The 231,175-nt window shown below is 37.5% G+C and overlaps 2 protein-coding genes and 1 pseudogene across 3 annotated transcripts; 1 reads left to right on the top strand and 2 right to left on the bottom strand.

The window, feature by feature from the left end:
• The first annotated feature begins 11,398 nt into the window (after window positions 1-11,398).
• On the top strand, window positions 11,399-162,319 carry SOS1 (SOS Ras/Rac guanine nucleotide exchange factor 1). 2 transcript variants are annotated; one of them, XM_029231478.1, is made up of 23 exons: window positions 11,399-11,712; window positions 76,996-77,121; window positions 86,894-87,025; window positions 89,053-89,217; window positions 92,053-92,262; window positions 94,756-94,899; window positions 102,934-103,044; window positions 103,119-103,217; window positions 119,659-119,786; window positions 120,571-121,226; window positions 129,733-129,814; window positions 130,587-130,709; window positions 131,223-131,326; window positions 132,468-132,690; window positions 133,785-133,904; window positions 138,032-138,194; window positions 138,694-138,811; window positions 147,398-147,570; window positions 147,779-147,895; window positions 148,941-149,205; window positions 154,552-154,596; window positions 156,318-156,436; window positions 157,366-162,319. In XM_029231478.1, the coding sequence occupies exons 1-23, from the start codon at window positions 11,626-11,628 to the stop codon at window positions 157,855-157,857; spliced, it is 4,002 nt and encodes a 1,333-aa protein (XP_029087311.1). In that variant the 5' UTR covers window positions 11,399-11,625; the 3' UTR covers window positions 157,858-162,319. The 2 variants fall into 2 exon arrangements, with proteins under 2 accessions (XP_029087311.1, XP_029087312.1); XM_029231479.1 differs by lacking the exon at window positions 154,552-154,596.
• On the bottom strand, window positions 31,636-32,496 carry LOC114900392 (annotated as a pseudogene).
• Window positions 162,320-169,848: 7,529 nt separating the features above from the next.
• On the bottom strand, window positions 169,849-216,043 carry ARHGEF33 (Rho guanine nucleotide exchange factor 33). The gene is made up of 16 exons (XM_029231480.1): window positions 216,019-216,043; window positions 214,343-214,392; window positions 206,159-206,323; window positions 205,730-205,851; window positions 204,700-204,842; window positions 202,165-202,224; window positions 201,112-201,336; window positions 195,988-196,117; window positions 190,303-190,435; window positions 188,711-188,794; window positions 187,522-187,605; window positions 185,799-185,947; window positions 184,614-184,778; window positions 181,310-182,108; window positions 177,483-177,622; window positions 169,849-170,017 (listed from the first exon to the last, which is right to left on the bottom strand). Exons 1-16 carry the CDS (start codon window positions 216,041-216,043, stop codon window positions 169,888-169,890), a joined length of 2,604 nt encoding a protein of 867 aa, XP_029087313.1. The 3' UTR covers window positions 169,849-169,887.
• Window positions 216,044-231,175: the final 15,132 nt, after the last annotated feature.

Below are 231,175 nucleotides of genomic sequence, written 5' to 3' on the forward strand. Positions count from 1 at the left end.
ATTAGGTAACTAACTAAAATTTTCTCCTTTGTCTTATTATTACTATACCACTCCTAATGAGCACCCCTAAAGACATTAAGAACATTAAATAATTAGCCCTCTAGTTTGTCAATATTTATCAAAATTGCAAAATACTTTCCCATTGGCCCAGCAGTTCTTCTTCAGGGAATTTATCCTCAGATATACTTGAAAACAAGCAAAATAATTTTACTTATTCCATCACTGTTTATAATCGAAGGTTAGGGAAAAAAACCCAGATGTCCCTCAGAAGAAAATTAATAAAATAAATTATTGTATATCCATTTAATAGAATTATATACTATAAAAACATGAGAGTGTTCTCATGTATGGATTTGGAGAAATTTTTAAGATAAATCATTAAGTGTAGAAAAAAGATGCAAAAAAGTGTTTGCTACAATTTGTTAATAAAATGGGAATATAAGAGTGTATATTTTTAGACATAATAAATGAGTTTAGCAATGTTGCAAGATATAAGATAAATTTTTAAAAATCAGTTGTATTTCTATATACTACCAATAAACAATCTGACAATAATATAAGAAAACAACCATTTACAATAGGATCACAGAGAATAAAATATTTAGGAATACATTTAACAAAAGAAGTACAAAACTTGTACTGCGAAAACTGCGAAACATTACTAAAAGAAATTTAAAATTGTACAAATGGAAAGACAGCCCATGTTCGTGAATCAGGAGAGTCAATATATTTTTTAAATTAATTATATATTTATTTAGGCTGTGCCCGGGTCTTAGTTGCAACACACAGGATCTTCGTTGCAGCATCAGGTCTTAGTTGAGGCATGCATGTGGAATCTAGTTCCCCGACCAGGGATCGAATCCGGGCCCCCTGCATTGGGAGCATGGAGTCTTACCCACTGGACCACCAGGGAAGTCCCTCAATAGTAAGATGGCAATACTTGCCAAATTGATCTATAGATTCAATGCAATCTCTATCAATATCCAAGCTCTCTTTTTTGCAGAAATTGACAAGCTGATCATAAAATTCATATAGAATTACAAGGGACCCAGAATAGCCAAAACAATCTTGAAAAAGAACAAAGTTGAAGGACTCACACTTCCTTATTTCAAAACTTACTACAAAGTACAGTAATCAAGACACGGTAGCACTGGCATAAGCTTAGATAAATAGATTGATGGAGTAGAATTCAGAGTCCAAAAATGAACCCTGACATTTATGTCAATTAATTTTCAGTAATGCCATCAAGACAGTTCAATGGGAAAAGAATAGTCTTTTCAGCGAATGGTGGTGGGGAAACCAGATATCCATCTGCAAAAGGATGAAACTGGACCCCTTCTTCACACCATACACAAAAATTTACTCAAAATGGATCATAAACCTAAATCTAAGAGCTGAAGCTATAAGACTCAGGAGAAATTATAGGGATAAATCTTCACGACCTTGGGTTAGGCAAAGCCCTTTTAGCTATTTCACCAAAAATCACAAGCAGCAACAACAAAAATAGATAAATTAGTCTTAATCAAATTAAAAGCTTTTGTTCTTCAAAGGACACATCAATAAAGTAAAAAGACAAACCATGGAACGGGAGAAAATATTTGCAAATCATGTATCTGATAAGAGACTTGTATCCAGAATATATAGAGAACACAACTCAAAAAAAAAAAAAGACAAATAATCCAATTAAAGAATAAGCAGCGGCTCTGAATAGACATCTCTCCAAAGAAGGTATACAAAAGGTGAATAAGTACATGAAAAGATACTCAACATCATTAGCCATCAGGGAAATGGAAATCAAAAGAAAAATGACATACCACTTCATATCTACTAGGATGCTTAGAGTAAAAAAGATATACAATAATAAGGTGCTGGTGAGGATATGGAGAAATTGTAATCTTCATACATTACTGGTTGAAATGTAAAATGATGTAACCACTTTGAAAAACAGTCTGGCAGTTCTTCAAAAGATTAAACATAGGGGTACCATATGCCCCAGCAATTCTATTCCTAGATACAAACCCAGGAGAAATGAAAACATATGTTTGTACAAAAACTTGTACACGAATGTTTGTAATAACATTACAACCAAAAAGTATAGTATAACTAAAAAGTATAGCCAAAAGGGGAAATAACCCAAATGTACATCAACTGATGAATGGATAAATAAAATGTGGTATAGCCATACCATGGAATGTTATTCAATACTAAAAAGAAATGAAATACTGATATATGCTGTAACATGAAGGAACCTTGATATTATGCTAAGTAAAAGAAGCCAATCGCAAAAGACCACACTTTGTATGATTACATTTATTTGAACTCTATGGAATGGGCAAGTCTATGGAGGCTGAAAGTAGATTATTGGTTGCCTGGAGCTGTGGGAGTTTGGAGAGAAATGGGGAATGACTGCTAGTGGATATGAAGTTTCTCTTGAGGTGATAAAAATATTCCAGAATTGATTGTGGTAATGGCTGAATAAATTTGTGTATATATAAAAAAAGCATCGATTTGAATGCTTTCAATTGTGAATTGTATAGTATGTGAATTATATCTCAATAAAGCTGTTTTTAAAAATAACATGTTTGTACAAGTTAGTACTATTACGAAGAGTGAAAATAACTTTATATTGGAGAAACTTGGTTGACTCCACCTTAACCAAGTAATCAAAATTAGCATCACTACTGACGGGATAAACTGTCATCATGTCCCCCGTGATGTGATGCACTCAGGATACCATACATTTGCTATTCGTATCCAACATACCAAAACCTGAATCTTATCATTGGAGAATTTCAGACAAACCCAAATTGAGGGACATTATAAGAAAAAATGGCCTGTCATCTTAAGAAATGGCAATACCATGAAAGACGAAGAAAGTCTGAGGAACTGTTCCAGATTAGAGGAAACTAAAGAGACACAAAAACTAAATGCAGTATATGATCCTGCACTGGATCCTAGACCAGAAAAAACAATCTCCGTAAAGAACATTGTAGGGACAATTAGTGAGATTTCAATAAGGTCTGTAGATCGGACGATAGTATTGTATCCATGTTAGCTTTCTGAATTTAATAATTGTATTCCAGTTAGGTAAATATAAGCCCTTGTTTTTAGGAAATGCACACTGACTCACTGAAATGCTTGGGGTAGAGGGGGATGATGTGTGCAAATTGGTCTCAAATGATTCTGAAGAAATATTAGACACACACATTTATGTATGTGTGTATATATGTATGTGCGTGTGTATATATGTATGTGCGTATGTATGTATGCATGCATGAAGAGACAAGGACAGAGATAGAGACAGAGACAGAGAGGAAATGATATAGCAAATGGGGTAAAATATTAAAAATTGGTAAGTCTGCATGAAAGTTATATGGGAAACTTTGTCCTTTTTTTTTTTTAAATAAATTTATTTATTTATTTTTGGCTGTGTTGGGTCTTCGTTGCTGCGCGTGGGCTTTCTCTAGTTGCGGCAAGTGGGGGCTACTGTTCAGTGTGGTGCACGGGCTTTTCCTTGCGGTGGCTTCTCTTATTGTGGAGCACGGGCTCTAGGCGTGTGGGCTTCAGTAGTTGTGGAGCGCGGGCTCAGTAGTTGTGGTGCACGGGTTTAGTTGCTCCGTGTCATGTGGGATATTCCCGGACCAGGGCTCGAACCCATGTCCCCTGCATTGGCAGGGGGATTTCTAACCACTGTGCCACCAGGGAAGTCCCTCTGTCCTGTTTTTGAAACTTTTCTGTTAAAATATTATATTTGTGTTTGCAGCAACAAACTCTGGAGGAATATATAAGAAACTAACAAAAAATGGTTACCTGCTAGGGAATTGGAGGGAAGCACTATAGCTGATGGGCAGGGTGAAAAAGACACTTCATGAATCACGTGGATGTATTACTTATTTGAATTTTTAAATGCCAAGTTATTTTTTAAAATTAACCTTTGAATATCTTTGAATTACATACCATGGTTACTCATATTCAGATATTGAACTCCTTATACAGTGGGTGCTTACCTGATGAGGTTACTTCCTCTGGACTCACATTATACAAGTTGTTTTAATAGATATTAAGTAACTTGCTTAAGGCAACAAAGAGCAATAAAGGACTTGAGTTGGTTGACCTGAGTTGAAACCAAAATGTAGCCCTTATTCTCACTCTTCAGTTGCCTTTCCAACCCTTAGTATCTGAGACTGAGAATCTTTGGAGATGTTAGCCTTTTGCTGCTGCGGAGAGGAGGAGAAAAGAGAAACTGGCAGTCAGTACAGATGCTTCATGTGATTTGTCTTTAAACTACTGCCTACTTGTGTCTACTTCTAGCCTCTTCCAACTCTGATCTATAATTAAGAGCAGGTAGATTTTATTTCTTAAGTGCATTACTGAGATTGTCACAGTCAGTTCAGAATTGGCTATGAAGCCACTGTGCTCTCTCTCTATTGGCCCATTGTAGCCATCACCCCCCTCCTCTGTGTGTAGTGTGTGTTTGTAACATATTATGCATACAACAAAGAGTGTATGTGTTTAAATTTTAAAATACTAAGATGAACAGTTGTGTACCTACTACTCAGGTTAGTAATAGACCATTACCAGTATCTCATTAGAACCTTGTATAAAACCTCCCCAGTTGCGAACACTTTCTACACTATTTTTTTCCTACAATTTACAATATATCTTAAAGATCTCTCCATATGCATACAACCTTCACAACCACCATTATGAATTCAGTATTATTTTAATGTTTTGTTATAATTTGACTGCTTATGTATGTATCCGTAAAAATATTAGTTTTCTAATGTTGCATAACCCATTACCCCAAAACTTAGGGGCTTAAAACAACACACATTTATTATCTCATAGTTTCTGAGAGTTAAAGATTTTGAAATGGATCATCTGAGTACTTCTGGCTCAGAATCCCTAAAAAAGTTGCAGTCAAAATATTAACCAGATTTCAATTATCTGAAGCCTTTACTGGAGCTGAGGGATCTATTTCCAAGACTGTCAGTGAGGGCTTCCCCTAGAGGGTTGCTTGGGTGTCCTCAGAAAATGGCAGTGATTTCTCCCAGAACGAGAGATGAGAGAGAGAGACAGTAAAGTGACCATGTCTTTTAAGACTTAGGCTCAGAAGCCACATACATAACTTCTGCAAAATCCTATTTTTGCAGGTGAGTATTGCCTAGGATTGTCTATTCAACATGGGAGTGTTATCTATACTGGGGAAGGAATACCAGGAAGTAAGGCTCATAGGGCCATCTTAGAGGTTGGGTATCACAATAAATAACATACAACTCAGTTCTAATTTTTTTTTTTTTTTGCACCTTATATAGTGAATCATATAGTGTGTAGTTTCCTGTGTGTCTTGCTTAGTGGTTTTTTTGTTTGTTTTCTCTTTCTTCCTTTGGAGGTTCACAGGCACATTTATATATTATCAGTGTTATTTTTAAAGGGTTTACCTATGTTGATGTGTATCTTAGGTCTTTTGGGCTGTTATAACAAAATACCATAGACTGAGTACCTTATAAACTATAGAAATTTATTTTTCACAGTTTTTGAGGCTGGGAAGTCCAAGATCAAGACACCTTCAGATTCAGTGTCTGGTGAAAACCTACTTCCTGGTTCATAGATAACAGTCTTCTCTCTTGTCCTTACATGGTGGAAGGGGAGAGGCTCTCTCTGCAGTCTCTTTAATATTGGTACTAACCTCATTCATGAGGGCTCCACCTGCATGTCCTTACCACTTCCCCAAAACCCAATCTCCACATACCTTCACACTGGAGATTGGGATTCAACATATGAATTTTGGGGGGAACGTAAACATAAACTGTGATTCATTCATTTTTGCTGCTCTATAGTATTCCATAATTTATTTACCCATTCTACTATTTATGCTATAACAAACAATGCAGTGAGGAATCTTCTTTGGGATATATATGCTATGGGAATACATCTATGCCAGTTTGTATAGGACATGCCCATATTCATATTTCAAGAAAAGAAATAGTTATCTAAAGTGGTTTTAATCATTTATATTCCCATGGCAGTGGATGAGAATTTTAATAGCTTTACATCCTTGCCAAAGCTTAGCATTGTTCAACTTCTAAGTTTTTGCTAATTCAATGGGCAATAAATAATATCTCATTGTGTTTTTAACTTGCTTTTCCCTGATTACTAGTGAGGTGAACATCTAACCGTCATTATCTCCTTTAAAGTAAACCACCTGGGAACTTCCTTGGTGGCACAGTGGTTAAGAATCCACCTGCCAATGCAGGGGACATGGGTTCGTAGCCCTGGTCCAGGAAGATCCCATCCCACATGCCGTGGAGCAACTAAGCCCGAGCGCCACAACTATTGAGCCTGTCCTCTAGAGCTTGTGAGACACAACTACTGAGCCTGCATGCCACAACTACTGAAGCCCGTGTGCCTAGAGCCTGTGCTCCGCAACAAGAGAAGCCACCGCAATTAGAAGCCCCTGCACAGGAACAAAGAGTAGCCCCCGCTCGCCGCAACTAGAGAAAGCCTGTGTGCAGCAACGAAGACCCAATGCAGCCAAAAATAAATAAATAATTAATTAATTAAAAAAAAAAAAAGTAAACCACTTGTCCTGGATACTAATTCTTTTTTGGTTGAGCTGCAACTACTTTCTCCTACTTAATGGCTTGTGCTTTCACTTTTTGTATGCCTTATTTTGATTTACAGAGGTTCTTAGTTTTAATAAAATCAAATTTATCAATCTTTCCCTTTATGGTTTGTGTTTTTTTGTGTATTATTTGAGAAATCTTTTCCTACTTTGAGCTCATAAAGATATTCTCTTTTTTTCTTCCTTTTTTCTTTTTTTTCTTTTGCGGTACGCGGGCCTCTCACTGCTGTGGCCTCTCCCATTGCGGAGCACAGGCTCCGGACGCGCAGGCTCAGCGGCCATGGCTCACGGGCCCAGCCACTCCGCGGCATGTGGGATCTTCCCGGACCGGGGCACGAACCCGTGTCCCCTGCATTGGCAGGCAGACTCTCAACCACTGTGCCACCAGGGAAGCTTCATAAAGATATTCTTTATTTTCCTTTCACAATTTTATAATTTTGTTTTTTACACTTAAGTCTTTTATCCACATGCGGTTGTTTTGTGTCAGGTGTGAGTTAGGGATGTAATTTCACTTTTCTGTATGTATTTATCAACTGTGCATATTTCATTTATTGAGCACTATACCCTTTCCTCACTCATCTGCAATGCTTGCTGTGTCATGAATTGTTTCTGTGTATTTGGTCCTCCACAACAAGAGAAGCCACCGCAATGAGATGGGTCCACTGGTATGTTTGTCTGTTCCTTTTCTGATACCACGTTGTTTTAATTACTCTAGCTGTGTAATGTCTTCATATCTGGTAAGTCAAGTTCCCCTACCTTGCTCTTTAACAGAAGAACTTTTTTTTTTTAATTCCATATACATTTTAGAACCAGTTTATCAAGTTCCATGACAAACTTGGGAATTCAATGAAAGTTGAATTGGATTGGGGTGCAATCAGTTTGAGGAGCCATTACCACTTGAATCAACTGGAAAAAGACTTTTGCCAAAAACTGGACTCTGACGGGATCCTGAAAAAAAAAAATTCCAGGAATAGTCCTAAATATCTTGGAGAGCTTTTGATCATGTCTTCTAATTGTACCTACCTTGCTCCCCACCATCTTTGCCCGAGAGAGAGAGAGAGAGAGAGAGAGAGAGAAGGGAGGATCAAAGTATTAACTAAAGGTGATAAAGGATGGCTATCCAGTGGTTTTATCAGCCACTGCTTTCTCTGGTGTATTTTTCTGGGGACATAATTGGAGAAATGGAATTGAAAGTGGGGATTGGGAAGAAAGACAGGGTGAGGGGAAGCATTGAGAGGATATGCTGCTGGCAGAGAAGACCTTAACTTTATTGATGGCTGAAACCGCTGTTTCTTATGCCTATTGGACTCTAAAGTTTAAGGGGAGGAATCCTAAATGCGGGCTGAAAAAGACTTCAGAAAGAAGGCGGCATATGTGCTGGCGGCGACAGCGTGGATAAGAGTTTCACGGTGAGCGTGTATATGGGAGGTGGGGTGAAGCTGTGGTGGGATTGGAGGAAGATGATGAAGGGCATTCTAGGCAGATGGAACAGAATAGGCAAGAAACAAGAGACAGAAATAATGGGTTTATAGGAGGCAATAGTAGTTCATTTTGAGTGAGTGATATAGCTGGAAAGATAAGTAGTGGCCCCATTGTGCAAGGCCATGAATACAAAGCTAAGGACTTTGGACTTTATTCTGGTATGACAGTGGAGACTCGAACGGGAGAGTAACTGCATCTGAAGTTTGCTTCAGGAAGATCGTTGCGGCTGCACCCAGGCAGGGAACCCTGTTACTGCGTCCGGTTGCGACGCGAGGCAAAGCGCTTAGTGCTGCACTCCCACCTGCAGGGGGCGCGCCGCCAGCCCAAAAGTCCTCCCGCCTCCTTTCCCGCTGCCCGTGTTCTGACTCGACGCGCTCAGAACTCGGCTAGCCTGCCTGGACGCGCCCCCGTGCGTCACGTCCGCTCAGGCTCCTGGCTCTTTAGAGTCGAAGGTGGGGCGCGAAAAGAACCTCTGCGCCTGCGCCGCGGCGCCACAATCAGCGGTTGCAGCTGACGGGCTCATGGGGCTTTCATGTCTCCACTAGCAAGTTTCTGAGTCGCCACGGTCGTCTTCTCTCGCAGCACGCCCATAGATTTTGATTTGGCTCAAGAGATACAAGCGAACGATGTAGAGGGACTCGATTGCTCCCTGACCTTAGCGACGCCGAACCCAACACCACTCCCCTTAGGTCTCTCAGCTGCGAAGAGCCGAGTCTCTTCTCTGCGGTTTCCCTCCAGCTGCTTGCTGTCAGTCTGCAGCTAAAACGTCCATACTAGTGAAAACCTACCCCGGCCGCTAAGCATGCCCAGCCGGGCTTTAATACATGTTTCTAGGGCTTGTTTACCTCTGCAGTCAAATCAGAGACTCGGAGTTGAAGGGGACCTTGGAGGTCATCAAGTCCCACCTCTTAACCCTCCCCGTCGTCCCGAGAGAGCGAATGTACGGTTTTTACTTGCACACTCCAGAAGATCACCCGTTTCTTAGGACAACTCTGATTACGTAGTCTTCCTGAAAGTTTCCGCCATTCAACTTTTATACCTTCAACAGTATTTATTGAGAACCTACTATGTGCCAAGTGCTGTAGTTCCTGGGGATAAAATGATGAGCTAGAGTGAACACATAAGATTGTTGATCTTGGAGTTTACATTCCAGATGGTGGGAGCGGCGGGGGGTGGGGGAGACCAACAACGAAAAATAATTAAAGGCCGTGATTTATGCTTGCGAAGAAAGAAGCCAAAGCTTATGGGAGAAAAGTATAGGTGGAAACTACTTAGCGTGATCACCGAAGGCCTCTTGGAGGCGGTGACGTTTATAACCATTCAAGTGAACAGGAGCAGAATGAGTTACAGGCTGAGAGAAGAGCAAAGCCCTTGAGGCAGGAAAGAGGATGGTGTTTTCTAGGAATAGACAGAAGGCCAGTGTGACTGGAATGTGGTGAGCCAACGTTGAGAATGGTGAGAAAAAGTTGAGAATGTAAACAGTAGCCAGATGCATGTTTTGTGGGTCATGGTAGGAAGTTTGAAAAGTATTCTAAGAGCGGTAGGAAGCCCAGGAATAATTTGGGGCAGAGGCTTGATCTTAATTCAATCGTTTAGAATCACACAAAACCCTATCACATATATATTTTTTTCATATCATTACTTTAGAGATTTGAAAATGGCTGTCATATTTTCCTCTGAGACCCCTTCTCCTGCCCCCAACCCCTCTCAAGCTATGGTTACTTTACCTCTTTTTACCCAGAGGATTTATGGATGATTTTCAAAATGTCATTCTGAACACTTTGAAAGTGTGGAGAACTTTTAAATGTAAATCACATGTGTACATCTTTAAAGGAAAGGAACCAAGACTTTTATGAGATTCTTAAAGAGGTTCCCGTAGAGATTAAGAACCGCTGCTTAAACATTTCTCATCTATGTGTTCTGGTTATTGTTCTCTGAAATAGCAGGGTACAGTATCAATTTCAACTCAGGCTGGTTCTTTAAACTGTGATGTAAAAACAATAGGATTGCTCCGAGGATTAAATGAGATTATGCTCAAAAAGTGGTAATGGTAAACCATGAGGCGCCAGCCACCCAGTGCTACTGTTAAAAGCAAACACCTGCATCCCTGGGATGCAGGAACAATTTACAGATAATGCTCCTTTAGCATTCCACAAACATTCACTAAGTGCCTATTCTGTGTAGAGCCCCTAACCCTGGTGGAAAAGATCTACCTTCCAGGAGTTTGTTATCTAGTTGAAAGAGCCTTGTAGAGATACAAAACATGTTAAGGTAAATGCCCGGAGAGGGGACTGAGTAAAGTGTTCCTGGGATCTGCAGGAGAGGTGTCAATTTCCACTGGAGGTAAGTGGTTATTGGAGTTCATATTTGAAACGGGTTTCAAAGATGAACATATTGCATTTAAAAACACACACAAAATCAACATTACACGTACACATTTTATTCTTGGTGATGTGGAAAGACCGTTTGGAGACATTGCGATCACTTCTATTATGCCGTAGGTTTCGTGAGAAAGGCACCTATCTTTTGTCCAGCCTGTTTACTATACATTGCATGCTCTGGGCAGTCCTTATCTTCACGCTCGGGAACAAAGTACACAGACACACACCCCTTTCCGAAACGAAAGGCCCAGGGACTCCGAGAGAGGGGTGGTATCCTTCTCGGCCCAACCACACAATGGGGGCCGCTTCACCGTAGCTCGCACCCCACCCCGCAGGCCCCACTCGGCCAGGGGTTCGACCGCTCGGGGCCCTGTCGCTCCTCCCCCTGCAGCCCTCGGGGGCGCAGCCACAGCCCGGCGGGGAGCCCTCCCTCGCTCTCTCGCGCTTCCCTCCTCCTTGGCTGGGGAGCCGGAAAACCCGGAGCGAACCGGCCCTGCCCGGCGACGCATGCTCAGTAGCAGGCAGGTTCAGTTCGCTAGTAGGAAGCTCTAGCGCTACACCGGCGTCGGCGGCGGCCGCGGCGGCACCTCAGGCAGCCGGATTCCCCAACAACGACCTCGGGCCTTTCCCCTCCCCCGCTACACCCCGCGCCCAGCTCCGCCCCGCCCCGGGTCGCTCGCGTTTCGGGGTCCCTGCCGCGCGGGCACCGCGGCCGGAGTGTCGGTCCACACGCCCTCCCCCAGCCGCCGGCTCCGCCGCGGGGCCAGGCCGGGCCCGGGAGCGCAGTCCCGGCGGGCGGGCGGGCGGCGACCGCGGCGGAGGGCAACCCGGGGCGGCGCCAGCGGGCCGGGGAGGAGTGGGGGCCCGGCCCCGGGGCGGTGGTGCGGGATGCCACCGCCGCCGCCTCCGGGCTGCGTTCGCTCTTCGCGGCTGGTGTCCGTGTCGGGTGGGTGGCCGGGCGCAGGCTTCGCCACCCAGCTCCCTCTCCGGGGCTAGCCCGGCCGCTCGGCGCCCCGAGGGGGCCGGGCCGTCCGGTGGGGCCGCGGCCCTGTTCCGCGCTAAGAGCTCGCCGTCTCGCGGCTCCCCGGCCCGGCCGCCGCCGCCCCTCTCCCAACCCGGAGGCGCCCCGGGGGCACCATGCAGGCGCAGCAGCTGCCGTACGAGTTTTTCAGCGAGGAGAACGCGCCCAAGTGGCGGGGGCTGCTGGTGCCTGCGCTGAAAAAGGTGAGGAGCGCGCTTCCCGGCTGCAGCCCCTGCGAGGGCGCCGGGCCGGGGCTGGGGAAGGGCTGGGAGGCGGGGCGCGCGCGGAGCCGTCTTTCTTCCCGGTCTCACCGCCTCCCAGAAAGGACGGCGCACACCGAGAGGTTCCCTCACACCCGCTGGCTCTCCGTGTTGACATTAACCTGGTGTGGTGTGTGGGAAGGCCGCAGGGAGCCTGGGAGAGTTTGTCCGAAGAATCCAACCGCTGAGAGCTTACTGCCCCTGCCCCTGGTTCAGAGACGAGAGTTGGAGGAGCCTCCGTTTTCAGTGGAGGTTAAAGTAGGCCACTTTTCCGCCTTCTCGGTCCTCTCCCCGAGCTGCTGTCAGCCTCCGGTTTTAGGTGTCCAGTCTGCTCGTCCAAGTGGGCTCCAGAATGCTCTGGCCATAATGCTTGCTCTAAGTAATTGCAGAGCTCGCCTGCCAGGAGGAACAGGGCCTGCTTTGCTCGCCCTCTGTAATCACTGTTCATTCCCCTGAATTCCCCGACTCCTCCGATTCACAGGGGCGGGTGCACATGCCACTGGCCTTCCTTCCTTGCTTTCCTTCCTTCCCTTCCCTTTCTTTCTCTCTCTTTTTCTCTCCCTCCCCGCCCCCCCCTTGTCTCTCTTTCTCTCTCAAAATCTTGGTACTGTCATTCGGTTTGTTGATTAGAAATTTTAACATTTCTGTGTTTCTTCGAGTTTGCCACATTGTTATCTAAAGTTATATACCCCGTGATCTGTACTTTCACACGTTTTAGTATGATTAGGAAGTGTTGTTACATTTTCAGAGCTTCTGAAGCAACGTTGTGACTTAATAATACACTAAAACATCAGCAACTGATCTCTGAATGAATATTAAAAACTATCAGATTATATTGTTTTCCTTTTACCTCTTATAAATACAGGGATAGCTTTACTCTTTTAATAGTGTTTCTAAATCCCCATTTCTTGTTGCTCGAAGAATGTTTCATGTTATCTGATTTTAAAATATTTTTATTCCTCACTGAGAGTTGAGATTATAGTGTACCTTTTCTTTTAAACATTTATACTTTAAAAAACTGTGTTTTAAGAGGTATCTGATATTTCTCAAAGGACAGCAACTTTTACTTTCCCTTTTGCGATGTTCTCCCTCTCCCCCTCTTGGTAGCTCACAATGGAATCTATTTGGCTTGTTAGTAGAAATTGCTCATATATTTCAAATATAAGTTACTGACTTTTTTGCTCAGGTATCTGACTAGTCACAGATATCTCTGTGATAATTGTTTTCTAAGAAAACCAAATCTTTGCCATATGCCTTACCTGCTTTATTCATTAGAAATCCTGTCAGGCTCTCTGTTTACTTTTGCTTTACCTGCAAGCTTGCCATCTTAGGTTGTAATAGAAGGGGAGTAGGAAGTCTCAGTGATGCTAGAGGCAGGTATCCTGACCAGGGTGGGGAAGAGACAAAAATTATTGACAATATATAAAAGAACTAATAAAGCACTATCAGTTTGGGGCTGTTTTGCTTGGAAGCAAGCAGCTCCTATCCCATGGGAGTCACCATGAAACCCTGTCAGTTGAGGCTCCTATGAGGTAGTGAAAAGAGCACTGGAGGATTTAGCAGACCAGGTCTAACTCTGCCACACTGGTGGCCCATGCTGAAATCTGTCCACAAAAGCATTTGTTTTGGCTGGCATAGTGTTGTTTTATTTTTAATGTAATCACATGGCAGTATTTTCAAGTGGGAGATATTACATAAAATCTGAATTTTGAGCTTTTCTTGGAGAATAGGAAGATCTCTCCACATTGGGCCAGCATTCAAGCAAGGCAGTAAGCTGCTGGAGCTGAGTAAATGGCTGCCCTCTTTAGACAAGGCATCTGTCTAAGATTTTCCACAGTCCCCACTCCTCTTTGCTTATTTATATAAACCCGGTTTGACTTTAAGCAGAGATACCCTTGCTTGACAGTAGAAGTGATGGGAGAAGGTGGAAGTGTACACAGTCTCGCTGATGTGTGAGATTCTCCCAATTCTTATATAAAATATGCACTAAAGATGATTTTAAGCCACCAAAGACAGGTTGAAAATATATTTGGTAGCTCAAAACCTGCATTTTCATCTGCTTGTTAGACATTTCCTGTGGATATCTCCATATCTTCTTTTCGACTTATTGTACTGTTTGCAGATGCATCAGCTTGTGTTATCTAACCTGAGGCTCTTTGAACATCCAGGTTTTCTTCACCTGGACGGCCTTTTGCCTGGCCTAACACCACTCATCCTCTGGACTCTCTAGACCTCAGATCTTTTCTCAGATCCTCAGGCCTGAGTTGGATAGTCTTTCTTTCAATCTAAATATTCTTTTAGCACCCTAGCCTAGCACTTAACAATTAATTTTAAGTTCCTATTTTTTTCCTGTTTAAGTTCCCCACCCCAACTAGATTGGATGGTCTTTGGGAACAGGGATGATATTTTACCCTCGTTTTATCCTCCATGTATACAGTGCCTGACGCCTGGTTGGCACTTAAATTTGAATGAAAGGGTAGGGAAAACCCAAACAAAACGATCAGCTCCCTCCCTTTCACCTATTAAAAAAGAATTCTTCTTGATTTATTAGCTGTATTATTTTATTTGGCTGGTTCAAAACTTTGGAGTCATCTCTGATGACTTATTACTGCCCACACCCAGTCAGAGCCTGTAGCTTCATTCCCCTTGACATGTTCTTTTAATCTATTCCCTCTACTCCCACTGCTCTTGAGTCCCCTTTCCCAGACTACTGCTGTAGCCTCTTTACTGAGTTCACTGCCCCTCATCTCTCCTTTATCTATTTTTCAAATTTCAGAAGTTATGGGACACTTCTGAATGTGTCACACTCTTGTTCAGAACCGTTGATGTCTTTTGAGGGCATAGAATGAAGTGTATATTCTTTGGAATAAACTTGATGGTGATCTGTGGTCTGGCTTCATCCTGCTTTTCTGAATGGATTGCTTACCATAGTCTTTCATATACTTTATGCTTCAGCCAGACTGGACTACTACTTTTCCTGAAAATCCCCAGAAGGTCTCAATATATCTGTTAGTCTAAGTCCTACCTTATCTATTGCATAAGCATATTGTGCCTACTGCAGACCAAGTATTGCTCTCAGCACTAAGGATTAAAAGGTAATTGACATCATCCAGAAATGACTAAGTTCGAACATGATGGGAAGTGGCAGAAGATGAGTTTGGAGAGGAAACTGATTTATAGAGAATTTTTTGTATGTTAAGCTAAGGAGTATGAATTTTATCTTGAGGGGATAGATGGCATTGAGGAATTTTAAATAGGGCAGTAACATAAAATTTCAATTTTAGAAAATCCACTTTGGCCATAGAATAGAAAATGGATTGGAGAATAATGAGACCCAAGGTAAGGAGAAAAGTTAGAAGAAGGCTAGGGTTAATAGTCCAGCCAAGAGATGATATGCATTTGAATTAAGATGGAAGTGTGGAGATGGATTTTACTTGAGAGATGTTTAAAATGCAGAATTGACAGGATCTAGTAACTCACTGATTGATTGGGGGAAATGGTAAGAGTAGGAGGATTCTTAAGTTTCTGGTTTGAGTGCCTTTAGTCAGGATAGAGAATGTAGGAGGAGAACCTGCTGGGGTGGAAAGAGTGGCATTATAAGATGAGTTTTGAACTTGTTGATTTAAAAGTCATTTTGGGTTATCCAGGTGGACTTGTCAAACTGACAACTGGTTGGTATCTGGTGAAACAGATTTGGGACTTGCAGGTGTGTGAGTAGAGCCATGAGAATAGACAAAGCTTATATCCTATGAAAGACTTACACATGAATGTTCATGGCAGTTCTGTTCAGCAGATAATTGGAAACAACCCAAATGTCCATCAGCAGGTGAATTAATAAACAAATTGTGATATAGTCACACATTGGAATACTTCTCGGCAGTAAAAAGGAATGAACTATTGATATACAAGACAACATTGCTGAATCTCAAAATAATCTGAATGAAAGAAGCCGAAGAAACTGCCCCCTGCCCCCTCAAAAAACACCACAGTTTATACTATGAATTTCTAGAAAATGCATCCACAGTGATGAAAAGCAAGTCAGTAGTTATTTTGGGGGGAGGCTTTTATGTTCATTTGTCTTGATTGTACCAGTAGTTTCAGGAGAGTATACATATATTAAAATTTAACGGATTTTACAGCTCAGATATCTGCAATTCATTGTATGTTAATTGTACCTCAAAGAAGGTGTTAAAGTAGGTGAGGCCACCCACTGAAAATGATTAGAGATAAGAATGAAATAAGGCTGGCATCAGAACTGGGGAAATAGAATGGACAATAGGGTGTAGGGGAAGAGCAGAGGGAAAGGCATGAGTAAAGGAGATAAAGAAGGAAAGAGTCAGGTAGAAAGAATGGGACCCTAGTGTCTGAGAAGCTGAGAATGGAAGGCGTTTCAAGAAAAGTGTCATTAACTGTATCAGGCTATAGAAAAGTCAAATAAGGGGCCTGAAAAATGTTAGTTAGATTTGACAGCTTAGGGGTCACTTACGTCCAAGCAGTTTCGGTGTGAGAATAGAAGATGGAAGAGCATGGAAAAAGAATAGCAAGAACAGATGAATTTCTTCAGATTTTTTTTTCCCCCTAGAAGCTTGGAAATGAAGGGAAAAGAGATACTTCTGTGACAAGAAGGGGGTTCAATTTGGGGAAGACACTTGTTTTTTATTTGAAGGTGATGGAAACTTGTTTATGTTAGGAGGCTTTGGGGAAGGAGCTGATAGAGAATGCTAGTGAAGATACTGAACAAGATGAGCTCAGGAACACAGCAGTGGGATTTGCCTTGAATTATTTGCCAGGTACTATTTTAAGTGCCTTGCATGTGTTCTCTTATTCTCACAGTATACTGTTATTGTCTCTATTTTATAAGAGAGAAAACTGAGGTTTGGAAAGTATAACTTGGTTGCAGAGTCTGCATTTTTAAGCAGTATTGATGATGATCCGCTACCTCTGGCAGGAGTGATGACATCCTTTCTTCTGAGGTGGGAGGAGGTGAGATAAAATGGGTTTGTAGGTTGGGGAGCAGGTAGTTCATGCTCGGTAGCCACTATGTTCATGATGGAATGAAAGGCAAGATCCTTTACATAGAGTGAGGAAAGAGAAATGAGTAAGGAGTTTAAGAAGCATAATCCAGTTTTGGAATTGCTGCTGTGGAGTCTGGAGAAGGAGCCAACCAGTGAATTAGAAAGGAATTGCTCAGCAGTGCTGAGTGTGGAAGTTATAAATTTGGAGTAGCATTCATTGGTCTAGTGGTTGTGAGATTTTCCTCGGGCAGCACTCATCAGTTTAGGTAAATGGGTAGAGAATGGTAGTTGGTTGCAGGTGGCTGCAGTAGAGACGAAGAGAATAGAGATATTTCAGATGATTGGAAGTGAAGCTATAAGAGACATAATGGAGGTGTAAATGAGAGCTCCATGGATTAGAAATCTCAATGAGTTAGAAAAGGGTAATGGGAGCAGGTAAGGAATTATTTTACAGTTTACACCTGGATTTTATAATTTACATTTTACTGTTCGCTTTATCACATGCCTATCCATCTTTCTATTCATCCACCAATACAACTTACGTTTTGACGGATTTCAAAGTAAGTTGTGGACATCGGTACACTTTACCCCTAAATACTTCAGCATGTATGTCATTAACTTAGAGTTCAGTATTTGTTTGCAGTGCTTTTTGTTTTTTAGGTAAAATTTACGTATAATGGAATACACAAATGTTAATTGTACCATTTAATGAATTTTGGCAAATCAGTACAACCTAAGCCTCTACCAAGATATCGAAGATCCCTCATGTGCCTTCTCAGTCAGTTCCTGCCCCCAACCTCCAGAAGCAACTGCTCTTCTGATCTTCTATCATCCTACCATAGGTTAATATTATCTGTTCTAGGATATCATATAAATAGAATTGTACAGTATATATTTTTGGAAAGGCTTTTGAGATTGTGTTTATGAAGAATTCATTCCTTTTTTCTATCATATGAACATGTCAAAAGTTTATCAAGTGGATGTATACCAGGGACGTTTCCAGTTTGGGGCCATTATGAATAAAGCTGCCATGAATGTTCTTATACAGGTTGTGTTGTAGAAATGTTTTCATTTCTCTAGGGTAAATATCAGGAGAAATGGCTCATAGAGTAAGTGTCCGCTAGTTTTATAAGAAACTCCAGACCTTTTCTCAAAGTGGTTGTACCATTTTATGTTCCCACCAACAATGTATGAGAGTTCCAGTTGCTCTACATCCTTGCCAGTACTCAGTGTTATTAGTCTTTAATTGTAGTCGTTGTGGTGGTTGTGTAGTGGTATCTCATTGTGTTGTTTTTTTTTTTTTTGCGGTACGCGGGCCTCTCACTGTTGTGGCCTCTCCCGTTGCGGACGGAGCACAGGCTCCAGACGCGCAGGCTCAGTAGTTGTGGCTCACGGGCCTAGCCGCTCCGCGGCATGTGGGATCTTCCCGGACCGGGAGACGAACCCGTGTCCCCTGCATCAGCAGGCAGATTCTCAACCACTGCGCCACCAGGGAAGCCCTCATTGTGGTTTTAATTTGCTATATCCTGATGACTAATGATATTGAGCACTCTTTCTTGTTCTTGTAGGTTATTTGTATATCTTCTTTTGGGCAGTGTCTGTGTAAATCTGCTGCCCATTTAAAAAATTGAGCTGTTTTTCTTTACAGTATTGAGTTGTGGGAGTTCTTTGTATATCCTGGTTAACTGTCCTTTATCAGATATATGTTTCATGAATATTTTCTTCTAGCCCGTGGCTTGTCTATTCATTTTCCTAATGGTGTTTTTTGATGAACCCGAGTTTTTAATATTGATGGAGTCAAATTTATCAGGTTTTTTTTCTTTTAAGGTTATTGTGCCCTGTCCCAGAACCCCTTGCCTGCCACCAAGTCATGAAGACATGGTCCTAATGCTATTTTCTAAAAGCTTTATAGTTTTAGCTTTTACATAATCTGTGGTCCATTTCAAATTAATTGTGTATGATATGAGGTAAGAATTGAGATTCATTTTTTTATGCTTGTATCTAGTTATTTTAGAACTATTTGTCAAAGAGACTTTCCTTTCCCTGTTGTTGTTTTTGTGAAAATTAATGAATATATATTATATATTAATGTAAATGTATATTTAAATATGTAATATATATATAAAATATATATATATTTTTAGACTCTCCATTCTATTCCATTGATGTTTTGTTTATCTTTACCCGAATACCACACTGTTGATTACTGTAGATTTATAGTAAGTCTTAAAGTTAGGTAGTGTAAGTCCTCCTTCTTTTAAAATATTATTTTATTGTTTCTAGGTTTTGCATTTCAATATAAATTTTGAACCATTCTGTCAATTTCTACCAAAAAATCTTGGTGAGATTTTAATTGTAATTGCATTGAATCTGTAGATAACTAGGGAGGATTGACATCTTAACAATAGCAAATCTTTGGATTCGTGAATGTAGTATAGGTCTCCATTTATTTAGACTTTTAATTTGCCAGGTACTATTTAAATTTCTCTCAGAAACACTTTAAGTGTAGAAGTCTTACATGTCTTTGGTTATGTTTAATCTGAAATATTTTGCTTTTTGATGCTATTATAAATTGTTTTAAAATTTTATTTTCCAGTTGTTTGCTACAAGTATATAAACAATAGGTGAAAATTTGGAGAGCAATAAAGAGAAGTTGCAGGGTAACACATGTTCCCAGGCCTAGAGAGAATTTAGTCCAAATGGGAGATGAAGGAGAGAGACTTCTAAGGGGAAAGAGAGAGGGAATTTCAGAAATTTTATATTGTTATCATTTGGAAGTCCTTAAATATGCGTCGAGTCCTTCAGTGTGCCGAAAATGCATGAAAAAGAAAGGCATTATGAAACTCAAAAAAGTTGTTTAATAAAGATGATATATCTGAATAAAAAACAAAAGCATGTAGCTAACTTTTGTATATTGATTTGTATCCTTTGACCTTGCTCGTAGTTGTTTTGTAGATTTTATAGAATTTTCTACATAATTATGTCATATGCAAATAAAGTCTTATATTTATTTTTTTTTCTTATTTTACTGACTAGGACTTCCATTACAGTGTTGAATCAAAGTAGGGAGAGTGCTCATCCTGCCTTGTTCTCATTCTTAAGGGAAAAGCATGTCTTAATTCACCATTAAGGATGATGTTAGTTTTCATTGATGCTCTTTATCAGATTCAGGATTTCCCCTTCCACTTGTAGTTTTCTGAGAGTTTTGGGGTTTTCTAAAATCACAAATGGATATTGAAGTTTGTCAAATGATTTTTCTGTGTCTCTTAAAATAATCATAAGGTTTTTCTCCTTTATTCTGTCAGTATTATGGTAAATCATATTAATTGATTTTGAATGTTAACCTACATTTCCTGGATAAGCCATAGCAGGTAGTATTTTATTGATTTCCTGTTTTGTGTCAGTATTCTAGGCACTGTGCTTGGTACTTCACATACTTATCTCTGTTCTACCCATTGACTTCTCAAGGTGGTGATTTTTACAGCTGAGTTTTACAGATGAGGAAATGGATCCTCAGGCAAATTGCTCAAGATCTTGTGACTAATGAGTAGAATCAAGGTTTGAACTTATGTCTGTTTAGCTTCAGAGACAACTCTTTCCACTGTACTGTGTTTCTTCCTTTGAGTAGGCAGTATAATACAGACAATGGTGTTCTAATTGTCCTGCACCTTAGGTTTTAGGGAAGCAGTGTCTTAGGAGGGAAGGAGGCTGAATGAAGAGGGTTTTGAAACTCCTTGAGTTAGGCTGAGAAGCTTAACTCTTCTACATATTGGGGCTCTGTGTAGAATTGCATTTGACAAAAGGATTCTGCTGTATAAAAAAGTAATAATTTTAAAGGTGGTAGTTAATGAAAAGACAGCATAGACCATAAAGGAAGGGGCTGAGAAGTAATGGTCTTGGGATGGCAATAGGAAGCTAGGAGACTATCCTTGTATGTTTATATTTGGGAGTGAAGGAAGTGACATTTTAGTGGAAGTCGGAGTTAGCCAGGTGAGGATGAGGAGGAAGTGTGTTCCAAGGGTTTGTGGTCCAAAGAGTCTTTGGAGTCCAAGAGGAGCTCAGCATCTTAGGAATTCTGAGTAGCTGGAGTCTGGAGCGTGGGGCCAGGTCTTGTGAACCAAATTGTTTCATTTTATCTTGTGAGCAGTGAGGAACCACTGAAAGGTTTTAAGCAGGATATTGATAATTAGATATGAATTTTGAAGGATCACTGGCTGCTCTGTGGAGCCTGGATTAAATGGCAGCAGAACTGTAGGCAGGAAGGTAGGTTAGGGGACTTTTGCAGCAATTCATGGAAGGGATGATGGTGGTCTTGACTAGGGCAGTAGCTGTGGGGATAAAGAAAAGTGGACATCTTTTATTTTTATTTATTTATTTTTGGCTGCATTGGGTCTTCGTTGCTGCGCGTGGGCTTTCTTTAGTTGTGGCGAGCGGGGGCTATTCTTCGTTGCAGTGCACGGGCTTCTCATTGCGGTGGCTTCTCTTGTTGCGGAGCGCGGACTCTAGGCTCACGGGCTTCAGTAGTTGTGGTTTGCGGGCTCTAGAGCGCAGGCTCAGTAGTTGTGGCTCACGGGCTTAGTTGCTCTGCGGACTGTGGGATCTTCCCCGACCAGGGCTCGAACCTGTGTCCCCTGCACTGGCAGGTGGATTCTTAACCACTGCACCACCAGGGAAGTAGTGGACAGAGTTTAGATTTAGAGGTAGATTGGTAGTTGAATGACAGGGTAGTGAGAGGAGTCAAAGCTGATTCCCAGGATTCTGGCATAGGAGTCTAAGTGGTAATGGTGATGAAAGGGGGGATACTGGGAGAGGAACACCTTTGGAGGGGAACTAGGAAACCATCAGTGCTCTGGGAATGAGAAGTTGTGAGAGAATTGTGATAGGAGGAATTTACACATTGTGGGTAGTCAAGCGTGCAAGCATGGAAGGGATCTTTGTTGGATTGTCCTTATTAATTACAGGCAGGTACAACCTGAAGGCCCTGATGATGTCTTTCAGTGTACATTTCAAATACCATCTCTACAAAGGCTTTCTACTACAAATTCCATCCCCTAAATAGAATGAATCTCTTAATTTCTTTAGTACTTTATACTTCAATTTTAGTACTTAATGATAATCTGCCCTTTAAAGTTTGTTTGTATCTGTGGCTTCTCTCCTCCACTATATTGGGAGCTATTTGAGAGCACGATAGGATCCTGCTCACCTTTGTATTCCCTGTAATGCTTAGCATATTTCTCATGTATAGCAGGTGCTCAGTACATATGTTGAATTGTATGAAGTTCTGATCTTGTCCCCTCAAGAATATACTTACTAAGGAGTTAGTTGAGATCTTTACCAGTCAAAAGGCATTGGAATTGTCATGTTTGGTGTATCCTATTTTAGCAAATAGGGAAACAAATAATTCATTTGAAATGGCAAAATAGAAAAAAACAGTCTAATGCTGCAAGGGAGAAGCAGATGCCAAGATGGGATTAAGCATGCAAGAAATTTATTAGGAGAAGTGCTTGTGAGAGAAAATGAGGACAGAGGCAAGGAGAGTTGTCAGACTGATGTAAGTCTGACTCCAAGTGAAGGAGAGAGGTAAGGAAGGAAGTCTGGGTGAAAGTGTCGTAGTTCTAAGGAAGTTCACCAAGACCTCAGAAGTCCTTGAGCCAAAGTTGCCTATCACAAAAATTCCTCATCTCCCAGGACTAGGGCTGCCTTAGTATGCCTATGGTGCTGTTTGCCTGGCAGCAGCCAGTTGAGAAGTGTGGCCTCCATGCACAGTGATGGATTTCAGAGTGCAGCAGCTGGGGCCCACAGTCAAGTATTTCCCCTGGAGTCAGAGATCTGAGAGGCTCATTCTCATAGCCAGCCAGGGTCATGTCTGTGGCTATAAATTGCCTGATTTGGGAGAATTTAATTACAGTATTCCCTCAGTTAAAGTGGTAATTTGTTCCCCCCAAACCCCTTATGCTTTAAGAAAAAAATACCTTAGGATGAGTTCTAAAAGTCAAAACTTAATTGTCATTGATATTAATAGTACACAGTTTGCTTTAGTAGTTATCAAATAAAGTTTGCGTTTCATATTCAAGTTTATTTCATAATTAAACCTTTAATGTACCAAACCACAAACAAAGCAGTAAAGATGAAAGGAAACAATGCAAACGATACCTGTATTATTACTGTATGAACTAGTGAGCCAGGAGCACTTCAGGCACTTCAGCAGTACCTTGAGTAGTCCAGCCGTCCAGTTATGAAGATGAGTGCTTGTTGACTTTCCTTTCTAGACTGAGCTGCCTCAGGCAGACAAACACAAATCAGTAAAAGAAATTACTCATAAAGTCAGATTCTGGAAATCTCCCATTGGAGTTGGGGAAGGGAGCATACACTGGAGAAAAGAAGTAATTTAAAGTTTTGGTTTTATGGACCCTGAACTACTCATATTATTTTTAAAGTAGGTATTTTAAAATTGTAATGGGAAGATGATTTTGAAAAGAGTTTTCAAAATTTTCCTGCTGATTTTGACTGGTTTGGTTTTATTCACCAAATTTGTTGAGTATTTATTGTATGGCAAACATTATGGACAATTAAAAAATGAAACATAATTGTTGCTTTTATGAAACTTGTATATGGTGGTAAAAGGAAAATCTGTAATCTTCCCATATATGTTAAAACACTCCAATCCTAGTGTACAGAAAGTTTGGTTCAGGGTTAAAAATAAAAATTAAAAAAATAGATAATAAATAAGCCTTGGAATTAAAAAAAAGTTGAGTTTTAAATTAGAGACTTTTTGTAATAAGCTAACTTAAATTCCAGTTATTCTTTTATAATTCCTGAAACAAACTTTTCCCTTTCTATATAGACAAGTCCCATTTTCTATTTTACTTACAATCCATTTGCAGGTAAATTGATTTCTGTGTATGGCTCAGTAGTTTGTAATGGAATGCACTTACTGATAATTGCATTCACAGCTGTTTTGTTTAAGGACTTTGATAGGATTCTGATTTCTGTCCATATGTTTAATAACTTTTTCTCTTATTTATTGTAAAAAAACATATATATATATAACAAAATTAATCATTTTAACCATTTCTAAGTGTAAATTCAGTGCCAAAAACTGCATGCATAAGGTTGTGCAACCATCACCACTATCTATTTCCAAAACTTTTCATCACCTCAAACAGAAACTCTGTACATATTAAGCAATAACTCCTAACTTCCCCCTCCCCCAGCCCCTGGTAACCTCTAATCTACTTTCTGATTTTATGAATTTGCCTATTCCAGATATTTCATGTAAGTGGAATCATACAATATTTGTCCTTTTGTGTATGATTTATTTTAGTTAGCATAATGTCTCATCCATATTGTATCAGAATTTAATTCCTTTTTAAGGCTGAATAATATTTCATTGCGTGTGTATACCACATTTTGTTTATTCATTCCTCTGTTCATGGACACTTGGGTTGTTTCTACCTTTTGGCTATTGTGAGTAATGCTACAGTGAACATTGGTGTACAAGTATTTGTTTGAGTTCCCGTTTTCAATTCTTTTGGGTATATACCTGGAAGTGGAATTGCTGGGTCACTTGGTAATGCTATGTTTAACTTTTTGAGGCACTGTCATACTGCTTTCCACAGCAGTCACATGATTTTACATTCCTACCAGCAATGTACAAAGGTTCCAGTTTCTCCACGTCTTCACTTATATGTTATTTTCTGTTTTTTTTTTTGTTTTTAATTGCCATCCTAGTCGATGTGAAATGATACCTCATTGTGTTTGGGTTTGTATTTCCCTAATGACTAATAATGTTGAGCATCTTTTCATGTTCTTAACGGCTGTTTGTATATCTTCCATGGAGAAATGTCTGTTCAAGTCCATTGCCCAGTTTAAAAATTAGGTTGTTTGTGTTTTTGTTGTTAAATGTTGGGACATCATTGTATATTCTTGATATTAGACCCTTATCGGCTATATGATTTGTAAATATTTTCTCCCATTAAAACACAACCAAAAAGCTGTCTTTTCAGTTTCTTGATAATGTCCTTTGCACAAAAGTTTTAAATTTTGATGAAATTCAGTTTATCTATTTTTTCTTTCATTGTTTGTGCTTTTGGTGTCATATCTGAGAATCCATTGCAAAATCCAAGATCATGAAGATTTACCCCTAAGTTTTCTTCTAAGAAATTTACGTTTTAGCTCTTATATTTAGGTCATTGATCCTTTTGGGGTTAAATTTTGTATTTGGTGTGAGTTAGGTGGAACTCACACCGAATACATGTGGAAATCTGTGGAAAATTCATTTCCACAGATGTGGAAATGAATTCATCCTTTTGCATATAGAAATCTGGTTGTTCCAACACCATTTGTGGAAGAGATTGATCTTTCCCCACTGAATAGACTTGGCATCATTGTCAAAAATCAATTGACCGTAGATGTATAGATTTATTTCTGGACTCTCTATTCTATTGCATTGGTCTATGAGTCTATCTTTATGGCAGTACCACACTGTTTTGTTTACTGTAGCATAGCATAGTAAGTTTTGAAATTAAGAAGTGGAGTCCTACAACTTCGTTTTTCCTTTTTATGATTGTTTTGGCTATTCAGCAATTCCATATGAATTTGAGAATTGGCATTTCCATTTCTGCAAAAAAGGCTATTGGAGTTTGATAGAAGTTGCATTGAATCTGTCGATTATTTTGGTTAGTATTGGCATCTTAATATAAAGTCTTCCTACCCATGAACACAGGATGTCTCTCCATTTATTTAGGTCTTCTTTAATTTTCTTCAGCAATATATTGTAGTTTTCAGGGTAAGATACTTCCACCTCTTTGGGTAAATCATTCCTAGATATTTTATTCTTTTAGATGCTATTCTTTTAGTTGCTAAATGGAATTGCACTCCTAATTTCCTTTTCAGATTTTACCTTGTAGGTGTAAAACACAACAGCTTTTTGTGTGTTGATTTTTGTTCTGCAACTTTGCTAAATTAATTTACTAGCTCTGGTAACTTTCTTATGGATTCTTCGGGACTTTTCTACATATAGGATGATGTCATCTGCAAATAAAAATAGTTTTACTTCTTCCTTTCCATTTGGATGCCTTTTATTTCTTTTTCTTGTTTGATTGCTCTGGCTAGAACATCTAGTACAGTTTTGAATAGCAGTGGAAAAGTGGGCATCCTAGTCTTATTCCTGATCTTGGGGTGAAAGCTTTCAGTTTAGCTGTGGGTTTTTCATAGATGCCCTTTGTCATGTTGAGGAAGTTCCCATCTATTTCTAGTTTTAGGAGTGTTTTTATCATGAAAGGATGTTGGGTTTTGTCAAATGCCTTTTCTGACTTAATTGAGTGATCATGTGTGTTTTCCTTTATCCTATTAATGTCTATTATATTGATTTTTTTTTAAATGTTGAATTGCTTCTGCATTCTTGGGATAAATCCCAGTTGGTCAAGGTGCTGTTTTAATATGCTGTTGGATTCAATTTGCTAGTATTCTGTTAAGAATTTTTGCATCTATACTCATAAAGCATATCGGTCTGTAATTTTCTCATGATGTCTTTATCTGCCTTTAGTATTAAGGTAATGCTGGCTTCACAGAATGAGTTAAGAACTGTTCCTTCTTCTTCTGTTTTTTTGGAATTCTTCACATGTTGGGTAAAATTCACCAGTGCTGCTGTCTGGTCCTGCATCTTTCCTTGTTGGAAGGTTTTGATTACTGAGTCAGGTTTTGATTACTGATTTCTTGTTATATGTTGAGATTTTAAATTTCTTCTTGAGTCAGTTTAGGTTAATTTGTGTATTTCTAGGAATTTGTCCATTTATTCTATATTATCTAGTTTTTCAGTGTGTAATTGTTCATAGTATTTTCTTACAATCTGTTTTATTTCTGTGAGGGCAGTGGTAATAATTTCCCCACTTTCATTTCTGATTTTAGTTATTTTTGTCTTTTCTTTTTCTTAGATGGTCTATAAAAGGTTTGTCAATTTTGCTGGTTTTTTTCAAAGAAGCAGCTTTTGGTTTCATTGATTCTGTCTGTTGTTTTTCTGTTCTCTGTTTCATTTATCTCTAATTTTTATTATTTCCTAGCTTTGAGTTTAATTTCTTTTCTAGTACCCCGATATGTAAAGTTAGGTTGTTGATATCTTTTTTCTTTCTTAACGTAGACATTTATAGTCATAAATCCATCCAAGTGCTGCTTTTGCTGTATCCTTTAAGTTTTGGTATGTTGTGTTTTCCCTAAGTATTTTCTAATTTCCCTTAGGATTTCTTCTTTGAACCTTTGGATGTTTAAGAATGTGTTGTTTAACTTCTACATATTTGTGAGTTTTCCAGTTTTCCCGCAGTTGTTGATTTCTATCTTTATTCTTAGTCAGAAAAGGTTCTGTCTGATTTCAGTCTTTTTAAATTTATTGAGTCTTTGTTTTGTGGCCTAACATATGGCTTATCCTGGAGAATGTTTCATACGTACCTGAGAAGAATGTGTATTCTACTGTTGCTGGGTAAAGTGTTCTCTATATGTCTGTTAGGATTATAGTGTTCAAGTCCTCTACTTCCTTATTGACCTTCTATCTAGATGTTCTGTTATTGAAATTGGTGTATTGAACTAATATTTCTCTCTTCAATTTGGTCAATGTTTACTTCATATCTTTTGGGGGTCTGTTGTTTGTGCGTATATGTTTATTTGTTTTTAAAAGATTTTATTGAAGTATAGTTGATTTATAATGTCGTGTTAGTTTCAGGTGTACAGCACAGTGGTTCAGTTGTGTGTGTGTGTGTGTGTGTGTATGTATTCTTTTTCAGATTCTTTTCCCTTATAGGTTGTTACAAGATATTGACTGTAGTTCTGGGTGCTATACAGTAGGTACTTGTTGGTTATCTATTTTATATATAGTGGTGTGTATATGTTAACATATATGTTTACGATTGTTTTATCTTCTTGATGAATTGACCCTTTTTTCAAAATAAAATGTCCTTCTTTGTCTCTTGTAACAGTTTTTGATCTAATGCCTATTTCGTCTGATATTAGAATAACCACACTAATACTCTTTTGTTTTCTGTTTTCATGGAATGTCTTTTTCCATCCTCTCACTTTGAAACTATTTATACTTTTGTGTATAAAGTGAGTCTCTATAGGCAGCATATAGTTGGATCATGTTTTTTAATCCATCCTGCCAATCTCTGGCTTTGATTGGAAAGTTTAACCCAATTAAATTTAAAGTTAATGGCTGATAAGGAAGGACCTCTGCCATCATTTTGCTTTTTTGTTGTGCAATTTTATACCTTTTTTGTGGCTCGCTTCTTCCATTACATACTGCCTTCTTTTTTTTTTTCTAATTAGTTTATTGTAGTGAACCATTCTTATTTCCTTTTGTGTGTATTTTTAAAAAATATTTATTTATTTGGCCGCTCTGAGTCGTAGTTACGGCATGCGGGATCTTTAGTTGTGGCATGTTGGTTCTTAGTTATGGCATGGGGGATCTAGTTCCCTGACCAGAGATAGAACCTGGCAGAGTCTTAACTACTGGACCACCAGGGACATTGCTTGTGTGTATTTTTTAGATATTTTCTTTGTGGTGAATTACGTTTAATGTCCTAAATTTATAACAGTTTAGTTTGCATTGATGTGAACTTAACTTCAGTAACATACAGCTCAGTCTTACCCCCTTATGTTGCTGTCGCCACAAATTACATCTTTATACATTGTGTATCCAGTATCATGGACTCATAGTTATTTTTTATGCATTTGTCTTTGAAATCCTATAGGAAATACAGCAAAGTTAGAAACCAAATATACAGTAATACTCGTTTTTATATTTGCCAGTGTATTTACCTTTACTAGAGACCTTTATTTCATCATATGACTTTGAGTTGCTGTTTAGTGTCCTTTCATTTCAGCTTGAAGGACTATCTTTAGCACTTCTTGTAGGGCAGGTCTGATGGTAGTGAACACCCTCAGCTTTTGCTCATCTGGCAACATCTTAATTTGTACCTCATTTTTTTTTTTTTTTTGCGGTACGTGGGCCTCTCACCGCCATGGCCTCTCCCGTTGCGGAGCACAGGCTTCGGACGCGCAGGCTCAGTGGCCATGGCTCACGGGCCCAGCCCACCCTGCGGCATGTGGGATCTTCCCGGACCGGGGCACAAATCCGTGTCTCCCGCATCGGCAGGCAGACTCTCAACCACTGCGCCACCAGGGAAGCCCTGTACCTCATTTTGAAGGACAGTTTTGCCAGATATAGAATTCTTGGTTGACATTTTTTTTCTTTCCACACTTAAATATGCCATCCTACTGTATTTGGGCCTCCACGGTTTCTGATAAGAAATAAGCTGCTGATCTTATTGAGGACCCCTCGTACATGAAGAGTTGCTTCTCCTGCTGCTTTTAGGGTTTTGTTTTTGACAGTTGGATTATAATGTGCCTTGGTGTGTGTTTCTTGGAACTTATCCTACTTAGATTTTATTGAACTTTTTGAATTTGTAGATTAATGTATTTCATCAGATTTGGGGTGTTTTCAGCCATTCAGCCTCAAATGTTATTTCTGTCCCTTTCTCTCTTCTCCTTCTGGGACTCCCATAATGCATGTTCTGGTCTACTTGTTATCCCACAGGTCCCTTAGGTTTTGTTTACTATTTTTTAAAAAAGCATTTTGAGCATATTTAAGTCAGTTGTTTGAAAGTTTTTGCCTAGTTAGTCTGATGTCTGGGCCTCCTAAGCCATTCCTCTCAGTTAATTTTGTTCCTTTGAACATGCCATACTTTCCTGTTTTTTTGTATGCTATGTGATTTTTTTCTTTTTTTAAAACTGGGCATTTGAATACTATAATATGGTAACTATTGAAATCAGATTCTTCCCTTTCGCCAGGGCTTGCTGTTTTATTGTTTGTTTTTATTTGGTTTTGTTTTTGATTGTTGAAGGTTATCAATATGTTTGTTTAATGACTTTCATAAGTGATTTTTTTTTTCAAACACAGTATTCCTTGGTGTGTATAATCACTGAAGTCTCTGTTACTTAGCCTGTGTTTCCATAGTATTTTGACAGAGATTTCTTTGAGCTCCAGGAGCTAAAAAAATCAACCAACCAAACAACAACAGAAACCTCTCCCAGTCTGTACAGATTGGCTCTGTGCTGGTGCACTCTTGTAACACCTTGTGAATTGCCAGTGGGACATAGCACTAATAATTAGAGTAAAATTCAGATCTATACCCTGAGATTTGTCCATTGTGCTATGTAAGATAAAGTTTTCTGGTTTTCACAAGAAAATAATTTGTATTTGGTTTAAATTAGTTGTGTCCTAGTGTTTGGTTTTTAAAACTCTTAGTTCTTGACTTAACAAGCAGAAGGTACTTTCAGAACCCTTGTTACTCTGTTCCACTGGAGAACCCAATTAAATTCAAGAAATATTTGAGGAGCTTCTGTATGCAAAATCTTGTGATTGGCTTCATAGGGTAGTAAAAGGATAAACAAGATTTTGCATCGAAGTATTTATAATATAGTGAATGATAAGATAGTTCCAAATATAGATATCATTTAAAGAACTAATATAGTATCTTCAAAAAAATAATGCAGCACAAATGCGTAAATCTTTTTAATCATTGGATAAATGGTTGAATTAACTGTGTTCTAGATATATACGCATACATAACATAACTTTGAGGAGCTAAGGCTAGGCTAAGAAGTACTCCTGAATAGATACAGGCTACTTCATTATTTCTAAACATCTTCGTTTTTTAAAGTAGTAGTCTGTGAAATTCTATCAATTGTACTTTCATTTAAATTAACAAATATACTTTTTTATAAAATCACAAATACAGTTGACCCTTGAAACAACACAGGTTTGAACTGTATGGGTACACTTATACATGGATATTTTTTAGTAGTAAATGCTACAGTACAACACTTGGTGGTTAGTTGAATCTGCAGATGCGGTGGAACCGTGGATATGGAAGGCCTGCTCTTAAGCTACGTGTGGATTAAACCCCAAGTTGAATGGCCAACTGTACCTTTAGGAAAATTTAAGCTACATGTTGTTTACATTAGTTTATTTAGAGTGCCTTTCTCAATATCTGTAACTGAAATCACACCTGTTCATGAGAGATTGAGAGTCTTAGTGGGTGGAAAGGGAGACAGTGGGTTATTTAAGCACATTCAGTGTATTTTGGAGGGTGGCAAGGCTTTGGGCGTTTAGGACAGCATTGGCAGGTGGATTCTTAACCACTGCACCACCAGGGAAGTCCCACTACAGTGTTCTTAATTGTATTGCTACTTTACATTTTTACGCTAACATGTTTGCTATTGAACTCATCAAAATTTAATAATCCATAGTAGCAAATTCTTGAAAATACAATTAATTTATAAACTTATCTTAGTCCTTGGTAATTTTTTCAAATGTTTTTCATATTTACATTTTTATATAGTTAATATACTTTTCAATATTGAGCATGACAAATATAAAAAGTATCCTATTTCATTTTTTAAATTAAAAACCATAATGCTTTATAAAAGTTATTTTAACTTATAGAACACAATCACAAAATTCAAAGCTTAAAAGATTATACAGTGAAAATCTTCCATCTCACTCCTCTGCTCCACTGTTCTTGCATTCTATGCAGGGGCAACCAATTTACTAGTTTCTTGGGTAGAGATTTTTCCATGATAAGCTTGTGTATGTGTATATATGTGTGTGTGTGTTTTTGGTACACCTTTTTTTAGTACCTTTGTTTTTTTCCCCCCTTTCAGTATATTTTGGAGAGCATAGCAGTTAAGATTATCACCTTTATTCTTTTCTATGGCTACATACTATTATTTAGTTGTACTATAATTTAACTAGTCTCTTTTTTTTTTAATTAGGTCATGTCTTTTATTAACTAGTGTACAATTACTTGTCTTCTGGTTTGTTTAAACAATAGGTAAGACAACATTTGCCACAATACTGTGTGTCAAAGTGGTTCACCATAAAAACTCCAGCACCACATTCATCTGAAGGGCACTCCCGATGAAGGTGACTGGTTTTGCCATTCTCCTCCACCTTATAGTATTTTAGGACAGCCAGCTTAACCTTCTTTCTCTTATGCTTGTTCTTCTTGAGAGTGGTGTAAGACTTCTTCCTTTTCTTAGCACCACCATGAAGTCTCAACATTAAGATGAAGAGTGGACTCCTTTTGAATGTTGTAGTCAAAGTACGTCCATCTTCCACTTGCTTGCCAGCAAAGATCAGTCTTTGCTGGTCAGGAGGAATTCCTTCCTTATCCTGGATCTTGGCCTTTACATTTTCTGTTGTATCTGAGGGTTCAACTTCAAGAGTGATGGTCATCCCTGGAAGGTCTTCATGAAAATCTGCACCTTGGCGGCAGTTCTGCCGCAGATGGCAGATCCAAAAGCTAACTAGTCCCTTATTGAGAAACATTGAGGTTACTTTCTGTCTTTTTGTATTATAAACACTTGTAGCAAAAACTTGTATATATGTCGTATCCCATATGAGTGAAATGTTTCTTCATGTCTCTTGCCCATTTTCTCATTGTTTGCTCTTTTACTGTTGAGTTTTGAGAGGTCTTTATATATTTTGGATACTAATACTTTGTTGGGCCTGTGGCTTGGAAATGTTTTGTCCCACTACTTACCTTGTCTTTTTATCCACTTTCCAGGGGCTTTCTCAGAGCAAAAGATTTAAATTTTGGTGAAGTCCAATTTATCAGTATTTTACTTGTTAAAAAATATTTATTTATTTATTTATTTTGACTGCGCTGGGTCTTAGTTGTGGCACACGGGATCTTTGTTGCGGCATGCAGGACCATTTTAGTTGCAGCATGTGGGCTCCTTAGTTGTGGCATGCGGACTCTTAGTTGCAGCATGCACGCGGGATCTAGTTCCCCAACCAGGGGTCAAACCCGGGCCGCCTGCATTGGGAGCGTGGAATCTTACCCACTAGACCACGAGGGAAGTCCCTATCAGTATTTTTCTTTTATGGGTTGGTGTCAAGTCTTAAGTACTCTTTGAATATCCATGGATCCTGAAATTTTTTTCGTGTATTTTTTCCTAAAAGCTTTGTAGTATTACATTTTACATTTAAGTCCATGATACATTTTGTGTTATTTTTGCATAAGGTATGAGACTTAAGTTGAAGTGCATTTTTTTGCCTATTGATGTCCATTTGCTCCAGCACCATTTGTTGGAAAGGCAGTCCCTCCTTCATTGAATTGCTTTTGTACTTTTGTCAAAAATTGGGCATATTTTTATGGGTCTATTTCTAGGTTCTCTGTTCCATGTGTTTCTCTCTATCTGCCAATGCTACACAGTTTTTATTACTATAGCTGTAAAATAGGTCTTGAAATTGGGTAGGATGGTTCCTTTCATTTTATTCTTTTCCCAAATTAGAATTTTAGTAATTCTAGTTACTTTCCCTTTTCATACAAATTTTAGAATAATCTTGTCAATATCTACACAAAATCTTTCTTGGGATATTGGTAGGAGTTGTGTTAAACCCATGTATTAATATGAGGGAGTGGGAGAATTGACATCCTTACTATGTTAAGTCTCCCATTCCATGAACATTGAATGTCTCTTCATTTATATTTAGATTGGTTTCCTTCATCAATATTTTGCCATTTTTAGCATACAAATCTTGTGCTTGTTTTGTTAGATTTGTACCTAATATTTTGGGTTTGTGAGGTTTTTTTATTATAATATTTTATTTTGTATGTCCATGTGTTCATTGCAAATAGAGTTGATTTTTTTACATGTTTATCTTGTATCTTATGACCTTACTGAATTCACTTGTTTGTTCTAGGTTTTTATTTTTTTGCTTTTGTAGATTATTTGCAGTTTCTACACAATCATGTAGCTGACAAATAGGGATGGTTTTATTTTTTCCTTTCAAATTTGTGTTTTTTATATCCTTTTCTTGTTTTATTGCACTGGCAAGAACTTTCAGCAGTATGTTCAATGAGTATGTTGAGAGTGGACATTATGTCTTTTTCCCCAGTTTTAAGGGGAAAGTATTCAGTCTTTCACTCTTAAGTGTATGTTAAGTATACGTTTCTGTAGATGCTCTTTATCAAGTTGAAGAAGTTCCCTCTTATTCCTCTTTCTCTGAGAGGTTTTTTTTCCTGCATGAATGGGTACTGAGTTTTGTCAAATACTTTTTTTATTTACCTCAATTGAGATGAATTATGTGGTTTTTTTCTTTAGCTTTTTAATGTGGTGGATTACATTGGTTGGTTTTAGAATATTGGTCTAGACCTGCATCCCTGGAATAAACTCTGCTTGGTCATAGCGTATGATTCTTTTTGTATATTGCCAAATTTGATTTGCTAATATTTTGTTAAGGATCTGTAATTATGAAGGATGTTGGTCTGTAGTTTTCCTTTTTTGTTCTGTGTTTATCTGTTTTTTGTGTTTTTTTTAAATCAGGGTAATACTAGCTTAATAAAATGAATTTGAAAGTATTCCCTTCAATTCTATTTTCTAGAAGAGACTGTGGAAAATTGGTGTTAATTCTTTAAAAGTTTGCTATAATTTTCAGTGAAACCATCTGGACCTGGAGAGGTTTTTGGATGTTTTGAAATTACCAATTCAATTTATTTATTTAATAGGTATAGGACTCTCCAAATTATTATTATTATTTTTGCGGTACGCGGGGCTCTCACTGTTGTGGCCTCTCCCGTTGCGGAGCACAGGCTCCAGACACGCAGGGTCAGCGGCCATGGCTCATGGGCCTAGCCACTCCGTGGCATGTGGGATCTTCCCGGACCGGGGCACGAACCCGTGTCCCCTGCATCGGCAGGCGGACTCTCAGCCACTGCGCCACCAGGGAAGCCCTATCCAAACTATTTACTTCATATTGGGTAAGTTGTGGTAGTTTTTTGTTTTGTTTCATTTTGTGAGAAATTGGTTCATTTCTTCTAAATCATCATTATATGTTGGTGACGAGTTGTTAGGATTAGAAAGGCTCCCCTAGGCACCCGAACAGTATAAGGATGAAACATTCTTCATGGTTTTATGATGAAAATTATAATCTTTTAGCTTTATAGCTCTCTGAAGAAAATGTTCAATCAAAAGATTAAATCATACAAAGCATTTAACATTTTTAAACAGTTGCCTAATAACAAACTTTTAAAAGAGATTATTCATAGCACTAAATTATGTTTGTCAAATATTTGAATAGTGTTTCCTTACTGTCCTTTCGTAGTTGCAGGGTGTGTAGAGATGTTCATGTTTCATTCCTGACTTATTCCTTATGTTGGTAATTTGTGTCTTCACTTTTTTCCTTTGTCAATCTTGCTAGATGTTTGTTGATTTTTTTTAAAAATTAATTTTTATAGGAGTAGAGTTGCTTTACAATGTTGTGTTAGCTTTTGCTGTATAGCAAACTGAATCAGTTATACGTATACATATATCCACTCTTTTTTAGATTTCCTTCCCATTTAGGTCACCACAGATCATTGAGTGGAGTTCCCTGTGCTATACGGTAGGTTCTCATTAGTTATCTGTTTTATACATAGTAGTGTATATATGTCAGTCCCAATCTCCCAGTTCATCCCACCTCCCCCTTTCCCCCATGGTAACCCTAAGTTTGTTCTCTACATCTGTGACTCTATTTCTGCTTTGTAGATAAGTTCATCTGTACCACTTTTCTAGATTCCACATATAAGCTATTTTATACAATATTTGTTTTTCTCTTTCTGACTTACTTCACTTTGTATGACAATTTCTAGGTCCATCCACATCTCTGCAAATGGCGCTATTTTGTTCCTTTTTATGGCTGAGTAATATTCCATGGTATATATTAACCACATCTTCTTTATCCATTCTTCTATCAATGGTCATTTAGGTTGCTTCTATGTTCTGGCTGTTATAACTAGTGCTGCAGTGAACATTGGGGTGCATGCATCCTTTTGGTTGGTTGTCAGTTTTTGATCTCTTAAAAGAACCAACCGTTTCACTGATTTTTCTCTGTTTTTCTGTTTTCAGTTTTATTGATTTCTACTGTATCTTTATTATTTCCTTCCTTTCTCTTGCTTTGCTTCTAGTTTGCTCTTCTGTTTTTGAGATTCTTGAGGTGGAAACTTAGGTTATTGACTTGTGGCTTTTCCTTTTGATTTGAGGCTTTTCTTTTTTTAAATTTCTTTCTCAGCACTGTTTTACCTATGTCTCACAAATTTTGCTATGCTGTATTTTCATTTTCCTTTAGTTCTGTTATATGTATTTTTAAATTTCCCCTGATAATTCCTCTTTGATCCATAGATTGTTTATATAAAGTGTGTTGTTTAGAGAGCTGAGTGGCGGCCGTGGATACTCTGGGCGCCTGCTGTGCGTGTGTGTGGCCACCTGGTGTACACAGGCTCTGGCAGCAGCCACGGGCTGGCCAGACTGAGGCAATTTTCTGGATGACAAACAATGGCTCAGCACGGTGTCTCAGCACAACCAGGAGGCTGGACAGTGGATCCAATTCTGAGATGCCTGTTGTCAGGCCTGAGCTCCTGTGGTGGGAGTGCCAAGTCCAAACCACTGGACTAACAGAGAACCTCAGACTCCAGGGAATATTAATCCGTGTGAGCTCTCCCGGAGGTCCTCATCTTGGCACCAAGACCTGGCTCCACCCAACTGCCTGCCACCTCCAGTGCTGGATGCCTCAGACCAAACAACCAGCAAGACAGGAGCACAGCCCCACCCATCAAGAAAAATGAGATGACAAAAAAATATGGTACAGACAAAGGAGCAAGGTAAAAACTTACAAGACCAAATAAATGAGAAAATAAGCAACCTATCTGAAAAAGAATTCAGAGTAATGATAGTAAAGGTGATCTTAAATCTAGGAAATGGAATGGAGGCATGGATCAAGAAAATACAAGAAATGTTTAACAAGGACGTAGAAGAACTGAAGAACAAACAAACAGTGATGAACAGCACAGTAATTGAAATGAAAAATACACTAGAAGGACTCAGTAGAACAACTGAAGCAGAAAAATAAGTGAGCTGGAAGATAGAATGGTGGAAATAACTGCTGAGGAGCAGAATAAAGAAAAAAGAATGAAAAGAAATGAGCACAGTCTCAGAGACCTCTGGGACAACATTAAATGCACCAACATTCAAATTATAGGAGTCCCAGAAGAAGAAGAGAAAGAGAAAGGGTCTGAGAAAATATTTGAAGAGGTTATAGTCGAAAACTTCCCTAACATGGAAAAGGAAATAGTCAGCCAAGTCCAGGAAGCACAGAGTTCCATACAGGATAAACCCAAGGAGAAACATGCTGAGACACATATTAATCAAACTAACAAAAGTTAAATTCAAAGAAAAAAATATTAAAAGCAGCAAGGTGAAAAGCAACAAACATACAAGGGAATCCCCATAAGGTTGTCAGCTGATTTTTCAGCAGAAACAATGCAGGCCAGATGGGAGTGGCAGGATATATTAAAAGTAATGAAAGGGAAAAACTTAAAACCAAGATTAGTCTACTCAGTAAGGATCTCACTCAGGTTCGATGGAGAAATCAAAAGCTTTACAGACAAGCAAAAGCTAAGAGAATTCAGCACCTCCAAACCAGCTTTACCACAAATGCTAACAGAACTTCTCTAGGAGGGAATCACAAGAGAAGAAAAAGACCCACACACAAAAAAATCCAAAACAATTAAGAAAATGGTAATAGGAACATACATATCAATAATTACCTTGAATGTAAATGGATTAAATGTTCCAACCAAAAGACACAGACTGGCTGAATGGATACAAAAATAAGACCTGTATATGCACTGTCTACAATAGACCTAGGGACACATAACAGACTGAAAGTGAGGGGATGGAAAAAGATATTTCATGCAAATGGAAATCAGAAGAAAGCTGGAGTAACAATACTCATATCAGTTAAAATAGACTTTAAAATAAAGACTGTTAAGCTGTGACAAAGTGAGAGAGTGGCATGGACATATATACACTACCAAACGTAAAATAGATAGCTAGTGGGAAGCAGCTGCATAGCACAGGGAGATCAGCTCGGTGCTTTTTGACCACCTAGAGGTGTGGGATAGGGAGGGAGGGAGACGCAAGAGGGAAGAGATATGGGAACATATGTAAATGTATAACTGATTCACTTTGTTATAAAGCAGAAACTAACACACCATTGAAAAGCAATTATACTCCAATAAAGATGTTTAAAATAATAAAATAAGATAAAGACTGTTACAAGAGACAAGGAAGGACACTACATAATGATCAAGGGATCAATCCAAGAAGAAGGTATATAACAACTGTAAATATTTATGCACCCAACATAGGAGCACCTCAATACATAAGGCGAATGTTAACCTAAAAGGGGACATTGACAGTAACACAATAATAGTGGGGGTTTTTAACAGCCCACTTACACCAATGGACAGATCATCCAGACAGAAAATAAATAAGGAAACACAAGCTTTAAATGGCACAATAGACCTGATAGACTTAGTTGATGCTTAAAGAACATTCCACCCGAAAGTGGCAGAATACACTTTCTTCTCAACTGCACACCAGACATTCTCCAGGATAGATCACATCTTGGGTCACAAATCAAGCCTCGGTAAATTTAAGAAAATTGAAATCATATCAAGCATCTTTCTGACCACAATGCTATGAGATTAGAAATCAATTACAGGAAACAAAACTATAAAAAACACAAACACATGGAGGCTAAACAATACACTACTAAGTAACCAAGAGGTCACTGAAGAAGTCAAAAAGGAGGTCAGAAAATACATAGAAACAAACTACAACAAAAACACGACAGCCCAACACCTATGAGACACAGCGAAAGCAGCTCTAAGAGGGCAGTTTATAGCAATTCAATCTCACCTCAAGAAACAAAAATCTCAAACAATCTAACCTTACACCTAAAGCAACTAGTGAAAGAAGAAGAAGAGGAGGAGGAGGAAGAAAAAGAAGAAAAACTCCAATGTTAGTAGAAGGAAAGAAAGATTAGAGCAGAAATAAACAAAATAGAAATGAGGAAGACAGTAACAAAGATCAATAAAACTAAAAGCTTGTTCTCTGAGAAGATAAACAAAACTGATAAGCCTTTAGCCAGACTGATCAAGGAAAAAAGGGAGAGGTTTCAAATCAATCAAATTAGAAATGAAAAAGGTAAAATTTCAACTGACACTGAAGAAATACAAAGGATCATAAGAGACTACTATAAGCAACTATATGCCAATAAAATGGACAACCTGGAAGAAATGGACACATTCTTAGAAAGGTACAACCTTCCAAGACTGAACCAGGAAGAAATGGAAAATATAAACAGACCAATCACAAGTAATGAAATTGAAACTGTAACTAAAAATCTTCCAGCAGGGGCTTCCCTCATGGCACAGTGGTTAAGAATCCACCTGTCAATGCAGGGGACACAGGTTCCATGTCTGGTATGGGAAGGTCCCACATGCTGTGGAGCAACTAAGCCTGGGCAGCACAACTACTGAGCCTGCACTCTAGAGCCCAAGAGCCACAACTACTGAAGCCTGTGTTCCTAGAGCCTGTGCTCTGCAAGAAGAGAAGCTACCACAATGAGAAGCCCACGCACCACAACAAAGAGTAGCCCCTGCTTGCCACAACTAGAGAAAGCCCGCACGCAGCAATGAAGACCCAACGCAGCCAAAAATAAGTAAGTAAATTAAAACAAAAAATCTTCCAACAAAGAGAAGTCCAGGACCAGATGGCTTCACAGGCAAATATTATTAAACATTTAGAGAAGAGCTGACACCTATCTTACTCAAGCTCTTCCAAAAAATTGCAGAGGGAGGAACACTCCCAAACTCATTCTACAAACCACTATCACCCTGATACCAAAACCAGACAAAGATATCACAAATAAAGAAAATTACAGGCCAGTATCACTGATGAACATAGACGTAAAAATCCTCAACAATATGCTAGGAAACAGAATCCAACAACATATTAAAAGGATCATACACCATGATCAAGTGGGATTTATCCCAGGGATGCAAGGATTCTTCAATATATGCAAATCAGTGTGATACACCATATTAAGAAATTAAAGAATAAAACCATATGATCACCTCAATAGATGCAGAGAAAGCTTTTGACAAAATTCAACACCCATAAGTGTGCATAGAGGGAACCTACCTCAACATAATAAAGGCCATATATGACAAACTCACAGCCAACATCATTCTCAGTGGTGAAAAACTGAAACCATTTCCACTAAGATCAGGAACAAGACAAGGTTGCCCACTCTTGCCACTCTTATTCAACATAGTTTTGGAAGTCCTAGCCATGGCAATCAGAGAAGGTAAAGAAATAAAAGGAATCCAAATTGGAAAAGAAGAAGTAAAACTCTCACTGTTTGCAGATGACATGATACTATGCATAGAAACTCCTAAAGATGCCACCAGAAAACTACTAGAGCTGATGAGTGAATTTGGTGAAGTTGCAGGATACAAAATTAGTGCACAGAAATCTCTTGTATTCCTATACACTAATGATGAGGGACTTCCCTGGTGGTCCAGTGGCTAAGACTCCGTGCTCTCAAGACAGGGGGCACTGGTTCAATCCCTGGTCAGGGAACTAGATCCCACATGCTGCAACTAAGAGTTTGCATGCTGCCACTAAAGATCCCGTGTGCTGCAACAAAGATCCCGCATACCACAACTAGGACGCGATGCAGCCAAATCAATCAATCAATATTTTTAAATTAAATAAATAAAAGATAAAGTTTGCCTATACACTAACAACAAAAGTTCGGAAGGAGAAATTAAGGAAACAATCCCATTTACTATTTCAACAAAAAGGATAAAATACCTAGGAATAAACCTAGCTAAGGAGACAGAAGACCTGTATGCAGAAAACTATAAGACACTGATGAAAGAAATCAAAGATGACACAAACAGATGGAGAGATACACCATGTTCTTGGATTGGAAGAATCAATATTGTGAAAATGACTGTACTTCCCAAAGCAATCTACAGAGTCACTGCAATCCCTATCAAACTACCAATGGTATTTTTCACAGAACTTGAACAGAAAATTTTACAATTTGTATGGAAACACAAAAGACCCTGAATAGCCAAAGCAATCTTGAGAAAGAAAAATGGAGCTGGAAGAGTCAGGCTTCCCAACTTCAGACTACACTACAAAGCTACAGTAATCAAGACAGTATGGTACTGGCACAAAAACAGAATATAGATCAATGGTACAGGATAGAAAGCCCAACGATAAACCCATGTGCTTATGGTCACCTAATCTATGACAAAGGAGGCAAGAATATATAATGGAGAAAAGACAGTCTCTTCTATAAGTGGTGCTGGGAAAACTGGACAGCTACATGTAAAAGAATGAAATTAGAACACTCCCTAACACCATACACAAAAGTAAACTCAAAATGGATTAAAGACCTAAATGTAAGACCGGACGCTACAAAAGCTTTAGAGGAAAACATAGGAAAAACACTCTTTGTTATAAATCACAGCAAGATCTTTCTTGAACCACCTCCTGGAGTAATTAAACTAAAAACAAAATAAACAAATGGGACCTAATTAAACTTAAAAGCTTCTGCATAGCAAAGGAAACCATAAACAAGATGAAAAGACAACCCTCAGAATGGCAGAAAATATTTGCAAATGAAGCAATTGATAAGGGCTTAATCTCCAAAATATACAAAACAGCTCATGCAACTCAATATCAAAACAACAAACAACCCAATCCAAAAATGCGTGGAAGACCTAAATAAACATTTCTCCAAAGAAGACATACAGATGGCCAAGAGGCACATGAAAAGATGCTCAACATCACTAATTATTAGAGAAATGCAAATCAAAACTACAATGAGGTATCACCTCATACTAGTCAGAATGGCCATCATCAAACATCTACAAAGGATAAGGGTTGGAGAGGGTTTAGAGAAAAGGAACCCTCTTGCACTGTTGGTGGGAATGTAAATTGATACAGCCACTATGGAGAATGGTATGGAGGTTCCTTAAAAAACTAAAATAGAACTACCATATGACCCAGCAATCCCACTCCTGGGTGTATACCCTGAGAAAACCATAGTGCAAAAAAGACACATGGATCCCAGCGTTTATTGTAGCACTATTTACAATAGCCAGGACGTGGAAGCAACTTAAATGTCCATCAACAGAGGAATGGATAAAGAAGGTGTGGTACACATATACAATGCAATGTTACTCAGCCATAAAAAGGAATGAAGTTGGGTCATTTGTAGAGATGTGGATGGACCTAGAGTCTGTCATACAGAGTGAAGTTAGTCAACAAGAGAAGAACTAATATCATATATTAACGCATATATGTGGAATCTAGAATAATGGTACAGATAAACCTATTTGCAGGGCAGGAATAGAGAGGCAGATGTAGAGAACGGACATGTGGACACAAGGGGAAGGGGAGGGTGGGATGAACTGGGAGATTAGGATTGACATATATACACTACCTTGTGTAAAATAGTGGGAACCTGCTGTATACCACAGGGACTTCACCTCGGTGCTCTGTGATGACCTAGATGGGTGGGTTGGGGGAGGTGCGTGGGAGAGGTCCAAGAGGGTGGGGATATATGTATACCTATAACTGATTAACTTTGTTGTACAGCAGAAACTAACACAACATTGTAAAGCAAGTATACTGAAATGAAATGAAATGGGTTGTTTAGTTTCCAAGTGTTTCGAGATTTTCCTGTTAACATTCTGTTATTGATTTCTAGTTTGTTTCTATTGTGGTCAGAGAACATATTCTTTCTGATTTCAGTTCTTTTAAATTTGTTCAGATTTCTTTTGTAGTCCAAAATATATCTTATTTTGTGTTGCTTGGGCACTTGATAAGAATGTGGTTTCCTCTGTTGTTGTATGGAGTGTTTTACGAATGTTGAATAATTCTTGTTGGCTGATGGTGTTGTTGAGTTCTTTCAAATTCTTGGTGATTTTCTATCTAGTTGTACTAATTGTTCAGATAAGGGTGTTGAATTGTTCAGCTGTAACTGTTGATTTGTCTCTATATTCTGCTTTCAGTTCTATCAGTTTTTGCTTCACATTTTAGAGATGTGTTGTTTGGTGGATACACATTTGGGAATGCTATGTCTTTTTTTTTTTTTTCCATAAAGTAAAGCCTTACTTCTTTTTTTGTTTGTTTTTACTTTATTTATTTATTTATTTATTTATGGCTGCATTGGGTCTTGGTTGCTGCACGTGGGCTTTCTCTAGTTGAGGTGAGCGGGGGCTACTCTTTGTTGCGGTGCGCGGGCTTCTCATTGCAGTGGCTTCTCTTGTTGCGGAGCATGGGCTCTAGGCATGTGGGCTTCAGTAGTTGTGACTCACGGGCTCAGTAGGTGTTACTTGTGAGCTCAGTAGTTGTGGCTCACGGGCTCTAGAGTGCAGGCTCAGTAGCCGTGGCGCACGGGCTTAGTTGCTCCGCAGCATGTGGGATCTTCCTGGACCAGGGCTTGAATCCGTGTCCCCTGTATTGGCAGGCAGATTCTTAACCACTGTGCCACCAGGGAGGCCTATGGGAATGCTGTGTCTTCTTGATAGGTTGGCCTTTTCATCACTGTGTAATGTCCCTTTCTGTCCAATAAATTTCCTTGGTTTTGAAGTCTACTTTATCTGGTATTAATATTGCCACTTCTGCTTTCCTTTGATTAATGCTTGCATGATATATATCTTTTTCTGTTCCTTTACTTTTATCCTATTTATATCACTATATTTGAAGGGACTATCATGTAGATGGTACATGGTTAGGTCATGTTTTTTAATCCACACTGTAATCTCTGCTTTTAATTGCTATGACCATTTTCATGCAGCGTAATTATTGCTGTGTTATGGCTTAGCCTGTGGGGTTTTTTTTCTATTTTTTATTTAATGGAAGTATAGTTGGTTTACAGTGTTGTGTCAATCTCTGTTGTACAGCAAAGCAACTCAGTTATACACATATATACATTATTTTTTTATATTCTTTTCTGTTATGGTGTATCACAGGATATTGAATATAGTTCCCTGTGCTATACATTAGGACCTTGTTGTTTATCCATTCTAAATATGATAGTTTGCATCTGCCAACCCCAAATTCCCAGTTCATCTCTCTTCTTCCCCCCACCCTTGGCAACCACAAGTCTGTTCTCTTATGTCTATGAGTCTGTTTCTGTTTTGTAGATAGGTTCATTTGTGCCATATTTTAGATTCCACATATAAGTGACATCATATGGTATTTGCCTTTCTGTTTCTGACTTACTTCACTGAGTATGATAATCTCTAAGTTGCATCTGTGTTGCAAATAGCATTATTTCCTTCTTTTTTATGGCTGAGTAATATTCCATTGTATGTATGTACCACATCTTTTTTATCCAGTCATGTCGGTGGACATTTAGGTTGTTCCCATGTTTTTAGCCTGCCATTTTAGATGCTATTTCCTGTTTGTTCAGCTTTTCATTTCTGTTTTCTTTTTCCTGCCTTACTGTGGGTTACTTGAACATTTGTTAGAATTCCATTTTGATTCCTTTATTGTGTTTTTGAGTATTTATTTGTATCACTTTTTGTGTGGCTGCTCTGAGTATTACATGATGTGTACAGTCAACCCCTGAACAAGGCAGGGGTTAATTTGTGCATAACTTATTGTTGGCCCCCAGTATCTGCTGTTGCTCCGAGTCTCCAGGTTCAATCAGCCATGGACCGTGAAGTATTTACTATTGAAAGATATCCCCCTATAACCATGGAGAACCATGCAGATCAAATCCACATTGTTCAAGGGTAAACTGTGCATAACTCATTACAGCTTATTGGTATCATTTTATCAGTTTGATTGAAGCATAGAGAAACTTTATCTCCCTCCCTTTATGCGATTCTCTTTATAGGATGATTGCCTTAGTATAGAACCACATAAGACAGTGTTATAATTTTGCTTCAACAATCAAACATAATTAGAAAAGTGAAGAAGAGAAGGAAAGCCTGTTGGATTTACCTATGTATTTTCTTATGTTGTTCTTCCTTCCTGGTGTTCTGAAATTCCTTCCTTTGGTTGTTTCCCTTCTGTTTAGATAACTTTTTTTAGCCATTCTTTTAGGGTAGGTCTGCTGGCAACAAATTTTCTTAATTTTGTTTCATTTGAGAATGTTTTGATTTCCTCTTCATTCCAGAACAGTATTTTCACTGGGTATAGGATTCTGGGTTGATAGCTCTTTTCATTTAGCACCTAAAAAATATTATTTGACTTCCTTCTGACCTCCCTGGTTTTAGATGAGGAATCTTCTGTTATTTTAATTGTTTTTCTAATGTAGGTAAGGTGGTGTTTTCCTCCAGCTGCATTCAAGCCAGTCTATTTAGGAAATCTACTCTTGCATGGTGTGTATGATTTTTTTTGTGTGAAAAAAAAATTTTTTCCCAGCTGAAGTTGTATTATGTTGCTCTAAAATAGAAATGACTTAGAAAGTTTAGTAAAATTATTTCATAAAGTACTACTTTTTAGATGGTAATGATAGTTTTACTTAAATTTTCATAGCAGCTATAGCTACATAAACTAACTCTTAAAAAGAAGGTCTCCAGTGAAGTAAAAAAAAATTACATTTATCTATTACCCACCCCACCCCCTTTCTAAGCCAGGGTACTTTATATTTTCAGATTCTATTAGCAAAGGTAATTTTTCATTCCACTGACCCTATTTGAAATTTGGAATCAAATATTTCAGTCTTTAATATATGTACTGTAAAATTACCAAGGCTTGAAAGTAGTGAAATCTCTTTATGACTATATTTAAGTTATCTGTGTTATATTAGCATTTTACCTGAGGTAGTTTAAAACTTTGCCCTGTGGGAAAAGTATAAGTAACCATTTCTGGTTCTTATTTTCAGATCTATATAATAAACCAATTCTAGTTTGCTTTTGCTTTCTTGGATTTTTGTCTTCTATTCAGTATTTAGGTTGAACAATTATGAAGTTGGTAAAAACATAACTTAATGCTCTTATTTATACCTTATTAACAGTTGTATGTGGAGTGAATTCTACCTTTTAGAATGATTAAAGTGTTAAAGGACTCAACTTTTTACAGAATTTACTTGTTGTTCTACCATTAAGTAACTCTTAATTTTTTCACATAGTCACCACTGTGGAACAAATATCATGCATAAATGAAAACATTTCTTCTGTGGTTTCTTTTTTAGAGTTTGAGTATGTGATGCCTTTTAGCAATTCATAGTACTAAGCTGTTTTAGTCTGGATACTTTGGTTACAGCAAAAATACAAGTTTAAAAATAAAGTATTTTAAAATACAAGTATTTTTTTAAAATAAAAGTTTTAAATGGTTTACATTTAATAGCCGATATGTTGGTAACTATGGGCATCTTCATATTGGTTTTATAACCTTCTTAAAAATAAAAAAAGAACTTAAAAGATTGAGATCTTCCTGTGACTCACTTTGTGGGATCTTGTTCCCTTTTAAATAGTAATAATCGTTCAGTATTCAAATTCAGATTAAAATAATACAGATGCATTTGAAATAAAAGTGAAAATCTCTTCCTCTTCTTTCCCTTCCTCTATCCCACCAGGCTTACTCCCCAGAATCTACATAGCCTAATCTTTTATACTTTAAAATCCTTGTTCTTTCCTCTCAGTAATGAGCTCTTCTCCCTTTTAAAAAATAGAAGCAAACAACAACAAAAAACAAACAAGATCTTAAAGAAAAATTCAGTATATTACAGATCACAAAGAAAGTTTTTCTTTTTTTCAGAGGCAGTGTGTAGAATTATGCCTCACCTTTACCTGGTGGTACTTGGAGAATCCCTGGGGAAGCACTCAGTTCTGTGCTCATAATTTGAAAACTCCTGCTCCCTTTGTGCTTCTGGTAATTAAAAGCAAGATATTAGTTGAACATTTTATGAAGGAGACATACTTCTGGTTTTTAAAAACATGTATTTAAAAAGTAGCCTTATATTTCTAATGTAAATGTTGCTTTGTCAGAAGTGTCAATATTTGGAACAAACTTTGGTAATTAATTTTTAAATAAGATATAATTCCAACCAGGCTTAGTTAGGATGGGTGTCCAGAATGCTGTCAGAATTCATATAATGCTACATATAAAGTTATTTTCTATATTATCTAATCAGTTGTTTTAGGTATACTGCTGAAACTACTCCTATAATGAAAATATATGTTTTTCTTTAAATTTTCTTGATTCTTTTCATTCTTTCTTTCTTTTTTTGGGTAAGAGCTTTACTGAGATATAATTTGTATATTATACAGTCCACCATTTAGAGTATATAATTCAGTGGTTTTTAGTATATTCACAGAGTTGTACAACCATCACTACATTCAATTATTACTCCTTTTCATCACCTCAAAAAGAAACACTGTATCCTTCAGCTGTCACACACACACACACACACACCCCGCCCCCGCCAGCCCCAGGCAGCCATTAAGCTACTTTCTGTCTCTATAAATTTGCCTAGTCTGGACATTTCATATAAATGGAATCATATAATATGTGTGTTCTGTGACTGGCTTCTTTCACTTAGCAGAATGTTTTAGGCTTGTCCATGTTGTAGTATGTATCAGTATTTCATTCCTTTTTATAGCCAAATAATAGTCCATTGTATGGATATACTATGGATATATTTTATCTATCCATCAATAGATGGACATTTGACTTATTTACATCTTTTGGCTGTTAAGAATAATGTTGCTATAAACATTTGTTTAAAAGTTTTTGTGTGGATGTAATATTTTCAGTTCTCAGAGTGGAATTGCTGGGGCATGTGGTAAACTTCATGTTTACCTGTTTGAGGAGCTGCTATACTGTTTCCTAAGTGGCTGTACCAGTTTGTACTCCCACCAGCAGTGTGTAAGGGGTCTGATTCCTCTCCAGTCTCACTAACACTTAATTATCTTTTTGATTCTAGCCATCCTAGTGGGTATGAAGTGATATGTCATTGTGGTTTTTATATGCATTTTCCTATCAAATAATAATGTTAGACATCTTTTGTGTGCATATTGGTCATTTGTATATCTTCTTTGGAGAAATATCTATTCAGATTCTTTTCCCATTTAATTGGGTTCTATGTCTTTCTTGTTGATTTGTGAGTGTTCTTTGTATATTCTGAATACAAGTTCCTTATCAGATATATGAATTGCAAAATATTCTTCCCATTATGTGAAACAGAGCAGTTTTATAACATTGTGATTAATACAGAAAAATTAATTTAAAGCTTATATAAATATTTAATTTTCAGTAAGTGAAAATGTTTAGCACTTGAGCTGTTCTAATCATGGGTTCATCATTAATGTTTCAGGAGTTTACTTCAAGCTTGTGCCTTAGGTCAGTTGTTCTCAAACTTTATTAAGCATTAGAATCTCTTAGGGGGTTTGTTTTAGTACTTTGCTGGGACCCACTCCCAGAATTTCCTAGATTCAAGAAGGTCTTGTGTAGGATCCAAGGTTTTACATTTCTTAACAAGTGATGCTGATGCTCTTGGTTCCTGAACCTCTGCTTTAATGATCTCTATGAGCCATCATAAAATATTAGAGAAATGCTGATAAGTAGCAATTTCTACTTGTCTACTAGATAAAATTTAGATTTACCCTCCGTATTTGCACATAAAATTTGTATATATCTGCATATACATAGTTTCTTACACTATTTAACTATGGTTAATTATTTAACCATGGGTAGTGGCTGAATTATTTAGTTTCTTTCAAAATTCCTGCATACATAAAGTATACTTTTCTTCCTAGGGCTGTCTCCCTACAGATCCTCACAAATTTCCTTGAACTTAAGAAAATATCTAATAATCAAAGAATGTTAGTACTTAAAGGAATTTTAATCATCCAATTAATCCCTCTCTCCTTGCCTCAGGTAGAGATTAATTAACTCACTTGATCCAGGATTACATAGCTAATTAATGGTGTGTATAGGTAGTTCTTAGTGAATTTATTTCCAATAATTCTTTTTTGTTTGAAGAAAAGTACAAATTTATATCAGCTCATATATTTTTAGTGATTTTCAAATACAGATCTCCTTGGTAACATTTCTTTAGATATTGATAATAAAACGCTTAATATTTTTGAAATGACTTAAAACTTGAATCTGTGCTAAATGGTATTTTATTGCTTTACTATATACCAAAAAAACCCATGAATTTAGCCTGACAGGTAATTAGGTTTTAAAAGGTATTTTATAGTTTTTTTTTTTTTTTTTTGCGCGGTACGCAGGCCTCTCACTGTTGTGGCCTCTCCCGTTGCGGAGCACAGGCTCCGGATGCGCAGGCTCAGCGGCCATGGCTCACGGGCCCAGCTGCTCCGCGACATGTGGGATCTTCCCGGACCAGGGCACGAACCCATGTCCCCTGCATTGGTAGGCGGACTCTCAACCACTGCACCACCAGGGAAGCCCCTATAGGTGTTTTTGTTTTTTCTTTTTCTCCCAGCTTTATTAAGGTATAACTGACAAAAACTGTATATATTTAAGGTGTACAATGTGATGTTTTAATATACATTTACATTGTAAGTGATTACCACAGTCAAGCTAATTAACATATCCACCAACTCACATAATCATCCTTTTTTGGGTTGTGAGAACATTTAAGATGTACTCTCTTAGCAAATTTCAAGAATACAATATAGTATTATTGACTATAGTCACTGTGCTGTATGTTAAATCTCCAGAACTTATTCATCCTTCATTACTGAAATTTTGTACCCTTTGTATAACGGGTACATTTCCCCTTATAAGTGTCTTTTCTCTTCTGATTTTAAACAAAGGAAGCATATGAGGAGGAAGATAGATGTTAAAAAATGTGTGCTAATGAAATGTGGGACAGATTTCCATGAGTAAACTCATGTAAAACAGTACAGTGAGCAGGTTAATTATTTCTTGGAGACATGTTACACCTATTAGAAAATTCAGAGGAGTGATGAGAAAAGGACATGTAATAGAAAAAGTATAAAGCTGCCTGCCCTATGCCCTCTCCCCCCCCTCCTCTCAGCACCCCCCTGTCCCAAAAATCTCCCTGGCCAAGTCTGCTTAAGGGAAAAGACAGTCTTGCTTTCGCCAGTCTAGGTTATAGGCTAGTAAATACTCACTTTAATAATTACAGAAATACTAAAATCTTTTTTTCATTTAGCCCTTCACCTTAATAGTTAAGTTTGGGGGGGGTTGCCCCCAAATTAGTTAATCTGCATTGTTTCTTTTTTTTGAGTTTTTAAAAAATTTAATTAATTAATTTATTTATTTTTGGCTGTGTTTGGTCTTCGTTGCTGCGTGCAGGCTTTCTCTAGTTGTGGAGAGCGGGGGCTACTCTTCGTTGCGGTCCGTGGGCTTTTCATTGCAGCGGCTTCTCTTGTTGTAGAGCACAGGCTCTAGGCACGCGGGCTTCAGTAGCTGTGGCACGCAGGCTCAATAGTTGTGGCTCATGGGCTCTAGAGCACAGGCTCAGTAGTTGTGGCACGTGGGCTTAGTTGCTCTGTGGCATGTGAAATCTTCCTGGACCAGGGCTCGAACCAGTGTCTCCTGCATTGGCAGGCAGATCCTTAACCACTGCACCACCAGGGAAGTCCCTGCATTCTTTATTTCATAGGAGTTTGAGTAGCCAAATAGGCAGCTTCATATAAACATCTAGTTTTTTTAGACACCAACTGTAAAATGCATAGAAAACACTACTAAACAGTAAAAACAGATTGTGAAAGCACTGCTGACGGAAAGCACTGCTGACAGCTCCTGCATAGACTTCTACACAGCCAGTAGCCTATTCCAACCATGCTGTAATGTTGCTAAAATAATTTTTCTGCTTCCCTGATAAAACTCTTAATGACTTCTGTCTTCTTTGAACAGTGACACAGCCCTGTCCTATGTTAATCTCAGATTATATGGAACTGGAATAATTTTTGTCTTGGAAGCAAATATTCAAATATTCTTGGTGCGTTTTTCACCTTTTAAATTTTGCCTAGAGTAGGGAACTTACTAAAGTAGGAAATGTACTTCTGCCCCAGATTCAAGAATAGAGAGTTATTTCACTGTTTCAGATACAGACTTTTGAATGTAGCCTGCAGAACTCAGCTACTTGAGAGCCACATACTGCCTGGCTGTTAGTTCTCCTTATAATCTAGGAAACATGCCTCATCCTAGCCCTTCCTAACTGAGCTAAGACTTTTCTACTTGCCTAATCATAGTGTCTCTTTCTCCAGGAAGCCTTTTCAGATTAACTCTGCTCATCCACCAGTCCTCAAGTAGTTTCTCAAGAATCCTTAGACACTCTCATGGATCTGAGAGTTGTTTATGGGATTTAACCAATTCTGTAGTTCTCTATAGGTATAGATACTAATACTGTACATTTAGTGTCTACTGGTGGGTGAAGTTGAAAATGATCATTTTGAAACAATGACAGAACCTTTCTGAAACTTTTTAAAGTAGCACATTTGAGCAGTGGTTTAAAATAAAGATTTTTTTGAAACTGTGTTTTGTGTGATTCTAGGAAGTACCTTAGGGGGACCTTCATGGTAACTGAGGGGATGGATGAACTAGAGGTAGGAGACACCACCCTCTCTTTAACCAGGGCAGCTTTACTTTTATTTGTGTTATATATTGTGGTTCAGTGGAGATTTCTTTTGGGAGCTCCCCTCTCCCTGCTAAAAGTTTTGAAAATCACTGGACTAGCAGGTTTATGATGTGGGGTTTTGGAGGGGAAACAAGGATGATGTGTGTGGCTGACTGAATTACTTGTAAATAGATTTTCTGTAGTTAGCCTGACGAAAAGTCCTCCGAAGTTATTAATGGTGATTGGGGAATGCTACTCCAGGACATCTTTGATTAATAGATCAATAGTTCTCAAGTTTTTGATCTCATGACCCCTTTACACTCTTAAATAATTATTGAGGCTCTCAAAGAGCAACTTGTATATGAGTTATACCCATGAATTTATATTTTTTAAAATAAAACATTTAAATTTATTTTAAAATAGTAAACTCGGGCTTCCCTGGGGGTGTAGTGGTTAAGAATCCGCCTGCCCATGCAGGGGACACGGGTTCAAGCCCTGGTCCGGGAGGATTCCCCATGCCGCAGAGCAACTAGGCCCGTGCGCCACAACTACTGAGCCTGCGCTCTAGAGTCCTCAAGCCACAACTACTGAGCCCACGTGCCGCAACTGCTGAAGCCCGTGTGCCTAGAGCCCATGCTTTGCAAATGGGAGGGGCCACCGCAATGAGAAGCCTGCACAGCGCAACAAAGAGTAGCCCCTGCTCGCCATAACTAGAGGAAAGCCCGTGCACAGCAACGAAGACCCAACGCAGCCAAATAAATAGATTAATTAATTAATTTTAAAAAATAGTAAACTCATTACATATTAACAACAATAAAATTTTTATTAAAATAACTATGTTTTCCAAACAAAAAAATTCAGTGTCATTGTTTTACATTTTTGCAAATCTCTTTACCATCTGGCTTAATAGAAGAAACACAGAGGGACTTCCCTGGTGGTCCAGTGGTTAAGACTCTGCACTTCCACTGCAGGGGGCACAGGTTCGATCCCTGATCCGGGAGCTAAGATCCCGCATGCTACATGGCTCAGCCAAAAATAAAAATAAAAAAAAAAAAGAAGAAACACAGATTCTCATATCTCCCTCTGCATCCAGTCTGTTGTGATATGCTGTTTTAGTTGAACTACATGAAGAAAATATAGCCTCATGCATATAAATAGTTGGGAAGGGAAAAGGTTTTTCAGATGTTATGAATGTTTTTCTTTGACATCAGACCCCGTTAAGTTGTAGTTTCTTATTTGCAATGTGGAATCTGAAACCATAGCAATGGACTTTTTGTTTCCTGAACTTAGAGTAGCAATGTACTCTTGTAGAAAGGCTCTAAAGGCCTCATTGGGTGCTCATCGTTGCTGCTCTATCACCCTCAAAGTCCTTAAGTGATCTGGCCTCCTACTATCTCTTTGATCTCATCTCCAAACCCTCCGTTGACTCTGCTTTAGTCTCACTGCACTCTGTGCTGTTTGTTTCTCTAAACAGTATCCTGTGTTGGCTTTTGTGCTGCTGTTCCCTCTGACTTCTTAGCAAATAAATTAGATATTGTGTTAAATGATCTTAATTTAGTAAAAACCTACTGGCAAAACATTTCTGGTTTTGAATGTGAAAATAGGAATCTCTGAGTTGAATTACTTATACTTGCCTTGACATTGGCATTGCAGTCAGAAACATTTACTCACCACCTTTGTGTCATACTCTGACTTGGTCCTGTGTTGGTGGAAATGAAAGTGGTGACAAGTCATTTTGATTACTAATACTTTGCTATAGAGTACATAAATGTGCCTCCCCTTTGCAAAACACTAAAGATTGTCTTTACTATTATAGTTTACTAGAACCTAACCACATAGGCAATCAGTCATTTTAGGGAAATATAACAGAAATAGAAAGTCACTATTCTATATGTTTAGGGCAGATTTGATTTAAATCTAGGTGATTGAAACAATTAAACCTACTGGTCAGGAACATTCAACATTTTTCTTCAAAAGTACATTTTTATTGCTTGATATACTTAATATTCTTCACTTAAAAGGTATTGTAGACTACACATTTTCAGGAAGTTACATTTCTATATATTTGATGCTTCACTGAATTCACCAATTTATTGAGTGGTAGTCCAAGGAAAAAGGGGTTAAAAAGATGTATCTCTTACAGAATTGCTATGGTGTTATATAGTATGATTAGGAGCCCCAAGTAAACAAAGACAAATTCTCACTAACTTTTTAGGAAAAGTCCTCTCTCTGATTTAACAGGTTAAAGATGTATATTTGAGGATTTTTTTTTCTGTTATGTGTTACGAGTTCAGTGGATACTGAAATATTTAATTATATAACTTTATTCTGGATATATTTTTAATACTTTAAAAATTCAATTTTAAGGAAATAATTATTGTTATACCTCAACGGTTAGACATTTTGTTTAATATTGTACTTAAAACCTACAAAAGTCAGATGTCAGCATGAAAAAGAAACACATCTACCTTCCTTATCTAGTTTATTTCCAGATTTTCACCTGTTTCCCATTAGTGTACAGTTGGAGTTCTTAGTTGCAAATAAAAGGACTTGGTTTTAAAAAGAAATTTGTTGGAAGGTGCTGCTTAGAGGGTCATGGAAGGGGAGAGTAGCCCTGATAGAGAAACTGGCAGGAGCCAAGGGAGCTCTGTTCAGGGCCTCAGGGTTCATGGCAGCAGGCTTTGAAGTGGAAAAGACGTGCTAGATCTCTGCTTCTGCTGTGACTGACCCCTAGTCAGTCTTTCCTTCCTTGGGTTACCTGCTTATGTTTTAGGGAAGAGTGTCTGTGCCCATCCCCTGGCTATGCTAGAAATGGAAGAGGTAGTGTTTAGCCCTTTTGGCTTCTATGTTGGGAAGTGGTCACCAGAAATTCCTCTTTTGCCAACATTGCACAGAGAGGGAGAGGTAATTCCTCAAAAGAAAGTCAGAGTCCTGTTAGGAAGATGCCCAGAAACGACAGATATTCACTACAGTTAGTTGAAGGGAGAACTATCATTATAAATCCACAGAAGAAACAAGTTAGTTAAAACTGTGTTGCAGCCTCAATAGAAAGAAAAAAATAGATTGCAGTTTAATAACACTTTTCGTACAGAAGTACAGAAATACCTGGATTAGTAGTACAGAAGCACCTGCGTTAGTAATTTCTGAAATAAATATACTTAAGTCATCACTTAACTGATACAGTATTCTTGAAAGTCCGTGTGTGTTGTGTGTGTGTGTTGTGTGTGTGTGTTGTGTATGTGATACAAATTATAATGAAAGGACTTCATTAGCACTTCACCGATAGTGATGTTACTTACAATTTTATGGGCACATTCACACACACATAATAATAATCCCTTAAAGTTATATAGCATATTTGCATTCATTATTTAATATTTGTTGTAACATTATATTGTAGGTATTGGCCCCAATTTATGGAGTAGGAAGACTGAAAAGTTATATGTCTTGTCCAGAGTCATACTGCTGTTACGTTAGAGTCAAGATTTTAATCCAGAAAAAAAAGATTTTAATCCAGGTCCTACTTATTCACACATATTAAGAATGGCCTGGATAACCCTTAATTATCGTACAATAAAATCATGCCTATCTTGCAAGATGGTTGAAGATTAGAGATAAAGTACAGGAAGTTTCCTGTTATTGTAAGAGTTAACAAATATTTAACATTTAGTTAAATGTTCATTTTTAAAATGCATTTTTAAAAAAATTAAAGTATTTCTATAGTAATTGATTTTTGGGGATCTTTGGTTAATTTGTAGAGTCACTTTTTTGGAGTCACATTTTACAAAGGAAGTAATATTGCCTCATAAGAATTCTGAAATTATAACATAGCACTTTGATTTAGAAGTAAATTGTCATTTTCATTTTAAACTTTAATTGGGAAATTTGAGTGGTTATGTATGAAGTTTTTCTTGAATGCCTAGTTTGAAGAGACTTTTTTACAACTAATTAAGAGCTTCCAAGTGGGTTTAAATTTGTCTTGATTTTGAAGAGATTCTGTTTGAAATTTCTAATCTTTTCTGTTGAAGCATACTTTGATTAATTTTTTAAAAATTTATTTCAAGTTCTAAAATATCCCATGCTCTTGAATTGGAAGAATTAATATTGGTAAAATGGCCATACTACCCAAAGCAATCTACAGATTTAATGCGATCTCTATCAAATTACCCATGACATCTTTCACAGAACTAGAACAAATGATACTAAAATTTGTATGGAAACATAAAAGACCCAGAATTGCCAAAGCAATTCTGAGTAAAAAGAACAAAGTAGGAGGCATAACCCTCCCAGACTTCAGATAATACTACAAAGCTATAGTAATCAAAACAATTGTGGTATTGGCACAAAAACAGATATATGGATCAATGGAACAGAATAGAGAGCCCAGAAATAAACCCACACACCTACAGTCAATTAATCTTCCACAAAGGAGGCAAGAATATACAATGGGGAAAAGACAGTCTCTTCAGCAAGTGGCGTTGGGAAAGTTGGACAGCCACATGTCATGAAGTTAGAATACACCCTCACACCATACACAAAAGTAAACTCAAAATGGCTTAAAGACTTAAAATACGAGACATGACACTATAAAACTCCTAGAAGAGAGCATAGGCAAAACATTCTCTGACATAAATTGTAGCAATATTTTCTTAGGTCAGTCTCTCAAGGCAATAGAAATAAAAGCAAAAATAAACAAATGGGATCAAATCAAATGTGTAAGTTTTTGCACAGCAAAGGAAACTATAAACAAAACAAGACAACCTACGGGAGAAAATATTTGCAAATGATGCAGCTAACAAGGGATTAATTTCCAAAATATGCAAACAACTCAGTAACAGAAAAAAATAAAACATAATAAAAAAATGGGCAGGGCTTCCCTGGTGGTGCAGTGGTTGAGAGTCCGCCTGCTGATGCAGGGGACACAGGTTCGTGCCCTGGTCCAGGAAGATCCCACATGCTGCGGAGCAGCTGGGACCGTGAGCCATGGCTGCTGAGCCCGCGCGTCTGGAGCCTGTGCTCCGCAACGGGAGAGGCCACAACAGTGAGAGGCCCGCCTACCACAAAAAAAAAAAAAAAAAAAATGGGCAGAAGACCTAAATAGATATTTCTCCAAAGAAGACATACAAATGGCCAATAGGCACATGAAAAGATGCTCAACGTCACTAATTATTAGAGAAATGCAACTCAAAAGTACTGTGAGGTACCTACCTCCTCATACCAACCAGGATGGCCATCATTAAAAAGTCTACAAATAGACTGGTTGCCGGGGAGAGTGGGGGTCAGGGTAGGATTGAATTGGGAGTTTGGGACTAGCAGATGCAAACTATTACATATAGAACAGATAAACAACAAGGTCCTATTGTATAGCAGAGGGATATATATTCAATATCCTGTAATAAACCATAATGGAAAATATATGTATAACTGAATCACTTTGCTGTACACCAGAAACCAACACAACATTGTAAATCAACTACAATTTAAAAAATTTATTTCAAGCTTTAAGTATATAATGTACCTTTCTTGCCTTAAAAAGATGTGATTTCTTTGTCAGTAGATATGTAAGGTGTAAATATATGAATTTGCTATTTTTAAAAGTTGAGATTTAAGTACAATGTGAATGCATGTTGTGAAAACACAAGGAATATTGTAAGAGAATATATATAAATGGTAGAGAGGAAAAGGTCTGCTGGGTTAGGTTGGAGTGTTGAACGAAGTGTTGGAGATTTTATTTTTATCCAAGAAAATTTGTAGTGGGGCACGGAATCCAGGTACGTGTGGTAGGCTGTGAAGAGGTGGGGAAAGGTGTACTTTAGATCAGTGGTTCTCAACCAGTGGTGATTTTGCCCCCCAGGGTAACATTTGGCAATGTCTAGAGACATTTTTATTTGTCACAACTTGGGTGGGTGGGTTGCTGCTAATGCCATCTAGTGGTTAGTGTCCAAGTTATGCTGCTGAACTTGGTACACAGGTCAGCCCCCATGAAAGAGAATTAGTTGGCTTAAGATGTCAGGAGTGCTGAGGTTGAAAACTCCTGCTTTAGATCCAGATGGTGGATCCAAAATGAAGGAATAGAGCTGATAAAGTCATCTTAAATTAGAAAAGGCAAAAAAGGATGCTTAGTCTTTGATTTTTTTTTTTTAAAAAATATAAGTTGGCTGTTTAAGTTCACTTCAAGTTTTTTCCCCCCTCTGTTTTCTCATATGCAGCTTTAATCTGGTGCTGCAGTGACCACATTCAAAATATCCAGTGACTGGCATTGGTAATCTGACTGGTGTGAGTAGGCACCCTACTGTGTCAGGTGTTAACCCTTCAGCTAGTGGAGAGTGAGGAGATTCCAAAATTTCAGGTTAAGGGCCCGAATGGCAGGAAGTGTCTGTTGAGAGAGAAGGGATATTTGCAGTCTTTGGGCAACAGCTCAGCATTAGACCTGGTGGTTAGTTTCCAGGCCAGTGCTGCAAAAGCACATTTAACTCTCATATAGAAGAAAATCTGAATATTTACAGAATAGGAAAATGGTAGAAAATAATACTAGTAATTAAATTAGAAGTTTAAATAAGGATAGTTTTCTTTTTTTCAGCTTAACATTGGTAGTACTTCAGAAAATTGATTTAATCATTGAAGGATATAGAAGCAGATACTTTGTATTCAGAGTCTGAAGGGAACTTTCTGATGCTTACAAGGAGTTTTTAGAGACTAATGGCAATGGTTTTGTAGTAAGTCTAATTCACATTAAACTTGGATTTCTTTTAATTTCTTAAAAATTTGAATTGACTTTAATTATAAATATATTTAGTGGTTTTTGTTTCTTAATCATTCATTTATTCATTCAACCAACCAACAAAATGACAAGAGGTATTCTAGATACCACAGAGATAGAAAGTGATGAGACAAAGTCACTATTTACATGAACCTTAAATTCTGGTAGGAGAAAGCAAACAAGTAAATGGACAAAGAACTATTGTGGTTTCAGAAAAGAGTAAGTGTAATAAACAAAATGAAGCAGGTTGGGATAAAGAGGGTCTGAGAGGTAAGAAGGGAAGGTGTTCTTTTAAATGTAGTGGTCAAGGAAGGCCTCTGGAGGAGGCGACATTTGAGAAGAAACAAGAATGTTCAGAAGGAGCCAGCCATGCAAAAATCTGGTGAAGGAGCATCTTAAAAGAGGGGTTAGCTAAAGACCTCGAAGCAGGACAAACTTGGTATGTGTAAGAAAGATCAGGACAACCAGTATGACTAGAGTGTTACATTTGTGAGGAAGAATTATAAGAGATAAGATGGGAAAAGTAGAAAGGGACTACTTCATCTAGAAACTTACACGCTTAATGATGGTTAAACCATTAGAAAATTTTGAGCAAAGGACAAAGTCAGATTTAGGTTTTAAAAAAAAGAGATGATTCTGGGCACTGTGAAGGAAAAAAGATTATTGATGGGCAAGAATGAACCAAAGTGACCAGTTTGGAGGCAAGAGGTGATGGTCATGTGGACTAGTAGTTTAGGTGGTAAGAAGGTGTCAGAATTGGGGTATATTTTGGGTAAAACAAATAGATTTGTTGAATGTGTAGGGAAGAATGAAAAGAGGAATCAAGGTTGACTGCTGTATTTTTGGCCCATGCTGACTGAATGGAGGTGCCATTTACTGAGATGAGAAACATGTGAGGAGGAGTAGTTTGAGGGTGGAGTCAGACCTAAGAATTCAGTTTGGGTTGTGGTAAGTTTGAGGAAATTATTAGACGTTCAAGTGGAGATGTATAGAGTGTAGATATCCCAGATCAGGGGAAAGGTTAAGTCTGGGGATAAAAATGGGGGAATTTTGAGTGAATAGTTGGTAAAGCCATGGACTGGGTCACTTAGAGTACACTGGATGAAGAAGAGAAAAGTGCCAAGGATTGAGCTTTGGAGGACTCCAGCATTTCAGAGATGGAGAGAAGACTAAGAGTGTCCATTGAAATGGACCATTAGGAGAGCATGGTGCCTTGGAAGTCAAATGAAGAAGGGGTTTCAACTGTGGTCAACTATGTCATGCTGCCAAGAGGTCAAGTGAGATGAGGTCAGGGATTTAGCCCTGGCCACTTTGCAGAATGGCAGTCCTTGGTGACCCTGATAGACCTAAGTGGAGAAGAGCCTAGGGGGTGGGTAGAGAAAATTACTATGGAGACTTGAGGAGTATATCTCTGAAAGGCAACAGAAAATGAGTGGAAGGCTAGGGTACCTGAGGGCAAGGAAAGCTTTTTTTGTTGTTCTGAGCATTTTTGTATACCAGTGGGAATGATCTAGTTGTGATTAAGTTCAGTTTTGTTGTTCATGAATGAAGTTAGGATTTTGTGAAGTAGAAGAGAATTGGAAAGGAACTAACAGACTTATGGAGCAGCGGTCCCCAACCTTTTTGGCACCAGAGACTGGTGGATGGAAGACAGTTTTTCCACAGACCAGGGGGGTGGGGGCGGTTTCAGGATGTTTCAAGTGCATTACATTTATTGTGCACTTTATTTCTATTATTACATTGTAATATACAATGAAATAATTATACAACTCACCATAATGCAGAATCAGTGGGAGCCGTGAGCTTGTTTTCATTTGCCATTCACTGATAGGGTTTTGATGAGAGCCTGCAAGCAGTTGATTTATTATGGTCTCTGTGCAGTCAAACCTCTCTGCTAATGATAATCTGTATTTGCAGCCGCTCCCCTCAGATGCACCTAGATCATCACGCATTAGATTCTCATAAGGAGTGTATAACCTAGAACCCTCGCATGCGCAGTTCACAGTAGGGTTCGTGCTCCTATGAGGATCTGATGCCGCCGCTGATCTGACAGGAGGCAGAGCTCAGGCAGTAATGTGAGCGAAGGGGAGCGGCTGTAAATACGGATGAAGCTTTGCTTGCTCACCTGCTGCTGACCTCCTGCTGTGCAGCCTGGTTCCTAACAGATTAGTACTGGTCCGTGGCTCAGGGGTTGGGGACTCCTGTTATAGAGGATTATTTGTACCTATGGGAAAGTTGGAATTCCTAAATTGGTGTTATAGATGAAACATCAAGGGAGTTGAATACATTGTATATATAATTTTACTCATTCAAAGTGTTGTACTTGAGCTCCTGCTGAAGTACCAGAAACTACAATATAAAGGTAAGAAATGGTCCCTCCCCTCAAGGAGCTAAAAATTTAGCAAAATAGACAGATGTATGTATCCTTGTGCAAAGTACAGTCCTTAGACCAGCAGCATTGATAGAACTACCAAATGCCCACCCTAGACCTACTAAATCATAATCTGTATTTTAAACAAGATATTTAGGGGACATATATGCATGTTAAAGTCTGAGAAGCACTGTTCTACACAAACTAAACATAATGTAATAAGAACTATAGATTCTTATAAATAAAATACAGTATCAACTCAATTACTACCCTCATCTCTCCAGAAGAAGAAAAATGGTCATGGAGAAGAAAAATTAAATCAGACATTTTCGTGGATTGGCATATTAAAAGGTGCTCAGTGGGGCTTCCCTGGTGGCGCAGTGGTTGAGAGTCCGCCTGCCGATGCAGGGGACACGGGTTCGTGCCCCGGTCTGGGAGGATCCCACGTGCCGCGGAGCAGCTGGGCCCGTGAGCCATGGCCGCTGAGCCTGCGCGTCCGGAGCCTGTGCTCCGCGACGGGAGAGGCCACAACAGTGAGAGTCCCACATACAGCAAAAAAAAAAAAAAAAGGTGTTCAGTGGAGTTTGTTGAACTGAACTGACACCAGGCACTGCTTTTTTGGAATATGCAAATATAGTAGTCTACATTGAGTGTTTATGCACAGAATTTTTGTAAATAGATTGTTTCAATAAAAAGAATGAAACTCAGATCACAGAGAAAATGGGGAAAATGAAAGCCAAGATTACATAAGTTGTTTGCAGTTTATTGAATATTCGCTAGCGCCAGGCACATGGGAAGTGCTAAGATATAAAGATAAGGGAGACAGTCACTGCCCTCTAGTAGGAAACTCATGGATATTTATTTTATTCTTTGGGTTATAATACAATACTATTTTGTTGTTGTTGTTTTGCGGTACGCGGGCCTCTCACTGTTGTGGCCTCTCCCGTTGCAGAGCACAGGCTCCGGTCGCGCAGGCTCAGTGGCCATGGCTCACGGGCCCAGCCGCTCCGCGGCATGTGGGATCTTCCCAGACCAGGGCACGAACCCGTGTCCCCTGCATCGGCAGGCGGACTCTCAACCACTGCGCCACCAGGGAAGCCCCAATACTATTTCTTAATTAAAGTATAGTTGATTATGTTAGTTTATACTTACAATATTAGGCATATAACATAGTGATTCTATATTTTTATAAATTATATTCATTTAAAGTTATTATAAAATATTAGCTATATTCCCTGTGGTGCACATTGTATCCTTGTATCTTATTTATTTTATACATAGTAGTTTGTACCTCTTAATTTCCTACCCCTATCTTGCTTCTGCCCCCAGTATAGTACTATTGTTACTTATTTTATTGCTTAGTTGTTCCAGCTTTGGCCATTAGGAGCTCTTTCAAGTTGGCTTCTGTTGAAAACTGCTTTCTGATTTAACTTTTTCCTCAGTTCTTCCCTTTTTTGAGGGATGCCTAATATAGAATCAGTGTTTTATGAAAAGTGGGGTCTTCTGATTAGCCACCGATATCAGAATCATCAAGGGTGTTTAAAAATAACAAAACCACATTTAACATCACTAATCATTAGGGAAATGAAATTGAGTACTACAATGAGATACCACTTCACACCCATTAGGATAGCTATTATCAAAAAATCAGAAAACAATGTGTTGGCAGGATTTGGAGAAATTGGAACCCTCTTGCATTACTTATGGGAATGTAAAATGGTACAGCTGCTGCGGAAAACATTATGGTGGTTCCTCAAAAAACTAAACATAGAATTACCATATATTCCAGCAATTCTACTTCTAGGTGCAAGCATACCTTGGTTCTAGATCATTGCAATAAAGCAAATATTGCAGTAAAGCTAGTCACATGAATTTTTTGGTTTCCCAGTGCTTATAAAAGTTATGTTTCTATTACACTGTGTTCTGTTAAGTATGTAATAGCATTGTGTCTTTAAAAATGTACATATATTAATTAAAAAATAATGCTATTGGGAAAATGGTGTTAATAGGCTTGCTCCACACAGGGTTGCCACAGACCTTCAATCTGTTAAAAAAACAAAAAACAAAAAAACACAGTATCCGCTAAGCATGATAAAATGAGGTATGCCTGTGTATACCCCAAAGAGTTGAAAGCAGGGACTTAAACAGACATTTGTACACCAGTGTTCATAGCAGCACTATTCACAATAGCCAAAGGTAGAAACAACCCAAATAGTCATTGCTGGATGAATAAATGGATAAACATAATGTGCTATGTACATACAATGGAATATTATTCAGCCTTAAAAAGGAATGAAAATTAATGTAACCTCTCACATCGCTAGGCTAAAGAAGAAAAAAAATAACATGGTGATATAAGTAGAGGCAAAAAAAAGTATTTGACAAAATCCAACTCTCATTCATGATAAAAACTTAGTAAACTAGGGATACAGGGGAACTTCCTCAACTAGATAAAGAATAGGTACCAAAAAAGCTACGGGCTTCCCTGGTGGCGCAGTGGTTGAGAGTCCGCCTGCCGATGCAGGGGACACGGGTTTGTGCCCCGGTCCAGGAAGATCCCACATGCCGCGGAGTGGCTAGGCCCGTGTGTCACAACTACTGAGCCTGCGCGTCTGGAGCCTGTGCTCCCCAACGGGAGAGGCCGCGACAGTGAGAGGCCCGTGCACCGCGATGAAGAGTGGCCCCCACTCGCCGCAACTGGAGAAAGCCCTCACACAGAAACAAAGACCCAACACAGCCATAAATAAATAAATAAACTTATTTTTTTAAAAAAGAATGAAATCTGATATATGCTGCAATGTGGATGAACCTTGAAAAGATTTTGTGAAGCAAAAGAAGCCAGGCACAAAAGGATAAATGTTGTATAATTCCAATTATATGAGGTACCTACAACAGTCAAATTCATAGAGACAAGTGGTTACCAGCGACTGAGGAGAGGAAGGAATGGGGAATTATTGTTTAATGGGTACAGAATTCCATTCTGGGATGATGAAAAAGTTCTGGAGATGGATAGTGGTAATGGTTGCAGAACAGTGAATGTGCTTAATGCCATTAAATTGTGTACTTAAGAATGGTTAAATGGTAAATTCTGTGTGTATTTTACCACAATTTAAAAAAAGCAAAACACTTAAGGTAATTGTTAAGCATGGTTTCGGTTAGAGCCGCTGATATATGGGATTATATAATGCAAAGTGGGATAAACTGGATTTTGTTGGTACTATATCTAAAGAGAAATTTGTCAAATTGATGAGTTCAAGTACGTACAATCTTCATCCGTTTTTAATGTTCAGCTGCTATAATTTGTACCTCACTGCATGTGGTAATGTGAATAGTGACTACTTACAATTATTTAGCATTCTATCATTTAAAGTACTTTCAGTTATATGACTTCATTTGATCAAGTGTCTCTGGAGATGGGTAATGATATTGCCTTTTTCAGGTGAGAAACTTGAGATTTAGGAGATACGATTTACCTAAGACAACAAATACATACATACATACAGGTAAAGTCAGACCTCCAAGATAGATCTTCTGACAGCAACTCTCATTATTTGCCCCATTGGCAGTCTCCAAGAAAATAGGAGGTCTTGTTTAAGTTATTAGAAAGATCCCATGGATTTAATTGTTTTGTGAACTGAAAAAATGAAGTTTTTAAATGAATCATAAGACTTAATACTTTATTTTGCAGACTGTCATTTGACAGCTCTATTGTTCTTGCCATATTGTTTAATATTTACAAAATCAAGATACACTGATTCTATATAAGGAAGTATTTTTATGAAGCATAAACGTGATACTTTATAATAAATACTAATTAATGCTAGTTATCAGGAAATCTGAAGCATATCTGTTATTGTGTGGAGCTGTTTTCTTCTCTTGCATTGAACTAATCTCTGTACCCAACCATTTGTGTATACTATGCTTTTCATTATTCTTTTAGAGCTTCCCTGTGAAGAACATATTCATCACATTGGAGCCCAAGAGTCAGTAGGTTCCCTTTTTTGCCAGGGACATTTGGCCATGCTCTAGAATAGTAGAAAGATGTAGGGAAAAGCCACTTCTGATATTCTAGTTTAATACTCATACCCCCATAGCCTTCCTAGCTATCATCGTGGAATTGGTGTGGTAAGGGAACTGTGGGCTACAGTTTTCAAAGCATTAAAAAAATGCTTCTGGGGGCTTCCCTGGTTGCGCAGTGGTTGAGAGTCTGCCTGCAGATGCAGGGGACGTGGGTTTGTGCCCTGGTCCGGGAAGATCCCACATGCCGTGGAGCGGCTGGGCCCGTGAGCCATGGCCACTGAGCCTGTGCGTCCAGAGCCTGTGCTCCACAACGGGAGAGGCCACAACAGTGAGAGGCCTGCGTACCACAGAAAAAATAAAAATAAAAATAAATAAATAAATGCCTCTGATTTCTGCTGGATAGTATGGGATCTGTAGGAGGAAAAAAAGTTTTATTGTTTTTTCGTGACATTTTTGTTTTAACAGTGATCTGATATCTACTTCTTGCTATTTTCATAGGAGCACAATGTGATAAACTTATTAAAAATAAAATTCCAGGCTTGTTTACCCATATATTAAACTGATTGTTTGCTAGTTTCATATCTCAAAGATATCTCAAGCATAATGAAGTCCAGATCATCCAGATCATCATATAATCATCTCAACAGATGGAGGGAAAGTGTTTGACAAAATTCACCCTCCATTTATGATAAAAACTCTCAACAAAATTGGTATAGAAGGAGTGTATCTCAATATAATAAAGTCTATATATGACAAGCCCAGAGCTTACATCATACTCAACAGGGAAAAGCTAAAAGCTTTTTCCTTAAGATCAGGAACAAGACAAGGGTGTTCACTTTTGCCGCTGGTATTGGCACTGGAAGTCCAAAGCAGTGAGATAAGAAAAATAAATAAAAGGCATCCAATTTGGAAAGGAAGAAGTAAAACTCACTATTTGTGGATGGCATGATTTTATATTTAGAAAATCCTAAAGACTCCACCAAAAAAAAAAAACTGTTAGAACTAATAAATCAATAAAGTTGAAAGGTACAAAATCAATATACAAAAATCTATTGCATTTTTATACACTAACAGTGAACTGTCAGAGAAATTAATAGAGTAATCCCATTTACCGTTGCATCAGAAAGAATAAAATAGCTAGGAATAAATTTAACCAAGGAGGTGAAAGGACCTGCACACTGACAATTATAAGACATTGACAAAAGAAATTGAAGAAGACGCATGTAAATGGAAAAACATCCTGTGCTCATAGATTGGAACAATTTTTAACATATTGTTAAAATATCTATATTACCCAAAGGAATCTATAGATTCGTTGCAATCCCTATCAATTCCAGTGGCATTTTTCACAGAAATAGGGCAAACAATCCTAAAATTTTTATGGAAGGAACCACAAAAGATCTCAGATAGCCAAAGCAGTCATGAGAAAGAGCAAAGCTGGAGACATCACGCTCCCTGGTTTCAGAATGATATTACAAAGCTATCATAATCAAGACAGTATGGTATCAACATAAAAGCCATGTAGATCAATGGAACAGAATAGAGAGTTCAGAAATAAACCCACATATAGATGGTATATTAATTTGCAACAAAGGCGGCAAGAATATGCAATGGGCAAAGGACAGTCTCTTTAATAAATAGTGATTGGAAAACTGGACTACTAACTTATACACAAAATTTAACTCAAAATGGATTAAAGACTTGAATTTAAGACCAGAAACCATAAAACTCCTAGAAGAAAACATAGGCAGTAAGTTCCTTGACATTGCTCTTGGAGATATATTTTTGGATCTGACTCCAAAGGCAATGGCAACAAAAACAAAAATTAAAAAATGAGCTACATCAGCATACCCAACCCCCAGGCCACGGACAGGTATCAGTCTGTGGCCTGTTAGGAACCAGGCCGCACAGCAGGAGGTGAGCAGCGGGGCGAGTGAGTGAAGCTTCATCTGTATTTACAGCCGTTCCTCATTGCTCGCATTACCACCTGAGCTCTGCCTCCTGTCAGCATTACGGTGAGTTGTATAATTATTTCATTACATATTACAATATAATAATAATAGAAATAAAGTGCACAATGAATACAATGTGCTTGAATGTACCACTCCAGCATCCCCGGTCCATGGAAAAATTGTCTTCCACATAACTGGCCCCTGGTGCCAAAAAGTTTGGGGACCGCTGAGCTACATCACACTGAAAAGCATATGCACAGGAAACCATTAATAAAAAGCAACCTACTGGATGGCAGAAGATATTTGCAAATCATATACCCGATAAGGACTTAATATACAACATATGTAAGGAACTCATACAACTCAATAACAAATAAAACAACCAATCTTATTAAAAAGTGGGTAGAGGGTCTGAATAGACATTTTTCCAAAGAAGATACACAGATGACCAACCATGCATATTAAAAGTGCTCAGCATCACTAATCATCAGCGAAATGCAAATCAGAACCACAGTGTGACCCACCTTATACCTGTAAGAATGTAATCAAAAGGACAAGAAATAACAAGTGTTGGTGAGGATATAGAGAACAGGGAACCTTTGTGCACTGTTGGTGGAAATGTAAATTGGTGCAGCCACTATGGAAAACAGTATGGAGGTTCCTCAAAAAATTAAAGATAGAACTACCATATCATTCAGCAATTCCACTTCTGGGTATTTATCTGAAGAAAATGAGAACGCTAATTTGAAAAGATTCATGCACGCTTATGTTCACTGCAACCAAGATATGGAAACAACGAAGGGTCTATCAGTGAATGAGTGGATAAATAAGATGTAGGATGTGTGTGTGTATCCACACACACAATGGAATACAATAGCCAAGATATGGAAACAACTGAAGTGTCTATCAGTGAATGAGCGGATAAATAAGATGTGGGGCGTGTGTGTGTATACACACAGTGGAATACTAATCAGCCATAAAATGAATGAAATTTTGCCATTTGCAGCAACGTGGATGGACGTTGAGGGTTTTATGCCAAGTGAAATAAGTCAGAGAAAGACAATTACCATCTGATTTTACTTATATGTGGAATTTTAAAAAGAAAACAAATGGACAAACAAAATAAAACGGAACTCATAGATACAGAGAATGAATCTGTGGTTGCCAGAGGGGAGGGGGGTTGAGGGGTGGGCAAAATGGGTGAAGGGGATCAAAAGGTACAAACTTCCAGTTACAAAATAAAGTCACAGGGATGTGATGTACAGCATGGTGGCTATAGTCAGTAATGTTGCGTTACAAATTTGAAAGTTGCTAAGCAAAATTTTAAAAGTTCTTATTACAAGAAAAAAGGTTTATAACTTTGTATGTGACATATGGTAACTAGCCTTATTGTGGTGATAATTTCACAATGTATACAAGTGTTGAATCAATATGTTGCACACCTGAAACTAATATGATGTATGTTGATTATACTTTTAAAAAGAAGATATCAAGCATAATGAACTAAACTGTTAATCTCCTTGTCCTCCCATTTACTAAAAAATCTGCTTCTTACAGTTTTCCTCATCTTAGTAAATGCATCTGCATCTGGTGCATCTGGCCAGTGATCTGGGCCCTTCATAACCCTCTCTAATTTCATTTCCTTCACTCTCCCCTTCATGTCTGTACACGCTGTTCCATTTGCCTAGAATATCATTCCTCTCACTTCACCAATCCACTTTTTACCTAAATTCTACTCACCCTTCAGGTATCAGCTTTAATCTTCATTTCCAGAACCACCCGGTTAATTTAGGCCCCTTTTGTAGCTTCATGACATCCTTTAATAAGAATAACAGTAATAGCTGCAGCTAACATTTAGTAAACCTTGACTGTGTACTGGTACATAATATTGTCAGAAGGATTAAGTAATTTTTTAGAGTTACACCCTGATAATTTGAAGAACTGAGTTTGAATTTAGACAGTTTACCCCACACTTAACCTCTTCACTGCTCTGCCTCTTACTGTGTAGTTACTTTTGTGATTACTTGTCTTGTTCCCCTCTTGTACTTCTAAGCTCTGTGAAGGCAGGGACTATGTCTATCTTATATTCCTAGTATCTAGTTGAACATATGCATAAGTGCATTGTCGTATTTGAGATGTAGCCTCATTTACTCAGAAAGTTTGAAAATGGATAAAATTTACAATGTCACCTGGAATTCACAGATGACATTGACCATTTTACCTTCTAGAAATGAAAGTATAAATGTGTAGAAATCTATTTAGTTCATCTCGTAAATCAATTTACTGTTAGTGATTATACATCAAGGAACCCGATCTATTTGGAGAAGATTGAATTTGAAAAAAAATTTCCCCCTGCCTTTGATTCACTATATTTTAGAATCTAATTGCTTAGAGGTTATGGGCAGTCAATTGGTGAGTTTTATTAGATATTTTAGTCACAAACTGCCATCTGTTGCTATTTTGGGGAAAACTGTCAAAGAATAGACAATAGACACACATGTGTTATGACTTGGTATTCCAGCTTTAAAGAAGCCTCTTACGGCTTCCCTGGTGGCGCAGTGGTTGAGAGTCCACCTGCCGATGCAGGGGACACGGGTTTGTGTCCCGGTCCGGGAAGATCCCACATGCCGTGGAGCGGCTGGGCCCGTGAGCCATGGCTGCTGAGCCTGCGCGTCCGGAGCCTGTGCTCTGCAACGGGAGAGGCCACGACAGTGAGAGGCCCGCATACCGCAAAAAAAAAAAAAAAAAAAGCCTCTTAGACGGAGATCAAAACTTAAAGTAGAATAGAATGAGTGGGAGCACTAGGGTAAAAAAGATGGGAATATTATAAAGAGCTCCTGCCTGTGTCAGGACATCACTGATAAGGGATTTCTCTTACTTTTGGAAGATTCTTGGGTATGAAGATTAAGAAAATGCTTTGAAGAAGAACTAAAACTCCATCAGAGATTCTTTTCTTGAGTCAGTTCTTTGTTTTATTGATGGGAAATCTGTTATCACACAAAGTAATAAAAAAATTGTCTAGGAAGGCCATACTCATTGTTTTTAAAGCAAAATAAATGAAAGGTGATGTAAACTTGGCACTTGACACGTGTTTGGAATTTGATGTGCATAGTTATTTTCTGTGGGAAAGGACTTTGAATGTTGTCTTTCCCATCGCTGATGTACACACAGCAGAAAAGCAATCATGAAATTTTTTATTTAAATGAAAAAATTTTAATCTACATTTTATATTTACATAAAGTGTTACAAAAGTGCATAAATATGACACTTATTTTCAATACAGGTTTTTTTGGGTTTTTTTTTTTTTGAGAGGGAGGGGGTAGTTTGTTCATTCTTCCCCCTTTTTTCTTCCCTTTCATCTACATTCCTGCCCTGCCAGGTCCTTCTAACCCATATTAATAACCTAGGTTATATTATTCCATATTTTCCTCCATGTTGTCATGTTCATGTACAGATGTATATAATACATTATACATACATACAAGTGTGTATGTGTTTGTATTGTGTGTTTGTGGTTTTTTGAGTGCTCCTGTACTTTAAAGTTTTCTGTCTTACTCAAGAATACCTTATGGAAATCTGTTACATGGCAAAGCTCTGATTTATTCTTTTTAACAACTACAAAGTTGTATTAGTTGACCAGGGCTACCATAACAAAGTACCACACACTGGGTGGCTTAAACAACAGAAATTTATTTTATTACAATTCTAGAGGCTAGAAGCCCAAGGTGCTGCCAGGGTGGATTTCTTCTGAGGCCTCTCTTCTTGGCTTATGGATAGCTATCTTCTCCCTGTGTCTTCTCCACAACCCCCAAAATAAAATATAATAAAACTCTAAAAATCACTTCATAAAAAACAATTTCAACTTTGTTTCCTTAGATATAGTACAAGAACCTTAAACTAAGGTGTTAAACTTGAATTTCTTACCTTTCTGAAAAATATTACCCTCTTCTAGTATTTCCTATCCTAGTGAAATTAGTGGTTCTCCCTCATTGCTGTTCTCACTACCCCCAAAATAATTATCCAGACTTACCTCCTCACCTCTTTTACATCTCCCACTGCTTCTACATTGTTTCAGGCCTTCATTGTATCTTTTTACACAGCCTGCAGCATCCTTCCAACTAGTTTTGCTTTCTTCACTTTCATCTTTGTTTTAACCCATCCTTTATACTGACACCAGAGAGATTCTTCAGCAAATAGATCTAATTATGTCAATGTCTGTTTGAAACCCTTCTATCACTTTCTCCTGCCCTGATCACTTCTCAACTTCTTAGCATGACACACAAGCCTGCCCTTTCCAGTCTTAGCTTTTCCCAGGTGCAGTCTTTGATCCAACTCTTACAGTTTCCCCAATACATCATTTTATCTTGGCCTCTATGCCTCTTTATATGTTACCTCTTTTAGTAAAAGCCCTACTTCCTTATCTGCTTCCCTGTTGCACCTTATTCATCCTTTTTAATCCAGTTCAAGTGTGTTTTACTTGTGAAGACTTCTGATACTCCTCAGGCACCATCAGCAAGGATCATTCTTTTTTTGGTTGTCATTGTACCGTAAATATAACTCCATTGTAACCTCATAACGCTGTGTTAAGTCACTTGTTGACATGTCTAGCTCCTCTGTGAGCTGAACTCTTTGAGGGCAGATGTCATGTTCTCATTCATCTTCGTGTCCCCAGCAATGAGAGGAAATCGGGGGAAAAAAAAACGTTACGTACATGGGCCTAAAGGCTAATTAACAAGCCCTAAGAAATGCGAAAATATTTTCAGTCAATTTTGTTTTTGGAAAAAATTTGTTCTCTGATTTGTTTTATTATTGTTGCTTTTAATTTTTTTTTAAACAAAGGCTTTTTTGCTTTGATTTTTAAATAAACCTCAAAATGAGGAGAAATAAGAACCTAAAACATCATACATTGACTAATTGTAACAATGAGAAATTGATTTAACAGTCCAAATCTTTATTATTTGCTATGGTAAAGGTTTTGAGCATACCAGTTTTATTTCAAATTCTGTTATGTGTTTAAATAAAAGTAGCAGATCTGGGCTCAAGATGTGACAAAGTACAATCCAGAAGTTTTCTAATTCTTCAGAGAGCCATTAGCTAGAAAAGGCTATGAAAGATTCATCAGAATTCAACTTAGTGTTTTCTAGCAGTTTACCCAAGGGGTTCCTGAATACAGTTAGGGGACTCATGGATCAAACAGCTAGGAATTGTTATAGATCTAATCCCTTTGCTATTCCAGATTCCATAAATCTGACAATAATAGCCACAAAGTTGCTTCTGAATTTGTTAGAAATTACTAGAGACAAAATGAACTGTCAAGACAGAAGCCGGCAGTCCTTAAGAAATGTTTAAAATTCAGTGGGTGGCATCTTTAACTGAATATGATGATTATTCCTTAATCGAATATGATAATTATACCACAAAAGAATTACAGTCATGATCATATAAAATTCTTATTCATGGCTATCGTTCATTTTTTAGTGAAGTTTTTGCATTTACTTTACTTAAATTACCTAAGTGCATTTAAAGAAGCATATGAAGTTTTCTATGTCAGTAAGCCTAAGTATAAAATATAATGTTTTTGAAAACTGCATGTAAAGGAAAACCCCCATCAACTTTAAACCCAAGTCTAAGTGCATATTATAATTGCTCTCATACACACACCCTTAGTGAATGTTAGTTGTAGATAGCTTCTAAAGGCTGTCATAAAATTTGGCAGTGTAACCTATTCTGTACAGTCTTGAATAATTTGGATCATTTGATCTATTAAATATCTTTGAGTACCATTTAGATGGAATGGAACACTTGAGGTGTAACACTATCTTATAGAAGAGAAGTGGTTTTTTATCCTATATGTATAAGGAAATGGAATGCTACTTCTGTCTGCTCATTAAAGAAATCTCTTAACAGCATCTTCCTTGAAAGAATAAAGAGCAAAGTCTGTATTTCAGGAATTGGTGTTCTGCTTGTCTTTAAGCATTTACCATTGTACATGCTTTTCAGTCAGAGATTTTGAAGTATTGTTTTTAGAGAATTAAAATAATTTATTAGTCTCATATGAATGAACCTTATGATTCTAATTTGACAAATTTAAGATGTGATAAAGGTTAATCTCCAGAAATTTAGGTGAACAGTTGGCATCATGCATTTTTTTCTATTTAAGCCTAATTCTTTGTTTGATTTATTTACCTAATAGGTTTTATTTGGCTATTAGTAACCATCAACGAATAAAACTGTTAGAATTTGAATTTCTAAAATTTCATGTATCATACAAGGTGTCAAGCTTAACATTTTAACTATAAGTGATAAGCAGTATCACGGTTTTTGGGTTGTTTTTTTAAACCATAGCATTTCACCACTGTATTTATATACAGTTCATTTGATTCTACGTAATAAACATTGATTTTAGTTCTGACTGCCTTTATATGTTGAATGGTTTCTGCCATAAGGATTTATTCTCCTAAATCAACCAGACTTCTAGCATTACCACCACCCCTTTTAACTCTTAATTCTGAGAAAGAGATATTTTCTTCCTTTCTCCCCTATAACACAGAGGCTTTGAGTATTCCCTGAATGTCAGGGGTTTAGAGTGAAAAGCAAAGAGAAAATGATTCTATAAGTAGATAAACAAGGCCTTGCGTAATGGGAGCATCAATAGAGGAAACAGACAAGGGAACATGTAATTATAACTCAGTAGGACAAAGCCAATAACAAAAATGTGATACCTAGTACAAGGATTAGCACAGAGCAGAGTATAAGACCCATAGAGCAGGGGCTGTTTTTTATTAATCTCTATATATCCAGTATTTAATAGGTTCAATAAATCAGTTAAATGAATGAGATTAATTCTGCCTTAGAAAGAGACAACAAGCAAGAAAGTCTACCCAAATGACACGAGATCTGGGGTTTGAAAGTCAGATAGATAGGTGAAATGGTAAGAGAATGAATGATAGCCATGGAGAACAGTGTGAGTGAAAACTGCATGCCATGTTCCACAAACTGTGAATAGTTTGAATTGCTTCAGCATAAAGTGTAAATTGAAGAGCAGTTAAAGATGGAGCTATATTAGTGAAGAATTATACAGTTTCTATGGGTTTCTTTGAAAAACAGAGAACATTTAAAAAATATAATCTGATCAATTTACATTTTCTTGAACACTTTATAAAATGTGTTTTGAGGTACCTAAACCACTTCCTCAAAAGGCTTGATATTTTTTAAAGTTAATTAGAATTATTATTGATTAAATATTTTCATCTTTTTTTATATATAAATATCTTTATTTTTTGGCTATGCTGGGTTTTCGTTGCTGGGCGTGGGCTTCCTCTAGTTGTGGCGAGCGGGGGCCGCTCTTCGCTGTGGTGTGCAGGCTTCTCATTGTGGTGGCTTCTCTTGTGGTGGAGCACGGGCTCTAGGCGCATGGGCTTCAGTAGTTGTGGCACACAGGCTCAGTAGTTGTGGCTCGCCTGCTCTAGAGCGTAAGCTCAGTACTTGTGATGCATGGGCTTAGTTGCTCCACGGCATGTGGGATCTTCCTGGACCAGGGCTCCAACCCGTGTCCCCTGCATTGGCAGGGAGATTCTTAACCACTGCGCCACCAGGGAAGTCCCTAAATATTTTCATCTTAATATTTGTTATCTCTAGCAATTTAGCTTTATGTCACATTTTTAGTATATTTACAATTTTATGTAATACATGGGATCGTTTGTGTAATCAATGATCATTTTACCCATTTTGAATAATTTTACCTTTTCAGATGATAAGATTTATAGTGCTACATTTACATTTATGACATGCTGATGTTTCTTAAAGTATGACCGCATACTTCAAACCAAGCTTTAGGGACTTCGCTGGCGATCCAGTGGTTAAGACTCCACACTTCCACTGCAGGAGGTGTGGGCTCGATCCCTGGTTGGGGAACTAAGATCTCATATGCTGCGTGGTGCAGCCAAAAGAAAAAAAAGCAAAGTTTTATATAGAAGCCCACTATATAAATAGATACAGTTCATGGACATTCTACTCCTTATGCTGAAGGAGCTACTAGGACTCCTCCAAGTTGACACTCAGGGGTTTAGTGGAAAGAGCTTTGGCCTAAATACCAGGAGGCCCAGGTTCAGCATTATTAGTTAGTTACAGGATTGTGGGTGTCTCCTTTTTATTATCTGCTAAATAAAGGGACTGAGCGAAATGACTTCTGAAGTCTCTTTTACTTATAAAATTATGTTGTTTTATAAATCTGTAGCTATATTTTATGTGATGCTGGAGCCTTGAATAGGAATGTAACCCCAATTATAGCTACATTTTCCGGGACTACATCTTGGTGAAACCAGGGGCTGTCTGTACTGTTTTTCATTTGTGAGATATAGTTTCTCTTGTTCAACATTTATAATAAGTTCCTCCCTACTTCTCCCCCCCCCCCCAGTCCATGTATAGTTGAGATTTTGGTAGGATAGGTGGAGATATCTAGCAAGTATTTTGGTATATGGGTCTAAAAGTCAGGAGAAAAGTCAGGACTACAGATAGATTTGGAGTCATCCATGCAGGTGATAAAAATGTGGAAGTAAATGAGATAAGTTGGGAGAGAGAACAGAAGAAGGGAGCAGACAGACAAGGAGGGACTCCACATTTGAGGGGTGAAGGAAGATATGGAACTCTATAAGGAAAAAGAAACAAAGAAATAAAAGAAGCAGAATAGATTGTGTCACTGATAATAAGAAAAGAGAGTTTAAAAAAGTCGAGAGCCCTCCACCAAAAAAAAAAAAAAAAAACCACCATGAAGTGTTAGGATTCACTTTTCAAGGAAGATAAGTCAACCATGAAGTTAAAGGGTATCTAAGAAAACAGTTTAAGCCAATGAGGGCATGCAATTCAATGTATAAAAATAAAACTGTTCTCAAAAGTTCCAGGGGTTTTTTTGTTTCATTTTTAAAAGTTCTTTTTAATCATGCTTAGTGTTGAAGAGGAGTCTGTTTACAAACAAGTTTCGTTACCTACACAGATTAGTCAGAATGTGATGGCCTGGTGAATAGAAAGCTGAGAAACATGAATTCTGGGTTCTAGTCCATACTCCATCCATTATTTTAACTGCACAACCATTCAGTCATCTAATAGGGTGAGAGATTTGTAAGCAGATCAGTTACAATCAGGTTGGTAATAGCTATACCAAAAATGACAAAAAGTACTTAGGCAGATGATTTAAGCCTTTTGGGGCTCAGTTTCTTCACCTGTAAAATAATAGTAAATTGTTTTAAACGTCATAATTAATGTAGCACCCCTCACACAGTTCTGAATTGTCATAATGTTATTTGCCTCTAAAATATTTTTCTTTAAAAAGTATTATAAGTGCATATATATGTTTATATGCATGTCTATGTACTTTTAATATATATTTTAAAATTCATTATATGGTATACTTTATAATAAAATTTCTCCATACATTGAGGCTGTCAAACCCTCAGCTAATGAGGTGTATGTAGTAGGACAGACCATACTAAATGCTCTTGGCTAGTGAGTACTGTGTACTTTCATCCAATGAGAGCTCTGAGAGCTCTACCATCCTTTAGAGAGTTGAGCATATTTTGAAACATGTATTGTTTGTCTCCTGAAACTGATTTTTCTGCCGTTTTCTAAAGTAGGGAACAGTTTTGACCCATAGTGAGTGACAAAGGGAAGCAAGTAAAGACTATCATGCTGGTTATTAAAATGTAAATTTTACAAAAACCGGTGGCCTAAGATGCCTCCAAAGAAATGGTCGAGGAAAATGAAGGTAAAGATTATTGGGCATTTATGAATGAGTGACCATCAAGTTATCTTCCTGAAGCATAGACAGTCTCACATTGTCAAAAGTGCCCATTTTGTGTCGTTTGATGTAGGGTGACTTTGTGTTCAACAGACATTTATCAAGCTTGTATTATGTGCCATGTACAGCGCTAGATGCTGGGGTTACTTTGATGAATAAGATATATCCCTCTTGGATTTTATCATTGGGTAGGAAAGATAGAGTTAAACAAGGGACCCATAGGAGGTCAATTTTTCCCAAGCACTGTGTTGACTAAGTGTTCTGACTACCACTGGTTCTTGGCAAAAACCATATAAACTGCATCTTTTATCCCCAGCTCAGCCTCTCCCTCCCTCTCTATATTCCCACACTCCAGGATAACCATGGTTTAAGAAAAAAAATGGAAATGATGCAATTAAGTATCTGAATCTCTAGAAACATGTTAATAAGCATGTATGGTGCACGTGGCTGGGAAAAAGGTTAAGAATTCCAGACTTGGGTCATAACATTCAAATCTGTATTTGCAAGCCAGACCATGTTCTTGAATACAAACCCACACTTAAAAAAACAAAATTATGGGCTTCCCTGGTGGCGCAGTGGTTGAGAGTACGCCTGCCGATGCAGGGGACACGGGTTCGTGCCCCCGTCCAGGAAGATCCCACACGCCACGGAGCAGCTGGGCCCGTGAGCCATGGCCGCTGAGCCTGCACGTCCGGAGCCTGTGCTCTGCAACGGGAGAGGCCACAACAGTGAGAGGCCCGCGTACCGCAAAAAAAAAACCCAAAAAACAAAATTATTTGTTTCGTTTGTCTAATTAGATGAAACAAGCCTACATTTTAATTACTTTGCTTTTTGTTTATAGGTTCAGGGGCAAGTTCATCCTACTCTTGAGTCTAGTGATGATGCTCTTCAGTATGTTGAAGAATTAATTTTGCAGTTATTAAATATGCTATGCCAAGCTCAGCCCCGAAGTGCTTCAGATGTAGAGGTATGATAAATTTTGCCTTGTGTCTAATATGTGTGTTTATTGTAATGTCAGTGAAGGGGGAAAGAGTTTGCTTTTCAGTTCCACAGAATATATATATGGTATTTTAAAATAATGACTGGATTTCTTTTAACTTTGTATTGAGTATATGATAGCTTGTATATGTTTTTGCTGTCATACTATTCCATTATTTGCTTTTAATCTAAAATGAACTTTTATTGGCCTCTAAACACTGCTTCTTGATGCTAGAATGACAAATATACCTTTAAAAGTAGAATTTGTCAAGTGTTTTTATTTGTTTGTTTTTTAAAGCCAGCTATCATTTCAAAAACATTTCAATTAATCCTTTGATCTTCAGTTGCTAGGTGTATTTTAGATAGAAGTGAACCACTTTCCACCAATTGGAAGGGAGGGAAACATCTAAAAATCTAGGAAGGAAGTTCTGTAATCTTCTACAAAGATGACATGGCTCCTGTCTTTTTAGGGCTTATAGATTAGTGGAGATACAGGTAGGTATATGGGCGGTAATGTAATGTGATGTACTATGAGAAAAGGGTATGTGGGAAACGAAAAAATGGGTAAACTAATAGCACAGGCTTTGGGGCTTAAGGTTAGCTTCTCAGAAGAAGGGCCATCTAAATGGAGTTCTTGAGGAGTCAAGATTGAGAGGAGAAGAAAGGAGGCTTGAGTACCAACTATAGAAAATGGAAGATAGAGCTGGAAATACAAAAGGAGTTTTCTGGCAATGATGAAGGATCATTTGACTTTAAAGACCTTGAATGTATAGTATACAAATCTTTGCATTTCTGTGACATTTCTTTTGCAGTACTCGTTTGGGCACAAAAAGGATGGTTGAGTTGAATGGCATTTCACCATGGATATATAATGGCAGAACAGTAGGGCAAGAGAATTGTGGAAATTGGTAGCAGCAGTGCTTTACAACCCTTTTCAGGACACAACACACTAGAATGTAATCATGATTTTGCAATACACAGTGACTGGGGAGGAGGTGTGTCTCTGTCTACCCCAGGCCCTGCTCTGTTCCCCTGAGGGGTGAGGGATTGATATATAGGTATATTCAGTAGGAAGCTCAGCTGAAAAGAGCATCAGAGAATCAAATTGGATAAGGAAAAAAGTGAAATTTACAAACAGCTGATATTTGAGTGCTTGCTGTAGTATCATACACTGGTTTAAACACTTCTATGTTTATGTTTCATTTAAAGTTTTTAATAACCCCATGAAGATGTTGCTGTCTTTTCCTTTAATAAGATATAAGGCCCAGAATATAAGGTCTTGTTCACTACCAAATCCCCAGCACCTAGAATATTGTCTGGCACTAAGAAGGCACTCAGAAAGTATATGTTGAATGAATTAATGTGGAAACTGAAGCAAAGAGAGGTTAAATAAGTTGCCCATGGTTACAGCTAGTAAGTAGTGAAGCCAAGACTCTAACCCAGAAAGCCTAAGCTTTCTGGGCATAAATTCTACTAAACTATTCTGCCAGGTAGGAGAGGGGAAGGCAGATTGGCAAAACATGGAGGGAACAGTATTGGATTTCCCAATAAGATCAGAGAGCTGATAACACTAGAATACCTGAGTGATAGAAATAGAAGAATAGATTGAGATCAGAGACAGAGTTGTTAGAATTTAGGATTTCTAAAGTAACATAGTTACAAAAGCAGGATGTGGCCATGTGGTGGTAGCTGGACTAGACATGAAGGTCCCTATAAGGAAGTGTTCAAGGAGTTAAGAGGTCAGAGTATTTTATATGTCCTTAATTTAAACAATAAAGTCACACAGGATGATGGCAGGACTTTACATGAGAGTGGAAGATTGATATTCCAGAATCAGCTTGGGGAGTGGAAAAGATGCTAAATCCACCTTCATGTGGGTTTTGGGACAAGGGCATTTCCTGCTCTAGAAGTCTTTAGGGGAGATCCAGATTTCAACTGAGGCAAAGAAATATTAAGCAACACTAAGTTACAGAGGTTGTGGATGTAGAAAAGATTGTGTACTATGGAATAGTAATTCACTTTGATTTTTAAAGTAATTCAAAGTAGGTTTATACATTTTTATCCCATTTTTCCATTGAATTATAAGTAAAATACCTTTTATTCATAATTTCCTTTAGGCACTTATTAACATTGGATTTTCAGAGTAGATCTTGAATAGAAATGGTTGCCTGACTCTCCTTGTTAACAACTCCGTTTGATCTTTTGGACCCTGATTAGGTTCTCCCACAGTGTTCATAAAATGTAGCATCCAATCCTATACCTAGTATATTAGAATGGGGTTACAGGTCGCATCATCATTCTGATGTTGGTATAGTCCAGGTATTTGCTAGTTTGAAAACACTACAAACTCAAATTCAGCTCTTTCCAAATAATGTTGTGCTGTACCTATGTTTATCTAATTTTCTCCTTTTCATTAATATAAAAACTAACAATTTTCCAGTATTGAAGGAGATCTCCATGAATTCTCAAAAATTACTAATGAGTCTCTCAATCTTCCACTTGCACAGATTTAATCATTATGTAGGTACTCACGATTCTAGATAATAAGGGATATTTCATGGCTTTTTAATACTCAGAAAACTTCTGAGATATTGAAGGTATTTACCCTCTGCCCTGTTGTGTTATTTTTAAGCAAGTAACTTGGACATTTAAAATAGATGTAGCCATGGATATTCCAGTGAGCTGATGTTGTGGTTGGGAATGGACTTTTTGAAAGAGAATATATGACAGTAATAGAGTTAGCAATCAGTTGTGTAATAGGCTTTGTAATTTCAAAGTACTGTTATAGACATTTCTATGCCCTTCCAACAACCCTGTGGAGTAGTTATTGTTCTTCTTGTTTTATATATTAGACAGTTAACCCGCAGAATGGTAGAACGGATTTTTTAAAAAGATGGAAATCTAGTTCTTTTCCAATCAATAGTCAAATACCCTTCTTTGTGTGGAAGGGTATTTATTTAAGAATATGGAGATTGGAGATATTTAGATGAATATAATAGTGTCTTTAGATTCTTTTATCAGGAAATAATTTTCTTTAATTTCTTTAATGCATTTATGGAGCTTTCTTTTAAAATAATAAGGGCCATGACTTTAGCAAGCCCTTCAAATAAATTTTGAGGTAAGGGATAATTCATAAAAAAAATTAATTTGAAGGCCGTATAAAAAATGTGCTTTAAGAAATAGAGCAGTCTGATTTAGTGGAATATGTGAATTTTACTTCTGAAGAATACATTTTGATTAAAGTATAAGCATAATTCAAAGTAGGGTGGCAATTCTTGCTTAATATTCGGCCCCTAGGGGATTTGTTTCAATGAAAAACTAAAAGTGATTTTTAGTTGCCCTATAGTTTTAGGAAAATAGATACTTCAGAAGTGCTTGAAAACTAATGGGTTACATACGTATCTATAATCTTGCTTATGCTAATTTAAAAGTTTTGATAAATTGTGCTACAGATTATCACAGACTATGAAGTATCGTAGTTCAAATGAATGGGATTTTGTTTTGTTGATGTAGCTAATGTTCACTAATCCATGGCACCAATATTTGAGTATCCACTATTTGTCAGGCAGTGTTCCAGATGAATAAGGTAGTATATATAAACTCCCTGGGAATGCAGAGAAGGGGTATATATTATTTGGTCCTGTCTTTTTAAAATTATGTTTTAAAAGATAGTGTATAAAAATTCCTCCAATCTGGTTTGCTCTCCCTCTCCTCATTTTGTATATTTAGTCGTTTTAAAAGTAGAAGTAAAACCAGTAGTATTTTTTCTGATATATCCCTGATAAAGTATATATTTATTTATTTAAAAATTTTTATTTTATTGAAGTATAATTGAGTTACAATATTGTGTTAATTTCTGCTGTACAGCAATGATTCAATCATACATATATTGTTTTTCATATTCTTTTCCATTATGGTTTATTATGGTATATTGAATATAATAGTTCCCTGTGCTATACAGTGGCCCTTGTTGTTTATACATAAGTATATTCTTTTTTTAAAAAATTTATTTATTTATTTATTTTTGGCTGCGTTGGGTCTTCAGTGCTGCTGGTGGGCTTTCTCTAGTTGCGGTGAGCGGGGGCTACTCTTCGTTGTGGTGTGCGGGCTTGTCATTGCAGTGGCTTCCCTTGTTGCAGAGCATGGGCTCTAGGCGTGCAGGCTCAGTTGTAGCACTCGGGCTCAGTAGTTGTGGGTCGTGGGCTTTAGAACACAGACTCAGTAGTTGTGGCACGCGGGCTTAGTTGCTCTGTGGCATGTGGGATCTAACCGGGCCAGGGCTCGAACCCATGTCCCCTGCACTGGCAGGCAGATTCCTAATCACTGTGCCTCCAGGGAAGTCCCCCATAAGTATATTCTTTTAAATTTCTTAAGTCTTGTTCTTTCATAATTGTACTTGTTTTTATTTCACTCTGGTTGACTAGACTGATTTCCATTTGTAATATCTTTTTTTCCTGTTTCCCTTTCTTGCCTGTGTGTCCTGTATTTAAGCAACTTTAATTTCTTAGGACACTGATAGATTTTTCCTCTCATTTAACTCAGGCTTTCTTGGACTCTTTTTTTTTTAAAATATATATATATGTATATATTTATATAATATATATATATATATATATACTCTTTCAGATTCTTTTCCCTTATAGGTTATTGCATAATACTGAGTATAGTTCCCTGTGCTATACAGTAGATCCTTGTTGGTTATCTATTTTTTTTTAACATCTTTATTAGAGTATAAGTGCTTTACAGTGGTGTGTTAGTTTCTGCTTTATAACAAAGTGAATCAGCTATATATGTATACATATATCCCCATATCTCTTCCCTCTTGCATCTTGGTTATCTGTTTTATACACAGTAGTTTGTATGTTTATCCTGGCCTATTAATTTATCCCCACTCCCACCTCCTTTCCCCTTTGGTAACCATAAGTTTGTTTTCTGTGGCTGTGAGTCTCTTTCTGTTTTGGAAATAAGTTCGTTTATGTCTTTTTTTCTTTCTTTTAGATCCCACATATAAGCGATATCATATAATTGTAATTGTCTTTCTCACTTAGTAGGATAATCTCTAGGTCCATCCATATTGCTGCAAATGGAATAATTTCATTCTTTTTTATGGCTGAGTAATATTCCATTGTATATATATATCACATCTTCTTTATCCATTCATTTGTTGATGGACAATTAGGTTGATTCCATGTCTTGGCTATTGTAAATAGTGCTGCAGTGAACATTGGGGTGCATGTATCTTTCTGAATTAAGGTTTTCTCTGGATATATCCCCAGGAGAGAGATTGCAGGATCATATGGTAGCTCTATTTTTAGTTTTTTGAGGAACTTCCATACTGTTCTCCATAGTGGCTGCACCAATTTACATTCCCACCAACAGTGTAGGAAGGTTCCTTTTTTCCATACCTTCTTCAGCATTTATTATTTGTAGACTTTTTGATGATGGCCATTCTAACCGGTGTGAGGTGGTACCTCATTGTAGTTTTGATTTGCATTTCTCTAATAATTAGCGATGTTGAGTGTCTTTTCATGTGCCTTTTGCCCATCTGTATGTCTTCTTTGGAATAATGTCTATTTAGGTCTTCTGCCCTTTTTTTGATTGGGTTGTTTGTTTTTTTGATATTGAGCTGTATGAGCTGTTTGTATATTTTGTAAATTAATCCCTTGAGAGTCTCATCATTTGCAAATGTTTTCTCTCCCATTCTATACGTTGTCTTTTCATTTTGTTTATGGTTTCCTTTGCTGTACAAAAGCTTTTTAAGTTTTATTAGGTCCCATTTGTTTATTTTTGTTTTCATTTCCATTACTCTAGGAGGGGGATCCAAAGAGAGATTGCTGCGATTTATGTCAGAGAGTGTCTTGCCTATGTTTTCCTCTAGGAGTTTTATAGTATCCAATCTTAAATTTAGGTTTTTAATCCATTTTGAGTTTATTTTTGTGTATGGTATTAGAAAACATTCTAGTTTTATTCTTTTACATGTAACTGTCCAGTTTTCCCAGCGCCATTTATTGAAGAGACTGTTGTTTCTCCATTGTATATTTCTGCCTCCTTTGTCATAGATTAATTGACTATAGGTAAGTGGGTTTATTTCTGGGCTGTCTTCTTCCATTGATCTATATTTCTGTTTTTGTGTGTGTACCATACTGTTGTGATGACTGTAGCTTTGTAGTATAGTCTGAAGTCAGGGAGCCTGATTCCTCCAGATTTGTTTTTCTTAAGATTGCTTTGGCTATTCAGGGTGTTTTGTGTTTCCATACAAATTTTTAAAAAATCTTGTTACAGTGCTTTGAAAAATGCCATTGGTAATTTGATAGGGATTGCATTGAATGCTGTAGATTGCCTTGGGTAGTATGGTCATTTTGACAATATTGATTCATCCAGCCCAAGAACACAGTATATCTTTCCATCTGTTTGTGTCTTCTTTGATTTCTTTCATCAGTGTCTTATAATTTTTGAAGTACAGGTCTTTTGCCTCCTTAGGTAGGTTTATTCCTAGATATTTTATTCTTTTTGATGTGATGGTAAATGGAATTGTTTCCTTAATTTCTCTTTCTGATCTTTCATTGTTAGTGTATAGAAATGCAACAGATTTCTGCATATTAATTTTGCATCCTGCAACTTTCCTGAATTCATTGGTGAGCTCTAGTTGTTTTCTGTTAGTGTCTTTAGGATTTTCTGTGTAGAGCGTGATGTCATCTGCAAACAGTGACAGTTTTAGTTCTTTTATTCCAATTTGGATCCCTTTTATTTCTCTTTCCTTTTATCTTAGACTTTTTTCCCTGTGAGCTGAATCCTTAAATTTTAAACGTTTGCTTTTCCTTTCCCATTCATTTTTTCTTTAACTTTCTTTTCCTTCACATCCTAAAGAATCTTTGTAATTTCTAATAAGTTTGCCATTCACATTTTGATTTCCCAAGTGATTTCACAATATTTTCTACCTTTCTAGACAGAAAAGAAAAATTCTTCTACACATTCTAAGCCTTTATTACTATTAATAGCACTTCAAAAGTACCTCCAGGTCTGAATATTTACACTGAAGTGCATGTGTAGGAATTTTTATAGATCCTAGAATGTTTCTATTGGAATTGATCATCAAGATTATCTATTTAGACACCTTTATTATGTAAAGGAAACGACAAGGTTCTGCTAATAAGAGACAGAGCTGAATTGCAAACCTAGCTCTCTATCTTTTATTTTTCCCAAAGCCACTAAATATCAATCAAGGTGGAATTTCTCAATTTAAAACAAAACTATTAATCTTGAAAGTGGCATCTTGAAAGAGTATCTTGAAAGAGTAATAGACTTTATTTAATTCATGAATCTTTCATTGATCATTTCTCCTTGGGCTTCTTTACCTTAAATTATATAAGATAATTGTAAAAATAAATTTTATTTTGCTCTAAAATTGTAATTAAGTTTGCCACTACAAGATACAAAGTATTTCTTTCAGTCTGGCCTTTCCACATTCAAGGCATCTATTTTGACCCTATTAATCTTTCCCATGACCTTTGGTATTACCTCATAAATATACAGTCCAGTAATACACTAATAAGTAAGTTTAAAATGTTTTCTTCATCATTATTATTTTCCCTTTCTTGCCTTCTCTTTTAGCATTCCTGACTTTCCTTCCCCTTCTTTCTCAAAACAATAGATAAACTCGGAATTAGGTTGATAAAATTGAGATGGGCAAGGATTGCTGTTCTGTTTTCTTTCTCTTCTACCTCAACCCCTGCCTACAGTTTGCCTTGTAATTCTACTGATGATTTTTCTTCAAAGATGTATGTTAAATGTATTTAGAATTATTAGATTGAGTTCAGCTTCTGTTCTATTCTGCTGCTTTCTATCACCACTACACAGCAGTGCTTTTTAGATTCTAGGTCATCACCCCTTATGCCCAACTAACATTTTTATAAATGAATAGGAAAAATCAGTACATTGCCTATAGTAAAAGAAGGTTTTGTTTTATGAAACTTTGTTCCAGTGTACTATGTATGTGATATATAAGGATGTAATGTAAAATGTATTAAGATTTCTTACTATGCATTGAGGTCCCCCCCACCAAAAAAATGTTAGCCATAGGGCTATACTATTATAAGGTCTGTAATCATGGTTATACCTATTTATTCAGTTAACCATGGGTTAAACCCATCAGTATGAAATTTTTAATTGGGAGTCATGGTAAAGTTAGTCCTAAATCTCTTGTCATTTTTGGATTATCAAGTCTATAGTATTGACTTGGAAAAAAGGAAAAGAATTCTTGTTTTGGACATTCTTTTCCACCCTTTTCCTCCTTCCTTTATTAGTCCTTTTTCACCTGCCGAGCTCCCCCAGTATTTTGGACCTTTGTATTGCCTTTATTATATGAGGGTATAGCATCCTAGCAAATAGCTTTTCAACTAGACATTTGAAAATGTCTGTAAACTCCATTTTTAACTACAATAATTTCTGTGATTAGATTTAAAATGATCACTTCTTTTTTTTTTTTTTTTTTTTTTTGCGGTACGTGGGCCTGTCACTGCTGTGGCCTCTCCCGTTGCAGAGCACAGGCTCCGGACGCGCAGGCCCAGCAGCCATGGCCCACGGCCCAGCCGCTCTGCGGCATGTGGGATCCTCCTGGACCGGGGCACGAACCCGTGTCCCCTGCATTGGCAGACAGACTCCCAACCACTGCGCCACCAGGGAAGCCCTAAAATGATCACTTCTTATATTTAGAAGCTGACTTATCCTTGAACATAGATGAAGAGAAAATTTCTTAAATTTGAATGGGTTAAACTATTTTCAGTTTATAAATTTGTTATTAACATGTCCTGGAATCAATGTTTCCTTTCCCTCCACAGAATATCACATAGCAATCTCTTTTTCATTTTCCATCTTAGTAGCAATTGACAAAACTTTTAATTTACACTTACAATCAGGAGTGATGTTAAACAGCTTTTATATATTACTAACTAAATACGGAGCAATTTAAAATACATGTTAAAATTGTGTAATAGCGACCTCTACTGGTTTTAATTGTGGTGTACTGAAAGTGGATTTTAAAAACTTCAGAGCATGAAAGTAGTACCTTTTGTTTGAAGTGAATTATATTAGTTTATTAAAGTCGGGAAATTCAGCTTTTACACGAGTTCTTTCACTTTCAATGGAAATTCTAACCGGATAACTGCTGGATTAAAATGAAATATCTTGATAAAAATTAATAACCTGTGGAAGATTCAAACTCTAATGATAAGCTACAGTGTATTAAAGTTGCTGTTACTAATGTAAACCCTTGATTTCCATGATTTATAAATAGTTTTGAAGTCAATTACCTTTGCATGATGGATAAAGGAAAAAATTCTTAGAAGTTTCAAGTAGAAAATGCTATTTTAGTTTGTAATTGGTGTTGAAATAAAGGACAAATGAGAACTGGATTTAGATATTTTCTTTTTAAGCTTAGGTCTTGTTCCTTGAAATTTTATATAAGTAATGTTTTAAATAGCATCTACTCATTCTTGCCATTAGCTTTACCACAGTGAAGTTGAAATTCAGAATGTGATTTTTCCCCTACTTAATAGAAGGAACATTTAGTCTCTTTATTGCGTAATTAAGAAACTAGTACATTGGCAGTTATGGTTTTCTCTTAGCTTAGGTATGTTTGTAGTATAAATTATACTACATGTGAAAGCCTGCTTTTGGTATTCTTTGATTTTAAAAGTAAATTGTAAGTGAAGAGCACTATTTAATATATTTGTTGCTTAGTTGTTATTTTCCTGTTTTCCAAGGAACGTGTTCAAAAAAGTTTCCCTCATCCAATTGATAAGTGGGCAATAGCTGATGCCCAGTCGGCTATTGAAAAGAGGAAGCGAAGAAACCCTTTATCTCTCCCAGTAGAAAAAATTCATCCTTTGTTAAAGGTAAAGCTGAAATACTGCCTTCTTGCCTTTTAAAAGCAAAATAAAACCCATGATTTTCAAACACAAAGAGTATGTTTTACGGATAATAGAGTCAACTGAAGAGTGACATTCTCTCGTTTTAATTTTTCCAGGAATTTATGTCATGGGGAGGGATGATATAATAGGAAACTATAAGTTGGACAACATGACTTAAAGTAATTTCATACTAACAGTAATAATCAAGCAAATTGAAAGCACTAAGAAAAGTTATAATTGTGGATTTTGTTCATCTCAGATGTTAATAGAACCTCAAAGAGAACTTGTAAAACTCCTTTTTTTGTTGGCTAGACCTAAGTGTCCCTATAAATCCTTCACATAGTTAGATGTGTAGGGACCTCTGTGAGACTGCCATAGGGCTATGTGTAATCTCTGAACAAAAATTCCATAAAGATCACCTATACTATTTAGTCCTATTTGTCATTTATATTAGTCAGTCAGTTGAGTCTCTCCAGAACTAATAGAAAAAATAACTGCTGGGAACTCTAATAATGTGATTTCTTTTTTATTTAATACAATGAACAAACTATTGATTAACTCTCACATCAAAAATATAGGTATGATAATAATTAAAACCTTAATAATACTTCTCTGATATCAATAATTTTATGTGTACTATAATACAAGTAAAATGCTAATGCTTGCATACGTTATCTGTAGGTTTTATTATTCAACAGAGTTAATTATTATCATCCCCACTTTGTAGATGAGATAACTGAGGCAGAAAGTGATTAAGCAACTTTTAGTTCACAGGACTCTAAGTGAATAGCATTAGGAAATCCACGTCAGTTTGATCTTGTACAAGATTTAAGGCTGAACACTTGGGTGATTAAGACTATCAAAAGGTTACGTTTTGTCCTTTGTTGTTTGAATAGAAATATCTACCTATATCTTACTAACTGGTCTGAGGAAGTAAGTTCAAGTTATAGAAAATTACTAAGCTGTTAGTCATTGCACTTCTTTATAATTCTCTTTTCATGATTTTTATAGCCATACTTTGAATTATATTCTAAGAGAATTAACAAATTAAGGTGTGTGCATGCTGTATTAATGATTCTAAATGTTGCATTTTAGGGTCTAATTGTGGGTATCATTTCAATTTATTAATATATCCATATCACTATAAACAGTTAATAGTTTTTACATATTCTTAAAGGTAAATGCAACCTGTTCCCAACTTAGAAGTAAACTTCTTTTTTTTTTTAAGTATAGTTGATCTACAATGTTATATTAGTTTTAGGTGAACAACATAGTGATTCAATATTTTTATAGATTATACTCCATTTAAAGTTGTTATAAAATATATAAGTAAACTTATTATTTTGAAGTTTTTTTTCTTAATTGGATTGTTTAGAAAATAGAATTTATTTTCCTATAGGAATTGGTCAGCCCCATAAAAGCCCATACTCTCTTTGAAGTCTAATAATAGGACTATTTAATGTGCCCTTAATAACCACTGTTGTTCAGCAAGACATAGCATGAATTTTTTTCCATAGAAACAGCCCAGATACCAGGAATGAATGTACCACTAGGGTTTTTAGGAAGCCCAGGTTCCTTTGGAAAGAAGGATAGAGGTATAAGGATGGTAGATATTCCCAGATACCAATAATATATTAACTCTTGTTCTGCATAAAGGAAAAAACCCTCATTTGTCATTGTTAATTCCAGGTATTCTGAATTAGGTAACAATGAGCATTTTTCCCCTCCCCCAAACTTGGGCTTCCCTTCCTAGTTTAGGGATTATCTATTTACTTATCTGTACTTCTTAAGTATTTTACATGATCATAGGTAATTTTGCCTTACCTTTTCTTAGTTTACATTTTCAAATAGCAATATGTATATTATTCATAGATGAACTACTTAAAATTAAATGCTGTTGATAATCACACGCCTCAGTGAAAGTTAAGCTAAACTGTATACACTTTTTAAAAACTCAGTGTGTCAAATTTGTAGTAAATAATTTTAAACATGCTTTTCTTTTAATTTTTCAGGAGGTCCTAGGTTATAAAATTGACCACCAGGTTTCTGTTTACATAGTAGCAGTATTAGAATACATTTCTGCAGACATTTTAAAGCTGGTGGGGAATTATGTGCGAAATATACGGCATTATGAAATTACAAAACAAGATATTAAAGTGGCAATGTGTGCTGATAAGGTAGGATACTGATCTATATGTTTTCTTAAATTTTTATTCATGACTTACTGAGTGCTAACATACTACTTAGAATAAAATTGTATATTGTTTGTTAGGGCATACTTTTAGTAATCTAATGGCAAGAACTCCAGATATCACTTTATGTAAATAAAGTATTATATATATAGTATTTAAATGTGTTTAAGTATGTCATGTAGCTTTTCTTCTATGTGTTGCTGCATGTAGGGTTAATAACAGTAATAATCTCTTATTAGTGAATTTCTTAAATTTTTATTTGCATTGGAAGACTTAGAAGATTATGGATTTACTTGAAAAGAATATTCAAAAATGTAAAAATACTGGGTTGGCCAGAAGGTTCATTCGTAAGATGGCTCTCTAATAGTGCTTAGTTGTCTTTAACTTCATTTGAAACAGTTTTGTTAGATTGTATTGTGACAGCTGTCATTTCAGTATGCATTTAAAAAAGACTTATCAAAATTGGTGAATTTTTGTGTAGCCATTTTAATATTGAAGATGTAAGAAAAAAAGCAACATTTTTGGCATATCATGCTGTATTATTTCAAGAAAGGTAAAAATGCAACTGAAACACAAAAAAAGATTTGTGCAGTGTATGGAGAAGGTGCTGTGACTGATCAAACGTGTCAAAAGTGGTTTGGGATATTTCGAGCTAGAGATTTCTCTCTGGATGATGCTCCACGGTCAGGTAGACCATTTGAAGTTGATAGCGAGCATATGGAGACATTAAATGAGAACAGTCAATGTTATACCACGCGGGAGATAGCCGACATACTCAAAATATCCAAATCAAGCATTGAAAATCATTTGCACCAGCTTGGTTATGTTAATCGCTTTGATGTTTGGGTTCCACATAAGTTAAGTGAAAAAAATCCTTCTTGACCGTATTTCCACCTGCAATTCTCTGCTGAAACGTAATTAAAACATTCCATTTTTAAAACAAATTGTGACGGGCGATGAAAAGTGGATACTGTACAACAGTGTGGAACGGAAGAGATCATGGGGCAAGTGGGACAAGATCCCACCAACCACACCAAAGGCCGATCTTCATCCAAAGAAGGTGATGTTGTGTATATGGTGGGATTGGAAGGGAGTCCTCTATTATGAGCTCTTCCGGAATACCAAACGATTAATTCCAATAAGTACTGCTCCCAACTAGACCAACTGAAAGCAGCACTCGATGAAAAGCATCCAGAATTAGTCAACAGAAAATGCATACTCTTCCATCAGAATACCGCAAGACCGCATGTTTCTTTGATGACCAGGCAAAAACTGTTACAGCTTGGCTGGGAAGTTCTGATTCATCCGCCATATTCACCAGACATTGCTCCTTGGAATTTCCATTTATTTCAGTATTTACAAAATTCTCTTAATGGAAAAAATTTCAATTCCCTGGATGACTGTAAAAGACACCTGGAACAGTTCTCTGCTCAAAAAGCTAAAAAGTTTTGGGAAGGTGGAATTATGAAGTTGCCTGAAAAATGGCAGAAGGTAGTGGAACAAAATGGGTGAATACATTGTTCAATAAATTTCTTGGTGAAAATGTATCTTTTATTTTTACTTAAAAACGAAGGAACTTTTTGGCCAACCCAAAACTAAACTCTTGAGATTTTAATTTCATTGCCTAGCTTGCTTTCTTTTTTTTTTTTCCTAGCTTTCTTTAGATACTACTTGTATGATTTTACTATGATTATGTTAAGAGCAAACATTTATTGAAAGTTAAGCATATATGCGATTTATCTCATTTAGTCCTTATGATATCCCTCTAAGGTAGATGCTCTTATCTACATTTTATGAAAGGGAAACTGAAGTTCAGAGAGATAAAGAAATTGGTCTAGAATTTTCTGAGAAGTTTCAAAGCCTAGACGTGAACTCCAGATCTGAGTCTAAGTCATTGCGCTGTACTGCCTCAGTAATTTTATTTTATAAAAATGAGTTTTCAGAAAAGAAAATATTTTCTGATGAAGCGTCTCACTCCCTTTTTTCCAACTATTATTGATTCGGAATATTCTTTCTGATTGCTGAATCCACTTAAATATATTTTAGTATATTCTTTCAGAATGTAAAAATCACCTCATCTGAAGGATTTCAAATGTTTTTATTTTTTAATGAATGAGTATTTGATTTTAAAATGGTTATTTTTCAATGAATATAAAATATTTGATACTTTTAAGTGAATTGATAAAATATTTTTGAGTATGTAGTACGTGCTCACACAGAGAAGAGATGCAAGAGAAATATAGAACGAGACTGTAGATTTGATGAAAGGGTACTTATATTTGTGAAACAAGCAGAAAGTAATACAAGATAAAATATTTTATTATGTTATAGGGATAATGATGTCGAAGTTCACAGGAGGGAAAAGATAAGGTTTAGCAAGAGTAGTAATAGTAGACTTCTTGGAAGAAAACAGGACTTATTTTGATCAATCACCAACAAACGTAGGAATTATTCAAATATGAATTATGTGAGGCCCTGGAATGAAGTGGTGATGTCAAGGTTATGAAACAGAGGAAACTAAGAGAGAAATCCAAGACAAGGTTTGGAAACAAATTAGAAGTAATACACGGTTAACAAGACAGACAGACAGACAGATACTTGTATTGACAGAGAACTTCAAAGAGGCAGTTTGTGATACCTGATGCAGAATTTTTGTCTTAGAGAAGCTGTGGAGGGGGAAATGACATTATATCCGAGAAGAGGTAATTGTGTGTCTGCTTATTATCATTTAAGAACTGTATTCAAATAATAGCTTAGGGTGCTTCACTTCAAGTTGAACTACAGATTCATATTTTATTATACTTTTTTCTATCTCTGTAGGTATTGATGGATATGTTTCATCAAGATGTAGAAGATATAAATATATTATCTTTAACTGATGAAGAGCCTTCCACCTCAGGAGAGCAAACTTATTATGATTTGGTAAAAGCATTTATGGCAGAAATTCGACAATACATAAGGGAACTTAATTTAATTATAAAAGTTTTTAGAGAGCCCTTTGTCTCCAATTCAAAATTGTTTTCAGCTAATGTAAGTATCATTAAATAAATGTATATCATTGCATGTGTTGTTAATTTTACATGACCACTCAAATCTGAATTTGTATAGTTCATGATTGCTAATTGGTCCACTTTTTTAAAGTAGTGGGATTTAATTCATCATGACTGTGATCAAAAATAAACTTTTTGATAAATTGAACATCAGAATTTAAAAGACAAAATCTAAACTAGACTGATTGTGTAAGTACAAATGAATTCACAGACTCTTCATGTACTCCAAAGAATAAAACCTCTTGTTTAGGTGGAAGATTTCTATGTTTAATTTGACTCATTTGCATCATTGAACCAACACTTCATCAGGGCTGCCTATATTTTTGATGCCATACTTGGCAATGGGGATTCAAAGATGAATAAAAAACAGTTCTTCTGTCAAGTTTAGTCCAGTCAAGACAGAAATGTAAACTTTAAATTAAATTGCAATACAATGTGGTAATTACCATAAACAGAAGTATGACAACAGTATTTTGGGGAGCACAAAGGAAGGTGCCAATAACTGAAAATTAGAGAAGGGACTGCTGATCTTATAGTAGTAATCAGACCAACCTTATTGGGTCCTGGAGAAATGCTAAATGGGAACAGTTGAGATTGTCTAAGGGAGTTGCATTCTAGTAATTTCTAGAACTGTAGCTACAGAGTCACAGGTGACTGATGGAGAAGTGGTGCTCACAACAGAGGCTGAGACTGGTATTCACTCACCGTTATGGCAATGAGCAGACATTAAAAAATAAAGGAGTAGATTTTGAGTTGCACAAATCTGTAAATATAGTAAAAAAACATTGAATTGTTCACTTTAGGATGAATTGCATGGTATGTAAATTATATTTTAATAAAGTTGTTTAAAAACAAAGTGGTAAAGAATAGGCAAAGATTTCTTAGGACACAAAAATCAAGAACCATAATATTAAAAATTAATGAATTAGACTTCATTAAAATGAAAAAAACTTTTGCTCTTTGAAAAGCATTGTCAGAAAAATTAAAATGTAAGCCACAGGTTGTAGGAACCTGTTTGAATTACATATATCTAACAAAGGGTTTGTATTCAGAATATATAAAGAACTTTTGCAGTTCTCAATAATAAGAAAAACAGCCTGATATTTTAGGTGGGCAAAAAATTTGAACACTTTATAAAAGAAGGTATGCCAATGACCAAAAAGCACATCAAAAGATGCTCAACATTAATAGTCATAAGGAAAATGCAAATTAAGACCATAATGAGGTACTACTACACACTCATTAGAAAAGCTAAAATTAAAAAGACTGACAATACTGAATGTTGAAAAGAATGTGGAGCAACTGCTTTTGGGAATGTAAAATTCCCACATTGCTTCTGAGAATGTAATCTGGTATAAATATTTAGGAAAAGAATTTGGTAATTTCATATAATATTAACCATAAGCTAGCCATACAACCTGGCAATTCCACTACAAAATCACAGTTGGGTAAAACATCCATTCAAAGTTCAAAATAGACCAGTGGATTTTAATGTGCAAAATTTATATAGTTTCAGATTCTACGTTGCAACTAACCTTTAAGAAGCTACCATTTATTGACTTGTATAATATCATAAAAAGATATTCACTCCATATATATGAAATTTCCAGAATAGGCAAATCCATAGAGATAGAAAGTGGATTAGTAGTTGCCAGAGACTGGGGATGGGTGTGTCGGGGAAGAATGGAGAGGGCTACTACTGGATACAGCCTTTCTTTTTGAGGTGATGAAGATGTTCTAGAATTTGATGGTAGTGACGATTGAACAGGCTGTGAATATGTGAAAGTACACTTTAAAAGGGTGGATTTTATGGTACGTGACATAGTGAAGAAACTATGCAGAAAAAGAAAAGGGTATCCACAGTTATTTGAATAGACTCCTCCCTTTTCCAACTACGTGTCTTTGTAAAGCTAGATTTTCTTCATATGCTTTAACCAAAGCAACATATCACAACAGATTGAATGCAGAAATATACATGAAAAGCCAGCTATCTTCTATTAAACTAGGTGTTAGAGATTTGCAAAAATGTAAAACAGTGCCCTTCTCCTCACTAAGATTTTTAGTTGTTCTAGAAAAATATAGTTACTTTTCATAAAAGAACTCTTTATTGTTATTTTTAAATGAATTAAATGTTTTATAATTTTCTTGGTTTTAATTTCTAATGTAGTAAATGTTGATAGTAAATAATTTCTAATATAGTAAGCAAAAGCCCTTTGGAGTTTTCAGTAATTTTTAAGAATGTGAAGGAGTCCTGAGGACAAAAAGTTTGAGAACCAGTGACCTAGAGAAATGTGTTTTGCAAACTGTACTTCATTGCCAAAGGAATTCTTTGTCTTTTACTTATATTTGTAAGTTGTTAAAATTTCTCACTGTATCTGCCATGTTAAATTTCATGATTATAAAATGATTTATTGGCTCAAAATTTGTTTTATTATACCACCTAACTGAATTCATGTGTTTTTCATCCCAACAGGATGTAGAAAATATATTTAGTCGTATAGTGGATATACATGAACTTAGTGTAAAGTTACTGGGCCATATAGAAGATACTGTAGAAATGACAGATGAAGGCAGTCCCCATCCATTAGTAGGAAGTTGCTTTGAAGACTTAGCAGAGGTAAGTAATTATACACCAAAAAAGTCTGCATCTAGAAGGCCTGACATTTGAATTAAAATTGGAATCTGAATTCTTGTTTCCAGCTAACATATACATTAACTGCTGACTACTCAACTATATTGCCTCTTCCTCAAAGGGTCATTGTCAACATTTGTTTCCATTATCTCACGAAACTTAGAAAAAGTAGTTTCTCATCATTATAAAAAACAGATCCCACAGCTGACACTTAATTGGCTATCTTATCAATGAAGAGGCCACAGAACTTGGACCTGAGGTCAAACTACTTGTGTTCCAGTCTAAAATCTGCTACTTAGTAGTTGTATGTGTCCATGGGCAATTTACTTCACATCTCTAAACCTCTCTATCTATATTTGTAAAAGAAAGATAATAATAGGACTCAGGATTTTTTGAAAGTTAAATAAAATAACTTTCCTGAAATATTTAGCTAACCAGCTTCATACAGCTACTTAATATATGGTAACTGTGCATAATAATTTAGAATAGGAGGGATGAAGTGAATAGGGAAATCAAGTCCAGGACCTAGATGATTTAGATATCATAGGGGGAGAAAAATGGTAACCTTCTCCTTGATATGTCAAGGGCTAAAATACTGAGTTAGCCCTTATAAGTTAGCATTGATAGTCATTCTGAAATTTCTAGCTCTTTGTGCTCATTCCGAAATCAACTATATCTTTTTTTTTTTTTTTTTGCGGTACGCGGGCCTCTCACTGTTGTGGCCTCTCCCATTGCGGAGCACAGGCTCCGGACGCGCAGGCTCAGCGGCCATGGCTCACGGGCCCAGCCGCTCCGCGGCATGTGGGATCTTCCCGGACCGGGACACGAACCCGTGTCCCCTGCATCGGCAGGCGGACTCTCAACCACTGCGCCACCAGGGGAGCCCTGAATATTTTTTTTATAAATTTGTTTATCTTATTTATTTTTGGCTGCTTTGGGTCTTCATTGCTGTGCGCAGGCTTTCCTCTAGTTGCGGAGAGCGGGAGCTACTCTTCGTTGCGGTGCACAGGCTTCTCATTGTGGTGGCTTCTCTTGTTGCGGAGCCGGGCTCTAGGTGCGTGGGCTTCAGTAGTTGTGGCACATGGGCTCAGTAGTTGTGGCTTGCAGGCTCTAGAGCACAGGCTCAGTAGTTGTGGTGCACAGGCTTAGTTGTTCTGCGGCATGTAGGATATTCCCGGACCAGGGCTCGAACCCGTGTCTCCTGCATTGGCAGGCAGATTCTTAACTGCTGTGCTCCCAGGGAAGCCCAAGCTACTGAATATTTTAAAAAGCAAACTGTTTTCTTTTTTTAATTTAAAAGGGAAGGTAAACTAAACTTCTCAGCACATAAAATGGGCTTGTATTCAGAAGATAAGAAAAACTAAACAACTGTAAACTCTCTTTAAAATTTAGAAAAATTTATAGATAATAACAAACTTTATTTGATTTTAAAACATTTAGGAAAATCACCAAAAGAATAGAAATACTACCTATATCTTACAATGTACAAGAACTGTAGGAACACTTTTTAATCTTTTCCACTGATAATAGGAAAGAATAATGAAGTAAAGAAAAAGTAAAGTAACCTCATTTAAAATGGCATAGTACAGTTGGCCTTCTGTATCAGCAGATGTGGAACCCACAGATACAGAGGGCTGACTGTAATATGATGCAAATAAATCCAACTGCATTATACTACTGTTAGTAACTCAGTATATGTAAACTGATGAAACTCGCCTATTTAAAGAAAGTACTTATTTTTTATTTTTAAAAGTCCATTTCTTGCAGCTTGTAGAGACACACCCAAAACAGAACCACAGAAATATTTAAAATAAAGGGATTGGGCTTCCCTGGTGGCGCAGTGGTTGAGAGTCCGCCTGCCAATGCAGAGGATACGGGTTCGTGCCCTGGTCCGGGAAGATCCCACATGCCACGGAGCGGCTATGCCCATGAGCCATGGCCACTGAGCCTGCACGTCTGGAGCCTGTGCTCTGCAACGGGAGAGGCCACAACGGTGAGAGGCCCGCATACCGCAAAAAATAAAATAAAGTAAAGGGATTGAAAAGTCAACATATGAAAACAAATAAAGGGAAGCTAGTATATAAATATCAATTGATATAATAAGGAAAAGTAAGCTTGGTGGGGAGGGCATTAGAGAGGAACACTACTTAAATAGGAAAAGGGACAACGTCATGAAGATACAACAATCATGAATGTATGTGTACCTGATTATAAAGCCTCAAAATATAAGAAATAGAAACTGACAGAATTACGAGAAATGGAAAAAAATTTACTATTATGATAGGAAATTGTAGCACATCTCTATCACAAACAGAAAAAAGATTAAGGCTATAGAAGTTAAAATAAGAAAATGAACAGGTTTGATTATGTATATATGGATGATTCTAGATTCATTTCAAGATACCAGTTATATTTACAAAAAGTGGTTACAGTATTAGATAAAAAAGGAAGTCTCAAATATTACATAATAGCATATAAACCATCTTTTTTGACTATGAAATTAAATTAGAAATCACAATAAAAAGTTTTTAAAATACTAGGAAATCTTAAAAATGAATTTCTAAATATCTCATGGATTAAAGAGGCAGTGACAATGAAAATTACAAAATACTTGAAATTGAGCAAAAATGAAAGTACTATATACAAAACCCTGTAAGATGCAACTAAAGCAATGCATAAAGAAAAACTTACAGTTTTAGACATATATTTTAAAAAGTAGATATAACTAAAAATAAATGAGTAAAGGTTTCAATCCAAGAAACAGGAAAGATAATGTAAATTTGAGAGTTGATAATAATAGAAACAACATAAAGGAAGTAATAGAAGAACAGAATTAATGAACTAGAAAGCACACAACAGATAGAACAAAACCTCTAATAATGTTGATCAAGGGAGAAAAAAGGAAAAGCATAAATATTAAGAAGAAAAAGTTATAACTACAGATTGCAACTTTTAAAATCATTCAGGAATGCTGAGATCCATTTGAAAATTTTTGAGAACTGGGATGGAGTGGTTAACTTTTTAAAAAATATAAAATAGGAAAATTGACTTAAGAAATAGATATCCTAAAAAAAAAAAAGAAATAGATATCCTAATTAACTTAAAAACCATTAAAAATTGAATAATCAAATCTATGTTTCAACAAATGACATGAGGCATACACTAAGTATTAGGAGTTTTACCAGTCTTCAAGAAACAGTTAACCTTACTGTTTTGAAAGTTGTCCACTGCTCCATTCAGTTTAGAAATAGTACCATAAGGTATTCAGAAGTAAACCCAATAAACATATGCAAGATTTTTGTTAAGAAAACCACAAAATAGATTCGTAAGGAAGATAAAAAATAGGGACACAAAGGGCAACTCAATTTTTTAGGATTATATATCAATACATATATTATCAAAACTGGATAAGAGTAATACAAGAAAGAAATATGAACCACTCTCACATACTGACACAACTGGCAAAGAAAAGTAATCAGTTTATAATCTAAATAAAAACTGTGGCCAGTATGATATATCTTAGGAAGTTTACTCTTAAGTGGTTTGAAATTTTTTAAAAGTTAATGTAATATTTCACATTAACATTAAAATCTCAACAAATAAGAAAAAGCATAGAAAAACATTCATTCAGGAATTTCTTTAAAATGTTGAGCAAAGTAGGAATAGAAGGGACCTTTCTTAATCTAATAAAGGATATCTATCAAAAACCTATAAAAGATCTATTTAATGACTAAGCTGTAGGAGAACGCCACTCACTACTTCTTTTCAGCACTCTAATAGAGATACTAGCCAAAAGACAGAAAAAGAATAGAAAAGACAAAATTGTCCTATTTGTAGTCAACATAATTGTCTACACAGCAAATCCAAGAAAATATATATAGTGTTGTAACTATTAGGCAAGTTCAGTATAGTTGCTAGATAAAAGACCAACATAAAAATTGCTAGCATTACTATACTCAGTTCCAACCAAGTGAATGTATAATATTAAAGGAAAAAGGCTCCATTCTCTCTAGTAACAAAACTATAAGGTATTCAGAAATAAACCCAATAAACATATATATGCAAGACTTTTGTTAAGAAAATCATAAAATAATGATATTCATAAGGAAAATCTGAATAAATGGAAATACCATGTTCATGGAAGGACTCAATATTGTATTGATGCAGTTGTCCCCGAATAATCTATAAATCAGCAGGCTGATCGTAAAATTCATGTGGAAGAATGAAGGGACAAAAATAACAATTTTGAGGAAGAACAAGTTGAGGGGACTTGTCCTATCAGATTTTAAAATTTATTACAAAGCCACAGTAAATACGATTTATTACAAAGCCACATTATTAGTTGTAGATATAGACAATTACTGGAACAGAATAGAGCACCCTGAAAAAGAATACACATACACATGATATGTGACCGAGATTACATTTTAATCAGTAGAGAAATACCAAACTAATTAATGATGCTGGGTCAAAACTGGTTTTCCGTGTGGAAAGAAAATATTCCTTCCTTAGCTCACATCATACAGGAAAAACTCTCAGTAGTTTAAATAAAATCTAAAAATGAAAAGCAAAACTTCAGAAGCTCAGAAGAAAATACAGGAGAACATATTTATCACTTTGAAGTAGGAAGGGTTTCTTAAAGAACACATAGAAAGTACAAACCATAAAAGAAGAGATTAAAATTTTTAAACTTTTGTTCACACACAAAAAACCATAAAGTTACGAGAAGCACAAAAGAATGAAATTGAACTCCTTACCTCACACCATATATAAACCTAAGTTCCAAATGGATCAGAGACTTAATATAAGAACTAAAATTATCAAACTCTTAGGAAAAGCATGGCTAAGTCTTCATGACCTTGACTTTGCAAAGGATTCTTAAATATTACACCAAAAGCATGAGTGAGAAAAGAAAAAAATACGTAATTTAGACTTAAAATGTAAAACTTTCGTGCTTCAAAGAGTACCATCAAAAGTGAAAGGACAGCACACAGAATGGGAGAAGATATTTGCAAATCATATGTCTGATAATATCTGATATATTCAGTGTATGTAAAGAACTCTTACAAAAAAGACAAACAACTCAGTTTTTAAATGGTCACAGGATTTGAATAGGAATTTCTCCAAAGAATATATAAAAATGTCCAACAAGCACATGAAAAGATGTTTAGCATCATTAGTCATAAGTAAAATGCAAATCAAAACCATTATGAAATACCACTTCACACTCACTAAGATGGCTAGAATTAAATTTTTAAAATGAAAGGAAAATACCAAGTGTTGGAGAGGATGTGGAGAAATTAGAACCTTCGAACTTTGCTGGTGAGAATGTAAATAAAATGGTACAATTGCTATGGAAAACAGTTCTTCAAAAAATTAAAGAATTACTGTATGATCCAGCAATTCCAAAAGGTTGCATACTGTGTAATTCCTTTTATAGGACTTTCTTGAAATGAAAAAACTATTGAGATACAGAATAGATCAGTGGTTGCTGGGGGCTAAAGAGGCTATGATGGGAAGGAGGAAGGTGTGGCTATAAAAGGGTGGCAACAAGAGCCATCCTTGTGGTGATGGAAATATTTTATACTTTACTACATCAATGTCAATGGCCGGGTTGTGATATTGCACTATATTGTACTATTCTAAGAGGTTGCCACTGGGGAAAACTGGGTAGTGTGCAGACAGACAGAATCTTTCCGTATTATTTCTTACAACTACATGTGAATCTAAATTATCTCAGAGTAAAAAATTTACCTAAAAAAAGATATATTTATACAGTGGAATATTATACAGAGTTTGAAATAAATGAACTGTAAGGAACTATATGAATCATATTGGATAAATCATTAAAACAACTGAATATAAAAACCAAATTGCAGAAGAATTTATTGTTACTATGTACATTACAATATTTATATAAAATTTGAAAACATTGCCTTGTTTCTTGATACATATGTAATTATGATATAAAAATATACTTGGAAGTAATCAAATTCAGGATAGTGATTTCCTCTGGGGATTAGCAGGAGAGGAAATTACCTTCTGAAAGGGAGCTCAGGAGGATCAATTACATCTCTACTGTTTTATTTCTTTAAAAAAAAGAAAGGTGAAGTGTTATAAAATGTTGAGCTCTTTTTGAGCTAGATGGTGAATATGGTTGTTAAACTGTTTTCTGTACTTTTCTGTATGTTTAGAATAGTCTATATTTTTAACTGTTAATACACAGTTGTGTGTATCAATAATTAAATTTTTAAATGAATCTTATAAGTATTGCATTTAACCAGTAAACTGATCATAATATCATCTATTAATTTATACGAGGATGCTTAGAAGTGCTTGCCATTCTATAAATTTATCCTCAATAATAAAACTATGTGATAAGAGCTTGGATTTCCAGTTAGTTGTCAGTTTTTTTCTCTCTTGAAATTAGCTATTTTAGAATAATACTAGATACCATTTATTCACCGCTTAATATGTGCATACGCTATTGCAAGCACTTTGTGTGTATCTCATTTAATTCCTAAAACAACTCCTTGAAGTATATATCATCTACATTTTCCAGTGAGGAAACTTGGCTTAGAGAGAGTAAATGTTGATAGTTTGTCAGAGGTCACACAGCTAGTAAGTAGTACAATCAGAAGTGGAACCTGAGTGTCTCTGATGCTAGAGTCATGCTTTTAAGCCACTACACTGTCTGTATAGTCTTTACTTTATATGTGTAATTGTCATAAAAATTCTATAATAGAGTTTATTGAAAGGGGAGGAGGACAAACATTATCTGCTCTATATAAGTTCATGAATTCAAGAGACCCAAGATAAAAGCATCCAATCACATTTTTATTCCTCTCTCGCATCCAGTCTATTCATAACCTGACTCCCTCCTGCTGTTATTGTTGAAAACCTACTATCCATTCCTGTAAGATCTGCAATGGACTGCAATTTCCATTGTTATATTATTACAGAAATTTTCAGTTGAGAAGACAGTTGAAGGAATTGAAATGGCTCAAGGAATTTAGGATGACTTGGAACTTTATATCCCATATTGCATTTCACAGAGAACAGAACTGGGGTCTTCTGATTTCTGATCTTGTGTTGTTATTATTGAATCTTTCCTTAAAGAAAACAGTCTGAGAAACAACATAAAGGGTAATTTAAAAATAAACATTTGTTCTGTCATTCACTCCTAACTTCATTCTTCTGCAGTCCTCCACTAGATGTCCTCTTCCTCTTTCTAGAATTACCCTTCATAGAAATGAGCTCTTGCTAGAATCTATAATACCATCTTCATAATAGTTTGGGCTTTTTGGCTTTTTATTTTTACCTGGAATAGAGCACAGGATGGCGGAGAGTAGAAATCCTACCTCCTGATAAAATCACAATACCTACTCTTTTTTTCCTCAGGAATCAGCAAAACCAGTAGATTCTAACCTTTAGAATTGTTTAGTTTATTAATCATTGGTGATGGTAAAATTTTTGGGCAATTTGGATTAAATTTTTATTTAATTGTTTTGTGAAAAATGTGCCAATGAATTTTAGATGATATAAACAATTACCTCTGGCTTGCAGAATGTGTAAGTAAGTCTATGAACAAGAAATAACCACGAGGAAATAAATGTCTGGCACCAATATTCTAAATGTTTATACTTTACCTGGTTGTGGATATCTATGTTCTTTATTATTCAGGCTACACTTCGTTTTCCAGATCTAAAAATCCCCCCATTCTTTTGACTATGTTTGTTGATAATACTCTACTAGAACCCTTTCATGAGAGGTGTCATAACATATAAGAATCCCATTACTCATCAGAAAGAATTGATTTACTTTCTTAATTGAGAATATTAGGTTTATTCTGTTAAAATTAATAGCAATGTAATTTTGTTTAGAGGCTTTAAAAGACATATATAATTGTGCAGGCATAGGTGTGCCCATAATTTAATCTTTTTGTGTTTATGGTGGTAGGTCATTTATACTTTACCTTGGAGAAAGATTATTTATGTTTTGCCTTCTTTATTTTCTAAGGAACTGGCATTTGATCCATATGAATCATATGCTCGAGATATTTTACGACCTGGTTTTCATGATCGTTTCCTTAGTCAGTTATCAAAGCCTGGAGCAGCACTCTATTTGCAGGTATAGTAGTTTTTAGATCAAGATATATGATGTCTGAAAAGTAAACTTAAAAATTAAATCACTTTGTTTTCTAGTCAATAGGCGAAGGTTTCAAAGAAGCTGTTCAATATGTTTTACCCAGGCTACTTCTGGCCCCTGTTTACCACTGTCTACATTACTTTGAACTTCTGAAGGTAAGAAAACTTTCTTCTACTTTTAAAATATTCAAGTGTGTTACAGTTTTTTACCAGTTCATTTGTGTGTGAATCATTATGTGAGCGCTCATGAACATGTCTGTATCTATTTTCTTTCTAGTTAAGAAGCAAATGTAAATGAATCTACAGAAGAGTGGCATATTTTCTCCGGTTTCAATAGGGAATTTTAAAGCAATCATCAGATATTTTTATCTTGTGCCCTTACTTTTTGTTTACATGGTCGAATGTTTGGAAACAACCTTGTATTTATGCATCCAAGTCTCCGTTTTGGGACCTCAGCAGATTCAGGGACTTAGATAAGGAACCAGTGTGGGGATAATGCCAAAGTAATGGAGAAGATTAATCACCTAATTTTCGTAGCTTAAGTTTGCAACTGTGTCTGTAGAACTGCTTACTCTTACTTTAGAAGCAGTGAACTATAGTAATCCTAGTAAAAAATTCCCATTTGATTAAAATACTCAATTTAAAAAGCACCAAAAAGAAAAGGTTGTGCTTTTTCTCCCTCTTGTCCTATTATGCACTGAAATTAACTAGGGAAAAGGGAACCTTAGTCTGTATAAATTATAATTCAATAGTGTAGCTCCAGGTGATTTACTTTTAAATATCTTATGTATCTAATGATGTCTGCTTTGGATTATGGATAATATGTCCTAAAAAAACATCAAAATTTTTTCAAAAATTTTAAATAATGAATGAGATAATAAAGATATTCTATTTAATGAACTAACCCCATAAATACAAAATAAGACATGCATTAATACTATTATGATTTCTTTAGTTTTTAAAAGAATGTTTTATTAAAGAAAAATTCTATTATCATGATTTTGTTATGAAGCATGTATTATTAGAAATCAGATTTATAGTTTGCAGGAGTACATGAAGGCTCTCTATAATGAATCAATGAATGAATAGAAAGCCTGAATTTAGTAAACTGGAGGAACTCAGATTCTTACATTTTCCCAGGTCTCTCTACATTGTAGTAATTTGGAGTTCAGTTAGATTTGTTAAGTAGGAATGTTTGAAGTAGGAAAGGACTAAGGAAGTTAAAGGACTTGATCACCAGGCAGAATTATGGAGCTCTTAGCTCTCTGTTCTAGGCTGCAAACAGAATACCATTTATGGTCTTCGGTAATATAGGATGATTATTTTAAGAGGATAATCAAGAGGAAGCATTTGGTGTGTAAAATCATTCTTTATAAAAATTCATTATGACAAATCATAACCTCAGAATGGGACATTTGCAAACAAGTTTATTATATAGATCCCTTCCTCATAATGGAATCTGTAATAATGAGATTTTTACCTGAGACTACAATGAAATTCTGATGGATTAAAGGCCATATGAAACCTTGAAGCAGTCATTAATTAATAAGTAAGAACAAGAAGCTTTGATGAAGTTTCAGAAGGCTATAAAACCTAACCATCTTAATAGTGTAAGAGAAATTAATTATTTACTCCCCCAAGTATAGGCAATTAAAGTTTTAAATATTATAAGTTATGGTAATAAAACTTTTTAAAATTAAATTAATTTATTTATTTTTGGGTGTGTTAGGTCTTCATTGCTGTGTGCAGGCTTTCTCTAGTTGTGGCGAGTGGGGGCTACTCTTCGTTGCCGTGTGCAGGCTTCTCATTGCGGTGGCTCCTCTTGTTCAGAGCTCTAGGCGCGTGGGCTTCAGTAGTTGCAGCACGTGGGCTCAGTAGTTGTGTCTCATGGGCTCTAGAGCACAGGCTCAGTAGTTGTGGCGCTTGAGCTTAGCTGCTTCACGGCATGTGGGATCTTCCCGGACCAGGGCTCGAACCCATGTCCCGTGCATTGGCAGGCGGATTCTTAACTACTGCACCACCAGCAAAGTCGCCCAAATTTTTATTTTATAATTGCGTCAATCAGCAATTTAAAAGATTTCTACTGGTAAGCACATGTATTCCTAGTTCATATTACTGCCTAAATTTCATTGCAAAATTAAACAGTATATTGAGCAGGAAACTTTGCCCAATTAATTCTACAAATTGTCATCCCTCCTTTTTATTCTGCATTCCCTCAGGACTAATGTACTGTTTGTATTTATTATCTTTAATTTGTATTTGTTGGTATGTTGCTTAAATAGTTTTATTGAGCAGTATTTCAAAGTGTATTCTATACAATGCTAGTCCCATAAGATACTCTAAATTAAAAGTTTGGGGGAAGGAATTCCCTGGCGGTCCAGTGGTTAGGACTCCATGCTCTCACTGCCGAGGGCCTGGCTTCAGTCCCTGGCCGGGGAACTAAGATCCCACAAGCCATGCAGTGCAGCCAAAAAGAAAAATATGTTTGGGAGAAATGTTCAGTGGTCAGATACGTTTGGGGAACACTGTATCCTTAATTATACTCCTAGAAATTTTCAGTGTACATTAGAATATTAAAGTCTTTGTGAAATTGTGAAATAAAGCAATCTAAAGCAATTAATTCCCAAATTAATTAGACCATGGAACCCTTTGAAACTGTAATGTATTTCTGGAGGTTACTTTGGGAACCTATCATAGAATTCCTCCATCAGAAGAACTGAAAGACCTTCTAACACTTAATGGTCTAAGATTTTTTCCAGTAACGTGATTCTCACTAACTAAATTTTTTTCCTCTGGGTATTGTCATAACTTCAAGTGCCAGTGTGGACTAGGTGATTCTGGACTCAACAGTGATTAAATAAAATCATCTCAGTGGGAAGCAGCAAAATGCTAAGACGTCAATAACAATTGGAAACTAACCATAATTTATCTATGATATGGAGTGGCTTTTGAAAGACTAGATAGGACTCTGATTTTTTTTTCTGACTCTAGCCTGGTAGCCTACTAGCTGAGTAGCCTGTAACAAGTCACCTCACCTTTTGAGCTCTGGTTTTCTTATCTGTGAAATGCTCTTATCTCACTGGGTTTTTCTGTCAACCAAGAGAACGTATGTAAAAGTACTTCATGTGCAGTAAAAAATATAAATACTGAGTATTGTCATTACTAGAAAATGTTCTTCTTGTCTTGCAGATATCTTAAACTAACATTTTACTACCTTCATCTTTCACCACTTCCCCACTTCTCCTGCCTGCCCAAATTTGTATTCCATTTCTTTGTTGATCAGCTCAGATCCCTTCACCAGAAGCCTCAGTACCATCTTTGATTCTTCTCAGTCCCTTATTAGCAGAACATCATGATTTGATTCCAGAAATGATTCTGGAATCCAGTCTATTCTCCTATTCCACTGACACTGCCTTAGTCCAGACCCTCAGTATGTCTTTCCTGGGTTACTGTAGCAGTTTCCTATATGGTCTTTGTGTCTCATGGAACTCCCAGTTTGAAAAGTGCAGTTGGTACCCTGTGAAGTGGGACACAAAGTCTAAATTCTTTAGCCTCTCTCCAGCCTCACCTTTCAATACTTGATGTTACTTTCCTTATGCTTTAGCAATAAAAAATTTCCGAGCAGCTCTGGATATGTCAAATCTGTTCAGGATTCCATATCTTTCTTTTTTTCTATTTTCCTGGAATTTTGCTTCTATTTCTACCTTCCCGTTTCATCTGAAAAATTCCGGCGTGTCAAAGAGTTTGTTCAAATGTTGGTTCTCCATCAAGTTTCCCTTGGTTTCCTAGGCTGATCCTTTGACTAAGCTCCTTTATTCTCTTCGTACCTCTTTATAGAACATGTCCCATTTTTACTGTCTACCTTGTCATTAGACTGTATACTCCATAAAGAATGGAACTGAGCCCTATGTATATTTGAATTCTCATGCCTCGTAGTGTTTGGCACTTAGACATTCCATAAATGCTTGTTAAAAAGTGAATAGCAAAAGTAAAGTAAGTTTTCCTTGCAATTCCTATAAATGTTTTATATTTGTAGGAATAGTTTAACTGTAAATATAATAACATATATGTATATAATTACATATATATTGCATATATATACATAATATGTATATAATTACATTTATTTTGGAAACTTAGAATGCCTTCAACTTTACAAATTCAGAAAATAAAAGTTTAGTTATTAATAGTATGACTTTAATGCCACTGAAACTGGAAAAAAGAAATACTTCTCCCCCTTCCCCTGCCCCCCACCAGCAAGTTAGTTTGCAGTCAAGTCTTTGGAACCTTTGATTAATTTTTTTCACATTAAAGTTAATTTTTTTGAAGTTAAAAAAAAAACAAAAAAACTTCCTTTGTGTCCTTTTGAAAACCTCATTGTTCCAGTAATTTGATTTTTCTATGTGAAGTTTAATTTGCTTTATTAAACCAATTTAGAGTTGTTTCTTGGGGCTAAGTAAATATGTTGGCCAGTATTTTGAAGGTTACCAAATCAGTACATTGTTCAGTTCATCAAAAATGTTAACTGTTTCTTTGTTCTTAGATATATTATTTTATCCTCTTACGGTATACTCAGACAAATGTTAGAAAAAAATCATCCAGGTTGATTTTGAGCCAATCAGTTCCCTAGAAAATTACCTGTTCTCTTTCCAATATGCTGGGTACATATAACCTAGGGGAAAGTAAGTCTCCCTCAATTTAAAAAATCAGGTTCAAATCTATATTGTTATTTGTGCATTAGTGTGTTAGTTTCCGAGGGCTGCTAGAGCAAAGCACCACAGACTGAGTGGCTTAAAAACAACAGAAATTTATTCTTTCACAGTTCTGGAGACAAAAAGTCCAAAATTAGGGTGTTGGCAGGGCCATACTCTTTATAAAAAAGTCTCTAGGGAAGAATTCTTACTGCCTTTTCTTGGCCTCTGGTGTATCCCAGCAATCCTTGGCATCCCTTGGCTTATAAATGCCTTCACTTCAATCTTTGCCTCCATCTTCATATCACTTTCTTCATATCTTCATATTCTTCTCTGTTACCTCCGCATCCAAATCTCTTTCCTTTCTCGTAAAATGCCAAGTCAGTGGATGTAGGACCCACCCTAATCCAATGTGACCTCATCTCAACTTGATTATATCTGCAAAGACCCAATGTTCTTTTTTTTTGAATTTATTTAATTTATTTTTGGCTGCGTTGGATCTTTGTTGCTGCGCACGGGCTTTCTCCAACTGCGGCGAGTGGGGGCTACTCTTTGTTGTGGTGCGTGGACTTCTCATTGCGGTGGCTTCTCTTGTTGCGGAGCATGGGCTCTAGGCACATGGGCTTCAGTAGTTGTGGCTCGCGGGCTCAGTAGTTGTGGCTCATGGGCTCTAGAGCACAGGCTCAGTAGTTGTGGTGCATGGGCTTAGTTGCTCCACGGCATGTGGGATCCTCCCGGACTAGGGCTCAAACCCGTGTCCCCTGCATTGGCAGGCAGACTCTTAACCACTGCGCCACCAGGGAAACCCAAGACCCAATTTTCAAATAAGATTATGTTCACAGGTACCATGTGTAGAACTTTTTGGGGGAACACAATTCAACCCATTACAGTTAGTTTTTGGTATACTATAAAAATTAAATTCATTTTTGTTTTTCTGATTCTCCAGTGTATATTGGCTTTCTTAAACCCATAAAAATATATTTTTTGCATGGGCCAATTAATCATTTCCTCCTGATCTTAGATTTTAACATTTAATTTCAGTCCAGCAAAAATCTAGTGAAAAGCCAACAACTGCAGTATTTTTCAAATAGATGGATTATAAGCAGCTAATAACTCATGGGAATTCAAAATTACTAACCATCTTCTGAATAAGACTAAATGTACATAACTGAGGTTGGGGTTATCATGTATGCTTTCCCTTAAATGAAAAAATAATAGAAAATTTAACACTTAAAACCTCCATACCTGTCTTAGGTTTCATTGATAATAAAAAGTACAAGATTAGGAAAATAATTGAGAGAAACATGTCCAGGTTTAATTTTAACACATCACAACAACCCTCAGTTTTTAGGTAAGATTATTAAATTAAGAACCAATGGAATAGTAAATATTTTAGTGGATGTTAATTCGTTATAACATTGCAGTGCTTGTCTTGATCACATGCTTTACTTTAGAAAATAAGAGACACTAAAGACTTTAATCTGAATGTTCACATGGTTAGACACTTGCTATATGTTAAAATTTAACATTAAAATTTCTAGTATTCCTAGATTTTTGTGTACTGACTGACTCGAAGAATAGTCCTTAACATTTCCCCTTAGCATCATAAATATTGCCAAAATTGTAGCCTCAAATGCTTATGTACAGAACTGTGGGAAAGGGTTACAGATAAGAACTTAGAACTGAATGGTGCAGTGAGTGGGAAACTTAGGCTCAAGAACTGAGAAATGTTAAAAGTAGGAGACATTTTTCCTCCCAGAGTAGTTTTTTTTTTCAGTATATAAAACAAATTGGAAAAGGCAAACATAAATTGTGCTACATCATTCACTTTAAACACCCACTAATGGCCTTCACATAGTGCACCAGAAACTCTTGTAAAGAAATATGCTCTGCAGACCCCTACTACAGGTATCTTGTATGCATTTGTTAATGGCTTTGGTTTGTTGCTTTTTCAGTTTGGGAGCTGGACAAGTATCAAACATCTTCTACTCTAGATAATGTTTTATCTACTTTTTTCATGTTCTGCATCTGGTTTAATTGCTGTATGCTTCAGACCATTTTTTTATACTGCCCATGAGCTGATGCTTAATACCAGCAATAAGAGGAGATTTAGAAAACATAGCTTCTCTCTGAGTATCATAAAAATAAGTCCAGAAGAGGTCTGTCTAGCTTCCATTCCTTTGAACTAGCTTTCTAAATTTAGAAATTCTTTTCCAGAAACCATAGGCTCAAAGCAGTGAGCTAAGTAGTATCATATCTGACCACAGATGTTGAATGCCTAAAGTTAAACATAGAATAGTATAATGCAGGAGCCATTATAAACAAATAGCTGACTAATATATTACTCCAGCGTTAAAATTTTAAATCAACTAAACTGCTTTGAGGAACATTCATAGTTTTGGTGATTTTTTTTCTCTGATAAGAAAAGAGAGATGGTTTTGAAAGGTATTTTATTCCATAAATGAGATTATCCTAACATTTTTTTAGGGTTGATTTCCTGTTTAAAGTTTCAAACTCTTGTCACCTTTCAGATTTTAACTTGCTTTTACATTACTGCATTTTCTGCCATTTTTCTCTCATTTCCTCTTTCTGGAACTCCAATTACATGTATGTAGAACTACTTTATGTTGTCCCACAGATCTCTGAGACTGTTCATTTTTCTTAAATCTTTGTTCTTCAGAGTGGTAATTTCTATTGATCTGTCAATAGAATTGTTAGTTACTATACTTACTCTAGAATTTCCATTTAGATTTTGTTTTATAGTTTCCAGAGACTCCCTATCTGTCCACTCAATAAGACCATGTTTTCCTTTGATTTTTTGAATATGATCACAAAAGCTACTTTGAAGTCTTTCCTAAACCCGCATCTGGGCCGCTTGGAGTCAGTTTCTATTAACTGGGTTTTTTTCCTCGAATATGGGTCACATTTTCCCAGTTTTTTTGCTAGTTAACAACTCTGGATTCTGTTGTGTTGAGGATTTCTGTGGTTCCCTTTGTGGGTTTTGGTTTTCGTTTTGTTGTGGATTGTTGGGTTTTTATTCTAGTAGTAGACAGTTAACTTTTCTGGACTCAACTGCAAATTTGTCTCTTCTGTGTTGTGCAGCAGCTAATATCTCTGTATCACTTTTTAGGATTTCCATACGCTGCTTTTTTAGCTTGACTCTTTACTGTCTTCCTTACACATGTATGATTTGACAGACTAAGTGGGCAGAGATAGTGTTCAAATTTGGGGACTCAGTATCTGGTTCCCTTACACCTGGAGACTCCCCCTTAATTTCCAGCCACTCTGCCAGCCTCAGACTCTATTCCCTGGCACCTTAAACCAGTAAGTCTTCAGCTTTCTGCTCTCTGAGCTATGTACAGTTGGGGAATAAACTCAGTTTAAGAAAAGCAGAACCTATCCATTATAGCTCTGTCTTTCAATAGTAGATTCCTCTTTGGTCTCTGCCTACTTTTTTGCTAGACTCCCTGGGGTCTTTTCATGCATGCAGAGTTTAGGAGTCAACCAGGCATTTAGGTAGAGTTTATTCTTAGATTTTGTGTCTCAACCCTTCTGCAATTCATTCACTTCCAGATTTCCCCCTTCAGTTTCCTTTTAAATTCTGCTCTCTTTCATCTCTAGTGTGTGAAGCTCCTCTTCTCCTCTCCTTCTTCCTCACTGTCATCATGGGAGGTTGGAGAAAGCCCTAATCCCACAAGTGTACAGTTTCTAGTTGCAGCTTTTCAAGAGCAATAGTATTTCTGGCTTATGCTTTCTTTCAGATTTTTTCCAGTGCCTGTAAATATTTTTAATCTCTTGTTTAGATTGAATAATTGTTATCTACAGAGGGTTTTCAAGACTTCTTCACTTCACCACCGTTACTGGAAGTTCTTGCATTTTTATAGCTCTTCTTTTATTTATTTTTTTTATTTTAGCTGTACTCGGGCCTCTCACTGCCGTGGCCCCTCCCGTTGCGGAGCACAGGCTCCGGACACGCAGGCCCAGCGGCCATGGCCCACGGGCCCAGCCGTTCCGAGGCATGTGGGATCCTCCCGGACCGGGGCACGAACCCGTGTCCCCTGCATCGGCAGGCGGACTCCCAACCACTGCGCCACCAGGGAAGCCCTATAGCTCTTCTTCAGTATTTGTTATGGCTTTGCTGTCTGTAACAATAGGAAGGGGGTACAGTGAAGGGCTGCAACTCATATTCCACAAGTAGGCAAGAGAGCTGCTAATGTTAGAAAATGTATTCTAATAGATTTAAAGATATGAGTAGCTGGATCCTGTTTAAAATACAGTTTGAATATTGGGCATGTTTTAAAATTGGTTGCATTGATTTTTTTTAATTGCTTTATTTGTTCTTAGATCATCCTTTATCTTTTTCCTCACCTAGATGACATGCTTGAGCTTAAAATATTCCCATACAGAAACAGTACACAAATTTAATCCAATTAGCAGGAACTCTAAAAACGTTTTACAATTATCTAGGATTGTTACAATCTGAAAACATAATAGTGATACTTAGAAACATATTTCCCTGTTTTCTTTTTTTGCTGTTGTGTTATGACTTCTTCATCAAATAAACATTGTGGTATTCAATTTTTTTTTCCCTTTTTTAGCTGGAAATTCACCAAACTCTCTCCTTTTCTTTAAAAAGCTAAAAATAAAAATAAATTTGGCCTTACTGTAAAAAAGTGATTCTAAGTCACAATGAAGGGAGCTTGGTAACGTTATTCACCAGCATTTTGGCCTTCCAGTTATAGCGCAGTTTCCTTCTTCTTTTTTTAAGGTGTAAGATCTTTTCTTTCATTAAGTGCTTCTCTATTTTAAAAAGTTTTCAGGGACTTCCCTGGTGGTCCAGTTGTTAAGACTTTGCCTTCCACTGCAGGGGGTGCAGTTTCGATCCCCGGTCAGGGAGCTAAGATCCCACATGCCTCGCCTCGCAGCCAAAAAAACAAAACAAAACAGAAGCAATACTATAACAAATTCAATAAAGACTTTAAAAAATGGTCCATATTTTAAAAAATCTTAAAAAAATAAAAGTTTTCAGAATTTCTAATACTCTAATATTTAACTGGTAATAGATAATAGTAAATAATACTTTTATCATTATCTGTCTCTATCATTGTTTTTTTCATAAATTTATTTATTTATTATTTTATTTTTGGCTGCATTGGGTCTTCGTTGCCGTGTGTGGGCTTTCTCTATTTGCGGCGAGCGGGGGCTACTCTTCATTGAGGTGCACAGGCTTCTCACTGCGGTGGCTTCTCTTGTTGCGGAGCACGGGCTGTAGGCGCACAGGCTTCAGTAGTTGTGGCACGCAGGCTCAGTAGTTGTGGCTTGTGGGGTCTTCCCAGACCAGGGCTCGAACCCATGTCCCCTGCATTGGCAGGCCGATTCTTAACCACTGCACCACCAGGGAAGCCCCTGTCTCTATCATTCTTTTAATCATATATACTGAAAAACTTTTTCATAGACAGTTTTAATTCCTATTATATATATTTAAATGTTTATATTAATTGCAATTTTCCACCTGTCTGGATAGCAAAGAAAGACAAAAGAGATTAAATCCAATTTAGCAAAATCTTAAAAACTGCCAAATATGGATGAAGTATATGAGTATTCATCATTTTATTCTCTCTACTTTTAAATATTTTGTCAATTTTTATAATAAAAATTATAAATACCCATTTTAATTAATTTAAGAAACCCCAAATAAAGCTATATAAAATAACTATAAACTTCAGCTAGTATTAAAAAAAATTTTTTTTAATTACAAACTTTAAACTCACTGAATCAACAGTATTTTTTGTTTTCCCTTCTCTTGGTCAAATCTTTTTAAAATTAATATTTGAAATCTCAATAGATAAAGTATGATGCCATTTACTTTTTAAAACCATAAAATCTTGTCATACGATTTCTTTGGTAATTGCACATTTCAGACTAGAAATTGAACTTACCATCAGTCTGATTGCTAAAGCCATTAAAAGCCCATTTTAAGAGAGAAGATAGGTACAGTATACAGAAAGTTGAAGAGCAGATATTTAGCTAAAAGCATTAAATTATTTTTTTTAAAAAACAGCTTTATTGAGATATAATTTACATGCCACAGTGTTCTCTATTAAAATATACTTTTTTTGTTTGTTTGTTTGTTTTCAAATTATTTCCGCTCCCAAGTACCTGTAGGGGAGAAAGTTTTTTCCTCAACCCTCTTAGAGTCTCTGGCTGGGTCTGAAAAGGAGACTGACAAAGATTAACAGGAGAAAAGCATACAGATTTATTTAATGTAAGTTTTACATGACACAGGAACCTTGGCATATTGAGTATTTTAAACTGAAGGAACTTGACAAAACAGAACCAGGGAGGTCACTGACCTTCTCCTTCCCTCCTGCTGTTTTCTCAAACTCCTTCAACTTAAAATATTCAGTATGCCAAGGTGCCAAATTGGGGAGTAGTGTGTCCTGAACCTTATCAGACCCTTCTCCTCCCCCACTCCCGTCCTATCATTTACTCATGAAGTTTATCTAGAAAAGCAGTGACCCCTTTGCTATCAGGTAAGAAACCTGTCACACCCAAGGTTACTTTTAGCAGCATGAAGAAAATCAGGAATTTTGCTGGTCTCAATAGGATTAAAGAGATTCAATGAAGAGAGGGGTATGAAAAAGGAAATGGGGAAATGTAGACTGTTTATTGTCCAACTATCTTTTGAACTACTCTGCTTCTTTTTTGTATAAACAAACCAAGTTCACTTTCTTGAAAACCTCCTTATCTTTCCCAGCAAAACTTCTTTCTGCACTCATTCACTCAGTGAAGTAGTCCTACTATCCATCTGGTTACTCAGAATAGAAACCTGGAAGTCCTCAACTCTTCTCTGTCATTCTCCACATCACATCCACATCGTCACCAAGTAAGTCCTTTTCATTCGTGAAAAGGATCTTCTTTTGGATTCATCTTCTGTTCATTTCCTCTCGGTACTCTATGAGGGCCATGATCATCTAATCTCCCTTCAGTCTTGCCTTTCCCATCCTCACCCCCCACATTTGCTGTTTCCTGGGTAACGAAACCAAAGCCATTTTTCTAAAATGCAAATTTGATCACATTAGTCATTAGCTTAAAACCCTTAATGGCTCCGCATTGACCCAGGTTAATGTTCAAGTTTCTAATAAGGCTTGCAGCCCTGACTTAGTCCCTGTTGACTTCTCCAACAGCTTAACTCCTCACCTCTCCCCACCCCCATCCTTCCCAGCCACCAGGTTCTACTCTTCCGCCAGTTTCTCTCAGCCTTGATCCTGAGTAACTCTTTGATTACACATGCTGTTTCTTCTTCCTAATACATTTTTTGTACCTCTGTTTCCCCATAGCTAAACCATTCTTATCCTTCGAACCTTATAGTCATTTCCTTCTGGAAGCCTTCCTTGCTATCATCTCTCCCTTTATTAAGTCAGGGGCCCTTGCTGTGTATTTCCAGAGTGACCTGTATTTTCCCCATTATAGCACTTTGTCATTCATCTTCTCTTTTACACTCTAAGCTCTAACAGCAGTGACCAGATTTGGCTTGCTCACTGTCATATTTTCATTACTTATAAATAATGGATGGTTAATTAAATGTTTGTTAAATTAATTCTGATTGGAACTTCACTGGCTTCCCCTGTAGATCTGCCCTTTTGAGTTTCATTCAGCTACTATTAATATTCTAAATAGTTTCTAAAAGTGTACAAAAGACCATTTAATTATCTCAATAAAACTTGTGACTTTCCTCAAAAACTTAGAGAATTTTGCTTTTATTTCCTAATAGTGAACTGTAAGTCAGGTTATAATTTATATTTTAAGATTTCACTTTTATATTTTCAACCATTGGCTAATTTAATAAAGATATTGTTTCATTTAAGTTACAATTATGGATTATTTATAGTGTTATACTATTTATTTCATGTATTATATACCACCTTGGTAATGGTCATCTCCTTGCTTGTCTTGGGGGGAAAATAAGGGTTAAGTAAAAGAAGATCGAATTCTGTTAATATCATTAACATCACATACTGGCTGAAATTTTATACATTTTAGGAGAATTATCTGCATATATGAAATCACTTTAACTCAAAAAATAACATTTGGGGGAAAGGAAGGAACTAGTTATGAAATTTACTTCATGATTCCTATCTTTGCTTGTGTTCTCACATTTTGTGATGAACTCATATATGTACACAATATTTAAGATAAAGATAAATCTTTATTTTTATGTTCCAAATCTTAGACAATTATAGTGTATATTTCTTAAAAAAAATGTTTTTTATTGAAGTCAGTTGATTTACAATATTGTGTAACTTTCAGGTGTTCAGCACAGCAATTTAGTTATACTATGTTTCTTGATTATATATTTTGTCATCCTTGTGCATTGCAATTTACCTATTTGAATGGAATAGGTTTTATTTGGTGAATATTTTCTAAACAAGTATTTCAAGTCATTTCAGTTCTTTGGGTAGTATATTGAAAAGGACTGAGAGTTGGGAATCCTGGGTTCTGGTCCTGCCTGCCTCCATCATCAAGTATAGCAGTTCCTTTATTCTATAGTATTCCTTGTTGGAGAAAACTAATTTCTAGAAATAAAAACATATGGATTCAAGTTTGTTTTTAAAGAGAGGAGCCATTATATGTTTGTGAATTAGTTGAACTTATATAAATTGCATCAGGTACAACACTTTATTTTTTTTATGAGTAAACCAATCTTGAGTTTTATTTGTCTCCTATCTTTTTCCAGTTTAAAGCTTCTTAAATTTAATACTGTTTATCTCTCAGGGTTTCCTTTGGGCATGCGATATACCATATTGACTACTGCCCCTTCTACTTATTTCGAAAGGACCCCCCCCAAAAAAAAACAAAAAATTACTGGTAAAAGTGGCTCCTTTCTTTTGAAAATGTGAATTTTATCATCTCTATAGATCGTATGATTTACCATTGTGCTTTAGAATATGATGCTCTGGGTAAGTTTAAATACATTCTCATATACGGCAATGTAATATCAGGACTTGATAATTTTTTAAACTATTTAGTAAACAGCATTTGTAAAATTAAATTGTTGCTGTTACATAGTGTTATTAAATAGGCACCCATGAAAAGCATGGTATTGAATATCACTTTGGTAACAAGAGGATGCTGCTTTGTGGAGTCTCATTTACATACTAATTGCCATTGCTTTGTTTCTGTAGCAACAATAAGCCACCCCTTTGATGGTGGTTAGCTTGAATTATTCTGCACCAATGCCCTGTTTAAATCAGCTATGTTAAGTAAAAGAAGCAAAGAATGCTTATAAGGAAGGTCATTTATTACACTGAAATTTGTTTTAGATGCTTGACTAATGCTGTGAAGGTAAATATTACATTTAAAAATTATTTCATCAGTAAAGTTTTATGGTTTTTAAAACAGACTTTGGGGTTTGTGCTTTTAAAATATATTAAAAATATTTTTGAGATACCAGTATATTCTGTATGTAAAATGCTATAGTTAATGATAGATAAATGACCCAGAAACTTGAAACATCTTTAGAATAGAAAATCAAATGCATGTCTAAATGGATTTGTTACTTTCAGAGTTCTTTTTATGTGTTAGAATTGTGTTTTGTATGACTTTAGGTATATTTGCCTGAATTAATAATATTAAAAATATCAAAGGATAGAATGTAAAGGACTCAATAATATTCTGTTGTTAGTGTCAACTCTTTTTTTTTTTGCTTTGTATCATATTGACTTAAATATTGAGTGATTAAATTCTGAAACAACTCAGTGAAGTAGTTTACTCTTTAGTGGTACTTTTATTAAACCATCTAGAATTTTGCCCTTTCTTACTGAATATTGCTTTCAGTGTTAGATTGTCTGCTGCCTTTGAAGCCTAAACTTGATAAAGTTTATGGTAATATTTTATTTGTCTCCAAAAATTCTGCCATATGAGAGGTAAATAGTTTAGAGTCATAGAGATGGAAGATACTTTTAGAGATTACCCAGAGTCCAGCCTTCAGCCTACCATTAACATCCGTTAACTAAAAACCTAGTATCTTTCTTTATGAACACTTGGCCATTGGCTTTCTTTAATCTGGCTGGCCATGGTGAAGAGAAATACTATGAGTAAAAGGTATTTGCATATTTTTTGTAAGGTAGCTATTTTTAAGTCTCTTATCCTTTAGCAACTGTCTCCCTCCCCCAACCCTTTTTTGTTGGAAATTATGTGAATAGATTTTTGTTTTATTTAATACAAATGAGACTGAATATTTTTCTAAAGAGTACAGATTATGCCTCAGTGAGTTTTAAATAATGGATATAAGAAATCTGAATAATAAAACCTGATTGTTAAATAGATATTACAATATATTTATTACTTCGGGAGTATTTGAGCATTAAGATATTTTAAGCAAATTATTTTTATAAAAATTGTCTGGAGCATTGAGTAAGAATATGTTTACTTTTCATAGGTCATCAGTACACACATGTGTGTGCGTGTATGTGTGTGTGTGTGTGTGTGTGTATAACCTGTATCAGTTGAAGCAAAAAAGGAATTTATCATTAATCTTTAAGAGATACCTCTCCAAGAACAAAGTTCTTAAAGTACTAATGGATAATGAAGCTCTTTGAAAAGTAAACCTTTGTAAATTACTATTCTTTATGGTTTTATTTCTCAAGTCTTTTTCCTTTATGACCGAGAGTAAGTGTTCTTAAACGTTGCATGAAAGCTCTATTAATAAACGTCATTTCTTAACTTTTCCTTTTTGGTGGCCACAAAGAGATTTATAAGGTTACTGAATTATTGTTACTTACTGTCACTCATACCTCAGTTAACTGCTTGCTTGAATTACTGCCACCTAGTTGCATTGATGATTAGTAGTTATTGATGACTCAATTCTTATTAAGTACAGACTTTCTGTCTGGCACATGTGGCATCTTTAGCCACTAATTGAAAATGTGCTTGAGTTTCACTAACATGTATATTCCTAGTTTTACTCAAAATCTTAACATGTGAATACTGACAAAGTTCTTCATGATACCAATGTTAATTCTGTAGTAGAACTACAAAGGAAAGCAACTTGCACCTATATTGTATGTTACCATTTACAAAGTGCTTTCATTTTTAATAACAACCCCACAAAATAGGCAAAAAGTGCTTTCATTTTTAATAACAATCCCATAAAATAGGCAAAGCAGGCGTTTTATAAGCCTCATTTGACAGATAGGAAAAGGGGGGCTCATAAGTCAAGTAATTTGCCCCAAGGTCACACAGAAAGTAGAGTCAAATTTTGATCTTAGGTTTTGTGTCTTCAACTTCCTCTCCACTATATTGCATCCTTCTCTGTATATTTATCTTCCTCGGCATTCCATTGCTTACAACCGTAATGTGGGAATCAGAAATCTAAGACCAAATTACACACTTCAAAAAAAATCTCATCTGTGTGTCTACTGTGGTGCCAAGACCTATGATAGTAAAAAGATAATTTATGTCCCTCATTTCCTTTCAGTAATATTTATCTGAGAAGCTGCACATTACTGCCTGTCAGAAGGTGTGATATCTGTTAACACTGTTTCTACATTTTTTGTTTTTTTTAATGTAGAAAACTTGGTTGCATGTTGATATGGATAGTAATACAAAGGAAGAAAAAGACTTCTGAAAAGAATAATAGGGGCTTCCCTGGCGGTCCAGTGGTTAAGTCTCCACACTCCCAATGCAGGGGGCCCGGGTTTGATCCCTGGTCGGGGGACTAAGATCCCGCATGCACGCCTGGCACAGCCAAATAAATAAAATATATTTTATGACAGGTTTAAAATTTTTATTGTGGTAGAAAGGGTTAATCAATGTTATCTTTATCCTTAAATAAAAATGGGATTATTATTTTTTGGGGCCAGAACTGTTCTGCTAATTCAGATTTGTCACTTTTTACTTTGCAGCAGTTAGAAGAAAAGAGTGAAGATCAAGAAGACAAGGAATGTTTGAAACAAGCAATAACAGCTTTGCTTAATGTTCAGAGTGGTATGGAAAAAATATGCTCTAAAAGTCTTGCAAAACGAAGACTGAGGTGAATATTTTCACTTTTTTTATAATCCTCCTTTTCACCCTGAATATTGTGGTATAAATTCAGGGATCCCAGTTCCCTCCTCAAGTAAACAATGAAGAAAATACTTTTAGTGACAAGCTTGGTCTTTCAGAGGAAGTGACATCAAAGCCAAGAGAATTTGTTATTGTTTGAAAAACCTTTCATATTTGTGCATTTTCCTTGCATACTCCCAGACAAGACCTCCTGAGAGTCAACTGGTAAGCTAAAGGAGAGATAGAGCAAAATGTATTGGGTAGATTTATGTCAACATCATTGTTCTGTCAAAGTAAAATTAGTAGTGTCTTTTATTTTAGGGATTATGTAACTCAAGGCATTAATTCAGATAATATGCTTCCAGTTTCCTAATTATAATATATATGTGGTTTTTAACTTTAGGTATTATCTACTTAAGCATTTCTAGATAAATTTTTTAATCTTTTTTTTTTCACTATATTGGGCTACTTTTTAATACTTGTCATTCTAAATATTTCATAGCCATGGTAGAAATAATCATTCTGTAGCTAAATTTATAGGGTAGAATTTTGTCAATAGTCAGTTGTTCTTTTTAGAGCACTAAAAAAATGTCTCCACTGTGTTGCTTTAGTTTCCAAAACTGTGCAATTTTGTAACACTAATATATTTGGAGAAATAGTGAAAACCTTCTCAGTGCAACTTTTTAAAATATACTTTTGCACTGTCATTTATTTACATGAATTGTAGATTTCCTGTCATCTTTGTACTAACCATGTTTTTTCCTTTATCCTAGTGAATCTGCATGTCGGTTTTATAGTCAGCAAATGAAGGGGAAACAACTAGCAATCAAGAAAATGAACGAGATTCAGAAGAATATTGATGGTTGGGAGGGAAAAGACATTGGACAGTGTTGCAATGAGTTTATAATGGAAGGAACTCTTACACGTGTAGGAGCCAAACATGAGAGACACATATTTCTCTTTGATGGCTTAATGATTTGCTGTAAATCAAATCATGGGCAGCCAAGACTTCCTGGTGCTAGCAATGCAGAGTATCGTCTTAAAGAAAAGTTTTTTATGAGAAAGGTACAAATTAATGACAAAGATGACACCAATGAGTACAAGCATGCTTTTGAGATAATTTTAAAAGATGAAAATAGCGTCATATTTTCTGCCAAGTCAGCTGAAGAGAAAAACAATTGGATGGCAGCATTGATATCTTTACAGTACCGGAGTACACTGGAAAGGATGCTTGATGTGACAATGCTACAGGAAGAAAAGGAGGAGCAGATGAGGCTCCCTAGTGCTGATGTTTATAGATTTGCAGAGCCTGACTCTGAAGAAAATATCATATTTGAAGAAAACGTGCAGCCCAAAGCTGGAATTCCAATTATCAAAGCAGGAACTGTTATTAAACTTATAGAGAGGCTCACATACCATATGTACGCAGGTAAGAAGTATGAACTTGCCTGTCACTTTTATTCTCCTGCTTCAAGCTGATTTTTCTTTGCTGCACAGGTCATTATGCCTAAAATAGAAAGCAAACTGACAGCAAAAAACCTCCGCATTATCAGAGTTGATTTTCCTTTGACTAAAAATACCGTCACTTTATATTTCTTTGAAATTTTATAATCTTTCTACCACATTTACATATGTTACTTTTAACTTTGCAACCAGAGTTATAAATAAAGTTACTGGGCTAAATTTACCCAGTTAGACAGTGGCAGAAACAAGACTAAAAGTAGTGATAAATCAATCATCATTAGGGTCTAAAAATCTTTTTACTCCTTTACCTCTTTTTTTTCTTTCTTTTTCATTACTGAGATTATAAAATCAGTAAAAATTCTAATTGATATCCATTACCAAAATTGTGCTGGTAGTACATTATATATACAGCATTGCTTTTTCTTAATTTCCATTCCTAAAATTTATTAAATTTAGCAATCCTGGGAGTCATTTAAGTTTTCAGTATTTTTTGCTTTTTACAACTGATGTTATTTAGAGAACAGTTTCACCTTAGCAGCGCAATTTTTAGAGACAAACATAGGTGTTTGGAGGATTCCTAGGGGGTTGAGACTTGTTTGTCTTTAAGTGGGCTGCATCAAATATTGTGTTTGAGAGTAACGAACAAATATAATGATAGATTTTTTTAAAGTAATTTTATTTCTTCTAATAAAGTAACATGATAATCCAGTGTTCTTCAACTTCCCTGCATAGTAGGAAGTTTGACGATTGTAAAATACTGTGGAAAGAGCACTCACTGTTAGATTCACACCTTCACGCTATCACAGTTCCTTAAGGTTTTAGAACCTTAGTTTTCATCTCAAAAATCAACATCACAACAGCTGTCTTAGAATATTGTTGGAAAGAATAAATGAAATCTGTGAAAGCTCTTTATAAATATAAACTTATTTTCAAAGAATGCTTTTATTACAAAGACATAAAATCAAACACAACTCTTATAAGTGCTATTCTTAAATAGTTGAGTGTGTAAGTTAACTTCCATCCCCAAACTTTTTGCTTAAATATATTTCTATCTCTAGGATATGTGTGTTTCTGGGGAAATTTCTCCAGTTTTGAAAGTCCTTCAAATGGGTTCTCAGTTTTCTCTGGAAGCTATTCTGGCACCAGTTGAATCTGGTAGTTCTTTTACTAGTCTTTTCCATAGTGAAATAATAGTGTTTTCCATAGGCTAATTTTAAAAGCAGTTTGGGCCCTTTAAGTGTATACCATTTGGTAGTAGCAGGCAGTAACTGAAACATGTTGAATATAGTGAAAGAAGACTTTGGGATTCCAATTTTACTATTGATTTTTCACCTAGAAACTTCTGTAGTCAGTATATTCATTTTACTGACCCCAAAATAAAAAACAAATCAAAGCACAGAAAATTTAAATAAGCTGCCGAGGATTCTACATGAAAAATAGATTATTCTGTCATCTTTTTTTACATATGAAACTTATTTTGAGAGGTACAATTTTCCGTAATTAATATGACCTATTTATTTAGTTGATGATCATCAGCTTCTTTAAGATCTAGAATACAGCTTAAAAAAATGTTTTTATTCATTACCTGAAATTTGTAGTTGCAAAATTGTTATTTCTTTGCTACTTCTGCAGGAATTTTTAAGGTTATAAAGGTTCAGGTTATTCTTCTTGCCACATTATTCTGATTTTTGTGTCTTGGAAGATTCATAGAACTTTTTATCATAAACATTCTAAACTATTCATCGTTTTAAGTACCTTTGTTTTGGGTTCTTAGACTATTTAGAGTAGAATTAATCCTTAGATTCTTATCTATGTGAGGCAGAAGTTGTTTTTTTTTTTCTTTCTGTAGAGCAATACAAGTGGCAGGTGCTAAAGAAGACTTACTGGTGTTTACTATCACAAGTCAGTGGTATTTGATTTGGAAAATATTTTCAAATTTCAAAATTTTTAATATAATTGTTTCTTTAAAGCTCCTGTTGTTAATGATAAAAATTTTCTTTACTGCTTGCTTTATTTCACAGAACTGACTTATGATTATTAATAAGCAGTTATAGAACTACAATTCAATATTTTTTTTCAGGGGACTGTGCCTTTTATTTTTTGAATGAGGAAACTTCAAAACAAGCAAAACTAGAACAAGCATAGCTTGATAGTTTTTCTTTAGTCTTGGCAGTCTTTTCTCCTTAACGTACACAATGCTAGCTAAGTCTGTAGACACAGTACTTTTGCTATGGTGTTCTATTAGTTACTTTTGATAGTTGCTCTCATTTACATTAATTTTTAGCTTTTGAATAGAGTAACTTAAATGGTTTTATTTCTAGTTAATATAAAACACTTAATTTATAGAACTTTGCAAAGTTAGGTGTATTCAAATTTAAATTGACAAGATTTTTTACTTTTTTAAAATGTTAAAGTTTTTTTTAAAATTCCTTTCATTAATTTCTTGAGGAATAAAAAGCCACTGTTGGGTTCAGAAGTGTTGTAGCTAAGTTTTTTGACATTTTTCTTTCCTATCTTATTTTGAAGCTTAATTGAATATTTTAATTTATGTCATAAATATATTACTAGTGTAACTAAAACCCGTAAGCAGCTTTCATGAATTGTGATTTACCGTACACACGGTACGGCTAATAATAAGTATTAATTATTAGCTTATTTGACTTCCGTAAGGTCTGTGACTGAATGTATTACTGGCAATATAGAATGTATTTTTAATAGACCATGTATGAACTTGTAAAACATGAAAGCAGCTAGTTTTTAAGGTCTTTTCCAGCTCAGATGGACTCTTGGTCCTCACTACAATGATAATAGATCAGCTATTTGTTTAAAGAACTGTTGGTCTGCTCTATTTAATTTTGGTTCAGTTGGTTGATAGGTATTTTATCAGAGAACATACAGTGCAAGTTGTGGCTTACACTGAAACAAAAACTAAAATTTAACTTGCATATTTTTATTACATTGTATAGAATTATAATAAAAGACATTGGCTGTAATAAATGAGAAAAATCCAATAACTAATAAGCACTACTTTCAGACATTATCATAAAAAACAGAAAACTTGTTTAACCTTACTTAATTCAGACTTCATTGTGGCTTCAACCAGCTTGATCACTCAAGTGTTTTAACAGTAATGTATGAAACAGAGCTATAGATCTTAGATGATCAATCCTTCACTTTATAGACCAAAACCCAAGGCCCCTGAAGTTTGTGATTTGCCAGAAATCATACCAGTTAATTGCAGAAAGAGGACTAGAAATTAGGTTTCTTGACTCTTGAAATAGAGTATACTTGATACCATGTTACACTGACTCATGAATTTTTTCATTTTTAGAATATAATTTTTATTATGTATATTGAATAGTAAAAATAAAGAGAATTACTTGCTTAGTTTGAATTGCCAGTAATATAAACAGTTTGTTCACTTCTGGGCAAACACAGGTCTACTATGAAGATATAGTCAGAGTACTGTTATTTTTCTTACTGAAACAGGTAATAAATTCTGACTATAGATAACTTCTATTTTAATGCATAGATTTTAGTTTATATTTAGATGGTCATTATAATTTTAGTTTTTAACAAAATCCAGTCAGTCTATTGGTGGTGTTTGCTCTGTAAATGTAGGTGAATTAGAAGGTGCTTAACTGTTGCTCAAAAGAATTGCAACAGGGTTTTATGTGGGATCTAATTTATAGTGCCTCAGGTCCGGTGTTTCTAGACATACAATAATTAGTTAACTACATCAGAACTTCAGAATTCATCTGAAATGGTGTGGGGGGAAATTGTCTAGTCAAGTGGATCATTCTGCATCTGGTAAGGATGTGAAGAGACTTTTACCTACAGTAGGAAAGCACAAAGCAATATACATAAAAAGCAGAAGATGAAAGTAGGAATTTCACTTCTGTTACAGAGTTATAGGAAATAATTTAGTACAAATTAATTATTGAGACTTTAAAACAACATGGGTGAAGAAATATGGTATGTCTGGTTTTGATAGTCTCTCAGAGAAATGAGATGACTTTGTGGTAGGGGTCTTTCAGAACTGACATTACATGGAAATAAAAACTTTTCATACTGAATTGTGGGGAAAAGGTGTTTCCCATGCATGGTGAATTTCTCTTTTAAAGAAAATTTAAGCCAGTTGATATTTTTCTTTAAAGTATTTACTGCTATTTTATGTCCTCATATAGAAAATTTGCAAAAAACTGCGTTAGATTTCTTTGGAGTTTGTGTCCTGTATAAGCTCAGTTCGGGTGTTCTAACTTTTAAAAAAATCTTTTGAACAAATTTTTGATCTATAGGGCAGTGCTGTTCTATTTTTAAACTCTCTGATTTTTTTTTTTTAAGTGTGTGTGCGTCAGCATAGCGTCTGTTTCCTTTTTTAAGGAATTCAAGAGTGATTGTTTATAAATCCTTGTTGAGGAGCTTATTGTTTCTTGTAGCGTTTTAAATGGCTGTATTAAAGGGAGAATTATCACATGAACAGACATCCTGATTAACGGTGTTTCACTATGGTGGTTGGGGGAGGGGTATTTACATAAATAACTCTCTATGTAACAAATATTTCATAAATTTATTGACCTTGCCAATAAAAATGTGTTAAAAAAGGATTAAATTTATCACCTCGAATCTAGTATGCTGTATTCTGAACATTAATGTAAATATACTCTGATTTCCTAAGATTTTGAAGAATTGTACAATAAAATATTATCAAAGAAAATAGCTTTAGAATGAGGGAGACAGGCAGCTAGAAGGCCAGCAGAAAATAGAAAACACGGCTTATATTTGAAATAGCCTGGGCCGAGACCGGGGACTTGATGGTAGAGTTGGCAGGTACTTGTACACACAGAGAGGTTGGGTAGACGGAGGCGGAGCAGCTAGTGAACATGGTGGACATCTGAGTCCAGGGCTTTGAGAGTAGAAAAGAGTGTTACCTAAAATGGTGAAGAAGAAAAACCACAGAGGATGTTTTTGCCATTTCTCGTATTGAAATCCATTAGGGGTTGTGTTTGAGAAAGAGGTTTGTGGAATTACATCCACTAGCGATAAACAGAAAGAGGAGAATATCGAAATAGTTGATTTTCAATTTCTCCACAAATATTTGTGCTTATGTTTTAAAACCAAATCAGCCTGGCTTTTGTATTTTTAACGCATTTGCCTTCCATCTGTCTCTGAAACATCACTTTATAATACAGGTGGATAACAGAGGCAGTGTAAAACTTAGCTATTATCATTGTCTGATAAATGTAAGTAGGTACTTTGTTTTCCTATAAAATTATATAACCTGTCCTTATTGACGGATACTTTTAAAATATCTAAGTATTTTAGTCCTTTGTATCATCAATAAGATAAAGGTTTCCAGTGATTAGTGTGACATATGTGTCACTGTCACTGAAATGGAGAAATCAATAGAAATAAAAATAGCTTCTGGAATATGGAATTTTGTGCAAAATTTCAAATATAGATGTTATGTCCTCTCTTAATATAAGTTTTTCATTCATTAGCAATTTCCCACTGCTTTAGAAACTAGAAACAGAGCCTAAATTAATACAAGCCTGGGAATATATGCAGCCTTTAAGATGTTTTTTGAAAGTACTTAAACTCTTGCCAATTTTTCTTGGTTTATTTTTAGCTTCTGCTGGTTTTTTCTGTTGGCAAGACTGCTCTAATTTCTAATCAAGCTAAAAACAACTTAAACTTGAGTCACTTTAGAAGTTAATACAACAGTGATGATTGTGGGAGTGTTTATTGCACCGCCAGCTTCAGAAACTCCTCTTCTGAATAGTGTACAGGAAGGTACAGCTGCTACTTCCTAAAATCTGGAAGAAGGCTTAACAAGAATTACAGAATCACAATTAGACTGCTAATTTCTCAATGACTTTAGTGCCTTTAACCAAGATTAGCAGTTTACAGCTTCATTCTGAATTAATCATTTATGTGAATTTCTACAGTGATTATGTAACTCATGGATTCATTCTTTATATTTAGCTCTCACAGCTTTGGAAACCTTAACAGATCCTTTTATCCAGGGAGGTCAGGTGATATGGCAGAAAAAAAGCAGTAAATCAGAAATCACACGATCTAGATTCTGGTTCCATCTCTTTCACTCTATTGTGTGACTTTAGATAACTCTTAGTTACTTCTGTCATATGTAGAAAGGGAAAAACAGCAGCCGCCCTGCTCACTTCACAGAAATCATATGGAATGAATTATGTGAATGCTCTTTGAATTCATTATGTAACAGACATCAGGAATTGATGTGATCCCTTTTGACTGATGTGGCACTGAGGCACATCATGACTTTCCCAGCATTGTCATCAGTTAGTAAAGCACTGAAATGGCCAGAAGTTTTGGTATAAGATGAAAAGGCTGTTTTAAAATAGCCAGTTTTCTTAAAACATACTTTAATTCACTTAGAACTTGCTTTTATTGTTTTTCAACTTAAAAGTATCTTTGATATCCCACAACTTTTTAGCCTGACTTAGGTGGCATTTGAGAAGAAATGGATCTGGATATTGATTTTAGACTTTTAGACTAAAATAAACTTTTCTTTTAAAAAAGGGAGAGGTTACCCTTAATTTTGGAACACAGCTCAGGGATATTTGGAGCACTCTGTACTAAGGGTCTGGCCTCTCCAACAGTGACAGCTCAGCATCTCTACAGTGGCCACTGCTTTTGCTTCCTAAGTACATGATGTTTTGAGTAGCCTCACCTTTACATATAGATTTGCAGAACAGGAAGAAGATTCTTGAAAGGGAGGATTGTGATGAAACCGATATAAATCTCTGTTTTAAAATCTTGTACAGCCTTCTGTTTTAAAATCTTTTCTTCTGGTTGAGACATTAGTCTTTAACGTTTGAGGAACTCTGTAACTGAAGACAAACAATAAAATACCAACAAAGAGGAAATTACTAAAGGATTGTATCTATTTAAATCACTTTTATCAGTAACCCACTCTAGCCTCAGAAGGTATGAAGCTAAAGGAGAAGAGGGCCATTTAAAACCAATATATTTTTATTATGTAAATTTTTCTTTAACTTAAAAATTTATTATAATCTTAAATTCAAGGTTGTCTGATATTTAAATCAATTCATTATCTTGATGACCACATATACCAATAGATTGGAAATAGATTTCTATTTTATGATAAATCCATGAATTTGATTTTGGCCGGGGGGGAAGTTAACATAGTTATTTTATTTTAAGGCTCAATTTAGGGTGATTCTTAATCAGACAGAATCAGACTAAATAGAGATTTTCCATGCAAATGAATTTGATTCTGGCTAAATCCTATGCTAATAACAGACATTGTTTTTCTTATAAAGAATCCATAGTGTGTAGCCTAACAAAAATAAAGGTAGTTGCTACTCTCAATAAATTTATCATTAAATTATAGCTTACCATTCCTTAGTGATATGAAGCAGGAAAAGGATACTCCCAATAAAAACACTCAAGTTAATGAATTCTCCCCTCCTCCTTTTTAAAGACTCTTACAACTAAATGTGGACCTTGATGAAATTTGAGTTACAGTGAGTGGTGAGTGTTTTTTTTATTCCCCATTATGGGAAGATGTCTCCGCCACCCCCAACTCCCTTTATGCAGATGATAGCCCAGGTCTCTTGTGCTGATGACAGCAGCCTTTCTCCACAACTCTGGGAGAATATTGTCAAGGAGAGACTCAAGTAGGCAGGCCTGGAGAGGTGATCACACTCAGTCAGCTTCCTGCTTTACTTCATGAAGTATGAATGAAAAGCAAATCCTTTCATGGAAGGAGTTGAAGACTCCCCCGCTCTTGTGATTGAACTCTCATTGCGTCTACTTGCAATGAAAGTAATTAAAAGTTGTGAATAGAGCCAAATCAACATATTCTTACACATTTAATAGTTTTAGTAACTTATAGGTATTTATAAGCATCTTTTAGCAGTTTTAATTAAGACTTTTAGCACATAAAACAATTTAGAAACTATTTAACTTAATCTACAACATTATGAGATCCAATTTCCAGTTTTATGCTCTATTAACATGATTTAAAGAAATCCAGATAACTAATCCAGATAAACTAGTCTGAAGAGCAGGAAAAGTAATGGGTTATTGCTGTGGCCTTTCTGTTTACAAGGGAGATAAACCAACTGGTGATGTTCTGAGATCCATGTAGCACATGGAAGCTTGCTTTTATGCTCTGCCTTTCTTCCCTTTGTATTCCTGTGGCCAATAATGAGTTTAATATCAGCTAGTCAGAGTGTGCAGAGGTCAAGAAATAAGTTGATGTAAAATTTTAGTATCAATGATTTTGCCACTAATTTAGGAAGAAACTAAAGTTAGCAGTTGATTTCAAAGTCCAAAGCATTCTGTGTGGTCAAAACATTTTGAGACTTTTAAAATTGACTATTTAATCTCTTTTGAAAATGTAAATAATAGTTTTAATCATTCTGAATAAAAGATTTTAATAAGATATTTTTCCTTTTTCTTCATAGATCCCAATTTTGTTCGGACATTTCTTACAACATATAGATCCTTTTGTAAACCTCAAGAACTACTGAGTCTTATAATAGAAAGGTCTGTCAATTTAAAATGTTTAAATTCTTTGTTCTTTTTTTTAATGAGATTGAGCTAAGATATGGAAATATATTGAATGAGCTTTAAGTTGTCGTTCATGAATACTTTAAGAAGAAAATCTCTTGGATGACTATTTATTTTATAATATGTTAGCTTTGATTATTTAAATACAAAAATAGGCAGACTTTTACATGGAAACTCAGTATGTGAAATTTCAAATTTACAGAATTAATCAAGTTAAAGACTATAAAAATGTAGAATTTAGGCTCTGGAAATTCAAATTTTAATGATTTAAATGTTCTAAACAGAATTTTTCAAATACACCACATGTTGAGGAAAATAGAGTGAACAAGTACTGTAATCAAGAAAAGTGTTTCATGTACCCAAAGAGCAGTCAGCTTTTCAGAACTTACCCTTAAAAAGGTTTATGTTGGCTGATTTAGAGTAATTACACAAGCCAAAAATGAATATCATTCCCTTAACTTTATAATCACACTTATTTTTAGACTTTGCATGTGTTGTTTATTATGTTTCTAGTTGGTTTTATTTATATTGGCAAGTATTAATTTCTTCTTAAAAAATTAAATTAAAAAAAATTAAATTATTAGTCTTTACATTATAGAATCCTCACTTGTTTTCACTGATGTGTATATCCTTAGTATTTTTTCCAGTGCTCTCTTGATTGTGCTGACTAGTGAAAAGATTTGTAGTTTTCTGTTTGCATAATTTGATATCATTGATCTTTTCATTAGTTTGTTCTGTTTTATGTTAGGTTTGAAATTCCAGAGCCTGAGCCAACAGAAGCTGATCGCATAGCTATAGAGAATGGAGATCAGCCCTTGAGTGCAGAACTAAAAAGGTTTAGAAAAGAATATATACAGCCTGTACAACTGCGGTAAGCATTGAATAAATAACTGAAGTAAATAAGCTTTTGTTGAATTTTTGTTTCAGAGTTAAATAAGGATGTTTCCCAAGCAAGGAGGAAGTAACATGTAAAATGAATGAAGTAAAGAGGAATTATCAGAAATTACTGTATAAGTCTTAATTAACATAGAATTTTGAAAGTGGTAAGCCACTTATAAGATTAAAGTTGACCCTTGAACAACGTGGGGGTTAAGGACACTGACCCTTGGCACAGTAGAAAATCCACAGTCAGCCCTCTGAATCTGTGGTTCTGCATCCACAGATTGAACCACCTGCCTAGGGTGTAGTACTGTGGTATAGATTTAGTGGGGAAAAAAAAATCCAAGTATAAGTGGAGCCGTGCAGTTCAAACCCTGTTATTCAAGGGTCAGCTGTATTTAATTTGGTAAGAGTTACTCTGTTTTCATTTATACCACTCATTGTGATAAATGTTTATGTCCGAGTTCCCATGTAATTCGATTCTTCTTCTGTGTTAATGCCATAGAGTATTAAATGTATGTCGGCACTGGGTAGAGCACCACTTCTACGATTTTGAAAGAGATGCAGATCTTTTGCAGCGAATGGAGGAATTTATTGGAACAGTAAGAGGTATTTTTTTTTAAGTGCCTTAGTTTTATGTGTAATAAAAGTACCAATATGGTGACTACCAACTGACATCACTACTGCTCAGTGTAGTTAAGAGGTATTTGTAATAATGCCAGCATAACCAACTGGAAAAGTTAAAAATTTTTGCCAGTTTTGACCTACAAATTGTTTAATAATCATACTGTTGATCCAATGAATTTTCATTTAGTAGATCAACTTACTGATATTTTGGAATTGGATAGAAAAAGTCTCAGTTTATGCTGTCTTAACATATCTGAAAATATGTGTCCCAAAGGACAATTAGGAACTGTTGTGCCATTATAACACCACGATGGAGGTTGACTGGGACACAATTAGGTGAATAGTGCATAACATATCAGAGAGGCAGTAGAGCATACTGAACCTGAGAGCTGAGAAACAAGAGTTCTCTTCCAAACACTGCCACTCATTAGATAAATGACTCTGGCAAAATCATTTTGATTCTTTAGAGTTCAGTTTCCTTTTCAGTAACATGAGGAGCTAGGCTTGATGATCTCCAGTTCCCCTTCTAGTTTTAAAGATACTTTGATTGTATAGGTCTAAGGATGTCCTAGACAAACTTGTTTCTATTTCCATCATACACTTTAAATGAGAATCAAAAAATAAAGGGTTAAATAATAGTACTTTCATGCATAGTACAGAACGAAGCCACATCAAAAGCTCACACAAAATGAAGGAGCCCTCTGCACTGTTTGGTTTATAAAATGCAAAGTTTGTTAGATTAACAGCTAATGTTTTATGTTCTATCATTATAAATCTTATTTGTGCAAGATATATCTTTTTTGGAGAGGATTATAAAATAATATTTTGAACTGAAGTTTAGAACAATAGAGGTGAAAAGTTTCTACAAATAAATTACTTTCTCTTATTTAAAAAGGATATGAAAGAATATATACCAAACTATTAACAGTGGTTATCCACTTGAAGAAAACTGAGATTGGGATAGGGAAACGGTAAAAGGGAACTTCATTTTTTAATTTTGATCATTTGAACTTTTTATAGCAAAGATATATTCAGGTATCACTTAACGATTTTAAACTATTTTTTAAAAATAAAATATTGACTAAAATGTTTAAACATTATTTTTAATGTAATGTTATTTCAGGTAAAGCAATGAAAAAGTGGGTTGAATCCATCACTAAAATAATCCAAAGGAAAAAAATTGCAAGAGACAATGGACCAGGTCATAATATTACATTTCAGAGTTCACCCCCTACAGTTGAGTGGCATATAAGCAGACCTGGGCACATAGAGACTTTTGACCTGCTCACCTTACACCCAATAGAAATTGCTCGACAACTCACTTTACTTGAATCAGATCTATATCGGTATGTAATTTGATGTTCAAGCTGAAAAATCCTTTCAAATGAGTTAACTTTTAAAATGAAATGCTGATTCCTGCCATGTAGGATTGTTATAAGACATAAATGAGATAGTACATGAAGTGTCTTGTAATAAGGCCTGATGTATGGAAGGCTCCTCTTTCACTCCCTCCTCCTCTTTGCTCTATCTGGATTTACAGCCTCTTTCTGCAGTCACCCCTAGTTGGTAAAGTTAAGTTCAGATCCTGGCTTTACCAATTGTTGGCTTGGTATCCTTGGGCAACTTTAACCTTCTGGTGTAACTTTTATCCCTCTGCTGCTTAGTTTCCTCAAGAGTAAAATGGGGCTAATGATGGTACCTACTCCTGGAGCTGTTGTGCAAGGTTTAAAATAGTCCATATATTTACAGCATGTAGCACATTGCCCAGCACAGAGTAAGGGCTACTGCCATTGTCATTGAGAACTTAAGTCATTGCCATTTAGCCTTTTATAGTTTTCCTACATTGATATAATTACTATCTCAAAAAAATGTCTGTTTCTAGTTTTAAATTTGGACTATTTAGATTTCAAACTATTTAATTTTGTAAAAACTAAATGAAAAAAGGAACTAAATTTATAGATCTCCCACCAAAAATCATCACTGTTCCCAAAATCAGTGTTAGAATGTATTTTATTTCTTTCCCAGTACCCTTCCCAGGAGGGTTTTTTTCCCCCTCCTTTAGGAGGGGAAAAAAAAAAAAAGATTTATGAATGCAGTGATTACTATACCCTCATTGGACTGATTATTATAACATTATCATTTATTTAAAAGTATTATCCCAAACTACTTTCTCACCCTAATTTGTTAGATAATATTTATAAGTGCTGGGAAAGATACTATGAAGAAATCCCAACCTTGCCCAAAGCAAAATGCTACTATAAAGCAGTAAAAATAAAAGTACACAGGTACATGCATACAAAGTTTTTTTAAATCTATAGAAAACGATGCAAAATTATAATGTTTTTGTTCTTGTTTTCATAAACCTTTTATCTCATTTACTTAATAAAACTGTATACTAGAGGGAAAAGTATCACATAGAATTATGTCTTGATGATTTTAGAGCTGTACAGCCATCAGAATTAGTTGGAAGTGTGTGGACAAAGGAAGACAAAGAAATTAATTCTCCTAATCTTCTGAAAATGATCCGGCATACCACTAATCTCACTCTGTGGTTTGAGAAGTAAGTATTACTGATCTTCTTACATTTCATAGCAGTTATGTTATAAATTTCACTGCAATTCTATTTGTCTCATGTCTTTTTTGTTGTTCCTCTGTTCCTCCTTTTTTTTTGCACTGAGTGAATAATTTTCTAATGCAGCATTTTAAGTTACTTTATTAATGATTGTTTTTAGGTTTGCCACATACATCATAACAGAATTAGCTTCAGATTTATACCAGAATTCTAGTGATACGTAGAAATGTTACTCCTCTGTGGCTCTATTCACTCCCTCCCTTTTGTGGTATTGTACTATATATTACATATAATTAACGATGTAGATCTAACAATACATTGTTATAATTATTGCTTTACTACCATTTGCCATTATTTTCTTAGCCTGTTACAGCTTTGCTCTCACCCACTCTTTGTGTAGTTATTGGCAATGTATTTCACATACATTACATTTCTCTATGTTATAGGCCCAACAATACATTACATACACATTATTTTATACAATTGCTTTTTAAATCAGTTAAGAAAAGCAATAAGGAAAAAAATAGGCATTTATAGTCTTTTTTATAATCATATAATTACCTTTACCAGTGCTGTTTGTGTGGATTCATATTACCATCTGGGGTCACTTGCTTTCAGCTTGAAGAACTTGCGGTACAATTTCTTGTATGGTGGGTCTGCTAGCAACAAATTCTCTTAGTTTTTGTTTATATGGGAAGGTCTTTATTTTGCCTTCATTTTTTAAACAATACCTCTGTCTTTAAGTTTAACTATTTTTTTCTTCTGTCAGTTCAAATGGACTATTGAGTCCCTCTAGTAAAATTTTTATTTTAACTATTGTACTTTTCAAATCCAGAGTTTCCATTTGGCTTCTTTTATAATTCCTGTGTCTTTTAGGATACTCTCTATTGGTGCACATTGTAATCATACCCCCCTTTTACTTTTTAAATATACTTTCCTTTAGTTCTGTGAACAAATTCAGAATGGCTACTTTGAAATCTTTTTTTGTTAAATCTGACATATCACGTCTGTCTTGCAGGCAGTTTACTGTTGCCTGTGTTTTCCCCCAGTGAAGCCTGACATTTTAGAGGTCAGAGGGGTAGGGAGCCCTGTGTTCTTGGCTGTCTGGGCTAACTGCCCCCCACCCTACCGACCCCACGAGGTTCTCTGAGGAATGAGGGTAGAGGAAGTCTTGGTTCAGATACTACAAACTCTTGCCTCTCTTACTGAATTGTTGTACATTTTCCTGAATAGATGTTTCTCTGTCTTTTTTTTAATTAATTATTTGTTTGTTCGTTTATTTATTTATTTATTTTTGGCTGCATTGGGTCTTCATTGCTGCACGCAGACTTTCTCTAGCTGCAGCGAACGGGGGCTACTCTTCATTGCGGTGGCTTCTCTTGTTGTGGAACATGGGCTCTAGGCACGCAAGCTTCATTAGTTGTGGCACGTGGGCTCAGTAGTTGTGGCTCACGGGCTCTAGAGCACAGGCTCAGTAGCTGTGGTGCACGGGCTTAGTTGCTCTGCGGCATGTGGGATCTTCCCGGACCAGGGATCGAACCCATGTTCCCTGCATTGGCAGGCGGATTCTTAACCGCTGCACCACCAGAGAAGTCCGAGTAGATGTTTCTTTATTTGCCATTTGCTCTTAGGGCCATTTCCAGAGACTGCTAGAACTTTATATATATAATTATATATATAATTTTCACCAGTTTCCCTGAGGAGTAAGTAAACAGAACTTCTTACACTGTCATGTCAAAAGTCCAGAATCTCAATACAATTTAATAATTGGAGCCACATATTAGAGTTTTATGTATTGGCCATATTTTTTATGATCTTGACCCATATTTTATAAGGGTGATATGAAGTTGCCACAGATCATATTGGCATTATCAGAACACAATACCAGTGACATAAAGGAATGACTGGAATATGAGCTAGAGTGTGGATAAAGACCAGAAAGCAATTCCTAATGAGAAATAAGTCATCTGAAAGTTAGGACTTCCTTCTATTTATGTTATTACTTCTTAGCCTCTAAAAAGTAAAACTTTGGAATTTGCCCGCTAACTGTTGCTTCCTGATTTCTTCTTTATCAAGTCAAATAACTACACTTCAGTTGCAGAAGCACTTTGCCATCATAATAATTAAAAGTTATGTCTATAAAGAGGAAACATAACTCATAAGACATACAGACCATTTTCATTTCTGTCCTATTTTTTAATAGATTACTGAGAAGGCGGCCATTTCCTAACCTTTTTCCTTTCTCTTTTTGCTTTTTTTAATTGTGGTAAGATTTTTTTCAGTGTACAAATACAGTATTATTATCTATAGGCATCATGTGCAGCAGATCTCTAGAATTTATTTATCTTGTGTAAATAAGTGCTAATCAACACGAACATTTATACATGTTGATTAGCAACTCCCCATTTCCCCCTCCCCCAGCCCCTGGCAACCATCATTTTGTTCTTTGCTTCTATGAGTCTATTTTAGATACCTCATATATGTAGAATCATGCAGTATTTGTCCTTCTATGACTGGCTTATTTCACTTAGCATAATGTCCTCAGTGTTCATCCATGTTGTCACATATTGCAAGATTTCCTTCTTTTTTGACTGAATAATATTCCATGATACATATATTTCTCATTTTCTTTATCCTTTCATTTGTAGATGGACATTTAGGTTGTTTCCACATTTGGCTCTTGTGAATAGTGCTGCAATGAACATGGGAGTGCTAATATCTCTTTGAGATTACAGTACTTTTGGATAAATACCTAGAAGTAGGATTGCTGATCGTATGATAGTTCATTTTTAATTTTTTTTGAGGAGCCTCCATACTGTTTTCCATAGTGGCTACATCATTTTGCATTCTCACCATTAACATTGTACAAGGGTTCCAGTTTCTGCCTTTTCAGTGGAAGAGGTTCTTGTTCATTTGCCACAGTGGTTTTTTAGCCATAGATGTGCATTAGAATTGAAGTCACTTCCGGATAAATCATCCCAGACTTACCTGGTTTTTATAAAAGCTCCACAGGTGATCTCATTGTGTACACCTAGTTAATATCAACTGAGTTTAAAAAAAAAATGTAAACATATTATACTTGTATCATACCTTTTAAAATGTCTAGATAATTAGTTAGCTGGTATATGATTTGTAGACATCTGACACTTTAATGCATAAACATGTTTAATTTGATAAGGCAGATTTATTTTGATAGTTTTGCAGTGTTTTTTTTTTTCAGTGTTAGCCTCACCAGAGAATAGTGTAATCCACAACTTTACATTTTTGTTAATGTTTAATATTGATTTATATTTATTTTTTCCATATGTGTATTTTATTTTTTCTTAGATTGAGTTGTTTACTATCACATTATTGAAAACCAAGTTTAAAATATTTTCTTTACTGATAAGTGATTAGTAAATAAAAATTTTTCTCAAATACTAGAAATAGAGAGTAAATGCTCACTGAGGAATTCTTTTTTGAGCATAGCTTACTTTTAGCTATTTACTTGGATATATATGTACTTTCCAAGGATTCTTGGTATTTAAATGTAAAGAGCTTTTGTTTTCATTGACTTTTTTATTCTTTCTAAGTAATTAAAAATTTTTTATTCTGAATGGTGGTAAAATACTTTCATTCACTTTTTAACATTATAGTGCTTATCTAAAGAGCTGTTCTTAGAAATGTAGGTAATTATTTCTGTATGTCAAAGAAAGAAATTAAGCATTAATCACTAAAATCTTACAATTAGATGAAGAATAAGAGGCAGAAAATTCTTAAATTTGAGAATAATTTCCCTAGAACACACCCACATCCTAAAGACCAGCATACATTCAACAAGATGATAGACTGATCAGAGAACTCCAATACTGAGAGAGAATGCACCAAATATAATAGGAAGAATGACTGACCGGTTGACTGTATCAGTCTGGAAAACAGTGACAAGCAGCATGCCTGACTGAAGGCATTGCCTTCTCTTCCATTCACCTACTATTTACCTGCCATTCTGAATACGTATTCTCTACTGTTACACTATAGCTGCCCTCCATTCCATTTTGTTTGCTAAATTCTTTAAATCATATCTTCGTTGGGAAAACTCCAAATTTTTTAATTCACTTTTTGTCTTTGATTCCCAGATGTATTGTAGAAACTGAAAACTTAGAAGAAAGAGTAGCTGTGGTGAGTCGAATAATTGAGATTCTGCAAGTCTTTCAAGAGCTGAACAACTTCAATGGTGTCCTTGAGGTTGTCAGTGCTATGAACTCATCACCTGTATACAGACTAGACCACACGTTTGAGGTAGGTTTGCTTATCTAAAGGTGTTTTTTCCATTCCCTGTTCCTAGGAATCAGGATGTTAACAATTATGACCTTTAATTTTTACATGCCTCATCTATCTTTTCAGTAACAGCTGAAATGATGGAATTACCTAAATTTTGTATTGAATTGGTTGCTCTTTGTAAATTAGGCAGTGTCATTAAAATGTATTCACAGGTCCTAGTCTAAGTTAGAAGAATAAAAAGATTTCAACACCTTATTTGTAATATAATGTACAACTAAATGCTCACATACTTGTTTGAGGAATGGCAAGATAAGATAGATTTCTCACACACACACACTTTTTCTTTACGTTTGTACTAGGGTCTATGAAGATAGTCTCTTTGAAGCAGTATTATCATTCTTAGAATCAAACTGATACTGTTGTGTTTGGGCTTTACTCTAAGCCTGGCATTTTTTGGCAAAACCTGTGATTCCCTTTGTAAACTTATATTCCCTAAACATTATTTTTTTTATTGTAGCAAATACCAAGTCGCCAAAAGAAAATTTTAGAAGAAGCTCATGAACTAAGTGAAGATCACTATAAGAAATATTTGGCAAAACTCAGGTCTATTAATCCACCATGTGTGCCTTTCTTTGGTGAGCATTTCTTCTTAAATCTTTATCATGTTTCTGGATAAAACAACAGTTATTTCATTAAATGACTGAGTAAACACATGTCTAATATACCAGCAGAAAGTACTTAACAAATATTTAGCACCTGAATCTCCTTAGAATTTTTCTCTATGAGGACCTTTTTAAGATGAAGCCAAATATGTACATTCCACTTTTTATTTCCATATTGTGCAGCCATTCAATATTGTATAGTGCTTACTTCTGTTTTAATATTCATAGAAATCTTTTTATTGACTTTTAGTAAACCAAACACTCCACACAAGAGGCATGGCCATATTTACCCATACTTGATAATCATGCTGCTTATAAACAGTCTCACATGGCTAAAAACCATAGTGCATGTGCCTTTGGGCCCACACCTTCTACACATCAAAATTTTACCTATTCTTTTTTCCTTCCTTTTTGCACCAGAGTAAGGTAGTGCCTTTTCTTTCTTTTAAGACTGAAACCTACCATCTGAATCTTCTCCCTTTCTGTAGGTTCCTCTATCTTATTCCATCATTTATTTCCTGTATTTTATTTATTTAACGTCTTTATTGGAGTATAATTGCTTTACAGTGGTGTGTTAGTTTCTGCTTTATAACAAAGTGAATCAGCTCTACATACACATATATCCCCATATTCCCTCCCTCTTGCGTCTCCCTCCCTCCCACCCTCCCTATCCCACCCCTCTAAGTGGTCACAGAGCACCGAGCTGATCTCCCTGTGCTATGTGGCTGCTTCCCACTAGCTATCTGGGTAGTATTTGGTAGTATATATAAGTCCATGCCACCCTCTCACTTCGTCCCAGCTTATTTCCTGTTATTTTATATCTTCAGTATCTCTTTCACACTGGTTTGTTTTCTCTGCTAGTATATATGCTCTCATGATTCTTCCTCTAAATACTTAAAAAAATTATGACCTCAATTACACATCTGGTGTTTAGTCTTTTTAGTATGTGGTGTATTTTCTTCTAGCCTTTTCCTCATCCCTATTTATATATTTTCTATATAGCTTTAAGTTATACTGCATGTAACATTGTTATGTCCTGATAGTTTTTCAATTGACATTTTGGTTCAGGCTTTATAACCAACCAGTTTTGTACATATACATATTGTATATAGTTGTAATTGTGTGACAGGTACACATTGTTCACTTTTTTCACTTACCATATCCTAGATATATTGTTGTGTTTTATTAGTCTTCATAATTACCATTTCTAATGGCTACAAGATATTCTTTAAAGTTGGTATGACAGTTTATTTAACTGTTACCCTATGACCTGACGCATATGTTGTTTCCAGCTTTTTTGCTTTCCTAAATAATGTTATAATGAATATCTTCATATTTATACCTTTTTTATGTATTTGACAATATTTTCTTGAGCTAGCTAGCCAATCTAACTAGATAATTTATATCTAGCTGGATATTTCTTGAGCTAGATATTTTACCAGTCTGCCTTTTAGTTGTTATTCTTTGAAATACAGTATTTTTAAAATTCTATAATCTGTCCATTTTTCCCATTATGATTTCTATTGTTTCTGACTGTAGAAAGTTCTTCCAGTCTAGTAACTTAACATTCAGTCATATTTTCTCCTAGCTTTATGATTTGACTTTTAAAATTATATTTAACTCTTCAATCAAATTGAAGTCTCTTTTAGATATCATATGAAATATTCAAATTTGTTTCTCCACCAGATTGTTTATATGTTGACCCATGTTTATTGAATAAGTCTTCTTCATCCCCATTTATATATGGTACCTCCTTCTTTAAAAGTATTGTTTCCCATTAACTTCATTTTATTTTATTTTAATTTTATTGGAGTACAGTTGATTTACAATGTTATATTAGTTACAGGTGTACAGCAAAGTGATTCAGTTATACCTATACATATATTAATTCTTTTTTAGATTCTTTTCTCATATAGGTTATCACAGAATATTGAGTAGAGTTCCCTATGCTATACAGTAGGTCCTTATTGGTTATCTGTCATATATAGTAGTGTGTGTGTGTTTATCTCAAGCTTCTGATTTATCCCTCCCCCCAACATTTCCCCTTTGGTAACCATAAGTTTGTTTGCGATTTCTGTAAATCTGTTTCTGTTTTGTAAATAAGTTCATTTGTATCTTTTTTTAAATTAGATTCCACATGTGAGTGATATCATATATTTGTCTTTCTCTGTCTAACTTCACTTAGTATGATAATCTCTAGGTTCATCCCATTAACTTCTTATGCTAGTGCCCCAGTCTTAATGATTGGCACTTTATAATCAGTGATTCTCAACCAGGGCAATTTTTGTCCCCCAAGGAACATTCAGCAATGTCTAGAGGCATTTTTTGTTGTTCGAGTTGGGGAGTGCTAGAGGCCTCTAGTCAGTAGGGGACAGGAATATTGCTAACAGCCTGCAGTGCACAGGACAGCCCGCACAACAAAGAAATATCCAGTTTAAGAGGTCAGTAGTGCCAAGGGTAAGAAATCCTGCTTTAGGGACTTCCCTGGCGGTCTAGTGGTTAGGACTTGGCACTTTCACGGCCGTGGGCCGGGGTTCGATCCCTGGTCGGGGAGCTAAGATCTCACAAGCCACATAGCTCAGCCACAAAAAAGAAAGAAAGAAAGAGAGAGAGAGAGAGAGAAATCCTGCTTTATATTTATAATATTTTCATGTATAATAAGATTGGTTTGTTGATGTTTCTTCAGTATTTTCTTTGCCAGTTTTGTCTCTTTATTTTTCCAAATGAACTGGGGAGGGGGAGTGATTCCCCAAAATACAGTTGGAATGATCTATCAATTAATTTGGAAAGAACATTTATGATAATTAGCTTTTTCCTAGGTATTTTTGATCGTGAATGGTATTCATTTTTTAATAGTCAATTTCCCTTAATTCCAAGAATTATTAATTTCCTGGGATTTTCTAGATATTTAATCATGTCTACCGATAACAATAGTGTCTCTTCTTTTGATTTTATTTCTGTGTTAGGCCTTACAGCATTAGTCACAACTTCCCAAACAAAGGTTAAACAGTGGGCTTCCCTGGTGGCGCAGTGGTTGCGAGTCCGCCTGCCGATGCAGGGGACAACGGGTTCGTGCCCCAGTCTGGGAAGATCCCACGTGCCACGGAGCGGCTGGGCCCGTGAGCCATGGCCGCTGAACCTGTGTGTCCGGAGCCTGTGCTCCGCAATGGGAGAGGCCACAACAGTGAGAGGCCCGCGTACCGCAAAAAAAAAAAAAAAAAAAAAAAAAGGTTAAACAGTAATAAAAAGAAGAAGTTCTGTTTTCATCTCTGTTTCAGCAGGGATAGGTATAATTTTGCTATTTGCTTGATTCCATGCTATTTATTATGTTAAGACAATTTCTTTGCATAGTTATCTTCTGTGTTTTTGTTGGCAGTATACATTTACCTTTATAGTTTGCTGTCTTAGAGCAAAATGATTTTTCTTATTTAGCAAATTAAAATTATAGGTTTGCTAATATTGAACCTTTCTGTTAACCAACATTAAGTCTTTTATATTCATGGTGGATTAGTCTTTTAAATATACAAATGAATTCTATTCATTATCATTTTATTCAGGATTTTTGCATCCATCTTTATAAGTGAGATTGGTTTGTGGTTTTTCTTCTTGTCCTATATTTATCAGCTTTTGTTATTATGGTTATATTTACCTTGTAACATGAGTTAAGCAGCTTTCCATCTTATTCTATTCCAGAATATCATGAAATGATCTAGCCTTTAAACTTTGAAATATTCCAACAGAAAAACCATCTGGGCCTAGAATCTTTTGTAGTATGTAATTCTATAATAACATTTTCATTTCTTCCTTAATTTTTTTTCTATTTCAGTTTTGTTTGCTACACAGTTGTCTCATTTCAGTATTCTAAAAGTACTAGCATTCACTCTATAAAAATGCTACTTTTAAAATTGCTCTTATTTGCAATATGTTTTTCTGTTTCTATTTTTACTTGTTTGTTTTACTGTGTTTTTCTTCCAAACAATAAAAGTTGAAACAGTTATTCTCTCTGATTTTATAGTTTTTATGTCATGTATTACTTTTTATCATTGTTAATTTATTCCGTTTTCTGAGGATTTTTCCCCCTAAATTCTTGATAAAACTGTTGAGTTCATTTCTCTTTCTGATAAAACATTGAAGTCTATGCATTTACTTTTAAGTGTAGTAACTATGGTGCCAGTTCATACAAGGGAGCCTGGGAAGGACCTCAGTCTGATGTTCATTTCATTCAACCTGTCAACAAATATTTCTTGAGTACCACTAAGTATCAGGGGCTATGTCAGGTGCTTAGAAAAAAGCGAAATATCTTAGTCACTCAGTACACTCACTGAACTTATAGTCATGCTACTCATGATATCCTATGGCCCCTGTTACACAGAGGTGAAATGAAACCACAGGGCCTGTTCACTGGACTCATGTTTGGCCCCTGCTACTCCATTATATCACCTGATTGGTGGACATTTATTCATACAAACAAACTGTATTCTCTTTCAGATCTCTATGAACTAACGTAATTGATTTTTGTTAACATGTTGTTAAGAGAAAAAAGGAAATTTCAGACCTGTATTTAGAGTAGTATTCCATTGTGTTTTAAAGTGAGCCATATGATTTAGTGAGTGATTGCAAACATGTAGGTGGTTTAATAGGTGCAGACAGCCTGCCTGCCAGCCTTCCTACCCATTTCTGCATATCTTCCTGATTATTAAGTCTCTGGTCTGTTCTGCTGCTCTAGGAGATTTTTGCTATTTCCAAGCTAAAGGTTAGCCAGGTAGCCTTTCATGGTTCTGACCCAGTAGGTAGGTATTATTGCTGCTGCTTAGTTCCATTTCATCTATATGGTCAATTGTAGAAACTTCTTCTAGATTCTTATCCTTAATTCTGGATACTGGATTTTTTTCCCGTCTATAGGAGGCTCAGGGGTAGTATCTGACACTTCTACTTTCTCTATCATCTTAGCAGAATTCTTACTCAGATTTTTTTGCTGGCACTGCACTATTTACAGAATAATAAAAGTCAGAAAATTTCTCCTTCCAAGGCTATGCCAGGCTACTGGTCTATTTCCCAATTTTTCTCCATACACTACAAGGTTCTACTCATAGGTAGAATGAATATGTATAGGCAAACTAACATTTCCTCTCAGGTAAAAGGATGTAGATTTCTACCTCAACCAAGTCTCACCTCTCTGCACAAAACTCCAAGCCTGTAACATCAGCTTTGCTCTTTTCCTTTCACACTGCTCTAATTTTGTGTTCTCCTTCTGTTTCTTGTCAGTTTGTTCCATCTCCACTCTTGCTCTCCTGCCATTTTAGAATTGACTGTATGTCTCTTGTATCCCGGTCTAGTCTGCAAATGCTTTCTTTTCTATTCTGAAATAGTGTGCTGCTTTTATTCATTCAGAAATATCTGTCGAATGCCTGTATGTGTCAGGCCCAGGGCTAGGTGTTGAGAATAGAGAGACAAGTAAAACATAGTGTTATCCTCAATAAGCTCCCTTGAAAGAGCAGAAAAATATAGTGCTATGTAGTAAATATAACACTGTATTGTAGAAACGTGTAAATCAAAGTATGAACAGAGTGCTCTGTGAACCCTGAGCAGCCACTTTTCCCGAAAAGCTTGGGAAGGGTGTCAGCAAAGAGGTGAAACCTCATCCCTCTTCATCATTTGTCATAATGCTCTGCTTTTCCTCTCCCTAGAACAGCTGTCCCTAGAGCAGGGTATGTAAAATGACCTTTTTTAAAAAAATTAAACTTTAACAGTTTATAATATTCACATCTATGTACATATTTGCACTACATTTTTTATTATACATATACACAGAGAGAGAGAGAGAGTGCATGCTTAAACATTTTTTTACTAATGTAGTTTATGATCAACAAAGTTTGAACAGCACCTCTTTAATTATTTGTTCTCCTTTTAACTAGCCGTTAATTTGTCATAAAATAATCCCAGATTCTATCCTGAACTCTCCCAAAATGCTACTTGTAAGCATTTTCACAACTTCTTTCAAGTATACTTTTAACACCTACAATATCCCACAATTTATTATCCCCATGTTCCCCAGGTCAGTCATTACACCACCACCCAGTCAGTCCCTCAGGCACAAAGGTGAGAGTCTTCCTTCCCGCTGTGCCTACCCTCTGCCCAAACCACTTAATCAGTTCTTGTGGCATTTACCTCTTAGATATTTATGCACTCCACTCTATGCCTGTGGGCCCTAAGGTAGCCCTCATCATCTCACCAAGATGACTTTTACTCTGTTAACTGAGCTTCCTGCTTCTAGTCTTAACTCCTTCTAACCCATCTAGCGTCACAGTACAACCAGAATAATCATTCTAGAATGTAAAGATGCTGATAGTCTCCTAATTACCTACTGGATACAAGCTAAGCTCTTTTAAAAAGGCTCTTTGTGACCCTGTACGGGTGCTACTACCCACAAACTCTTCATAGTTGGGCCATCAATTTGTGGCCAATATGGAAGGTTAATTTTGGCTCCCATTGAATATGTGTACTGTCACGGACGTTTGTCAGACTGAACATTGAACTAAGTGGGTCATGCAACTTAGTGTAGAGGAGAATATAACCGACTGCAAGTAAAAAAGCCAGTGACAGGCAGATGTGGAAAATAAAAGAGCCTGTGCTTACTAGAACACATGGTCAATTTGTCTTATGAATATATAATCAAGAGTAGCCTAGGTGCTGAGAAATAGCCAAGTAATTAATACACTGAATAACTGGATGCTTTCTAGAACCAAACAGGCATTGATGTCTATCATGTTTCATTATTGCTAACTGTTCACTATTGATTTTGAGTTATTTAATCTTGCCAAGAACGTAGCCAAATATTCTCGTATCTAAAAGTTTGCGTCGGGAATTCCCTGGTGGTCCAGTGGTTGGGACTTAGCACTCTCACTGCCGAGGGCCTGGGTTTGATCCCTGGTCGGGGAACTGAAATCCCACAAACAGTGCAGTGCAGCCAAAAAAAACCAAACGTTTGCCTCTACCACAAAACCATTTAGAACCACTAATCTGTGATTAGAACTGAAGTGCCTGTTGCTTTGTTCATCCCTCTCCTCATCCAGTGACTAACCTGCAGTGATGGAGAAGGGATTAGAACTACTGATTCCTTGCCTCTGCCTATCCTCATTTCCTGCCACTCTTCCTCCACCCCACAGACCAAACCCCTAAAGGCTAGCCATTTCTGAGTATGCCTCCAAGCTTCACAAAAACCAGTGCCTTCAAACACGTGGCTGCTTTGCTTAGAATGCCCCTCTATCTTATTCTGCTTATTAAACTTCTATTCATTTTTTGAGACTTACTTTAAGCATATTTTAATCTGTGATGCTTCTGCTACTCCCAACAGCTCAAGGCAGAGTTAGGCACATCGTGTTTGTGCTCTCATAGCATCTTATGCATTAGTACTAATTAATATAGCACTTACCAAATGGTACTGTAGTAGCCCACATTCAACACTCTGAACTCCTTGAAGTCAGGAACTGTGTGTCTTGTTCATCTTTGTATCTGCAGTTCCTAATGCAGTGCTTGGCGTACAGCAGAGACTCAGCAAATGTGTACTGAGCAAATGAACTCAGATATTCACACTTTTTTTTTCCCTAAAGCATCATAGTCAGTACTTAAGAGGAAAAGGCAGAAATAGGATAGGGCAAGAATAGCAACAACAGTATCAACAATCCCAACCACAGCTAATTAAGCATCTACTTTTGTCAGGCCCCATTCTAAGCCTGTACATAAATTTACTCATTTATTTCTCACAGCAACCCTGCTGTCCTCATTTTAGAGATGAGCAAACCAAGGATAAGCAACTTGCACAAGATCACAAGAGGAGAAGGCCTCAGAGCTGGCTCCAGAACCTTTATGCTAGAACAGAAAGGAACTAAAATGCCTGCTATTTTGTTCATTCTCCTCCTCATCCAGTGCACAAACTGCAGTGGTGGGGAAACAGGAGCTCCCTTACCAGGCTGACATAATTCTAGAAGTACTGAAGACCAGAATATACATAAATCACATGCAGTCCTGTGTTTGATAGGCTTGCACATCCGCCCACATTTTCACGAGTCAGCCTATCCAAACAGTACTACCTCTGAATTACAAAGCCTAACGACCTCTTGGGGGCCTCAGGAGCTGAGTAAGCAGAAAATATGATCCTCTAAATTTGACGTTTTCCTGTTTTGCCAAAAATATGTGTTAATAGTGATGGGTTATTCTTAAAGTTCCTTTAACAAAACCATGACTTAATGTTAAATAACATATGGGTGTGGGGGGTGGGAAATTGGTTATTGCTCCTGAAAATCTATTAATTTTGTTAAACTTGGTCTCCCTTTTTCCTGGGTATTTATAGAACTTAAGCCACAGAAGAATTTGATACTTATAAAAATCTTTCTTTGATATTTACTTAGCTTGTTGTTTTTCATAGAATGGAAATTTGTGCCTTAATTCTTTGGTTATGATGGTTGAGATGGTACAGTGTAATATACCTGTAATTACTGAGAAAGAAAAAAACTAGCCTTTTCCATTTTTATCCTTGAAATAATTTATTATCTCTTCTAGGAATTTATCTAACTAATATCTTGAAAACAGAAGAAGGCAACCCTGAGGTCCTAAAAAGGCATGGAAAAGAGCTTATAAACTTTAGCAAAAGGAGGAAAGTAGCAGAAATAACAGGCGAGATCCAGCAGTACCAAAATCAGCCTTATTGTTTACGAGTAGAATCAGATATCAAAGTAAGTTGAATTATTTGAGGACACATATTTCTGATTAAGTTTATAACCACCTGATAAGAGGCAGGTTTATTGCGGAGAAAAAGGAAAATAAAACTTAAATAATTCCAATTTTCTTACGTTAAATGTTTTCTTAAATTATTTTCATGAACTTTAAACTGAATTTAAATTATTTAATATTAATAATTGTTTTTCTTGGCATCTATTTTAGAGGTTCTTTGAAAACTTGAATCCAATGGGAAATAGTATGGAAAAAGAATTTACAGATTATCTTTTCAACAAATCCCTAGAAATAGAACCACGAAACCCTAAGCCTCTCCCAAGATTTGTAAGCATTCATACATTTATATTTCTTTTACATTTATATATTTTTTACAGTTGTCATCTATATCTGGTGGTTTATAGTTTTCTATAAAGGCATTTAGAGATGACGTGCACATGTAATGGATAAAAATAGTGAATAAATGCTTAATAAATATGCTCAGGATTATTCCACTTAGTTCCAGGTAAATGGGCACTAATATTAATGTGAATAAATCCTAATATGATAGATGAAGAAGTTGGGCAAATATGGCCAACTTAACAAAAAATGTTATTCGGTATTTATGTTAAGGGCAGGAAATCTGATAATTTATACTAATTCACTTTTAATAAATATATGTACTTATATAAGTACTTTTTATGAGAACTTTTAACCTTGAATCATTAGCCATAAAAATAACAGGCTTGGCTAAAGATACTTTTTTGGGGGTGAAATAAAGTTTCCATTCTTTCTTATTACTAGTAACTGCCTGGCCAAGTTGTATGTACAGTATCATCATCTCACTGTTCTGAATATAATCTCTCTTATTCATAAGAAAGTCAAGAATCAAGAAGTAAACATAAATGGCTTCTAAGTAACCAAGATAAATCTCATAATGTCTGTGAACCAAAGCTTATGAAATTATGTCACAAGAAAACTTCTCAAGGCCTAAAACAGTTTTTTAAAAGATGGATTAAAAACAGCAAATTGGAAATAGCTATATAGTCTGCTCCAATGAGACACACTGATATCATTGCGAAATGATCACTCTGTAAGAAAAAAAATGCCATAAAACTAACATAAACAGATGAAAACTCAAGCAGTTTAATGCATTTGTAAATAGCTCAAATGATCCTGATGGCATCCCTAATAATTTAGATAGCCAAGGCTTTATGGAAATGGGGTGTTAACTCTTCAACTTGGACACTTTGATTTGAATCATTATGTCACTTCTTTATTAGTGCTTTGTGGTTTTACTAGATACTAATCGAATTTTACCAAGCATTTATAGAAGAACCTTCTTTTCCATTATGGTGTTGTAAGTGTTGTGTTTCTTTTGATATGTCTACAGCCAAAAAAATATAGCTATCCCCTAAAATCTCCTGGTGTTCGTCCATCAAACCCAAGACCAGGTACTATGAGACATCCCACACCTCTGCAGCAAGAGCCAAGGAAAATTAGTTATAGTAGGATCCCTGAAAGTGAAACAGAAAGTACAGCATCTGCACCAAATTCTCCAAGAACACCGTTAACACCTCCTCCTGCTTCTGGTGCTTCTAGTACCACAGATGTTTGCAGCGTATTTGATTCTGATCATTCAAGCCCTTTTCACTCAAGTAGGTGCTCAAGTTTTAAGTGCTTTAAGTAATTGTTAGTGTTATATGTGCTAGAGGTAAAAAGGAATCTGTATATATATATTTTTTGTAAATTTGTAGGTAAATCAAATACCATTTCAAAAGCTATTATTATAGAAATATAAAATAAATTCTAAACTCCAGCAGTTTATCTGTTAGAACAACCCTCTTTAAATGTATTATACTTTACAGATAGGCCTGATGATGAAATTGGTAATTGAAAGCTCATTCGAGCATTTGTTTTCAATTGGTGAATTTAAAATGCATCTCTAACTTCTGGAGGAAACAAAGATAACTCCTAAAATCTGCATGGAATGTCAATCTGATTGCTGCCTCCAAAATTATATTTGAATACTGCTCAGTACCTGGTTCCTTTCCAACCAAACTCTGTAGTTTCTAATTTTGCAATGTATCAAATTCAAACTCCTACTTAACCCTTTTTCAGTCTACACCATCCAGCAGGTGGTATATAGCACCGGCTAATACACTCCTATGCTTTCAAGCCCAGCCATACAAATCTCACCGCCTGCATACTGTTGCTCATCCCTTTCCTAGTTTTAAATCAGTGCTGTCCAATAGAAATATAATGTGAACCACATGTGTAACTTTAAATGATCTTTAGCCACATTTTAAAAAAGCAAAAAGAATTAGGTGAAATTAATTTTAGTAATATATTTTATTTAACCCAGCATATGCAGAATGTTGTCATTTCAATATGAAATCAGTATAAAAATTTACTGAGAGACTTTACAATCTCTTTTTTGGTTCTAAATCTTCAAAATGCAGTATATGTTTTACACTTATAGCACATCTCAATTTGGACTAGCCACATTCAAATGCTTAATAACCACATGTGGCTAATGGGTGCCAAACTGTACAGCCCAGCCCTAGCCCTTTGAAGAGGCTACCTTTTATATCTAGAGCACCATGCTTCCATTAATTTTTTAATCAATTTCATGTGGAGCTTTAAATCTCTACTAAGAACCCACAACCTTTTTTCATTTGCTCATTATCAAATCAGAGTTTGAATTCAGTCGGCTTTAACCCTCTCACAACCATTTCCACATGCTCTTCCCATTGGCTGTCCTAGCTCAGTGTACAGTTCAAGTTCTGCCCTAATATTTGATGTTATAGAATCCAATAGTGAGAGGCAGCATGACATTATTATTCGGGAGGAGGTTGAGAAGCACTGACGTAGGAGTTAGGAATCCTAGTTTGTCATCCCAGTCTGCTAGTGAGCTTTCTGATTTTCGATAAAATACTTTTTCTGTGCCTTCTGGGGATTAAACTAGATTTTTAAGATTTCTTCCAACTCAGAGAATCTAACTTAAAAAAAAAATTATTTTTTGGAGGTATATTATTTTGAGATTTGGTCCAGAATCCCGTTTATTTATTCCCGTGTTGTATATATATTTGTAGTTACCCAGCAGTTTGTCTTATCATTTTATCACCTAAAGTGTATTTGTTTTAAGAATTGCCACACCTTGGCCTTGTTTGGCTACTGAGGATTATGAAGTCATGTTATGCACACAGTAGGCTATCAGATATTTTTTATAAGTTCAAATAAACACCAGGTTAAAAAAAATTCCCATTTATTTTCCCCAATTCGCCAACCTCCTAAATTAAGTAATAAAGTAAAAGCAGCACTTTTCACAGTATACCTGACTTAAAATCCTTGTTTATTATGACCCATTTAACTGTTTGAAGGGTGTTTTTCCAAGAGCAGTTGGCTGTGATCTATATTATAAAGATTCCCATGAGTGAATTATTGAAATCACATGAAGGCCATCAATTGCAAATTCTGTTTCTCTTAGTTTAAGTAGCTAAAAATGGAAGATGTAGAAAAACAGGAGATAAGTCTACTACATTCCCTACTAGTGCTAAATCTTTAAATTATTAGTCAAACAGGGAAAAGGGAATCATTTTGGAATGCAGCGCTCTGGATCAGTGCTTTGTCATATGTGACAGTGGAAGAATATTAACTAAAAATAGCTAGACAAGTGGAGAAACCTTAGGCTTTGTAATCTTAGCCTTGAAGATTTTTTCCGTTTCTCTTCCTTTGTGAAAAAGCAAGCCCCTATTACTACTCCCTCTGTTCTTAGTAAAAATTGAAAATAACTGATTTTGAAATTAAGTAAGCCAGTATAATATAAAACCATCTGTATGCTCAGTTAGTCCCTTACTTAAAGTTCTTTAGTGGTCTATGTATATTAAAGGTCCTCATCTGCTTTTGACCCCACTCTGCTTAACAGATCTGCTAGTGTTATGGGGTTGGGGGGGGCGGGGTAGATCACCAGCACGTCCAGCCTGGTACTCACTGTGTTGCCACTAGAGTGAATACCTACTTCCTTGCTTCCCTCAGGGCCTGGCAGGAAAGAGCTGCTGTACCTACATTCTTAAGTCATCTGAACATATTCCACTCCATACAATGAGGCAAAAAGTTCCATTGCTTACGTTTTTTAAAAGGCAGAGTTTGACTAGAATTTTTGATCAGTTATAATAGTTCTTTTTTTGCTTCTTATAGTTTTTTTTCCAAAAATAACTTACTTTAAAAACAAAGATTAATTTTTTCAGCCAGTATCTGTTGCATATCTCATTTCTTGCTAAGCAGTGACACACCTTCTCTGTTAGGGCTTGCAATCTTACTGAGATGTTAAAAAAATAATCATAGTACAAAGAAAATCACAGTTACATGCTTAACCATTGTTAAGTGCTTGATTCTGTTTGTACCATGATTTTTTTCATCTCTCAGTAAGATAGGCTTCACCAGAGAAGATGTGTAAGTGCTAATTTATTAGCAAAATGCTAAATGAGTGGCAAAGACATTAATGCTGTAGAAGTTTACACAAAGATGACCACAGAGTAGGCAAGAATGGTCACGGAAAGCTTTGTGGTGAAGACAGAGAGGGAAGGAAACTGGCCACCTACCTACTGCTGCTACATACATCCTCACGTTCAGAACCCTGCTCCACACCTTACCCTGACCAGGTCCACCTCTGAGGTGATGATGACAGTGGCCGGGAAAAGGGGAGAGACCACCCAGCTTTGCATCTCTGGCTATAGCATGGAGGGAGGAGGATGAAGTGCTCTTGGTACCTTCCTGTTTGAAGGTTGCCTGGTCATAAAAGGAAGCCATAGGTCTGGCCTGGTCTGTGGGCTGCAGATGAGCTTTAGCCCCATCCCTTAGTAGGGAAAGCTTTAACAAGAAAAAATGTATTCCAAGCATTTGAAGCTGGAATGCAAGGCTTTTCTTCATAGAAGATTATTATAAGTGATTAGTTTCTGATTTCATACACTTGCATTTAACAGGCTGTTGTGAGTTTAAGAAGTTATTCATGATTTATATAATTTTTTTCTATAGGAAAATGCTTATTCCTATTCCAAGAATGACTCAATTATAAATTGGAGATTATCTTCAACAGTGGTTTCAACCCTGGTTGGACATTACAGTCCCCTGGGGAGCTTTAAAAAATACCTATATGTCCAGCCCACGCTTGAGTTACACTGGCATTGGCACGTGGGCATCAGTATTTTTTAAAAGCTCCCTAGCAGGGTCTAATGTGCAGCCACGATGGAGAACCACTGATCTTTTGTCTGGGGTTTGTATTTAACAAATTGATACTACTTTTTGATTAATTGGTTTTCACTCCTAAGTCATTATCAATAAATTTGTTCAGTACCTAGCTGACAAGAATTCCTAGTATATATTTCTTGATATATATACTGTTTAATTCTGAGAGTTTTTAAATAGCATTTTCCAGGCAGTAAGACCAAGCAATTAGTTTGAAGTGACAAATCAGAAAAGTGCCCCAAGTTTACACATGAATCTAAGCCTGTGCTATATATAAATATGATCAAAGCCAAGTCTGCATCTGCGTGCACAAGTGTGTATGCATAGGTGTAATCATTCTTTCTAAAAGCCGGCAGTTGGTAACTGTCATGAGCTTTGTCTTTTGATTTTATTCCTGTATTGTACTAAGTATACGACCATGTTCTTGAGGCTTATCTCCAGAAGGCATATTTATTTCCTTTCCAAGAAAACTGGAAAATACATAAGTAGTAAACACTAAAGCAGATTACCCCCTTTAACCCCTATTATGTTAGTGAAGAGAATCTGATTTTTAGTAAACAGAATCTTTGACACAGTAGCAGAATTATTTAATATCAAAGTGTAAAAATGAATTTTAATCTTTTGAGAGCTAACTTATTAGAATTAGCTGGATTGCTACCCTTAGTAACCAGAGCCTCCAAATAAATATCAGTACATATGGAAAGGAGGTAATAGGATAGATTATTTGAAATTGGAGCTGTCTGGGAAATAAGAACACTGTATCTGTATAAGCAATCAAATTAATAATTCCGCCCACTGAACCTAGGACGTTAAATTATCCTCATTCTGAGCAAAGAAGCTAGAAAAACAACAGCCCTAATTATTTGAGTTATTGCCTATTGTGCAAAAATGAGAGAAACCTGAAGTTTTAAAAATCAGCTCAGTCTAGTGCTATAGGTATTGCTTTAGTCTCTTGGATATCATCTGTTCAATATGTTGGTAATATGAGGCAGTGTAACCTAAACACCTATATCGATTTAGAAGCAGTATAGATCTTCTAGCCTTTGTCTCAGTTTTTCTACTTTAATGCTCTTGGGGCTAGTGTTGTTGAAATTAGACATTCAAAAATTATCAGAGTTTCCTATATAAAATCTGTCTAAGCGCCAAAACTGTTTAATGATTTTTTTTAAGTGTTTAAAAATATAGAAGGAAAAAAAGCTATATCACTTTGAAGCTTGTTTGTAATATCCAAAGCTGTGGTTATTTTGTGATGAACATATGCCCCAAGAACATTTCCAAAACTTTATAATAATTATAGTAGTAAGAAATTTCCTTTTATGTTTTAATATTTGTAACATAAATTTATTATTTACTACTTACTTTCACAAGTTTGGTTTTTCAAAATAATCCTTAGTAAATGACATATTTCTGTAGGTCCAGCTGAATTCTTTGCTCACATTGGGTTTATACATTTTTTGAAAGTCTTCCTCTAATATACAGGATATTGTATATAGTTTTCTCATGAATGCTTTTCATTTAATTATTATGGCATCAAGTAGTGAATCTAAAAGGAATCTGGAAAATTCCCAATATTAATGCAGTTTAGTTCTTTATCTTTCTCAAAAGTAAGTAGTAATGAGCTTTTGCTAAACTGTTCTACCATTCTTTAAAACTAGAATGACAAAAATAACATTTCTATCATAAATAAATTTTTACAGATGAGTTTGAATATATCAATGAAAGAAAAAATATATACTTTTTCTTGTTTCCTTTCACAGGCAGCGATACCGTCTTTATCCAAGTTACACTGCCCCATGGCCCAAGTTAGTATATTTGGTTTAAGACTCATAATTTTCGCTTTGGCTTTAAAGATTAAACCAAATGTAACCTTTCCTGCTAAAACTCGTCTTGGGTCTGGCAGTATTGGTACCTTGCTTTGCAGCATCTTAGAAGTGAGGCCTTCACTTGTGCTATCTTTTGACCATAAATGATTTGCTTAAACTTACATATTTTTCATGCTTTTTGTAAAATCTTTTTTTCTCTTTTGAAAGAACATTATTATATGGGTGGCTTCCACATTTAACCACTTCTCATTTCCAACTCTGGAGTTCTAAACATATTTTAATGCTCAACTTTTAAAAAAAAAAGCAAGAGCATGCATGCGCATATGAGAATGTTGGCAGCTACGTGCAGTGTCTAAGTCACTTAGCCTGGGAACAGCACAGATTGTAGGCAAATGACTATTATTTGACTTTAGAACAGCTATCTTATCATTGTACCTATCTGTATTATATAATCTAAATATTCATCACTGATAAGCAAAATAAAGTTCCAATGTAGGTATTTGCTTTTAATTTTAAAGTAAACTAACAATTCACCAAACTGTTTCATAAATTTTAAGCTAATAGATTGTTTTTTGTTGTTCTTCATACAAATGATTTCAGAATGTGTACAATGGAAAATATTCTTAAAGCTAAATTAACTTACATAGTCTCTTAAGAAAAAAGGTAGGTGATCAAAATGTTGTTCATTTAAATAATATCAATACACAAATTACTCTTTTTAAGTTCTATATTGTTATAACATTTAATTGGCAAAATAAAAACTGTCAATGTTTAAAGGAGAAAAAGAACCTGCCAAATATAATTTTGAACGACCATTTAAGTGTTTTTTCATAATCTTTTTCATTGTGCTGATAAACTAGTTAACAAATTACATAAATGTTTTTCAAAGTGTAATTATTTATATGCTTATATTAAGTCCTTGTCATTATAAATGTCTGTAAGATATGTTACAGTTAGAGGCTTTACTTACCTTTTTGGTGCCAGCTTATCAACTTACTCCTAAATCAGGTTCACCAGATTCTAGTGTAATTTCTGTTTTTATTATCAGCACACTGCCTCAGTCATCTTAAATACCTCCATCACAATGAAAATTTTTGGATTAGAGTATGATGAACCTGACTTTGCTTCCCTGCCAAGGAGAACAATATCTAAGCACACTGAGGAGAGACCCCTCCCCGAGGCACTAGATTCTCTCCCTGGCATCCTTTGAGGGGATTGCTGGGAGAGACATTGGAGAGAGAGGTTAAGATCAGAAACTATCCCCAAGGACTATCCAGTGAAGGCAAGAAAATTCTGTACTAATAAAGTCAGAGGAAAAAATGAGCCCATCAAAAAAGCTTAACAGAAATTACCATTCCAAAGGTTTTTAATAGTGCTGTCTCTTCCAGAAATCTGAGACTCAGATCCAAATTAAAAATTCCAGTAATAGATTAACAGTAGGAATGTTATTTTGTTCAAGAAACATAATAACAGAATATCTTAGGCAGCTTTTTTTCTGAAAATTCTGCTAAGAAATTTCTGCATGCTTTTATAGCAGTTTGCTTTAATAAAGGAAATACTATTGGTTGTTGATTTATTGAACTGCTTTTGATACTTCTGTACATTTCTTTTAATAAATATAAGCAGTTTCCAAGTCTTTTCAGGATTGATAGATGAAATAAAATTCCTGTGAACTTTTCAAAAAATTTAACATCCTACAGGATCTGCTTCAGTATCATCTATAAGTTTAACCAAGAGCACTGATGAAGTGCCTGTCCCCCCTCCTGTTCCTCCACGAAGACGACCAGAATCTGCCCCAGCGGAATCTTCGCCATCTAAGGTAAAGTAGAAAACCTTGTTATCTGGAAACTGGAATCATTACAGTTACATTATAATCAATTGCTTGTGTCTGGTTTAGTTCTAACTGAATTAGGTTAATACTCAGAGTATTTGGGCTTAATAGAGTTTAAACAAGGATTAAGTATGGATTTACGATGCAGTAATGTTTATTTCCTTTCTTCTGAAAGCAGTTTTTTGGTAGGTTTTCAAAACCCTTGTAAATCTAAATTATGGGTACTGTCAAGAAAAAAGTTTAACCTATAATGTAAGAGTAATGCAGTCTCAAGCAGTTCTTTAAAAGATACAAGAGAGAGAGAAGGAAAGAGGTCTGAAGCTTTATATGAAAGCACATTTTAAATGAAATGGTATCTTAGTGCTAAATATTACCTATCTGAACCCTTAATAGGTGAATGTGGCATGCTTAAATAAGTGGGATTTTCATGAAAATTCTGGGTCAAAAGAGACCTTAAAGGCTCATAATAGCTATTTTTTCTACCTCTTGGAATTTCTTTCTTTGCCAGTTGTTAACATGATTCAGTGTTCTCAGTGTCCAGAGAGCAGAGCACCTGGGCAAGTCAAGACACTCTTTGCAGAATATCATGAAATGTTAATATAGTAAGTTTAAAATTGTAAAGTTGACAGGTAATTTATGTTAAATGGAAATGATCTTATATTAGATTCAATAATAGGTAAGCAGTAGCAAATAACAAAATTTTGAGAAAAATAAAAACTTAACACTGAGGGAAAAATAATTTTAATGAATGAACTGCCGTAACCTCCAATTTTTAAAACATGGCAAAACGACCTGATCCACATCTAGGGTTCTTCCAATAGCATATTTGAAAACCCCAGCTTAATTTTTAATATATTCATGGTGCTACATAAATTAAATTATTAATAAATGTCTTTTTTTTTCCCCGTTTACGTTAGATCATGTCTAAGCATTTGGACAGCCCCCCAGCAATTCCTCCTAGGCAACCCACATCAAAAGCCTATTCACCACGATATTCAGTATCAGACCGGACCTCTATATCAGATCCTCCTGAAAGCCCTCCCTTATTACCTCCACGAGAACCCGTGAGGACACCTGATGTTTTCTCAAGCTCACCACTACATCTCCAACCTCCCCCTTTGGGCAAAAAAAGTGACCATAGTAATGCCTTCTTCCCAAACAGCCCTTCCCCCTTTACACCACCTCCTCCTCAAACACCTTCTCCTCACGGCACAAGAAGGCATCTGCCATCACCACCATTGACACAAGAAGTGGACCTTCATTCCATTGCTGGGCCGCCTGTTCCTCCACGACAAAGCACTTCTCAACATATCCCTAAACTCCCTCCAAAAACTTACAAAAGGGAGCATACACACCCATCCATGCACAGAGATGGACCACCACTGTTGGAGAATGCTCATTCTTCCTGAGTTCCTCTATACCAGGATGTACATTTTCCTGGCCCCAAATCCATTGCTGGCGATGGATGCACTGAACGTGCCAGCACTGAGGAGTTAAAATGAGAACTCCAAACACTAACGACTCTACTTCAAGATGCAGTATAAGACAATGAATTTTAACCTAGATGTAATTATAAAGTGAAAATGGTGTTCGTTTAGAATATGGAAAGACCGATCTAGAGGAAGTGGACAACTGATTGCACCTGAAAATCAAGTAAAGGGAACTTTCTCCAGCCAGTAGGCAGGAGTCCTCTTTTTGTGAAGTGATCTTTATCATTAAAGGGATGAAAAACACAGTCTAGTGTCCAGCAGGCCCACATGATGACAGTTTTTGTAATTCAAAATATTATGCACTTTTTAAAAAGAAATCTTAAACAGGGATCTTCAAATCCTCCTTTGTTTTCCTTTGCTTTTGTTTGTCCTACTTTAGAATATTTTCTTAAAAATCATTCAGAGGACTGTGAGGAAAGGCTGTGGTACCTGACCTTGTTGGAATCAAGGCCCAGCACTGTACTACAGTCCTGTTTACAGATTATTACAGTGAATTGAATGGGTACCAAGGCTTCACCAAAGAGGTACTTTTTTTTTTTTTTTTTTAAGAATAATTATACCGATTTTAAGAGCATTCCCCTACCCACCCTCCCTACACAAACAAAATGTGGTGGTGTTGCCTTCAAACAAGAGAAGTTTTGTGTCATTAACAATGACAGAAGAACTTTTAAAACAATGTAACTGTCAAGTATATGATTTACATTTAGGAGACTGTTAATCTATGCTAGATTGTCATTTTCCCCCCTTTTCCCACAAAAGTTTGCTGGTAATCCATGTCATGGCTTGTAGCTGTCCCTCTAACCATACTATGGAAATGCAGTCACCCAGTGTGAAAGGAGTACTTGCTGGGCATCGCTGACACCGTTCATGTTTTACTAATAGTTGAGTGATCAGCATATCTAGAATTACCTTGCATTGCCTAAATCATGTGTATATAGTGAATGTTATATAATATACCTGGCAGGTCTGTTTTAATTTAATTGAATAAAGATACAAATACTTTGTTTGGCTGGCATATATTAAATTATTATATGAGAAAATGGTTGATTCTTATTTCTTTCAGTTGAAACACACAAACACTAAGCATAAAAGCACGTATTGTGGTACGCCTTGGTTTCTAGTTCTGGATGTATGTATTCATCTTAAAGAATGATCTAAAGTTGCAGTTTGGCATGTAGGAAAATATTTGGTTAGAATAGGATGGGTATCTTTTAAGCGGAGCTTTGTAAGGTTTTTAATTTCCTAGGTAACATGTATAAAGTCTGTTAAAGTTTATATTAAACATTCTACCTTGCTTGAGGTCTTTGCTCTTTCGGAACTATTCGTAATAGAACATCTACCTACATCATTAATATCATAATATGGATTATTCATTAAGCCTATGTACTGATCTTCTGAGTCTAACAAATACTGTGATTGAAATGCATGCAACTTGTTGAAGAGAAAAAGTGTTATTAATCTCCACTATAGTATCTGTGAAGTGTGCAGTATTCCATCCTTAGAGAGTCATCAGTTTATCAGTATATGCATGTGTCCTCTGAATAATGAAGCAACATTTCAGCAATTCTGTTAACGATGCCATTAGAGACATTTTTAGAAGTGCTGCATCATGGTGGAAACCTAGTACTTTAATAATTTTCTGTGATATTTATTAGAGCATTAAATGTACATCACAGTAGTACAATATATAGTCCTTTAAGACCAGAGTGTTGGTTGCATCATCATTTAGCAGTCCATCCTGTCATATACTTTATTTATTTGTTAGAGTTGAATCATTTTTTTCTAATATTTGTACCATTCCTATTATGGTAGCCACTTTTCTCTTTGTAAAATGTCTCCTTTTAAAAGTCTCCCCCCAAATTAATTTCAAATCTCCTCTTGTATGCAGAGTGTCCATAAGACCATTCATTCAACAAGTATTTATCTAAGCCTACTTACTAGTGCTGCTACAATTAATCATAATACACATTCCAGAATTTCCATGACTTTTTATTAGACCAGCCACATCGTCCCTAGGATTTCCCTTTATATGTCTTACGCACACTTCTCTTTTTAATTACCCCACCCCCACTCCAAATGAGAACCTGAGAAAAGTCCCATTGGAGCCCATTCAGTATCTCTCTGGCCAGTGTGTTAGCCTTCAACAAGGTAATGACCTCTTTTCAACCTGCCTGATAGTATAAAGAAAAAAAACTCAGATTTGAAGTTCTAATCATACTTCTCCCAAAGGGAAGCACTCTTCTACCCTCGTGGTTCTAGGCGACCGCTTCACTGTGCATCAGCTTTACATGCATTGTGGACAGAGGATATTTTTATTCTGAAGTGTAAAATTTGGGTAAAAATATTTTCTGCAGTGGTAACTGATTAGAAAAATTCCAGTTGGATGCCCTTCAATGGAGTTGAGAAAACTGTATCCTTGCCTTCTTCACATGTGAAACATTAACTAGCTGGCAAACTTATTCTTTGTAGTAACTAAAATTTCCAGGGACAGGCAGTGGCTGAGAAGACAAATGCATCACCACAAAATTCTGCTTTTGAATTCAGGACATTACAAGACAGTCAGTGCAGCGTGACTTTTCCTAAATCACCTTCCAAAATATGGAACGTTTCTCTTAGAAATGTAAGTGCTCTTAGATGTTTCATTTTCTTTGGATCACAAAATGAAGAAAATATTTCAAGGTTGAATTTACCTAAATGGGCTGATAACCAATATAATAGAAAGGGAGGCTTTTCACATCTAAGTACTTTTAAAAACAGGAAAAGATAAGTATATGTTTCTAAATTTATTGAAAGACAGGTTAATTACTCTTCCCAGATCTCCAAATGTGTTTTAAGACTACAAATTATGAGGAAATGTACAAAGGTCAAAAGTTTGCTTAATTAAAGGTTGTTGGGTATCAAATTATGTGTTTAGCAGGTTACTGTGCTCTAACAACTCAAGAATGTTTTAATGTATCTGAATTTAGCAAGGAGCATGCCACGCTAATTATACTCCAATTAACAGAACAGTGTAGTGAACTAGTACTATTTCAGTTGGAGGCTATATTATGGTTCTAAATTCCTTAATGTGTTTTTTCTGTACATCAAAAATTAGGCAAACCAAAAATTAGTTGGTATCTATGATCACAATCTTGTCTTAATTCTCAAATTTAGCTCACATTAGTCATGTACCTCATCATTTGTCTTTTCATGACAGCTTAAATTCAGAGTTTTAAGTGGCTCAGCAAAACAGATAATGGAAATGGGAGGTGTCTCAATTTATTAGTGTTATACATATTGAGGAAAACCTTTTTTTTTCCCTCCAGATTCAGAAAGAAAAATTTAACCATTTATTTCTCGGTATTCTGCTGCTCTAGGTAGGTTCACTTATTCTTTTAACCTATATTGTATGACTGTCGTACAAGTGTAGGTCCTGTTGTGTTGCACATAAATCTTTACCAGTAAAATAAGCATCACAGGGTTAATACCAGTTTGTCTGAAAGAATTATGCAGTAAAATTATTTATAAGGGAAAGTGATGACTTAGTTTATTTATTCAGTATTTTTCTTTTGAAACATCTCATTACTTTTAAAATCATTTCAAAATTCCTTATACATGAGCCAATGAAATATTTTGAGCGCTAGTTAAGAAAAGCATGAAGTCTATGATAAATCTAAACAAAAGCACTTGTAACTTGTTTTGTAAATTTCATGCCTTATTTTCCATTTTTGACACCATAAAGTGCATTTTCTGTCAACTGTGAGCAAACTTCCCTTTTGCCTTTAATGAAAATAGTGCATTAAGTAGCCAATTGCTGCAAAATTATAAAGCAAATTAGCTAAAGGTGGATCACATTGGACTACCACTCAAACAAGATGCATAGTGGATGGAAGTCACATGTGGTGTGGCTTTATAGGGAGAGTGCACCTGTGCCAGATGCATGCCACTTTCCGTAGCTGCCAAATGTGCCTTTAATTAAGAACATCTCTGATTTTTTTCTTCAGATCAAGTCAGCATTTGGGGGCGGGATCAGGGCAGGGGACTTTGGGGTGCAAATATCTGGTGAAACCCACCAGAGAAGAAGCCTTTGTTTGTCAAAGTGACACGAATAACTTCAGTTGAAACGTGTTTATGTATATATATGTGTATTTGCCTTTGTTTAGTAGCACGGTTATTTGCTAAAATAATTGTCCAAAAAATTGCTCTGTCAGTCTTACTCTGATGTAAAAACAAAGTTTGGTCTATACATCTAATATGGCCTTTGTACCTAACCATGTTCGTAGGTAATCTTTGTACTCTGTGTGCAGCAGTATTTGGTTTGCATTTAAAGTGAAAATAACGGCTGTTATTTTTCTGGCATTACTAAGATAAACCGAAAAATAATAAAAAAAAAATGCCTTACATAGCCCACAAGTGTATTATTTTTGCATGTATTTATTTTAGGAGGCAGTATTTTAATGTCATTAGTGATTCTCATTTTAGCTCATACTTTCCATAGAAATAGTTTGCTCTTAATCATGGTCTTGCTTTGGAGGCGCTTTTTCCTGTATCACAGTATTATAAAAGAAGTTGAACACTTCCTTCTGTATCAAGCTCTATGATTGTAGTGAGTGGGAGGCCCTTGGGATGAAAATTAGTACTTTAGTGACCTTGGGTGTCACCTGGATGAAGCTGCAGGGGAGGGCTGAGGCATTTGTATTCCATAAAAGAAGTTTTAAGATACCACAGTTCCTCAAAAGGCAGGTTTTGCTGAGACCTGCTGGAACATGGCAGCCTGACATTCAGCAGTTCTTTCTAGGCTTGGCATAAAAAGATACAGCTTACAGTTGTACACTGTAAAGAAATATGCAAATATGAGGTCATTCATGGTGAACTACAGAACGTGAAAACTAATGAATCCTTAAGAGATCTAATACCCTTATTTTAAAATTGAAGTAAGTGACATGACTTAGCCAACATCATGTGACAGTCAGTGATTGAGACCACTGACTCAACTTTGATTCCTGGTATTTGGAGGACTGCTTTCAGGAATAGTCAAAATTCATTGTTTTGGTTTTTTTTTTCACCCCTGGTTTAAAGACACAAAATCATCAGTTTGTACAAATTCCATTTGTAGGCCACTGTGAAATCCAAGTATGTATTATTGAGTATATTCTAGATAATCAATTTAAAAGCTATAGGAAAATAACAATATTGATTAGTCAGACCTGATTCCAAATTTGCTCTTAAAACATCACTTCTTTTCAATTTTAACCAGGTGGTTTGTTTTTTTACTTATTTTAGTCACTAGCTCATCACAGATTCAGGGCACTTAAGACTCTAGGGTTCAGCCACCAGCAGAGCCTACCTTTTTGCAGATAGATGCATGTAGCAAGGAGGGCTTTGATAGAGTACAATTCCCAAAAAGCAGTTTATAGCCATTCTACTATTTTAGGTCTCTTGATTCTTATTGGAGGCAAGAAGAAAACTACAGCCCATTTTTAGAAGCTGGTTTCTGTACCTTCATGACTAATCTAGAAAAGGAAAAATTGTGGTGGTGGAGTACAACAAGCAGGTGCTTTGGAATCAAATCTCTGTTCACATTCTGGTTCCGTGACTTACTAGATGTGTGACTTTGGAGAAGTTATTTAAATAATCTGAGTCTGTGTTTCTTCATCAATATTTGAGGTCAACAGATCTACTCTTTGGGACTGTTGTGAGGTGTAAAGGGTAGTATGTATAAAACCCAATGCCTTTCACAGAGTGAGTACTTAATAGTAACAAAAGATATGAGGGATATATTTTCAGAGTTTGCCTGCTTTTAGATATCTTTTAAGAGGTTGATGGTTCATCCTGAAGTTCCCATAATTTGATTCTTTACCATACAGCTTCCTTTGATGTTTACACTTAAATTGGTTTTGAGTGACCTTAGTTATAAGCATTTGTTAAGGGCCCATCTGACTATTCAACAAATATTTATTGTTTCAAGTACAGTTTTGATGTTAGGAATATAGCAATGAACAAAACAGACAAAAATCCGTATCGTGGGATTAATAATCTAGTGAGGAAATGTAGACAATAAGTAATAAGAACAAATAGATATATGTTAGAATGTTGTAACTGCTATGAACAAAAAAGCAGGCAGGACAAGGTGACTGGGAATGTAGGGGCAGGGGAAGTGAAACCTAACCAGGATGGTGAGAGTCAGCCTCATGGAGAAGGGGACATACGAGTAAAGACTTGAAGGAGGTGCAGGAATGAGACATGCAAGTATCTAGGAAAAGAATATGTGAAGTCACAGGGAACAGTCAATTCAAAAGCCCAGAGGCAGGAGCGTATACTTAATATATCTGAGGAATAGCGAAGCTACTGGTCTGGAGAGGAATGACTGAGTGAGCAGGCGGTGCCGTCAGAGGTTTAATGGGTCCAGATCACTTCTAATGACCTTAGCTTCTGTTTGAGAGAAATAGAGCCCTTAGAGGGTTTGAGCAGAGAAGTGACATGATCTGATTTACATTTTAACATGATCACTCTGGCTGCAGTGTTCAGAATAATTAGGGGTTAAGAGTGGGACTAGGGAAGCTGGTCCAATAGAAGGCAGATTGGCCAGGGTGACAGCAGAGGAGGTGGTGAGAAGAGGTCACTGATAGACTGGATGTTGGGTTTAACAGAATTGTCAAGGATAACTTCCAGATTAGCGGCCTGAGCAACTGGAAGGACAAAGTTACCATTAATGGAGGTGGGGAAGATTTGGTTGAAGCAAGCTTGGACATGATAAGTTCAATAAATATATAAGACACCTGAGAGGTGCCAAGGAGGCAGCTGGAGATGTGAGTCTGGAGTTTGGGAGAGAGTTAGGGGTTCAAGATACAAAATTGGGAGTCACTTTCGTAAAGATCATATTTTAAAGCCAGCAGTCCAGATAAGATCACCAAAGAAATGAGTACAGCCTGGAAAAAAAAGAGATCTAAGCAAAGAGCCCTGGGGCTTTGTAACCTTAAAAGGAGGAGAGAGCCGCCTCACTCCTGAACAAGTAGACCAGGAAGGAATGAAGGAGAAAACGAGCAGCCTGTTGCATCCTTGAGGCCTAGTGAAGAAATTACTGCTATTTCCGAAGAAGGAAGTGATCAGTGCCTCAAATGCTATTTGATGGGGGAGTAAAACAACTAAGAATGGACCATTCATTTAGCAAGGGTGAAAATCACCAATGCCCTTGACAAGAGTAGTCAGGGGAGTGCTGTGGGTGGAGTGAGTTTAATGAGGAATGGGAGGAGAGACGCGGAGCAGTTTGGTCTTTCAGGTTTTACATAAAAGGAAGCCGTGAACTGAGACAGAGTTAGAACCTTCAAGAGAAGGTTTCTTTTGCTTAAAATGAAAGAAATAAGAGCCTGTTTGTATGCTGAAGGGTTTGCACCAGTTGAAAAGGAAAATGTGATGATGAGAAGAGGGGATGCAATCTAGTGTGAAGTGGAAACAACACACTTAGAAACACAGATGGGATCCACAGCAGTCCTTTCCGTTAGATCCCACAATCTTCAGATGAACAGGTTTATGTACATGAGGAGGAAACACAACACATTCATTCTTCTTGCTAAGAATTAGAGCACTGAATGCTGCTATCTCTGGAGGCAATGAGGCAAGAAGAAGGAATAAAAACATCTCTATAGATATTTAATAAGTTTGATAACATTAAAGATTGTACACTAAGCTCTTTGAAAGCAACAATAAATTTTGGAAAATAAGTTATTTGGTTTAGGTACAAAAATATTGACTATTTTGAATGTCTGACAATTTTCCAAAACAATATTTTCTGCACTGCTTACAGCACATCCTTATGTTCTTGTGTTTAAAACTTAGTGTCACACATCAATTTCTAATTTTTTCCCTTAAAATATAGAGGTGTCTCTCCATCAATTTTCTCAACCTTTTTTAAACCTGTTTCCCTTTTTGAAAAACTCTCTCTCACCCGTTTTTCTGTCAGCCTCTCCCTACCATGTGAGATCCACTGGCCTCTCTGCATAGATATTCGGATGCTCACAGGCTGAGTGGGGCATGCACAGCTTTAACTTAAATCAGCTCTCAGGATATGAGAGTCCCAAGTGTCCCCAGAGCACTACTGTTTTAGGCTCAGGAAGAAAGTTATTTATGGTGATATCTCAAGAGAAAGTCTAGTCTGAAAACTAGACTTAATCTTATTATACAACTTAATGTTAAGACATTCATTTTATCATGTTTCTAAGTGCATGCAATTGATTATGTAGAATATACAGTCAATTTTACCACTTTATTATAAAAAACACTGATCATGTATATATGTATATTTTTAATCAAAATCTTACTATATATAATAGTAAAGGTCACAGATGGTAAATTAAATAATTCAAAAAGAATCATTTGGGTTTTCATGAACTATCAGTTTTCTGTAACCCAGGGTAAGTATAATCCTTTATTCTGTCCTAAAATTCAATCTATGTTTAGAATCTGAGTGCTGTGGTTTATATGCTAAATCATTCAATTTATTGGTCTAAGAAGTAGTGGCTTTAAAATTTCAGTGGGCCGGGCTTCCCTGGTGGGGCAGTGGTTGAGAGTCCGCCTGCCGATGCAGGGGACGTGGGTTCGTGCCCCGGTCCGGGAAGATTCCACATGCCGCAGAGCAGCTAGACCCGTGAGCCATGGCCGCTGAGCCTGCGCGTCCGGAGCCTGTGCTCCGCAACGGGAGAGGCCACAACAGTGAGAGGCCCGCGTACCGCAAAAAAAAAAAAAAAAATTTCAGTGGGCCAAAGAATCACCTGAGCGCATTTAAAATGCCCCACTCTGAAATATTCCAGTAGAGTGGGACTGAAATAGTACCCAGGAATCTGCATTTTTACAAGTGCCCTCATAGGGAAGATAGTATATTAGTACAGACTTGAAGGAGGTGAGAGAATATGACAGACACGAGGTGCTATAGAAACACTGTTCAAAGGGTTTTCCCTGAGCAAGAAAGAGGCTTTATAATTTCAAGCAAACTATGTCATATGATGAAATACCCCACCACATGGAACCCCAGAGTGTTCGTCCGTAAATCCCCAGCTCTCCAAGGTCCCAGTTCTGGCATCAGAAAAGCAGGACAATCCTTGCTTGGGGTTCCATACAGACCCCACAGGAACACAGAAGGGACCTGTGGCCACTGCCAGCCTGTGCAGAAATAGCCCCTTCATCTTTTGGTGGAATGCTTCTCTCTGCTTATTCACTCAAACACTTCCAGGAGCTGTCTGTGCTCTCCTTCTCTGGAAGGACTGGAGGCAACAGATTTTATCAATTGCCAAAAGCTCTTTCCCACCCTGACTTCATCCCTAATGCAACATTACATTAAATATCATTACATATCCTATCTCCTCTGTCAATTTACAGTACTACCTAGAAAGATTATGAAATGGGTCAGTACAGCACAGAAAAGAGTAGCAAACTTTTTTATTTTTAATGGAGAGATGTTTTCTAATGCTAGATGCTATGACAGTGGCAGTGGTGCCTTTACCGGCTTCTGAAGACAACTGTATTTTATTTCCTTTGCGATTGATAGTTTTCTTTAAAAAAAAGAAAAATGAAAGGCAGGAAAGTGAAGTGACAACCCTGAAACTCTTTGGCAAATTATGAGTAGAAATTAATTTCTGTGGCCTCTATATTTTAGAGCACCAACATTAACGTTGGCATCAACCACTTACTAAGCACCTAGAATTCTAGAGGTGGAAAGAATTTCAAAAGATATGGTACAGCTCCTGCCCTTGCAGAGACTTACATTGTTGTTGGGAAGACAAGACACACAGATCAAAAGATAGACAAGTTACACCACTAGAGGCCACGGAAACACGAGGAGGCTTAAACTGGGTCTTGAACATTAGCAGAGAGGAAGGAGGCCAGAATAAAGACATGAAGCCAGAGTGAGCCTGAGCAAGGTGCGTGGCTTGCCAGGAAACAGTAACAGCCCAGCTTAGCTGAGGTACAGTAGTTCAGTAGCACTGCAAAGAGGGAGCTGGTAGCCAGAGAGAAAACCTGGAGCTGCACTGGAGAGAGAGAGCCTTGAATGTCAAGTCAAAGAGTTTGGAATTTGACTACAGACAAATAAGAACAGTCAAAGAGTTTCACACAAAGCAATATTTGGGAATATTCACATGTTAAGAGATGTGTGGGATTGATGGGGGCAGTTAGAAAGCTACCAGAAAAAAATCCAGATATCAGATGATAGAGACCCAGAGAGTAGCAGCATTAATTATTACTAGTTTTATAGGCTACTTTCCTAAAATATTACTAAATTGAGTTGTGCTACAGATGTAGCATCAAGATTTTTCAAAGGGTGTTATCAAAATGAAACTTTGGGATGTATGTGAATATTTTTGAAACCATCCCAGTAATTGATCATTTTTATGATAAACAATATGAAGGGGAAAGAAATTTTGTTTTTTACATTTTATTTAAGAGGTTATATCTCCTGTTTCACTTTTCATGTCCAGTCAATTTCACACTATGCTTTTAAGCACTGTCCCCCAAAACATCTTTGGCCTGATAATAGAGAGAAATCTAATTTCAGAGGAGTTCATTAATTTGAAAAGCTTGGCTTCAAATATTATTGGAAACTCCAAAAAGTTGGCAGTGATCCTGTAACTGTTCCAGACTCCTACTGTTCCAAATGCTAATAGATGGGTTCCTAATTAGTCATCAGACAAGGAGAAGAAAACTTGTAACACAAGTGAAACTTCCCCTATTTTATCAAACAGTAGTCACTAGAGGAACAGCCTCTGGAGAAGTCAGCTGGAGCACCAAGATTCTGAATGAATAGTAACCTATGCCCCTAATTAGACCTGCTGAGAAATAGAGACAGATTGTTTCAACCTAATTTTTTTCTGTTATGATTCTGATGTTTGGGGCATGTCAAGGATGTGGGCCATCTTGGGCATACCTTGGGCATCTTGGAAAGAGAGTACATTTTATGACCCCATAGCCAGGCAAGGCTCATTGCAATGATTTCTCTGCCTGCACTGTAAGACCTTTCTTTACAACTTACTTCTGGAAAATAGAATAAGGTAACGCTAGCGCTAACTTTTCATTCCGACTTGGTGTTTGTAGCAACCACTGTGTATAAGCCATTGAAGTACTGATGTTGGTGACAAAATCAGTGCTTTTTCCCAGTCCATATGGTCATGAGTGTGTGTGACACTCAGGATCACTGATGGATCTTTGAATCCTCAGTACTCAATAAAACACCGACTCTGGGTTCGTTCCCATCTGCAGCACAACCTACGTGAGGGAAAATGTTTCTTTGGCCTCCCAGTTTCTAGAAAAATCACTGTTCCCTGCACTGATTTTCATAACCATAGAACAAGAGGAATACTACTCTTAAGGTTCTTTTCCTATTTGGAGATCAATATGTCTTTAAGCTTTGAACCTTCTGTGTCATGGTTTAAGCACAAATTTTCCACAACTCATATTTGCAACATGTAAAATACAATTCTATCAACTGATCCTTTGCCTTAAGGGATGTTAGGTGTTTGCCTTGGGGTTTTTGAAAGACATATGGCAAGACAGAACTGGCCCCTAACATAGTGTATATTAGCCTGAGAACACGGGGATGAATTAATACACTAAATGCCTAGGAAGCATAAAATTCACATCCATGTTAAATATGAACATGCTCAATATTATACTGGGGGAATGACCTCAAGGTGGAAGTTTCTGTTCTTACAAACGTTTATTTTCCTCCAAATTTATTGTGTTTTTCTGTAATGCTGTGAAAAGTCATTTCCCTTTTCCCAGGTGTTGTTCAAAAAGCAAGCTCTCAACCACAGACTAATCTTCATCTTTTCAATGTCTTGTATGTTGATATAGTTTCATATGTAAGTATTTATATTAGTTTTCCTCAGGGATTTATACATCAATATATATATATTCCTACACAGATATATACAAGCTTTTTATCCTCATCTTACCACTTGACAATACAACTTTAAGTATGTTTTACACAGCTGTTCCTTGGTCAAGGTCATTTGCAAGAGCAAGTCGGTTTCTGAAGAAATCTTGTTTGGTGGGTGAAGGATCCATTGAGGGGTTCTCATTAGTTTTTTCCCTGTATTCTGATCCACTGGACCTAAAATCTCAGCACACAGATAAAGTACAGGTTGATTTGGTTTTAATTGTTTTCAAATATTTTATCTATCCAAATTGTTTTGCAATTGTAAAACAGTTGCCTCCTAGATCTGGAATAATTTTTAACTTCCCCTGAATTTCATGACTCAGGACATGTGTAACTAAGATTTGCAGTGAACATAAAGAATTTACCTTTCTAATGCTTTATGGGGACAGTTGTGACAGTTGTGTATGTCAGTGTAAGAAACTGTGTAATAACATTGTAAAAGGGGAATAAAGGCTTAGAAAATTCAATAAATCCTATTTTGATTCGATCAAGTAACTACTCCACAAATTAGCAAGGCCCTTAAATTTTAAGGGATGGAATTCATTGTTCTCAACCAAGGTTATCAAGGGCCTTTACTTAATTTGGGCATTACATTACAAACTCTTGCTTTTGCTTGTTTTCATTTTAAAATGAAAAATTTATTGAAGCCAACCACACATATATGCTACATTTGGTAGAATGCAGAAATTAGTACAGTAATCAGATTAGGGAGATTCTGTTATCTCAACCACCACATAGGAGACCAAGCCCAATCAAGAGGCAACAACTCAAAACAGTCCAATTGAGTCCCCAGTCGAGGGTGTATTCTTCCTTTCTCTTGGTTAAGCCAGTTGGGTAATCCATTCCAGCTCTGCACCTTCTCCAGTTTGTTCATGTCAGAAGTCCCTAGAGGGAGGAGGCTTTCTGGAAATAACCTCTGATAAACTAGGCTGGGGCCCTTTGGCTAGCTTAAACCCTGAGCTAAAATGAGTAAAACTAGCCCAGTGACTCAAGAAGCAATATCAAAAGACCTCATGCAAGGTGTATGACAGTGACATTTGACATGAAGTTCTTTGTCCAAAGCTCCTGCACAACTGAGCACGTTCTCCATATGCCAAGGCAGAGTCAGGCATGCTTCCACTATCCACAAAAGAAAGATAAGTTCTTTCACTATCACTGATACGCTTTGAGTGTCCTCATTGTTGCTATTAGATAAGTTAATTATGACTATCATTTACTGAATTAATGGGGCAGAGTTCAAACTCCTTTACATTATTCAAGGAAAGAAGTTGGAGCCACACAAAGGCTAAAACCCTGATGTCTGGAAGCCTGATGACTGATTAGATTTTTTTACTTTTTGCCCTGATATTTGGTATCACAGATGAAACCCTAGCTGCCTACCACACTCTCTACATCTGGTCAGTAAGGAGCACTTTTCCATTTATCCCAGTGCATATTCTCTATCCAACCCGAGTACATCTGGGTATTCATTCAATAAGATGATAGCCGAGTGGGGTGAAAGTCCTCTTCCTTTTCAGCGCAGAAGACCCCCTGGAACTCTCCCTTGAGACCACCTCCACAGGTCCCACCCTGAAGCTCCAGGCCTTCTCTCAGAACTCCCAGCTACCTCCAGTTCAGATTTTCCCTGGTTAGTACACTGCACCCAAAATGTTAGGAAGATAGATTTTTGACCACGTCCTTCTTTCCCCATATCTTCTGTTATCCAGAAGACTAAGAACGCCTAAAGTTTGGGGGGCAGGAAGTAGGAAGCAAGATTTGAATCTGGCTGGTGTTTCTTAATTGTTTTCCCACATGACAGTTTCTCATCAGAAAGTCATTGCTCAAAACTTAAAATCTTTACCTTCCGTTTCCCCTCTTAGCTATGTCTGATCTCTCCAAAACCCAACATGTCATACTTTGATGGTTCCAACATGCAACTGTTTCATGTTTACCTGGAAATGGGAAAGCTTTGATGTCACCACCAGCCCCAAGGACCACAGAAATCTTCACCAGTTGCGTTCCCATTTCTGAAACAAATGCCAAAATCGCCCTGTCTAGTTTTCAAGGTCCACAAACTCAGCTTAGTTTTTTCTTTAACTGCTCTTCTCACAAACCACCTTCTCTATGTCTGCAGGTGTGTGAATGGCTCCACAGTTCTTGATATTAACTAACAATTAACTAATGGCTAACTTGTTAATCATTTTCAAAATCCAGCATTCTACTGTAGCTATGACTAAAAGCTCATTTTTATCCTTTTAAAGATATTTTTAACTGGTTTCTTTCTAATGAAATATGGCCACCTCAACTCATGGACTCCTCCAAAGGTGTGGCTCTCAAGTAATGCATACCTAAATTACTGAGACATAAGCTGCAGAATCTAGGAGAAAGAGCTAGTATATTTGCTTTTATCCCCTTTCTCGATAAAACAGAAATGGCTTTTGAGTTCCTGGGGCCATTTTGGCTGAGTGCAGGGCAGAACTGGGAACACGTAAAGGGCCAGGCAGGCAGACGCTTGCTGGGTAAGGGTAGGATGGCACCTAGTACATTCCGACACAGCCATCCAAATAATTGACGGGAAAGAACGGACCTGTCACTAACTTTCCTTCCACTCAACTGACAGGGATGAAGAAAAATCACAAGTTGGGTGGGTCATACAAGTAGCAGTTTGCTATGGTAAGCCTTAATGTTTGTTTGGAGTGGGGGAAGGGAGGAGGGCTGGAATTAGTGCTGCAGGACCGTCTGACTTAAGAAGGGTTGGTTTTCTGATGGAAAGACTCCGCCTTGAAAGCTTTAGGAACATGCAGATGGAGAAGTAAGGGAGCTGGGGAACACCCATCCTGTCGGCCAAATCAGTTGGCCCAGGTAATCAACAGGGTGACAAATGAATGTTCATTTAATGTATATCTGTAGAGGGGTTACTATGTTCTAGGTACTAAACCTTGTAGCTAGGTTGCTCTTACATTTGGATCGTAAGCTCCTAATGACAGTACCTAGAACACTGAAGATCCTTAACTTAGTGACGGATTTCCAGTGACCTACTGAGTAACATCTGTAATCAGGTTTAAGTAAATGTTATCCTTTCAGCCATCTCCTTCAGTTTTCAAGTTATATAAGGAAGTGAAATGGTAAATGAGAGAGAACCCCAAAGTGGGTAAGAATGGAGAAAGAACTTGAGATAGGCTCTAAGGAGGTAGAGAAGAAGGTGAGGGTAAAGTTATCAATTGATTCTTTAGTAGTCCTTTGTATTGCATGGTCTGTTCCATAGCCAAGGCTGAGTAGATGCAAAGACAGCTGACAGGACACGAAGTGGATTCACTGACAATCACATGGGGCCCTGCAGAAGTGCTCTCTCTGCAGTGTGTGGTTAAGAAAATAAGAGATTCTGATGCGACTGGTAGAGGGAGGGTGCTGACTGGGAAGGAGACACTCTGAGGCATGTGAGTTACAAAGTGCTAAAGAGGAAGAAATGGGTGAGGAAACAGAATTAATCATTTGGAAGCCATATTCTTTGTCTTCCACTCCCCCCAGAGTTGAGGATAAAAAGAGAAAGCATCTACATTCCCTGCCCCTAAGCTGTTTTACGTAACCCTTTTTCCCCCATGCACACCCCCAACCAAGACTACTTATTAGCTTAAGTGCAAGATTTATATATAAAGATGAAGTAGCATCTGTCTCAGGCTTCAGGACAGTCTAGATTTAAGTTCTTGAAAGCCTCCAGATAGATCCTTGCAGAATGGAATAGTCTGCCTACCGTCCTGCTCAAAGGCAGGGGGACAAGGATTCAGTCCAGCATCAGTCTATCACATTAGGTCTGTTCCTGTCTTCTAAGAATCGTCATTGAAAATTTTTTAAATCATTTAACATTTTCCAACTTTAAGATACGCAGTCTTTATTCTGACCAATTCTGGGCAGCTCTCAGGGACACATGACCTGGCATCTACCCAGGACAAATGTGCCCGAGATAGAAACAATCAGAGCGTCATCCTTTTCCCCAAATATCTTGGGCATTTTTCAGGATTTTTTTTGTTTTATGATGTCAGCTTGACTCTCCCTTTTGAATTCTTGTGGGTAGGAGCATTCGGCCCTCCCAGCCTCAGAGGGAAGAGAACCCTTTCTCAGGTTTTCTGTTGCATCTGGCTCCATGCCTAGCTTCGTCCCGAAGCAGCATTCTGGGTGGGTGGGCCCACCAGCCAAACAAGCCCCTATGGATACAAAACGTGTGTCAGCGCAGACGGGAGTGAGCCTCCAGAGGGCCGTGGGAGAGGCAGGCAGCGAGCCCCTGATGTGACACACATGGCTTTTCTGGCGCTGGCCCCTTTGGGGCCTCTGAGGCCAGCCTCTGACGTGACTCCAGTACCCGGGATGAACCACGTCTTGAAGTCCCAGAGCTTGCCGCCAGCCTGACCTCCCGACACATGGGAGGAGAATGGGCTGATTCTCCTTCTTTCTGGTTCCTCCCTGTACCTGTCCGCATGCCTGGCTTCAGGGTGCAAGTTCCTACTAACAGCTGGGACCAACCAAGCCACTCACAATTCCTAGACAAGCATCTCGCACAGCCCGTGCATATAATAAAGGATGTTCCATTAATGAGAAAAATCGAGGGTTCTCATCTGAGTTAAGAGCCACTGACCTTTCTGTGCTACACTGGGGCCTCCCTGCCCTTCGTCTCTACTTCAGCATAATGGAACAAACTTTCCATGGTTCTTGGATGAAAATACTCAGGAAAAGCTACTAGAGCTGCTCCTTTATCCCATACCAGGTCCCCAAAGTGCCCACCGCAGCACCCTGGACACGAGGCGATAAGCAAGCATCACATGATGGTGCTCACAGTTCTACACAAGATGTAAAAAGCCAGGAAAGCCTGCCAGAGGGAGCAGCCATCTGTGTGGCGCCACCTTTACTTCCATCCGTGTGACACTTCAAATTTGAAATACAAAGGCAGTACCAGGATGGGTGGCAGCAGTTGGATTGATGCAGGAGGCACTCATCTATGAAAAAGGATAAGAGGACTAAGGGGATCCATCTGGCCCTCTAAAGAGGATCCCAAAAAGCTGCAAGAGGGCTGAAAGCAGTTAACCAACATGAAAATTTGGAGAGTCCACAGCAAGTGCTCAGCACTGAACCAAGGGCTGGGGGAGGCTATAGAAAGACAAAATCTGGTCTTCTACATGGTGAGTCTTTAAAATTAGAGGTCCCAGGCCACATTAATTTCTTGTTTCAGGTGTTAAAAAGAGGTGATCACCCAGACTGATCTACAACAAAGTCAAACTACAGATAAAGCAAATCTCAGGACTAGAAAGCACTCAAGTGGCAATGATCTCCCACCCAGTGTGGCAATCCCTTTCACAGCATCCCTGACCAGGGTCATCTAGCTTCTCCTTAAGAGAACCCACTCCCTCATGAGGCAGCCAGCTCCAGTTCCAGGCAGCTGCATTTTTAGAAAGTTCTTCCTCTTACCCATTGCTCCTAGATACAGAGAGGACAAGCCCACTGGATACAGAGAGGACAAACCCACTCCCTCTGCCTCAGGTAACTGGCAGAGTGTTTTCTTGCATCTCTGAAAAACGGGAATTTGTAAAGGAGCCGTGGAGGATCCATTACTCATTGCTTTCTAACAGACAGCACCCAGTCACTATAAATGGCACTGGGCAAAAAGTGGCTGTTTTCCTGGGAAGTACTGTGGCTTAAAAATAAGTAAAAATAAAAAGATAGGCTCAGGGCTTCCCTGGTGGCACAGTGGTTAAGAATCCGCCTGCCAATGCAGGGGACACGGGTTCGAGCCCTGGTCCGGGAAGATCCCACATGCCGTGGAGCAACTAAGCCCATGTGCCACAACTACTGAGGCTGTGCTCTAGAGCCTGCGAGCCACAACTACTGAGCCCGTGCGCCATAACTACTGAAGCCCACGCACCTAGAGCCCGTGCTCCACAGCAAGAGAAACCACCGCAATGAGAAGCCCGCGCACCACAACCAAGAAGAGCCCCCGCTCGCCGCAACTAGAGAGAAAGTCTGTGGGCAGCAATAAAGACCCAACGCAGCCAAAAATAAATAAATAGATAGATAGATAAAATAAAATAAAATAAAAAGATAGGCTCAAGCAGTGTCCTTAGGAGTTTGGAGCCCTCAGAAGATTTCAGAAGCCTAAATCCCAGGGTCAGGCTGGAGAGCTGTCTGCCTCCAGTTCTCTCCACCCTGTCAAACCTGTCAGTAGGGGGCTCTCCCTCCCAATGCAGGCGGCCCAGGTTCGATCCCTGGTCAGGGAACCAGAACCCACGTGCACACTGCAACTAAAGACCCGGAGCAGCCAAAATAAATACTTTTTAAAAAAACAACTTGACAATAGGTACTGGGTCAGGAAAGATCTAAATCTATGATCCTAGAGAGAGGGGAACAATTCTCAGCTCATTACCCCCAGAATAAAGCGGATCTAGCAATAGTCATGCACGCACGGGGCTACTTTAGCAAAACTGTAAGGGGACTCATGGAGTGGGGCTGTCTCACTGCAGTAGTTTCTCCCCCTTTCCTTCTTCTTCCAGTCACAACAGGTGGGCCCAACAATCAGAGACCTACTAATCTCAGTACTACCCTCCCTATCAGAGAGGAATTAGACAAACCATCAAAAAAAAGTCCTCACTCCAGGCCTGCCCCCCAATTCTTCCATCAAGACCATTACCTAAATCAGGAGAAAGTGATTTCCCTGTGCTTCGTCACTTAGCAGCAGCTCTGTAAAGTCAGCCATAGTGTCTTTAACTTTTCCATCCACTAAAATGGGAAGATTTACTGTTTAAAACTCACTTCAAGAACCTCCTCTTCCAAGAGAAACTAAGTAGCAGGCGAAATCTCTCTAAGGGAGAGGGAACAGGCCTGAGGACCAGTGGAGAGAGAGACAGCCGTCTTCCAGGCACGCGATGGCTGGACTGGAGACCGCCCCCACCATCAAATGCTAACGCTCAGCTCTTTCTTCTTACATTTCATGCTGGGGTTTGGCCATGGTCTCCCAGTCTGCGAGACAGTGCTAATAAGTGCTGACCGAAATGACAGGTGGGTGATTCCACACAGCAAGGACCGAGAATCTTAGAAGGATCACAGGAGGGAGAGGCCTTGTTTTTGCCTCCTATGGAGTATGGAAACTCCATTAAAGTGATTTTTTTAACTAGGACCCAAGCCAAATCCATTCAATCATTTCTGCTAGGGAAAACACTGGCAGAAGTCCCCAAAAATATGCACTAGCAACCAGGATGACTATAGGCCCCTACAGGCAGAAGTGCTGTGATGCCTTAGAAAACTTTGCACAGGTGGGGAGATCCTGCTGGCGCACCCATTACACCCAACTCCAATGGTGGATCCCACTCCTCCCAGCCAAAGGGGATTTCCTAGGGAACCTCCTCTGCTCACTTCTCTCAGAACACACGACTTTGGGAACAAGGAAGTAGGGCTAAAAGACAGAAGCAGCAGAGGACAGAGCTGAGTTTGCTTTTACTCTATGAGATCACAATGAGAAACATCTTCACCTGGCAGGAATCGTGGCTACTGGGTGCAGGCACTGAGCTTGAAGCAGTTGTGTGAAACCAGGCTACTTGATACTTATTACTGTTAAAACCTCAAGACTTAGCCCACAGGGAAATGAGTTACAATGCTGTCTTGTCTAAGGGCTACTCACTTCTTTTTAAAGAGCTTGCGGAAGGAGCTGCGAAAGCCCCCTTTCTGGTCTTGCCTGGGGTTTTGATCGCTGAAAGACGTTTGTTCACTTTCTCTTTCTTCCTTTGGACAGAATCTCGTGGCGTCTTCTAAATGCATCTCCTGAAAACATAAAAGAGGGGTGTATTTTTACTCTTTTCAAAAGTTAATATTGATCCTGACTATGGGACAATTTTTTTAACTTGTCACTTTCCTCTCCCCCTCCAAAAGGCTAATGGCGGGCACCCTATTCCAACCAAAGCAAACCTAGGCTAATTAAGAAACCAGTAGTTGAAAAGAGGATAATTTTCTGCTGAGTGTAGAAGTATTTTCTACATATCAAGGCAAATAGTCTAGAGTAGGGTTATGATATAACAATAATTAAAGATCAGGAAATAAAGGAAGATTAACTTCTTCTGGCAACAATATTGTCTTGCTGGAAAACCAACAGTAGTCCCCTCATATCCCTGGCTATGTTTCTCTTTGTACAAAATAAAAAAGTTTCTTGATTTTAATACTAGTTTAAATTCGTGTTCCTAATTCTCCACTTTAGACATTAATGATGGAAGGAGTTTTTGAGAGGTCAGATCTATTTAGAAATTAACGTCAACTCATATTTCCAACCTGCACGCATGCCTTTTACAATTCTTAATCCATGCTATTTACAGTGTAAAGTTAAAATAAATTAAAAAGCAAGGCTCTATCTTTTGTGAACTCTCTAGTTTCTTTTTAAAAAGCAACCTAAAATAGCTACTTAACTTTGAACCAAAAAGAGAAGCCAAGAAGTCAAAGCAAAAACCACTGTGAAACGTTCATGAATTGGATCGGTGAATGCTTGCTGATAGAGAGCAAACAGTGGGGACAAATTTTTTTCAGGAAACATATGGGTTTGACTTTGAGACCTTAACTCAGGGTTGTAGTAGCAGATCTAGAGAGTCTCTGAGATTCTATGAAGATTCATAACTAAACCACGGAGATCAACACCTTAATGGCTTAGTGTAGCGTTTCTGAAAGTGTGGTCCTGGGACTACAGGATCAACTGGGGCCTTTATTTAAATGTAGACTCCTGAGCCCCAAGCCAGACTATCTGAACCAGAATCTCTGAAGTTAGGCCTAGAAAATCTTTTTGCACACTTAGATTTTGAAAACCAGCAGTTTAAGGTATGTGCCAGCCCACCTGCACCTAATGTTTATATGAATCACCTGGGAATCTTGATAAAATGCAGATTCTGATTCAGTTGGTCACGGGTGGAGCCCAAATCCTGCATTTATAACAAGCTCCCAAGTAATACATTTACTACTAGCCCAAGGACCATATTTTCAGAAGTGGGCTTTTAGGGACTTTTTAGGACTAAATCTATTAATAGTTTTAGGAAAATCTTTCTGTGGAATCATCTTGATAATATCTTGCATTTGTATAGCATTCCATACTTTACGAAGCATATTCACAAACTTTATCTTATTTGGCCTTATCCTCACACAACCCTGTGAGGTAGGTATAGATTGTCTTATTTCACAGATGAGAAAACTGGAGGCACAGAGCAGCCAAATGACTTGTCCAAAAGCACACAGCTATCTGGCAGCAGAGTCAGGACTAGATCTGGGATCTCCTGACACCCAGTCAGGTGCTCTTTCCACTAAAACATAGTGTCTTCTTTCTTGACTCTTAGAGACAGAACACTAAAGACTAGGGTTTGGTTGGCTCTGAGGGCAGGGGTGGAAGATACACAGAGTACATTTGAGGAGTTGGAACCCTAGGAACTTTGCACATCTCGGCAGGAAAGAGCTGATATCTTTAAAGATGGGGCTTTTGAAGGGTTAATCTTTTGCAACTAAAACCCCATCTCGCTCTGATTAATGGTTTTTGTCTAGCAATTGTTGAGCTTCCAATTTTTCACACATCAGCTAGGGAAAAAAAGACATTTTTATGAACATATGAAATAAAAGCATTCTTTGCAGCTTAGACTATACTAGTTATAAGGTTTTGTATGTACATCTCTGCCCATCCCAAGTCTCTTTGAATTGGCACTATTATTTCCTTTCTACTTCCCTTGTTAATGAACTTTTAAACTTTGACACACACCTAACTTTGATTTGTCTAAGAAATTTTACCTAACAGAATTTTATAAAGTTTAGAGTTGAAAATCAGAGGCAGAAGGAAATCTGAGAATCCTGGGGAAACTCAGCAAGCTTAGCTGGGCACACTAAGGCATTTCTGCCCTCTCAGGAAGCAGACACAGACTTTGATTTCTGGAGTCCAGGTGGGCGGCAAGCTCCAAGGCTCTTCATGTTCCTCTGGCCTAATGTCCACCACTCCCACCTGGGACAATATTTACAAGGAAAACTCACCCTGCCGTTTTTGTAAAAGGCCCATGAGCCTTTTTTCATATTTCCCTACCCCTCTCTTCACTTAGCCAACTTTTAAGCAGCTTTTAAAATTGAATTCAGACGTTCAAACTATCTAGGAGACTTCTCTGACCATCATCACCTTAGGAGGGTTTAAATACCCTCCCATGTGCTTCCACTGTTTATTATAATTCTGTGTTTATGCGTCTCCTTCCTGGGCTAAGCCAGTGGCCTTGGAGGGCAGAGACTGGATGCCGTTTATTTTTGAACCCTCAGCACTTCACACAGAGCCTGGTGCGAGGCAGGTGCTCAGTATTTGCTGAAAAACGAATGAATGAAAGGAGTCAATGATCTTCGACCTCTTCCCATTCACTTGGAAATAGAAACAGGTGGAAGGCAGGGCCCTCATTCCTGGGAGAAACCCTTTCTCACCTAGGCAAAGGATCCCTAGTGCTGGATGTAAGGGATACGTCGTGCAGGTAAAGGCAGTGCTGGACTGTCATTTTCAAGATGTGTCAATCAATACAGAGTTGCCCTGTAAGCCCTAACCACCACTTCTAAAATGTTTAACAGGAAGGATGGGGGCACAGGTCAAAGCTACACTGTTTACTCCGTTTAATCAGAAATTGCCTTTGTTCCAATCACGTGCAGAGAAATTATTTGCTCAGGAACTATTAGTCCTTTCATGGATGTGTATTTAAACACCTCTTTAAATCTCCCAAGGCTTGCAGACTCCAAGGTTAGACATCAAAATACCAAACATCGATATAGAGGCCAAAGAAGGTGTTTGTGAGTCAATGCTTCCTTGACTATTTTGTGTTGTCCTCGTCCCACTGGAGTCTGCCAAGTAAGGTGACACCCTTTTCCAGGCAAAAGGAAAGCAAGCGGTAATGAACTTTGCAGTCAATTTTGCAGGGAGTCCTCAGTGAGAGAGGGCAGCTTGCCTCCTCCCTAGCTACAAACAAGGGTGCAGGTCGGGGAGTACAGTGGGCTGGCACACAGGGCTCGATATTTTGAACGTGTAAACAAGGGGTGCGCCTAACAGGCAAAGGAAGAAACAGGCCTGGGACTTGCGTGCAGTGCCCTGCAAGTGAAGTGCAGCTGGGAGGTGCCACAGCTTAAGCAGCAAGGCAGAGAACACCTCTAACTCTTTCACTGGGGGTGGGGGGAGGCGTTTTAATCAGGTCTACTAGGAGTCCTAGTCTTTCGGTCGTCCTACATATATAGGTAAGGCATGCTCCTGTGTCCTAGCACTGCAGAGTGGGCACTAACGCTCTCCTCCGAGGGCCACTGATAGTCAAGCCTTTAACCCGGGCTCTCCCTCAACATCCTCGCCCGGCCCGGCCTCTGCGCCCCCGCCTGGCCAGCCTGCTTCCCCTCCACGCTAGGTGAGCCCAGGCTGCACCCTGGAGATCTAGGCCCGGGGCTGCCAGCGATGTGGGTTTGGGGTCGGTTTTACTTTACCCTCCTTACTTCCAAATAGGTCTGCTTTTCGCTTTGGGACCTCTGTTGGGGAAAGAAGGTTCTGGGCGCGCCACGGGCGGAGGAGGCCGAGCCGTGCGGCTGCGCAGCGCGCTCGGCCTTGAGCGGCGCGCGGCCGCCGCTGCTGCTGCGCGTGCTGTAGAGGCGCGGGGCCACGCCCTCGGGGGGCGGCGCGCGCGGGAACTCCTTGAGCGAGCGGCTCAGCGGCTTGGCCTTGCCGTGCGCATGCGCCGCCGCCTCCAGCTTGTAGGCGCTGCTGCTGCCCGCCGGAGACGTCGCGCTCTTGGGCAGGGGCTGCAGCGGGTGCTCGGGCCGTTCGGCCTCCACGGCGAAGCTGACGGGCCGCAGGAAGCAGATGTCCAGGCTGGACTCGGAAGAGGCGGGCGAGCAGTTCTCGAAGAGGGCCGGCGCCTGGAAGGGCTCCTCGTCGTAGGGCGCGGGCAGCGCGAAGATCTCGCCGCCGTACTCGAACTCGTCGTAGGCCGCGGGCACGTAGCCGCGGGCGTCGGGCAGGAGCTCGGCCGGGGCGCGCAGCGAGCGCTCCACGTTGCCCAGCTGCTCGGCCGGAGAGGGCTCGAAGTCCATCTCCGGGATGGCCTGCAGGGGCCCAGCGAGCGCCTTCACGTCCTGCTCGGCGGCACAGAACTGCCCCGGCGCCAGGAGGCTCTCAGGCCTCTCGTGCTTTCTGCCCTCTATCTCCCAGTCACTGGGCTTTCCGGGCTGCATGCTCTCCATCAAGCTTTGCTGTTGTTGGCTTTTCTTCACTGGGGGCATCAAATGTCTTTAAAGGGGAAAGAGAATACAAAACAAGTGTGCTTACGGTTTGTTAGTGCACGCCTCTCACCGAGCAGCGCAAGGCCGGGACCAACACACTGCCTGCCGGATACCGCTTAGGTGCAAACTGCCGACTCCCTCCTCTCCGTCCCTCCCAGCCGCCTACGTGTGTTACCTACCAAGCGCCACAGGCTTCTCAGATTAAGGAGTCCCCACGAGCCCTGGTCCCCCAAGTGGGAGAGTGAAAATGACCATCCGTGAAGGGGATGCCGGAAGTACCCGTCTGAGCCCAGAGGCACTGCGCAGAGATGGCTGGTAGGCCAAGGATGCTCATCATTCCCCATGTGGAATCTCCGACCTTTCCCACCACTTGTCAAGGCCCCAAGGCACCTCTTTTCTCTCTTCTCTCCCTTTCTTGCCCTAGCAGAGTCATGTAAAATCATGGAAACAACTTGTGTTCAACTCGTGGATCTTAATGCTTAAGAATTAATTCCCAGATGAAGTAAGTGGAGTATAATCTTGATAACCGTTGAATCTGAATGTTGGTGTGTGGGGTTTAGTGTCCAATTTACTTTTCTGTATGTTTGAAATTTTCATAATAAACTAAAAATTCCTTGTGGCTATAAAGCATGCTATATAAGTCGTCTCAAACTTCCACCCAAAAAAACGTTACTGAAATGAAAAGGCTGTCACTTTGAATATGCCCAATTTCATGGAGGGTTTTTTTGTTTAATCATGGATAAAGAATAACATTGGGTGCTTGGATAGAATACCCATCAGCTTGGATAGAATACCCATCAGATTGGATGCGGTTTGCCAGTTCTGCTGGAATTAATTGCCAGACAGATGTGAGTGGACTACTACACACTGACCCAAACTGGTTGTGCTAGTTTATTTATTCATACTTAGTTCTACCACAAAAATGCATAAAGAATGCAGTTGTAAATGCTAACACTGAGTATCTTTCTCTGGTGGTCTTAAGATGAAAATTAGGTCTCACATTGACAGAGGTGAAAAAAATAGTAAAATGAAATATTGACTTGAATTCTCTTTTAACTTGGAAGACCCTTGTTGGGTTTTTTTCTGGTTACGTTTCTAGCACAGAGTGCAACGGCAGCCATCTTCTTCAGTCTGGATATAATCTCTAGGGATTTCTTTTTTTGGCTGTATTTGTCTCACTTCAAAGTAGAGAGTTCTGTCACTGTTTTAAGAGCTGAAGTGATCCACAAACTAAAATTCCACTTCCTGTCTCCCACTCCCCACTCAGGAAAGGTACTTTTTTCTGTAAGGAGTTCTCTCCTTATAGGACTTACAGGATTTTCTCTATAGTAAGAAAATCATCCTGGGCTCTATTTATAGAAAAGTGAATGTCTCATAGGTTTTCAGAATGATTATAAAATTTCTCCCTTCTGCCTCCACGTTTGCACTTCCATCTCTCACTGACAAATGTTCTCAATTTTAAGAGATAAGGGCAGAAAGCAAACAGGATTTATTTTGTGTTATTGATCAGTTGCTCCTTCCAGTGACTGTAATTAGCATTCTAAAAACTGTAGGGATTAAACATTGAAGTAATCTCAACTGCCTACCTCTCACTTCATTGTAGTTTTAGAAAAGTAGCTTCTTGCATGATTTCTAAATTTTCCTTAAGATAATAAAACCCAAAGCAGAAATTATAGTCTAAGGAACTAGTTTCATGAGAATTGACTATATTTGGTAAATTGGGGGTTTGGAATTTTGAGTTTTGGTGTCCCTTATTCTTCCAGAAGTCCCAGTTTCAAAGGTGGCCAAGTTGACATCCTTCAGAGGTAAAATGAGTTCCAGATATGTAAATAGCCTAATCCTTACCCTAAAGATCATCAAGAAGTTGGCTGAATGAGCATCCAGCTTAGTGTGCGAGAGGGTTGTGTGCAGCGACTTTAAAAGACTGTCAAATCCATCCACTGCCCAGAACAGCTTTCAGAGAAGCTGTCATAAGTGAAGAACAGAGATCATGAAGTCCCTTTCAGAAGAAGCTTCAAGGAGAATTGGGAAGGGCTAAACAACCTTCTTTCTGTATCACCTCTGACCTATTTCTCATCCTCAGAGCCCAGACTTCCTCTGACCCCTGACTGGGAAACCTTTTTCTCCACTACATCTTTTGTAGACATTAAGTGGGTTCCCACCTTTCTGAGGGGCTGTAAAATGCCTTCCTGTCATCTTACAGCACTCCCTTCCACTCTGTCATTGTCCAAACCCAGAGAGACTCATGCTGTAGGTGGAGGGTGGCTATGTGTGATAAAATTGTTGCGAGTAACCTCCAGCCTCTAGGCCTGCTCTTTAACATAAGTACCGTCCTCTGGGATCCAAACTTTGGGTCAGCTGCTTGCCTGCCACCTATGGGCCTGATGGGGCAAGAGGGAGGAAGGAGTCCTGTAGGTCATACTCCTAATACAGGCTGGCCTGCTACCCCCACACAGACCACCTGGGAGGCGAGGGCATTGTCATTAACCTTTCCACAGCAACAGGTGCTTACGTGACAGCAGGGCCAGAACTGGGAGCAGGAGAGTAGGGTTGCAGCATCTCTTCGGAGTGGATCCCACTGTCACGGACAGCCTCGGGGCCTGCAGTGGGAGAAGCATCTTGCCCGGCATTTGCACACTGGGAAGCCAGCCCTTTGTACAGCTTCGCCATGGATGACCTAATGGAATGGAGGTAATTATTCTCAGGGTCTACAATGGGAAATCAGCTCTCTGAATACACACATTATACCAAGAAAGGCAGACTATTTCTCAGATGAAGCTCAGCTGTGAAGTTCTTGGTCCCTCCAGGGCTCTCTACAAACCAGGTTGCTTACATAATAGAGTGCAAGCTGGATGCTGGGTAGGAGTAGGGATGCTGATTAATTGGCTGAATTGAGTTGGGGGTAAGGGGAGTATAAGGAGAAGTCATCCATTAGAGGAACCCTGGCTTGGGACATAGCATGTTTCACTGGTATAAAGCACGCACAGAAATGATTCTGTTTTCCTCATTGGTTTGGGATGAGGTTGAAGGAATTTCAGGTTATTAGGAAGCTTTGTTATGAGTTGCTTCTGTTCCCTCATAAGCCCAGATTTTCCTTAATCAGTCCTTCCTGTTTCCTCTTAGTGTGAAATCCTTTCAACCACCACCCCCTCCCTTATTTGTTTTATTTTTATCCATAGCATTTAAACCATCTAACTTATTTATTAACTGGCTACCCAGGTCTAGAAAGTAAGCTCCACGTGGCAAAGATTTTTGTCTGTTTTGTTCTTTGCAGTGTATTCAGTTTGCTGAACAGTGCCTGATATTCAGTACGTGCTCAGTAAATATTTCTTGAATTAATGAAAGAAATCACATTCTGGCCTTTAAACTGCAACTTTAAACCTGGCAAGTTTAGTGAAACAGCTATTTTTGAGGTGGTTAGCAACATGAGATAATAGAAGGTCTGCATAAGCATTAGAGTAAAAGTGCTTATTTTTCTAAATTAATTTCCACCAGGTAGTAAGGACCTCCCTCCTGTAGCCAACCTGGTCACCTCTCTTCCCTCCCCTGCTCTCTCTTCTCTTCCGCCTCCATCACTGCATTTCAGCCGCTTTACATTCAGCGTGGTTACTTGTGACAGACACGCACATTGACCGTCTGTATCCCCGTTCTCAGAACCCTTTGATCAACCCTCTAGACTGCACCATCAGAACCTTACTTCTTGAGTTTTTTCCGTTTCTGAATAAGCAAATCCTCATTGCACTGAAACAGCAGGGTGTAGTGTGAGATAAATACTCGCAGGCGTTGAACACACACAAGAAGTAGGTAATAGTCAGGGTGTTCCTGCTCTGTGAACTTCAGGACGTTCTGGATGGAGGAAAAAAGGAAGCAGCATTGCATAGTTAGAATGAAGAGTTGTTTCGTCTCTTCTGTACCTTGCCTTGATCTGTTGTGAGAGTTTGGTAGCCATTTAATCAAAATGATGCAAATGGCCAATTTAATTACAAACTGAAAAGTCAAACTTGCTGTTCTCTTTGTCCATCACACCAAGGGAAAATAATAGTCACTATTGCTCCTGTTCGAGTTGAATTTGAACATAATTCCATCTGAAAAATTAGAAGGATCTACTAATTAGATCTCTGAAGTAATGGAGCCATTCTAACAATTACTGTCTATAGGCAATGCCTTATAACCCAAAGGAGTCAGACCAATGGTGAGAAGGTCAGGCATCAAGGCTGGAAGTGAGGGGATGTTTATGATCAAGCCCGGGCTAGTGGCCCCTCCTGTTACATTGCCTGCTGTGCTATAGTGGAATGTGCATGCTGGTTGGATTTGGGAAAGCTAACAGTTATTGAGCACTTCCTATTGCCAAGCACTAAGTCCTTTACATTATTTTCTCATTTAATTTTTACCATAACCCAGTTAGATATATGCCATTGTTACTCCAATTAACAAATAAGGAAATCAAGGCACAGTGAAGTTAAGTAATCTTCACTGGGTCACACATCTAATGTGTAGCAGAGTCAGGATTTGAACTCAAGTCAGACAGCAGAATCTGGGCTCTTATTTACTTACTTACAACCTGCTTGCAAGACCTGGGTTTCAGGCCTATATTTTTTCACTGACCAGATGTCTTAACTTGGGCAAGTTACTTCTTTGGGTCGCCATTTCCTTATCTAAAAAAATGTTAATAATGCTACCTATTTCATGGGATTGTTGAAAAGATTAAATTAGATAATTACTGTGAGAGAATGATTTTAAGATCTAAAGCCACATACAATTGAAAGTCTTTTTAATATTAATACTGGGCTACTTCTACCTGAGACAAATCCCAAGCATTTCTGAGATGCTTTCACTGAATTACTTAAGAAGATCAGTCAGCAATTAAACCAGAACAGGTGGGTGGTGGGAAGAAGAGGGGCTGGTAGGGGTGTTGATGAGTCTCTTAATTCTACTGCCTCCAAGATGCTACAAACCCTGCGGGAAAATGGTGTGAAGAAGTCAGCTCATCAGCTTCTCCATGCTTCTCCTGTGACACAAGACATAAGCACAATGTATTGTAGACTCTTGGACGCAAGCCAAAAGGAAGTAGTAGTCAGGGGTGCATTTAGATGGCTGTAGAACCAAGGTGGAAGGGACTGAATAGGCATCCAGGGTCTGGCAGGAGCTGCCATAGAAAGATCCTGGATCAGCATAGGTGTGAATTGCTGGTCAATAAAGGTAGAACTTCATTTTTGGCGTCACGAGCCAAATATTTTTAGAGAATGAGATTTTAGCTCATACCACAAGGTGGAGATGGGGTGAGCATAACAATCTAAATCATTTAAACACTTCTTAGAAATATTAATGATTCCTTGACCCTTCACAGTGTCTTTCATTGGAAGCCAAAAACACCTGTTTAGCATGAAAATCAGTTTAGTGGCTTGGCCAGCCATACCTACCTGCAGATGTATCAGATACTCAGGGATGCGCTGAACTATGTGAAAAAACAGTGTATAGATGTCAGACTTAATCTCTTCATCACCCTGAATGAAAGAAAGTTGGAGTCAGTCTTCAGCGTCCCCCCAGCTCTGGCTGTCAAACCCCAGAGTCAGTTCCCCCAGAGTAAGAAGGGTTTACTCTCTTCTCTGAAGAGAATTTTCTTCATCTAGAGTGTCAGGCAGCATTGATCTGTTGGGGGACATGCTCAAGGGGACAACTCGTCTCTAACAGGGAGCATGTCATATACTTCTTTAGAATCCACCCAAGTTTCCCAACGACTCCCTCCTCTTCCCCACCCTCCAACACCATCTTAGCACAGTGGGCATTCAGTAAATTATATATGAGTTGACTAAATTCATTAAGGTTCTTCAGCCAGTAATCTTTACAGTGGTTTACGAATAGGCACTAAGGGTGGATTGGAGCCTCATGAGAATGGGGAAGGGAGTATGATTAGAAACTGGTCAGCTGGCCTGGCAGCAGCAAACATGCTGGACTTTTTCCATGTCCCTTCCCCTCCTTTCCCTTACTCAAATATTTGCTGAGTGCTAACACGTGGTTGGTATTGTACTGGGTTGGGAGCAGTAGGGGGTTGAAGTAGAAAGTTAATGGAGCCTCTCACCTCTTGTGAAACTTGATTAACTCGTAGCTTTAGAGCTCCTGATATGGTTCTTTTCTATTGACCTAAAATAACTAGAATTGTCTTATATTTATATGTGCTTATTGAGCACCTAATATATCATTGCAGAAGCGATACTTAAAGCAACATGACTAAAGCCATTTTATAATCTTATAAACTGACAGATACAGGATAACATGAATTTAATATTCAGTTCATATTGTCTGAGCCTGTAAAACCCCAAACCCCTCAAGGCTGCAAAGCTGCAGTCTGAAGATCTCTGCTTAGAATAGCTGTTTACTTTGTCTATTTCCAATGGAATGGAACAGAGGGTCAGTAAGGAACAGCAAAGACCAAAGCAATGGCACTGATCCTTGAGCGGGCTCCTTTAACCCCAGGGAGGAATGTCAGTGGCTCTGTTCAAGCCATTCCCCAGCCTGGAGAACAAGCTCAGCGTGCATGTGCTGTAGTTTCTGGGCAGATGAGCAACATCATATAGTTACACATGTAACCAAAGGACAGTGCACACATACCTCCTTCAGAACAACCACGTGAACCAAAGAGATGCATTCTGGCAGGTCCCTCAGGTAAGCAACATAATAATCCAAAAAATTATTCTTGAAAACAAGCAGAAAAGGGCATGGTAAGAACCTGGAGACAGGAATGATAACAACTAATATGTTTACAGAGTCATGCATATTAAATGGAGTACTTTGCAGAGATGATTTTAATCATTCATTTAATGTGTGTAGTAAATTTTTTTTTAATTCACCTTAAAAATCTTTGGTTTTAAGGAAAATATTCCTGTGGATTTGGAAAACAAAACTCAGTATCCCTGCTTTAACGAGAGAAAGTGAAATGATAAACCAAACCGGAGGGAAGGGGCCATGTAAGTTGAAAAATATTTTTAAAAGCTGTTCAGTGATAAAAATGCATATTTTGTTTTTTAATTACTTTCATTAATGATGAAATGCTTCAATCATCTACATCTAAATGAGGAACTTTGTCAAACTCACCTCATAGTTTCTAGACCAGGGATTCTCAACTTTTTCCACTAATTGCATATTCACCTATGGAATATCCCCTCAGGAAAACAGTTCTCACCTTTCAAAGTTATACTCCCATAGATATAACAATTTTCAGCTCAAGAAAGCATACTGAATACAAATGAGTAAAAGTGATATTAGAGGGATAGTATTACATCCACTCTATACAAGTAAATAATTTGTAAATTTTGTATTATTAATCACAGCTGAGAATCATCGATATGCAGAGGTTAACTGCAGGCAAAATCTGGCTTGCAGACCAGTTTTAATTAGCCCACACAATATTTTTAAAATAAGAAAATTTCGTACAAAATTCTGGATTTCCAGCTTCTCTTAAAATATCAGAAGTTCTGGTAACTCTAGTCCTTTTTTCCTGCATAACAACTGGATAAAGCTGAGTAGCTATTCTTTGTTGAAAGCATATGTGCTCCACTTATGCTCACTTCCCCACAGTCCACATTGTTTTACATTCAGCTCACTTCTCCTCACTAATGTCATTGTCTGGCCCTATAGGCATTTGAGTTTGCAACTTGTGGCCTAAATCATACTTTCTTTGAACAACATTATAGAGATTTCAAACCTTTCTCCAGGGAAGTGAAAACAAAAAACATTCCAGACAAATAGCTGCCCATCACATTTTTAAAAATCTCTAGGAAATGAAATTGTGCGTGAAAGTATATACATATATACAGACTCTCATATATTTATGTTATATGTATGTATGGATATATATGTGCGTGTATATATACTTATACACAAATACACACACATACATACATACACGTGCATATTCAATGGGGGCAGTTATAGTACAGTGGAAAGTGATGATCTGGAAGTTAAAAGACTTGGGTTCTAGCCACAGATCTACAAATATCTAGATAGCTGGGTGATTTCAGCCAAGGCTTTTAATTTCTCTGAACTTTATTTCATTATCTGTAGAATGAGGTGGTTAGACTAGATCTCAGGAGTTCCTCTAACTCTGAAATTCACTGGTTCTAGATTCTCTACTAAGAGAAACAGACAAGGGAGACACAGACACATATAATTCAAGTTTATAAAGGATTAAGAAAAAAACTTACCTCATCATTTGTTAACTTAAGGAATAAATCTCCAAGGACCCCTTGGCGTGGCCACTTCAAGACCCTTTCCTGCAGAGCATGAAGCAAATCCAGGTGCTGCTGGACAAGGTACCGTAAAGAGCCAGGGAAGAGGCTTGGAACAGAATAGACACACAAACCAGGTGTAGAGAAGAAAAGGCTCTACAAGAATACATGGAGCAGGTCCCATTTTCCCAGCCATTCAAAATATGTTGAGTCACAGGTCTGCCTTTAGTATTCAAAAAAAAGTCTGTCATCGTCAACCTCACAGCAGATATCCTCAGACTATAGAAAGACCCTTTTACTGATGGCTCCTATACGAATGTATTGAACTAGTAAAGGGCACATCACTCGAATGGCCTTTTTAAAGCTTAACTGGTACATTCTTATTTATGTGACAGTGGAAATTTTAAGGGAAATCTTTTTCAACGTTTTAAAGTTATTCCCACTTGATGTGCAAATTGTCTCTTCTAATTAATGTTGCCGATGAGGACTCTAAGGTGGCACTTGGTCATTCTTAGCTACTGGGTAGGAGACTGTACTTAGGTAAGGAGGAATTTTGTTTAAAGCTGGCAACTGAAAGCTCAGGGGATGAGGGCATAAAAGTGTTCCTTTTCCCCTTTCCTTCAGTTTCTAAGAAGAATCTGGGCAAGGATGGAGTCTTGCCGGGGAAGGCTACAAACTAGGCCTGGCCTGCTACTCCCAGGAGTTTTGCTGAGCCCCCTTCCTTCTCTCACATCCCCCCAGCCATCTCAGGGTGCCTCATTTTTTTCAGAGGAAATGAAGGAAAGAAGAGAGAAGTTAGAGGAGGATGGGGGGAGAGGAAAGACAAAGAGAATCATGGGAGGAAGAAGAAGGGGGATTGGATGGAGAAGGGAGGGAGCAGAGGCCTGTAGGAGCGAGGAAGGAAGAAACAGAAAGAGTGAAGTCTTACTGGGCTACAGCAAGGATTTCAGCTCCAGCTTGGTAACTTAGGGAGATTGAAAATAGGTTACCCTGTGCTTTTAAGACCACAGGGTTTTGGGGAGGGTTTGTTTGTTTGTTTGGTTGGTTTTTTGTTTGTTTTTTCTTTTATGTAAGAAGTAGATTTATTAATATCCTTTGTAAAGAGGTTGCAGGAAAATTGGGGTGCAAGAGAATGGTCATGTCCCAGGTCTCGGGCGGGTCCCTGGGACAGGCTGCCAAGTAAGCGTCCTTGGCTTCGCGCAGCAAAGAATTCAAGGGCTAGCCGTAGTAAAGTGAAAGCAGAGATACACATTCCATAGGCAGAATGCAGTCCGTCTCAAAAGGGGAGAGCGGCCAAGACCACAAGTTTAACAAAGAAGAAAGTGATGGCCTGCTTGTTGCTGAGAACCAAACTTATTTGGATATTTCCCCAGAGTCTACTGAGAGTAAATTAGTGGACTGTTGGGGTGCTTTGCCAACAGCAAACAAGCAGACCTTTGCTGAGAACAGAAGGAAGGACGCCAGTTTGAAAGGAGGTGTTTTCAACCCATCTCCAGGCAAAGGAGACTCCCCCGTGATCGTAGCTCAGAGAAGACACACAAATGCTGGAATGGGATACCCAGCCTCCCGTGAAAAGATACAAGGATTCCTCCCACCCCCATCTGACCAGCCCCTGTGCCTCCACACACGCAGAGCCAGCTGATCCATAAGTGTGGGAGGAGAGGCCTGTGCTAGGCTGGTGCAGTGGGCTCAGAAGATCTAAGTAATCCCTGTCCAGACCAAAGGGAATTTGGAGGAGTGGCTGGGAGACAGTCTTGACTGGGAGAAGACCGTAAATCTGATGGAGGAAAGCACAACTGATCAAACTGAAAGAGTGAAACACTGCACCAGCAAAAGATCTAGATGTGAAAGATTTCTCCCCACCCAGAGGCTGACAGTGACTTTGGGTAATATTCCTGGTGTGACACTGAGAGATGTTAGGGCACCGTGGTGAGATATGACTTTGTGATGGGTTGTCACTGTAGGTTATATAATATGTCTTGGGTTATCTCTTTTCTTTTTCTCTCCTTCCTTCCTTTCCTGTCCTGTCCTGTCCTTTCTTTTTCTTTCCTTTCTAGAAAGCTGCCTTCTGCTACACTGTGACCAGTGTACTTGCAGAGTTGACAGCTGGTAACTTGGTTGGAGTCCAGATGTCTCCTGGACTGTCCACTGGGCTAACAGAGTAAGGTTTCAGGATGAGGGTCAGAAAAGGCTAAGGCTCCCATCAAGCATCATGGAAGCATGTAAGTTACATGAAGAGCAATGGTTTACAGTGGGTTCTGTACCAAATATTGAAAACAGGCTTTAAATTTTTTTTTAATTTAATAAGGTTAATATTTGAAATCAGGGAAGAGTGTGGACGAGGTAAGCCAGGAAGTGGAGAGCAGAGGGAGAAAGAAGCAAGAAGCGTAGACACACTTAATCTATTTCACTATTTTGCCTGGAGCCAGACCTGACTCCCAGAAGCAAGTTTTTCATTAAGACAAAAGTATTACGTGCTCAACTTATTTTCTATTCCTTACCAGGGGTGAGATTATGGCAACATGAGTAATTTATTCTTTCTAAAGCCTTCAAAGTAATTTCGACTCCCGCAATACAGTACTCAAGCAACGAGAAGAATAAACTAAAAGCAATCAATGAAAATCCAGTTATAGTTTCAAATTAATAACTTAGCTCTTAAGTCAAAACAGCTCTTGAGCTTCAGCTGCAAGGTGAGGCATCGATAATTAAAATATGTGCCACCTGGTGGTGATCTGAAGCACACAGCTCGCTGAGCTCTTGGTAGATGTGGCCCTGGAGTTTAGCTTCTAAGGCTAACTGGCAATCCTGTGGAGCTGACTTTGTCCCTCCTGATAAGGGGTCAGACAGGACTGTTTGAGCCTGAGGTTGTGGCTCTGTGTGCGTGAATCATACCGGAAAAAGCCAAGAGCTCCAACTTCTGTGATCCTCCTACAAATGGACAGCAGCCTGCACGTCCCCCTCAGGCTTCAGCGGGCAGTCTTTGCCCCTGTAGCGTCAGGCCCTTTTAGCCAGGGGCAGGGCTGGCTTGAAACAGCCTGAGGAGACTCCTGAGTGCTTCACGTTTTTCTGCGGAAAACCTGAAGTTTTATTTTATAGGCTTGAGAAGACGTGGCAACCTCAGGTTTGAGTGTCAGGTATGTAGTTGTAGTGGGTGTTGTTTTCACCCCCAGGTGACTTTTCAGTGAGGGTAGAAGATGCAAAAGGCTTGCAGTTTGTGATGGGAAAAATAGCAAATGTTAATAACTTAATTTTCATCTTTGCATGGGAGGAACAATGCCAGTAGGGAAGAGGAATAATCTCATTCTGTTTTGTATTTCATTCAGCTGGTCTATTTAAATAAAGTACAGCTGGAGGCTTCAGAAAGCTTAAAAAAAAAGAAACATAGTGAGTAAAGGAGGAGGATGAAGATCTAACCCCAGGTAGGAGAAGGGCAACATTGCAAACCTCAGAACCGGAGATTAGCACTAAGAATACTAAGTTGAAGCTTTTCTCTTCTTGGGCTATGAAAACAAAAAAGAGGTTGCTTAGCCAATAACTAACATGAATAGCATTATCATGGATACGAGAAATAGCCATTTTCTTACTTTCATTGAGGATGGCATGTTAATTTTTTTTAATCTCAGGATTTTGGGGAAAGGCCCACTTCTTCCTCAGTAATGGGTCATGAGAAGTAGAAGTGAGGGCAAATAGAAAAGAGCTTCCGTTAGCTAAGAATATATCCCTACCTGACAAGTCAGCTGAGATCTGAAGTAAGAACTTATGGGCGGTTAAGAGAGAAGCGTAAGTTGTGAAATAGGAAGAGACGAGGTCGGCTTCTGGCTGAGGCACTTGGCATATTGCTGTTAGTCAAGGTGGTATCTTTGCAATCACATGGTCCTGAGGGAAGCAGTGTGGTGTCGGAAGAGCAGGAGACACAGGGTCAGACGGGCCTGGGCTTCAGTTCTGGCACCTGTTGGTTTTGTGGCTTTAAACCTCTAGACCTGAGTTTCTTCATCTATAAGGTAGGATTCACAGGGTTCTTGTGAAGATTTCATGAAGTTAATATAAATGAAGTGCCAAGCATGGGGCCTGGTTACTGTATTCCAGAGCAAACAATCCTCTCTCTCTCCTTGCTCCATCCCCACATTTTCAGAGACTGGAAAGAGATGCTGCTGGCTTAGAATCTTAGATGTGGAGGCAAAGCCCATCAAAAGGTATACTGGGTTTTAGATTGGTTTTAATGTAAACTGAGCAAGTCTTTGGCAACAGCAAGGTAGCTAGAGGCCGGAGAGACTTCTCGGAGGGCTGAAGGGGCAATCTGGGAGGGTAGGACAAGCTCGATTGGGGTGAAGGAGGGGGAATCAAGTGGCCAGAAGGGAAAGGAAGGACCAGCAAGAATCTAGGTGGCCGCTGAGAGAAAGTAAAACCCAATCCAGAGCCTCTCTTGTTCACAGCTTTAAGTGTCACATTACCCTTTCTGCTCCTTGCTGCTTTCTGTTTTGTTTACTTCATAATTCTTTTTTTTAACAATGAATATTCCTTTTTTTAAAGAAATTTGTTCCTTTTTATTTATTTTTTATATTTTGGCCACACCGTGCGGCATGTGGGACCTTAGTTCCCCAACTAGGGATCGAATCCGCGCCCCCTGCATTGGAAGCACGGAGTCTTAACCACTGGACCACCAGGGAGGTCCCAGTGAAACAATTCTTGAAAATTGTTAAGCCACTGGTGGATTTGTCAGGGAATATTTTCTTACCTCAATCACCCAGATAGGGGGAGCATTGCGTTTTGGTGACTGGGTGTACTGCTGGCAGCTGCAAAGCCAAGTAAGATTGGAGGTGGAGGGAGGTGATAAGAATCAGGAAAACATAGTTAGGGCATCCCACAGTTTATGAGCCACCAGTGTATATTACCTGACAGAATGCTTAAAGTCGCGATGCTGTATTTGTCTCCAGTAGTCTATCACCCAGACTTTTCATTTATTTGGATTGGCCTTTTCCTCAGCTGATCTGGATTATTACATCTTTATTACATTAGTCTTTTCCCACCAAATCATAGTTTCTCTTTCCTGCTTTCTCTCAACAGAGAGGCAAGCAGAGCAAATCTGAAGTTTGGAAACAGATATAGATGGAGGAGTGTTGTACCCTTGGGGCTAGCAAGCTGTTGTAACCCATCACAGGCCCTCTGGAAGCACTGCGCCACAACACAGGTGCACACACACACGACTCACACATCATCCAGGATCACGTGAACAAATAATGAAAAAGGTCCAAGTTCATAGCTTTATCAGCCCTGTATCATTTATCTAATGGCCACTTCAAACCTCCATTGCATCCATTCCCTGTACTTTCATAAGTGATTCCAGGGGGTCTTCCAGGATCCCAGTGGAACATGCAGATGGCAACAGACAGGAATGCCTCCCTCACTGTAGCATTTATTCCTCTTTTAGGTTCTTAACAGACAGGCCAGGGACACCGAAAGCCCCAGAGACTACACTCATTTTCATATCTGCTCAGAATCTAAATTTGAGACTTGCCAAGGGTTACCTGCTGTCACTGATATTCTCTTTTCAAAGACTATTTCTGGAACTCTTTACAGGTCCCAGAATTCCCAAAGTGGAAACAATAAACAACTTACCTTAAATTTTAATCTGAAAAGCAAAGGCAATGAATACAGGGATACCTTCTCTCTTTGGAATTCCTCTTTCCATCTGACCCCTGGAATGTTGCCTTGATCTTCAGGATCAGAGAGATGTTAATGACATATTTTCTTTCTGATTCAAGCAGTTCCAAAGCCACAGTCTGTCTTTTAGCTTTAAAAACAAACCAAGGAGGGAATTTTAGTTAACCACTCTTCCCTGAAACATCATTAAATGTTAGAAAGCAATCGAGAGATATTGAAAGCAATATAAAGAGAAACCAACAAGTTTTTGGAAGATGTAAAACAGAATGGATGCATGTTTATTAATTCAGCAGAGTAAAGGGCACAAAAGCCTTTACTTTGGTGTTTTCATCTGAGGATGGGAAATCGGCTGAGAAGCAGAAAGCCTCAAGGATTGGAGGCACCAAGGCACCACAGAACGTACAAATAAGGGGCAATGCTGTAAACAGAAATAGTCCACATAAAGTGCAATTGATCCTCCAGCTCCCCATCCCCATGCCAGATGGCTTCCTCATTTCCACCCGATGGGAAATGAGAACAATTAAACTAGAGAAGCCTGAGTCTCTGGTATCTGAGCTAACATTAGACATAGTGGAGGGCAGAGTTGAGATGCTTAAATGAAAACAAAGGGACTCAGAGAAGGCTTGCATAGGGAACAGTCAGACTCCTCTCAGCCTCTTGCGCTGCAGGTCCCAGAATGCCAGCAGCCAGACTTACACTGTCCAGGCAGGAGAGGGGAGAACCTTCCACTGGAGAAACTGAACTGCCCAAGTGAAAAAGATCTACAAACACTGACATAAAGAGGTCACCTATCAAAAAGGTAATTTGCCACCTGTTTAGCAGATAATGAAGCCCACTTATTGATAAGCTTAACCAACACAGAATTTTCAGGTTTTTTTAAATTTAGGGCCTTTTTCTTGGATATAAATAATTAGCTAAGAATCCTCAGACATTTAATCAATCTTACATCATAAAAGAAAGAGAAGGAAAAAGTATATACACATATTTTTAAAAGGAGGAGGGGGACTTCCCTGGTGGTCCAACGGTTAAGACTCTGTGCTCCCAATTCCTGGGGCCCGGGTTTGATCCCTGGTCAGGGAACTAGTTCCCGCATGCCACAACTAAGAGCCCACGTGCCGCAACTAAAGATCATGCATGCCACAACTAAAAAATCTCGCCAGCCACAACAAAGATCCCATGTGCTGCAACTAAGAGCTGGAACAGCCAAATAACAACAAAAAAATTTTTTAAAGGGACTTCCCTGGTGGTGCAGTGGTTAAGAATCTGCCTGCCAGTGCAGGGGACACGTGTCCAATCCCTGGTCCAGGAAGATCCCACATGCCATGGAGCAACTAAGTCTGTGCACTGCAACTACTGAGCCTGCGTTCTAGAGCCCTTGAGCCACAACTACTGAGCCCACGTGCCACAACTACTGCAGCCCTCACACCTAGAGCTGGTGCTCCACAACAAGAGAAGCCACCGCAATGAGAAGCCTGTGCACCGCAAAGAAGAGTAGCCCCCGCTCACCACAACCAGAGAAAGCCCATGTGCAGCAACGAAGACCCAATGCAACTAAGAATAAATAATAAATAAATAAATGAATGTGTGCTTTAAAAAAAAAAAAAAGGAGGAACCGTGAATAAACAGAGACAATGCAGGAAACAAAAGAAACCTTTTTAAAAAAAATCTTATGGTTAATATCCTCAAAGAGTTACCAAAAAAGTTCTAGCCATTTAATAATGACAGTACCCTATTTTTTAGAAAAGAACAATCCAAAAAAAGAAGAAACTTTTTGGCATTTTTTAAAACAGATAAAAGAGTAGAAGATAAATTCAAGGAAATCTGTCCACCCACCTCTGCTCTCCTCCCACCCAAGAAAGAGACATACTGAAAAAGATGGTAACAGAGAAAATCAATCTAGGAGATCCAGCATCAAATTAGTAGAAGTTTCAGAGGAAAGAAAGAAAATGAATGAGAAGATATTATCAAATTAAGAATAGAAAGAAAAAAAAAAATACCAGGACATGTATTTCCAGAAGAAAGGGCCCATTGCACTCAGTATAATTAATGAAAAAGACTCATATCATTGTAAGGTGTACCACATCACTGTGAAACTTTAGCACACCAAAGATAAAGAGAAGATCCTAAAAGTTACCAGAGAGAAAAATCAGGTAATGTGCAAAGGACTGGGGATTAGAATGGTATTCAACTTTTCATTAGCAACATTAGAAGTTAGAAGACAATGGAACAATTGCTTCAAAATGGTAATGGAAGATGATTTTATATTCAGCTAAATAAACTATCAACGAATTACATGGACGCTACCAGACTTTGTGTTCCATCAAAACAAGGAGTAAACCAAGAAACCAAGAAGGAGATGCAAAAAACTCCACAAAACCCCAAATAGGAATCTAACGTAGGAGAAATTTGAAGGAAATTCCCAGGAAGACTGAGAAGTCACAGGAGCGCAGCAGTGCAATGAGCCAGCATGGAGTAGGATGACAGAGGTCTCTAGGGCAAACGTTTTTGTAAAAAAATGTAAATGATAGATTTTCTGTTACACTGCTAAGAAAAATTAAAGAAGACCTATATAAAAGGAGATATATACCACGTTCCTCAACTGGAACATCAGTACTGTCAAGAGGTCAATTCTCTACTAATCGGAATAAAAAGAATATAGAGTCTAGAATTAGACCCACCCGTATATGATCACTTGACTTTCCCTATTCAGTTCAATGTGGAAAGGAAGGTATTTTCAATAAATGGAGCTGAAGCAGCTGAATAGCCATATGGGAAAAAAATGAACCTACACTCACACCACACGTCAAAATTTATTCAAGATAAGTCACAGACCTACATGTGAAAGCTAAAACTGTAAAGAGTTTATAAGAAAACATACTAGAATATCTTTGTAACCTTAGAATAGGCAAAAAATTTCTTGGAAAGACACATAAGTCACAAGCTATTTTAAAAGTTTAATATTGATAAATTGAACGTCATTAAAATTAAAAACATCTGTTATCGAAAGACTTGAGAAAGGGAAAAGGTAAGCCAGAGAATGGTCTCAACATGTCTGTCTGACAGAGAACTCATATTCAAAATATATTAAGAAATCCTACTAATAGAGAATAAAAAGATAACCCAGTTTAAAAGTTGGATAAAGGACTTAAATAGTACTTCATAAAAGAAATTATACAAATAGCCAATAAGCATATGAAAAGATGCTCAACATCATTAGTCCTCAGGTAAGTGCAAGTTAAAAGTACAATATGGGGACTTCCCTGGTGGCGCAGTGGTTAAGAATCCACCTGCTAATGCAGGGGACACGGGTTCGAGCCCTGGTCTGGGAAGATCCCACATGCCACGGAGCAACTAAGCTCATGTGCCACAACTACTAAGCCTGCGCTCTAGAGCCCACGAGCCACAACTACTGAGCCCGCATGCTTCAACTACTGAAGCCTGCGCACATAGAGCCCGTGCTTGGCAACAAGAGAAGCCACCGCAATGAGAAGCCTGCGCACCGCAACGAAGAGTAGCCCCCGCTCGCTGCAACCAGAGAAAGCCCATGTGCAGCAATTAAGAGTCAGTGCAGCCAAAAAAAACTACAATATGATACCAGGACACATCCACAAGCATGGTTCAAATTTAAAGGCTGGTCATACTGAATATTGAGAAGGATGTGAAGCAACTGGAACTTTCATTCATTGCTGCTAAGAGTATAAAATGTTCCAACCATTTTGGTAAACTGCTTGACAATTCCTTTTAAACTTAAACATAATCCTATTCTATAATCTAGATATTCCACTCCTGTGTATACACCCAAGAGAAATGAGGGCATACACTAAAAAAAAAAAAAAAAAAAAGCCTGTACAGGAATATTCATGGCAGCTTGCTTTATAATAGCCCTAAACTGGAAACAATCCATATGTCCAGTATCAGGAGAATGGAAAAATTATGGTAAATTTATTCAATATGATTAATAAAGAGGAATAAACTATTGAATGAATTACACACAACACATTATGTTGAGAGAAAGAGGCCAGACACAAGACTATATATTGTAATATTCCATTTATATGGAGTCAAGAACAGACACAACTAATTTATGGTGACAGAAGTCAGAGTAGTTGTTCTGTGGGTGGATATTGCCTGGAAAGGTGCATGTGAGAACATTCTGGTGGTAATATTTCTATTATTAGAAATATTAATATATTTATTATACAGGTCTGTATATCATGACCTGGGTAGTGATCACAAGGGGGACAGTGAGCTTAAGCTTAAGCTTTGTGAATTTTACTCCATGTAAATTAACCATCAATAAAGTACTGATAGAAAAATAGAAGCGTGAACTCTTTTTAAAACATGGAAGCAAGCATCAGAAAAAACTGTCAAAAGAATTTAAAGTGGTTGTTATTGGTCTTCATAATAAACCTTTTAGTATTATTTAATTTTTCATGTATTTTATAATAAAAAAAAATTTTTAATTACCTCCCACAAAACAGAGGGATATGCCATTGTCTGACATATATCAATAGTAAGTACTCTGTGATGATTTATGATTTGAAGGAAAGGAAAGAGGGAAAAAAGGAGGAAGGGAGAACAGACCTTATTGCAGTGTTTGGTGTTTTGGTGGTGGACTCCTGATACAAGATTCGTATATTGAACATTCCCTATCACTGAATAAATAGATCACAAAATTCTGCCCTCTTCTCCACTAACCTTATGCCATTTTTACAAAGCACTACATTACTAAATGTCATGAATATCCAGAATCAAGGTGGTGGTCCCAGTTGGCCAAGTGACCTCAGGTGAGTCCCTTCACCTCCAAAGACTTTAGTTTGTTCATCTCAAAAGTAAACCAGAGGCTGGCTGGTCTCATAGGTCCACCGCATCTAAATTGCCCCTTGGGGGCTTCCCTGGTGGCGCAGTGGTTGAGAGTCCGCCTGCCGATGCAGGGGACGTGGGTTCGTGCCCCAGTCAGGGAAGATCCCACATGCCGCGGAGCGGCTAGGCCCGTGAGCCATGGCCGCTGGGCCTGCGCGTCCCAAGCCTGTGCTCCGCAATGGGAGAGGCCACAACAGTGAGAGACCCGCGTACCGCAAAAAAATATATATAATAAAAAATAAATTGCCCCTTGGGACTTACCAGCTAAAGAGGTTTCACATAAAATGTTTTCCAAGGAGCTGTGTCTGCCCTGGCCAGCTTCCTTGAGTTTATCTGGGTGGTCTTTCGTGACATATTCTTCACCCCATTCTTTACTATCCTTTGGCTGCCTCCACACACCAGGTGGAAGATGGCCCTTGTGTTGGATATCAGCCGAGAGGCAAGTCTTAAGGTTTTCTTCTGCTTCTGGAGTTGTTGGGTTCATTCCTGAAAAATAACGTCTGCCATCAAGTTCTGATCGTTTAAAGATTATATTTGTTACGAACTCTTAAATATTATGCCTCTGCTTGGGTACAAGTATCCCTTGAGGATTAAATATATCAATTAAGGATTAAAAGCCTCCACAGTTGCAAAGCATCAACTTTCTCTGTTTGTGGTCTATGTTCTCACTCTTTGTACACAGTCTCTACTGAATAAGGACTTTTAAAAAATAAATTTATAAAATAATGTAACTAACTTATAATAGTATGTATTGACTCCTCATACCTGCTGCCTCTCAGGTGAGCACACCAGGGAAGAAAATACAGAAAGAGGAGGAAGAAGGGTGCCGAACACAATGCCTTATTTTGGAATTTGTCTTTCTTTGCCCTAACGATGGTAAGTTTCCCAAAGGCAGGAGGAAGGGAGGGAGGGAAGATGAAATAATTTATAAAATTCTGGTGAATTATCTCTTAAATAAACAACTTTTAAATTACATAAACTATAAGGTATGTGGTCCACAGAACACTTATGTCATGCTACCTACACCTGTGAGCTCTCAGCAAGTGTAAATTCATTGGTAACTAAAATGAGCCCGAAGGGACCAGGAATACTGGTTTTGTCTTAAACTTCTCTGCCCCTTCTCTCTCTTTGGGTTTCACTGAGTCACCAACCTAGTCCAGCACACGTCTTGGAATCTTAGTAACCATAGTGCTTTACCTCGCTTGGGTTCTTTCATGCCTGGTTTGGGACTTAGGGAGTAGAAACAGGGAAGGTAGAAGAAGGGAAAGGGGGGAATTGCTAGAAGAAAAGAGAACTCAGAGAAGAGCCACTCACCAGGACCCATCATACCCTTCACATTGCTATCTCCTACATGCATGGATCTGGCCTCTTGAGCTGCAGAAGAAGGAAAGCTTTCAGTCAGTATTCATTTCACTATCATAGACTGGCACCTGCTATGAGCTAGGGACTGGGATAGATTCACAGAGCTTACCTTTGACTGGGGGAGCCAGAGCAGTTAAAAAAGAAAAAAGAGAATTACAATATAGTATGACAAGTACTATTTTCCCATTTGTAAAAAGATATAATAAGTGATACTTAACTCATAGATAACCCTAAGAATTAAATCAGATAACATTTCTAAACTGTACACAGCAAGAGTTAATTATTGTGTAACTATGGTGATGAGGATGGTAATGCTGAGCAGAGCCAGAACGATGCTTTTAAAATGTAAGGCAGACCCTGTCAAGCCTCTGCTTAGCCCTCCAACAGCTTCCCATTTCAGTGTGAAGGCCAAAGATCTTAGATTGATCTTAAGGCCCTGAAATACCTGCCCCCCTCCCCTGCCTGATATTTTTCTTTCTTTTTAAAAAAAACAAACCCACATCTCCTATTGTCTCCCTGTTCATTCTGCTTTAGCCCCACTGGTCTTCTTGCTATTGCTTGGGCACATCAGTTATGTTCCTACCAGGACCTTGGGGCTGTTCCCTTCCCTCTACCCGATATCCATAAACTAACTTTCTCACTTCCTTCAGGTCTTTACCTGGCACCCTCTCTAAAATTACACCTCTGTTTCCTTATTTGTCATCACATCTAACATACTACGTATTTTATTTGTCTTGTTCATTGTCTGCTTCCTTCAGAACAAGAACTCCAAGAGGGAAGGACTTTTTGTTGTTTTGTTCATTATGAAGTCCCACCACCTAAATCAGCGCCTGGGGTGGATGGATGGATAGAAGGAAGGGTAGTGGGACGGCTACACCTTGACTGCAACCTCATGAGAGACCTTGAGCCAGAGGCACCCAGCTAAGCTGTGCACAGATTCCTAACTCAGAAAAACTGACATAATGAATGTTTGCTATTTTAAGTTACTGAATTTGGGGTCAGTAGATAACAATGGCACCATTTTGTAATTAACAGTGGGTAAGCCAACCCTTTCTAAAAGTTTGGTCCTTTGACCCTGAGTTTAAACATGACCTACCACCAATCGTATCCAGAATGTCTTACTACAGCACGTTATCCCCAAATTTCTGTAGTAACTCAGTAGAATAAACTATATTATATAAGCCATACCCATATAACAAGTAAGAAAGGAGAATTTGCCACCAAACAGCGAGTTTAAATCCACCTGGGCACTTTGGAAATATAACTTTTAATCTTTTATCTTGTGAACATGGTCGGCTGCCCCAGGCTTGACATTGATCTGACCTCTACCTTCCAAGTCCATTCTATATTCTTCCCTAACAAGATCATCCTTTTATGTCATGCTGTCTATGACACGGAGCAAAGAAAGTAGGACGACCTGTGATGAACCCACTCCCCAGATGGATCAAATGAGTTTTCCCAGGCTGTACCTATTGAGTCTCTAAAATAAACTACTCAAATGGGTAAAAACTAAAAATAAAAAAGCAAATCTGTACTTTGAAGTTAATACCTATTAAAAGCCCCTTGATTAGGAGTTTGAAATTCAGTTATCCAAAGCACATTTATTGTCTTTGAATATATGAGCCACATTGTTTCTTAAGCCATAAGGGTAGGAAACCACCAGTGCTGCCCTTGAGGAGCTTACAATTGATCTAGAAGTCACTGAGCCTCTTTTGGAGACTTTCGACATGAGACCAGAATAAGAGGAAAATTCATCCAATGTTAATATCTACATTCATGCTCCTTCGTATAAGGTGCTTGCTAGACATTGTTGAGGATACAAAGATGTAGCAAACATGTAATCGAACATGGTTAACGACATTGCTTGGAAAGCCAGTCTCTTCAGTACTGCCACATGCAATTATTTTCTAACATCTGTTCCATCATCCCAGATCAGGGATGTGCCTGTGGCTGTTTCAGCCCACAAACAACACCAGATCAGTTTTCCAGACAAAGGGGAGTACAGAGTTAGATTGTTGCTGACATCACTGCCTGCCAGTTAGAGCAGATATGAATATCTCATATCCGTGAAAACTTGGCTGAAAAAAAAAAGGAGAACACACAATTTTATGTCTATGCAGAGAGACAAGGATTGAAAATAATGTAGAAAAGAAAACAATTTATTAGAGTGAATAATTTTTAAAATTTTTTCTCCTGTGGCTGATATAGTATTATTGTGCAGTAAGTTATTTCCAATCCATTTGAAACTTAGAATACCCAGATTAGTATTTTCCCCCAAAAGAAAATCTTTTAAAATTGGGCAGACTCTCCCCATCTCTTAGATCCCCTGGATTCTTCTACATTCCAGTTACAAAAGGAAAAATTCTGAGCAATACACCATTTTCCTCTAATAAGGATGGATGATGTAAGCCTATTCTCAACGTTACTTAAGCCCTAGGAACCAAGGAAGAACTACTTGGCTAATTCAGTATGATGTGTGAACTGTACCTTTTTCATAGGCCTGAGAAGGCAAAAGGTTTGTAAAGTCTTCACTTGGAAGAACAGGTTCAGGGATGTTGATGGAACGGAAAGGACTTCCTTGTGCTTGAGCAGGTCCGGCCTGTGAGCCATGTTCTTCTTTTTGAGTTTTCCTAAGGAAGGAAAACAAAGGCTCTTAATACATGATGGGGGAAGAAGAGAGCAAGTTCAGAATAGGTCAAGAAAACTTCTGAACCCTATAAAATTGCTGTTTTTATCAATTAAAAACAGTTAAATACTAGCAGTTCGCATGACTCATTACCAAAGCTGGAGAAAAAAAATCAAACATCTACAAATCACATTCTAATTGTCATATCCATATTCATATTTTTCTGTTACTGGCTTCCCTGTGGTCAAGCTCTTCACAGAGTTTACAGTGGTGTCAGTTTGCTTGGGATGATTTACATTCTCTTCACAAACCAACACAAAGGTAGCAGGAAGGAGCAGGTCCTCAACTGAAAACAATGAACCATTCTCCAGGGTCACACAAATATTATTTCTATTTTAAATCTGATAATATTAAAACATATAACAATGAAGATTATGTCTGTTTATTGGTGAAGCTTTACTTGATTCAACCTGGTTGAGATATTGTTTAACATAAATTTATTTTCAATGGTCAAAGTCAAATAATAGTATTAGAGAAATTTCAGAAAACTAATAAAGAAAGAAAATCACTGGTGACCCCACTATCTTAACACAGTCGTAATTTAAATATATCTTTCTAGTTGTTATTTTACATGTTTTTACAGTTGACATTAAATTCTACATGGCACTTTACATCCTTTTCATTTAACTTCCTACTGTATTAAGTGCGTTTTCTATTACCATTCATTTTTAGTATTAACCAACTTTTATGCTGCATAGCCTCCATCACATGCTGGCCCATGGAGCCCAGTGGCCAGCTGTACACCAAGACTGGGGAAGGTGTTCCTGGTGCCTTTGTACAAGCCGCTGCTTACGGGTTTGCCTTTGGTCAATTTTTTGGTCAGACACTCACTTGGCTTTAACTTTTCGAGATTCTCTTCGCTTCTCCTGTTGAAGCTGTTCAATTTTCTGTTGCATTTCTTCTTGTTTGGAAGTGATGGCCTGGATCATTGACATGGCATTGCTCAGCTCTTCCTAAAAAATAAGAATTGATATGTATTTAACCTGGTATATGAAGTATATCTAGTACACAGTAAGCTTTTAATACATACTTGTTGAATCAATGAATGAGAGATAACAATTTTACTTCTATTGTAGCTTCTAATTTTAACACAGAGATCCAAGAAAGTAAAAACATGATATAGATATTTTTCCATGAAAATTAGTGAATGGGTCAGAGGAATACTCTTGTATTTGGTTGCTAGGCAAAAAGGCAAGTTTTCTACTTCTGTTACTAAGACCAGGAATCTCTCTTCAGCAGGGAAATAGAAGAGGGGCCCACCTTAAAATAGTTCAATGAATTCTTCATCTCAGTAACTTTTTCTTCCATGGAACATCTGCAGCTCTTAACCTTCTCTTCCAAAGCATATTCTCCATGTTGAATTCTTGACAGTTCTTGCATTGCTTCTGTGAAGCCAGTTTTGAGTTCAGAGGCTAGAGCCTGCAACTAAATAATACACAAAGAGTGAATTCAGTTTGCTATAAATTATTATAAATGGTATCACTGACACCTCGGACGTTTCTCTTGTTTGAGAAATCAGGCTCTTGAACATGTGCAGAACTCATTTACTAGAAGACTAAAGTTTGGACAACTTAAGGAAACCTTGGCCCCATTCATCTAGGAAAAAGAGGATCTTCTTTATATCACACATGCTGAAGTTTGATAGTGACAAGAAAGCAAGCAATTTTAATTAAGTTGGCAAGTGCTTCTGCAAGCTACTATTTATTCTCACACTTTTGATTAAAAAGAGATTTACTTGAAAAGCAACATATGCGTGTGAAAGACAGTGTTGATCTGTAACTCTTCAAATTCCATGAAAGAAGGGATGTTGAAGAAATTCAGATATTTTTTCCTTAAAAAATGAAATGATAAAAAGAGTAATAATTAAGCATATCTGAATATTTCTTTGAAAGGGAATAAGTTGTTTTTTTTTTTTTAAATATTCTTGGATGATATCATGGAAAAGGAGATAATGGTATTTCCAGTGGCAGGAAATAGCTACAATAGTAGAAGTTCAGCACATTGATAGTGATGTGAATCGTCTTCAGCCATCAAGCCCAGTTGTGTAGGAATGCACACTGGATTTTTATTGTCAACTTCCAACCATGAAAAGGGTGTCAATTTTGGAGTCAGATAGGGTATAAATCCTAGCATTCTCCTACAAGTACTAAAACCTCAGCCAAGTTGGTCAACCTCTTTGTAGCAGTTTCCTCATTCATAAAATAGCTGTGATAACATTTCACTAGGCTGTCTTGAGAATTAAATGAGTAAATGTAGGTAAGGTACCTGCCACAGCATATGCTTGATACATAAAATGTGTTCAAGAAATTTTAATTCTTTTCCCCCTTTAAGTATCAAATCAGAAAGTTAAGCACAAACAGAAATGTAGAGAAAATGGAGCACTTCTAAAGTTCAGTTTTATTTATTTATTTTTATTTATTATTTTTTTGTGTGTGTGGTACGCGGGCCTCTCACTGTTGTGGCCTCTCCCGTTGCAGAGCACAGGCTCCAGACTCGCAGGCTCAGCGGCCATGGCTCACGGGCCCAGCTGCTCCGCGGCATGTGGGATCTTCCCAGACCGGGGCATGAACCCGTGTCCCCTGCATCGGCAGGCAGACTCTCAACCACTGCGCCACCAGGGAAGCCCCAGTTTTATTTATTGAATAAATGAAAAAAACATTTTCAACAGACAGAAAGTTAAGATAATAATAACAATAAGATAATAATAACATTACTTTCATGATATTTATGATCTTACACTCTGCTAAGCAGAGGAATGCTTAGCTCCAGATTGCTTTTTACAACAGAACTTTTTAGAAGGTTTATTCTACAATTAAAAGTATCCACCAAGTATGCTTATTTTAAAGGGATGGAAATTAAAGTCCAGGTACCTTAACAAAATTTCTTCAAATGTGTATATCTAAACACTTTTACAACCTGATTATCCAAATGGTTCCAACTTGCAGTGGCATCTCCAATTATAAAAAGACTTACTCTCCTACACCGTATTTTCAAAATATAGGGTTTTGTGGTTCACTGTGCTTCACAAAGTTTTCTTTCGAGGGCTAGGAGGAGGGGGAAATATGAGGAACCAAAGACGTCGTTCTGAGGGAAAAAGCACGCCCTGTCAAGTGTTTGGAGCTGAAAGATTGGGAAACAACGTGAGCAATCTGTTTTTCATTCCAATCATTTTTAATTTTAATTAATCTCTGTGATGGATTTCGGCATATGTCCTAATTCAGTTGTCATGATGGATTAAATCACCAGATCAACTAGATTTGATCTGGTAATTTTCATTACATAAATTCATCTTCTGTGAGCAAAATGAAATCGATGGCCATATAAAATCAAAGCAAAACCTAGGCAAGTTTTAAAATTGAAGGAAGGAAGCCTGACATTCATTCACATTTCCTGCTTGAAAAAAAAAAAAAGGGAACCACTTTCCAACAGAAATAGGTTTCATTTTCACTGCTCCCTTAGGTGGATGTGTGGAGTTTTCCCTAGGAGGCAAAAGGAAGCAGCAGGGCCCTGGGGAAAGGATTTTCCTCACCTGTAGAACCCCAGTTCTCAAAAAATTAAGAATTATCAATACATTTCACTAACAGCCAGGTTGTATAGAGACTTTGGGAATTCTGAAACCATTTAGAGCTATGAGCCCATTTCCTTTCCATGTATTACTTTGAGCTCCCTAGATACCTGCCACTGAAGTAACACTACTGCTTTATAAACAGCTTCACAACCACTGATCAGCCAGGGAGCGGATGCCGTAGTGAATACAATCACACACCTGAGACAACAGGTCATTTTTAAGGTGCTTGGGGCTCTTAAAATCTTTACCTGCTACAGACTGGTTTTCTGGTACCAACTAGCCATTCATTTGTGAATAAAAAAATACTCTGAAGACATGGACTTGTCTTTTTTCTGCTCTCTCTGCAGCTTTCTTATTTGACAGCCCGCAGCCCACCCCCAGGATTAGAAATGGGTGTCTACCTTGTTCTCCAGCGAGTTGAACACGTTCCTCATCTCGTTGATTTTTTCATGAAGCTGCTCTAGAGAGGTTATGATCCCTCCATCCTGCCGCTGGAGGCGGGCTCCCACTGGAGGCAGGTGCAGGGAAGACTTGTACTTCGAAGCCTACGGTCCACAGAGGGCATCTTAGGCTCAAATAAATAGGGGAGGGGAGTCCGAATTCTTCCTATTTCATGCTCTTAATTTCTGTCTCTCAATTTCTTTTACTTTCTTGGCTTCTTAACTCTTCTCAAGATGAATTTTAGTCAATGTCTTCCCACTTTTTTTTCCACCAAAGATCCCTCAAACTAAATTTTCATGAATTATGTAAGTTGTTCCAACTTGTTTTTTACACAGACTTCTCTCTCCTTCCTTTCTGTCCCATTATTAAGGTCAGAAGGCTGCTATGAAGCAAATTCAGGGACTGGGCCTGTGCCTTGAGAACTCTGCAAAGTCATAAATGTCAAGATTTGAGAAATCTCCACAAGATATGCCAAATTCCTGCAACACCTGTCTAAAGGCTCTACAGGAGCAAAAGCCCAGGTATTTCGAAGTAACACATGATGGCAAGGATGGCAAGGTAACTGCTTTGGCTTCCCCCTAAATTGCGGCTGCTACAGAAGGAAGAGGTTCTTTCTGCCAGCTGCCACTTCCTAATTGTAGGCCTCTGTTAATCCAATGCAACAAACTAATCCATTGCAATTAACTTGCAACAAATTAATCCATTGCAGTGATTTAAAACACAAAGTAGGTGAGTCATTTGATCAGTCAAGAGTAAATTTCCCAAATCTACTCGTCTACACTCCCTGCAGAGGTTGATCCTTAAAGTCATTCTCACAGGGCACTATTGAGGCTGCTGTGAAGCCCATTGGGCTGGAAATTTATCTTATCCATCCTTGGATGCACCACAGGTCTAGCAGAGTTAACCTCTCTGGAGCTAGGAGGACATTCCTCAATGCTAAAAAGAGACTGAGGCTCAAACTGGGCTTACAAATCCTAGAAAATGTTCAGTGGCAGTTTTGATGATGAAACCTATTACTGCAGGACTGGTTCCCATAGTTTTTCAGTTAGAGTTTCTTTGGGTATATAACTCATTTTCTTAAATTATTTTCATTACAGGGAAAAATAAAGAAGAAAAAAGAGAGTCACCCCAAATCGCATTAATATAACCATTAACATTTGGGCATATTTCCTTGTAATTTGTGCTGTGAATATAAATGCGGATATTTATATTGTTGAAATCACACTAAAGATATATTTTGATGCTGCCCTCCCCTTTTTTTTCTTTTGGCTAACATTCTTATAAGCCCTTTCCCTTAGCCTTCAAATTTTTATCTAAGTAGGTATTTTTAATGGCTATATAATATTCCATCCTACAGATGCGCCAGAGTTTACCTACCCATTCACCCTTGTTGGAAATTTTTGTTGTTTGTAATTTTTTTTTTTTTTTTGTGATACGTGGGCCTCTCACTGTTGTGGCCTCTCCCATTGTGGAGCACAGGCTCCGGTTGCGCAGGCTCAGCGGCCATGGCTTACAGGCCCAGCAGCATGTGGGATCTTCCCGGACCGGGGCACGAACCCGTGTCCCTTGCATCGGCAGGCGGACTCTCAACCACTGAGCCACCAGGGAAGCCCCTAGAATGCTTTTTATTTAAAGATTTGTATGTATTTCAGGTTATTTCCTTAGGATAAATTCCTAAATATGAAATTACTGTGAGTCAAAGGATGTTAGGTTGTATTGACCCAAAGGGCAATCTACCGTATTAGAAGGAGACAACATATTTAATTAATTAATAATTATACAAAATATATTTGACCAGAGGGTTTGAAAAGTTATAACAATATGGTTGTATATTCTTAGAAACATGCTGTATGATGTGCAATGTCCTAAATTAGCGTATTCGGAGAAACATGTCTCAGACAAGATGTATGAAACATAGGTAGTATAATTGGTGGAAGCTGAAGAGTCTACACTGCTAAGGCTACAAGTGAGGCAAAAACACAGCTGGAGTTCAAATCATTAGTGTGAGGGTTGAGCTAGAAGTAAATTGCACAATTGCCACATCTGTTGCCTTAATTGGGGACACCCGACGCCCACTTCTTATGTTAATGGAATCATAATTTTAGAATACATATTCAAAATGAAGTAATCAAGGCTGAAGCAAGACAGTGTGATTCTGGAGAAGATATTGGGGTGGACTTTGAGAGGGTCATGTGCAGTGGACCAAGGACAGGAAGGAAAGGGGACAGACTTGCATTCAAATAAAAGGAAGTATACTAAGCTAAGGAGCAGTCAGCGTGTCCCCACTGATTCACCTGGTCCACAGTAATTCTACCCGGAATGAACTGGGAGATGGTAGTACTCATTCTCCTGTTCCCTTCTGTGACCCGATTTAGGTCATGGTACCTTACTGTTACCAAGGAGGTCACGTCCATTGAACGAACAGGGAACCAATTTGGGGTACAAACATTTTAACACTTTTTCTGCATTTTAACTATTAATTTTCATAAAAGGTTCCACCAATTTACACACACACTCATCAGATATAAATACTATTAATTACTGTATTTTTTAATTTGCTAATTAGGTAGTCAAAAACTAATACTCCTTGTTTTAATCATTGTTTCTTTGAGCTTCAACCTTTTCTTCCATGTATTAGCCATCTGTAATCTTACTTTGGGAAATTACGTTCTTTGCCCGTATTCTACCGGGGTTTCAGAAGTTTCCTTTTTATTAATTCTATGAACTATTTATACATCATTAAACCTCTGTAATATTTTGGTAGGAATTTTTCCAATTTTGTTATTTGTCTCTGAATTTGTTGAAAATATTTTTACATTGGGAAAATTTTTAATTGTGATGTGATGAACGCTCTACCTTTCCCTTGTGATTTCGTCCAGTGCTTTTTTACTTAAAAAGACATTTCACATCCAGAGACAAAATAAATATTCACTAATTCTAAACTTTTATGGTTTTTAAAAATATTTAATCCTTTCATCCACTTTTGAGTTTATTTTGATTAGAGTATGAATTGAGAATCACTTCTTTCTTTTGCAAAGAACCAGACAATTTTCCAAATACCATTTGGCACCAGCCTACATGACTGCATCAGACCTCTTGGCTCAAAGCGATATATACATCTCACGATATTCATTCATTCATTCAACTAATATTTATTGAATATGTGTTGTGTTCCAGGCACTATACTTTATTCTGAGAGTTCCACAGAGAGCAAAATGTACTAATCCCTGCCCTTGGAGCTTACATTCTAGAGAAGGAGACAGACAGTTAAAAAATAAATAAGCAAGTTAATATTTACTATAATGTCAGGTAGGGATGGGGGAGTCTATTGAGAAAATAAAATAAGGAGATAGAAAATGGCTGAAATGTCATATGTTGCTTCAACTTTCGATGTCACAGGTTTTTTTTGTTTTTTAATATTTATTTATTTTGGCTGCGCCGGGTCTTAGTTGCGGCATGCTGACTTCTTCGTTGCAGCATGCATGTGGGATCTAGTTCCCTGATCAGGGACCGAACCCAGGCCTCCCACATTGGGAGCGCAGTCTTACCCACTGGACCACCAGGAATTCCCGACACTTCAACTTTCATATTTTGCTCTCCCTTTTTAGTATAGATTGTATCTATTATAGTTAATTTCTCCCTGCATCCCTCCTTCCTCTTCCTCTTCTTCTTTCTTTACTTCTCCTCCTTCATCTTCTTTTGGTTAAATGTTGCTTGGAGTAAACAGACTGGGGCTTAGGAGACATTCTTTTAAAACAAGGATGGGGTTGTAATCACAGCATCACAGAGGTCATATAGGCCAACTTCACTTCTACTGCTTCACTTGTTCCTCTGTGAACAGATGTACTTGGATTTGTGATGCAATAAGAGAATGAGGCCACCCCCACTGCAGCTATATTTAGCCAACATTCAGGGAGTGACCTACATTAAATCTATAATAGACTTTAAATCATACCTGAGTTTAAAGAGATAGTCACACTCATTCAAATGCCATACAAAGGTCAGATGTTAACAGAGGGGAGGTGGGCGGGGAAGGCTTTTGGAGGTCTTGGACAAGTAAAGCATCAAATCAGCACTGAGTGAAGACTCACTCTGGTTTCCAGACCTTTGTTCAGGCTAGTCCCTCTGCCTGAAATACCCTCCCACATATCCACTTACCAATGATCAACTCGTCCTTAAATGCCTGCTCCAAATCCTTCAGTCAATATTAATTCATCCCTTGCCCATATTCCATAGAATTTTATCAATACCTCTGTTATAATTCTTCTAACAGCCTACCTTGTATGAGCTATTTATTGTATGGACACTTAAAAATCAATGAGAATGTCTGTTTCATCTGTTTCATCTCCCGTTAGGCCAAGCAGAAGACTTTGCACATAGTAACTGCTCAATAAATATGCATTAAGTTGAAATGAAGCTGTTTCCTTTGCCCCTTCTCATTGCTGGTCTGGTTCTAGGAGCAACATGTTAAAATGTTTTCATAATCTTGTGCTGGCTTGCCCTAGTTGGGTCCACAGCAATGATCTCTTGCATGATATTTTTGGGAACTAGTTGTTAGTTTCACTTTACTGTTACTTAAACTCAACAAATCTAAATTACATTTCCCCCAAGCTACCTGCTCCTCTGGATTCCTGTATCTCTATTTGGGAGACCACTCTTTTTCCTAGTTACCAGGGCTTAAAACCTTAGAGCCAACTTTGAAATCACCTTTTCTCCCAACCCCCATCAAGCCCTGTCAATTCTTTCTTCCTTCTCATGTATTCCAGATAACAATGTCTTAAGTCTAGAGAGGGGCATGAGTTTCCCTAACCCAAGCTACTTTTACATTACAAATTATGTCAGAATAATCTCTATGATTTTTAAGGACAGAAATTTACTTTAAATCACATGCGGAAGATAGAAGCCAAAGAAATGCTATGTAGAGAGCCAACAGCCCAATGTGACCCTCGTTGCAAACATATTACATAAAATTTTGCAGAACATTTATCTCCCTTGTAAATCAAATTATTCCCATTGTTTAAAAAGAGATTAAATTTTTTTCTATTAACGTATTTGAACACTTGCAATATTAACCCCCTTTTATTTTCAGTTCTCCCTGCTAAAATAAGAAACTAAGAAAAATAGATCTCTCACTCCTGACTGAAATGTTATCGCACAGTGTAATGGCCAGGTTGATGGAGGCAACAGGAAGAAAAGCAGCGTTGTTGTGGGAGTGGTGGTGCTGTAATTTATAAACTGGATAAGTTGTCCTTCAGTCATCAGTTTTCTCAAAAGTACAATGTGAATGGTACTCTCGTCCCTGCCTATCCCACAACCTTAAGTGAACAAATACAATGATATATGTAGAAGCTTTTATGAGTGCTAAAAAAATTTATACATAAAGGACAGTCATCACTGTGACACATAGGAGAGCTCAAAACAATCTGTGTCTTTACCTGGTAAATCTGTGTGGAAGGATTATTCATCGGCTTATGTTCATTCTCTCCTGTAGGGAGAAAGAGCTTTGTTTAATCAACACAATTCATTCTGTCCCTATTCTCTTCAGACACATGCAGGGAATAAGGGGACTTATAGGATCCTAAATCTGTGCCTGCATGACAGGAAGCCAATGATTCAACCAGAACAGAAGATAAATTGGTGTAGGTGATTTTATATTACATCCTAATGACCAAACCATATCTACCTGATGTAACTCTTATAGTAGAAAACCATGCTCTAACGTGGTGGGGAAGTTTCTCAATCAAACTGAATGACGAGTAATCATTAAATAGTCAGAAGGGAATGCCCATGAAGGGTCTTTCTCTTATTTTGGGGGCTGACTGAGGTTTACTTGAGGGGAAGTCAGGAAGGCACCTATTCAGTCCACAGTCAGGAAGGCATCTATTCAGTTGTCACTTTATTATTCTCAGGAGGCCTCTATAAAATATCCCTTACTTCTCCTGCCTCTGATCCTTGCTAAACTTCTGAACTTTGCCCTTCTGTCACTGCCCAGATCAGCTAAGGGAACCTTGCCATCCTCCTGGACAAGAGGGTTGATAGAAGGGAATTGTCAATGCAAAGGATCTGGGAATGATGCAGGCAGAAAGAAAACAATACTGTCAACACCAGAGACTGTGAAACACAGGTCAAACACAAAGGAAGTAGTAGGTTATAAATACCTTTTATACCTAGGGAGGAAAAAAGGTTGGCCTAGAATGTACCTTTTGGAATCACATTGGTTGGCTCTGAAGATGAGGCAATCCATGTAAAACATGCAGTCCACATGAAGCCCTTTACTCATCCACTTAGCTACATCTCCTTTGTATGAATTGTATGAATTGAATCACATTGTATGAATCAAGCAGTTTATAGATGAAACCCCTGGTTGCAAATATTTGGTTGTATGAATGTGTATATTGTTCTCCTAAGACATGCGGGTATAGGGAACCCTTCCTTAGAGGAACCAGCCTCGGTATGTTAAGTTCATAAATAATACGTAACCTCAGCCCAGAATTTATACACACCGAGGTCTGTCCCTATAAAATCCAGATGGTTTGAGATTACCAAAATTCCCCACACAAGCTTAAGTAAAGATTACTTAGCCCATTTTATGCTATGTCCCAACAGCCTGGTATAATGTCAAGAACCAGAACTTGGGAACAGAGACCAGGCTCCCAAATCAAACGTTGATAGGTTGTGGTTTGTAGCCTGACTTCTCTATGACTGTTTCTTCACCTGTCTATTGGAGATGATAATAGAACCTACTTTTATATGGTTGATTCTATATGGTAAAGATTAAAAGAGAAAGCCCTATGTTTTTAGGCCAGCCTAGGAGGTGTTGGATGTCTGTTAGTTGAATATGTATCTTGGCCTTATTCAGCAGGTCGTTCTGAGGCAGTCCTAAAGTTATTGCTAAGAAAAGTAACATAACTACTCAAATTGTATGTATACATGTCGCATTTCCTGTTTCCCCAGCACCAAGTCTATGCTCTTCGTGGTCATTCTACTATGATAAGGAAATGAGAACAGTCAGGTTAACATATTATCATGTTTTGAGACAAGGGCAAGACAAGCCCACAACCTACATTTCTTAAATCCTGAACCTTAAAGCAAGACATAGGAGAAATCTAACCTTGCTTTGTTTTGGTTTTTTCCATGGTGCCTGTTGCTTCTCTCCTCCAGCTTATTCTTCAACATTGCATCTTCATTGTCCCTGGATCAGGCCATCCCCTCTTCCCCGGACCTGTCAGTTGAAATCAAGAGTAAGGGAACAGGTGAAGTGACTGGATTTACTTTATGTGTTAACTTTAAAAAACTGAAATGAACACAGCTATTAGAAGCAACAGGCGTTGTGCGCAATTTCAGAAGAGTGAAAATATTGTTGAGTAAATATTTAGCTTAAAACCCAAAGGTAGGGCTTCCCTGATGGTGCAGTGGTTAAGAATCCACCTGCCCATGCAGGGGACATGGGTTCGAGCCCTGGTCTGGGAAGATCCCACATACTGCAGAGCAACTAACCCCATGCGCCACAACTACTAAGCCTGTGCTCTAGAGCCCACGAGCCACAACACCCACGTGCCACAACTACTAGAGCCTATGCTCCGCAACAAGAGAAGCCCCCACAATGAGAAGCCTGAGCGTAGCAATGAAGACCCAACGCAGCCAAAAATAAACAAACAAAGCAAATAAATAAATAAATTTATATTTAAAAAACTCAAAGGTAAGTATCTTGTCGACAAGTATGAAATTCATTACTTAAAATTATGGTAGTTTTTAAGATACTATTTTGGGGATCAAATAAATTAATTTAAACCCATTGATTTTATTAGCAGGGTATAGTTTAAGGAAATTAACTTGAGCAGGCGTAAAGGCTAATATATCTGTTTCTATTTAATTAAATAGTAAGTTCCTTGATGGCCTTATCCCCACTTTCTGCATCTGGTAGACTTTTTTACACCAGGGGATGCTTGTCAAATGTAGCCTGGCTGCTGTGACCATTAGACATGAAACGGCCAGTTCAGAATGAAATCTAACAAGCAAAAATAGTGTTGTGGACATTGGCCCTCTTTTTATCCATCTAGAATTTCCAATGATTGGGGAATTCCCCAACCTTATGAGGCTTGATCAGAGGCCTCCCATTATATAGAGGCTGAAAGTGCCAGGTTCTCCTAGCCTCCCTTGCAGCTAAGGTATGATGTGCACATGGTACCACTTTGATACACCCACCCCAACTGGCCGTTGCAGAAGAATTTCCTAAGGCAGATATACTTGATATACTTTCTACTTTCTTAGAAATAGAAAGAATTCTTAAGACAGCAGCAGCAGCAGCAGCAGCAAGGAGGGTGGTGGTGACCATGATCTGGTACAGACAGTTTAGGTAACTCAAGCTGCTGCTGTTCTTGGTCCTTTCCTCACCAGAACAGCTGTACTACATGATTTGGGGCGCTGCTGTTGGCCGCATATCCCAAACTTGGTTCTCCAGTCTCCTAGCAATTCTATGAGCTGCCCATATCCTTTCAACAAATTCCTTTGCTGCATAAATTAGCCAGAACTATTTTTTACTGCTTTGTGACTAAGAAACCTAATTGAAACAATAAAAATATATTAACACTATCCAAGATTGAGAAGACACAAGTTAATAAGACTTTGCTCATTGCTCTAGAAAAGACAAATCTAATCCACAGTGATAAAATGCAGATCAGCAGTTGCCTAGAGCAAGAGGTGGGAGTTTAACTGGGAAAAGGCACAGTGAACTTTTTAGAGTGATAAAAATATTCTGTTGCTTAATTGTGGTAGTGGTTATACAGATGCATAAATTTGTCAAAACTCGTCAAAATGTATATTTTGACTGGGTGCATTTTATCCTGTATAATTTATACCTCAAAGTAGAATTGGTGTTTCATTCATATATTGAGGTCTGTGAAGCAAAATGATAAATTGACAGTCTGGAAGGTTCACATGGATGAAAACCTGGTCAATAGCTACACAGTTATAAATGAGGGATCTAAAGGAAGGCCCAAAGTGAAGGCCATATGCCATTTGGAATCTTGTACATTTTTCATGTGAGCATGGAAGTTATGTCAAGGTAAGGCATCTTCCCTAGCTATCTGAATCTCTTTCATAGCTTATATAAACATTACTAAGATGAAATGTTTCTGCTCCTTAGCAACTGATTTGATATTTAATGAATTCCATGATGAATATAATTAAATCACAGAATGTTAGAGCCAAAAAGGCACTGAGGAAACTATTTGATCCATCTTCTTCATTTATAGGAGAAGCAACTGAGGCCTGGAGAGAAGAGAAGTGACCTGCTCAAAGCCACACAGCTTTGAAAATAATTGTTAGAAGTGATTTCTGTTACTATTTGGGGGAAAAAATCTTGAAATATGTGAAGCCATATTTTAATGGGATTTTATGGATAATTAATTCCAGCAGATTTATTGATCTAACCTACAACTAATTAAAAACAAACCCCAAAACCTCCATCTATCTGAGATAAAATGTAAATTTTTGCATTTTCAGAGGTAAGACATCATCAAGCTCACAAATGTACAAATAGTTGCTGATTTCAAGAAGTAATCAAAGGTATGTGGTTACTAGAAAATAAATTAGAAATTTTCTTTTATTTATTTAATTACGAAAGCAACCAAACCACATTGTAAAAATTTTAAAAATATAGAGGGACAAAACCAACTATAATGCCTCTACTTAATGACCACAGTCATTTGATTGTATTGCCAGTCAATCATTTTGCTCTTGAATGTTTTACCTGATTGTTAATGGAGCCTACCTATAATTTTTTATCTACTTTTCCACCTACATTATAACATAAGCATGTTACTTTCTTTTACAAATTGGACCATTATTATTCATGTTGTTTTTATTGTGGTCATTTGGGTAGAGGGCACGAGTGTTCCTCCTTAGTCCCAGTCAGTGTTAACAATCTGCTGGAATTCTTCCATCCCTTTCTCCATCCTCATAGAACCACATTCAAACATATATACAGAATATACATATATGGGGTGGAGCTGTCATTGTAGTTCATACTGTACCTCTCTGCATCATCTCTCTCACTTAATACATCGTAGCAATCTTTCCAAGTTAATTGGTATAGATCTAAAAATCACTTTTAATGGCTGCATAATATCCATGGTAGGAATGACCTGTGTTAATCATTCCTGTATGGATGGGCATTCCCCTTATTTCCATTATTTTGTCACTGAAACAATGCTGCGACAAACATCTTGGTACATAGAGCCATACATATTGGTGCTTTTATGTATGTAGGGGTTTAATAGATATGACTAGGTTGCTTTCCAAAAAGACTATCTTCTCATTTCCTCCAAGAATACTGCATGAGTACCTTTTCTCCTGCATCCCAGCCAATAGTGGATGTTAATGCTTTTTAGTTCTTGCTAGTCAGATGGATGACAAGTGATACTTCATCTTACTTTTACTAATTTCTAGTGCTATTAAGCATATCTACATATACTTACTGGACATTTAGATTTACTCTTTTGTGATTATTCCTCTGCTTTGCATATTTTTCTATAGGGTCATTTGCCTTTTCCTTATCAATTAATGAGGGCTTTTATATAATATAGATTAAATATTTATTTGTCACATGATTTATGAATATCCCATCTATCTTTTTGTCTTTTGACTTTGTGGACACTTTTGCTATTGACACATTTTTTAAATTTATGAAGTCAAATAAATTTTTTCCTTAATTGCTTTTTGGTTTCTTGAGTTGGTTTTAAAAGCTCTCCTCAGCCCCAGAGTTTTATATATACATTTTTCCTAAATTTTCTTCTAAGGTTTTTATTATTGTTAAGTATTTAATTCATCTGGAATTTGTTTTTATATATGGGGTGAGAGAGTGTTCACTTTCCTTATTTTCCAGATAGCTAGCCACTTGTAGCTACACCAGTTATTACATAAATCATCATTTTCCTCCATGGAATTGAAATACCATTTCTCATATACACTGAGATCTATTATTTTTCTATGGACTCTCTATTCCATCCTGATCTATCTAACTATTCCTATTCCAAAATCACAAATTATATGGCTCTTCAGTATTTTAAAAATATTTGATGAGGCAAGTCATCTATTATTCTTTTTATAATTTGCTTTCCCTGACATTTATTTTTCCATATGAATAAATGTACTACATGATGATTTTACCCATTACAAAAAAATGTTGAAATTTTCATTGGAATTGCATAGATTTATATATTAATGTGGGAGAATTGGCATTTTTCTTACATCAAATCTTGTCATCCAAGAGCAATATAGTTCTCATTTGTCTGAATCTTGTTTTAGGTTTTTCAATCAGATTTTTTAGTTTTCTCTTAAAGTTCTTATACTTTTATTGTTAAATTTATTCTTAAATAATTTATAATTTTTATTGCTACTGTGAATGGCATTTTTTCCATTTCCAATTCTCTCTTGCTGGTTTTCGTATTCTCTCTCTCTCTCTCTTTTTTTTAATATTTACTTTATACGTAGCCACATTACTAAATTGTTTTATTAATTGTGGAAGATTTTTAAAATAAGTATTTCTAAGTGACTTTTATCCTTATTTTCAAATTTTATACTGGTTATTTCATTGTTGTATTTTATTATATTTGCTAGAGCTTCTAGAATAATGTTTACTAATAATAGTGACAGTGGATATCATTATCCATCTTCTTATTTTAATGTAAATGGCTTTAAAGTCACTTAGAATCATATATATTTTCTACCTTTGGTAAATAATCTATATCATATTTAAGTAATTTCTCTTTAGTCTTATTTTACTAAAATTCCTTATTAGGAATTTATCAGTCCTTTTAGCAGCTATTGATAGAATTGCCTTTTTCTCCTTTAATTTATTATTATAATGAATTATACCGATTCCCTGATGTTGAATCATCCTTACATTCCTGGGATATTTGCTTGGTCATAGGATATAGTTTTGTTGATACTCCGCTGGATTCTATTTGTTAATATTTAGACATTTTTGCATCTATATTCATGAGTGATTTTGATCTGTGGAGGATTTATTGCTTTTTTGTTTTTTATTCTATGGGGGGGGCGGAATTAATGTTATCCTAACTTCTTAAAGTGAATCAAAGAGTTTTTAAATCTTTTTCTATAATCTAGAAATTTTAAAATTAAATTGCAATTATCTGTTCATTGAAAGAGAGTAGAGCGTAGCTATGAAAACATTTGGTCTTAGTGCCTTTTTAAAAAAATATATCCTCTAGAGACTGTCATACAGGGTGAAGTAAGTCAGAAAGAGAAAAACAAATATCGTATATTAACGCATATATGTGGAACCTAGAAAAATGGTACAGATGAACCAGTTTGCAGGGCAGAAATTGAGACACAGATGTAGAGAACAAACATACGGACAGCAAGGGGGGAAAGTGGTGGGGGTTGGGGGTGGGGGTGGGATGAATTGGGAGATTGGGATTGACATGTATACACTGATGTGTATAAAATGGATGACTAATAAGAACCTGCTGTATAAAAAATAAGTAAAATAAAATTCAAAAAAAGTAGATCCTTAAACCCTATTCAATTTCTTCAAAAGTAATTGGTCTTTTCGACTTTTTAACTTAATTTTATAATTTATATTTTCCTAGGACATAATTTCCTTAAGTTTGTCAACAAATCTGTTGATAGAGAATAAGCGTCTAACTTTTATTGAACAGCTGCTATGTGCCAAGCACTATGCTTCATGTTTTATTTATTTTGTCACCTCTAACTGAATCCTCATATTGGTCCTGTTTAGTTTGGATCATTATCTTCATTTTTTTTTTTTTGTGGTACACCGGCCTCTCACTGTTGTGGCCTCTCCCGTTGCGGAGCACAGGCTCTGGACGCGCAGGCTCAGCAGCCATGGCTCACGGGCCCAGCTGCTCCGCGGCATGTGGGATCTTCCCGGACCGGGGCACGAACCCGTGTCCCCTGCATCGGCAGGCGGACTCTCAACCACTGTGCCACCAGGGAAGCCCTACCTTCATTTTTTAGATGAGCATATTGAGGCTTGGGAAAATGAGGTAATGACGTACCCAGGATCACAGATAAGAAATGGCAGAGGGAGACAAAATTGGAACTCAGGTCTCTGTGATTTCAGAACTGGTGGATTCAACTCCTAAATTTCTCCAAATAGTTTCACAATCATTATATTTAATTACTGAAAAATACTCGTTTGAGAAATTATATCATTGTTTTCTTTCCCTCTCCCCATTATTGAATATTAGGCTCATTCTCTATTTTTCATTATAATTAATGAATATAAAAAAGAATATAGCTTTTTTTCCCCTTATTTAAGACCTTTTTTAGGCTAAGTTTACAGAAGAGAATTACTAGTTTGAAGAGGATGATCATATTATTGAGTAATATATTTTGAAAAGTACACCTTAAAAGGGAAAATAACAGGATTACATGGACAAGTACTATGACTTTTTCTGGAAAGAGCTATACTACATTATGCAATTCCCTTTGAGATCTTACTTGTAGTCTGCTTCATTGCCTATGGGCATCCCTCACTCTCTGGGCCCAGTAATTCTTTACTCTGCCCTTCATAGTCCTTGAATCATTGCCTGCCTTTGAATAAATCAGATACTGCCACGTTCTTCTCACCAAGTTATCATGCTTCTACTCCTCCCCAGCCTTCCTCCTTTCTTTCCATCTCTACAGTAGCAATTCTAGCCTCTAATAACATCCATTTGGGCCTTGGCAGACTCTTGAAAAAAATACTGGTAAGTTTTTAGAAAAAGGCTGTTTGTCTCTAAACCACGTCTGATCATTATATAGAGCAATGGTTTTTAGTCTGTTCTTTGAAGCCTTCAGGGTTTTTTTGAGCCTGCCTTGGGAGGAGAGAGAAAGCCACCAAGCTGGTGGAGTCTTGGGCCCCCCTTCCCATCCCCTTCAACCAGAGTCTCTCTGTTCTCATCTAATTCACATACTATAGCTTTGGGGAAGAATTTTCTTTTAAAATGGGTTCCTGATGTTTTAAAAAGGCTCTAAAATGATCACAATAGAGAAATAAGAATGTTGAAACATTAACCTAAAAAGGTATAGCCAGATTTTTATGAAATTCAAGTAATAAAATTAGTAATATTAATAAAGTTAATAGAAGCCTAAGAATACTGAAAAATCTCCTGGACCTCCCCCAGACTGACCTAGAATGTATACTCCACACACAAAAGCAGGCATAAGACCACAAAAACTTAGGATTGTCTATTACTTTCCAATTACTGCTGTGACAGAAAAGGAAAGTTTGGCACTTTGGGGAATTGAAATTAATTGAAAACAGACTTGAGTTAATTTCCATTCCAGTGTCCTTTATTGAATGGGTCTTTAGTGCACATTTCTAATTTAGTAGAATGAGAACTTTTTGTGTTAGGGGGAGGGTGATGAGGAAATATTTTCCCCTGAACTAAAATAATTCATCAGGACAAATCTTGCAAATTGTTTCAAAGAGGAAAGTCTACATGATCTTTGTGATATAGAAAAGTACTTTGAAAAAATTTAAGAAAGGGGTTGTTTGTTTTTTCCATACAGCCTAAAAGCAACATATGTTTCATGAAATGATATATTTCATGACCTTGCTTGTACCTACATCATAGTTTCCAAAGCACCCTCCCATACATTATCTCACCTGGTGATTGTAGCAATGCTGTGCAGTGGGCAGCACACTTTACCATCCATTTTATACAAAGGGAAACAGTAGCTCTGAACAATTAAGGAAGTAGCTCCAAGTAGAACCATTATTCTATTAGCTTCTATCTTTAAATAAACCTCTTCATGTCACAGGATTCCAAAGCACTAGTATCAAAAGCCACTTTTACTGTCATTATAAACATATCAGTTCCTATGTGTGGTCTGATAGCTATTTGAAAAAACAGATTGAATAAATTGTAAAATGAGGAAAGTTTTGACAAGTCTAATGACATATAAGGAGATTGAGAGAAAGAAAGAATACGAAGTAGAACAAAAAAATAGGATGTAACCACCGATTCAGAGGCTATGAAATATTGTTATTAAAATTCTATGTGCATTTTATTGCCAATAACTTTTAAAGTGAAATGAAATGGACAATTGTTTAGGAAAACATAGGCTGTTGAACTTTGTTTTAAAAACTATAAAGTCAATTACAACTCTCTATAGAAGATATTGAAAGGGGGAGGTCAAATATCTACCACCAAATAAGAAATAACCCAGGATAATATAACAGGAAATTTCTATAAATAACAATGACTGTGTTATTTAATCCATACCCCAAAATAAGATATATATGTCACTAAATCCATTCTATGAGGTTCTGATACCAAATCTACTCTAGGATAGCCTAAATAAATATACAAATATTCTAAACAAAAATACAACACTATGATCAGTGGTTTGTTCTAGGTTATAAAAAGGTCTTGATGCTTAGAAATCTATTAATATAATTCATTAATCAATATAATGCAAAAAACAAAACAAAAACAAAAGCAAAGAGCACAGTGTGACCCTGAGAAGCAATATGATGAAATAAGACAAATTTCACAATATGTAAGTATATATGCAGGTGTTTAAAATGAGGATGCCTCAGTGATAATGTAACTTTTTATACCCACTTCCCCCAAATATATATAATAAAATCATCCTTGAATACATAGCAATTTATGATGGCAAAGGCAATAAATTAAAGAATTAATATAGGGATCTCACCAGATGACTCAAACAATAAATAGTCTTATTTTGAAAATACTTCTTGGTCCTCAAGTCAGTCTCTTACTTGACCTTTTCTCAAATATAAGTGTTGCTAGAAACAGGATGGCCCCTGCCACTGAATCAGGTCACAAGGCCATTGTCACATCCTTGGTTAACTGCCTGAATGCTAGTTCCCTTACCAGACTGTAAGCAGAGGGTGTGTTTTATTCATCTTTGTATCCCCTGCTCCTTGCCCCATTCTGAGCTTGTGCTCAACAAATGTTTATGGAAGTGAGTTGAATTCTCATCTAATAGCCTACAGAGAAACGTGATTTTACCATGCATGCTTCACATAAGCAAAAAATAATCAGTGGTAAATACAGAAAGAGTTTAGCCTAGAGGTGATTTTTGTTAGAAAAAAAATTGTTTTATTTTATCAAGCAAAGTTTCACTAGCAGAAATATATCCCCCGCACCTGCCATTGGGCTTGACAAACCAAGAGAGAATAAATAGGATTTCCTAACAAATGGTCCAGCACCAAAACTGTAACTGATACTCCATGGCTGCCAGCAACCTCAAAGTGCCCAGAGCCAATGAGAAGAGGGGCAAAGCACAGAGAGTGGGCAATTCTGTAGCTCATAAAGCACATAGAGGTTCTTTACATCTGAATATGGAATAGCAAAGGTCCTCTCACGTCCACTCCACAGGCACGTTAATTTTTTTGTTTTGTCTACCAAATATCAGTCAAGATATTTGCTTGAGTTGCTATGTGTCAACTCAATCAGAAAAAAAAAAAAGAAAAAGGAATGCCAGCATGCTATTACACATACAAAAAAATCCAATGGCCAGAGATAATTATTTTAAGTTTAAGAATGCCTCATTTAAAACATCAAAACTTATCAAAAGTTTCAGACTGTATTACTTCCAGAAGCTCTTCTGACTCATTAAGTGGCATACATAAAGGTGTTAGAACCTGATTTTGCAAGCTGGACACTTCAGGGGCTATGTGTCTGGTGAGGAAGATGCGCACTATCTCTTTCCTTATCCTGGTTTGACTCACTTTAATTTCAATCTTTTAAACAGGTTCTCTCCCTGGATTATCTGAGTAGAAGCTAAGAGCCTCCCGGCACTCTGTTCAAGAGGCAGAGGGCACAGTGTTACCTGAATACAAGGTAAATACCTACTTCAAAAGAAAATTGACTGTTGCTGTATTTTCACTAGGTCAGTCCTGCTTGGAAGAGAGGGAAGACGGTGAAGCGCAAGAGAGGCTCTTGGGAGAATTTTGCAGGGAAGGAGCCCTGAGTCCCAGAGAAAGCTCCCTCCAGCCCTAGGGGTGACCCTAATTTTCAGAGGGTAAACCCTTAACTAGTCCTCAGGAAGTATTCTTCCGGCTGAAGCACAGGCAGTGGCAGGACTCACAAGATCTGAATCACATAGCTGAGTTAGTAGTACTTTGTGAAATAGAGCATCAGTTACCACTAACAGCCTATTTTAGGTGAGAGGGGAAACAAGGTTACTGCTGACACTCCTGGGAGCATAATTTTCATAGTTCAGATGAAATGACATCCAGTTTGGATCTGCCTTTAGCACTTTTAGAACTGCTAAAAAGGAAACTAGAGTAAAATACAATCTTCATTAATGGCTCATTTCTCACCACCTCCCAGTGAACTCCAGGACTTGGAAATCATAGACAAATCCTGCAAATCTATGACCTCAGTTAGAATAGCCCACAGCCCGTGCGTCGTTTACAGACAAATCCGGCAAATCTATGACCTCAGTTAGAATAGCCCACAGCCCGTGCATCGTTTACAGGGGTCAGCAATGTTCTCTTGAAACTACAGCATTCTCCCTGCAGAACTAGTCCCCCCACAGGCCTTACATATTCCTCCCTGAGGATCTCCCTGAGGAGTCCCCACAGTTCCCCTGCCTAAAACCCTCTGCCCTCTGCCAACCCAAGTCCTGCTCACCCTTCAAAGGGCAGATCATGACTCATACCCTTCATAAGCCTTGACTTGGCCATTCTCCTCAACTGTCATCTGTCTTCACTAGGGCAAGGATCATCTAATAACCCATTATTATTAGAGTCAAACAGCGTAGTAACCTAGATATAAGAAATATTCAACATTTTTACTGATTGATAACAAATGTAAATTCATCAATTGTTTGATAATTTCTTTTTTAATTTATCCCATTTCATACATGTCCTCCTTAGAGCTAAGGTATACTGAACCCAATCAATGGGTAATTTCGTACCACATCTGGTAAGTTTGGCACAAGGATAAAAGGCCTAGGGAATTCCCTGGCGGGCCAGTGGTTAGGACTCTGTGCTTTCACTGCTGAGGGTGAGGGTTCAATCCCTGGTCAGGGAATTAAGATTCTGCAAGCCGCTCAGCAGCACGGGAAAAAAAGAAAAGAAAAGGCCTAAAAACATTCCATAAAGAGACCAGAACACATTGGGCACACTGGGTCTGGTTTTGCTAAGAAGCTATATTCTGATTCCTAAATCTCATATTGCACTATTTCAATTTCCTTTTTGGAAAAAGTTGGGACAGGAATAAGGAAATAAAATATAGAAAGAAGTACTCCATCCTTCTGCCTCCAAACTGAATTACATACTTCTCCCATCCCAGATAGTTGGATAGCAATCCTGTTCTTCAGAACCTTTAAAAATATGTATGGAAAGACACTGAACAACCTCACTTGAAATCTATCTAGGGCTACTTAAATGTACTATAGCAAATCATTCCCTGTGTAGATCATGCCCATTTCAACTTGTTCAGATATCATTTGAAAATGGCTCCCTTAACTGAAGGCAAGCTGGTCTAACAGGGCACACACATGCTGCCCCACATCATTTCTTGCCTTTGTTGCTATGTACTTAGCGCTCTTGTTAGGCCATCCATTTTGCTTTCTGATGACGCAATCTGTGAACATTTTCCTCAGGCTTCCTACCACAGAACTATGTAAAAATGTTCCCTAAAGAGTCAGGAAGGTAGTGCACCTCATGACTAGCAGTATTGGGGAAAGGAAGGAATACTGGACTGAGATCCAACCCTGACTTCTCACTCACTGTGGGGCTGTGGGAAAGCCAGGCACCCTCTCCAGGCTTCCATTTCCTCATATCTAGTATGCGGAGTCTCTCAAAGTCCTTGCAGCTCTGAAATGCTGAGGCTAAAACCCTAGCAGGGCATCTCCAAATATTACTCAGCAATATGGTGATATGGCAACCAATGGCTTTCCTTCCCAGCCCTCAGTCCAGAGCCTTCTATAACTGTCCCTTTGTTCAATTTAAAAAACAAAAACCAGGAACTTCCCTGGTGGTCCAGTGGCTAAGACTCTGAGCTCCCAATGCAGGGGGCCTGGGTTCGATCCCTGGTCAGGGAACTAGATCCCACATGCCGCAGCTAAGAGTTCTCATGCCGCAACTAAAGACCCGCATGTCACAACTAAGACCTGGCACAGCCAAAATAAATAAATAAATGTTTAAAAAAAAAAAAAAAAGACCCACTGCACCCCAAACCAAAATGATGCTAAACAGTTCACAATTTCCTAATCCCTATTTCTTCTGCTATGTCATTTTAGCTATCTTTTTAGTATTTAGGTCTTTATTTTGAGAGAAGGAAACAAAACTGTCTGTTCTTCTGATCTTTTTCTTCTGCTAAATGAATATCCCTTGTTGGACTTATATTTCTTTCCAATGAAGATTTTCTTTTTTTTTTAACATCTTTATTTTAGTATAATTGCTTTACAATGGTATGTTAGTTTCTGCTTTATAACAAAGTGAATCAGCTATACATATACATATATCCCCTTATCTCCTCCCTCTTGCACCTCCCTCCCACCCTCCCTATCCCACCCCTCTAGGTGGTCACAGAGCACCGAGCTGATCTCACTGTGCTATGTGGCTGCTTCCCACTAGCTATCGATTTTACATTTGGTAGCGTATATATGTCCATGCCACTCTCTCACTCCAATGAAGATTTTCACTTGGCTGTTCCATGGTCACCTCAAATTCAACCTGTTTAAATCACATCGGTCACCTTCACCCTATCCAGGTACCCCCTTCAGATTTCATTTCCCAGGCTCTGTCACTAACACCACTATTGACCCAGACTTAAGACCTTGGAATGATTTTCCTCTCATCCTATGAGCCACCATTAGTGAAATCCTGAGTCTTCCTTTATATGGTTTCTTACATTTTCTCCTTCCTTTTTTTTTTTTAAATTTATTTATTAAAAAAATTGTTTTTTGGTTGCATTGGGTCTTCATTGCTGCTCGCAGGCTTTCTCTAGTTGCATCTAGCGGGGGCTACTCTTCGTTGTGGTGCGCAGGCTTCTCGTTGTGGTGGCTTCTTTTGTTGCGGAGCACAGGCTCTACAGCGCAGGCTCAGTAGGTGTGGCGCACGGGCTTAGTTGCTCTGCAGCACGTGGGATCTTCCTGGACCAGGGATCAAACCCATGTCCCCTACATTGGCAGGCGGATTCTTAACCACTGCGCCACCAGGGAAGTCCCTCTCCTTCCTTTCCATTGTCACTTCTTTGGTTCAACCTGACTGCTTTGTTCCTAAACATCTATAGGAACATTCTAATTAGTTTATCAACACTCTATGCTGCTACAGAACTAGATTATTTTCCTTTAAATATCACTTTCATCATCTTTTGCCCTTGTTCATGCTCTTGAATAGCTCTCTCCTTATTAAAATATACAACAAACCTCAAGGTCCTCCACAATGTCCCTGACCTTCCTCTCCAACCTTGTTTGTGATATTTAGGAGGTATTCCAGCCCCCTAACTCTTATTCACCACTTGCGTTCCTACCTTATCTCTCCCCTTCCCTGCAGCCTAGTCTGCCCTCCTCATCCTACTCCAATTGTCAAATCCTTACTCACTCCCCAAAGTCTAACTCAGGTTCCATCCCTCTCTGGGACTTTTACCTTTAGTCCAACAGGAAATTATCCCTGTCGTGGAATATCTGTAGAACTCAATTGGAACCAAAACCATGATCTTCTGCTGTATGTATCTTATGTTATAGTCTGATTTTCTAAATAGACTTCTTGAGAAAAGAGGCTATTTTTTCCAACTCCTCGTATTCTTGGTGCCTGTTTTATATTCTTACATAGAATAGAAGCTCAATAAAAATGTGTTGACTGAGATGATAAACCTGCTAAACATTGTCAATAATAACTATGTAGCACATAATCCTCCCCTAATTAATTAGGTGTTAATTCCTTACTAATAATTACTTGTTAAGTGTTCTCTTACCTAACAATCTGGCAATCAACAGTTGTGGACGCAGAGACAAAGGGAGAAAGAATTTGGCTGTAGGCAATCCAGGCCAGGAAAGTAGAACATAGGGGTTTAATGCTCTATCTCAGTCCTAAAGGGCATTTTCAGAGTGACAAGGTCTAAAATAAGATGATCTGCGATGGCTTACCCTTTGTTATATATATTAGATTCTAATGTTTTGGATTTAGAGACAAAGTCAATCCTTTTCTTCTCCACCTATTTTGTAACGCACCTTAGAAACCTCACTGCCTGGGGTTTGCCCACTTCTTTTCTCTTAACACTCAGGCACCTGCCTTTGGCCTGTAACATCTACCACTCATCTTCTTGGGGATCCATGCTCCTAGTCTCCAAAACAAATATGAGAGAGGCAGTAAATGAGCCTGTAGACGCAAGATCTAGGAATCCAGGAAAAACAAAAACAAAAATGAAACCACACCCACACCTTTGAAAGCAGTATTTTCAGCCTGCTCCTTGAATCTTTAACTCCTTCCCACACATTCCTAAACTTAGGTCCTTCCTCTAGCCTGTAGCTTGTGAAGCTGAGGAGAGAAATACTCTAAATCTGGATGCAGAGTTTACATGCAAATCAAAACCCTGCTTCTTAAAATCCTGTAAATTCAGTTTTCATAGCCTTTTGAATTTACTTTTAATAGCCATAATCCCCATTGGCAAAAATTATATAAATAAGTAGATTCTGTACATTTGAAAAGTCATTAAAATGTTAATATAGAATATTTAGAATCACAGAAGCAAGAAAAGCTCATTTGTGAAAATCCTGGGACCCACAGGATGTGAGGGGAAAAAGCGAGGTTGAAACTCAAACTCTTACGCACCTTCACCAGGGCCCATTTTGCTCCTATCTCTTGACAACTTCAAAGTTTTGTCAAATTTACAATATCCCACAATCATACATTAAGGACAAAAAAAGTTCTAAGGCTCCTGGTCTCTTTAAATGTCACCTCATTAAAAGGGCCTTCCCTGACCACGCACGTAAGAGCAGGACTCAGCTTTCACTGCCTGTCTCCTTTCCGTTGCTTCAGTTTTCCCTACAGCATTTTCTACCAAATGACAATGGTCTGTTTATCTGTTTATTGATCATCTTGGCCCATCATCTCCACTTCATGAGGGCTTGGATGTTTTATTCACTCTGCATTCCCCGAGGTGTGGAATCTTGAGGGTGTGTATGTATGTGTGTGTGTTTGGGGTGGGTGATGGGACACCCTAGATGCAGGCTTGAATAGCAACAAATGGTTGCCAGAAAGCCCTCTTAGAAGCGTGAGTCTGGTTTCCTTGTAGGATTTTTCTTTT

Source organism: Monodon monoceros, unplaced genomic scaffold, assembly GCF_005190385.1.
Source record: "Monodon monoceros isolate NGI ecotype Baffin Bay Population unplaced genomic scaffold, NGI_Narwhal_1 Super_Scaffold_19, whole genome shotgun sequence".
NCBI classification, from domain to species: Eukaryota; Metazoa; Chordata; class Mammalia; order Artiodactyla; family Monodontidae; genus Monodon; species Monodon monoceros.

Bases quoted from the DNA above. Each gene is read 5' to 3' on its own strand.
- SOS1 (XM_029231478.1), top strand. From the start codon at position 11,626: ATGCAGGCGCAGCAGCTGCCGTACGAGTTTTTCAGCGAGGAGAACGCG. The intron at 11,713-76,995 runs GTGAGGAGCGCG...TTTTGTTTATAG, and splicing joins TGGTGCCTGCGCTGAAAAAG to GTTCAGGGGCAAGTTCATCC. The intron at 77,122-86,893 runs GTATGATAAATT...CTGTTTTCCAAG, and splicing joins GAAGTGCTTCAGATGTAGAG to GAACGTGTTCAAAAAAGTTT.
- ARHGEF33 (XM_029231480.1), bottom strand. From the start codon at position 216,043: ATGGAAAAAACCAAAACAAAGCAAG. The intron at 214,393-216,018 runs GTTAGATTTCTC...TTCTCCCTACAG, and splicing joins AAAAACCAAAACAAAGCAAG to GAGAGAATGAACATAAGCCG. The intron at 196,118-201,111 runs GTAAGTCCCAAG...TTGTTTTTAAAG, and splicing joins ATGTGAAACCTCTTTAGCTG to CTAAAAGACAGACTGTGGCT.